Below are 287,365 nucleotides of genomic sequence, written 5' to 3' on the forward strand. Positions count from 1 at the left end.
GTGCTTTTGGCCATGCTATCTGGACTGCAGTGTTTGTGTTTCTGCTATTCTCTAGGTGCAGGGTTATAAAATTAGCATTTACATGCAGATTTATAACCCAGTAAAGGCGAGTTCCCTCTAATAAAAACAAGCTCATTTATGAGACCAGATTTCAGGCATGACTTGCAAGAGGGAAAACAACATCCTGTGTGATTCTAATGGCTCACACCTCAGTGGGCAGACACAGAAGACATTTTTCTGCAGCTCTGCTTCTGCTCTCAGCCTTCCCTCATCTGTGGAGTTTCTGGGGGTCATTTGTGAAGTCTTCTGATGCTGCTCTGAGCTGCAGACGTGGCACTGACCCTCTGCAGTTATCCCAGGTCTTTGTGCACAGGCCCTGGGGGAATGGGAGCAACTTCAAAGCCTGCCTCAGTTTCCCACCCCACGCTGATACACACCCTGGGCCCGAGGTGCCACACACAGAGGCTGGGCAGGGAGAAGAGCCCACAAGCTGCTGCACTGCCGTCAGTGCCCTCATGGCCATTTGACACAGGCAGGCAGCACTCCTGGCACACCTGCTGTGGAAATTTGTGCCCGGGTCCAGCCCCACACATCCTTCTGGCACCCATCCCAAAGCAGGAGACTCTGGGATCAAGGGGGTGGGAGGCATCTAAGGGTGGTTTTGGACTGGCCAAGTTGGGGGATCAAGGGGACACCTCAGAGCATACACCAGATAGATTTTAGCCTCTGACACAAAGCGTTGTGAATTACAGGGCAGGAAAGCACAAGCAATCTGAGACTTAAAGCCACAATTTCTCTCTCTGCATTTACTATACCAATAAAATATCTTCATAGCAGCTGGCTGTAATGTAAATCTTCTTTAAGAACTAATGGCTGTGCAGGGGACCATTAAGAAAACAGCTCCATCATTAAGGCTGTTGCTTGGGACACTCTTTGTGGTGTTATTCTGCAGGGAGGGCTGCTCTGCAAGGCTGCATGGAGCTGCTCTGGGCTCCACTGCTCAGCAGCAAACTGGATGGATTCCAGCAAGAATGGCTGGATTTCAGGGGGGAATCTTCTCTCTCCAAATCAACAATTCACTAGAAAACAGCATAATCAGCTTTGCCTTCCTGCAGGCACCTACCATGGCCTCTGGTCAGAAGGTGCTTTTTGGCCAGACAGGTGGTGGGCTGCCACTAAGAGTGAGCCCATCACAGCCAGGAACAGGTCAGGGCACACAGAGGGGTCTGAGCACTGCTCCAAGCCCAAAGCCCTTCCTGTGATCCAGCACAGGACAGTGCAGTGCCCTGCTGCATTTCTGTGCCGTGGTTGTGGTGCACAATTCACCAGCAAACCCCACCTTGTGCAGCCTTTCCTTCTGCCAGCTTCCATGCATTTTGGGGCCTTTTGAATGCAACACTTTCATGAGTACATGAAAAAAAAATTTAAAATCAGCTTTCACCTGAAAAACATTTAATTAGTTGCAGAATCATCTCTTTTTGAAGTAGTAATATAATTGTTCTCCCCTCTCTTTGTTCCTGGAGCATCTGCCTTTAATCTAACATCTTGCAGGCTTTCCATGCCTGGATCTGTGGTGCTGAGCTGCCAGGATGCTGCACCCAGAGAATGCTGTGCCACACCAACAGAAACTGTCCCTGTCCATATCTCATCACATTTTGGAGTCAGACTTGACTTGGTGCCATTTTTCTGGAATGCTGTGAAGGACACAGGGCAGGCTGAGGAGCAGGACAGAAGTGATCAGAGCAGAGAGCCAAGCAGTGATGCTGCCCTGCTTGATGGCCTCAATCCAGTTTTGCCTGTGTAGGAGGGTATTGGGAGAAACAAGGGTGAGATCAAAGCACTCTGCAGGGATGAGAGCCTGGGGCATCACACGGATCAAACAGCAACTGCCTCCCTCTTTCTTCCAGCACAGCATCCTTCCTCAGCCGCTCCTCCTGCAGAATTTTGGGATCACCCTGTTGTACACTGGGCGTGTTGGCACAAGCCTCACCCCAGAGTACATCAGCCCATGAGCAATGGGACCACCACAGCCTCTGCCCAGCAGCCTGGAAACCTTCACTTCCCTCATCTTCCTCATCTTCTTCCGCTGGGCCAGGCTGGAGCAGCCACAGCAGCTGTGACTCCCTGCCTGGCCAGCAGCCCACACTTGCTCACTTGTGCCCAAGCCCAGTGAAGCAGATAATTGCTGAATTCCTGCTGTGGTGGCTCCTGTTGGAGTGATCTGGGTCACTCTGCTCAGTCTGAGACCTACATTTTGTGTCACCACTGAGGTCTCCTCACTGCTCCTCAGCTTGGCTGGTGCTGTCCAGAGGTCCAGCAGGGCCTGGGGAGGGACAGACAGTAACTAGTCCCCTCTATCTTGATTTCTGCCTTCACCAGCTGCAGATGAGGCTCCCCCATTAAGCTCTGGATGCTGTGGAGCCTTTGCAATACCACAGGCTCCTCTAGCAGCAGTCTCTCATTCCCCAGGTGATGGAGCAGATGCTGAGCCCAGCACCCCAAGTCCAGCACCCCACGACTGCAGCAGCAGCCAAACCCCACAGAATGGGCTGGCTCCAGCACAGATTCAGATTTATGCTTTGCAACGTGCTTTCAAGCAGAGAAGTTGGCACAAGGAGCATGCTCTTGCAGGGCTCTGGCTGGCAGCTGCCTGGCAGCATTTAATCAGTTATGTTCATGAAATGTGACCCAACCTGCACCTGCTGACCTTGGCCCCAAGACTTGCAACAAGTCAAATGAACTCAGGCTCATGGATCCATCACTGTCTTTTTCTAAGAGCTGGTAATCCATCCCTCCATTGCATCTTGATGGTTTTCATGGAATCAGCACACAAATTCCCACTTGTATGTATCAGATATCCACAGAGAAAGTGTCAAATAAAGAGAAAAGATCATCCATGTATGAGACAAATGAAAAATAGCTGCATCTTCCCACAAAATATCTCCTCCTGGGCATGTATTTGGGTAATTACTGCAGAGTTTATCTCCCTGCTCCCACATCTGAGTTGTTCATTATGAACTAACAAACACTGGCTCCTTTCTCTGAACTCAGAGGGGCCTCACTCCATGGCCAAATTGACTCCATGATCACTTCAGAAGGAGAAACCATCATGATGAGCTCAACCCCAGTGAGAAGACACTGTAAGAGCAACCATTTCTGAAAAAAAAAGACTTTTTTTTTTCTAATTTGGCACAAACGTGACAAGGAAGATACCCTATAGGAGGAAAAGTAAAGAAAACATTGCCTTTGGGGACTTCTAAAATGAGTGCATGAAGGTAGCCACCAAAAAGGTTTCATTGAATTTTAATTAGATGAGGATTTTGATGGGTTTATATGATTCTGTTATTGAGATATTTGAGATAAATAAAATGAGCCAGCAAAGGGGGGCACATAAAGGACAGTCTCCAAATGAAAGTTAATTTAGAGATTACATAAAGATTAGCAGAGAGCACATGGCACAATCCAGGGCTCTGGGGGTCACTTGGAGAAGGATGATTTTCACACTGACCTCAGGGATTTTCCCTTCCTTTCCAAAGCTCAGACCTTCACAACAGAGCCCTCCTTGTGTGTCCACAGCTAACAGTGTGTCCTGGCTGGATGTCCCACCTTGGCCATCAGGTGCTCAGGTTTGTGCATGGCAGGACTGAAGCTGGTGGCAATTCCAGAGCACATTATATCCTGTTGACAATGCTGGAAGCACTAACTGCAGGGAGGGTGGATGTTCTAATTCTCTGTTTTTGCAGCCTACTGAAGTTTTCACCTTGATCATTAGAAACCACAGTGCACAACAGATGGCTGATTGACGCCATGTAATTTAGCTTTATCACAGCCTTTCTCCTGATTTTTTTGGGGTCTGTGTGTGAGTCTTTTAGCATTTCAAATATAAACTTCATTATAAATCATGTCGTAATTTTGTGACTGAAGAGCTACAACCATATCATCAGGAACTGACCTTGGAATTAAATGTTTTCCTCTGAAGTTCTGACTTGATAAAATGTTCCTGCATTTCCATGCTTGGTGAAACTCATCATGTGAGTAGGCAGCCGTGAGATTTTCTGGGTCTGCTTTCCAAGCTTGGCTAATCACACAATTTTAATAGCAATAAATCACTATTTCAACAAAGGGCTGTCTCTTCAGCAGAGACGTGCAACTTTTACTCACAAAGGTATGAACTTATCATGTTTATTAATAGACATGCTCCACTGCTTTGTCTTGCTTTGTGTTCTGCAAGCAATGACTCAGCCCCGTGCCATGGGCATGCAAATATTATTAATAAAACCTTATTCTGCCACATTTAGACAGATTATGGGCAAACGATAAGGAGGGATTTGCATATAAGCAGCCCCATCAGAAGTATATGAGAGAGGATCACAGTCTCTGGTAAATTAGATATGCCATTTCCTGTGGGGGAAAAAACTCTAAAATTTAGGTGGTCTATCAGAAAGTGTGTTAAATATGGTAAATATGTTAAATATGGTCAAACATGGTAAACACTCTGCTGTGATACTTGATCTTGTCCATGAGTGAGACATATCAAGACAGTTCCAGAGGAGGATTTGCAGAGCTGAGGGTGCTCTGCCCATGCTGGGGATGGGGTGGGTCACAGGTGGGCCATCTCTCTGTCCCTGGCAGGAGCTGTGCTCACCAGAGAGCAGGGATGTGCTCACCAGCTTTCTGCTGCAAACACATGCAACTGCAGCTATTAATTACAGGCAGCAGATTACTCATTGGAATTAAACTAAAATCATTCATGGGTATCCAATGAGCTCCTAAGGTCTTTATTGGGGTCCCAGCTCTGCCCTGCTCTTCCCAGGGTTCTGCTGGATAGGTGGCAGTGGGGATGATTCAGTGAAGTGTTTCACTTTGAGGCTTTCAGCTGTGCCACGTGGCACCAGGACATCCCTGATCACCCCCAAATCTTTACTTGGAGGCTTTCAGCTGTTCTTCATGGCATGAGGACATACCTGATCACTCCCAAGTCTTTACTTGGAGGCTTTCAGCTGTTCTTCATGGCATGAGGACGTTCCTGATCACCCCCAAATCTTTACTTGGAGGCTTTCAGCTGTTCTTCATGGCATGAGGACGTTCCTGATCACCCCCAAATCTTTACTTGGAGGCTTTCAGCTGTTCTTCATGGCATGAGGACGTTCCTGATCACTCCCAAGTCTTTACTTGGAGGCTTTCAGCTGTTCTTCATGGCATGAGGATGCCACTGATCACCCCCAAATCTTGCTGCCAGTGTGGGAACCCTGTGTGAAGACATCTGGCTTCACTGATATGTCACTGCTGCAAAAGGGAAACCAGCCAGCACTGCTGATGTTTGTCAGGGCCCCAAAATTTCCATATTGGAGTGGTCTCAGTCCCCATCTCTTATCACACCTGATAAGCACCACCAGCATAAGAAAACCTACAAAATACTAGTAAACAAGGCTTCCCAGGAGGGAGATAGACTCTCCTCCTTTTCCCTCCCACTCTCTCTCTCTGTGTGCAGGCAAATTTAGCAGTGAGCCAAGATTTACAGCTTTAATTATGAACTTTAGCCCAAGCAGTCATTCTGGAAATATCCTCACGGGGGAAATGGGGAATGGGACCTGGCGTGCACAGACGTGTACAGCTGTGCCTCTGCTTAATTGTCCTGGTTCTGGTCCTTCCCTACAATGATTTCATGTGAAGGGATTTTATCTCCCCACCAGCTCACCGGTGGTGACAAGGAAAATAAAATGGGGAAAAAAAAGGAGCTTCAATCTGTCTTTTTCTGTATTATCTAATAAACCAGCAAAAATTAGCCTCAACAGCAAAGATTAGCCTCTTTCAAGCTCACACACCTTAATTAAACATGCTGAGCTCTGGCTGGCAGCAAGCACAGAATGCTTTACACCGTTAAAAGCTGTTCATTTGTTTTAATGTCCAGACATCCTATTTTTTTTTTACACCCAAAGCCAATCAGGACTCCAAGAAAGAGCCTGACCAGGATGGTGAGCCACGGTGTAGAAACCTCCTTGCTTGTTTGAGAGAGGAGGCTGCGGGTGAGGAGGCAGGGAGATTTCTGTAACAATGTCACTTGTCACTTTGCTGAGAAGGACCACAGACCCACCATGACTGGGGCTCTTTGTGCTGAAATAGAATCTGGTTTGAATACAAATCTTCAATAAACAGCCCAGATAAGGGAGTTCAGTAATAATCTGGGTCTGACCTCATATTGGAAGTGTGGCTACATCACGATGTGCTCCTGTGCTGGTGAGCCTGTAACCCAGCCCTAATCAGGGTTGTACTGAGGCTGTGGCTCTGCTGAAGAGCCAAAACAGAACAAAGCCATGCAGAAGGTCTTTGAGTCTTTGCTTACTTGGCATTTTTAGTGAAAGCAGTTTTCTGTGTAAGACCAGTGTAATTCTTCCCTGTGAGGGTGGTGGGGCCCTGGCACAGGTTGCCCAGAGAAGTGGATCCCCACACCTGGAAGTGTTCAAGGACAGGCTAGACAGGGCTCTGATCAATCCTTGGAAGGTCCCTGCCCATGGCAGAGGGGTTGGAATTAGGTGGTCTTTAACACCCATTGCAACCCAAACCTTCTGTAACTCCATCATTCCAAAAAGGCTTTATGGTACCAAGAGCTTTGTACAGACTTACACAAGCTTTGTACAAACGTACACAGCAAGAATCTGTAATTTCCTTTAGAAAAAAGTTCAAGATATTTCAAAAAGCCCAAGTAGAGGGGACAAGAAGCAGCTTAGAGGCAGAAAATTCCGAGGAGCATTCCACCTGTCTGAGGCAGGGAGCATCAGGGGACAGTGTGCTGGCAGTCAGCCCAGCAGGTGAAACAGCTGAACCCGACCCTGGCCTGAGTCAGAGCATGGTTATGATCAAACTTTGAAAGTTTTTCACAATATTATTCATTAGACATAACAGGTGGGAGCTTGTAGCTCCATGGGGAGTGGAGATTGGCCAACACCATCTCTGGACAGAGTCCCTGAGCCCCATGCCATGACCCCCATCCCCCTGGGCACACCACGGTGATCCCTGGCACGGGCAGGGAGCAGCACTGGCTGCTGAAAGATGGGAGGTCTCATGGTGTCACATCTGACCTTCCCAGCTTTCCTCACAGATTGTTCCTGCCATCAGGGCCTAACAAAATGCATTACCTTGCTGGCATTTGCTGCTCAGCAGCAAGCACAAATCTGAGCTCCACAAACTTCGTTTGGAAGTCCAGCACACTGATTTAGAAAGTGGCTTCAGAGGCTAAAAAGCTTAATTTTTTCTTCCTCTGAAAAGATTAAATTTTAAATCTCTTTGTAAGAAGACATTTGCAGCTCAGCAGTCCTTTTAAACTACATTTCTTTCTTGATAAGAAAGAAATTGAAGTACATTAGAAGATGTTCAACCAAATCAGTATTCTTAAATATTGGTGTGCAGAATACAGAAAAAGTGCCTTTTCTTTTCTATGAGGACCAAGACAAGGCCTCCAAGCACTTTTGAAGACCTTGCCCTGCACCTATTTTGTGCTTCTGTATGCCAAATGCCCTCTTCATTATTATTTGAAGGCTCTCAGTTTTATGGTTTAATTTTCAATTCCATACCATATCTAATTCATAGATGGTGTTTGTGGCCTGTCTTGCCAAAGTTCAGCAGCCACCAGGAAAAGTCATTTTTTCAACTATATACTTTAGGTATTTTATCACTTTGTGATGTCCCTTTTGATCACAGTTTAATTACACTGAAATTTAGCTGTGAATAAGGTTCCTCAAATTTATTCAGTTTTCTGAAGGTCACACAATCCTGTCCTTCTCTCATCCTCTCCTAAACTCTGTTAGAAATAAGATCCTCCTCATGGTTTCAGTCTGTGCTGGTTAAATTTCATGAGCACCACTATCCCTGACATTGATGGAGAATTATCTTCAGTCCAGTTTTGCAGCCATGGTCCTTAATCCACTGATCCTTGACCACATGCAAACAGAGGTTGTAGAATTCCTCTAAAGGTTCTCAAAATATTAATCTTCACTTCCATTCTAAAGAAATATGTACCTACACTTTCACTCTCAGCCCCTCTTTCAAGACCTGCCTGAAAATGCATAAAATGTTGCACTTCCTTTACTAGAAAAATTATCTGGAAGAAATATTGCATCAGCTGGAGTTCACTAATGCACAGCCAAAAGCTGTCATTAAGTGATTGATCATGCATTAAAGATAAAGTTATAAGCTTTAAAACAGATCTGGTAAAGGAAAATTTAAGTTACTTTTAATTACCTATAGAAATAACTCACCTAAACACTGGCTTAATTCATTATGATCGGTACCATTATAATAAATATCAGATATATTCATAATTGCATGTCATTTATCTTCACTTAATGACCTGTAGGAAGGTTATTAAATAGGTCTCATCCTTTGGCTACTGTAAAAGGGAGAATTCACTGAGCTGGTTTGCAGTCTCCCTCCTCCTCCTGAAGCACAGTTCCTGCTGAGCCCTCCTGCAGCACAACAAAGGAGTTGGCGAGCCAGTGGCTCTGTGAGGGTTAGGTTTGACATAAAGCCACTTAATCTGCTGCTCCTTACTGCTGTTGCTTGTGCTGGGAGCAGCTGCACTGCCAAATCCTGGAAGGGAAAGGTGAATTTATCTCAGGGCCCTGGGTTGGGAATTGGGGTCCAAGAGGTGCTTGGCCAAATGCTGTGTGCAAGAGCTCATCTTCCATGGCTTCTGTTCCCTTAATTGTCAGTGTCCTTGGTTTCCCTAAGCCTCATCAAAGCACTGGGTGGCCAAGCAGGCTGAAGGACCTTTTGTAACTCTTAATTCACCTCCAGGTCTTTTGGTTCTCCTGGGATCTCTGTTCAAGGAGGGTGGTTGCTATCATCTCTGGTTTCCTTAATCCAACTCTTCCTGCCTCTAACCGCAGTTAATGCCTGCAGTGCAGAGAGAGCAGCAGCCTGTCCTGGCAATTAATGGCTTTTCCTTGGCTGGTGTTCCATCTATCAGTCTTTCCTCTCTGGACTAATTTTAGAAGCTGGATTCAGTGCCAGCTTCACAGATGATCTTTTCATTTTGTAAAGGTGTTTGGCTTTGTTCACTAATAACTTAATTAGAGGTACTCTCCAGATTCCCTCTCTGCTTATGCAGCCCTCACCCTTTCTGTTTTCCCTGTTCTCTTTCTGTCAGACCGGTACATCAGAGCTCAGAGGACCTGGGGTGATGAAACGTGGCAACACTGATGACTCCGTAGGAGGATCAAGGGCTGCAGCACCTGAGAAATGGTTTGTCAAAAACTTCTTTCAATTACAGCCACATTAAAATGTCCCCCCTTGATGAAAAATGGGGATGTTCAGGAAGCTGAGAGCTTAAGGGATGAGAGGGGACAGACATTTCATGGTCCACACAAACTGGGAGGACTGGTGGTGTGCCAGATGGTTGTGCTGTCCTTCAGAGAGACCTTGGCAGGCTGAAGAAATGGGCTGACAAATGCAAAGTTCTGTGCCTGGGGAGGAATAAGCCCTGAACCAGGACAAGCTGGTGCTGCTGGGCTGGAAAGCAGCTCTGCAGGGAAGGTCCTGGGTGTCCTGATGGACACTGCAGCTCTGCAGGGAAGGTCCTGGGTGTCCTGATGGACACTGCAGCTCTGCAGGGAAGATCCTGGGTGCCCTGATGGGCACTGCAGCTCTGTAGGGAAGGTCCTGGGTGTCCTGATGGGCACTGCAGCTCTGCAGGGAAGATCCTGGGTGCCCTGATGGACACTGCAGCTCTGCAGGGAAGATCCTGGGTGCCCTGATGGGCACTGCAGCTCTGTAGGGAAGGTCCTGGGTGTCCTGATGGGCACTGCAGCTCTGCAGGGAAGATCCTGGGTGCCCTGATGGACACTGCAGCTCTGCAGGGAAGACCCTGACGGACACTGAGCTGTCCCTGAGGCAGCAGAGGGACCAAAGACAAAGAAGGCCATGGGTCTCCTGGACTGTCAGCAGGTCAGAGGGGGTGCTCCTGCCTCACAGTTCACACTGGTGAGACACATCTGGAAGGCTGGGTCCAGACTGGGTTCCCCAGTGTAGGAGAGATGTGGATGTGCTGGAGTGAGTGTTGTAAAAGGTCATGGAGACAATGAAGGGGCTGGAGCATCTCATTGATGGGGAGAGGCTGAGGGAGCTGGGACTGCTCAGCCTGGGGAAGAGGAGCCTTGGAATCCTGTCAGTGCATGCAAATACCTGATGGAGGAAGTAAAAGAGACACAACCAGACTCTTCTTTGTGATGCCCAGTGGAGGAACAATGAAATACACTGAAATACAGGAAATTCTACTTAAACATAACAAACAGCTTTCTCACCCTGAGCGAGGCTGAGTGCTCAAATTGGTTGTCCAGAGGGGCTGTGGCTTCTCCTTCCTCGCAGGTGTTCAAAGCCCACTGGGACATTCCTGGGGAACCTGCTGTAGGTGACCCTGCATTGAGCAGGGACCAGGCAATCTCCAGAGCTGCTCCAGCCCCAACCTCTCACTGATCCTGTGATTTGTGCTATCTCTAAGGCAAATGACTTCCATTACTTTCAGCAGAGTAAATTTTGTCTGCAAATGTTTCTGACATTTTCTGGATTTCTACCAGAAACTGGTGTTCACTCTTTTCTTGCAGGAGCAATAACCATCTGTCCCAACCCCCGAATGAAAGCTTTTACCTCTTATCGGTAGGTATGGTGGGAAAGAAACAGCAAAGACGGAAAACAGCTTATTGTTTATTAATGTTTGACTGAGTTTATATCCTTTCTGAAAGTCTGCAGCCTTGTGTATGCTAACTATTCTCCTGGATATCCTTCCTATGGGTATAAATATCTCTTTTTTTAAACTCTTTAATACATTCTTGGCCTCCGTCAGAATTCCTGGGGGCAAGAAATCCCTAAAAATGTGTTATATTAATACAAAATATATTACTTACAAAAAAGTCAGAGTCCAGGTGTGATTGATTGTGCAAAGCCTTGCTTGGATTTTTCCAAAAAATGTGACCTGAGGCCTAGGGCTGGAGGAGGGCTGTGATTTGATGGTTACCTGACCCCTGGCAGAAGAGTGTGATCCAGTGAGACTGACAGCAGCCTCTCGTTCCAGCGTCGCTGTTTTTCTGGTTTTATTCAAATTGGAAAGGGGAAAGGGCTTGGGAAGCTGCCAGTGTTAAAGCTTTAGTCACTTACAAGGTAAAATGCACTTGAAAATACAGACAGCTCTCCTTTCAATTGCTTTACATTTGGAGCTAAACCTCTCCTCAGAGCAGGTACAGGGAGTGTGGATTGATTTGAGTCCTGGCCCTGGGAGTCTGGGAAGAGATTTGGTGTCTAACTCCAGGCCCAGCCCTGCTGCAGGAGGGGATGGCACAGGGATTGACTGCTTTGCATTGTTTAATTGCCCTCAGCACTGCAATCTGCAGCACTTTGCTAAATTATGGCTAATGTTCAGCTTTATTTCTTTGTGAGAAACAGCAGCCAGTAATGAAGTGGAACATTTAGTCAATGGTGATAAATAATTTCTTTCTTAACCAGAAAACCAGTGGGGAAAAAAGAGCCATAGCCGAGCAATCAGGCTCTTCTTTTGTCTCAGATAACATCACCAACAAGAAAACAGGAGCTTTAAGAAGTCAATGTCCACACAGGGGTTTATTGGTGCAGGTTTACCAGAGCAGGTTTTTCTAGACTTGGCTCTGCCATCTCATGTTTAAACCTCAAGCCTATTCTCTCTCAGGCATGCATTACAGAAGAGATTTCAGCTCTCTGCCCACATCACACTTTCTTCCCTCTTGCTTGAGCCTCCTGCTCTTGGCACGGGCAGAGTCTCCCACAGAAACAGATGTTCCCTCTTGCTTGTCAAGGACATGCTGCTCTTGGGCTGAGGCTTTCTGCTTGCTGGTGCTTCCAGCCCAGTGGGGAAGCCATGCTCCCCTCTGGAGCTCCCCTTCTCCCCCAGGAAACCCCTGCACCCCTGAGCAGCCCTGGGAGGAGAGGCTGCAGTGAACAGAGGTTTCCTGGAGCTTTTGCTGGCTGTCTGCTCTCAAGTGCAGCAGGGGTGTCCTGGGATGTGTTAATCCCCCTGTATCAGGGACTGACTTGGCTCCCTGTGAATGCTTTGGCTGTTTGCACTGACATGAGAATTTCCACAAACAGAGGGACCTGCTGGCACCCCTGGCAGGGCCAAGGAAAGGATATCAAGAAAACAATATAGACTGACTGCAGAAACTTACTCTTTGTGACTGGGGACCCTCAAGGTCCAGCCTTTGTTCAGAAAACTTTAAATTTCATTTACAAATTAAAAGAGGTGAGTGAGATACCCTGAAGCTCTTGCTGGGTGTACAGCAGCAATTTTCAGGTTCTGTTAAGAATAGGCCAAATGTCTAGGGATGCTGCTGGCTGTGCCTGGACCCTGGGTGTTTACTCATTAGCTCTTTGTGTGCTCTTCCCTGCAAGGCACTGCTATCAGTGTTTGGAGAGAGGGTGCACACCAGTTACTGCACTGCTTCCTCTGTTCTGTGCCTCATTAGTTGTAGCTCTTGGCATGTTGATAAAACATTATCTCTCAGATAAGCTGAACACACTGCGTGGTTGTCTGGGCTTGTGCAGTAGCACTCAACCTCTGCCTCTGTGGGAAATAGTGGAGAGGGGACATGATTAAATTGCCTCCTTGGAGCTATTGCCCCTGTACCAGCACCACAAGCACTGGTGTCTGAGAGGGGATTTGAAGATCAGCCCCTGAGAGGTGTCCAGGTGTCCTTTCCCTGCTGGGGAGCTAATGTGCAGTGTCCTGGACTGGACAGAAGCAGGCCTGGCTTTACAGAGAGCTGTTCTGGGCTGGGAAAGCACACACAGCTGGGCAGGGTTGTGCTGCAGTGGGCACCAAACAAAGGACCCCTCCATACCTGATATTCCTGTGACTTGGGGGAATTTGGTGCTCTTTGGACCACCTAACTGCTCTGCCTTTCTGCAGCACTTTGCCACTACATTTGGGCTCCTCCAGTATCCCAGGAGTGGGAGCATCCGGGGTTTGGGTGCAGTCCAGAGCACATCATGGGGGAAGCTGAGGCTCACCAAGTTTGAAACTACATTCTTGGTATATGTGTGCCAGTAAAGAAGCACAAATCATTGCCCATGAGCCTTCCATGTGCTTTCTCTGCTGTCCCTGCACTGGTTTCCCAGGGCAAACACAAAACATGTGGGACCTTTTCTGCAAGCCTCTCAGTGATGCATGGCTGTCAGCTTTAATACAGCAGAAGAAACTGCACAGCCATCTGCAGCACTGACAGAAGCCAGGCTTGATCCATGAGAGCGCTGCATGTTTTCAGCAAGGATCAGAAAACCAGCTTACCAAGGAGTAAAACAAAGAGCTCATCACTTAGTACCCTCATCCTTCCACTCCTTCCCAGGACACGTATCTGGAGCCTGTAAGGTTCTAGCTTTTATTTTATTCAACTGTCTGGAGGATGAAATGTCTGAGATCCCCACTGCAATGGGTTACATGTGGCTAATTCACAGGTAGTGCCACTGCAAAGGGCCCAGCCCACTCTGAGGCCTCCGAGCAATCCGTGTTTGGTGATGTCTGCAGATGGCTGAAGTGGCTCATCTCCTCCCCAGCAGAAGTGTTTTATGTTCTCCATAGGGGGGAAAAAAGGAGAATAACTGCATAAATTACCACTGGAAGCAATCTCTTCCCTGACATTCTTCCCTGTCTGCTCAGCTCCTAAAGGACTAGTATATACTGACTCTAATCAGGCTTGTCTGCTCGTGTCGGGAATTTCAACAAGAAGGAGAGGAGATTTCTGCCTCCCAACCAGCAGAAAGCCTCCTGCAGCAGAGAGTGCTCCCAGGAGGCTCAGGCCCTTTCCCTTCATTGATCAGAGGGAAAAGTCACTCCCAGGCATTACCCACTCACTTTGGCCTTTGCTTTCAGCTGTAACAAGACCCCAGATCCCTCCAGCTTATGTTTTAGCAAGGCTGATTTTCAGCTGGGAGATGCCTGGTGCTGCCTGGATGTTGTCCTGCTTCTCCCATGGCCCAGGCTGGGCTGTGAACTTCATGTAACACCAGCCAGTGTAACCACAGCAAAGTGGCAGAGTTCCCCTATCCTCAGTGCAGGGAAGGAGGATGATGAAAGTGCTCTTTACAGGTTTCCTGTCCTAATCCAGCGAGAAATCGCTCTCATTGTTCACCGAAGTTATGGAATTGCAGGGGTTTGTGCTTTCCTTTAAAGAGCTTGCAAGCCCTGCAGAGGCAGTGCCTGTGTTCTGTGTTTTAGCACCTGCAAAAACCACTCAGATCAGCAACTTGCCAGAGCTACAGAATACATAAACCTGGTATTTTCGCATCTGTTTAGTATGGGCTGCTAGTGGGAACCAGCTGAGTAGGTTCATGTCGTTTTTGCAGGAGAAAGCAGATGACACAAAATCCCTTCCCTTGTATTTTTAAAATGAGGCCAAGAGAAGCCACTTCTCTCTCCTGCATAAAACATTCAACAGCTCCCAACTCATTATTTGGCACATTTTTTGTATAAATCTCTAGAAGCAATGAGTGCACCTGGGAAAACCTGCAGCTTACCAGCCCTGAGACCCTCGTTTGGACCGACCTGTCCCCTCCCACAGCCCCAACTGCAGTGGGACCAAGCAACCCCTTCACACTGGGTGTGCATTTAGAACTGCTTTCCTTGCTTTCAGCTGGTACTTCCCAGCCCTCTCACGAGCCTTGAAGATCTGGGAGCTGTCTGGGGAGATGGGATGAAGCAGAAAAGAGGAAAACACCAATATTGAGTTGTTAAATGTTGTCTGAACAGCTGGATCACGGCTCCAAAATGAAACGCCACTTGCAGCCTCACTTGGAGTAAGAATATGATATTAAATTGTGAGAATTCTGTATTAAATTGTCTCCTTTTTCTACTTGGGCACCACCTGCTGGCATGTAATTAAATTAGCATCATCAGCCAGATATTAAACTCTGCAGTCCCTGAGAGTATGCCAGGTTTTTCCAGATTATTAAGCAAGGCAGAGAGGAGAATTTTTTAATCACCTTATGCACACCCTGTAGCAGCACTTAGTTACTGTAAATATAACTCCTTGTACATCCCTCCTCTTTAAGTTTGTGCTGGGGAGTTCTTCTGGTGAATATCTCTGTGCACAACTTGCTCTTGGCAGCAGGGAAAGCCAAGGATGTGCATGGCACAGGCACAGTGCTCATCTCAGCTCCCAGTGCTTCTCATCCCTCCTGCTGAGTGCTCCTGGACCTGCCAAAAACACAGACAGGACCAACATGGGACTGGAAGGACAATCCTAGAATGGTCTGGGCTGGAAAGGACCTTAAAGCCCATCTCATTGCACATCCTGCCATGGGCAGGAACATCTTCCACCACCCCTGGGTGCTCCAAGCCCTGTCCAACCTGGCCTTGGACACCTCCAGGAATGGCACAGCCACAGCTTCTCTGGGCAGCTGTGCCAGGGCCTGACATTCCCTGGGGCCAGGGCTGTGTAACTGGCTATAACCCCAAAATATGAAATCATGGGACTGAGAAATACCAGCACACCTTCCTCGGGCATCCCAGAGGGAGCCACAGGATGAGAATGGCCCAGGGAGCAGACCCCAGCAGGGGAGATTTGCCAGAGGAACACCAGGAGATAATGGTCATTCGTAGGAGCTCAAATAGTTTTCTGGGAGTTTTGACTCCATGTCTGACACAGATTCCTCTTTCTTTGCAGGGTTTCATGCAGGAGCAGGAATAATCCTCATGCTCAGCAGTGTAAGCCCAGTGAAGCCTGGCAGCATGGAGCTTATCTGCAGTCTTGAGCAATGGTTTGCATGAGCTGCTCCTCTGCCCTTGGCAAAACATTCCCTGCAGCCAGGGCTGGCTTTGCACAGGTGCAAGTGGCTTCCCACCAGCTTCTCCCAGCTGCAAAAGGGTGACTGTGCAGGCAGGGCACAGGAGAACACAGAGAGTGAAGACACATTCTCAACATGGGGATCAGCAAGTCTTCCTCTTCAGGAAGTTGTGCATGCTGCTGTCCTTGCAAGAAGGAGCAGACAACTTTTCTGGCTCTTCCCAGGAGTGCAAAAAAGGGAAAGGGCAGCCAACAGAGCCAGCTTCTTTTCCCTAGGCACCTGAAATCCTGTTTCATGCATTTATTGGTGGTGGGGGAAGAGCTGACACGTAGTACCCAGTGCTCATCCTAAGATACTTCCTACTCAGCTTTTGGCTGAGAGTTTCACAGCTGGTTCCCAACATGCTGCTCTGTTTCTCCACATTGAGGGGAAAAAGGATAACCAGGACTTGGATCCGGAAGGCTGAGGGGAAATGAGAAGTGACATCCAAATTCCTCATTGCTTGCAAGATGTGTGTACACCACAGGAGGAAACAAGCCAAGAAGAAATCAAATTAAAAACTGTGCTTGGGAGAAATTATGCTGAGAGTGAAAAAGCTCCAAACTATCATTTTTGCTGCAATCTGCTGTTGAAGGCTTGTGGTCTCACAGGACCCCTGGAGCTGAGGGAGAGCAGGGTCAGGTGGCTCTGCAAAGGGGTAGGGAAAGCCCTGTGAGACATATGGGAGCATTTATACATTATCTGCCTTTAGCTGGCTGCAGAAACGTGTGATTTTTATAAACTGGGGGGCTTTTGGGAACCTCAGCCTTGCTGCAGGGCAGACATTTGTCCATTTTCTTGGCTATGAGCTCAGGGAGACAAGAACAGCTCACTGAAGCCAACATGTGTGTGAAACTCCCCTGGACCTAAGGGACAGGTTCCCAGTGGGATAAGGCAATCTCAAAACCTTATCCCAGTGTAAAATCCAGCTCGCCTGAGCAGCCAGCTCCCATTTCCTCTATATGGGATGCACATACAGAGCACAAAAACAATAATGCTGAGAGGAGAGTGCGTGGCCAAGCACACCCCTGCTGTGTGTCAGCCCCATCTGGGAGGCCCCTGGATGAAATGCAGCCCTTACTCCAAGCAGGAGAAGCCCCTGGGAGAACAAGAGTGGGTGGAAAAGCAGCTTTTGGGACCTGAGTTGCTGGTGTTGGATGTTCCTGGGGCAGCCATGGAGAGAAAGGTCATCCTGGACCTGACCTGAACTTTCTAACCCTGATACCCTGGCCAGCTTACTAAGGACACAGGGCTCTCAGCAGGGCTTACAGCGCTTTATTCATTAGCTCATTTACTCATTAACTCATTGATAAAGAGCTTGAACAAAAGCCCTGCATCATGGTGCTCATAAGCCTCTGCAGAGGAGAGGGGGCCATGGCAGTGAAGTGTCCCAAATACAGAACTGTCCCTTGGGACTGCCCAGGGATGTGACCTGCTCCCCAGGAAAAGCTCCCCTCGTGCCAGGGCTGGGAGATGAAGTCTAGTGAGAAATGAGAGAAAGGAGAGTGACCAGGAGACATCAGAGTCACTTGTTTCCCTCTGCTGAAACGTCTGATGGCATAGGGATCATTACAAGGTCACAAAAAAAAAAGGAAATGGGAAGGTGATCATTCCCTGTTTAAAGTTGGCAAAAGGAGGCCCAGTGCTGGCACCTACCCCCACTTCACAGTCCTTGTGTGTTATCTCTTCCAGCAGCATCTCTCTCAGGAGGCTTTGAGAAGGCAGAGAACATGGCCCAAAGCCTTTAGATAAGAATTAAGGATGTCCAGTTTAAACTGATTTTCTATTATTAAAGAATAAAATTCACTTAGAAGGTAACTTTGCAAAAAATTATCATTTCCTGGAGGATTTGTTGTGAGAAATAAAAGTTTAAGGCAATCAAAGTAGAAATGCTTCCTCCTCTATCAGGCAAGGGAACAGAAATCCAGGCATTTAAAGCAACTTCTGGGAAGGACCCTGCAACATGTAGGATGTGTGGAGCTGCAGGTGGGATTCATGCAGAAGGGACACAGAAATGACCTGATGTTGTTGACAGGATTTTCTGACAGTCATGCAGCTCTGCTTTTACTTGGCAGCCCTGCGCTTTGTGACATTCAGAGCTCTTTCAGGTCCTCATTTGGATAGAAGAAAAGTTCTCAAAATGGCCAGAGAAGGGGATTTTTCAATTAAAACCCTGAGAGATCTCAGGTTTCTAATTGAATCCTGACTCCTTCAGCATGAAGAAATGTCTATCTCCATGTCCTCTGCAGTAACAACAGTCCTCCAGCTCTTAGTGAGACACAGCCAGCCTCCCAAAATGCTGCTGCTCCAGAAATTGTGTTTAGGATGAAAAGTGCACTCCCATCTGGAAGGACTTGGCCCTCCCCTGGTCACTGTTATTTCCTGTGAGCTGAAGGAGGTGGGTAAAGAAGTGCAGGTGGAAGCACCAATGTTTGGTAGGGCTGCAATTTCTCTGCCTCATTCTCCCAAGGGGGAGTGATGCAGCTCCTGGTGGCAGCAGGCAGTGACCCTTGGAGTGGAACAAACCCTCTGCCACCTTTGTCCATAATGACCAGCACAAGCAGGAGTTGGATATGCCTCCAAGGCAGCACACGAGACAAAAAACAACCAACCAACAGTGAAAAGGATTTTCATTTTCAATATGGTTTGTGAGCAATAAGACTTTCCCATACAGGCTCAGTCCAAAAACTTCTCGTACAAATTTCAGTGAGGGTTTTACCCAGTGAAAATACAGTGAAAAGCTCTCTTTTATATGTTTTTTAAAGTCTGTGCAATCAAAAATCTCTTTGAAGCTCCAGGAATTGTAGACATTTTCTAAAAACATCTGCTTCTCCTTTTCTGCTGTATTTTTCCTCAATGCAAAATGAAACCAATTCTTGTCATGGAGGGGGAGGCAGGATGGTCCTGTGCTGACAGCCAGGGCTGTGGGCTGGGACTGCCTCTCCTGGGAGGGCCTGGTGGCACCTGCACAAAGCAGCAGTGCTGGGTTTCCTACAGCCAGGCTCTGCTTCCCTGCTGTGATCTGTGGGATTTGATCCAGCAGGCTCAGGCAGACCAGCGTGGCTGCAGTTGCTTCTCCAGTTCCTTGCTGTTCCCAGCCATGGAGCTCAGCTCCCCTGCCTCTCTTCTTTCTGCATGGCTGATGCTGGAGGACACATTTGCCTGCTGCTTCCAAAAGCTCAGTCTCAGGGAGCTTTTCCTTTGGTTCAGCTCCATCTGTGATGGAAAGGAGAGCTTGATGGATGGCAGTGTGGCCTTGGAGAGCCCAAGGAGCTGCCCAGACCATCCCCTGCCCCTAGCAAGGGAAGAACATGCTGGCTAGCCCACAGCCATCACATAGATCACTTTGAGTTTACTGTGTTCAAGCAAGCTGGAGAGAACAGCTGTGGGTTTGTAATTTAAAAGCATTTTAATGGGAGGAAGCTCATTTTTCAGTGCAAAAGCAGAAGCTCAAGGAAATATTACAAACTGTGAGCATTACTTTCTGCTTCCTTCACAGCAGGTCTGAGCCATCTCATCTGGTACATTATGAAAAAATTATTTTAGATTTTCTAAAATAAAAAAACGCAAAAAACCCCAAACAAACCAGGAATGATGGTGCAGCCACCTTGCTGCTTCTCCCAGGAGGTAATTGCTTAATAGGAATATCTCACTGTGTCAAAGAGAAATAGAATAACCAGGCCCTTTAGGTCTTCTCCCCAGCTGTTACCTACAAGTACCCACAGCTGCTGCCAGTAATTTTTAGCACCCTGGCTCTTTATATGCCACAGTACAAGAATATCATCTCCACAAGCAGCCTCACTGTGTAAGAAAACACTCTGTACTAAGCTGGAGCTGATTCCACAACGAAGAGTTGCAGGTTCTGTGTTGCAGGAGAGCCAGAGCTGATCCAGCCTCAGTGGCAGCCAGGGCTGGCACCCACCTGGAGGTGATGGGCTCCTTTTGTGTGGGTACCTTTCTGCTGAAAGCCCAGCAAGCACGGCCAGCAGGGATCAAACCTGCAAGGGGAGAGAGCTCAGGGTTCCTCAGGTGTTGTTTTTCCACCTGAACCCCTGGGCTGAGCAGCAGGTGAGGTGGAAGGAATAAGTATCCAGACCAAAAGCACATCTTCCAGAGGAAGCACGTTTAAGCAGAGGATTAATTGGAACATTTGATACAATTCTGGAAAACTTGCTCAGAGGCAGTGCTAGGGCAGGGGAGGGGGTCTCCCACTGTGGCCCTGTGTTCCCACAATCACCCAGGGCAAAGCTGCTTTTTCACAGGATTAGTCAGCCTTTCCCCAGCACCCCTACCCCTGCACCACGTGTGATTCCTGAGCTGAGGATGATTGGAAGGGCAGGGACAGCCACAGGGTCACTCCTTTGCTTCACCAGCTCTTTTGTCTTTCTGAAGTCCAGACCCAGCTTTCAGCAATTCTGATTTTTGTAATGGCATCCCAATTTCTGCTCTTCTCAAGACAACTCCAAATAGCTCTTAATCAGATCTGTAACTGCTGCAGCTGCTGGCTGCAGACTCCCTGTTTCTCCAAGGGACTCACTCTCATCCTGCTGTGCCAGGCAGGGTGGGCACTAAAAGCAGAGCAGAGCTCCTGATCCATCCCCTGGTGAGATCCTGGGCTCTGTGCTGAGTTTTTCCTCACATTGGAGGTGGGAGCTGGAGACTTCTTACCCTGGGTGTCTGATGAGAGGCAGCACTGATGTGCAGCATCTGCAGCCTAAAAACTATTTGAGAAAATGAAATGGCAGGAGGTGGGAAGTTCAGTGTAAAATCCTGCGCTCAGCTTGAGGCTGAAATTCAGTGTGTTCTAAATTAGCTCACCTGATTTCTTCCCTCCCCATTACCCTGGCAGGTCCTTCAAAGCAGTGCAGCAGGCATGAGGAGGGAGGATTGGGCTTTCAAAATGGGTACAGCTGATGCAGAAAGCAAGAAGTTTGGGGGAAAGAGACTTAGAAGCAAACCAGGATGATTTTAGGATAAAGCTTCAACCTCCTCAAACCACACACACCCAGAAACACAAGGGAAATAATTTTTATCAGAAAAGTGGAATGATGTAAAGCAAACTGCAATGCAGCGTGAGCTGCATCTAGTGGCTGAGGAGAGCAGTGCTTGGCTTTGGAGGAGGCCAGCCTGGCAGGAAAAGCTCCAGGAGTGGAGCTAATGCTTCTGTCCTTGGTGCTCCCAGTGGGACCCAACAGCAATCCTCCTGCTGAGGGAAAGCAGCAGCTCACACTGAGTCACAGCTCAGCATTTTGAGTACACCCACTCTGGAGGTGCCACAGGTTCCTCCTGACCCAGGCTTTCACAGCCCTCAGAGCCTGGAGGGGCTCCCTGTGGGATCAGCTGCAATGGTGCTGCTGCAGCACTCCAAACAGGGCAGTGTGGGCAGGGGATGGGAGCAGAAAGGCAGCAAATGCAGAGCAGGCAGTTTCATGTGTTAGTGAGCACACCCAAGCTGCCAGCACAGGCTAAGCCAGTCCCTGCAGCTTCACATTCTGCTCAGGGCTGAGCAGTCCCTGATGCACGGTGTAGGATCCTCTGCATTTCCTCCTCTGGATTTTGACAGAGTACTGATAACTCAATTTGAAAGCCAAGGTGTTTCCTTGACACAGGGCTTCCTCTAAACGGAAGGCAGAGTACATCAAGCCGTGGCACGATTCATTACCCTCAGCTCAGAATGTATAACATGTCAGGGATAAAGCTGTGAAGTTTTGATTTATACAGGCTAATCAAGCAGAAAGCTATTAACCGAGGGGCAATGGATTATTAAATAAAATGACAGGAGAAACACTGTCAAAACACCTAGTTCTGGCTCTTGGAACATATTATTGCTCTTTTTATCTATCCAAAGTCTTAGCTATGAAAGTTAAAGCAATCTCTCCAGCTCAGATACAATTTTAAACACATTGAAGACTGGATCCAGCATCTATTTAAGCATTTAGAGCATGGCAAGTAATTTGAAACTCTGAATAATATCACTGGAGGGCTTTCTCAGAGCACTCAGTGAGTTCAAAGACCAAGACCTGGACACCACCTGCTGCAAAACCTTCAGCAAATTGCCCTTGACTGACAGCAGGTCAATTTTTGGGGGCACAGCTTGAAGGGATGTGGCACAGCACATGACAGAGTGCAAGAACAATATTTATGGTCTTAAACATAATACTCCTACTCGAGCAGGCTGCTAACCAAGCAGAGATTGGTTAATGTCCCACAGCATTTCTCAAATAAGACAAATTTGACCATAAAGCAAAAAAACCTCCCACCATTCTGCTCTTGCTATTCAGCCTGTTTTCTCACAGGGCCCTCCCCAACTTTCCTTTCCCTGCCCTTCCACCTGGGTCAGACTGTTCTTCTATCTCACTGCCTAACAACCAGCTGACTTTGGAGATGCTGTCTTCTCTCCTATCCCTGTCCCCTTAGAAAAAGGAAAAAGATAAAACCCTTCCTCTGTAAAACTGTCCCATCTGCCTTTTTAAGGGATTGTCACTCCCAGCCATGTCAGTGATTGATTCCCAGATGGTTCAGGCATCAGCTGAGGAAGGGAGGGATCACTGCTCCACCAAATGTAAAGATGAGCGCCCAAAGAGGGTTTACCAGGCTGGCTCAGCAAGTTCTGCTCCAGACCAAAAGGTTTCTCAGTTGAGAAGTGCTGCTGTATGCTGCTCTTGGAGCACAGCAATAGGATGGGCTGGGAAGAAATAGCTGAATTTTCACTTTATTTTTGCTCTCAAAGATCAAGGTACAGCAAAGCTCTGTCAAATCACTGCTAATCTTGCAGTGATTAGCCTTCAGCCTGAAGGAGCTGGTGCACTGATTTTTCTTCTTGCACAGTAAGTTGATCTTAAGCCTTTCCTGAGTATTTTCCTTAGTTGGGAGTGTTATAATGTTCTAATCTGCTGCTACCAACCAAGCCCACAATTTAAGTTCTGGCTTGTGTTTTGCTGTTCATATAAGACAACTTTGTTTCCTAATTTTCACAGATGCCTAAACACAAACACAAATACTGATCCTAGTGGCTTTGGAGTCATCCTGAACATTGGGTATCCCAGACTTTCTGCAAGATGTTCAAGACTCTGAAAAAACCCATCTAGCACATTTTCCTGTGCCCAAGGAAGTAGTTTCCCCTTGCTATAGTGAATATATTCTTGCCCCCTTTGTTTCATAGAGGGGTTCTGCTGTCACAGGGCCATTAGTGCTCCATCTCCCCTTTGTATCAATTTTCCTAATCAATCAGCCTGAGATCTGTTGGTTGTAAGCTCTGAAATAATCTCCTGGCATGCCTAACCTGAGTAGCTGTGTGGCTTCAGGGGACTTTGGGAACCACAGAAGGGAGTTTGTTTGTGTCTGTGTAATTAATAAGGGCACTAAGAGGTGGCAAGAGAGAGAAAGGACATGATGAAGTCTACTGATACCTCTCCCATGCTGATGGAAACAGTCTGTGAATGGCCTCTCATCTTCTGGTTGGTGGGTATCTGTGGCAAGGGAGAATGTTGATGGCAAATCTCTCAAATAAGTTTTTCTCTTAAATCAATAAAACTACTTTCCTTTGAAAGGGATTCCTTGGCTGCTGCCACAGAGCTCACATTGAGAGAGAAAAGATCCATCAGGTTTGGATGTCAACAATGTCATTTTAATGTTAGGGGAAGGACTTGCCTCCATGTCAGTCCTGATCACATTTCTGGCAAGACCAGAGTGAGGTGTGCCATTTCCCTCTTTGCTGGGGAAAGTCTCTTTGGTACTGGCTGATGTGAGAGTTTTGCTGCTCTGTGACACTGCTGCAATCTTGGGCTGGCAATTGGCACCCTCAGGCCTTGGGGACACACAGAGATCTGCCCCAATTTCCTGCCCAGATGTCTGTCCCTGGCTCCAGTACAGGGGATTTCTTCTGGGAACAGTGTCCATCCTGTCTCTCACTGCAGAGGGCTCTGCAATCCAGCAACCTTTGCTCTACCCCTTCATCTCCATAGCAGGAGCTGTTTAGCTTTCATCCTGGAGTAACAAAATGCACTTTGACCCAAATAACTGAGTAGTTTTAATTTTCAAATGGCGTTATCAGAGAAGGACCATTAGGTGTGCTGGGGATTACAGCTGGGATGTCTGAGCTGCAGGAGAAGTTCGAGATTTCTTCACAGTCCACTGAAGAGCATGTTTTAAGTGTGCTGAAAATGAAAGGCTAAAAGGGGTTCAAGAGCATTGATACCCTCAGCCTGAGGATGTCACGACAACCTAGTGAAATTGTGTCAATAATTTGAAGAAAAAAGGTGCCATTATGGCTGCAGAATCAAAAGCAATGTAATGGCTCTCCTTTGCAATCAGCAGGTTAAAGGCTTGCTCTGAGCTGCAGAGTTTCAGTGGAAGATGTGTATAATGAGCCTGGTGTGGTGCAGTCTGCCACAGCTCGTTCAGTGTCTGCAGTAAAGCAGAGCTGCCTCAGCAGCCCTCAGTGCAGTGTTGTTCTGGTTGAAAATACTGTTACAGCACTTTGAAAGTGTAAGTGGGGGAATGAGAAGATTGTAAAGCACATTTAGGCATAGGAGTTTTCATGGAGAGGTCAAAGGGGGAACTTCTTGAAAGTGTTTTGGAAAGTGTAATAAAAGTCAAAAGCTGGAAAAGGCTTTTCTTTAAAAACAAAAAGCATTCAGGGTTTCATGGCTTCCAGCGTGTTTTCCAGTCTCCCTGCAGCAAACCTGGCCAGAACAGGGTCCTCTTCCCCTTCAGGCAGTTTTGTAGGGTTTGCAATTCACTTGGTAGCTCTTTGGATTTGCTTTTCCAGGGTGGGCACAGCAGGCAAAAAGTGTGGCTTAATTAGGCTTATATTGCTAATGGAGACAGCAGAAAACTGCAGGGCTGGGGCTCCAGAGAAGCTTTTGATGCAGGAAACCTTTTTATTTCAGAGGAAAGCTACCTCTTCTGGCATCCTGGAGAGGTTCTAAATATGCTCAGTACCCCCCACCAGGAAATGTGAAATGTCCTCGAGTGTGGCTGGTCCAGCAGAGCTCTCATGAGCCTCTCCCAGGAAAGCTAAAGATGCTCCTAAGGCAGGAAGAGATGCCACATGGCATTGAGGCTCCACACATAATCTCTGCCAGTTTTGCTGAATATCCCAGGTGTGCTAAAAGAGAATTAATGTGGTTTTCAATTTTATTGGACTTTTGGGAGAAAAGTGTGGAAGCCAAACACGTCACTTGGTCTTCTTGTGAGAGCTATTACTAAATCAGCTCATGATTATTTTTTCCCCAGGATTGTGTGCCTAGCTGGCTTTTCTATTACAATTCAAGAGGAAAAGGAAGCTGGCATTGTGTGGCCTGCAGTCTCTCTCCTACTTGTACATGTGTCTCGGGAGATGAATTATTTATGATAATGTAATTATAGAAGTGAACAAACAAGCGCGTTTTTCCCCGCAGAGAAGCTGCAGTGAGGGATCGGGACACTAGATGGTGGTGTCACTCCAGAAACATTCCAGCGATGTGTGACAATGCCGGGACACCAAATCACGGCTCTTTCAGCGCGGTTTGCTCCCTGCAACACGAAATTTGAGGCGAATAAGATGTGATGTGGTAACGTTATTCAGACCCAGACTTTTTGAGTTAGATTTGAAAGCTGTAAACAATTTCTAACTGTTTTCCAGAAAAGGAGACCTTGAGTCTGATTATTTTGCAGTTAATCATTATTGATCTACTTGAAAACCAGTGAAATCTTTATTTCTGGTGATATGAGCACAAATTCTGATGGAAAAAAGAAACCCAGACCCTCGATATCTCAACCACTGACATCAGTGATGTTAAGGAAGATTCACAGCCATGTTCCTGCTTGCTTTCTTCAGTTATGTCTTAGTGTGAGGTTAATAAAAAGTGCACGTGAGATGTGGAAATCACCATTTTTAATTATTAGATATTGTAGATTGACTGCAAAACAAATCCAGTTCTGATTGGGAATAGAATGCAAAAATAAATCAGGTACATGTTACTCCTACTGTGACCATTTCAGTTTCAACAAATTGCAAACTGGAATTGATTTCTATACATAAACTATGAACAAAAAAGAATTACAAAACTTCTCAGCAGCCTGAAAAGTCAATATCAACCAAACTAGAATGGCATTTGGGAAAGGGATGCTCTGCTGATGAAAATAAATAGCAATAAAATAGCTTCTCACTTGTAATTTTTATCTAATATCGTATCAAGTCTGTAATCCTTTGCAGGTGTCATCCAATGCAGCATTGCTGACTGCAGAAATGTGCAGAATTAACAAAGAAGGTGCCTGGATGTGGAATAGCTCCAGCCCTTCTGAAAGGTTTTGGTTTGATGGATGATATTGCACTGATGAAAGTATAAAATCTATTAATTCACAAAGTGAGTCTTATTCTTGAGTTCCAGCAAAAGAAACTCTTTGTTTGAGGCCCCAGTTTCATACCATGAATTTATCTTTATCCCAACATGCATCTTCAGCTGTGAAACTGTGTGCTTGTGTCACTTCTAACAGGAATGGCTGTGGAGCTGCAAACATGTGGATTAGAATAAAATCTCGTTTAATACTTTGCTTTAAACAACCTTTAAACACCTGAAGGAGAGGAAGGGAGTAGTGGGTGTGAATTGCCTGGCTGCACATGAAAGGAACTCCGGTGGGAAGGGGACTATGGATAGGGATGACTGGCGTGCTGTGAAATAAATAGGCATGGCAAAATGCCAAAATATAACAAATATTCCCCAGAATATTTGTTATATACACCCAGAAGATATGGGATTAGTTTTTCTGGAGATCCGTTCTGTTCTGTTGTCCTGCTCCTCGAATGTTACGGTCCCACCATATGATAATAATTCATTCCATTTTTAAGGAAAGTGGAAGGAGAAAGGGTTTCTCACCAACACAGGCTAATCATCATTTGGCACAGAACAATCTTCCTTTCCTTTGTTTTGGTTTCTCCCCTGGTTTAGAGCAGGGGATGGAAAGGGTGGGTGGGAGAGCCCACAGGGATGGACACTGGTAGAGCATCCCATGTCTGATCCATCCACAAAACCACAACTTCCCGGTGCCACTCCAACCCTGTGGAGCAGTGTTGGGTCTCTGAATGCATCTGCTCAACTCTTCCAGTGTTTTAAATGAACCTGGGAGTCCTGATCCCTCTTGCCTTGACAGGACCTGTGTCTGTCTCAGGTTCAGCAGGAAGTGAGACCCAGCAGGATGCTCCTTGCCTTCTTGAAGAACTCTTCAAAGTGCTGGACTCTCTTTTTTCAAAGGAATTTTGAGCCTACTCTACTGACCTGAAAAATTCCTACTAGGCAAGTGCCACTGTAATTTTTAGGCTCAAAACAAGTTTGTTGTACTGGTTCTGCATGGATGTGGGCTCTTGCTAGGGACAGGAGGATGTTTCTTTCACTCACTGTATTTCAAGTTCAACACAGACTTTGTCAGCCTGGAGCTCAAAGTTTTATCTGCTCGTGCCCAGTTGTAAGCAAGAGCAGCTCTATCCCTTCTGTGAGAAATATTACTGTTTGACTGGTATCACAGTTTGAAAATAAGCTAAACTGAGAAGCAGGTGCTGCATATGACCAGACAAATAAAAAGTTCAGGAAGACTTTCTGTATCTTCAGATCAAGATGAACTTAGATAAACTCGGGTTATTAAAAACACAAGCAACATTTATCTTCTTTTTTGACTTGCAAATTAACCTAAACTCATATAACCAAATCTGATGGGAGTTTATTTTCAGCTGTAGAGTTCACCACAGATTTAAAAGACTAAACCCAGAATCATAACTGCATATTGTGGACTGCTTCTGCTGCAAAAGCTTCCAGAGCAAAAGCTTACTTTAGTGTGAAAGGGAGTCGTAAACTAAAAGAACATTAGAAATGCAGAATTGGATGTTTCTCATTCGAATGCAATCAGGATTTTGATTTGGATCCTTTCTCATGCCCTTTGAAATGCTGTTTACCTACATCAGAGTTTAATAAGGTTAATGTGTTAGATGTTCCCCCAGTGTAAATTCTATCAGTGGGAAGAATACTGCCTGAATAAAGTCCTCCAGCTCTATTCATTTGCTTTCAATGTGTCAAATTAATTTTGCCACATGGGTAATAAAAGCTGTGCTTCTGTGTATTTCTGTAAACATTGTACAATTTAGAAAGTGTTTATGATTTCTTTCAACAATGAAACTTAAACTGTGCACAGTCCAATACTGTGAGTAATTTCAGAAGTGACTGAGGCATGTAATTGAGTTTGTCAGTGTAATTGTATTTTGGAATAGATAGTGGTGTGGTTTTTTCAGTTGTTAGTGAGTCTCGTATTTAGTGTGCTGATTAATTCTATTAGAGGAGTTAATTAGACTGAGGAGGTGGGGGTGAGGATGGATACAAATCACTTTCAAGCACTGCATTTAACTCAGAGTTGATTATTGCATGCACAGAGAAATGCCTCCTCTCCCTGTTCTGGACTCACGTGTGTGATTAGAGCCCATCAGTGCAGCCCCACGCCTGTGACAAGGACAGACAATGAGTATGGATGCAATTCTCTCTCCTTTCAAGTGTGAACTTGCAAATTAAGGCACTGCAGGGTACAGGGATGACCAGACTTAAAAATAATAAGTTCCTGTGCATACACTGGAATAATAAAAATAATAATTACAGTATCTCTATTTCTAGCACAGCCTCTCCATATTGTTTCCTGTAAAGAATAAAAGGGAATAAGGAATAAACAAACATCATTTAAGGGCACTCTCTGGCTTTGCAGACTTCAGAAGAGCTTGACATGGGAGATTCAGAAAGGGGGGATGGAGAATAGAAACAGCTTTCTCCAAAGCCAAAATATGCAAAATAAATATGCACACAATAGATTTTTAAGCAGCAGTTGGTGTGTAATTTTTTAATTATCTGGAATATTTCCAATCAGACAAACACAAGACACTGTCAGAAGAGCATTAAAACAGGCCTTGAGGCATCAACTGAGCTGCAGAAAAAGTCAAGGCCCTTTATAAACCAAATGTACGCATTGGAAGATGATGTAATTTTCTGGAAAACAATTTGTCTGAATAAGCACGAAGGAAGGATACTGTCAAATGAAACAGTGGTCAGGACCACACAAAACCCAGCATTTGGCACATTTGCAAGGAATTGTGATGCGTGTCAGGGAGCTGCTCCCAGGCTGCCTGGTCAGGCCACTCCAGCACTGTCAGTAAAATCACCTCTTATCTCCCAACTCCTTCCACGCTGATAAAGCAGCTGTGGTCAGGGCATAGTTTAGTAAGATTCAGAGTGGTAACATCTGGCAAATTGACATGTCATGTGCTGCTCCTTGCCCATGTCCAGAGCCCCTGTTCCCAGAGCTTTTTGTTTCCCTTAGATAACAATGGCTGAGAGGTTATCAGCTGGGAATGGCAACGCCTCTCACAGTGGCACCGTAGGCAGGGACCGACAGAAACTTTCAGCAATGGGAAACTTCACATCGGAAGCCAGCTCTGATAATCCTGCTGAGAGGAGAAGAACTGGCAAGCTTCTCTCTACAAAACAGAAGGAAAAGGAAAAGGGCCCTGGAAAGTCACAGGAAGGTAAATAAAAACTTCTTGTCACCAGGCTCCTTCCGCTGGTCCTGGGAAGGACCTCTCGGCTGCCTCTCACCAAAGGGCTGCGCTACAAAATGTCAAAGAAAACAAGCAAGGGGGTCAGGGTTCTCCCTTGGAGATCGCAGCCTGCTGGAGACACTGGAAAGTGAGTCTTCTGGAAAGAGTTAGAGGAGCTGTAACAGCCACTCACCTGTACCAATAAAGCAGTTTAGTTTGGGTTTGAGGGTGCTGTATGGACAGCCTGACAGATGCAGCTGGGTGTGGACAAAGTCCTACTCCCTGATCTTCTGGAGCTGCTGTTTCACATTTCTGCAGGGGCTTTGTCTTACAGTTAACAGGAAAGGGAGAAGGAAGACTGAAGTTAGACAACTTTCCTCCCCACTGCTGACCTCCTCTGTCACCCCCATCCAGCCCACTCCTGTCCCCAGCTCTCTAGAGGGAAATATGGAGCAGGATTTCAGGTGGTCTTACAGGACAGCAGTGTGGGGTGATGGCAAAAAGGAATGTGCAGGAGTTCTGGGGCAGACAACGTGTGCCCCAACAGCTGTGAGAGTGAGTCTGTGCTCCCCCCAGCCCTCTGCTCCCTGTCCCACCCTGTCACCCATGTCCTTTGGTTTCTTTGTCCTCTGAAAAGCCTAAGCAGATTGAGAAACTCTTTTCTTTGAAATAGATGTTACTAAAAATGAATTATATCAAGTACAGAGTGCCAATCACACAGCTCATTTTTCTTAAAGCAAACTGTATTTTTTTAATGTTAAAAAGACAGCTGTAGTTTGCATGCCAAAGTCCAGCTGTTCAAATAAACCCCTTAGTTCCTTTCTTCAGTGACATCTCCCAATAGGGGGATTGTTTCAGCCATGCTGGCTGTTCTATAGGTCACTCCAAGCACTTTCCATCCACTCCCTGGGAGCTGGAGATGGGATTTAGCTGATAAAAACTCAGAGCTGAGCAAACAGCTCTCAATGAACTAATCTTTAAAAATACTGCTCTTAGTCTGTCCAGAAACAATTGCAGTCTGTTTCTGCCAGGAGGCTGATGGAGCTGAGCAGTGGAGGTGAGGGTCACCCTTGAGCTGGAGCCACAAACCTCTCCCAGGAGTCAGGGCCACCATCTCTGCAAAGCACTGCTGGGCCACATCATTGGCATGGGGGACTCATCCAACCCCATGGAACAGGGAGGAGTCCAGCTCTCCAAACCCATTAAAATCAAGAAAATCCTCTTCCACTTGAGTCTGTTCTTACAAAGGTCCATCCAAATAGCCCAAGGGGTCATGCTGAGCTTGCACCAGGATGGCCTTGGTCTTGTGCTGGTCCCTACTGGCTGGGAGGGGAGGGAAAGCAGGTGAAGCACTAACGTTGCATCCACACTTCTCCTAGGAGAGACAACCCTCCTCATATTTCACTAGCTCCAGACCTTTGGAAGAGACCAGGTCTCTTTTTAAAAAGAAGGACCCAAATCACCAGGATGACTGAACAAAGCAGTGGCTGAAGAAACCAGGTTTCCTGTTTCCAGCCAGTCTATGGGAATATCAGAGAGGCTTCTCTGAGACAATTTGGAAATGCACAATTATTTGAGGAGCTTAGGGCCATTCTGTTGTAAACTTTTTCTTAGCTCTGCTTCCTGAGTCAACTAAGTCATTGCATTGGGCCACAAAATGAGTTGAGAACAGATGTGAGTAATTCCTGTGTCAGGGGGTTGGATTATAACCACAACTACAGGCATAATTAAGATTTTCCTTCATTTCTCTTATGAGCTAAAATGGAAATATTAGATTAACTCAGCTGTGCTGTAAGACTAACTAAGCAGAGAGTCTGAAAGATGTTCATCTGTAAAGGTCACTGCATTGCCACTGAATCATTATTTTACTCACTTTACCCAGTAGTTAAAATCTGTGTTTTCTGTCTTTCCCAAGCCTTTCATCTTCAATTGTCCAGGCAGCCAATAAGGCAGAATAAATGAGGAGCATTCAAAAGTTGTACATTTTAAGGCTTTTTATCATTATGCAAAATCTATATCATCATTAATCACTTTCTTCTTAATGAATTTGGGGACTCTTGTTTCTGCTGCTGAGTACTCAAAGGAGTTATTAAATTTATGGCTGTCTGGTTCCCCCATCTGTTTCCATAAAAATTCACTGCAATTATTATTTCAGCAGAATTTCTAAACCTTGCCAGACTTAAGAACAGGGAATGCTACTGTAAGCATGAGGGGGAGCTAATGGCATATGAGTGGCAAAAAATCACCTAAAATCCAGATTAATCCAGCCTTGCCTGTAGTTTGCATGAGGGTTAAGGCAAGAAAAGGAAGACTGACAAAATTAGGAGAGCTGGAAAAGTTCTTGCCCATCCAGGTCCAGCTGTCCACTGCTGGCTAGGTATTAGGAAAATATTTAATTTTCATTTTTCTGAAGCAGGCAGACACAGAAGCATGTGCACAGAGGTTTGCAGCAAAGCTGCTGAGCACACAGAGAGGCCATGGGGCACTGGGGTGGCAGCTGGAGGATAGAACCAGTCCTGGGAGGAATTTCTGGGAACAGGACTCTGCTTCCTCGTGCCAGAGCCCTGGTGTCAGGGGGCCTCTGGATTTTACTACACCAAAGCTGTGGCCACGAGCATTGCTGCCCTGTCCCTGGCAGAAATAAGCTGCAGAATAAAATCCTGCACTGCTGCAGGAGTCTGGAGGGAGCCCGCACCTTAGAGTGTGCACTCCAGGTGTTTAAGGAGGCTGGTGACAAGGCTGTCCCCTGGAGAAGGACCAGGGTCACACCTTTCTGGTGCACAGAGCCACACTGCTCCCCTGCACAGGAAGAACCCTTTGCTCTGCAGGAATTCCACAGGTCTGTGGCTGTTTGTAATAAAATGGGACAAACAGCATTTTTATGGTCAAAGGGCTGTGTTTTGTACCTCATTTGCCATGATACACTGCTGTGGTTCATCACAGCCTCCTGGGTGCAGTATGTGGTCATATCACTGAAGTTCCCCCTTCAGAAGGCTTCCCTGGCCCCATTATGCACCTGCTTATTATCAAATTAGGAGGATCCCTGAGTCTTTATTTTCACTGTATTTATGCCAGGATAAATTTTTGCAGCTGATAAATTTTCATCTGCTTTTATGAACAGTGGGATGGGCTTTTCCTTCTCAGGAAGGAAAAGTTGTCGGGTGTTGCCCAGGCTAAAGCAAAAACGATGATCCAAGAAGGATTGACTGACTGGAAGGGGTTGATTCTGGTGTGCCTGAATTACCCAGAAGGAAGATAATGAAGAGAATGAGAAGAGCAATTGCTTCAATAAATAAACTGGAACATGTGTGAGACCAATACCACTGGGGGCTGATATATGCCAAGAAGTCTGTTTTTAACATCTGCTCTTCAGCAGCCTTAATATGTTATGACCAGATCAATAAATCTTCTGCTGCTGGTGTCAGATATCCAACAGCAGCCAGAGAGTGGGGAGGAAATCCACACAAAGAATACAACATCCTTACATGATGCACACATACAGGCATTTCTGGGCAGGTGCATCATTGTACTAGTGGAAGGATTAATGTGAAATCAATGCAAAATGGTGCTTTAGTAGCCCTGACAAAGAGGAGCCATGAGTGGCTTATACTCATTGCCTGCAATCTCTTTTTTTGCAGAACATAAGCTAGAGGGTTGCTGTGTTGCTGGCGGCTCATGTCCCACTCAGTGAATCCAGAGATGCAGTATGTTCCTTGCCCTACCACAATTAAAAGGCTTTTAATCTCTTACCAAGGTTTTTATTTTCAGCTGCAAAGGCTGAGGGAAGCAGGTGAGGTGGTGTAGGCATAATGGCCATTTTTGAAAGCATTCTTACCAACCTGCAGCAAAGAAAGGAAGAGAAAGAAGACCAGAGAACAAAAAAACAAAAACATGAAAGGAGGGGCTGAACAAAAAATATTTTGGCCAGCAAGCTGCTGTAGTGCTGGCAGAGTCTACACTTGCATCAGGATGAACACAAGTGTTTGTTCTCTCCTCTCCTTCAGGGTATCCCCCTGCAGTGCCTGGGACAAACCCCACTGGCTGCTCCTCAGCCTCCCCAGCTTGCCCTCGAGCCCCTGAGCTCCAGCCACAGCTGGACTCAGGCTGGGAGAAGCTGAAAGCAGGGTTCACCATGAACATCTGCAGTTCAGGTGCAGCCAGAGCTGAGCAAGGTTCTGCTGGGCCCATCTCCTTCCCTCACCGTGGAACGACGCTGGAGAGCACCCACAGCATTTTCCTGAGGGGAAAAAAGAATGTGAGAAATCAGATCTCCTTCTTCACTCAATTTACTTTTCAAGCCTGGGAGGACTCCACTGAAGGACTCTGCACAAAGATTGATGTGTGGCCTATGGCATTAAGCAGAACTTGTTCATTTAAGACAGGACAGTGGCTTGGAAGAATAGAAGGTTGTGACCTCTCCGATGCAGCAGCAGTTCTCCTGACAGAAGGTGATAAATAAAGGAGTCAGTGCCACGGAGTGTATCTGAAAGCTTTGCACTGAGCAATGTGAAGAATGCTTGCTGTGACCCCAAGAACCTTTACATCAAGAAACCTCCTGGGCACGTGGGGGTAGAAAGGTCTTGTTTTAAGTGCTGCCATGGCTGGGTTCTGGGGGATAGCAGCGAGTCCAAAAGCCTGCTTCATTTACTGCAGATGTCTGATTTTTCCTTCAATATGGCTCCAATGTGCTTTATTTAATGACAGACATGGACCTGGAAAGTGGGGAACTCTCAGCTTTTGAGTTTATTTAGCCACTCAACAGAAAACCATCTGGAAATGGTAGATTTCAGATTCTTTTTTTATTTCTGTGTAAATAGCAGGGCTCTTTCAGCGAGCCAGGTGCTCTGATGGGTGTTACTGTAATAATTGCTCACAGTGCAGCCATCCCTATATTACAGCTGGAACATGGAACTGCGTCTCCCGCTTCTTCCAGAAACCAGGATCAAAGCTTTTGTAGAATCACAGAATGGTTTGGGTTGGAACAGACCTTAAATATCTAGCTCTAACCCCTATGCCATGGGAATTTTCAGAAATTAATTCCTAGGACAGCAAACCAGCCTGCCTTAGACTTCAGGGGTCAGACATCCATACCAGGGACAGGTGTGGTAGGAATGCCAAAGGAGCCCACTTGTTTGATCACTCTGATATGAAACAAACAAATGTTTCTTAATAGGCAAAATACAGCCCAAACTAAAGCAAAGTGGTGATAACCCACCAGACTACTGTAAAAATTGTAAGTTAGAGGCAGAAAACCAAGGAGCTGCCTTAAAAATCTAAGGAGGTTGAGAAATGCAACACGCTTGGGTTCTTTTTATTTTTGCCTGTAGAGCTTTGAGCTTTTCACTCAAAATGAAAATGAAGACTAAATGAAATGAAGACTGCTCTAACAACACCCGTCTCCAGGGACTGAGGCAGCTCAGGAGAAAAATCAGTGTGTAGGAGAGCTGTAATGAATTTGCTGGAGCTGGCAATGGCACTTTGATGGCAGTCCCTGCTGGGGGCAGATGTTACAGCCCAGGTCTGCACAGTGCTTCCCACCTGCAAACACCCCAAGCAGCCTGATGGAGAGCAGCTGAGCTGGATCTGAGGCATCATCAGACTCCCAGCATCCAAAACTCCAAAACTCCACGTCCAGAACTCATCCCAAGAGACGTGCTTGCAGCCAAGGAAATCTTGGAATTGGAGCCTGCCTGAATTTTCTGGTTCTGCACGCGCTGCAGTGCTGTCCAACATTCACCCTTTCTTCCTCCTCTAGAATCACATTTCCAGTAATTCCAAGTGTGGTTTCCTGCTGGGTGAGGACTGTGTGAGGACTCTGTGCCAAAATCCTCTCTGCAGCTTTTGGAACCGCTGATTAATTGAACGCCTTTTGTAGAAAGGGGGAGACACAAACACGAAGTGTAAAAGCCTTTGGGATAGGGGTGAAAAATGGCATTTTCCATTGCAGGAGAGCAAGCAGAGCTTTGGGAAGAGGCAGGAGCGATGCCCCTGGCCAGGAGGGTTCATTGCTTTTGCTGTGCGCTGCTCTGGCCGTTCATTCCTGGTTGGAATTCCTGAATATTCCTGGTTGGAATTCCTGAGCATTCCTGGTTGGAATTCCTGAGCATTCCTGGCTGGAATTCCTCAACACTCCTGGTTGGAACACCCCATGGGCGGTGTGAGGAGCAGGGCACCAGGCTCTGGGCTGCTGTCGATTTTAGGAGCTCTCTAAACACAGAAACACTTCAGTTTCTAAAGGAAACATTGTTTATTCCACACAGAGTGCAAAGTGGAAGTTTCCACAATCCGAGCACCCCAGGGGGTAAAATGTTACATCTATTATATTATGAAATTAACATGAACCCGGCTATCTAATATATATTCTCCACCTGCCCGATGAATTTTTATTTGTGGAATATGACCTTATGCCATGCTGGAAACACAAAGTTTTATTGTAAAGTTATCTGACGTCATCAGTTACGTTCACAAAAGGGCAGAAAATTCATCCTGGAGACAGAAAATTCAGCTTTCAGACACCAACACCAACTGAGGAAAAAGTCAATTTCGGGATTTCAGGACTCTTTTCCCCTCAGGATTTAATTTTTTTTCCAGGGCACATGCAAAATGTGCTTTCCAGATCCCATGCACCTCTGGCGCACGCACCAGCACCTCACGGGCTCTAGGAAGACCCGAAAGCGGCTGTGTCGGTATTGCACTGCAAACCGCCACTAAGCACGAACTAATTAATTAATTCTGAGCGATAATTGCAGGGAGCCGTCTGTCGTACGCATGCGCCGGGCGCCGCGCAGGTGCAGAGAGAGAGCAACGCCCACGTGACCGCGGGCCGGGGCGGCAATATGGCTGCGCCCATGTGGGCGCACGGGGCCTGCCCGGCCCGGCCCCGCTGAGCCCGGCCCGGCCCGGCCCCGCTGAGCCCGGCCCGGCCCGGCCCGGCCCGGCCCGGCCCAGAGCCCGGCATGGAGCCCCGGGAGTCCTGGGCGGCCTTGGCGGTGAGTGAGCGGCCCGAAATGTGTTGTTTTATGCCCGGTCCCCAAACACAGTAGGGGTATTTTTAGGGAATATAAATTATATGTGTGTATATCTATATATATGTATATAATATATATATTATATATATATAACATATATATAATATATACATGCATTGCTATACAATATATATTTTTATGTCTATGTACATATATTTATATGTATATACACATATATATATTTTATATATATACACACACACACATATACATGTATATACACATATATATATGTGTGTGTATATTGTCTTTGTGCAAAAAGGGTTGCTGGCTGGCAAATCCACAAAAATCCAGCACTGCCACCACCAAAACTTTTCAGTATTTCTGCCCCTTACCAAATAAAAGCATTAATGTTCATTGGGTACAAGTTGCACAGGTTCTCTTATTAATCAGTATTGCATGTTCTGATGTTTAATAATTCTCTGGCTTGCTGTGGTAGTTAATCCACAGGCTCAGTCTTTCTCTGCCCTTGGGTCAGTGGGTTTCCTGGGATGTGCCCCTGCTGGAATTACCTTTTACCCCATGGGAGCTGATTCTGCTCAGTTGAGGAGCTGCTTTTATTAGTTTCTTCCTTTTTTTGGGGTTCTGCTAAATGTCCTTGCGGCCCGTAAATTCTGCATCCTTTGTCTCCACCATCAGTGGCACATCCTTCTCCCCAGCATTTGTTAACCTCCCTCTAGGTCTGACATTATTGAAACATGCAGCCCTGAGCTCCAGCAATTCCACTGACAATTCTGGTTTGGCTTTCTGACAGTGGACATCACACAGAGCCTGTTGGTTCCTCTGTTTCAGCAATTAACTCCTCTCTTGTTGATCAGGCTTGAAAGTTACAAAGCTCTAACATCAAGGAAATTCTTTTTTAGGAAGAAGTTTACATATTCTGTTTTGCATGTCCTGCCTGAGCGTTGCCAAGGTGCTGAGCTGAGGGGTGGCCACAGTTTGTGTTTTCTGCAGCCACTCCAGAGCCACAGGGAGCCCCTGACCCTGTCTGTGGGGCATTTCCCACCCTAAAAGCTGCTTTTCCATGGGCTCAGCAAAGGGGTGAAGCCTCCATTGGGAACAGCCAGTGGGTTCTGTGTGGAAAATCAGGGCTGTGGTGCCCTGGGGACAGCTGCAGCAGGGGAGGGCTCAGCTGCCTGCCCCAAAGGCTCTGAGGCAGATGGATGTGAGCAGGGAGGTCGTGGCTCCAGGTGTTGGAATTAGGTCCTGGTTGTGCTTGACCATTGTGATGGAGTTTATGGGGTCATTGATTATCCTGAGTTGGAAGGGACCCACAAGGATCATCCATCCCAGCTCCTGGCCCTGCCCAGAGCACCCCAACAATCCCACCCTGTGCCCAGGAGCATTGTCCAAACCCTCCTGGAGCTCTGGCAGCCTCGGGGCTGTGCCCATTCCCTGGAGCCTGGGCAGTGCCAGCTCCCTCTGGGGAGAACCTTTCCCTGATCCCAACTCCTCTGGCACAGCTCCAGCTGCCCCCTGGCTCCTGTCCCTGATCAGAGAGCAGAGCTTGGAGCTGCCCCTGCACTTCCCTTGGGATCTCTGATCCTGCTCCAGCTCCTGGTGAAGGTTCCTGTGATAGCCCTGCTGTTACTGACAGCTGGGGCAGGAGTTGTGCTCCAGGTCCCCTGTGAACCAAAAGTCATTTATTTCTCTTTCCTGCAGTTGCTGCAAACACACAGCTATTGTCACCCCCTGGCAGGTGCTCTCTTAGCTACCTCATGAATTTAAATGGCATTTAAGATACACAACTTTGAGAACTTAAAGAAGCAATTAGTAACTTTTGATTCATGTTTTAACAGATGGCCAGATTAAATCTGATTAAATCTGATCAATGCTATTTTGAGCAGATAAGGATTTTGATGAAAAAGAGTGAAGAAGAATCAATGCATTCAAAACAGCCAACTAGATTAAAAGAGTAATTAACTTATTGATTAAACCTTTAGTGGTAGATAGTGAACACCTCTCTGAATCCTCTGTTACCCTGGAAAAAATTACTGGAGCAACACACATGTGATTTGTTTTCAGGCAGAGGTAAAAATCTGTGCAGCTGTTTCTTGGTGCTGATCTATATGAGCTAGCCTTCAAACTGTGTTTTCTGAAAGTCTCATAATGGATTAATGTTAACTATTGATGGTGTTTTATTTCGAATCAGTTTTTCTGTTTATTTCAGTCTTTTCCTCATGCTTTTGTGAAATAATTATTTTCTACAGTCAGCCATGTCATGGGGTAATTAAAAATACCCAAAACCCAGTCATCTAGAAACACAGATGATCCAGGCTTTTGTTTTATGAATTCTTTAGATAAAAACTTTCCCCTTTTCTTTATGACTTTGAAAACTCCTTTATTTAATGTGATTTCCAGTACCTTAAGGGAGTCTGCAAGAAAGGTGGAGAGAGCACGTGGTGACAGGACAAGGGGGAATGTCTTCAAACTGACAGAGGGTAGGTTGAGATTAGATATTAGAGAAAAATTATTGACTCTGAGGGTGCTGAGGCCCTGGCACAGGTTACCCAGAGCAGCTGTGGCTGCCCCATCCCTGGAAGTGTCCAAGGCCAGGCTGGATGGGGCTTGGGACAACCTGGGATAGTGGAAGGTGTCCCTGCCCATGGCAGGGGGCTGGAACCAGATCTTTAAGGTCCCTTCCAATCTAAACCTTTCAATGATTTGACCATTATTTCTTTCTGTAGGCTTTTATTTAAAAAGAAATTAAAAAAGAAAGCTTACTTTAGGCTTTGTTCAACAAGGCAGTGAGGGAGTGTGAACACTTTAAATGAAAACATCTGCTGGAAAAAAAGTGAATGTGCTTTCTAGAGATGCCTAAGTGGGGGAGCAGAATTGCTGCAGTCTTTCCCTGATTTTATCACACCACTACTGGAGGTGTTGGTCATTCTGTGCTGTCTCTTCATAAGTGACATCCACTGTCTGGATTTTCTGTGCATAGGGAGTGTTGCATTGCTTTGATTGCACTGTTCAAAACACCGAGATTGTTTTGAAAATACCTTAAAAATGGGTTAAAAGTTGTAGTATCTGTTACTTTCTTTTGTTGAGCCCTTCTTGTGAAAGGCCTTGGGTTACCCATGCCTCAGTTACTCACATAAGCACCACTGATGTGACAATATTCATGCACTTTTCTCCATGGTTTTGTCTTGTAGGCTGGTGGAGTTGCTGGTGTGTGTGTTGACTTGATCCTTTTCCCCCTGGATACTGTAAAAACAAGACTTCAGAGTCCTCAAGGATTTAGGAAAGCTGGTGGTTTCCGTGGCATCTATGCTGGTGTTCCTTCCACTGCAATAGGATCCTTTCCAAATGGTAAATTTTCTTTGGATTGTGCTTTGTCTTCTTTAAGTAGTAAATTATGTCACATAGGACATTTGTGTCTGTGGCTTCCCCTCCTGTGGGTGCCTGCATTCTGTGAGTCCATGTCCAGCTGTGAAGAGCAGTTTCTAGAATTCCAGCACTGAGCAAACTTGAGCAAGACTGGAATGAAGGCTGCTGCAGGTTTGCTCTGGAAATCAACCCTGATTCCTTGGAAGCATTCCTGGATATAAGCCAGTCCTTACTTACAGGAGAACACGAAAGCATTTCTGGGTGCTGAGGTGGCCCTGAGTCTTGCTTGTCCTGGACACTTTGTCATGAGCCACTCTTTCTTGGCACTGGAAATGAATGGAATTTCCAAGTGCTTGAGCACTGCAGATGTTTGAGTTAATTGCCCTGGGGATGCTCTGCCCACCTCCCTGAAACAGCAACGCTTAAATTGTAGAGACATCAGGAAGACTTTTGAAACTAAGGCTTTACAAAAGCTGATACTTTTAGTCCCTGCAGAGAAAAGGCATCTGAAATTCCTGATGCCTTTGTCCATTTTGTCTTTGTAGGGAGGGATGAAAAAACAGCAGTCTGTGCTGTCAGATGTAAATGTCAGGAGAACTTTGCTGACAAATCCACTGACACCTTCAGATGTTTGATGTCCTTCATAAGGTGATATAAAAAAATTCAGTTCTTTATCTTGGCTGCTCTGTTATCTCCTTTTGAGGTGATAAGCATCTTTTGATTAGTGGAAGGCAATTCACATGGCCCTTCTCCACAATTAAAATCTGTTCCCCCCAAGACATGTCATTTTTTCAGTATTTACATCTCCAAAATCTGCACTGTAGTTTTATCTTTCCAACGTATGACTGAGAACTGAAATTATCTTTAGGAAAAGGAATAACCCTTAAGGTGTAAGTGCCTTTGTAGTTGACTGTTGCAGTGAATAAACAGCTCAAGTTGCTGTACTCAGTTTAGTTTTGTGCATTTCTTGTTCACTGCACAGAACTTTTACAAATCCTTCAGAAGTTTGGAAAAAATTTTATGGAGCTAAATTCAAAATATTTAACTGACAATAACTAGGAAGAAGTTATTAATAAACTGCTACTGAAACAGTTTTGCACATTGCAGGATAACAGAATTGTATCAATTTATGCTTTTTGGATTTGTTTTTCTTTTCAATTAATCAACTGATTTGTTTTTTCCTTCATCCCCCACTCAAAACAAGGACCATTCATTCAATTCAACCAAGAGACAATCCCTCTACTCTATCAATGATTTGGAAGATACCAGTTTTTCAAAATGTGCTGGACATCCATGGCTAATTAACACATCTTTCTGTAGCTCACTACTAAATGTGGCCATTTGATATTAATGGGAGGTTTGCCAGGGGTAACCAGAGGCATAAACTTCTGAAGCAGTTCACTCACAGATTCTGTTGATACTGTTGTACTGTTTTGGTGTAAAAATATCCTGGTTTTAACTACAGCCCTGTGATGGAGGAACAGTGCAATGATTGCATGTATTCTTGAATTTCAGCTGCTGCTTTTTTTATCACCTACGAGAATGTGAAATCCGTGCTGCCCCATGGATCCTCATCCTACTTGTCCCCTGCAACACACATGGTGGCTGCCTCCCTTGGGGAAGTGGTAAGAAGGAAATTCATCTTTTGTGTGTCCAGGGGAGGGGAGGAAACCACTCAGTTATGGAAACTTGGGTTTTGTGTCATATCTTGTGACAGTTCTCACGGCAGCCTCGTTTCTCACTGTTGGCACAGTGCCTGGGGCTGGGTGTTGAGCTCTGGACACCCCATGCTGTTCCTGCCAGCCCTGGCCCCCTCTGCTCTCTTGTTTTTGGCACAGTGTGTCTTGGCACTGCACTGATAAAATGGGGTGGAGATGGTCTCTGCGGGTTTGAGGTAAGGAAAGGGGCTGAATGGAACCAAAAAGGCATCTCTGGCTCTCTTGCAACTCAAACTTAGCCTATTATGGCATGGTGCAGAAAAATCTGTGTCTGTAGTTCCATACTCTGCTTTTATTAACTGACTTTTTTCTTTTCTTTCCCATGGGAGCTTAGCTTAGGTGTATGTTGGTTATCAGGAGTGTGGAGATGCCATTTATTTCAGCTGAACAGCAGGTTCACAGCCTCACTACTACAGCAGCACAGCCTGGCTATTTCCCATGGGAAGCAGCTCAGCTCTCCCTGCTCTCTGTGGGATCAGCTTTCACACCCAAGTAATTTTATTCTTCCATGGAAATGTTACTGATTAGATTGAGTGAGATTTAGCCAGGAAACTTAATTTAACATACCAAGTACCTGAAGATAGATGAGTGCAGCACCTATAACCACTCTGGTAGGGGTAGATAGAAGGTGATAGAGGTAGGGCAGGGTGGGATTTGTTTGTGTGGCTGCCTCAGGTGGATTCTTTCTGAGCTTGGTTAGAGCCTGTGCTGTCAAGTTGTAACTTCTAACTTAAGGCAATGCACAGAACTTATTTCCATGAAGATTCTCTAAAGGCTGGAGAAAATCAGAAATCAGCAGGAGGTTATTTACCACCAATGCACAGCCCTAAAACTCCTTGTTTGCCTGATGTGTCATGGAACAGCAGAGCCAGGAGGTGTTTTGAGCTTCTTGTGTGCATTAGACAATCAAGCAAAATGACAGTGGGGCTCATGAAGAGGTGCCAGTGCTTTGCAATAAAATCCACCAGAAGAAAGGGTCTCTTCTTTGTGGAATAGGTTATTTATGGTACACTCCCTGTGGCTGTGAGGATCCTGTGAGAAAATTACAACCCAGTAAGTGAATCAGCATTAGCCAAAGCCCAGCTGGCTACAGATGACTCCTTCCAAGACAAACTATTGCCATTTGTTCCCTGTGCTGGTCTGTGACCTTTACAGCTCAGGCACTTGCTGCTTTCATATTGGGGCTGGCAGAGGTGGTGCAGCTCAGGTAAATGAGCTGCTCAGGGCTGTCTCACCTGCTCTGGCTGCTCTAAGCCAGAGAAATGTATGATGGTAGCCACTGAAATGGCAGAGTGGCTTTATCATGTGGGAATTACAATGTTGTAACAGCCATTTTCCACCTCATTTTTCAGATTTTGATAGCTTCTTCTCCTCTTGGAGTGATGAGTGTGAGGAGAGAAATAAGCTCTAAAATAACTGAGATGATATTTAGAGATTTGCTACAACAAATCTGCAATAAAATAGGACAAAGCAAGACCTTCTCATGTATGTTTTATGTAAAGTCTTAGTTGAGCAATAGAAATATATAAACTAGTCCAAATTGCATCAGGCTGAAAGTTATAATTACAGTTTTATTGGTTAGTCATTAAGTTTCAATCAGGGCATAACCACTGGGACTATTATTTTGTCAGTAGTTTTTTTGATATGTACTTTCCTTCCATTTTATACTTCATGATTTAAATTGTTTTTCAATGTGAAGCATTAAGCCAAAGACTATCCTGTTAGGATTCTTAAGGCATGTCTTTGCATTTCCACACTGTTTTTTTACAAAACAGAGAAATTAGAATTTAGAGCAAGAAAGTGTTGATGGATTTCTAGGTTTGCTGTTCCTTCACTGGTGAGTATAAATGAGCCAGATACCTTCTTGTACATCAATAAAATGTGAGTATGTGCAAAACTTAAAGGTGTGTTTGTGCTGACTAATCTGTGTTTTGAATGTGACCTGTTAAAATAATAAAATAGGTAAAGAGGAAGAGATTCAAAGGTTGCTTCAAGATATGATAAAATGTATGTGAGAAATCGGTCAAATGGGAACTTTTCATTTTTATAACAGCCACTCTCCTGTATTGTTTACAGGCTGTGGAAATTTATAGGAGAAACAGTCCCCTGGAACTGGTTTGGTCCATTTTTCCAGTTCCAGGCTGGGAGAGACAAAGCCAAGCAATAAAAAGACAGGGGTTGTAGCAGTGTTTTGTTTTGGTTTTTTTTTCCTTTTAGGCAGGAGGAATATAGAAAGCTAATCTCATCTCCCAGAGTGAGATAAAGAAAAGTACATACAAAATCACACCCTGTTAAGCATAATTATTTTTTCCTACAACTGAATCTCGCTGTATAGGGACTCTGAATATCCCATAATATATTAAAAACTGCTTACAAAGGCACATCCAAAACTCTAGAGGGCAGATACATGGTGTATCATCTCATCAAGGAAGGAGAAGGTTGAAGGATACATGAGTTGCTAATGGGGGAAAAGCCCCTATTACACCACTTGTGTAACTGAAATCTGGAGATGGAAAACACACTTAGTGCATCCAGCACTTTGGAATTTTTCATCTTGACTCTGCTTTGCCCTGTGTGTTTAGTCTGCCTGTATCTTCACAGTGAGCTGCCAAATGTGCTTGGAAAACGTGATATCATAGGGAGTGGAAAGGAAAACCAGATGTTCTGAAATGTTACTTTTAATATTCTAAGGTGGTATAAGTAACTCTGAGAAGGAGCAGCATTTTTAAGCTCCTAGTGCCCATGTTCAGTAGTGACCAGGTGTGTCTTGCAGGCCCAGAGTTAACTGTACAGATTTTTTAATGTCAATTTAATATAAATGTGTGTATTAATTACAAGAAACTTTGCTGAAGAGAAGTTCCCTGTCTGAGTCTCTCCCACCAAGCTCCTGCAAATGTGGTTTTATGGGACAGGTTTAAGATTGTCCCTGTTTGACCAATGAGGTTTCCCTCATTGCCAAACTGGTTGGACTCAGCAGAGCTAATTTGGATTCAGCACAGCTAATTTTACATCCCTTTTCCATGGAGGTGAGAATAAAGATTTTTGGCTCATGTTCCAAAGAAGGGAGCTGACAACAGCCCTTTTTCCATCTAATATTTAGATATTGTTATGGTTACAGTAGGAGCTTTGCAAGATATTAGTGAAAGCTTTGGGTTGTTGCCTGTAAATTGTGAGTTCACTCTTATCTTTCTGACCTTTTGTTCTGGATTGGCTATTTTTGATGACATTGCCTTTCTTTTTATTCCCTACTTTGCAAGGCAGCAAACCACCTTGACTTTCAGAGAGGAAGTGAGGGGGAGGACTGAGGACCAGCATGGGAGGGAGATGTCCTGTTCCTTTGGCAGCTGGTGGGAATGACCATGCTCTGGATCTCCACCAGCTGAGCTCATCGAGCTGCTTTTGTCCTTGTGCAAGTTTCTAGAGTACTTCAGGATTAAAAATCTGGAGATTTGAAAAGCTCAAAAATTTGTCATTTCAGTGAGGAGAGGGGATCATGTGACTCCACAGGGCAAAGTGAGGACAGGTATTTCAAGGTGAAATTCCAAGCTCACTTGGAATTCCAGTGCATTACCACTTGAGGTACTTCTGTGATAAGAGCAAAGTGTGTGGTTCATCTATGATTAGCATCTGACCCTTCATATTAATAACTTTGGAATTTTTTTATCTGCTGTTGGGATGTATCAAATAAGAAAACTTCTTAATGCAGGAATTATCTTTCTGAGGAATTCATTTACCCTTCTCTTCTAGTACAAACTTGTTTATTAGAAGAAGCAAGTTCAAATGCAAGCAAGTTTACAGATTTACAAATCATGATTCTGTAGAATGACATTTTAAGTGTGCTTTTAATCAAATAAAAGAGGAAATTGTATGTTTTATTTTATGTTTGTGGGGGGTGTTTTTCTGCATAAAAAGAGGTATTCTAGACATGATGGACAACACTGTTGTCCATCTGTCCACAAATCAGCCACTTCATCCCTCTGCCCTGGCAGCATTGCTTGAAACATTTAACTAGTTTCAGTTTAAGAGAAGAGTGGGAATCTCCAAAAGGATATTGGTGTAAATTCCAGGAGAGTAACTGGCTAGGTCAGAGAAGAAAGTTGTTATTAATGCCTGTTCTGAGGAGAAGCAAAAGCATGAGTCAGACAAATCCGCAGAGTAATGGAATGAAAATCTCCAGCAGGATAATTGGCCAGGGCTTTGCAGATGGTAAGCTCTGGAAGATCAGCTTGCAGGAGCCCAATCTAACAGAGACAAGACAGCCACTCACATCAGACATGAAGTTAAGATTTCAGGTATTTCGAACTGTAAAACATGCAATTTTGGAAGATGTGACTTTCCAGTTCAACAGGAAAATTGGACATGCTAGGGAGAGCTGATTTTAGTTCAGCAAAGAAGCAATAAAGTACTTTTGTATAGACTTTGGGCTAATGGCTTTGAATATTTTAGCTATCCCTTTTCTAAAAGCTGAACTAATAAATGGACAAAACTGTTCTGCATTTTGTGCTTTGCATCCTATCTCCTCTCAATCAGTGTGGCATGTGCTGGCAGATCATAGTATGCATAAGTGGTGTGCAAATGACAGCAGTCAAAGTGTGATGGGACCTTTTCCACAATACTGACACTTTTTTTTCTATTTCATTGTGTCTGTCATTTTAGCTGTGACTGTGCCTTTTGTGCTGTGCAAATCTGGCTGCACACAGGCTTTGAGAAAGGGAATACTCCAACCCTGGCAAGATGAGCAGTGGTGGGGAGTGCAGCAATGTAGGTGGTCTTCTGAGTTAATCGTGGTGGGGTTTGAAATATTCATACATGAATCTATGCGAGGTCAGGTCTACAATACAGCTGCTGTAGGATTTTTGCCAAATCCTTATGCAGAAGCAGTGGTTAGGAGATGATTGGGAAGGTGAGACTGCTGCCTTTGAGAGGTAGTGGAGAAAGAACAGAGGACAGATGGAAACTCAGAGCAGCGGTTGGGAATTGGTTGTAAATAAAGATGAATGGGGGCATGAATCCACAAATGCTGCCAACAAATTCATCATACAATTAGAGGCTGAAACAGCAAATTGAGAACTGTCAAATACCTAGCCAGCCACCCATGCTGATCTTCTCTTGTATGCTCCATGCTAACTGCACGTAGTGCATCTTCTTCATCAGCTGCTCTCCCCACACTGCTTTGTGTAACCTGCTTAGTTCAGGGCTTAGAGAATATGCTGCTTTGGAGTACAGCTTGATGGTTGTCATGCCTTTTGATCACAGGGCTGATAATCAGTTCATTTAGAAGTATTTGTAGCTCAGAGTGTCTTCAGAGGAAAGCAAATTTGGATTAAAATTATAAGTGAGAAGTAAATAATTTTAAAGTACTTCCTGATGGATTTCCTGACTTGCTGTACCAGTCAGCTTTGGAAACGTTTGAGACACTTTGGAATAAACTTACCTTAACCAATGTTCTATACAGAGTTTGTCAGGAATAACTCTGAATAGCTCCATATGTGGACAAGCCCATAATTCTTTAAGTGAAAAGGCTGAAGGAAAGAGTAAGGTATCAATTAAAGGAAAAATACTTAATAAAATGCAATGTAGTTGATATTTCCATATTCTGGGCCAATGTAACCTCAAGAGAGTGAGCAAATTGCAAAATACTAGTCTTCTTTCAACAGGAGACTTAATGTGTTTTCAGAAAATACTGCCTGTGTTCTCTTGCCTGGAATCTCATTACTGTCTGTCCTCCTGTAACTCAGCCTGACCCCACTTGGCTGCTGGGAAGCAGTTTTGTGCTGGATGGGATGCACCACACCACTTCTGCTGAAAGAATGGTTTGGCTGCTGGATTTAATGAGTTTCTTAAGCCTTTTAAAATAAATTTAACAGACTTTCATGGTGAAAGTGTTGCTGGAATAGATTGGATCATGCAGATGGTTCTGTACATTGACTTAAGGGTCTATTTTTCTTAGGTTTTAAGGATTTCTGTCTTTAAATGTGGTAGTAATTTATTATTCAAGCATCCACCAGGTTAAGGAAGAGTTTTTTCAAGTTATTCAGCTGCCTGATTTTGCTGCTAGAGTTTAAACCAACTGCTTGTGATTGTACTGAGGAACTTCAAAATCTCTGGGATGCAGTTTGTGCTGGAGTACAAGAGGTGTGTAACATCAGGCTACTTTTGGTAAGTTTTAGGTCTAGTTTTAAAAAGGAAACAAAACTCTGCATTGCTTAAATGTTAAAAGACCAATTGATTTATGCAAAGCACAGATTTTTAAAAACATATGCACTGAGAAGTACTTCTGCAAAGAAATTTTTAGTGTCAGCCTTGTCAGCTTCACAAACTTTCCCTGTTCTCTGTCTGTCAGCTGATGTAACTGGAGTAAGAGTTTCTCCTTGCTGTGAACAGAACTTGGCACAAATTCCCACTGCTGGAGGACAGAAGTTTTCTGAGGTGTATCTGACATGGCTAAAGGAAAGGTAGGCAGGGAAGCCACAGCAGGATTTGCTGGGAATGGATCTGGGCAATTGAAGAGCCATGTGTGGGGAAGGAAATTTGAGAGGGGCAGAAGCCCAGTAGCCCTGAGAGGGCTCCTGAAATGATGGATGAGGAGCCAGCTGGGGATTTCAGGCAGCTGAGGTGAAAAGGCTCAGCCAAGATGGCCATTGTGAAGGAACAAGTGTGTGGTGGTGCAGATGATGCTCTGAAGCAGGAAGGAATAAAACAGAGCTGTCATAGATTTGAAAATGACAGGATGAAATAAATCTGCAAACCAGCTCTGCAGATTCCAGGTAAACTCATCTAAGGTGGGAACATGGAAGAAGTTGAAAGTGTTTGTGCAGAAACTCCAGTTTTCCAAGTGCTTGTGACATTTGGTCCCTGTGAATGGTCTCATCTCTGAAATAATATGTTTTTAAGCTCTGGGAGGTGCTGAGATCTGAAGGATCTTGCTGAGTGAGATTGTTCTTTGAAGAAATGTTTCCTACCAGCATCCAGGGGAGCTGCAGTTAAATTAATGTAGACCTTGTTGTGTCAGTCAGAGGAAAAGATGGGACAAAGAGCTTGGCATTGTCTAAACTTTCCCATCCAGAGCCCATTAGTCAAAACTTGTTCTCTCCACAGGGTTTAAATTAGGAGTGGAGTCACCTGTTGATGACCCCAGCAGCTTTACACAGGACTGAATTTCACTGTGAAGGAAGGGCACTCTGTGCTGGGTGTGGGGAAAATAAGATTTAGCATATTCTGAGGCTTTGTGCTGAAGGTGAACACTTTCCCTGGGGCTGGCATTTAAAGGCAGTGGACAGTACATGTAGGGGACAGTTTCTGTCACCCCTGGAGACAATTCCCTCATTAAAACAGGAGTTAACACTTCTATTCTGTATTCTCTGTGCTCCAGCAGCTCCACAGCCTGCTGACAAACACATGTGCAAGGACTTGTTCACAGCTGCAGTTGTGACCCACACTGAGTTACTGACCACAGAAACTTGTGGTTTTGTTCTGTCTTGGTCAAAAGGGCAGCAGTTCTTTAGATGAAGGTTTATTGGTGGTTGAAATGTTTTGGGTCTGTGATTGCAGCAGTTCAGGTATCCAAGGAATATAGGAACCATATCTATGAATATGAGGATATTTCATGTTGCTCCTCTTTTCTGTTTGTTTTCCTGGTGCTGGGAAGGGTGAGCCAGTTCATCTTCCATCTGCAGCTCACAGCTCATGCTCCCTGCTAGCTAATGTGTCCAACCCAAGAGCTGTGGCCACAGTTAGAAGCAGTTATTTGGAGGATGAAATACTTTGCTAATCTCACAATATTGCAGTCATTTCCCCCTTCTGTTGGAGAGGGGAATCCCAGGGAGAGCTGAAGAACCAAGCATAAATTTACAGGGTTTGGAGAGGCATGGAAAGCTGCAGTGCTGAATTCAAGTTTTGTTGAGAGCCTTTGACATGAACCCAGAGGGAAATTTCCCCTCTATTCTCCAGAGCCAAAGGAAATCAGTGCAATTTAAGATATTTCAATTTTAAACTCACCTATTATTTTAATAATTCAGTTATCTGAGAAAGGAAAAAGGACTTCTTTTATGTTTCAGATTAAATATAGTAACTTCCTACTTGAAAGGGAGCATCTGATATAGGAACAGAAATTCAGATTATGACATAGTAACCTATTTGGGAAGCAGCATTCTTTTTTTTTATATGTTAAAAAAACCCCAGAAACAGAACACACAGAAAACCAACAACAAAGCAAACTTGAGCTCCAAGGTAGATTTTGTCTGCAGCACTATAGTCAGGGCTAATGCAGGTTACACTTAAAAACCCCCAAAACTCCAATTTATTGCCGCTTCTCTTTGAACAGGGTCTTGGAGTTGTTCTATTTTTTTGCTTATTTTTACATTCTGTTCAGCAGGCAATCCTTCTGACCTTCAGAAATTGGTGAGAGATTAGGATTTTGTTAGCAGATTGACTGCAGCCTAAACATATGTCCTTTGATAAATCATAGCATCTTTGTTGTTGTCATTTTTGTGCAGCAGCTTTTCCTCACTAATGGGTTAGTGATTATCTTGCACAGGTATTGTGAGGTTTAGCCTAAAGTTTCTGCTCTCTGGATGCAAAATTTTATAGTGTCATAAATTATATTCTTATTTGATTAAGAATAAACTTATGCAAATGAAATTTAAGAGAAACTGTCCCCAGGCATATTCCTTTAGTTTTGTATAAAGTATTGAATTAATATGGTGAACGTCAATTAAAGCTTCCCAGACAGATAAAGTCCTTAAAACTAACTTCCTGTTGGAGAAATTTAAATATTAAAATCCTTTAGAAAGGGTTCTAAAGGATTTAAGCTGCAAGAAAAGAAAAGATTTCTGGAGCTTACTCCATGTTTCTGTACTAAATATTCAAGTAGGCTGAGCTGTGCAAGCCAGAGATTTGCTCAGAGTCACTGAGTGCAGGTTCCTAAATCACCAGCCACTCACAAATTCCATAGCAGGTCTTTGTCCTCAGACTACCCTTCTCCCGTTGTGGAGCAGAATGGCTGGCTAATTAATGAGTGGAAAAATATTTGGTCTTGATGCTCACCTAAGCCCAGTGCAGAGAATAGTCCAGCTCATTAGCCAGGAGCTCATCAGGTGCCAGAAATGAGCTCTTGCTTCAGTGGGCTTACAGCAGGGCTAATGTCTGTCCCTTATTAAAGATAACAAGTGCTCAGACTCAATGGCTCTGGGAGCTTTTGGGAGTGAGTGAGTCAGATCATCAGCTGTGCAGGGTGCTGCAGGAGGAGATAAATGCTTCCTCAAGCTGCTCTCCCTAGGGCTGCAGAGCTGACAGTGTTGTACCAGCTGTGTCCCTGCTTCTGAGGAAACCTGTGCTTAAACCCAGCCCAGCTTCAATGCCCACCTAAGCCCTTTACAGCCATGATGGCACCTGCTCTGTGCTCTTCCAGATGTTCCTGGGTACACATCGTGCACAGCTCTCATGGTTAGTGGTAAAACTGCAGTGGAGGTGCCTAAAAACAAATCTCTGCGTTATCTTTTATTCTCTACCAAACCCTACAAATCCAGCCAGGGGAAAAACACTTTTCCTGGAGCACAAAGGGTGGAAGGAAAAGGCTAGTAATCCAAATAAGATATGTTAATATTTGGGTCATAATATAGCACTGGAGACCAGGAATTGTGTTCTTTTCTGAAGATGTTGGCATTGTCCCTTTGCACTGAGCCTCTGTGTAACAGGACTATGCCCCCTCTGTTCTATTTACAAAGAAAAGTTCTGGATATCCCTGTGCTGAATTAGATGAATCTGCCTGATGCTGAACAGCTGATTTAGGTGGGATTGGCCCCTATGCAGAAGTTGCAGTTTTAAGATCAGGTGCTTCCAGTAAACGTAGGCGAGCCCACAGGAAAGGCTTTGGGCGGGTTCCTGGTGCAGTTTACAGCAGATCTTATTTTCTGTTTGCTACAGCCACATTCATACTGAAACAAACTGTTTAAATTAGTGTATATAAAGTTTCATGGCACTTTTGAGATTTTTTTTTGCACTGGTCATTCTTCACAACAGCCAGGACAGTCTGGTTCCAACATAAATCCACCAGGAGATGGCAGCGTTGGTTCGTGCAAGGAGTACCTGAAAGTTAGAACGCTTTTCCCTCAACTGACAGAGGAAAGGAATTACCTTAATTTAATAAGAACATACACGGTCTTAGCAATACATAGATAAATGTTAATGAAATACACCTGTTTTTAGCTTTTGTTCCTGACTGGCTAATGCAAATCGGTGAATTAAAATAAAATTAAAAATGCACGTAGTCTTTTTTCTAAATACTGGAGTACCCTCTGACCCAGTAAATGATTTGAGACAAAGATTTTGAAATTCAGTACCCTCTTGCTCAGAAATGGTCATAGCATTAAAAAGCTGGAAAGGTAATAAGTGCTAATATTGTAATTTCTGCACACCTGTTTTGTAAACTATTAATAGCTTTGCTTGTAGCTGTAAAATCAGGTTTTCCTGTAGCTTAAATTTGAAAATTCTTGAGTTTTTGTTTCAGTATTTTTGTTTTCCTGCCCTTGTGGTATGTATACATGTGCATTGACAGTGTTTTACCTGACCTGGTAAATAAGGAAGGAGCTTATAGGGTAGCACCTGAACTTTCCCAGCATCTTGATTCTGTCTTTTTGCTCCCATCAAAAGATGGGAATAGCCCCTGGCTCCAGAGCTTGCTTGGGAAAATGTGTATGGCCCCTGTCAGTGGGGTGCTGATGCCCTAATGTCAGCGGGGGTGGCTGAGGGTCCCCACTGCTGGACCCTCTCCATGGCTGGCTCTGCAGGTGTTCAGCACAGAGCTGATTTGTCACGAGGTCATCCCCAAATCCAGCAGGATGCACCAGGAATGGCCGGAGCTTGGGGGGCTCTGTTGTGCTCTTCTGTGTCAAGCAACAGGCTGTGTGAACAGCCAAGAGATTAAGAAGCAATTTCTCCCTGGGACCTTGGTGACTGGGGAGCTGACTGGGCCCCCTGTGTGAGGCCATACCTGAGTTCTGTCTCTGTTAATCCTGTGGTGGATGCAGGTAAAAGTGGGGGGCAGCTGCCCACTGCATCCCTCACCCTCCCTGTGCCATTTGCTCGTAGCTTTCACATCTGAAAACTGAAGTGTGGGCTCTCTTGGTGCAGTGTTACCATAGTGGTGCTGCCTGAACACCCTTGTCCAAGAAAGCAAAGCCTGGAGAGGTGCATTGTGTTCTCTTACCTTTGGCAGCATTACCTGGGAGGTGCTGCAGTGATTGGGATCAGAGCATGATAGAGTTGAGATTCTTCTGCACCCACCAGCCAGGCTGTTACTTTTTTAATAAGACACATGTGAACTTAGTCTTGCACCCTCCCCTTCAGAGCCCTGTTCTCCACATCAAAAGCCTGCAGGGGTTGTTGTTGACAGGAAGGTGCATGTGTAGGAACAAACAAGGTACCACGCTGTAAGTTCAGGAGCTCAGTGAAAATGTCACCGTGCAGTCTGATGCTGGCAGCTGCAGCTCGTGGCTTTTTGAACAGCAGCAGTGCCCTATGGAACCAATCTGACAGCACTGCCCAGGTGACATGAGCCTTTATTTCCTTTCAGAACAGCACAGTGTAATCATTGTTTTTGTTCTTGTGCAGCCACAGACTCCCTTGTAAGCACAGATTCAAATGGAAGAGACATCAAAGTTAATTTGAAATGAAATGCACCCCAAGTAGTCAGAGGGAAATGGAGACATTACTTTGTAGCCACCCTTCTCCTGCCAAAACTGCAGCACCCCAGATGTCAGGAAGCCACGCTGAGCTCTTTGTCTGGTCTTGATTGACTAGATTGTTTTCATCCCAGCCTTTTTAAAGCTTTCCTCATGCCTCCATATTTTTAAGGAATAAAAAGCTAATATAAGGACACGGAGTGTTATGAAGCATGAAGTTCTATAAATATTTATGCTGAACTATCAAAAAAACTTGACAGTTCTTATTTTCTTGACAGATTGGGGTCACTTGTTATTTTTGACCCTGAGAATTGAAGAGCACATGGAGTTAGATCTGTTTGTAATGACTTCTGGATATTGTTGTCCAGTAAACTTGTATGAATGTAACAGGATAACAGATTTTTTCTTGGTATCTTTGTGAAAATGAAACCTAAACCTTGTACTATGTTACTCAAAAATGACCACTCAAGTTACTGTGTCTGCAATCTCCAGTGAATTCCTGTACTTTCTTTGGCACACATGGATTTCCCAGTTAGCTGCTTGGTTTGCCACTTCAGTTGGACAGCTTTCACCTGGGCTGCTCTGCACTGAAGCACTCTGTGATCACCTTTGTGTCTCAGGTGTGTTCCTGAGCCAGCACAGGATGGGCTCAAGGCAGCCTAAAAATCTGGCAAAGGCCTGTGGGGTCTGCAGAGTTTTGCCACCAGTCCCATCACTGTTTTAAGTATCCCTGGAGCTAACTGAGGACAAACTCTGCTTAAAATTTTAAGTGCTGATGAGAGGCTTGTAACTCCCACACTGCAGGATCCTCAGTCTGTGAAATGATGTGCACACAAGCTTAATTTAACCCCTACCTCAAGGTGAACATTTAAAATCCAAGCCTGGCTTTTTCAGCAAAGCTGGAGCTTTGTGGCAGCAGCCACATTATTACATCCAGCTGCAGAAATTCATTCTGCAGGAAGGGATCAATCCAGTGCTTCACCTTGAATGAAGCATGGTGTGTATTTTAAGGTAAAGCTTGGAATATGTCATGTCTAAAGCTGACCAGAATGGCTCCTCTATCAGTCACTAGAGGGCACAAAGATATTACCAAAGAAAGAATTTGTTGCTCTTTCCTGAATCTCCACTTGAAATCTGTGAAAGTGGGGGGAACAGTCCTGTGGAATGGGAACAGTCAATTCCTGTGACTGCCAAAAGACAGGATGGATTCAAATTTTGGTTTTATCAGTGATTTTCTCAACTCAAATTTACTGTTGCTTTCGAAGTTAAAAATTCCAAGGGTGCTTCCATGCTCCTGTTAGTATAATTTTGTGATCAGAAAGTACATGGCTCTCAGCACAAATACATAAGCTGCTCATGAGCAGCTTTTAAATCCTATAATTACAAACCTGATTTCCTCATTTGTCAGGTTTCTGTTCCTGGAAGGAGTGTTTGCTACATAAGAGAAGCCAGCAGTTGCTGCCTGACCCCCATTTCTTTTGCAGGTTGCCTGTCTCATCCGGGTTCCATCCGAGGTTGTCAAGCAAAGGGCCCAGGTTTCCCCTTCCTCGAGCACTCTCCGGATTCTCTCCCACACCTTGTACCATGAGGTGAGTTCAGAGCAAAATTCCTCAACATTTTCATCCTTCCCACTCAATGCCATACATGTCCAGAAGCATTCCTACAACTTTATTCCAGTTCTGTGCTTTCCCAGCACTTTTCCATCTATTCTTCTGTTATTAAAAGTGATTGGCATGTTATGATTGAGGAAACCAAACCCACACCTCCCCCCCTGGGGCAAGTTTCAAGCAACTCTTTTTTTCTCCTCTTTTTATATGAGATACCTACATTTGAAGATGTTTGGGATAAAAAAAAAGGATTTAGCTTCCAGATTCCAAAGCTGTGCTTGTATTTATGCACACAGTCCTTGTCTGTGGCAGCAGGACATTGAGTCTCTGTGTGCAGTTTGCTGAATGGTTCCCAGTTTTTGAAGCAGGCTTTGGAGGAGATGTCCAAAAGGCAGCATTTCAGAGAGGCTCTGGAGGAGCCAGGAGGAGTTCTGGAAATGAGTGGTCATCCAGTATTAGTTACTTTTGCAAATATAAGGGCCTTTGTCTTCTTTTCAGGAGTTGTGCTGATCCCTCCTGTGAAAACCTGTTCATGTCTGTTTTAGCAGAGTTTCACAGGGGGGGATTTTCAAGCTGTGTTCCATAAGAGAAAGCAGCTCCTAAAAACAGTGTGGAGAAAAATAGTATAATACAGTTTCTAAGTGTAAAACCCAGGGAAAGGAAGACATAAATATGACCTTCAAATGATCCACTTGATTTTTATTTGCTTTCAAATGGAAACTGTTGTGATAACCCTGCACCCTTCTTTCTGTGTCTTGATTCTCCTTTAAAAGCTGATTCTGTCAAAACCATATGTTTTTCCCTTTCCATATAGCTGGCTAGAGAACCATAAGCCTTGCCAAACACTTGAATTAAGTGCCCTGTAATAATAAACAACATAATTTTATATGCACTTATAAAATAAGTTTTAATTGTTTTGAGTATTTTCAGCTGGTTAAAAATATAAAACATTTGTCTTGATAAAGGCTCTGAATCAAGGCTAAGGAGGTGAAAATAAAACCCTGTGGCACTGTAAATAATGGAATACAGTATACAGTGTTATAATCAATACAGTCAATTTGAAGCTGAGGTGTGACACTTTAGGGCTGTAATGCTTGCCTCATAATCACCAATAAATTGTGGCCTTTGACAAACTCATTCCCCCTGGATGATGCTTTCTTTTGTTGCTTTGCAGGGTATTCAAGGCCTTTATCGGGGTTATAAAAGCACCGTATTAAGAGAGGTAAAACACTTGTCTTTTCTTCTTTTATTTTTTTTTCAATTGCTTCCTTTGCCTCAGTTTTCTAACAAGAGATAATAGTACAATTGAGATCAGTTGCTCTAACCTTAAGCTCTAAATCCCAGCATATTTCATTCTAGATAAGTTACCAGCCTGAAATTAAAATAAAGCACTGATAATGAGCACTAAGAAAACCTTTGATTTGTGCAAAAATTCATTTGCCATCCTGTCTCCCAGTTCTGTTGCTGCTGAATTGAAAAAGGATGGAAAGGTATATGTTAACATGAGAAAACCATAAATTAAAGTACTGGAAACTTTCTCAAGTCTTGTGATTGCATCATGTGAACTATATATGCCAACAATGGTGAACTAGTGGCATCAGGCCAAGTTTAGCACAGACAGATTTAGGCTTTCTTTAAATATATTCGTCAGCAGATGCCAAGGGATTATTTGTCATCTGTATATAGAGAGGATTGTGCTCTCTCTAATTTTTTTTCTTTTTTTTTAACGTGTGAAAGAAATGCATTTAGTCACTCAGTCTGCAGATTTGATGTGGCATTACTTAACTCTAAATCAGAAGTATTTCACTGTTAGGAAAAAAAAAAAAATAGGGCTAAAAATATTTTGGCCCACTCAGAAGAAAATAGTTCCTAAACTAAAATCTTTTCATAAATGTACTGTGAATTCCAGGATTAGTGTCATGGAAGTGCTTGATATGCTGTGTGAACTGAGGGCAGTTTATAAAAGAAGTAGAAAAATATACTGATAAACTCCCTGTATAAAATTGTTTCAATATTAGATCCCAGGAGATCATCTTCTGACAAAACAGAAATTGCATGATGTACATGTACCTGAAGTAGAGAGATCAATTGGTTTCTAGGAAAACATAAAATCACAGAAAGGTTTGGGTTGGAAGGGACCAAAAAACCCATCTTGTTCTATCCCCCACCTTCCACCATCCCAGGTTGCTCCAAGCCCTGTCCAACCTGGCCTTGGACACTTCCAGGGATGGAGCAGCCACAGCTTCCCTGGGCACCCTGTGCCAGGGGCTCCTCACCCTCACAGGGAGGAATTCTGTCCTGGCACATGGCTGGACACAGCCACTGATGTCCAGGATGGGCTCTCCATGGCACATTTTGGATGTGCTGTGTGGGTTTGTCTTCTCCTCGTGTAAATCAAGTGGATAAAGGTCAGGTTTGGATACCTAAAGGTAGGTTTGGATCTTCCCTCTTCTGTTTTAAACACAGGCTCAGATCTGTTGTCTGTGTTGCCACTGATGATAAAGCCAGTTGCAGAGGCTTTTTAATCTTCATTCAATAGCTCTGCTTTTTAAAACCTCTCTTCATGCTGAAAACTGTTTTCAGGACAGTTATGTTGGCCAGCTTTTGTTACAAGTACAGAATAAAGCTGGGTATTACCTAAAACAAGAAACACCAAACTTAGTGTTCCTTAAAGTGCTGACAAATGCCAATGCACTGCAGTTTATTTTAGCAGTTCTGAGAGTTTAAAAAAGTAGTTATTTGTGCAAAGATGACACCTGCTTTTCTGAAATGTAACCCCCACCATAGCTTTGTCCTGTCCTTATTTTCTGGCTCACTAAATGTGTTATTCACTCAGATTTCATTTGCTGACGGGCAAAAAAGGCGAATGAATACGAATCATTTTGATTTCTCAGAGGGGTTCTGAATAAATGAATAAATTTAGATCCCATTGAGTACAGATTTTGCATACTAACAGGTAGATAAAGCACATGGTTGCTACTGTGTGCTATTCTCCTTAAAATTTGTTTTGACATATGTCAGGGTGGTAATTAATTTGCAGACCATATTCATGGCACAGTGTGTGACCCTGCTGAGATAACTTTGTTTACTCAAAATGGCAACACTTTGTTGGAAATTTAATGGGAGTCCTCTTCATTTTGTATATTCATAAAAGATCCTTCAGAACTGATTTCAGTTGAAGTATTGCTTTTTGGAAGAATCTGTCCAATAGAATGAGAAATAAATGATTACTAAATGAAATGTGCTTTCCCTTAAAAATGAAGCAAATCATAGGTGATGTTTAAAAAGAAAAAAAATCTTTGAATTTAACACTGTTAAGACTGTTGCATTTTTCTGACACTAAATTTTGCAAAGCAATGTCCACTTGAATAACAGCTTTTGCACCTTCAGCTGGAGCTGTTCTAAGTCTGACATTTAATCTTGGTATTTTTCCTTCTCTGAGTACACTTTTCCCTTTAGGGTCTTTATTTTCAGATAAAAATCTATATTAATTCATTATTAGACACATCTTGGTAGCTACAAAGCATATATCAGGTGGTACTTAATTCCAGCAGACTTTTTTACTTACAAGGTTTGTTTTCATGATTTGATTCTCTACCTACACAAACCCCTTTGTTTAGTTATAATGGAGTGGGAATTTTTGGATAGAGGGTCTTCAATACATGATTTTTCATTTAAAAAAAAATTGGAAGAGGCCGGGAATATTGATGCTTTTCAGCTGATTATATTCTTGTGTTGGCAAAGTTCTTGAGCTAGAGTTTAGGAAAGGATAATTTTAGCTGTTGCATTGGGATAAAATTTTGTGTATTATATCAAGAAGATTTCTAGACAGAGATCTGCTTGCCAATTGATTGAATTTCAGTGAAAAGAAGTCTGTTTGTAAATGGAGTGTGGTGTGGAAGCCTCATCTCTCATCTTTTTGCTTCAGTATAGAAGATCTTTTCAGGACAGCCTTACTCTGCTCCATGTAATTGGCTTTAGCTGCTGTGCTGGTGCAAGGTTTCATCCTTCAGTTTTGATTCTCACTCTGACTTATCCCCTTTATCTTCTCAGAATACTTTCTGAGCAGATGGATATTAGAAGAGAAAGATGATGGCTAAATACATAATGCTTTTGGAAATAACTTTGAGTGAACCTTCAGGCTTGAAAGTTTTGGCTGTGACTCTTTTCACCTTTTTGGTGCCTCTTCTCTCACATCTCCATTACATTTTGGTCTTTACATCTTCCTTTGATGGAGTTACACTGAACTAATCCTGAAATGGAAAGGGAGGTGAGGTGCAGTGCATCATTCTGTTGGCAGCAGAAGCCTAAAAGAGACATCTGTGCTCCAAGAGGAAGGCTTTTGTAATAATGCACAAAGTGGGAGTATGGTTATTAGGTTGCTCAATGAGACTTTGAATAAATGGCAGAAATCAGAGGCTGTGAAATGATGTGGAATTCCCATGATGTCATTTCCAAAGCAAATCCAAGTGAGAATTGCCCCTTCCTATGGCTGCAGTGTGCCAGTGTGCAGCACTGTGGAAACTGGATCGTGCTACTAAGATCAATCAATGAACAGGTAAATTTATTCACATTTTCCACAACAGAGAAGAGTTAACTGGTAAAATTTCCAGCCATCTCATAATAAGGCAGGAGCAGACTACAAATCCACTGCAAATCCTTTAGAATTCCTAAATGGGAATGGAGTTCTGCTGCTGAGATCTTATATAGGCAAATGGAGCCAGATTTTTAATTCCTGCATAATTCATTTTATTAACTATGACCAAGTAGAACATCTGTTAAAATTCCATAATGTTCAGTTCATGGGAAAAAGAAAGAAACCCCTGAGTTCCCACTGGAGCTCTTCCATTTCCCTTCCTGTTACGGGACTCCAGCAGATGTCTTAGAGGACGTTCTTGTAAATGAGGGGACAGCCCAAAAGAAAAGGAAGTGCTTTGTCCAATTTCCCTGTGTACAGTGAGTTACTTCAGTGGCATGTCTGTGTGCAGGTTGCAGCTTCTCAGTAAATCTGGTGTCCCTTCTGTCCTGAATTACCATGGTTTGGAAGAAGTGAGTGAGTCCAGAGTGGCTGTTCCATGTGCTTTTAATCCAGTTTGTCACTTGTCAAAATACTGCAGATGGCCTGGCCTCTAGCTTGGAAGTAGATTCAAAAGGAGCTAAATTAATATTAAACTTTCTTTAAGACAAAGGGGATGGAGAATGACTGGCTCTCTAACTCACAGATGTCTTGGAAAGAGACTGAGAGTCACTTTCAAATGTCAGTCTTGGCTGTGCAGGTCGCCCTGGCTGAGCTTGTCCTCTTGGGCTTTTCTGAGACAATTCAAGCTCTGCTTGTGCTGGCCTCCATTCAGGTGGAGGTGGCAGTGATGCTTTACTTGTCGATGTTGTTTCAGATCTCAGAGCTGTGAGTTTGAAAGGAAACCCCTGACAAACCTGACCCACTTGGGGGGCACACGCTCTTGGCTTTGGTTTGAGTGAGGTAGCCCAGTTGTCACCTTGGGCAGTCCCAGCTCTTTAAGGCAGAGCAGCTGTGGGTTGGTTTGGGGTTTGTGATTTTCCCTTCAGGAAATGCAAGGCAGAGCCCTGAGTGGATAAAGGCACTGCTGCTGTCTTGGGAAGGAGGGAATGGTAGAATAACTTTGGGAGCAGAGGGACAGCCAGTTCAAGGTGTGCCATGGCAGCAGTGTGACAAACAGCAGCAGATTCCAGAGAGCCAAGCAGGAATAACATCTCCTGAGGAGGAGGCACTGCTTGTTGTATGTGTTCCACAGAACTGCTGTCCTTTTACAAGGTGTGGCTCACAAGGGCAAGGGGGACCTGCAGTGCAGCCTTTGCAGATGAGGAAGGAGCTAGAAGTAAAAAAGAACCCCAAAAACAAACAAAAAAAAACACCCAAAACCCCACAAACAAACAAACAAACAAACCACAACAAAAAACTCTCTTCAGCAACTTACTGCCCGAAGAGGAAAACTAAAGCAACTAGCAGCAAAATGGGCCTTAAAGGCACACCTGCTTGAGTTTTCCTAATTTTAAAGGATGTATAAAGATGTATAAAGATGTAAAACCCAGCTAAGATATGTTGACCCTGTTGACTGTGGGTTGGAGGGGATTTCTGAGGGCTGAGCTCAATAGGGCACACTGCAAACAGGGAGTTTGTTTATCCATTAAGGTAGTTGTGCATGCTTTTCTTTTGTTAGGACATCTTTATATAAATATCCTGTTCTCTGAGCTGTTAGAGAGGGGGTTTTTTTAAGTTTATCTCTGTTGCTGTAGGACAGAAAGAATGTTATTAATACATTCTTTCACTTGCACAATTAAAACTTTGATCTTTTGTCGTTCTCTGTGTATTACAGAGCAGATGTCGATAGAAACAGGCAAACAGGACACTATCTTAATACAATATTTGGAAAAATAAACATCCTCCTTAGTGAAATATGTGCAGTATCTGTCTTTTGTTACCTTCTGGAAAACTGAGCTGGCTTTCTGTTATTTTGTGACTTTAGATAGGTTAGGTTTAACCAGGAATTTGCCAGGCAGGAGCTGTAACACTGGTTTTTGACTCTTACTGAGCAGCCAGCCTTTCTTTGGCTTGGGTGTTTCCATACAGAGCATCAGCAGTCTCATGAAAGGGATAGGGGCTGTAAAATGGATTAAAGAGCTTTGTGGAAAATTGTGCAGAGCTTATTTGACTTCAGGATTAATGGGAGGAAGTTGAAAAATAAGTCCCTGCTTCCCTCTCTAAGATCACTTTGTCTTGGAAAGTCCATCACTGGAGGTGTATCAGCTCCTGTACCACTTGTATCATCCTTGGTGTCAATATTCAAGGGATTTTCATTTTGAGGGGGCTGTGAGGGTTAAAGGGGATTCTTGAGGGGTGGGAGCAGACACAAGTCCATGCTCTGGGATAAGGCCTCAGGCACACCCTAGTTTGTGACCTGGAACAGCAATAAATGGGTAAAATGAATAACTCTGCTGCTGTAGGTTGTGCTCATACCATTCTCTGCGAATGCTGGAATAGTACTTGGAGATGAAAATGGAGATCTCACAAAGCAGTTGTAAATGACTTTTACAGACTACAAAATAACCCTGGTTTTCCTAATTTACCAGTTGTGGGAAATAGGTTTTGTGTCACGCCTGAATGGTGGACAGAATCCTAAAGCAAATTCCTTGACTTTTGGGAGGAAGGAATGAGGTTTTTTTGGCTTTTTTTTGGTCAAGCATGTTTACAACCAAGATGTTCTGGTTGAACACTCTCTTGCTCAGGCCAGGTGCAGTGTCCATACAGACTGGCCAGAAGCAGAATTCAGCCATCCTTGATGCCAGGGGTGTGCTGTTTACCAGTGGAGCACACGGTCACTGCACCTCCCTGACATCAGGGGGTACATTCAGAAGAAAAGAATTTCATATATGCAGAGTATTTCTGTATTTTAAGAGCTACAGCCTTGCAGCTGGGGGCTTTGAAGAGAAAACCACTTGGAAAGCCATGTGCACTCAAAGCAGGGGCTGTGATTTGATAATGCAGATTCTTTCCAGCTCAATGTGGGTGCAAGCAGAGTCTTGCAGGAAGCGTGTCCTGCTCCAGGCTTCCAACAAAGATACCATTTCCATACATTCTCAAAGCAGCTTGCTAAAGTGTTTCTGCAAATGCAGCATTCATGGTGTAGGAATGTGTTTTGTGGGTGGGTAGCAGCACTGTGGGCAATAATAAGTTGGGAAGAAAATAATAGTATGAAGAAAAATTTCTGGTTTTCTTTGTGCTGTAATATTTTTGCTTCTTTTGTTGGTTTTTTTTGTTGATTTGTTTTTGTCTTTTAAATAACCTAGGAACTCTTTGCTACACTGATTGCTTTGATTTCTACATGTTTCAGAATGGTTTGAATTTTTCGCTGAGTGGTGGCTTTTAGTTTTAATTCCTCAGCTGCATTCCAACATGGACAACTGTATTTTGTCCGTGTAAATACTTTCTGTAGGTCTCAGTTCCTGTTTTGCTAAGTTGTAGATCCATCCTGCTGATGGCTGGAGGTTTGTTGGGCTGTTTTTTGGTGAAGGCCACATTTTGTTGGTGGGAGAGGCAACTTCTGCTTGTGTGTGCTGAAGTGGGTAATTCTCTAACCCCAGAAAGATATATATGTGTAGGGCATATATTTATATAAAAATATATACAAATATACACGTGGATACTTCTAGATGTGAAATATGGTATAGCTTTTAATAATTTCTTGTCCAAGGGTCTTGGACTCTCTGAAGCAACTAGTCCTGTAAATGTGTGTGATTGGTCTGGAACAGCAACCAATTTAGCAATTTCCTGAAAGTACAGGACTGTTTTTCAAGGATGAAATTCTTGCCTGAAGTAGACCAAAACATGATTTTACAGTGGAAGACTTCCACTTGCAGGATCACGCTGTTGTCAATTTTAATAGCACTTACCTGTTTTTTTCGTACTTTGAGTACTATTTTCTGGTTTCTCTGCACCTGCTAAAAACAGAAGCACAGTTAAAGAATCAGAAATCTGATACTTGAACCTGTACCCAAAGATTATGGTGAAGGTGTGAAAAAGAAACCAGATCTATGGCACAGAGCTTATGTAATTTATTAATTATGCTAATGACTGGAAGAATGGCAAGAGAAGCACTTGTGAGAGAGTGCCACAAGAACAATTCTTCCAAGTGTTTAAGACACATCATTCTTCAATTATTTTGAAATACTACCTGCTTATTATCTAGCAGGAAATATGAACTGATCCCATTGTTTTGAGTGCTGGAGAAGTGCCCCTCAAAAGAGAAAACACTGAAAGCCATACCTCGCTTCAGGATATTTAATGGGCCAGAACTGGCTGGTTTTAGCGGATGGAATAAACGAAACAGCTTTCTTAGGAGGGGGACCTCGGCAGTGCGGTAGGAATTCACCCTTGCAGTGAGGATTTAGGGCAGGAAAAAGGGGGAATGGGGAATTCCCGTGGCTCTGCCGCGCTCGGGCAGCAGAGGGCGGCCCCGGGCGGAGTTTGGGGTGAAATCCGCGGATCCGGGGCTGCCGCGTCCATCCCGCCCGCAAACCAGCTCAGCATCTCAAATTGTCCATTTGGCGCTGGGAACCAGCCCTGTGCAACTCCTGGGGACTGGCTTCTGTGAGGTTTAGCTTGGGAATGATTTTATGCGCCGCTGTTTTTTAGCTCTGATGAGGTTTTCGTTTGATATAAATAGGTTATGTAAGGTCTGTAGCCCTCTCCATGTATTCCTGCCCCATGGAATAATGCCCATGTGCCATGAAAAAGAGAAAGGAGAATGTCTGATCTCAACACCTGGCAGTATGTGTGCTGAGGTTTCATGGGCTGTGTAATCTATTTCAAATTTTACTTCAACATCTGTTCGTATTCTGCATTTCTTTAGTTTATCTGTTTCTAAGAAAAATACAACAAAATTTATAATCTTTGGGATAATGTGGTGCGTGCCTTAATTTGAAAATCTCACGTCATTTCTTAGTGATAATATAGTTGGAAATGCAACTATATTGCATTGCATATTGTGGGAGGTGGAGCAGGCTGGTAACACGATTTTCATAATTTTTATAGAAACTTAGGTAGAGCAGGCCTGGTGTGTGTACTGCAGATGGAAATAGTGCTATTAAACCAGGCTCTTATCTCACTTTTATTTTTCTGTTAATTTTATGGAAGGCAATAAAGCATAAACTCTGCACATTTTCTTATTATGTTGGTTGAATATGTGAAAATTGTGTTCTTGCTTTTCAAAGCCAGCAGGTCTAGAGCTTGCCCTGAGTGTTTTGGCATGACTGCAGTGCTGGGGTCCCTCTGCCAGATCTGGCTATCCCAGGCTTGAATCTTTCCCAGTTAAAGGCTGCTAGTGATGCACAATATATGACAGGGGTAGATTTCTGTCCTGAGGAGACTGAGGCATTTCAGTGCTCTTTCAGACAGAGCAAAGCTTCAAAAAGAGGGAGAATCATAAGCCAGGATACTACTCCTGCTTTCCCATGGGAGAACAGCCAGTACATTGTATTCTGTGGTTGCATTTGGCATTGGACAGTCTCTTAATGTAAAAGAGAGGGGCAAATAAAGAAGGTTCCATGAGCATCAGAATAAATAATAAGCTTATACCTGAGTGGGAGGTTAGCTGCTTCCTTCTTGCTTTTGCTGATATCAAGTGCAATAAAACATTTTAGGAGGCTCATGAAATACAAAACCATAAGGCACTTAACTGAATCTTGTCCTGCTGACTTTAATGTACTGAATGCCAATTAAAGCAAAATTTAGCCCATTATTAATTTTGCCGCTGGCTACATACCTCAGAAGTTTTCAGTGGATGTTTCTTGCCCCAGCATTTTGCCTCCTGGCCTGTGCAGCTGTGCTGCTGATATCCTTTCTATTTCTGGAAATGACCCATGCAGTTGGGTCAGTTTGTTTTAGCCTCACTCCTTGTTGCTGAAGTAGAATAGCACATTTCCCCTAACTGCATGAAATCCAGGGTAGACAGTCTTGATAAATATGATTAATGGGCCTCTCTGCTTTGCTCTGCAGCTGAAGGCTTCCTGAGCTCCTGTGTCAGCTGGGCAACAGCTCCCCAAACCAACCTTTACATAGAAAGGTTCAATTGTCTCTCTGTGTCTCAGGTTCAATTATGTTGTTAAAAGTATTCCCTGATTTCCCTGATTTTTGTCTTTGCTATTGAAATGCAGTAATAAGAGACTGAAGATGTATTATTGGCAGGAAAAGCAGTTCATAAATATGGGTAAGTTTGGATTTCTTAACTCAGTCCTGTTACCTAGACGTTTGCTTGTTGTGGTTCCCAAGACAGAATTGCAATCTGGGGTTAGTGAGGTTTGAATTCCTTGTCCTGATCAGCAGGACAGGAACTATGACAGGAGACAGTGACAACTGGTGGCAGCTTTGAGTCAATTATAACCTGTCAATGCTTGGCATATATTTCTAAGTTACTGTCATGTTTATCTCCCATAATGTGACTTAAATACGGTACTCATAGAATTTGACAGAAGATGCTTTCTGAAGTATTGTCAGAAGGAAAACCAAATTAGTATCATATTATCCTGGTGAATAATGTTACCTAGAGACTCCAGCAGTTATGGAATTGCTCCTTCACAAATGAAATTAATATGGGGGGGAAAATCCCCATAAAATAAAATGTGTATTAAGGAACACTGAGCTTGCACCTCTCTGTAAATCAGCAAGCACTCAAATTTGTGAGGGTATTCTGCAAGTTATCCTTAAAATTCAGAGCCCCTGCATGTGGGAATTGCTGGCTGCAGCACAGGCTGGATCCATCCAGCTTTCCTGATGACTGCTCTGCCATTGTAATTGCAGCACAGCAGCACTCTGAATAATTGAGTACAAGTCTTAATAGCAAATAATCCTCTTGAAGTTGTTCTCCCTCCACTGCAATCAGAGGAGAGCTTTGTTAAGGCATTAACGAACAAATTAGCTACTAAATACTGGTAATAACCTATTTCCCAAAGATTGCTTTTTAATTATAGCCTAAGCTGTGTGATTCCTGAAATCGCTTCTTTGGCAAACCAGTGTTTGTGATAATTTCCAACCACAGTGAGTAATTGCCAAAAAAAGTAGTTTTTAAGTCTTCACTGATATCTGAACAGACTTTGCTTCTATATTCCTGCCTGCAGAAATACTTTATCAGGGTTTCTTTTCACTGCTGCTAGTATTTCAATTTAAATGTATTAGGCTGTGCTGTGAAATTACTGTTTTACTTCCATGTACAATATGTGGCTTCATTAGATTTTTAGATAGTGTAGATATTTTTTCACTTAACCATTTCAAGAAACTTTTCCTGTGAAGGAGGAGGAATTAACCACTTTATTTTTTTAGAGTATTGGTTAATGCAAACTATTTATTTTGCTAATCTGTGTTGCAGTAACTAATTAAAAAAGTAAATTATGTTTGGGCTTTGGCAAGAAGGGATGTTTTCGGTATATTGATTGTTTTTCCTCCCCAGATTTCAATGAAGGCTGCACATCTTCCAGTATATCATTCCACTTCCCTTCAGACCTGACTTTTTTTATAAGGGAGCAGAGCCATCAAAATTGGCACGCATTAAGCTTGATAATTAGTTCAATATAGTGACCAATTCTGTGAATTACGAGTTCAAAGCAACACATGGACATGGATGAAATCAGATTTTGGCATTTCTCACTGAGATTGTTTCAGGACACTGCTGGAGCTTCTTTGATCTGTAAATAACAACTGTGGTTCAGTGTCTTGCTTAAAATACATCAAACGCATTCATGACTTTTGCTTTTACATGTAGATCTGACTTCTAGTTCCAGTTTTGGATCAGACTAATAAAACTGTTCATGTTTTGAGATTTCCTAGAGAAAGCTACCAAAGAGAGCTCTTCTCATTCTTTATATTTTAAGAAAAGCAGCAAAGACTTCTCTGGTGTGATGTGCACCCCAGACTAGATCAACAGATGCTTTGTGAAGCCAGAAGTGACCATTTCCTGTGGTGCAGATCCTCTGCAGCCTGCTGGCAATGTGTGTCTTCCTCTCCTCTTTCAGCTAAAACAAGTGAACCAAGGCTTTATTTTCTCTGTGCCATGTGGTAATCTCATTTCCCTGCTGTATCTTGCACAGACCATGCAAGATACAGCAGGGAAATGAGACCGTGTTTTTGCTGGTTCTGACCTTTTCTAGGGTTTGAGCTGTGCTGTGGCAGCCAGCAGACAAGTGGAGATGACCAGGCAGGCTCTACTTGCTACTCCTTAAAGATACCACAGGTACTGCCTAGTCCAGTCAGAGTCCCTGCCTTGCAATAGTTGGGTATCTGCACTACCCTGGGCTTTTCAGCTGGTTGTAAAAGAGCTGTGTGATTTCTTGGTAGCAAAGGAATGTGGGGAACTGTGGCTTCTCAATGTTTTACCATCAGCTTTCCTGCTGAGGAACTCCATTCCTCTAATTTGACTCCCAGGGTTCGGCTTAGAAAAGTTCAGCATTCAGGGGTGGTGCAGTGGGGTTTTTCTGCTCCAGAGTTCTGTAATTGTTCAAGTTTTCCACACAAACAGAGTGGTGTGGGGTTTGGGGTCTACTGAGGTAGAAACTTCTCCTCCAATATAACCCTTAATACACAGCTCAGTGAAAATTCAGTGCAACCCTCCAGCCCCCTGAAAAATCATAAGCCTGAAACGTAGCTGAAAGACAAGCTTCTTGTCCAAGCACCCCTGTCCTTTTTCTGGTTATAATCCCTTGATATCTCACACGTGGAGCTTTTATTTCTCTGCGTGGCAGGAGACAAAGCCCAAGCAGGCAGGTTAGATTTTGCCTGATGGGATTAGCCTGTGTTCTGTGCAGTATCTTGTCCCTCCTTGGGAGCAGCTGTGGAATCCTCAGGGGAGGCAGGAGGTGGGAAAGGTGCCCTGCTGTGTTTCAGGCTCACAGCTGGCAGCTGTTACAAGACAAGCATTCAGCCTCCCTTCAGTGAGTCCTTGTTCTTACCAGCACCCCTGACAAAATGACTGCAGAAATAGGTACTACAAATCCTAAACTTCCACATTAACCCTTTTAAATGGATGCAGCTGGCTTAAAGTCTCCTTACACCAATGATTGATATTTTGAGGGGGAGGCAGCTTATATTTATTATATGAGAAAAAAAAATTATCCTTCCTAGTTATTTCCCATCTCCCTTTCCCTTCAACACTCTGCTCCAAAACACACTTACTTATTTCTGTATTCTGCCTTGCAAAACATGGATAAACTTTTAATCTCTGAGAGCCAAATCATGCTTCCATCAGTGTTCTCCTGCTGATTTCCCTCTCAGCAGAGCTGTGGGTGACAAGTTGGGTCAAAATGCAAGCCCTGCATGGCAGAGGCTTCTGCAGTGTGGCTGCATGATGGTCTCTTACCTTTGTTGCAAAATCTTTTGAGAATTGCAGCTCATTGTCCTGAAATAATGATCAGAAGAACTTCTAACAAAGCTGTGGGCAGAGAAGATGTTTCAGAAAGAAATTCTCACCATGAAAATTCTTGGCAGCTTTGGCACAGCTTCATCCCACAGCTGTCCTGCTCATGGCAGAGGTTTTCACTTCTGTGTCAGGGCAGGAAAAAAGCTGTACACATCCAAAACCCCCTGAGTTATGGAGGCATAGTGTGATATTCCCCAGAGTATTTACCTTTTTAGTGCTCTGAAAACTATGCACATTTTCTGAGTGCTTCCATTCCATCCTAAATTGCTAACTAGAAATTCCATTTTGGATTCACAGCTCTGTCACCAATGAGCTTTTGTTGTTTTTTCTCTTTGCTTATAAGTCTAGATGTGTTTTTAGTTTGTTCATTTTGAATTTTATATGGTTGAGAGATGCTTATTCTGAATATTTAATGGTTCTAACTGTTATTTTGAGGGCATGCAGTGTCTGAAGGAATGCAATTAGAAACCAAGCCCAGGAATTTCTGTGGCAGGTCAGGCACTTCTGGCCTCAGCTGTCATTGACTGGAAGAAGAATAAAGCTCACAGTGCCTCTGCAGATCACTGGAGCATCCCCTTCCCTGATGTTATGATACAGGTCATACACTCTGTTGAGAGACAATATGAATGTGCCTGGTGGATGAATGTTCTCTGGGTAAACTTGGATGTTACTGTTTCTTCTCACCTTTTATGATCCACATCTCTCAGACTGATGTGAATATGTGAAGTATGAGCTGCTTTGAAAAAACAGACGTGTGTATACATCTGACAGCCATGGAAAAAATGTCTGAAGCATGAACTGGATGCTGTGGTGAAGCTTCAAACACCAGCCAACAAAAGAGCCCTGATGTGTTTGTTTTCATTCCTGTACTTTTCAGAGCCTGTTTCATGACTGTTGATGCTTGATTCAGAATTTTAGGAGGGTGTTTGAAGAAGGCAGTGTAGTTGTGTGGCTTAAGAGGCTGGTGAACCACCATGGCCTCTGTGACTGAGGGCAAACTCACCTGGCCTTAGTAATCCAAATGTCTGTGAGAGAAAATAAATGAGGAAAAACAACAATTTGAGAAGAATTTTGAAGACAGTTAAATGTAAATTCTTCGGGTTGGCAAACCATAGGGAGAGAATTCTGCCTAAGTTCCCACTGGGCTGTGCCTTGTTCAGAGAGGTGAAAGGCAAGATGCAAAAGATCTTCAGTTCTTTGTTTTGCTCTAATATTTGAGTCAATGTGTGGCGCAGATCCACGGGTCAGGTGAACATAAATTGTGCAGTTGGAATTTATCCGGGCATTAAGTTAACCTCTGACTCACCCCAGCAGTGGTGCAGCATTACAAATGTAGCCTTCAAGGAAGGATGAACAAATTTCCTAAGCCATTGGGCACAAACAAAACCTTCAAAATCAGCCAAGAATATCTCCTTGTTCCACTGCTCCCTCACCCCTCATGCCCTGGGATGTATTTATTGTGGCTGATGCCAGGAAAATTCAATCTGTCCGTTTGTGCTCAGAGTGACTCAAGGTACCTCTCCTGGTTTTGCCCAGCTCGTGTTTAGTTCTGTGTCCTAGAAAAGATTTCCAGACCACCAAGTGTGATGAATCTCAGCTGAGCATATGAATATCAGTGGTTTGACAAATTAAGCTCTTTTGTTAATATACTTCAGCAGAAGGGAGCATAAGGAAGGGAATGCAAAAGCATGGTTTTCTTGACAGTCCCAGCTGTTTAGGAATTAACTAATTCAGGCCACAGGAATCTTGTGCATTACTAAGTGACCTGAAAAGAATGTGTCTTCTGATCTGATTTTATTTCACCTTCATGCTTTTCCAAACTCCATCAGACACACAGAGCTCCCACTACAGTGAGGAAGGAGCTTAGAACTTCCAGAAACAAATAAAGCTCAAGTATATGAGTTGGAAATGGATCTTGTGTGTTTAAGGGAACTACTCATTTCTTTTCCTAACAAAAGAATTTCCTTTCTCTGGATTTGCCCCCTCTTTTGAATTTAGAAGGGGAGCAGAGCTGAGTAGCAGTGGTAGGAAGAAGCCAATCAAGGGTGCAGTAGGAACTTAGTCCTAAGAAGCCAGCTGGAAGATCCTTCATGGATTATGGGGCAGACCATGGCACTTCTTGCTGAGGTTCATGTTTGACCTCTCAGTCCCCTTGGAAATGATGATGTTGATTGAAAGAAAATGGCCTAGAATGACTTAATGTATTTATTTTCCAAGGGCCCATGAATTGCCAACATAGGGAGTACTTTTACTGTAACAAAATACTGTGTATTTAAAGAGAATTCCTTCTTTTTGAGGAGAAATGTGACCTTGATTAAATTATTTCTATTTTTAATCAACTTTAAGGTCCCTGGAACCTCTGAAGTTCTCAGCAGCTGTTCCTCAGATGTCTCATGGCCTCTTGGCCTCACAGATTTCCCCATCTCCTTGGGAGAACTGAGGACTCTGAACATCCTAAAATGCCAGAGATAACATTTTGTGGCCAAGAACGACTCAGTGGTGCCCTGAGCTCAGGAAAGCTCCCTGTAAATGGTCTCCAGAGCTTCCCCACAGAGGTTTTGTGTTAGAGAACCCTGCTAAAGAGCACTTCAGACTCAATAGCTGTACACTGATCCCCCAACACTGGATCTTCTTTCTGCTGCCAATCTTGCCTTTGTGCATTATGTTTCATCTGAGAGCAGAATGCAGGCAGAATCTCTTTGGCTCTTGCTTTGCTCTTTAATCCAGCACCACAAACCAGGAATCCTCGAGGTTTAAGCAGCTTCACCATTTATTTACACAGGTCTGCAGCAGCTTTTTGTTTTCTTTGCTGTTTCATCTGTGGTTTTCCCCTCTGCTGTGATTTGGATGGTTCTGTATTCTGGAATTTTGTTTAGGAAATTTGTAGGAAGTTCTGGAATTTTGCTCAGCTGCCTGCATGCAGCCTCCCTGTGCATCCAGCTCATCACTTCTGCATGCGGTGCAGTGCAGGACCAGCATCCTGCTCCCAAAGCCACCCTCCCTTTTCCTTACTGCTGTAGCTCTGCAAACAGCACAGCCACAGCTTCCCGTGCATCTGTACCCAGAGCACCTCTGCCTCCCTGCTGTGCTGACTCAAGCTCTGCTTTTGTGGCCCCAAACCTCCCTCCTGCAGCCCTGAGCTGTTGGTGGAGCAGATGGTGCCAGATGCTGGGCACTTCCCCAGGTGCTGCTTGCCAGCCCAGCAACACCAACAGCTGTTGACTCCCTCTGCAGTCTTTCCTGCAAAATGAGGTTGCCAAACTGAGTTTCTTGGCTCAACCAAGATGCCTGCAGATGGGTTTGAGGCGTTTCTTTGATGTTCACGTAGTTTTAGGAGTCCTGTCTTTGCTGCTGTCCTATTTGCCTAAAATCAGATGATGAGTTCAAAAGCAAAGGAGGAGGGAAAAAGAGGGGAATTCATGCACAACTGCAATAGAAAAGCAGTCTAAAAATGGAGCTCTCTACACTCAGAGGCAAGATGTCAGTAAATATCCCATTGAATGGCTCATGTTCCATGACTGACACAGCAGTGAAATAATTAGAGTGAGATTATAAGCATATAGTAGAGATGGAAACCTTAGTACTGATTAAGTATTATTATCCCAGTGATTAACTAAAAGTTTACCATCCAGACGTTGTGTAGTTGCAGCTGAGGGAAAGCAAAACTCAACAAGGCCAGTGAAATTTGCATCAGGACCATGTAATAATAGTATTGCTAATTGGCAAAGGCATTGGGTTTTACTGTATGAACGAAATATTGCCATTTATTGTGTGTCAGGGATCCATTGAAAATACATGGGCTGCAGTCCAAATACCTGTGGAGATTAACAAGTTGAAGTTTAGTTCAGGGGACTCCTGGAACCACTGAGGTATGAAAAATGAGGAATACTTGTTGGTGCAAAATGTCCTCAGTCTTCATCAGTGCAGATGTCCTTTCAGGAGTTGTTACAGGTAGTCTGTGACCAAACCATGATGCACATCTGAGGCACCACTTGCCTTTTCCTGCTAAATATGAGACTTTAATTGAAGATTTAGTTATGGAATTTTGTCTGTATGAGCAGAATTCCATAGTTTATTATAGTGAAATGCCTGAAATAGCAAAAAAAAAAAAAAAAGCCTATAAAGGAGGATCAGGAAGTCTAAAACCAAGATATTAGAATTGCATGATGTTGTGTAAGCATTGGGTTGTTGCCTTTAACCAGTGAGAATCAGACTTGCAAATGCTGTGTGCTGGCAGAGGTGTAGTTTTTCCATTGTTGGTTTATTTACAATTAATTGTATCCATGCCAGATAACAGTCACAGGTACTTGAATGGGATTAGAAATCTTTTTTTTTTTTTTTAAGAGATAGCTTAAAGTACATTGCTGTTTTTAAGCTTTAGCACAGTCAGTGGGGTTTTATGTAAATCTGTCAATGTCATTTCCACCACTGGTGATCTTATTTCTGACTGCAAGCACTACTATTTAATTCTGTCAAAGGTGTTTCCGTAATTAAATTTATAGTGAAGCTTAATAACAGTTCAGAGAACATAAAGCTCCCAATGTGTTTTAATTCTATTTGAAAATGGATACTCAGGCTAGAGCTTGGATCAGAGACAGTAAAATTGTATAGTGCTTTGAGACCCTAAAGTTTTCTGTTCAATCACACCTTGACATTTCATGTCACTGGGTTGGAAAAGATTTTCTTACGAGTAGGTTTTGAAGAGTTTTAATACATTGAGAGAAAAAACCACAATGAAACAGAACTGTTGGCATTTCTGCGTATCAAGAGCTGTTCTGCTCTCTAAGCTTCTGTTAACTTCAGTGTGAACTGCTTGACTGAGATGTTTGCAGGGTCAGGCTGCTCCCAGGCATGGAGATGGAAGATATCCTGGTTTCCTTACTCAATGCAGCTTGTTGAATTATCAGGAAGTTACCAGTAAAAATGGAGCTCTCCTCCATGTCTCTCTCCTTCTCGTATTTTTCCATTAGAATAATCACAAGATAAAAGAAGTTTGTTACTTAGCAAAGACATTATTAAATAGTCCTTTGACTATTAAAAATTACAGCAATAGAAAATCCCGTTGACCAAAAGTATTTTTCAGGTTTTAGGAACTAAAGTATCGTGAATATGGACATAGTGCAAATGCCCAGATGCCACAGCTTGAGTAAACTTTTTGATCAAGGAAGATGCAGGTGTATTTTTGGATGAAGGAATGCAGCACTGAGCATTACTTCCTTTTTAGCCTGAGTTTTACCCCAATATATCCTTTAATGCCTGTGCTCAGACTAACAGAAAACCTTTGATTACCAGTGCCTATAAAGAGCAGATGGTATCTTCTGACTGTGTTTTAATATGAGTATGGATTGAGACTGTGCATATTTTAAATCAACTGTGTCTGTAAACTCCATTCAATGTTACCTGTGCTTTGAAGAACTTCAGATATTTAATATGGCTGCAGACATCCCATAAATTCTTATTCACCCCACCTGCTTCCATGTGCAAAGTTCCTGCTGTTACAAGTAGGGCTTTGATGAATATTTCGATTGCACTATAAAGTTCTTGCCTTCAAAGATATGGATTTTCCTCATGGAAAAAGCTTTGTTTCTGTTCAGAAACACAAGGAGAAAAGGACTGTCTTATGTCTGCAGCTCTCTGGCATTGCAAGTGGGCTGGGAATGAATAGTTATTCCTAGAGCTGTAAAGAGCAGCCAATAAAGGCTCCTATTACCCAACAGACTGGTCAAAACCCCCCAGATTTACTCTGTGCTTTAGATTTTTGGTCCTAAAGGCATCTCTTTCCATAGCTCTGACATGACTGTAGCATTGCTCTGTGTTTGTGACATGCTTGTTAATCTTGTGACCTTCCCTCCCTGCTCTCCTCCACCTTTCCAACCATCCATCAGAAGTCCCAGTTATAGGAACCTGTCTGGGCTTTCTTTTTTTTTCCCTCTCCAGGAATCAGCTCTTTAGAAGGAGATAGAGTTTTACATATGCAGCTGTGTGAAACTACAGCACCCTTTTCTGGAAGGGGATGTTTTACTGCCTCATTAATAATACCAGCTAGAAGTTCAGCTTTGCAGCATCCATCAACAGGAGCAAGATGGAAACATGAGTAACAACACTGGCTGAAGTTTCATTGGTGCTTTTGAGTGTTGTTCCTGTCTCTGTAAAGCTGCAGGGTTCTTGGGAGAGCTGTGTGCTCCATATCTGGCCAGGAGGTTTATAGAACTTTAGATTCATCAGTTATCATCTTGTCTTTCTTCACAAATGGTTTCTTTGTGAGGCTCTCCAGTAGAGAGCTGTTTGATCAGAGTTGACTTTGTGAGGTCTCCCCTAGACCTTCCTGGCAGACATAAAAATTTAATGGTTTAATTTTATCCTGGAGCATTTGGGTTCCATGGAAAATCTCTGGTATGTGTGTACATACACCCCTGTAAGAGGAAAGCTGAGATCCTGCAGCTATTAAAGACGTTTGTGCTACAATATCAGGATCTGACCTTTTACCATCCTGATATGGGGCTCGAAAGAAACCTGGATCATGTACTTGCTGTTTTAGGCTTCATAACCAAATTGGAAATTTGCAGACATAATATGAATGTTCCCTGTGCTGCTGGCAAATAAGATCCACAGGTGAGGTGTATTCTTAAAGAAAATGCTTGTCCAGAAGGTTTTTTCCTTCAGGGAATTAATGCCTCTGAGTGCAGCAGTAATTGTGAACAGAAAGGGGTTTTGTTCTCAGGTGGATTTCATGTGTGTTCTCATTGCACATCTGAGCTGGCATATTTTGTTTGGGTCCTTCAGCCGCTGCTGGAATAGGAATAATCCACAGAAACCTGATCAAAAGCGAAGCCTTACTGTTAACTGACTGTCCTCTCAGCAAAGGTCATCTTTGAGCTGGTGACCTTCTAGTCCAGTGGACAGGATGAAGGGACCATTTTTCCCAGATGTCAGATCCAGAGAGATTGAGTGCTTTGCTTGGGGATATGCTGTGAACTTCCTGTGCAGTTGGGGAGTTCTCCTCATTGCCAGAGCAGTTTCAGAAGTGAAGGACCATCCTGCTGCCTCACTTGAGGGTTTTTGTTGTGGACTAACAGTCGAGCACACATGTGGCATTTTGCAGGGCACTGAGGGTGAAGCTGTCACACTGGCTGACTCTGCTGATGATCTTCTCTGAAATTCAGCATACAGGTGTGGAGACTTCTCTCCTGCTCACTTTTGAGCCCCAGAATAACAAAGCCCTGTAGCTCAGGCTCCTGCTCCACACACAGAGTGCCTCAGACTGCACAGGCTCGCACAGACTCTGAGGACTGTACTTGTTTCCCACAATTTTCTGCGTGTTTGTCTCTAAACGAGCCATGAAATGATTCAGTGCCCGCATGTGGTTTTAATAACAAGCGCATGTGGGCAAATGAGAAAATACAGAATGCTTGACTGTGGAAGTTTCCAGCACACACAATGGGTTAAAATTGAAGTAGGTTTGTTCTACAGTGTTGTCAGAGTTTGTTAATTACTTTGGGTTAGATGATATTTTAGATGATATGTTTCTCTCTAACCTTGTAACAACTGTTGAGTGGTGGAAGACTATGCTTAATTAAGGGCAGCTTTGGAGCAATAATCTCCAGCTTGATCTTTACTGGGATCTGATTGTTTTGCTGGGAAGTTTGTGTCATGTTGTTGGTTTTTCGGCTTTTTTGTTTGGCTGCTGTTGTTGATGGTTGTTGGGGGTTTTGGCTTTTTGAGAGAGAGAAAGAAAGAAAGTGCAGCATGTAGCTTTGTGATTGTGTTTAGCTGAGAGTTATGTCAAGGGCTTATGCTCCCACATCTTTAAAACTACAACTGTTGTAGATCCATCATGGCTACAGGAGGTCTTTTCAGAGTCCAGAGCAACCCTCCCTTTGCCATGTATCCTCAGCTTTGCAAAATGCTTCTGAAAAGATTATGTGTCCCTCATTATTATTTTGCTAGATTGAAATAAGTTTTGAGATTTTTGAATTCTGTTTTTCTGTTCTCTTTTCCCACCTCAGACATGTTCATCTGTGATGTTCCTTCTTCCACACTTTACTGACGGGACATTTACATCCCATTGCCTTGAGACGAGAAGAAATTTGTTGCCATCAGATGAGAGAATCTCTCAGACTGTTCTGAATTTGTGTTTTCTTTTGCTCCCAGACTTGAAGGGTTAATGTTGGTTTAGACTTAAACAGCTTTTTCCAACAATCTGACTTAAGCTTGCTGATGAAAAGCACAGTGAGAATTGCCTTTGGCAGTCTTTGATGTCCTTGTGGAGGAAAGGGAGGCAAGAGCAATGGAAAAACCACAGGAAGGTAAAATGATAAATAAAGACAAGTACTTGAAAATTCTCTGCAAGCAGGATAAGAAAAATCTGTTCCTATGCCCATGATGAGGAGGTGAAGAAGTAATGACTTAAATTGCTCTGGGGAACTATCCAACAAAGCAGCACCTGAGCTGATCATGTGTGCAGCCCATCCATCAGCAGAGGCTGCTAATGCAGGTTGGACAGCCTGGCTGGGGACAGGCCCTGCCCTTGGTCAGTGGCCTTCAGATCTTGTTTTCTCTATCAATGAAATTCCTGTGGAAGGCAGGTGCAGTTGTGAGAGAAAAAGAAATGCCAGGAGCAGAGCAATTCCTCTGACAGCTGTACTTTAGGTGTTGTGTAGAATAAGAGACTTAGGTAAAACAGGTGGATAAAGCCTTTAGAGTTTGTTAAATTCCATGTTTCTCCACTTGTGTTGTTGGAAGTGTTGTTTTTCTCTGGGAGTTTTTCTCACTGTCTTCAGTGTAGAGGTCCCTGAACTTGGTGTACAGGTGTGTGGATAAGCTGTGCTGCCTTGGTTTCTTCCCAGTCATCTTGGAGCACCAAACCTGCTTGCAAAGAGGAGCTACGTGAGTGTAGGTCTGCTGGAAGCTCTGCCCAGTGTAGTGGTTGGAAATGACAGCACAAAAACTGTGGTAAAATTTGCTGTAAATCCTTCAACCTTTATGTAGCTGACTTAAGTAAAACTTACAAAAAGTATTCTTGGCCCAGAATTTTGGCATCTGAGCTGGGGAAGGCCCTGTGGTGTGTATTTTTGGGGGTACAGGAGGTTTCAGGAGCACGCTGAGCTGAGGAAGAGCAGTTCCCACAACTGCTCCTACTTTCTGTGGAAGTGGATCCAGCCCCAGGCAGTTTGTGGGAAAAGGGCTGTAGGATCCAGGCAAATGCTTGCATGTTCCAGAAGGGAAATGCACTTCTCTGAGGCACAAACATCCCAAGGTGCTGCAGATGATAACACCTGTATGCAGTTATTTTATCTCTGGGCTCATCGGGCCTTAGGAGCGGAGCCATATCTTAAAGGAGCTGTCACAGCAATCCTTGTTTGCCCCCAAGGTGTCTCCTGAAGTGCTCCTGCAGGTAATTAATCACCTAATAAAACACACTCTTTGACAGCAGGTGGAATTTGGAAATTAATTTGCACCCCTTAAATGAGATTTCTAAAACTATAATTATCACGAAAGAGAGAAACGAGCTGTGTCAGGTGTATAAATGATTTATTTATCAATAATAAACTGTCACCAAAGTGGCACGTAACTTGCAGTGTCTGTGCTGCATTTCTTTAAGGTGAATTAAGCAATGACATTTTCCTTCCTTCCCATATTTTGCAGGTCTTGGGGCAAATCTTCAGTTGTTTGTGCAGTGTTTGGTACAAAAGTGACCTGTAACAATATTATATCTGCCTTTCCAAAGTTCTCTTTCTTTAATATGTGATCACTTCTTGCTACCCCATCAATCCCTGCTGGATGCCTTATCCACTGAAGAGCCTCTGGCCTCACCAGAACTTGTGCAGCCCAGCTGGCCATTTGGATTTCTCATTATCTCTCCAAATGGTGGATTTTGTGAGTTGGATGTTGGTAGCAACAGGAAATAGAAAAGGGAGGAAGTTTTAACTCGTTGGCTGGACTGCATATGGAATAAGTTACCTGGAATAAGAGGAAATCCAAGATATCTGATTCTCTCTCTCCATGGTTTTTTTGTGATACAGGTTTAAAGATGTAGGTTGTGAGAGAGCAATTTCAAAAAAAAAAATCCAGATAAATGTGAGAACAGTAAGATTTTAAAAGCAAATAGTTTACAAAAACATTTACCTTCAAAGATATCCTTTCAAAAATGTGTTACCAAAGTCTGACTGTGCACCAGAGCATCTGGAGATTTATTTTAGCTGCCTGTGCAAAGGGGACATGAGCTTCACTGCAGCCTTCCCTGCAAAATTGCCACTAACAACCATTCTAGTTGCTCCAGCTGAAATGTATTTGTTGCTGACAGTGTAATTGGCTGGCTTCAAAGGGCATGCAGTGCATGTCATCTGTGGGACATGGAAGAAAATTGTCTCATTATTACATATTAATCTTACATTATTGGTGTATTTATTTCTGAGAAAGCCCAAGAGGATTTCTATTCATTTGTGTCAGACTGGCTTCTCTAATGCACAGCTCCAGGGAAGGGCCCTGCCTCATTATTTCCCCCATACTGCTTTGCTTGAAGTTGAGTTGACTTCAAAAAGGGGTGAAGGTGCTCAGCATTGCTGGCTTGGTCCAAAACTTCTCCACACAGTGAGATTTCTCGAGTTAAAACCCTTTGAGAAAAAATGGAGCAAGGGTGCAATCAGTTACTCTGCCCTTTTGATTTACATTTTAGCTGTGCCATTTCCTGCACCACAAGTGACTTCTGCTGCAAAGCATCACAAACAAAAACAAAACAGGGTGCTATTCAAAAAAAGCCCCTGTGGTTGGATTGGCAATGCTATATTGTAGCTGTGAGAAATGACAGATTGCAAATAACTCCCGTGAGCAAAAAATATTTGTGATGCTGACTCCTCACTTAGGGGTGTGAGTTGGAATAATGCTCTGCAAAATCCTTTCAGTATAAACTAACATATTTCTTCTTTTAAGTTTTACCACAAGGTATTTGTGCTGTATTGCAGAGGTTTTTGGAAGTGTACTGGAAATATTTTTCATGCAAACCAAGTGGCAAAAAATTAAACGTTCAGGAATGCAGCTGAAGGGGCAGTCCAAGCACCCTGAGCATGTCCTGGTTTGCTTGAAATATGGTTGCCCTTTCCAGGCACTCAATTCATCTTGAGGCCAATTTTAACAGTGCTCAGTGCAGAAATGGCTGTTATGACATGCCCTGAACCAGCTCTGGTTCAGCTTGTGTAAATTCTACATGTGGGGTGCTTTTGGAGCTGACAGGTGGAATTTTATTGTGATCCTATTTAACTATTCTACCACAGTAAAGGCTTTTGGAATTTATCTTACTGAGTTGCTCTGTGTTGCAAAGCAAAAGCACGAGTTTTTAAATTTTTTTGCTGTTTTTGTTTTAATCAGCACATCTTGTAAAGGTTCTTGGTCAGGGTAGGATCTCCCCAGTGTTCAGCTGGTCTGTGGGCACAAACCATCATGTCAGGGTCTTTTGTGTCTACAGGAAATTTCCAACATAACAGGCTGTTTTCACCACGTCCATCAGCGTTTCAGAATGAATGTGGGAACCTCCTTTCCACCTCAGATTAGTCCTGGGCCTGTGACAATAATGGAAATTCCATGCCCATGGCAGGGGGATTGGAATGAGATGATGTTTAAGATCACTTCCAACCCAAACTATTCTGTGGGTCTATGACTTCCAGACAAGCTCAGGTCATTCACTGGCATCAGGTCAGCTGAGTTTTTAAAATTGCATGTGAGAACACAGAATCTGCTCAGTTCTGCAGATTTCTTAATTCTTTTCATGATCCCAGGGCCCACTACCAGCACATGGTGATACTATTTAAAGAAAGGTGTTAATGGAATTATATCCTTTGATTGAAAGCCACAGTTGATTTTTGCTCTTGTATGAGTTCTGCAGATTTTGGTTGTTTTGTCTGAAGTGGTCTATTAGCACTTGCCCTGAGATAAAAATTGCTTTTTAAGTGAAGAAAGGATTTTGGCATGAGTCAGAAAATCCCAGGGAAGATAAATGAAAAGTGTAATTAAAATGCCTTGAGGTTGAAACATTACGGGAATTGTAATGTATAGTTTGCTAATCTCATTAGAAAAAATCCTGGTTTAAGTCACCTGGTTTTATTATATGCTGCTAGCACCAGCCTGCTTCTTCTCAGCCCAAAAAACTACAAAATTATACTGTAAAAGGCACTTGCTTTGACATCAGCAAAGCAAGTTTCTTAGGCAGTAGCATTGCTTTCCTTCCTTTTCTCTTTGGTTCTTAATTTGCTTGGTAATTTTTCTTTACTGCACTGCCTGGTGTCCAGTTCCCTGAGTCCAAGCTGCACTGCAACTTTTGGGACAACATGTCTTTGATCAGGATGAATATTTTTTATTTCAGATGCCACTTCACAGTTTTGTTGAACTAATTTAAGCAGATATATTCCAACCAAGCTCAGGATGGAAGGAGAATTTTCAGTGCAGTATTGGGATTGAGTAGGACCCAGAATAAGGCATCCAGTCCATTCATGAGGCTGCAGGAATTGAAACAGCTCTGGAGACCTAAGGGTAGGTTTCCCAACCCCACTGTCCAGTAAAAAGGTAAAATTCCAGGAGATTCCTCATGGCTAGGGAATGTCTGACTATTTCTCCAAGCAACATTTTTGTGTTCACTTTTCTGTCCTCTCAAGTAATGCCTGTTAGCATGAAAATTATTTAATTGCTGACTGCTTCCCAGCTGGAAAACAATTGGGAAGACTGTGGCTCAAATAATATATATGTAAATCCCATTGATTTTTGTCTGTGTATTACAGCCAAAATCCTGCACTTACCCACACAACCTGAGCCATTGCACTGTGAGTTTTGTGAATGTACCTGTGACAGCAGGGAACTGACAAATCTGCTCTGATGGGCATTTGACATGGCTGAAAAACCAGTGAGGAAAATAAATCATCTCAGCCAAACCTTCTGGGTGCAGAATTTAAATGAACTGAAGCTGTGAGAGCAGCATTTCCCATCCCGTGGCATTTCCCATCCCCTTCCCTCTGGAGGCCATGCTGCAGTGGGCGTGCAGCTCGGCTTTCTCCTTCTGGTGTCAATGTTTTCCACAGAAGGAGGTTCCTTAAAGGGACCATCAGTGCAGCAGATGCTGTGCTCAGACCTGCTGCGTGAGAGAGAGGCAGTGGTGGGATCTGATCCCATCGTGGGGCCCTGGCAAGGCTCTGCTTGGCTGTGATGCTGAAGCTTCTTGGTGGAGCTCCAGTCGTGTTGTTCCCTTGGCTTGTCCTCTCTTGGGTGTTTGAGATCACTTTGAGCTCCTCACTGTGTTTCTAAAGGAACACACAGAAAAGATTAGACTGTTAGCTGGCTTTTCTCATCAGTCACCATGTTGGTTGCAGCCCCAAATTAGCAGAACACTTTGTTCAGGCTTCAGCTCTACAAAACACCTTGGCCCAGCTCCAGCTCTGGAAGGGCTTTTGGATTAAAGGGAAGTTGGGAGTGTGAAGTAGAGCATGGAGTTTTGAGAACTTGTGTTTGGTATTTAACATCTTTAAAGGTTGATCTTGTTCCTGTTCAGCAATAGTGAAGGTTGTTGTCATGGTTTAACCCCAGCTGGCAACTCATCCCCACATGCCCACCAGTGGGATGGGGGAAGGACTGGAAGAGAGAAATTGAGAAAAATTGTGAGTAGATACAGACAGTTGAACGGTAAAGCAAAGCTACACAAGGGATTCATTCACTGTGAGGACAGGCAGGTGATCAGCCATCCCCAGGACAGCAGGGACATCACACCTAATGGGGACTTGGACAAAATGCCATCCTCTGAACATCCCCCCTTCCTGCTTCTTTCCCAGCATGACACCACATGGTCTGGGATGTCCCTTGGGGTGGTTGGGGTCAGCTGTCCCTGCTCTGTGTCCCCTAACTCCTTGTGCACCCCCAGCCCACTCTCTGGTGGGGTTAGGAGCAGGAAGGGCCTTGTCTCTGGGTGAGCCCTGCCCAGCAATAACTAAAACATCCCTGAGTTATCAACACCATTTCCAGCACAAATCCAAAACACAGCCCCATACTGGCTGCTGTGAAGAAAATTAGCTCTAGCACAGCTAAGCATGTGCTTAAGTGCTTTGCCAAATGTGGAGGGGATGATTTATATGGTAAAGTGGAAACTTGGTAGCATCTACTTTGGTGATCACCGCTCCAAGCAGGATTTCACAGAAGAAGCATGAACTGCTGTCTTGCTCTGCAGTTCAATTCCCTCAGGCCCTGCTGATAGCCCAAAGCTACTCCTGGGCTGTGTGAACAGGACTGCAGGAAGAGCAAATGAAGAAAATGATGGTTTGTGTGTGCTGGGATGTTCCAGTTGTTTCGTTGTCTTGCCCACCAAACACCCTTGATCTTATTCCCAGGCTTTTGTAGCCTGGCACACTTTCCTCCCATCCGAGCTGGGTAACCAAGTCTGAGAATTTGTTCTGGTTTAGCTTTATGGTTAAATATTGTGGCTCTGAGAGATTCTCAAGCAGACAGAAATGAGGTGCCTGCATATAGTCATGCAAAGGAGCTCAAAGGCTTATGATGAAAGCATCTTCTCCATAACTGGATTGAAACAAATCACTGAGAGTCGTGGCTCTTATTTCCACAGTTCTTACACAGGTGGTGCCATTCTACAAGGAGGGTTTAGGCTCCTTTGAGGCAGCCTGCAAGAGGTTCCTGAGAGCAGAGCCTCCCTGCTCTGTGCATGCAGAAAGCCTGGCTGAAGTTTTTTCCCAGGTTGCTGACAGCAGGAAGTTGGGGGATGCAGGCTTTCCCAGGGGCTGGATTGCCATGGACGAGGCTGTGTGTCCACACCTGGGAGGGCAGCAGGTCCCAGGTGGCCCAGCAGTGTCCAGCCCAACATCCTACAGCTGCTACCTTGGGGTGGGGGTGGAAGAAATGCTCCATTAGGAGCAGAGTAACTCTCCAGCTGCATCAGCAGGGAGGTCTGCTGGGTCCAGGGGGCTTCCTGTTTAAATAGTTACAGAGTCTGCAGAATTGGTTAAACTGTCAGAAAAGAATTATAGAGGGTAAAAAAAAAATAATAAAGGAACCATCCTTCCTGTATCTGTACATGCATTGTCTAACTGCTCCTTTGGGATCAGCCAAACACTTGCTGGGATTTTTCAGTTCACTGCAATGAGTTTTAGATTAGGTCTTTTGTAACGTAGAATCAGATTAAAGTTTGTGGAATGGTAGCTGCAGTGCAGGAAAGTTTTAATATGTAAAAGTTAAAGGAAATCTTTGTCGTAAGGTAGGAGGTCATTTCACTTCTGCAAGATCATGTCCTGTGGTTGGGCAAAAGCAATGCAACTGTTTATTAAAACAGCTGGAAATGGCACCCACAGAAGGAAACCTAGCAAAGCCCCATTTTGTGAGGTACAAAATTCTGAATCTGAAGTAAAATACCTTTACATTAACAGTATTTTCTGAATTTGACATTAGTCTGCATTCTTTCTCTCTGCCACATGATGGAGATAATGGTGTAAGATACACAAACAGTACTGCACAAGCCTTACACTCCAGGGAGAGAAGTTTCAGCTTGCTTTATAGTAGTTGCTCCATTAGTGTTGGTTTTGCACTACCATTGATGGTAGTTTTCTCAATAGTATCCATGAAGTGTTTTGTTTAAAAAAATGTTTGCTTATTTTTCTTTTTGGTACAGTTTGGGTTTTTCTTTTTTTCTTCTATAAGGGCAAAGAAGCAGGAATACCCTTACCAAATAACCAAGGGTGGTGATGCAGCAAATGCCAAAGTCTGTATTTGGTAAAACATTCAAAAAACCTTGGTTAGCTTACATTAACTCTATTGGCATTTAAAATTGTACTTAAAAGTTAATGGTTTGGGCTCAGATATAATTAAGGCTGTTGTGCATGTTCTGTAAAAGCAAGGAATTTGCAGCAGTTCCTGTTAAACAAGTTTAAAAAAGGAGATCCTGGAGCCTGCTCTAGCCCTGAGTGGGGTCTGTGCATCCTGGTAGAATCCAGATTAGTTGATTTTTTTGTTGTGCTGTAGAACCTTTGCATCCACCCTCTCCTCTTTTCTCCATCTTTAGCATCAGTCCTGATCCAGAAACTGTCAAAGCCACATTTGCAAAATTCCTAGCAATTTCAATGCCTTTGGGCCAAGCCAATATGCAAAGGCAGAGATGGATTTTCTCTTGGAAATTTTTTTAGTGATACTTAGAAAACTCCTAGCAAAAGATGTATTTAATTTTTATGGTGAGAGCTGCTGTGTGATATTTGTAATCATAATGTAGACATTTGTAACAAAACTGGTATAGGTTGAGATATATCCAAGATGGGAGAAACACATGTTTCTTCCCAGTCTGGTTTTTTTTTTGGTTTGTTTTTTTTTTTTTTCTTGTGGCTGTTACTCCGAGGACAAGAGTTCCTTTGCTGATGTCAGTGCAATTACAGCTGCACTGTTTTCCAGTTTCTTACACTGAATATTTGCTGGATGAAGCAATACTCTCACTCCTCTCCACAGATCCACCTGCCTTGTGAATCAAACATGCTTTGAGTCGAACCCTGGGTTCAGTTTTGGGCTCCTCACTGCAAGAAAGACATTGAGGGGCTGGAGCTGGGGAAGGGTTTGGAGCACAAGGAGTGGCTGAAGGAGCTGGGGGTGCTCAGCCTGGAGAAAAGGAAGCTCAGGTGGGACCTTCTCACTCTCTGAAAGGAGTAGCCAGGTTGGGATCAGTCTCTTCTCCCAGGTGACAAGTGCCAGGGGGAGAATAAAAGGCCTGAAGCTGCACCAGGGGAGGTTCAGATTGAACAGCAGGAAAGATTTATTCCCTGGAAGAGTTGTCAAGCACTGGAAGAGGCTGCCCAGGGAAGTGGTTGAGTTCCCATCCCTGGAGGGATCTAAAATGTGGCACTTGGGAAGTGGTTTAGTGATGTGCTTGGCAGTGCTGGATTAACAGTTGGACTCAGTGATCATAGAGGTATTTTCTAACCTAAATGATTCTATGATTTTGTGAGTCTATGCTGCTTGTTTAATTCCTTGGGCTTAGGTCCTTATATAACCTGCAAAATTCTCACTTGAGGAATTGTTCAGCTCTGATATTGCAAATCCATCACTCCAGTGCCCACTAGCGAATGGTTTTTTCTTTGATGAGAGTTTCCAAGTTTGTATTTAGAGGCTATTCCTTGATAGGTACCTTCCATAAGGCATTAAAAATTATATTTGCATTTAAAACGCCCCATGTATGAAAAATGTCCATTAAAATGCTCTCAGAGTCAGGGAATTGATATGCTGCTCAGACTGTGTGTGTGCACCCACGGGTTGTTGTAATAGCTCCTCCAAATGTTGGGAGTTATTCCTCAGAAGACTTCTTCCAGAAATGCTGCTCTCCATGCTCTTGGGTTCTGCTCCTGTTTCTTTCATGAGAACAAAGATTAGTCCTTCATGCTCCTAAACTCAATGCATGTGCATGACTTAAAGGCATTACCTACCAATAAATAGGAGATTAGCTGCGGCTTGTGCATTTCCTGATCAGTTCAGGTTTTTTCAGATGGCTCGTTGTTATCCCGTTTCCTTTAACGATGGGACACTTTAATGAGTTTGCCATCTGACATACATCTGCTTCCTGTTAAACAATACCTTCATTCTTCTGGAGCTGCTAAACTCATCTTTTATCCTACAAGATTTTTATCTGTGCCCTGAAAACAACATGTACAAATCGGTGTCAGCATATTCATTTACTTGCTGAGAGGTTTTCTTAATATGTTATTGAAAATTAATAGCAAAACAGGCATTTCTTTTAATGCTTATTTGTTGGAAAATGGGAGAACATGGATATTATTTGTGTAATTAGGGGCTGGTCAGTTCAGCTCACATTTGAAATCCAATAAAATCGACTTTTGTGGCTGACAGTATACAATCTCTAATAGTTATTCTGTTCTCCCAGCAGAGTAAGAAGGGGCTGGTTCAAGAAGGGGTGTGGGGTGGAATGTGAGGCTGTTAATGTTGTTTCTGTGAGGAAAGAGCCTTCAATAGCTCAATGATGGTCTGTCTCGCGTGTGCAAAGTTAGGGCTCTGTGATCATCAGGATCTCTTAAATCAATCCAGCCTGCATTGAGTTTGTGCATCTGCCTCAGTGCCTCTCTTTTTCCCATGTTTTGGAAACATGCAGTCGCGCTGGATCTCTGGCTATGTCTTTCCCCTTTGCTGGTCAATATTGCCCCTGCAGAAAAACAGTTTTTGCTTTTTCTTTTCTTTTTAATCACAGAACCTTTTTCTCATGGAAGAAAAACTGAATTTTCCTTTTACGTATCTTTGCTACATAATATGCCCTATAAGTTGCTTTTATAAGGAGTGTGTGATGCTATTTAAGAGGAAATGTGGATGTGAAGTTGTGCCATGCAGGTCCAAAGGACATCTGTGAGAATGGCTTGTAACCAAATTAAGCAACCCTGTGGGGCACATAATGTTTTGTCTAGGAAAGGAATTTAGTTCCAACCATTCACATATGCCAGGTGACAAGTGGAAATACTTTGGGGTTAGAGCTGGGGAAACATAGGAAGCAAGGTGCAAATATTTATTTGAGAGTTAGCAGATGCCTGAAAAATGACTATAATTCAGGAATTTTGCATTTCTTCCTGTTATAGCTTGCAGTTTTCTCCCAGCTCACACAGGGTTAATGTTATTTGCTTGAAAATGAGGGAATTGCTGATTACTTCAGGTGGCTGCTGGTGCATGATCTGAAACCTTTGTTTTAATTATATCTTGGCATTGTTGAGATTGATGTTTCTACCACCCTAAACGCCATTCCTTTGCCTCTGGCAGTGCTGCAGAGCTGGTCTTCAACACTGAAGGGCTGTGAAAAGTTGTTTGTTGCAAATGCAACTTGATAGTTTTCCCTGTGATGGCTGAGCTTCCCGTGGGGTTGCACCTCTCAGGCTTGGTGCAGTCTTACAGGAAGGTGCTGTGTGTGAACTTGGTCCTTCACTGTTTTCCTTAAGGAGTGAAGCCAAAACCTCTTCCCTGGTCATTGCTATGCCAGCGTTGTTAAACTTGCCTGAAAGGCTTTGTTTGTTTTTGCATCAGTGTTTATTAACAAAGCCCTCCATCATTTGTTTAACATATAAACTTGTCCATTCTTTCAGCACGCTCCCAACCTTCCATCTCACCGGGCTGCAGGAACACAGCTAATGGCTTTGACATTCATGTTAAGATTACAAATTACCTTCTTATAATTCAGTTCCTTGTGGAGTCTGCAGTTTTTCAAGGAGGGCCTGAGGGACAATATTAATTGAAGCTTTGCAAGAAAAAAAGTCTACTTTGTCAGCTCTAGGGTATCCCATCGATGATGGGTCTTAAACACCTTCACCCTCAGTCAGTAGAAAAGCTGTGAAACCTCCAAATCTGCTTATTGGTGGCTATTGCTGACCTCTGACGTGACCAGGGGCCAGGCTTGCCTCATTTCATGCTGTCTTTTCAAAGCCCATCCTGGGGAAAGTATATTTATAGCTGGAACATCAGCTTATCCTGATCCAGATGTATTGGGCAAGTGTGTGAAGAATTGTAGGAGGGCAAGGCACTGAACCAAATTTGCTGGGTTTATTAACAGAGCTGTTTAACTCCAGTGGGCTGACAGGGTTGTTTTAATCTGCTTTAACTTGAACCTATTAAAAAACCTCTCTATCCTTTACAAAGAAGCTAGAAAAAAAAAGGGATTGTAAAAGGGACTTAAGTAAAGGGAAGATTGTTTTGAAATTTGCTGTGTATGTATCCTTAGAAAACAGTATATTTTTGCTATTCAAAAGTGGATTATTAGACTTTTCTTTGCAATTACAGTGGAGAAGGCACAGTTTGGCACAGCAGCTCAGTATTCCTCATAAATACAGACTTGGACAGTGATGGCCCCTCTGTCCTTGTCACAGTGAGTGCAGGTGACAGGTTGGGTGCAAGTTTGAGAGCTGCCCCTGGAGGATGAGATGGGTTCTCCCTGAATGAGCAGATGTTCTTTGTGACATTCATACTCTAAAAATCCTCTTCAGAAGTGTTTGCTTTTCTCCCATTGCTGTTAATGTAGGGAACAGTGGGGGTATGGGTGAGAGCAGTTTCTGGGATGGAGATGCATTTTCAGGGACACTGAGAAAGCTCTTACAAGGTGAGCCTGTTCCTCCTCGGGCTGTTTATGCCAATCTCTCCTCCAGTATTTACTCTAACGTTTATAAAAATAGATAAGTCTTCTGGAGAGCAAAGCCTGCTGAACTGGGGACAGGGAAAACCTGAATAAACAAACATGTGCCACAGATTAGTAAGAACATCTGTAGGTTTTATATTGTTTTGAGAACACATACCACAGTTTTTCAATTCTTGTGCTTTTCTAGTTTCTCCCTTTCTTTCTGTCTCTCTCTTTTCTTCTTCTTTTTAAATATATTGCTAATAAAGGTTGGAGGTAGGAAGCACAGCTGGACTCTGCATGACATGCCACTGTTTAATTTCTAGCTCGGAGGATGAGAAGAAGAGTAGTTTTATTGTATCCTAGAAGAGAATAAAGCCACATGCAAATTCCAGCCATGGACATCTGTTTCCTCTTTGTGTGAAAGAATTCTCATATTTGGAAGGGAATCCCAGTTCTGAAGGGGCTGATGAGGTTTTGTTTTTTTTCTTTTGGTTCTTTCCCCCATTCTTTGCCACTCCTTCAGCTTGCTGCCCTTGCTCTGGCTGCTGTTTTCCTCAGGACAATGTCAGCTTGCAATTTACCATCAGATATTGAATGGGTGAATTTTGAGTGTGATATATACACAATACTTTAAAGTGTTGTTGTTGTAGTTACAAAGAGCATTGTTAAGTTCCTCCTTAAATTTCTTTCATTTAATTAAACAGTATTTGGTGGGAGAACTCTTGCTCTGTCATCAATCTTCAGTACTTACAGGTTGGTATTTTTCTTTAGAAGTGAGATGTGTCTGCTGCACTGGTGGGGAAGTGCAGCTATTTCTAAAAGTAACTTGTTAAACATAATCATTTAAAATACTTTGTATCAGGGGAATCAAGTAGATGTGTAGAAATAAGCATCTGCAAAGTTCATTACCTTAAGTTAGGCGTCAGGTGCTAAGGACTACAGGGACCAGAGTAAATGATAATTTCACTAACCTATAAAACATTTTAAAATAATTATTTGCAGCTGTCTGGGGGCTTTAAATTTGCCTTTTGTGTGTGTTTAAGGGCTGATTCTGATGAACAAACAGCGTAGTTATATAACATTAGGCCAGACATGAGAACTGGTACTCTCTGTCTATTTTATATTAATGTCGAATGAGAGGTTGGTGGAGCTTGCCAGGGTTTCATATTTGCTGGCAGCAAGTTACCCACATGTGTGGACCACATTTTTATTGTTGCCTTAGCCTATTTCAGGCAGAAATATCTCTGCCTAACAGGGTGTGATTCTGTTCATTGCTGAAGAGCTTTTCTTTTAAGAAGCAAAATACAAAAAGGAATGCAATGCTCTAAGTGTTCAAATTAAGAAGTGTCCCCAGACTGCAAGATTTTGTCACGTCTGCCGTGGTGGAAGAAAAAAGGGCAATAAGCCATCTCAAGGCTTTTTCATGGTCGGATGAGCTACCCTCACAGAGCTATTTCTTTTTGCATATATTAATGCTACTTTTGGGTGTGGGCTGTTTAGTCTGGTCTCTTAGGGAGACAGGGCTTATGCAAGCAGGGTGTTTGCACACACGGACACACAGCAGCCTGCACAGCCCTTCCACATCTCGACCACGGAAATGCGGCGGAAGGGCAGAGGCTGCGAAGATAAACAGGAGTTCTGATAACTTTCTTGAGGGGAAAATAAAGGTGATTAAAGGGTTCGAGGGAAGGCTTTCAATAGGAGATGAACTTTCAACAAGGGCTGTGGAATAGATCTGGTGGAGGTCCCTGTCATGGGAAGATTGCCGAAGGCGGCTTGGAAATGATTTGGCTTCAGAGAATCTGATGACAAAACCCAAATCCACATGAAGACAGACTCCCTTTCATTGCAATACCCGTGAAATTGCTTGTGTGGGTTTTGTTTTTAAGTCAGGATGTCAGACAGGATCCAATGGGTGACTGCAATAAGTGTAGGACATCTCCTTAGGATCTTCTTAGTGCAGCAAAGATGCCGCTCTCTGCTTGGTGGTGGTGCTTCCTATTTTGTTTGGAATCTTTAAACTCTAGTAAAGTGTGACTTATGGATGTTTAGAGCCTTATTCTGCAGCCCTTTTAGAGAGGAGGGAGCCCAGTGTCTGTGCAGATCACCCTGACACACATCTGAAATCTGCATCCCATGGGGCACATGGGGAAAAGGGAAACCCATAATCCCCCTCCAGCCCGGGCTCCCCCTGAGCAGGACACAGAAAGCAAACACCACTAACCCTGAAAATCAAACAGCACTTGTGAACAAGTTTCCCCTTTGATTGAAATGCTTCTAGCTAAGCGATATAAAGGGGATTATGTCACAAGCTTCCCTTTTTGTCTTATTAACAGCTGCTTAATTTTACCACTCATTCACAAGCATAAAAAAAGCAAAACTTGGAGGCTGTATTTGAAAGCTTGTTTTGTTTGGTGTACAGCTGGATACAGAGCGTTTCCTTTTCTCTTTTTTAACAAATTTGAAGCAAATGTATTGGTTATTGTTACTTATTTTTCCCTATTTTTTTGGTCTAGATCATAGAAGATTATGTTGCTTTTCATTTTACATTGCAAAGAAATCATTCCATATAATTTCAGTTCAACAATGCTGCAGTAGCATGTGGGTGTGTATATATCTTCTCATAAATATATTGCCACACATTATTGTCAAAGAGCTGGGCTTTCTCACCCAGTATTAAAAATGAAATTTAATTGCTACACTAGAGTTTCAAGACCCTGATAAATGAGAGCCATGTCTGACCTTTATTGTGGGGCTCTGAGATGCCACCAGGGATATTGCTCGTTGTCCAAGATGACAAACTTCCTCTGAGATTTCAGTTTGTCAGCTCAATGTACAGCACTGACATTGATTTCTTCTCACTGCCATTTCCTGCCTGAATAGATAACAAATTTTCTGTGGCAGATGTCTGTCAAGTTTAGTTTTGCCTGGCAGATTAACTTAATAGACTCATTTATTAATCATTACTTGCAGCACAGAGAAGCAGACAATACTCTTTGTCTCCTGTGATGTTGAATGGATGTTCCATTTCAGATTCCTTTGTGCAGCCTGAATTTGGGTTTAATAAGCCATTCATATCTCTGGTGAACGTTTTTAACCTGACATCACTCAGAGCAAAGATATCTGCATTAAATAAGCATGATCCATTTTGAGTATCTACTCCTTTTCATGGTAAAAGATGCGTAAGTGCTTTCTGAGACTAAATAATTTGATATATGAACTGCCAAATCAGCCTAAACAAGGGAGAAAATGAAGAAAGATAAAAGTAGAAGAAAACAGGTAGTTGGAGGAAGATTAGAGCCTGGGGTTGACTGGCTAACAAAGTGGAGGAGATAATGCAGCTTTAGGAAGAGGCAGAGCAGACGTGCAGATGCAGCTGTAGGGCAATCCTAGGACAGGCCAGTGCTTTCCTGGAGACCCTTTTCTCTGAAATATCTTGGGACACATACTCAGCCTGGAGATAGCAAAGGCAGAGTTGGTACCAGAGGTAGGTATTAGACAGGACTTCTATGAGTGGTGAAGGACAAGGAAGAATTTAGTGGAGGGCTTTGCAAAGGAAGAAATACAATAGAAGGCATGACCTTGGAAAGTGATTTCTCTTGTTGCACAGTGTTTCAGTGTGTTCACAGTGAAAACTGACTGATGAGCTGAGGTTTTTATCAGGGCAGGATCTGTGCAGGACATGGAGATGCCTGTGCACTCCTGGGACAGGAGGCAGCAGGAATGAGCCTGGACAGAGATGCAGGCTGCTGCTGGACAGGAGGACCCCGTGTCACAGGCAGTGAGAACCACCAAGCTTCTCCCTTTTAGTTGGGCTGTGGTAGCTCCTCACAAATTATTTTAATTCTCAAGGGACCTGGTTCATGGGAGATCATGGGACATGTTTTTGCAGCTGATGCCCAAGTGCAGAGCCCTGGTTGCAGCACAAGAGCTCAGCATCTGTGAGTCTGCACTGCTGAGGATGTTTTTTGCCAAGCTGTGCTCCTGGCCTTGGGAACGTGTTTCTTGAACCATCCTTATGGCTTTCTTGGCTGGCTGACAAACCAAGAATGTCCCTGCACTAGATCACACTGCTTATTGCACTTCTAGGCCACCCTGGTAACAATACATTAACCTCTCAGCAGGGAATGTGATAAACAAAGTAAAACTGCTTTAGTGAAACCAGTCATTTAATGGCAGCATACATAAAGTGTCCGTAAAGATTTGTAAGTGTAATAAGCTGCAGTTCACTGGGAGAACAATAACTGTTCCTAATTTAGCCAGTTGAGGAACATGCTAACCCAATTTACTTTTGTAACATTATGTTGTTTTTCTTTTTTCTTTTTTTTTTTTTCTTTTCCCACCTCTCCAGATTCCTTTCTCTCTGGTACAGTTTCCCCTCTGGGAGTCCTTAAAGGTAAGTTCTCTTTTAGTGATGGAAATATAAGTTATGCATTTTGCAAAGGCTTTCCATGGTAACTTATCTAACTCCATTATTGTGATTGTGGGTGTGTTCAAGAATCACTAATTATGTGCCAACTTACCTGTGCATGTGAAGATCATATGCCTGAATATCTGAAAAATAACGGGGAATATCTAGCCACTGATCCATGGCATGCAGGCTAGATTTTACTCCCAGCATGCCAGAAATTTTATCTTCAGCTCTAACATTTTTAACTGCTTAAAAAGAGGGGGAACCACCTTGTGTTGTGTGAATTTTAATTTTTTTTAACTTTTTTTTAGCATTTTGCTCTTCATGGTAAAAGGAAATTGCAAATGAGAAGACTGTTTCAGCCTGGGTTTTGTAAACATCACTGAAAAGATATTTTAATTGGCTGCATGTACTTTATTTTAAGGTTATATAAAGAAGGTGTCAATGATGATGTTTTAATAGTGCAGTTGTTACCATGGTCAGAGATAGGATCTAGATTTTTGAGTGGAGGATTGGATTTGAAAACGTAATTTCTCCATCCCTCTGTATTTCCTTGAACTCACTGCAAAAGATGAAAGGAAGGGTTTTTCGAGTACTTGGAGGTCTTGGGGTGGAAGCACAGAGAATTGTTGCAGATCATTAAAAGCATTGTAGCAAAATATATTTATAAAAGAGCTGGAGAGAGAAACTTTCTTCTTGGTAGGAGTGCTGGACTCCTGAGCAGGCTCAGCACAGTGACCCAAAGTGGGACCGTGTGTGTTGGACTGGGACAGCAGCTTGTCCTCTTGCTGTGTGTCTGTAGCTGGGGCTGTTTGGGGGGACAAGCCCACAGTGTGAATATTTGCATGTAGAGGCTTCAGGGAGTTCAGTTTAAAGGTGAATCCACAGGCAGGAGGAGCATGAAAATCATCAAGAGCTCTGGCAGAAGTGAGCTGTGCTCGTGGAGGGCTCTGTGGGTGCTCCATGAGCTCAGCCTGCTGTGGGGTCTGGGTATCATCCCACTGCTCAGGGGAGCTGGGGCTGCCTTATTAGGAATCTGCTTTGGTGGCAGTGTCCAGGAATGGCTTTCTGTAAACTCCCTGGCCCAGCCTGCTGGTGGTTAGTGCAGCAGCCGTGGGTGGGAGCAAGAGGTGGCAATGCTTAAAGGGGAAAAGTGTGGTGTTCATGCCAAAACCACATAAACCAGCAGCATCTTGCAGAATGTAAAGTTGTTTTAACTAATGTCCACGTAGCTGTGACAGTAAAATGTATTGTTTACATTGCAGGCTTTAAAGAAGACAGTTTGAATTTAGCTAACTGCAGGAGTGAGTCACTCAGGATGAGGCATCATGTTTAATCTAAGGAGGTCAGTGCAGATCTGAAGAGAAACAAAACTTGTGTCAGTTTGTTCCACAAACCTGTTGCATTATATTCTTCTGATGTGAAGTCAGGAGTGGAAAACTGCAAAAATTAGTCTGGCACACTCCGTCACTTTGGCTCAGCACAGGGAGAGAGCTCAGGGTTTGTCATATCAAAGCCAGGCAGTGAAAGCAGAATACATTTTGTTTATCTAAGGGAAGCTCTTAAAAATTGTCCTGACAGTATAACAAAGGACAAAAATCATTATGGTCCCATCAAGAGGATGGATGTGGCCAGTAACATCACTGGAGTATGGTTGGAGGTGTAGGGCTCTTCACCTTCTCAGGGGTGCATGAAGGGAGCATGAACAGACAGTAGTTACAAAGAAATAGAAATGCAAAGGACAAGAGAAAAATGGCACAAAGCCTGAACAGAAAAGAGTTATTGAGATGATGCCTGAGGGAATGTTCTGCACTGGATTAATAGGATTACTTGAGAAAGTAGCTGTGGGAGCAGTTGTGTATGATGTGTGTGGGCCATGTCACTGAGGAGAGTAGAACAAGAGCTGTGGCTGTGTCATTTTTAAAACCATTACTGTGAAGTGACATAAGCTGATGGAAGAGACTCAGTCCTGACTGCCTGAACAAGCTAATCACCATAAAAATGAGGAAAACCTTTCTACTGTGAAAGAACAGTTAGAGAGGTACACAGAAGAAGAAGAGAGGTTCCTTTTCCTTCAGATATGTGCTGAGTGCAGCCAGCAGCAGCGTGTTAAGCTTAAAAAAGCCTAATAAAGGCTTGTCATAGGTAGCAAATGATGTGTTTCTATATCCCATTTCTCTATCTGCTTTACTCCAAGCTGCTCTGGTTATTCCTTATGCTTTAGTCACAGAGTTTACATGCACAGTTTTCTCCTGTATGAATGTGCACCAGCTGTCCCCTGTGAGAGCAAACTTGCATGCCATGCACTGAACTATGCTAAAAGAAGAGAGAGCATTGTACAGATTACTGAACTATAGGGTTACACTGGCTGTGGGTGCTGGCAAAGGGAGGATTGCAGTAATTAGCAAGAAACAGATACTGCTTCAAGTGCAGGCATTACTGACAGTGACTCAGGTGAACACACAATTTAGGAACAGGCAATAGACTCCTTCCTGAGTTCACAATGACTCAAGAAACAACAATAAAGAAATTACGGTGCTTTCCATTTTAAAAAGTATTTTCTTTTTTTTCTTTTTTAAAAACATTTTTATTTAGGTAGCATCCACTGCTATAAGGTGTGCTTAATGTCCTTCCCCTTCCCAATTCTCTATTTTTCTATATTTTATTTGAGGCACAGATGATTGCTATCAACCAAAAGAGAGAAGAAAACTGCTATGGTGTATCAGATTTCAGGACCTTGTACTCTCCAACTAAGTTGAGTTAGTGTAGCTCTTTTCTGTCTCTTTAGTCCAAGCCTTACAGGTAAAACAGTCTTGAATTCTTCTCAGAGTTCAGGGAAAGAAAGGATGTTACAAATTTTATTCACTTTCTGCTACACCAATCCCCAGAAGAGCACCATGGTCGGATATTACTGTGACAGTTTGAGCAGGTTTAGGTTCTTTTAGGTGGGGTTAATGCTTCTGATCCCATCTCAAAGCCAGGAGGCCCTGAAGAAAGGCAACAGAGCATAAATGTGGTGTGCTTCCCAAATACCAGCCAAGCACAGAGCCTTCCATATTAGTTCAGGTTTTGGAATTAATGTTGTAAGATACAGTCCCCTCGTTTGCTGCCCTGGAATTTCCAGGGTGCCTCAGTAAGTTGCTTTGGAAATACTATATGTGTGTTCCTTACTGTGGGAATTTCACATTGCGGGCTGTGTATTTGGCATGAAATTGTTGTGGGTTACAGGAGGCAGTGCAGCTCCTGTGTTCACCCTGCTGCCAGGGCTGTGCAGTCTCTGCTCAGATGGCTCTGGCCACGTGGAGCCCATCCCTTCTGTCTTATCTTTTATTCTCTTCTGTTCAGAGATTTTATTCAGTGCTTATAATCATCATATCCGAGTTCCTACCAGCAGCACATAAGTGATTTATCATTTGTTTTGTGTTTTAATCCTTCTCTTTTAGAACTAATTGGGAAAAAATAAAACTTTCAGTTCTTCTGGGGGGCTATTACAGACATACAGGGCATCAGGTGTTTTGGTTTGGGTTTTTTTTTAATAAAATAGCATTTTAAAATCCTACAGAAAATCAAGAGCCTCTGGTTAGGTTTGAGTCCACAAACATCATGTCAAAAATGCCTGTTTCTTAAGGCTCAGTGGCAATGGTCAGATCCCTCGGAGAGCAGTGCTGTAAGATAAACCCTTCTCAGGTGAAACAAGACTCAGTCCTCTTGGGTTTTATATTTCTGCTTGTTGGCTGTGCTTCAGAGCCTCTGAGAGTTACTCAAATGCAGCTGCACAGGGAGAATGGTCTCTTTATAGACCAAATGTATTGTGTGTCTGCAGAAAAGGCTTTGGTAGCCAGAGAGGACGGAAGGAGCAGGCAGGACAGAAGGACAGGTCTCAAATGAGTTGACTTGAAAAACAAGGGGGTTTTTGTTTGTTTAGTTGGTGGATTTTTTAAAGGAAAACAAACCTACTGTCCTGGAAAGCTTTTGTCTTTCTCATTAGACAGGTCTGACTCTTAAGATGAGACACTTGGACATTGCTAAGACTGTGGAACATCAGGGTCAGCCAGTCCTGCCCCTACAAACCCAACCTCTCTGGGAGGGCAGGCACACACTGTGCTGCTCTGCTGGCCCAGGAGCTTCAAAGAAAGATAAAAATCTTCAATTGACCATGCTCAAGGTGATGTCTGACTCTTCTGGCACTCAGTAGGGCCAGGCTTTCCCTCTCTCAGTGCTGAGCAAAATTTAGAGCTCTTAGACTTTCTCTAGTTCTAGTGAGCCCACAAGGTTTTTTTTGTCACTGGTTTTAGCAATAAAATAATTTTCTTAGATCTGTAGGTCTCAAAAATTAAAAAGTGTTATATAAAAAGAGAATGGGGAGAGTCCAACTGTTCCCTCTGTGAGGCTGAGCAGGATTGGGTCAGAACAGGAGCTCCATGGGCTGGTTCTGAGCTGGTTTCTGCCCACACAATGGAGAGCAAGTTTGGGATTAGCTCCTTTGTTTTCTGTTCAGGTGCAGCTGTCACTGTAGGCACAGAGCACTTGTGTGGAGGGGAGTGTGCTGGTGAACTGAACCATGGATCTGGAGGGAAAAGGCACATGTGCTCCTTTGCTTGGTTCTCTTGGTTCCCTCTCCAGAGAGCTCAGCTGCTGGGGGCAGGGATAGGCAGAGGGTGTGAACTGATTTTAGGGTCAGCTCAGCCTTGCTCTTGGCCATCAATGATGATAGATTTTGAGATACATCTTGAAGCTTGTTGTGCAAAGACTGCTTGATGGCTTTCTGGGGAGAGTGAACACTCTAACCTTGGTTGAAGCTCATTGCACCTGATTTTCAAAGTTAATAAGAATGAAAAGTTTACAGAATACTTCTGCCCAGGCAGCTGGGGTTCTCAGCAGTAATATGTGTTTATAACTCCACCATTGAATCCATAAACTACATGCTATTTCCCTCCTAAAATTTACAGTCAGATCTGTTGCTGCTTAACAGGGCAAGCAGAAAATCAAGGCATGTAGCCAAACTGGGCCTTAAATGGCTCTCTCCCTGCTCTACAGGTAGGTGACCATTTTCCTTTTTTCCTGGAGAAGCAGTCTAGTATTTCTTTCCTCTGTGCTCAGCTGCATATAAGTCAAGAGTAAATGAAAGCCAGGCCCAGCTTTAGAGCCATTTCCTCCAGGCAGTGCAGTAAGTGTTCTACCATGCCTCGCTCCCTCTTGGAGCAAGGCTCGGGCTGATTTTGGGATTAAGTCCTGGTGGTTAAATAACACTGTCTGCCATTTGCTTAGGTGCTGAATCAGGAGAACAGCTTTGCACGGGGTGTTGGGGGCGGGCTGTAACGCGCCCATGCCATGAGCAGAGCGGCTGCATTTTTCTCACAAAGGAACAATGCACCCAACAGCTGTTGAGCAAACAGCCCTGGCTTTATGGCTGCCACAATAAGTGTCATTCACGCCGTCCTGGGGCACAGCCCGAGGAATGCTGCACACCATCTGCACCAAAGGCACGGAAACAAATGCAAGCCTTGCTCGCAGCACTGCAGGCACGTTTGGGAAAAGTCAGATGGCCTTGGATCGTCAATACAGCATTTCAACAGGGCAGAGGAAAACAGGCTCACACAGTCTCTAGATACAGAGCCAGATTGTGATGCCCTCTTGGTCATGCCCAGGCCACAAGAGGTTCTCTAGATGTTGCTGAGCTTGCCAGTGACATCTGGGGATGTTTGAATATCAAAGATTTGATTTGGACACTGGTTATTTGCTGAAGAATCTTAGCAGATTTATGTCATTCTTCCATGTAATTTATTCACACACATCTACGAAACACAGATCTATTAGGTAAGAGCAGTGCAGGTGCTCAAGAAAAGCCCTGCTGGCTTTAAAGTGATTTTTCAAAAGTGCCTTTTCCCTCCCTATATGTCCCTTTGTGCCATGGAAACTGAGTGTAGCTGTTCTGCCTTGCCATGGGAACACTGCTTCGAAGAACATTTCCTTTAACCAGGCTTTTAGCACATCCATTTTGATTTACATCCAAATGGGTCACAGACATCAATGCAGTATTATATGGGCAAAAAAAGGGAATGAAATGCTTTTAACATGAAAAATATGCTCTTGCCTATAGGCCAACTTTTGTTCTCTTTCAATTTATCTAGGATTTGGGTGGGTTTAATTCTAGGACTGAATTCAGTACTGGCATAAGTGAGCACAACTCCATTAGTGCAAATGGAGTCTCAGCATTTATGTCAACAGTGAACTTAGATCATTGAATTTTTCCCATGTTTGGGCTTGCATGTTTCCTGCAAGATAATATACACATGTACTTGCCCATATGTTGCACATATGCACATAAAAATCCACTGAGGAGGACATTTGGCTCTTTGCTCCATGTTGACTTTATGTATAGAAACAGCAATCAACTTGTGAAGTTTTTGCTTCTCCTGTAGCTAATGTGCCATGCATCTGTAAGGGTCAGCCATGCAGAATGCCACATTGTGAGTAAAATCCCTAGCAGGAAAGGCAAACATGAAAATTGCTTTTCTTTCCTCAGTCTGCAGGACCTCACATGCACAAAGATCCATGTGATTCATTTGTAGTGATTTTTTCTCCCCTGTTACCATGAAGTTGAACACTGTTGTGAACAGAGGGGTACACAGAGATACTATAGATACTTATCACTGGAATGAATTGTAATATTTATTCAGCTGCAGGCCTCAAGTGTAGTGTATGCCATGAGTTCTGCTTGAAGAACAGCAAGGCCAAGGCAGAGATGTCATATTCTCTGCAATGCTTCCTGCAGCATTGGTGGTGTTGGGCTGATCATCAGGTTTGAGAGGTGTGGTATTGCATTTTCCTGGGTTAGCTTGGATGTCCTGAATATAGACCATGATCTGGCTGTGTTGGGAAAAAGCTGACAGCTGATTTTTGCCACAAAGTGTTCCTGTAAATGTGTGGCAAAGGTGACAGGCGTGCACAGGTAAGACTTGTGTGCGCTGGTCAAAGGTTATTGGCCATCTGGAGGCCAGGTGCCCTCAGCAACAAGGAGTCCATATTTGTGGGCACTGAATGCTTTCCCCCAGTATTTAAAAGCAAAGGTAATATATTTCCTTATTTGCTTCTTTTTTAGATTGAAGGGCCTTTGGTATATCTTGAGAGTGACTTTTCCAGTGCTCACTGTGCCCAGCAAAATGGGATGTCCTTGTTTTCTCAGTATCAAAAGAGCTAAATAACATTTGTGGTGAGAATTTGGGGACACTGGCCTATGGAGCAGGATGAAATGGGATCTCTAGGACGAAAAGTAGGGCTCTGCCCACGTATAAAACTTGACCCTTCTCTGTGAACATTATCCCTGTGAATAATTGGAAATATGCAGCCAGGCTTCCCGCTGTGTGCCATCCCCTGAGGCCACACCCGCTGTATTGCTTTACATGGTGCAGCAATGCACAGCCAGATTTACATATATATCACAGAAAAGTGTTTACAAAAAAAATTACCATGTGATTGAGCTGGGAAGCTGCAGAGGGCCCCAACTGTATGAGTTTCCATGCACTTCAGCCAGAAGATTTATTTCCAATTTGTTATTCATAAGGGAAGAGAGAGAGAGATTGGGATGGGGTCCTTTGAAGTGGAAAACAAAGTCTTCTATTCAGCCTTCAGCTTAATAGAATACACATGACACAGGCTTGGCATGGCGGCCGCTTTCATGTAATGTGCTCCTTGTCATTCTGCTTCCCTAGGCTGGGAGTGCTAGTGGGAATGGGTACTGCCCTGGAAAAATCAGGTTGTCCCCTGCAGCCTCCTGCTGCAGGAGCACAGTGTGAGCAGGTAGAAGCCTTTTTGGTGATGGCAGTGGGGGACCCAGGCTGAGCCAACGTGCTGCTCGTAATTCCCGGGTTGTGTTTCATCCTGCAGGAGCACGTGGGGAGGGAGCAGTGTTGGGGCTTCTGCAGGCATTACGTGGGCACTTCTGCCCTGTTTTGGAGCCTCTGAGCTGTGCCCCTTGGGCTCTGAGCTCTGCCTGACCTGAGCTCTCCCCATTATCCCCCCGAGTGGAAGGCTCTTCTGCTTCTGTGCAGCATCTAGGATGGCAGAGTGTGCCCTAAGCACTGCACCACTGCAATAACCAGAAATTTTGTTCAAAGTCAGTGTTTTAGGGAGATATGTACATGGATCCTCTGTTTTTTCCAGGAACAAGGCCCTGGTTTTATAGTAATCTACAAATCCCTAACAGCTTTTGTGCTTTGCCCTGTCTTAATGGTATTAAAACCTGCTCAAAGGGCGAGTGTTTTTGAAGAACTCACAGGCCTGACTTACCAGCCCTGCCAATTAGTTGGTCCATGGGCTATGAGAGAAAACATCTGTGACCTCCAGCACGTCATCCTGGCCCTCAGCATCGTGTGGTTAGAAAGAATTTGGGCAGGAGTCCTGCCAGTCCTCCTGGCCCTGTGACACTTGTTCCTCTTGGCTTCCTCCAGGATCATGTCCTCGTGCCCTGCTTCCCTCTTGCTCTTCTGCATGTTCAGGTTTGGAGCTCTGGGTGAATCACCGAAATTGGAGATGGAAAGAAACACATGAAGTCATCTCACCCTGCCCTTGCCAGTGCAGGATTATTCCCCACAGCACAGTCTTGAGTGCCTTCTCCAATCTATTTTTAAATGACTCAAAGGAGAGGGCTTTCCTCTCCTCCCTGGGGAGGCTGGCTCTGTGGTTCAGTAGACCTCACTGTTGGGGAATTTGCTTCCTGTTCTCCAGCCTCAATTCTCCTTTTCCCTAATTTAATTGAACTGTTCCTGGCTCCACCCTTTTAAAGCATTTTCCACATTGCATGACTGTTGCAAATACCTGTTGTCAATTTGCAGGCGAGATGGATGGGAATTCATCACCGTTTGCCTTGCTTGGCAGAGGCTCTTTGTGCAGAGCTGCCCTGGGCAGCCAGGCTTTATCAGAAACTGGATTTTAGAGCTACATGCCAAGAAATCAGAATGGCCTTTTCCTTCTTCTTTGGACAATGACATTAACATAAAATCCCATCATGACTGAGAATAGGCTGGGCTTCTGGCAAAGACATGAATGTCTGTCTTAATGGGCTGGTTTTCCTCTTAGTCCTCCAGCAGCTCTTCCACAGTGTATTTTTACATGGCAGCAGTAACTGTTCTGAGTTCTTGGCCTTAGCTGTAGATGTACAGATGTTTGGAGAATGTTTAATAAAAAAATTACAATATTTCTGTTTTTATCAAAAGAAAGCTGTGGCTCCAGAAGCTCAGTTTTTAAACCCTGGTTTTCAGTTCAAGGTTTCTTAAGCACCTGAAGTGTCTTGCAGATGGTGCTGAAGGTGGGATTTATGCTTTGAGAGTACCCAGATACTCTGGAAGGTAGTTTATCTATGGGAGTGTGTCCTTCTTCCATCAGGATGGAAGAACTGTATGTCCAAAGACTGTAAGTTATTCCAGAAAAGCATATTATGGTTTTGAAGAATTATGATTCTCTATTTATTTATTTATGAAATGAAAATCAGTTTCTGCTGTGGGTGATGGCAGAATAGCATCCCATACCAAAAACACCAGGAAAAGAATGGCTAGCATTAGAGAGGCTGGAACCCCTTTAGTGCTCTCGTACAGCAGAGCTGCAGCTATTTAGCTGTGGCAGGGAACCAAACAACATTGTGGCTGGCCATTGTTGCTTGAACAGTTTGATTTTTAAAACATTCAACTGAAGTATAACCGCCAGCCAAGCTGGAAGAAGCGAGTCACGAGGACAGCATGTTAAATGAAGAGTCAGCAAACGAGAGCAGAGCTCTCCTGCTCCAGTGGAAAGTGCCTCTACTGCAGACCAGGAGCCCAAGAGCAATAATCTCAGCCTAGCACTGCTATCCAGTTGCTTCTAAGAAAATTTTATAGTACAGAAGTAATATGACTTTAAAAAGAAGGAGAATGCCACAGCTATAAAATAAAATTGCTGATTTCTCAGTGGTGGGCATCAGAAGGGCCGTGGATCCCATCCCTTTTTGCTCAGTACTGATCCTCACATCATAATCCAGAAATCTGCTCCAGAGCTTCCAATGGGAAGTGTGTCAGGAGATGAGAAAGGGGTGATGGAGCAGGGTGCAGGAGGGGAGAACACAGTGACTGTAGCTCCAGGGAAAACCCCTCCCAGCAGACACTCATGGACCTCATCCTATTGTGATGTGACTTGAGAGGTGGTTTTGGAAGGCACTGTTCTTGTTGGGGCTTTAGATGTGTGTGTTTAAATGCTGCTGTGAGGAAATGGATGGGAGCAGGGTGTGTGGGAGCCATGGAGAGGAGGGTGTGTGGTCCCTAACCACGCCAAGTGAAAAACAGAGACACACCTGCTTTGGGACATAATGGGACTGATAAGAGTCATTTCTTAATGATGGGGTTTTTTGGTGTGAGGGGAAGGGTTGGTTGAAGAAATGTAGGGGAGCAAACAGGATTTGTGTCTCGTGGAAGTGGGAGATGTTCACTTTAAAAGGCAGCCTTTTGTGCATCTGGGCTGAGCTGATATTGGTTCTTGCATGCCGCCCTCACGCTCAGTGTTTTGCTTTGTGCTGTTTTATCTGCCAAAAAGAAAATAAATTCACAAAATATTTGCAAAGTTGCATGGCCACAGGCTTAAATACATACATATGAATTCCCTGAAAGCAATTTGCTTCAAGCCCTCCTCAGTTCCAGACGTCTTTCTCACTCCATCTGCTTGTTCAAGTACACAAGTTCCTTGGGAAAAATCACTTATTACATCACTCAAAAATGCCACAAAAATAGCTTTTCACTTAAGTTCCCATCCTCAGAGTTAACTCACATGGGGATCAGATAGACTCAAACATTTAATAACTTTTTATTTTCCTTTCTCTTTAAACACAGGATCTCTGGTCATGGAAGCAGGGTCACGTGGTGGATTCTTGGCAGTCAGCAGTCTGTGGAGCTTTTGCAGGTGCAAAGGATTATATGTTATACTGGGAAAGACTAAAGAAGAAAGGGAAAAATGTGCAAATCTATTAAGTATAGCAGAACAACATTCCTTTGTAATTCAAGTTTGTTTAGAAGAAAACGGATCCAGTTGTTGTTTGGAAATGGGAAAGTCAGCAAAGGAAAGAGAAGAAGAGACAAAAAAAAAAGACTCAACCAGGGTGTCTGTTTGAAAGACAACCAATTTGTTTTTGACAAATTTCTGTTATTTAAAAACTGTGGGCCTGTCAGTCAGGCTTTGTGATTATTTCAAAGTTGATTTGTAAAATCCTCATCCAGGAGAAACTTAGTTTGGGTGGGGGTTTGTGCAGCTGTTCGCTCCGAGCACTTCCCCAGGGGCTGAAGTGATTGCAGAGGCCGTGATTCACCATTCCTGTGACAGCTCTGACAGCCACCTAGATTAACTGGAGGCAGGAGAGCAGAGGGCCAGCACTGCTCAGCCTGGAGGCAAAAGCCTTCTGCAGCAAAAAAAACCCCAGAGGATGAAACATCTGGGCAATCTCCAGACAGTACAACAAGAATAAAGGGTGGCAGAATACAATACTGCACTATTCATTACCAAACAAGCCAGAAGTTAATTGAATTCTTCAGTAGGCTTCTTGCTTGATTTTAGCCTACTGTACTTGTTTCCAAAAAAACAAAAAGAGGAAGAAAAAAATCAATTAATGACTCATCAGTATAGCTGACAGTTTGAGGGAGGAGAGATTCAACTGTCTTAATAGAAAAAACAGATTAATAGTAAAGGGATGGATAGCCAGAGCTTTTTCCCCAAGGAACTAAAATACATTTTGAGATTCCAAACTAGTAACAGAATATGTGGAAAAAATAAATCCTGTTTAAAGAGAAATTATAGCATTTCTTGAATTAGAGATTATCAAAAGCAAAGCTTGTTCTTTGATAACTTAAAAACTTGGAGCCATTACATTGTATGTATTTTTTTAAAAATAAGCTCTGTTGGGGGAAATGAAGTATTAATAGCAGCAGAATTCCAGCAGAGACTGAGGCTTCGTTTGGAGGACACTGAAACTGCACAGCTGAGGGGAGGCAGCGTGGCTGTGGCTGCACAGAGTTAAGTAGATTGGGTGTGTGAGCAATGAGGGAAGGGTTGAGGTAGAGCTGATTCCATTTTGGGGCCGAGGGAATATTTTAGGTGACCTCTTGTAGTCTTGTCCAGCTGTATTTTTTCTGTTTATGCTGATGGGAAGGGAGTTTTATTCTGCTTAAGATCCTGCTGTTGGATTTTACATTGACTTCATCAATCAGTGCAAACAAAGTAAGAGGGAGTGAAGCAGATTGTTCATTTTCCTTTTGAAACAAATCAAACTAACACTAGAAGTGCTTTAAAATGCAATCTGTATGTCTGCAGGTGTGATGGGGCTCATTAATTTAACACTGTTGATTTCTTTACAGTTAGATTGATACAAAAACTGTGTTCAGGCATGTTCAGAGAGCTGGAAAGGTTATCTGATTTTCCCAAAGCCTTGCAGAGTAATTTCCTGAGGTCAGATTTGGTGCCTTAGTTGGGAATTTAGCCCAGTGCCTCCAGTTCCTTCTCTGTGCATCCTGATTCTGACCAGTTGTGCTTGGACTTGCTACTGTTTAATAGATGTTCAGCAGTGTCTGCTCCTTGTCTAGCAGAAATCTTGCAGAAGGAGCCTCCAGAGGCACAGCTGTGCATGGACATGTCCACTGTGCTCACTGTCCTTTGCACATGCTGGGGACACCAACACTTCGTGTTGGAGGAGGCACCAGGTCCTGGAGGCTCCAGAACAAAGACATCCAGGTCCTTGTGGTGGTAGATGAGACCACCTAGACTCTATTCCCCAAGCAAAAATCTTTGCAGAGTAAGAGTCTTATTTTGTAGCTCATGTTGTAATAAATATTCTCTGGGTTACTCTTCCTCCAGCCTGGTTTTCCTTCTCTGTTCTTTGTCTCCCTTTTATTTCCTTTTCACCAGCAGCATTGTAATCTTCCTTTCTCATGTGTCCTTTGAGGACCTGCTTCAAAGCTCAGGAGGTTGAGCTCTTTTTGGATCCGAACCTTCCCCTCTGTCTCCATTGTCTCCCTGTGAGATATGTTAACAAGCTGGCTCTGATATTGATCTGTTCTGGTACTGCATCCATTCTGTTTCACTGAAAATATTTAGCCTTCTTGCTGAGGGGAGGTAGTGGAAAAATAATTTCCTGAGTTCTGAACAATGTATTCCAGAGTTAAAAATTATTAACTACCTACATGTAGCTTCAGATGAGGGAAGAAAAGGCCAACCAAACTCTTTATCCCTTTCTTTCCATCCCAAAACAAAAAAATGAAAACCTCACCAGTACCCCATGAATGAAATGAGATGGATGTGTGCATAGAAGTAATTTTAAATCATTGTGTTATTATCCTTAAAAGGAGAATGTTATCCAAAAAACAAACTTTGCACACAGATGTGCCCTCAAATGCCACCATGGTGGTGGGATGGTGAAATCACACAGACAGGCTTTCTCCTGTGTTCTTTGCTTGAATTTAATACTTTCTAAAAATATATTAGAGGTCCTGAGGGGCAGGGTAATAAGCTGAAAGAAACTGAAAGAAAAGTCCTGTTTAGCTTCCCTTTATGGCACACACACGTGTGTGTGTGTGTGTATGATTGGTTATAACTATTCGGTGAAGACAGAACCAAGAGCAACAATCTGTTGAATTCCATCCCCAGTGCCTGTGGAAGGGCAGGAGTTTCAGCCCTCATATGTAAAATGGATGTATGTATGGGCTTTTTGTGGAAATGTAACAGGCATGCATAAATATTAGGGATTTGGAATCCTCTCTGACTCATCTGATAATAATTTAATCCCTCAAGGCCTTGTCCAGCTTTATCATCATCTTTGGTGTCTTAACAGAGATGTTTGGAGTATTTGGGGAGTGGGAGAAGGTGATACCTGAGCAGCTGGTGGGGAAGAACCCAAGGGTAGATCTAAATGAGACTTTAAGCCTGAGGTTGTGTTTGAACCAAACCTCAGGGCTTAGACTGCCTGGCTGGACCACCCCAGCCCTGCAGAGCACCAGGGCAGGCTGTCCCAGGAGAGCCTCTGGGTTTCCTGTGTTCTCCATGCAATGGGACAGTGGCAGGGAAATCCTGCCATTGGGTATTGGCTGTTGGAAAAGGAAAGCACTGCCCTGGAGCATCGAGGTGATCCCCAGCTTGTCAAAGAACCTGAATGTCCATTTAATGTGACTGCAAATTGCCCCCGTTAAGATGCCTTCTTTCTCACTGCCATAAGAAAAAGTGTGGCTTAACATTAATAATTAATGCTCTGTGGTGACAAAGTCACCAAGAATGGAGGTGCAATCCAGTGAGTCATAATGCACCAAGGAGAGCTTTTTGCACATGAACAGGGAGGATTTCCCATCACTTTTGTTTTGATCTAATCGGCTCTGACAAGATTACACACTGTGTCTAAAAGCCTCTTTAACTCTATAGCTCTGAATAAATTTTTGAGTAGTTCTCAAGATTTCCCTGCAGAGTCTGCCTGGAACATGCTCCTAGCCCTGAATTGGTTAAATCTCTGGAGGGAGCAGTGCTTTGTCTTGGTATTTCTGCTGAAATCCAAAGAGGTTCTTGGATCACTTTGCTCTACTATAGGCAGGTGTCCTTCCCACACTGATAAAGGACCAGAATAAACTTCCTCTTAAAAAAATTGAACATGATACCAATAAAATAAAAGTTCAAATAAGAACTTACTGATTGAAGAGTTCTGAAAAAGACCATTTGTGAACTTGGAAATCAGTCAGTGTAAAAGGATGCTATGAGGTTTAGTGCTGGACTTGAGCCATTTTTTCAACCCATGTCTTGGTTTTGAGACAAATTTCAGGAGAAAACGCCCTGGAATGAATATTTCCTCTAAAGAGGAAGACTTCAATAATCCCTTTTTGCCAATGAGAGAAATGAATACCAGTGTGGAAGTGAAAAAAACCCCTGTTTATTAGCAAAAAACAAGGTCCTGGGTAACCTCCAGGTGTCAGTACAGAAAATAATAATGAAGAAAGTACAGTTTGACCTGAATAATTTTTCTTTTCCTAAGATGGGCTAATTCCAACAAGGAACAAATTCCTGTCTCTTGAAATGAGCTTGACCTACAGAACAGGACTGGTATTGCAGAAGAGAGAGCAGAGGTCTGGCCACATGACAGGAACTCAGACTCAGGGAGAACCCCTGTAATGGCCAGAAGGATTCCCTGAACCCTGCAGAAGAGGTGAGGAGAAGTTAAAATGGTACAGAAAAGCAAGATGCCAAAACTGAAGGAGAACTTGTCTTCCTCCCTTCACAGGATCTTATTTGAGGATTGTGTCTAAGTACCTGAGAAAGATTTTGCTATAGCAGCAAATTCTACAGGCTGTGAGAACCTAGGGTTATGTATTGTTCCCAGGTGAAGTATTTCACTCAGTTCTGATGCTTTTATTTGGGTATGACAGCTAAAATGGTAGAAAATGCCAGCAGCAACCTAGGGGAATATTTTAAGTCTTCAAGTCTTTTTATTCTTATTGCCAAATAAAGATAAGTCATGCTCTGCAGATGTCTGTCACCAGCACTTCCATCAAGGACTGGTCACTGGGAAAGTGTGAGTAGCAGGGGGATTTTCTGTTTAACACCCTGACTTGGTAAAGTGTGAATATACAGTGACCATTGTAACTTCTTGGGAGATGGGTGATGAATTTTCCACTGCTGCATGAAGGTTTATTTTCCCAAGAGAGGAATTTGTCACTCTGCTAGAAGTATTAATGAACCAAGAGCCTTCTCTCATGTGAAAATCCATCTTTAAGCCTACTTGCTGAGCCCAAGTCATCCCCAGCTCTGTCTAGGGCAAGGGAGAGAGGAGCCTTCTCCAGGAGTGAGTTGGTGAGTGAGCCTGGACACAGACTCACTGCAAAAGTGCCTTTTTCTCCATCAGCTCTGCAGAGAAACCAGGATGATTTAGGAGTGGGAGGCTCCAAGTTCTCAGCCTTTCTTGTCCATGTGATACTCTGATGCTTTTCCTGGTTGCTGATTAGTGGAGCAGACTCCAGCGTCATGTGGCAGCTCTTGGTGAGTTCAATGGCAGCAGGAACTAAATAATTATTAAATAAGTGATTTAAATATCTGTTGGGCCCTATTGTGGATTAGTGCAGTGCACAGCCCTCCTATTTTCAATGAATAGACTGGCTTTAACAGTTTGTGTCTGTTGTATCAATCTGGTGATTGGAAGCAGTCAGGTTTTAAGTTCCTTTATTCTCTTCCTAGATACCTGTGTACTAAGTTTAAGAGGTCACTCTAAAATTATCTTGGACATTTAGAGTTAAGAACATTCATTTTGTCAGACTCTCTGCCTTCAATAAAAAGCAGTCCCCAACAAATGCTAGCTTTAATCTCGTGTTTTTGTCAAGCATATACAAACTTGCTTTTAATTTAGCCGCTATCCTGCTGCTTGTTGTGCTTATGAAGCATTTTATTGTTGCTGTTGCCATTCTGAACTGATTGGTAAATCTGTACCAAATACTTCCCAGTGATGGAAAAAGAAACATTGAAATGTTAATAACGAAAGAGTAGGGAAGATCCAGATGTCAGCTGGGGAAAAAATGAAAACCAATCAGCCTTGATTAAACTTTTTAGATAAGAATTTGGGAACATCGTGTCAGGATAAATTGTGTTTGTTTTAACCACTCTTATCAGCCAAGACTGAAGCTGCTGCCAATAAGAAACTCTCAGGAATAAATGAATAAAAAAAGGTACAGAGATCTGATAAGGGACATAAGTTAGTCTGATTAAAGTGTTGCCATCAGAGCTGGGTGATGCTTTGAGATTTTTTTGCTTGATACAGGCCTGACAGCCATGTGGTTCACTGTTTAATTTTAGCTTGGTCTGTGGGCAAAGGAAGGGCTTCTACATCCAGACTTGTAAAGCCACTATTTTCCATGGAGATTATTTTTACCATTCTAAAAATACATTGCTGACATGAGTACCAAAGTTTCTATCCGGACCATTCTCAAAACCTTTTGGTCACTTACGCAAAAACTGGCTGACAATTAAAAGATTTTCTGACCTTAAAGAAGGTCCAAGAATGGACTGGAATTTAGTTTAACTTGCTCATAGTTTCTGCTTTGACTCCTTGAATACAGCCCATTTTTCTGCTCTTTAGTGAGGTATCACTGCTAGAAAGCTTCCGGCAGAGTGAACCACATGGGCCAGCCCTAAGGGAGTGGAAGCTGCTCCTAAAACCAGGCTTTTTGGGCTGCTCACTAACTCAACTTTCCTGCTATTCTTGTTTGAGATCCAGGGGACTGCACATGTGCCTTACTGCATCTCCTGAACTGTCATGGGACATTCCTTAATTAACTGTAAGAAGTCAAGTAGGGTGCCAGCTGGCCCAGCCTCCTCTGCCATAAAACAGGGTTTAATATGTTCAAGTTAAGGTGGCTGGGAAAGAGAGATGCAGGTAAAAACACAAGCCTGCAGGGATTTTTTTTTTTTCATTACTTCACAGATTTTAGAAGAAATGCTTTTTTCCCTTCTGCCATCCCAAGAAAATAGAGATCAATTTTTCTACATTCCATAAAACTTGGAACAGAAAATAGATTATTTTTAGCTTATTCCCTGGGCACTGTGTAGGCTTCAGTCTTTGGAGTCACTTTGTTCCCGGCTGTAGCAGATACAGGATTTATGCAAGCTCCAGAGAAAAGAAAAAATTAGGGGGAAGAAGAAAGACTTCAGAACAAGTCTCTTGCTCTCTTTTCTCCCCCCTTTCTTCCCCTTTCATTCTTGCATTTTAGAAGTTTCCTTCACTTGGCTCTCCCTCAGCATGAATTACTCTCTTGAAATATTTCGAACAGATGAGGGAAAGATTAGAATTGATTTTAGGATGGGGAAATAAAGGAAAGGAATAAAATCCTGGGAGGAAAAGCAGCAGAGCTGGTCCCCAGATAGCACAAGAGGCCAGGCTGTAGTCACAGGGTTAAAATACAGAGCCAGACACACAGGTTTGGGATGAGACATGCAGATGGATAAGCTGAAGATTTCTGGCTTTCAGGAGGAAAGCCACAGCTGAGCTGGCTGTGGCAAGTGACAGTGATGAGCTCCAAGGGTGAAGTTTGGGAGAGAGCAGAGAATAAAAATGCCCCTGAGGGTAAGATGGCCCTTGTGACAGCAGACTTCTGACAATTTCCTAAGACCCTTGGGCAGCTTCACATTGTTGTTATCCAAAGTGGAGCTGATTTATTCTGTTGGAGATGAGCTCCATCCCAAACAATGACTTGTCTTTTCTCCTTGGAACAGTCCCAGATCCAGTCTGTGTGTATCTAGTGAGGAGACCAAGCATATGTGTTTCAGATACAGAGCATGATTCTGTCTTTCCAGCATTTAAATGGTCAGACTTTAATTCTCTAGGCAGAACACAGTGTGACTGCTTTATTTTCCCATCTCTGCAAATGAGTAAGCAGTTTTTTGCCTTCCAAACTTGCTGTGGATGTTGGAAGTGAAATCTGCTATCCTTACAACCTTCCTATGTTCATGTATGTACAGAGTACAGAACAAAAAGACAGTAATGTCCCTGGGGATGTTTAGATTTACAGTTTAGCAGCAGAGAGCTGTTTTCTGAAGTCAATACACAGTAACAAAAGGTGTGTGTACAGACCTTGGACAGACGTACCTGGGCTCTGACGTGAGGGAACGTGCTGTAGGCATTAATAACACAGCAGTGTTGACCACAGCCCTGGGAATTATAGGCAGTGTGGCATTCATATTCACACAACAATGTCTCACTTGTGCTTGCTGTTTTAATTTTCTCAGGTGGATTTGCAGCTGCAGTCACCACACCGCTCGACGTAGCAAAGACAAGAATTATGTTGGCAAAGGTAAGAGGGAAGGAGGCCACCAGACAGGCCAGGGAATGGCCTGGGCATTCCAGGGTTTCTGTAGGGCCCTTGCAGAATGAAATCCAGCACCTATTAATAATCATTTCTGCTCTTGTCCTAGAAGGCAGGAGTAGATGTGAACAGGCACTGCATGCAGAACTAATGAAATTGTGTCCCTTTCCTGTGAATTCTTCTCTGGTCCCTTCCCAAGGGAGCTGTCTGAAACAGACTTGGGCTTGTGCTCAGCTTCTAGACTCTCATGCAGTGTCTTTAGAAGAAAAGCCTTGCAGAGTCAGAGTTAACTCCATGTTAAACTGCCCATCAGGGATTTATTCTGCTATTTTGGTAATTCAGAGTGTGTATGTCTTTTCTGAGGAGGGCTTGGTACTGGATTTTCTGTTGTAAAATGTTAAACTATAGAGATTATGATGGCAAACATCAGCCAACCAGGGCAGAAGGAAGATTGCTTATCAGATCAGTAAGTTCAATAAGTTTATAAATTGCTAGTGAGTCTGGTGTTCCCATCATCATCTCACTGACCCAGGGCAGAGCTGACAGCCACTGAGCCCTCAGCAGGTGAATGTTCCTAAAGCCTTTCCCAGCCCTGAAAAGAGCAGCTGTGTTGGTGAAGGATGGGCATTCTGGAGTTTCTGTGGGTGTTTTTTACCCTGTTGCTCACATCTCTCAGTTTGGGGTGTTTCTTGTTGCTCACACACACCTCCCCTGCTGAGTCTCATCTGCTGTGTTGTCTGTCATTGCTGGGTTGTGTCTGCTGCAGCTTCTTTGTCTTTGGATAGTGCTGGTGATAAACCTGTAAAAACTGGGTTTCATCTCTGCCTCTCTCCTGAGCAACCAGGTAAAGAAATGAGGGTGCTTTGAGACCATTCAGTTTCTATTAGTCATTTCACATTAAGAATTCACTCCTGGAATTTAAGTGTCTCTAGTCCTGCAGTTTGTCCTCTGTTTTGCACTCAAGACAATTTTCACATGCAATACACTACTCAGGGGTTTGGGTTTTTTTTCTTTTAAATCTGAAGGAGCAGCAAAGTCACTTGGTGCTTTGAAAGTGTTTTTATTAAGGTCTAACTGCAGTGGCAGCTGCTGGATGTACAGCTGAGTGTAGTGCAGAAGGGACTGGCTGCCCAGTTCTGAACTGACCAGCTCTGGGACCTTGATTTTGTTTCACTTTCCACCCTTTTTTCCATTCCTGGTGGTGAGGAACTGTTTCCTGTGCCTGGGGTAAGGAGGTTATGAGGATGTCTGTAATTCCTGTCATGTAGCACTAACCAGGCACAGGAGCTCAGTAAAGAACTAAACCTCTGCCAACACTTCCAATCTCTCTCTCTGTGGTGCAGGCTGGTTCCAGCAATGCCAGTGGGAATGTTCTGGCTGCCCTTGGTGGCATCTGGAGGACACAAGGCCTGTCAGGGTAAGGACGTGCTGACCTCAGGGGTTGTGTTGTCTGTGTGGTTAGGGGGTGTGAGAGGATGGGATGGGATCTGTTTCTGTTTAAATACTGGCATACAGAAAAGCCTTTTGATTGCTGCACACCTGGGCAGGGAGCAACAGTCAGGGAGCCAAGAGCAAATCCCTCAGGGAGGTTGAGTGTCCTCACCTTAGCCCTGGCTGGGGGCAGTGTCCAGGGAAGAGCACAGAAAAGAGGCTTTGTTGGGAGTACATCCAACCTCTGAGCCCAGCTCCAGGTGTCAGAGGTAAGACTGGCTTTGTGTCAATAACACATGATGGACTCTTCCCTGTGAGCATTTGTGATTTGTATCTATTTAAATCCAGGCTCATCCCATGGCAGTTTCAGCAGTTTCATTTGAGGGGTGTGAATCCCCTCTCCTGAGGTGCCAGGGAAGGTCAGCATAGGACCCACCAGCCCCTTATGGACAGTTTTTCCTCCTCCTGGCAATTCCTTGCAGGTTTGAAAGGTCTCCTCTGTTTAATTCCCCATTCTTGTTGTGGAGCACAATGTGAGCAGGCGATGCCAGCGTGCTGCCAGCAGTGGGGACAAGCTGAAGCACAGGGAGGAGCTGTGAGCTTTGATCTCCTCTTAGGTCTGGTCTTGAGCACGTGCCCCCAGATTTTTGCAGTGTGGAACCCATTGCAAAAGTGCAAGTTTCCTGAGCCAGGCTTGAGCACAAAGAGTAGGTGTGAGCAGCCACAGAGCAGCTCTGCAGGGCTGTCCTGCTGTAGCCAGAGTGTAGAAATGTTCTGGGCTTTCCTCTGACCAGCTGTGGAAGGCTGGGTGATGTCCATCCAGTCTCTTAAGTGCCTCACTTTGTCCTGAGACAGAGAATGATCCCCTGGCCTTGGAGCAGTGTGGGAACACAGAGCCTTCTGCTGGTGTTTCTAGAACATTTGGAGGTGTCAAAATTGATTTTTACTGACACTGCTTCACTTACACCCCCTTGTCCTCTTTGAGTGCATGTCTTATACCAGTAGTTGGCTTCTGAAAGTGAATATATGTCTTAACTTCTCCAGTCCATGAAGTTCAGCCTGTGCTGCCTTCAGTAGGGCTTGTGTCTCATCTGTCTTTAGCCTGGAAGAGAAACTGAGGGATTTTTGGAAGCTTGGGGCTTTACTTTGTAGTTTCCCCTAGATTTTTAGTCCTCTCACTCTTTCAGGGCACTGTCCTAACCTTTGTTGCACAACGCAGCTTTGCAGGGGACAGCTTTCTCTGAACATCTGATCTCTGCTTGCCCAGCTAATGAAAGTTCAGCCCTCTTTCTACACATGTGGGAAATAATTCAAAACAAATTGCAGGAAGTTCCTGAACACTGATTCCAGGAAGGCATCCAGCTGTGCCCCCCGGCAGCACTCAGGGATGGGCTGTCTCAGGTTTGCCTCTCGGAGGGGACGAGGTGATGTGGCAGGGGATGAGTTTTGGGCCCTGCATGGCTTGGTGGACTCTTAAGGCAGGTTTTGAAAGGGACTGGGAGAAGTGAGGCCATGTCTGGTGCTAGTTGAGCTCTGAAGGGTGTGAGGAGGCATGGACTTGACTGAGGAAACCTCCCCCACACCCTGGCCAAAAGTAAAGTTCACCCCCCAGCAGAGAGCAAAAATGTATGTTTGTGTTCTTTTCAGGGTGTTTCAGCAGTGCCCTTTTCTAAACAGCCCAGAATTAAACTCTGCCCAAAGATAGCACCAGTGGACCAGGACCAAAGGGAACACAATTCAGTTGAAATCAAAACAATAAGAGATCTGGAGAAAAAGCAACATGTAAAGGAGGCCAAGCTGCGTCAGCTGCGAGGAAAAGGAAGAAAGTCTTGGGAAAAATAAACGCAGAGGCTGCCATGCCTGCTGCCAATTATAAATCTATTAATCAAAACCAATAAAAATGTCGGGCTTTTTTGGCCAGTTACAACATGACATGATTTATGGCTCCTCTAATAAATCTCGTACTTGAAGAGGAGGAATTCTGAGGGCAGAAAGACGCATTGCTTATTGCCACCTTATTAAAACCAGAGCACAGGGCTCAGCTTCCTGGTCTGCACCTAGTAAATCCCTCTGCTTCACGCCAAGAAATTCCACATCCCTTTCTGTTAAGGGAGAGCCAGGACTGGCAGGGGTTAGGATGGGGATGGGGTGAGTGGATCTGTGAACCTTTGCTTTTGCCAGAGGAGAAGAGGAATCAGTCACAGGAAAGGGGGGGTTTGCATCTTGTCTAACAGCTTTTCACAAGGAGATAGTGGTGTTTGGAAGCCATGGAGGAAGCTTCAGAACTTATTGGTGATGAACACGAGGGTTGTTGGAGGGGTGGTGCTGGTGAGGAGGCCTGTGTGGAGCTGGGGATGGAGCTGGTGGTGTTGCACCAGGTGTCCTGTTCCTCCCATGAACCTCCTGGTCAGAGTGGGACTGGTGCATGTGAGGTACCAATTTAATTTTGCAATAACAATCCCTCTACATTGTTTAGTTTTATTTATTGAAGTGTGGGTTATGAATCTCAATTTCAGTGGAAAAATACCAGAGGGGCACATGGCTCAGCAGCAAGAGCACATGCACAGAGAAAAGCTCTGTTGCTGGGCAGCCCCTCGAAGGGAGAAGAGCAGAGAATTCTCTTTGGGGAGTAGAGAAAAGGGAATTTTACCTGGCAGCCAAGCAGGGTGGAGGAAGCCTCCACCACTGGGCTGCAAGTTACACACAATGCTTTTTTCAGCACTGCCCCCCCTGTGCTGTGTCCAGGCCCTGCATTGCTTTGCCCTGTTTCCCAGGGAAGTGGTAGGATCAGCATCCCTGGAAATGTTGAAAATGTGTAACTGTGGTGCTTGGGGACATGGGTTAGAGGTGTGCTTGGTAATGCTGGGTTATTTTGGGCTTGTCCTTTTTCAACCTACGTGATTCAATGACCCAAAGGGTAACTGCAGGGGTCCTGTTTGTCTCCTGTTAGGAACTGAGGAGTGGCAGAGTGCCAGGTGAAATCTGCAGACACAGACCAAACTCAGCTAGACAGCAGAGCTCTGCCCACCAGAGCGGCTGCTGATGGGGCCAGCAGAAATAAACCCAATTTGTCTCATCTGCTGATGGAGGCAGGCGTGCTCCAGCAGAGTTTGGATCAGACCTGCCACAGAGCTCTGCTCTTTGGATTTGGGACCTCCCTGCAGCTGTTCAGCTCTGCCCTCACGCAGAGAGGGAGCCCATGGGGGGAGCGTGGATGGGAGAGGCCACGGGTGGCAGGTGGGAACAGGAATCTGGGAGAAGCAGGGCCAGGATTCTTGGAAGTGATGGCTAGTAATGGGGGTTGCCAGGGTTGCAGCTTCTGGGTAACTCAGTTATGGGCCCCTGTTTGTGTAATAGCTGTGTCTCGAGTGGGCTGTTCTGGAAATGAATGCCTGCCCCTGCTCCTGTAATGAGGCTCCCTAATGCAGCAGGAGAGGGATGCTGTGTGCTGCTCCCTAGGATCTGCCCTATCAGTGCTCTGTCCATACATGCCTTGTACAAATTACTCTGTTTTAAAGCTGTCATTATGGTAATAGGCCCAATTGCTGTCTAGTAAAGCCATAAAATGTTTCCATCTGCCTGTGTGCTCCCGGCTCCTTAGCAGAGCTCATTACTGCCAGAGGTTTCCCTGTGCAGCAGGGAGCTCCTGAGCAGCCAGGTCTCACCAGGAATTCCAGCCTGTCCCACTGTGGACACCCTCTCAGCAGGGACCATGCAGTGCTTGGCAAAGCCAGGGACAGGATCCCTGTGGAGCTCAGCCAGGCTGAGTGCCATGGGTCTGGAAGGGGAGTGGGATGCCAAACGGATTTGATTTTAATCCTTGCTTGCCACAAAGGAAGCCTGTAATCCTCTGGGAGGATACCCTGGCCTGTCCTGAAGCTGTTTAGATTGTGAGTTTAGACGAGTCAAGCAATTGGCTTTGCATGAGTTTCCTGATAATTTCTGTGAAGATCAGGCACCTAAAAAGGGTGGCAGCTGAAGGTGGAACGGAATGGAACGGAATATTTCTGCTCCCTCACGGCTGTTCCTGGGAAGGAGCCCCTGCAGTGAGCAGGGCTGGTTCTGCAAGGGGCTGTGGGGCAGTGGGGGCCAGGACGTCCCCACCTGTCTGCAGCTCTTTGTGGCCAGCTCTCCATTCCAATGGCCCATAATGGCCTCTGCCTTTTCCTTCTGCACCCGAGCAGTGTGGAGAGGGGTTAAAAACCACAAACCTTGGGAGTGCTGTGTTAGGGAAGTCCAGACAGATTCCTGCAGCGAGCGGTGGGGTGGGATTGAAGAAACCAGCAAGAGAGAGTTTTTGTTGGCCTTGTTTCCCGAAGCCCCTGCATCCGCTCCCCGCTCATCCTCTCACAGCGCCTCTCCTTTGCCTCCAGCTTGTTTGCAGGTGTTGTCCCACGGATGGCAGCCATCAGCCTGGGAGGCTTCATCTTCCTGGGGACATACGAGAAGACTCGGCAGCTGCTGCTCTGAGCCAGCCCGGCCGGTCCTGCAGGGGGAGAAGCCGGAGGAGGAGCAGGCTGGGAGCAGAGCCTTCCTCCCGCACCCCTCACAGCAGCTGTCCCGCAGGCTGAGAGCCACTCTGCCTGCTAGGGAAAAGTAAATCCTCCAATAATCCAGTTTCCCAAACATGAAATTTTCCTGCATGGAAAGCGGGTGAGGTAATTTTGAAGAGTTGTGCCAAAAAAGTAATGTTTGGGGGGTAAACAGCTAATTACGGTGGCTGCAAAAGGCATTATTAGAACTCCTGCAGGGAAAGTGTTTTGGAAAGCTCTGGCTTGGGGGCTGAGTGGGGAGGCTGAAATAAAGCAAGTTTTCATCATTCAGTGGCACCTGCCTCGTAACAGGGGAGGGGAAGGGGCTGATAGAGTTACAGCCTGCTGCCCTCCAACAGCACCGAAAGGATCCTGGCTTGGGAGAACTCTTTGTCAAAGACAATCATCCATTTGTTCCTGATTCGAGCTGTATTTGTGGAAGTTTATATTCCTGTTTATACCTACAGGTGCTCAGCAAGCATTCCTGTGTGGGAGCCAGTGCAGCTTTATTAATCACACTCATATTTCTCCAGTAAAAGCACAGGCTTGGATTATTTTACAGCTGTGCTTGTGCAAAGACATGGAGCTCTGCCTTCTTTTGGTCTTCATGCCTGAGCAGCAGGAGAATGGCAGTGCTGAAGCTTGGGAGGGCAAGGCAGGGAGAACATCAGAGTTCTGCTCAGTGGATCATGTTGAGAGCCACTCAACATAATCAGAGTTCTGTAGGGGTGGATCCTGAGGGCTCTTGGGGGGCTGCTGGCAGGCAAAATCCTGCTGCTGTTCTCACGCAGGAAACACAAGCTGCAGCAGCCAAAACGGTGTGGGGATGAGTGAGATGAAAAGAATTATTTGGAATTACTCAAAATTATCACCAGTTGGTGCTGGGGGTTTACAGGACCAGCTTGGCTGCGTGGTGGCTGGGCAGGTTCAGCTGGGGAGGGTGTTTGTGTGGGCAGGCAGAGCCAAGGGGTTTGGTTGGTGATGGTTTCCTGCACGGCCCACGGTTTCCTGGGCCATGGGAAGCTCCTCACACAGGGCAGAGGAGTGGGTGCCACAGGCCCTGGGTGCTGTAATTTACCTGTGGGGCTGTTCCCCTCATGAGGACAGTGTTTGGAGTCCTGGGAGAGGGAGAACCCATGCCAGACCAGGGCAGTGGCCTGAGCAGGGGACACCAGTGACACCAGAGCCCCTGCCCAGAGTGCCTACAGCACGGGCTGGATGTTTTATTACACTGCTCTCCATGACAGAGTTGTAAGACTTTTCAGAGGCCAAAACTTAGAAAATAATTGGCAGACAAGTAAAACATACAGAACAAAGGACATAATTCTTAAAAATAATCTTCAATTAAAATGGGGAATTCGGCCAAGTCCCATATTGGCTGGTTGGTAACACTGCTCACTACCATGGCTTGGTGTAGCTGTGCTTCCTGCCACTTTGAGGCTGTCTCTTTTTATGACATTCTATATATATATCTATTTATCACATTCAATTTTAGGGACTGGGAAGGGAGGGAGATTTATTACTCTGTCTCAAAAATCTATCACATTTTCTCTTGAAGCTCTTTAAACATGGTGAGAGAGGGTTAGCACTGCAGCTGATGCATTTAATTACTTGAGCTGTAAATAATCATCTTTATGTCATTGGGTCCAAATGGTGCATTTTTTGTTGTTTTTATTTAATATTGCAGAATCAGTTTTTGTCATCACCTTTTTTTTTATTATTAAAATTAAAAACCCTAACTAAAACCCGACAAAACCCAGCCAAGCAGCCAAATTGTTGTAGCCAACCTAATGGTGGGAGGGGACAGACCTGAAGTGATTCCCTTTCCCTGTGCCAGTGGAGCAGCTCTGCAGCAAAGGCCAAAGGTACCTGGGAATGGCAGCAGGCAACTGAGAGCCCCAGCAGGTGGCCAGGGCTGCTCTGCACTCACCAGTTTGCCTAATATGGATGAAAAGGACATTTTTAGTTTTGGGACTGTGGGGAGAAAAAATAGACCAAAAAATGCATGGATTCTCCTATGACTGTTTGTCTTAAGTTTTAGCAATGTTTTCTTTCAAGTTTACCAAAACATAATGTAGCCCATTACTGGGATGAAGTGGGATAACAACTTAAATTTTACACCAGGCACCAGCCTCTTAAAACCTCTCTCAATTTAAAAAAAATGAACTCCTAGATGTGTTAAGGAACTTTGAGTATTCTCAGTCAACCTGCTTTATACCCAAAGTGATAATTTCAAGGGGGAATTAATTCTATTTTTTCAGAAAAATACGGAAACTGAATTGAGATTTTTAGTTAAAGCAGGAATTCAGGCTTATCTCCAAAGCTACCTCTGGAATTTCCACCCAGGGTGGGGCTGGGGTTTGGGAACACCAGAGGTTTTCACAACTGCAGCTGGGTCTGGTGCTGTCCTGGCCCTGTTTTTACTTGCACACACACACACACCCCCCTCATCTGTTCTGTTCTCACTGCCAAGATAGGGGGACTTGCCAGATACTAAAGCAAGCTGATATATTGGAAACGTATTTCTTACAAGTTCTGTATTGTATTTTTCCATCCAGCCCCAAATTCCACCCCATCCACAGGCCAGGCTGTCAGAGCCTCACGCTGTTCCCCAGGATCTCATGGCCCAATTTCAAGAGCAGGTACTTTGGCAGTTAATTTGTGACAGAAAGACAGAAAAGAGATATAGCAATGGATTAGAATTTTATTTAATTTTCAACTGAAACTCCCAAAAGCTCACTCTCAACAGATCAGCCGTAATATTATAAATGAACCTTTATTAAAGACACTTCAATGCCGTTTGTTAGACACTTCAATATCTTACATGTTTTTCAATGTACAACATTGTACCAAATTCTCTAATAAATAAATAAATTTGTACACAAAAGTAATACTTCCTCTTTCACATTGCCTCTTAGAAGCAGCAAATTCACATATTTAGTGGAAGTCATAACATTAGGCAGTTAACTTTATTCAGAACCATTATTTTCAATGTTAACATGACAAATACGCTTTTGTATCTGCACTGGTGATGACATTTCTGCCAGCAAAACGAGCCCATTGAATCATTCCCATCTTCCCCATGTCCCTGGTTCCATGAGTTAGTTCTGGACCACTTTTCCCTTCAGCAAAGGGAAAACTGTGCTCGGTTTATAATTTTCTAACATCCATTTCCTTTGCTTTGAATAAACTTGGCACTCAACATAATTCGCCACCTGTCTCAAAGTGCAAACGTGTCAATAGTCAGGGACTGGGACAGACAGGTACTGGCTGAATTATGCCTGCCTTCACCCAGGGGCAGCTGCTGCTCTCCCTGGCCCTCAGAGCAGGTCCTTCCCTTACAGGAGCTAAGGCTGGGTAGGACCAGCTCGTGACAAAACCAAGGGGCAGCTTGCAGCCACTCCCTGAAACCCCACAAGTGCAGCAGCGCTGGGGCAGGTCCCTCAGGGATGGATCTAAAGTGAACATGAAGTGTTTCTGCCCTTATCTCTGCTCCTTGTTCTGAACCACAGTCCTGGCAAAGGTGGATTCCCAGACTCGGCCTCAGTGGAACTGGTATTTGGAGTTGCTCCTAAGGAAAAAAGTAACAACACCCCCCTCCCACCCATGATAAACCTGCCCCAAAGTAGTCATCACCAGAGTTAGCAACCTCATGTTAGCAGAACTCAAATCACAAAGAACTGGGAGTCCTCCATCCACAGGTACCAGCAAACACCAACAGAAAGCAACCTTTCTATAAATAAAAAGCATCATTGTGAAGTCAGAAGTGACAAAGATCTGTCTGACTGAGGTGGGTATTTCTTTATCCCCCCTCCATTAATGGATGAACTTAAAAAGACCACATAAAAACATTTGGGACATTTCCATTTAAAAGTCTATTCAACCATGAATCCACAGTTTTCCTTATAAAACAAATGTATTTCTGACTAGCCCAGAATTGCTACACCAGGCAGCATAACTCACTTGAAGGTGATGTTTTCATATAGAGAGTCTGGCTGTTCAACTACAAAGTGTAATATTGTGTTGCAGGGAAAAAAAAAAAAAAAAAGTATTGGATGAATTAGTGATACAGCTGTCCCCTTAGGAGTACAGTTTAGTTTTGTTGTCAAAACAGCTCTATGGTTTCAAACCCCCCCAGAACAGATGTGGTTTTTGGGTGTGAAAATGCATTATACACTGGCACAGGTTATTTTTATTAAGGAAGGCAAGGCTGAATTGCTGCACACACCTCAGACAGGTAGAGCTGGGTCCCTTTGGGAGGGGAAGGGCCTGTGGTGAGGGCTGTGGTGCTCAGAGCTGTGCACACATGGCAGGTAAAACCTCTGTGATGATGTGTTTGAGAGGTGCACTGTTATGAGACCACCCCTGGTTTACTGCACAAGTTATTTATTTTGGTAACAACTTCTTCCCAGTCAAAACAGCCTTTTCCTCTGGTTGTTTTGGGGCTCTGCACTGTTGAAGAGTTATTTAGTGCCTCCTGTGTGGTCCACTCTAAAGTCTCACACAGTCACAGTTTAAATACTAATTTTTATGAAGTTTTGAAAAATAATGGAATTCAAGTTCTTCCACCAACAGGAACATATCAGGTTGCTACATAATTGCTCACTGCTTTTTTTCTTTATAAATTTCATTTGACACAGTTGAAGATCTCTGTTACTAAATGTGTTAAGTACAATCAATTTCCAAGGGGAACAAAATTTGTGCTAAGTAATCCAATTGAATCACAGAAAGACTTGGGTTGGAAGGGACAGAATCACAGGATTAACTAGGTTGGAAGAGACCTTTGAGATGATCAAGTCCAACCTTTGACCTAACACCACCTTATCATCTAAACCCCCTGCTGCGGTCAGGAAGAACTTTCATTAGTCCAGGTTGCTCAGAGGTCATCCAGCCTGAACACCTCCAGGGATGGGACATCCACAGCTTCTCTGGCAACCTGTACCAGTGCCTCACCACCCTCACAGGGAGGAATTTCAATTTCTTCTGTATCTAACCTAAACTTCCCCTTTTTCAGTTTGAACTCATTACTCCTTACATTGAGGGCACCAGAACTGTGTGCAGAAGCCCAGGTGGGGCCTCACCTGAGTGGAGCAGAGGAGCAGAATCTGCTGCCCACAATGCTCTGTATGCAGGCCAGGAGATGGTTGGATTTCTGGGCTGTGAGCACACATGGCCAGGGCACATCCAGCCTCTGATCCACCCACACCCCCAAATCCCTCTCCACAGGGCTGTTCCTGGTCACTTTTCCACCCAACCAGTACCTGGGATTGCCCCAACCCCAGTGTACATGGTGTAAAGGAACTTCCACTGAAAAGAGGACAATCCCTTTGGAACAGTCTGGCTTTTAAAAGCTCTGTTTATGCATTTAAGGCACCAGAATTATTTCTCTCACAAAGTTTAACAGCAACCTGATACTGAAAACAATATTGCCAAAATTGTAAAATTTCACTCAGTTTTCCATGCACTAAAGATTAAAATAGCCTCTGTAAAAGATATATATATTTTATATATATATATTTATATATGAAAACTCTTATGTACAATTGTATCAAATACTTTTCTCTTTACACAATAATCCCTTGCATTTATGTGCTTCATATGCAAGTTGACTTTTGAACACTTCATACTTCTCAGGGAAGTTTTAAACTATGTACAATCAGATGACGCTCGAACAGGAGTTTGTTCCCCATACAAGCTTGTTTCTCATACCTCAGTTGGTTGCCTTTGCCAGGCCATCAGTTCAAGATTCGAGGTAGAAGTAAGTAGCCTATATACTCTGTGCAAAAAAAAAAAAAAATTTAAAAAAAGTAATAGTGTGTTTGTTAATTTGCACGTGGCAGTCAGTCTGTGCTCTCAGTCCAGAGACCTGTTGGGCAGCTTGGGCTCGTGAGTGGAGTCGTGGGGCTGGGCTGTGGTGCTGCTGCTGCTGGGCAGGAGAGCCTGCTCCACCTCTGCTTCCCTCTGCAGATCCAGTAGTGCTGGGGATATTTCAGGAAGCACGTTCAGTTGCTTTAATGACCCTCCTGCAGGCGAAGCTCTCACCAAATTAAGGTTGTTAAGCTCTGAAGGCTTTGCTGCTGCTTGTGAAGAGCCTGCAAAACCCCAAAGGAGCAGCATGGTTAGGTGATGCTCAGCCTGCCAAGCACTCCCATCCTCCACAGCCCTGCAGGTCTTTCCCAACCTCAATAATTCTATTCTATGCCCAAACCAACCCCACCGCTGCCATCCACGCCTGTGAGCTGGTTGAAAAGGCTGAGGGGAGCACCTGGGGTGGTGCTACAACCCTGCTGGTGGCCCTGGGGATCAGAGGCGACCCCGAGGAAGGACGTACCGTGCGCGTCCGCGAGCAGCGCGCCGGCCGCGCCCTCCGGCCTTATCCTGTCGTGGTTGCTGGGGTACAGGGTCCCGTCTGTTTCCACCCTCTTGCCACTGGCAATCCCGTTGCAGGGCTGAGCGTGAAGAAGGCTGGTGCCTGCACTCCTCTTCCTCTGGTGCTCCCTGCTGCTCAGTGCACTGGGGTGGGTGCTCTCCACAGTCCTTAGGCTCTGGCAGTCCTTGGCGTAGGAGCGGAGGGTGACGCTGTCCGTGCTGCCGCTGCACTCCGTGCACACCACGGGCAGCCCGTAGCCTGAGGGGCAGGAAGGGAAAACCAACAAGGTAAGAGGAGCAGATGGACGTGGCCAGCACTGGAGCACACAAATCATGGGAGGGAAGGGCAGTTCCGTGCAGCTCACTGGGGGAATCTCTTGCTAAATAACGTGGACACTTTGTGGTCTCACACAGGGCTATCACACACCCACCATCACTCCAGGTAGGTCCAACTAACAGCTTTAGTTAGTATGGGATTCATTTTCACTCCAAAGTACTTGTAACTTTCTTTTTTTTTTTATTTCCTTTTCCAGGCTTTCTAATCAGGGTAGAAGTGCAAAGTGGAACTTTACTATAGCGGCTTTAAAATACCAAGCTACCTTTCTTATTTTTGTGCTGCTGCTTTACAGGGAGCAGCATCAGCTTGCACTGTTATCTCAAGATATGTCATTACTGGTAGTGGGAACAACAGATGAGCAGAATTCAATGCAGCAAGGAGTTTCTAAATGTTTAAAGGTAATTTCCTTAGCGCACTCAACAACTTTCCATTATTAAAATTTACATTAGTTTCTCCTAGAGAGAAAATTTGTTTCATTGGCTTATTTTCCGTGGCTTTTACAATGCAGTGTGAGAACAGAAAGCACATCCTAAAAATAGAAAACTATGAGTGGAACACCACAGAAATTGGCAAAGAGCAGAGGCAGGTGTAGTGCCCAAAACAACCTTTAAATTTTGAAAATAAATGAAAAAGCTGAGCTTTGAAGTCAACAGCCCTTTTAAAAGAGCGTGAAAAAAATTAACACTTTCAGTTTTGAAAGTGCTCTCATAATTTAAGAATATTTCAAATCAAAATTCCCATCAGCCAGCTGCACAGAATGGCAACTGGGAGCTTTACTCTGCCTCTTTCTGACAGTTCCTCAAATTCCAAATATCCAAGCTTGAGAGAGGATCAAAGCAAGCAGGAGAAAGTAAATTTTCTGTGCTTGCACCTGAGAATCATTCTGAGCTTTTTTTTTTTCTCTGAAGGTTAACAATTCCTTGTGTTAATGCTGTCTGACTTGGAGGGTTTTGTGATCTGTACAAACATGAAATGCCTTCTCAGATTAATTGGTTTTGTACCTGTCTTATCTGGAACAAGCATTCCATCAGCCATGTCCTCAGTTTTCCAAGTGTCTTTATTATAGCTGATACACAGCTTGGGCTGTCTACAACCTACAGCAGGAGCTTCAACATCTGGACACCTTCCAGCATCAGCCTGACACATCCCTGTAACAAACAAACCATCTGGGTAAAGATCACAGCCATCTGCTCACAGTTAAATGACTTGTTGGTCTTATTTACACTGGAAATGGGAGAAAAAATAGCAATGGAGATAAAAGACAATTTTCAGTAAACATTTAACAGAATAAATGCTGCACAATCTCAGGAGGATCTTAGTTCACAACTCCTTCCTAATGTGCTGTGTTTAAATAGTGTAAAACCCCAACATTTAATTTCAAAGCCTGAAGGCAGGGACAGGCAATGTTAATGCATTTTCTAGTATGACTATGGGTAACGCTGCTGCCAAAAAAAGAATCCAAAATTAGCAAAAAACCAGTCCTTGGGGCCTGACTGAGCAGTTTGTGAGGCAGTCAGCTTGTAGGAACACTTACTCCTGGGAGAGGAGAGCTTTGTGAAGTCAAACACAGATCCCTGCTCTGCATAAATGCAGGAGTTGCATTATAAAGATCTCTCAGATAACTCAGAACAAACACAAACACAGGAGTACTCTGGGCTGAGACTTCTACCTCCCGTATCAAGCTGGGATCCAGCATTACAGAATAACGAAACCACTGCTCACCATTGCTGTCAATGTGCCCGTTGGGCTGCTGGGTGTCCACTCCAATGGCCACTTCCTGGCGCTCCGAGAGAGTCCCTTGGGAGGACAAGTAGCTTGGCACATCAGGAGGCACAATAGTCTCATCTAGAGCAATGGGAGAAGGGAAAAGTCAGCTCCCAGCAGGACTTTTCTAAGGAAAGTCACAGTTTCAAGGGGGATTTGGGACCAGATCTAGAAGCGGTTATTTTCTGTAGGTGCACTGGAAACTGAACTGCCTGATTTTTCCTTTCCCCTCAGAAGCCCCATTCCTGATTTTTCAAAGCTTAAAGCTGTGGGAGAGAGTGCTGATAATGGCTCTTTGAGTGCATGTGGCATGGTCAGTACATAATAGATGGAGTAGAACTATTTATTCAGAAGAAGTAAGTCCTTCTCTTTTCCCTAAAGTTCAGTCCCTCCTTTGACTCAAGTGTTCTGCCTCCTGAAGTTAGGAGTAAAAGTATTCTGCAGAACAGGGTGTTTGATTCTCTTAAGCAGGAAATAAGTCTTAAGCCTCTTGGCTTTCTCCATTTTTATCAGGCAATTTCAGTTTCCCTTGCCACACAAAACCAAGTGAAACTCAATTATATCAGGCACGAAGCCCTGGATTTTGAGGACTAAAAAAGGGAATTATAAAAGAATCCCACTAATACATCACACAGCTAATAGGCTATCCAAGACTTCCTACCTAGCCCATGTTTTTAAAAATCCTTTTGTACTCTATCTAAAGCTAGCATAATGTAGGAAGGCTGGAAATTCCAAGCGGGCTGGGAAAGTCTTAGGCTGGTTCTTCCATACTTCTGTTTTGTTAAGAGGCTGCATAAGGAGGGCAGGAGACTTTATTCTCACTGCAACACTTATTTCAGCACCAAATTACCCCCTCTGAGTATCAGGACAAAGCACTAAATGCTAATTCTTCCTCTAAAAAGCAACAGATACCCCCCCGTCATCAGGGCTAGCTCTCATACACAACATGAAAAAAGGGATTCCTGCTTCTAGGTCTAATTTCTCAAGTTTTGACTTCAAAGTTTTTGCAAATACAGACTTCCAAAAACCAAGACAGGTTCCCAGCATCATGGACATCACCCAGACTGTCTCAAGGGTTATCATTTATGGTCATGGAAAACCAAAGTAGCAGAGCAATGGCTGGAACTACAGCCAAGTGGAAAAGACCTTCCTGAAGAGCAAGCCAAGGGGAGAAATGCAGCTCTGAACATGCTTCAGCAGCAAGTGAAAGCTGGCTCCAGGAGAACGAGGGAGATAAGCCAGCTGCAGTTCCAGGGGACGGTGAGGTTCGGTGGGACGTCTGGCAGCACGAAAGCTTAGAGGGGGCCTCAGGACACTGCAGCTACCTGTGTTGGTGACGCTGTACTCTTCACTCTTCTTCCTGGTCTGGTAGATGATGCAGACCCAGACGAGGGAGGTGAGCACGATGCTGCAGACCACGGCGATGGTGATGATGCCCACGGTGGTGCGGTCCTTGCGGCAGCCCAGCGACTGCAGGACGCTGACGTGGCTGTGCGCGCGCTCCGTGCCCAGCGTGTTGGACATCTCACACGTGTACTTCCCCGCGTCCTCCAGCACCACGTTCCTGACGATCAGCAGCTGGTTGCCCGAGGTGAAGTGGTGCCTCTCTGTCACCACCAGGGGCTGGTCGCCTTTCAGCCAGGTGATGCGGGGCGGGGGGCTCCCCGTGGCTTTGCACTGGAGAGCCACGGTCTCACCGACGGACACCACGTGATCTTCCAGCGGATGGACCAAAGACGGTGTCTCTGCAGGAGAACGAACACAGAAATTGATTTTTAAGGGACAGTGTAACAACAGATTTAACAGCACTGGATGTTCCTCGTGTTCCTGCAGACACGAAGTAGGCACATGCTCAGGAATATGGCAGCTGCACTCCACAACAGATCTAGCAACCACAGCCAACTGGTGTTAAGTTTTCCCAACAAGAAACTTCTGAGGATGTGGGCCAACAGCTGAAACGTGAATTATTTCACAGACCAAGAGAGATCACGTGCAATTTCCTTTTGAAGTCATTGTCCCAGACAGCAAATAGAGTGTTTGGAGGGGCTTCCTCAGCACAAAAGGAGATGCAACTTACAGCTCCTTCTCTTACTTAACAGGTATTTTTCATTAGTGAACTACAGTGTAAAATAATGAAACAAGACTAAGCAGATCATTTGACTCTGTCTCTCTTTTATCTGCAGCTGGTAAAGAGCTTAACAGCCATCCCTCCCAGTTCCTACTTGCACTCGGCCTCCTGGGGCACTGGTGATGCCTTTTTGGGACTACCTAAAAACAGAGGCCAGACAAAATTAAGGGAATAAAAGCAGTTATATTTATTGAAGGGCCTTCAGGTTCATTTAGGGCAGATGAAGCGCTCCCAGGGACCACACCCAAAATGGATGATGGGTCATGGGTATTCACACTTCTATCAGTTTGGTCCATTTGCGTATTGGGGGTTAATCTTCCAATTACAGCTTCAGGTAATGAAGTCATTTACCCCAAGTTTGCTGCCCCCCACAAGTGACTTTTGTTTCCATCTCTCAGGGCCTGAGGTGTCCTTGATTCCCAGGCCTAAAGAGGAATTGCTCTGTCTTACCAAAGTGGGAGAACAGCAGCTAACAGTCTATATGGAGTTCAGAGCTGTACACTAAAGAACCGCAGGATTACAAACACATGAAAACCACAAAACCTAGAAGGCATCTCACCCAGCACGGTGAGCGTGGCGTTGGCAAGCACGGAGCCCGCAGAGTTCTGGGCTGTGCAGCTGTAGACGCCCATGTCCTCGACCTTGACGTCGGTGATGAAGAAGACGTCGTCGTCGGGCATGACGTGCATGCGGCGCTCGCGGGCCGCGGGGAAGTCGGTGCCGCCGTCCTTCTGCCAGGCGATCTGCGGCGGCGGGTGGCCCTCGGCCGCGCACTCCAGCCGCGCCGTCGTCCCCGTCCGGCTCGTGATGTCGTGGGGGGTTTTGATGAATGATGGCAGCACTGAGGAAGGAAAAACAAAGGGCATGGGGAAACACTGTCTTCTGGGCAGTTCTTTGTTCTTCCCACAGAGGGATGAAGGTGACAGCTATGTGCTTCTGGCTAGATAGTTCTGAACAGCTGGGGAGTGTCCCCGTGTTTCTACAGAACACACCTGTCTGCAGAGCCCATGACACCCCCAACTCAGATCATTAGAGCTGGGATCAGAGCTAATTTTCTTCTGTGAAAACCTGGGGAAAAAAATCTGTTCTCTCTCCTACAGAGAACTTCCAACAGCTACACCCCTCTTTGCACCGGTTTGTATTTTTGTTTTCATTGGGCAAAGAATCTACCTGAGCACCCGAAGAGCAGCAGCTCAAGCTGCTAAGAACATGCATGCTGAAGTGCTTGGCTGGATGGCAGCCAACACAAAATGGTGTGTGCTCCTCACAGGGCATTTCCCAGCATCCACTGAGATACAAACAGCTGCTGTGCAGAGTTAAGAGCTCACCATCAGGAATGGACCCTCAGGAGCAAGGAATTGTGTGGCATTCACATTCTCTGGAAAAATCCCTTCATCCAGGATTTTTCTCCTGGGAAGCTGAGAAGCCTCAGAAAAAAGGGAAACAATTATTCTCTCATTTGCTTTTCCTGTGTTTTGCTCATCTGGAACGTGTCCGGAGATTGTTTACCAACAGGTGGTTGTTTCATTGGATTGTGGTGTGAATTGTTTTGACTCAATAGCCAATCAGTGCCAAGCTGTGTTGAGACTCTGGAGAGAGCCACGAGTTTTCATTATTATCTTTTTAGCCTTCTGTAAGTATCCTTTCTATATTCTTCAGTATAGTTTAGTATAGAATTCTTTAATATATTACAGTACCATAAAATACTAAATTAGCCTTCCGAGAACACGGATTCAGATTCATCATCCCTTCCTTCATCGGGGCACCCCGCACACACAACAGAATTGTACCACGTCCGAGCTCAGGCTGGGGAGAGGAAGAGGAAGCAGCTCCCACTCACCATTGACGGTGAGGCGGGCCTTGTTGGAGTAGGTGGAGCCGAAGTGGTTGGTGATGACGCACTGGTAGCGGCCCTCGTGCGCGAAGGTGACGTGCCGCAGGTGCAGGATGGTGGTGCACTCCATCACCTCCCCGTCCTTGGCCCGCACGTGCGCGAAGTTCTCGATCTCGGCGTTGTGCAGCATCTCGTTGTCCTTCTTCCAGGCAAACACCATGGGGGAGCTGCTGCTGCTGGCCGCCAGGCAGGTGAAGCGGATGTCCTTGCCAAGGACGGCCACCGTCGTCTCGGGCTGGATGATGATCTGTGGCTTGGGGAAATCGTCTGGGGGGAAACAGCAGCAACAGTCAGTGCTGGACTCTGAGGGGAGACTGGGGCAAGCCAAGAGGTGGAATGAGAAATAAGCAGTGCTCTGTAGAGCAGGTGTGCCACACACAGCTCCACTGAGTCGTTGGTTTATGTGGTATTGTGGTTCCTCTGGTCCCCTCATGGGGCTGAGATGGTCACTGAGTGACCTCAGACACCAACCAGCTCCTTCACCAACTGAATCTGAGAAAGATACTATGGTCTAAAGAATATATTCAGACAATATTCAGGTTGTCCTTCTTTGTACAATCCAAGCATGAAGAGCACAAGTGAACTTAAAACCTCACTTCCAGACCTGTATTGGCATGAAGTAGGAAGGGAGAGGGCACTTAAAGGGCTGCAAGTATCACCTCCAGGGAAAATTACCCACAAGAGGTTTTAGTGATGTGGGGATTGGTCTCTTCTCCCAGGCAACAGGACAAGAGGCAATGGCCTCAAGTTGTGCCAGGAGAGGTTTAGATTAGCTAATAGAAAACAATTCTTCCCCAAAAGGGCTGTCAGGCACCTGAACAGGCTGCCCAGGGAGCAGGGAGGTGGTGGAGTCACCAACCCTGGAGGTATTTACAAGATGTATCAATGTGGTTTAGTGGTGTGTTTGGCTGTAGGAAGTTAATGGTAAGTTAAAGTGAAAAGATCTTAGAGGTCTTTTCCAGCCTAAAGGACTCCACGATGCAGCCCAGGCTGTCAAAGCAGAAGCAGCTGTATTTGCCTGTCACCCGACCAGGGTGGAAAGCTTTGCACACTCTCCCTCTGCCCTGAAGACTGTTGGTTTTAGCAAGGTTCCAAGCAGATTCATTTATTAGGTTTCTACAAATGGTGTAATTTAATATTTGACTAAGGTTTAATTAAACAGCCAGGCCTCTGGAACCAGGACTACTAGTGCCTGAAGGACTTGGCAGGCACTGGGAAGCAAAGCTGCTTTTGCTTTGTGATGTTGCTGTGGGGATGGAGCTTTCAGGATCTCTTCTTCCAGATGAGCACAGCAAGGCTCCCTCCCAGCCTGCTCAGACAGAGGCCACCTAGGCAGAGGCTGTCACTGGGGGATCAGGAGGGACACTGGAACAAAGCTTCTGCTCCGTGTGCAGTGCAAGTCATGCATTCAGCTCAGTTAAATAGTGTTTGCAAAAGCTCATTTTTCCTTCAAACAGCCATGTGCAGCTCCACCCAGGATCCTCACTGGTTGGCTCCACTGCACAGGGCTTGGCTCCCAGACCAGACCTTTCTTTTCCCCAAAACCTGGATGCCTGAGCAGCACTGATTTGGCCTCTTCTGATGATTTAAATTTCTTTTTCATTGTGAGAAAGGCAGTAGATGTTTATGTGTGCTGGTATTAAGTAAAGCTGCTTTGAAACCATAGCTCAGGTACAGAGTCAACTGCAGTATTTGGGTGGGCCTTACTGGCCCCAAAGAAGCAGCTTTGATGGAGGGATTCTCCTCTGGGTTTTATTTTTAACTCTTTGCTGTCTCCAAGAGGGAGAAAGGATGGGTGAGGAACACAAATCCACAGAAAAACTCAGAACACTGCAGAAGGAAAAAAATTACAGCTGCAGTCTTGATACTATCAAACTGAGAGCACTGGGGAAGTGTCTGTGCAGCCCCATCTGGAAGTGGAACAGGCCTTAGTCCCTTTTGATTTAATACTCAGGGAGCCCTGTAAGGAATACTCTGGATGCAAGCAATGCACTGTGTGGTTTTAGTGGGAAATAAATTGTAGCCAATGACAAATTTTTTAAATGCAGGCTTGGGCTTCCTTTGATCCCACTGAATAACAAAACAAAACAGAAACCCTCTCATAATAACATGCTGGTACTCAAAGAAAATGTTTCCCAAGTGACTCCTACCCTTCACACAACCTCAAAACACGCAGGCAAGACTTACCACACACAAAACTCTCTGGCTGGATGGCAAAAATGCTCTTGCTTTTCAGTGACTCAGGATGGGCACAGGTGGCCACCACAAAGGACTGCAGCTCCTTCTCCACCAACCACTGGGGCAGCCACTTCAGCTGGCAGTCACAGAGGAAGCTGTCACTGTTAATGTGGCTGCAGGGAAACAAAACCAACACCAGCCTGCTGTGAGTCCTGCACGGAGGGAAGGCTGGGAAACTCTCAGCCCTTTCATGTTTAACACATTCCTCCTGCCCCCCCCAGCATGGGTGGAAGGAAGAAAAAGGACTGCAGGGATGTCCTGAGGCACTAAAGATGTTACAGGCGTGACACATTTAGACAGCATTTCATCTCCACCAGAGAAACCCCCTCCTGCACTGCAGTGACACTCTGCAGCTCCTGGTAATTATTAGCCAGCTCCCAGAGTGATCCCCAGGAACAGACAAGACACATCAATGAGCTCCTGCTCTGCCCCTGTGGTTTGAGCCTTTGGTGGGGACCAAATTCAGCATTTAGCTGCTGACCAGAGAGAGAGAGAGGACACCCAGCTCCCACTGAAAGGCCTCGAGCTCCCTCCATGGCAGAGCAGTAAGCAGAGAGACCCTGCTTGCCATAAGGTGACCCTGGAGTTGTGTTTACTGATTAGAAGCAGCAGTAGAGGAGAAATGACCCAAGATATTTGTGTAAACCCCACAGAAACAGTAACTAGTCTGGAAAACAAAACACATAAACATTTCTCAGCACCCTGAGTTCAAACCCCACCATTGTAGGATTCTGCAATTCTCTGATCCAACACTAGCTTAGCACCTTCTGTTAGGAAAAGAGGTGTGGACAAGGAGCAAAGAAAAGGGGAGCTTTGGGATTAATGTGGGCTCTTTTCAATATTCTGGGCCAAATTATGGCTCAGCAGAGCTCTAAGGCCAATGAAGAACTGTACATTTACACAAACAGGGCATTCATACTTTGGTCTGGTTTGCAAAACTCAGTCTGATCCTTGGAATTGAATGTAAGGATGCCTCAGAGACTGGGAAAGTGCCCCAGAGAGAGCTCCTGTTCTGCAATCCTACAAGCTATGTAAGAGCAGGGTACCAAGAGCACAGCAGAATCCCAACTCCAGCACTGCACTGTAAGATGTGAATCTCTTGCTAATTTTCTACCCAATACCTCAGGAAATCCTGAAGTTCAAAATGAGCAGAGAAGGGAAAAAGAAAGAAATTGACTGGAGAGGGAGGGAATATAGGGATTTGACTTTTCAAAGCTGTCCACTTTCCTGTTCTAGAAAGATGTGTAGCCTCTAACACATATGATGGCATAAAACCCTCCTGGCTACTTGGGACAGGTCAGGAGATCCTTCAGCACAATGCATTCTGCCTGTAAATGTCCTCTAGCTGAACTTCTCCATTTTACAAACATTCCTACACACAATATCTAGGATCTCACTATCTCTTCCTAATAGGATCAGTCTTTCATCTCAATTTAGTTTCAAGTGCCAGTGCAGAAGATAAAGTTTTTAATCACACAACAGACACACAGTGTTTATCTTCTTCACTGCCTGTCACTGGTATCAAGTGTCACTACCAGCAGTGACCATCTGATTCCCATTTCCAATGTCAGGAGCAAGAACCTGCACCTGCCCAAATACCAAATAAATGATTTTGTGTTCCACAGACACTGCACTACTCTGGGGCATAGCAACACTGACAGTGGATTAAATATTCATGGGGAAGAAGAGAAAAGGAAACCAGGCAAGACTGGAAACAGTGTCTGATAACAGCACAGAGCCCCAGCCTGGAGCACAAGCAGCAGCTCTGATAACACATCTGTATTTTTACACCAGAAGGCTGAATGACAAGTTCAAATGGTGCTTATCACTGCAGTATCAGTCCTGTGTGTGATCCCTAAACACAGGAGCAGCAAGGGAGCAGATGGGCCACGGGGAATGAAATCCATGGTGCAGGAGAGCTGCCTAACAGGAGCAGGGCTGCACTTCCTGAATGGAGATGAATGACTGCACAGGCACAAACCTGCTGGAAGAACCTGTTCCCATGATCTCATTTCACTCACTATTACATGCAACGACAGCTCCTCGTGTGTAAAAACCCCACAGAGGAGGATGCAGGGGTGGGGGACATGAACGAGTGGCAATGTGGGTAATGTGCTGCTGCTCAGGTGCAGGGCCAGGAGGAGCCCTCCTGCCCCAGGGGGGTGTGAGCAGGACAATCACTCACAGCTGCCGCAGGCTCCTCATCCTGGCAAAGGCGTCGGCTTGGATGGAGCGGATGGCGTTGGCCCCGAGGTTCCTGCAGGCACAACCACAGGCAGTGTCAGCCAAAGAGATGCCAGAGCCTCTCCACATTGATTTAAGCAATAGTTCAAGTAAAAGGTGATTTGGTAGCTCCTTGTTAAGGACATTTGGTAGCTCCTTGTTTGAGGAACATTTCTATGTGCACTTACAGCACATAGAAATGTTCCTCAAAACGCCTTTGTATTAACAAAGTGTTGCTGAACAATAGCCAGCTAACAAAAATTACATTTAACTGAATCACTAAGTCATTCCCTACCCCATCTTCTCACTGCATTTTCTCAGTCTGAGCTACCTCCATCATCCATAGCTCAGAAATTCCTCAGCCCCCTCGATAACCAAAGATAGTCAGGAATGTGGTACCCCAGGCTAGACCTTCAGCAAACATAAAAGAAAGCAAATACTTGCACTAAGCAGCATCTGAGGAATTATTTGAAAGTCACTTGTAGAGGATACTGTTTTTAAAAAATTCCAGTATCTCCAAAGGAAGGGGTTAAAGGCTTCCCTTACAACTATTGCTAATTTAAAAAATTGTTCTCTGAAAAAGCACAGTGCCAGATCTAGGGCTGGAGTTTACTAAGTGACCTGTAGGGCAGATGAGCACTGCCTAAAAAGAGGACAATCTCAGTAGAGAATTATGGGCACCTTTATTTGGGAATGTACTCCCAGTCAGGCAGCCCAAACCTTTCAGCGTGCTCTAGATGGCCATAACATTTCATACAATCAACAGCCAATAAAACATGTAGAGCACAGTCACATATACTTTAACTTGTCTTAATCCAAGAAAGGAGGTTATTCATGAATCACTGCTGGAGTCATCAGCCTTGGGACACAGAAAAAAAATACAGAGGCAGCCAAAATTCATTTATTGCAAATGGCTCTAAGGGGGTTGTGCTGAATGGGGATGTTCAGTGGGGATGCATCAAACCCAGTCATCTGTAACACGTGTCACTGCCAGAGCCTGGGTTTAGGAGGGAGCTGTGGCAAAGGAGAGAGTGCTATGCCTGCACCAGCCTCTTTTCATGGCTAACAGCCTGCAGAGCAGTAATGTGCAAGTCAAGGTGATACTCTCAAAAATTAAGAGCATGCAAATTTCCCATATGTTCTATAACTTTGTTCCTGGCACAAAAAAAGGCCAAAGTTGAGACGGATTTATAATGAGAAGGAAGCAGGTGGCCCCCACAAATGGACTGGCTTCTCAGTTTACAAAGACACTATTAAATTGCTAGCAGATTTCTCAAGCAGCTACTTTTGGCAGACCCCCCTTCCCAAACTCTGAGGCATGGTGGGTTACTCACAGGTGCTCCAGAGCCTCCAACCCTGAGAACGCTTTCTTGGCCACCGACTTGATCTTGTTTCCAAACAGAGTTCTGCAGTTTCCAAACATCCAGTGCCAGATAAACAGAAAGAAAATGGGGAGAGGGGAGCAAAAAAAAAAAAAGGAACACAATTAGTGTGGCTTTATCTGATACACACACTCAGTGTAAGTCCCAGGAAATCTGAACTGCACAGAGATTAAGAGGGCTGAAGCACACTCGCTTTCCTGCTCCTGAAATGAAATCCTTTTATCTGTATTTGAATTTAATAGTGATGACAGCGCAAAAGGGAATGTGCCATATCATGTAAAAAGGCAGGCTTGCTCCTGTGCTTGGGAACCAGCTTGCTGAGTAACAGAAGGTCCCCTCTGTTCTTCACAGGCTGGCTGTGGACAGGATTAAGTGCAGTGACAGTTTAACAAGACATTGGTTTCTCCCCACAAACTTTTAATTTCTGACTTCTTCCCAGACATGAAGGAGAGTGGTGATTTCTTTCCTGATGCTTGGCCTGAGCAGCTATCAGCACACAGGGCTGAGGGCTGCCCCAGGCTGCACATTCACCCAGCAGCTGACTGGAGGCACTGCTCATTCCTTCCTGTAAATGCAACAGCAAAGCAACACCATGCAACAGATCACAGGGATAATTTCAAGGAGCAAAAGGCAGACCAGGTAATGTGCAGAGCTGAGGAGTGGGTTTGCTTGCATCTGTGACCAGAGAACATTCCTCTGAATCAGCAGTGGCACGAGGGGGCTATCAGCAGAAAACAGCCAGCTGGAGAGATCCCAGACCAGCTGTCATCTCCAGAGCAACAGTTCTCCATAAATATTGACCAGTGCTGATGGCCAGGGGCACGGTTTGTGCCAAATGGATAGTTCCCTCACCTGTTTTAATAAAACATCAACCAGTGTCATTAATTAGGAACTGCTTTCTTCCCCAAGCTCCCTCTAAGGTTTATCCTCCAGGTGCATCTGTTATCACCACGTGGTGTTCAGGGCACCTCAGGTGAAAAAAGGGCACATCTGGTGCTGCATTTGATTTTGAGTTTTCATTCAAGAGCTGTCCTTCAGTATAGGGTGTGAAAGCCCTATCTGCACCCCAAAAAGACTCAAAACTATGATGGCCCCACTGCTTGCTTACTGGCCAGGGAAAGGAGTACAGGATGGAGCATGTGCAGCCATTCCATGAGCAAATACATTTCCAAGAACTTGTCAAGGCTTTCCACAAAGCACTTTTCAAATGGCAGGATAATTTGGTTATATACTGGCTGCAGGAAAGCCCAGTCTCAAATACCCTCAGCACCAAAGGATGTGTGCAATCATGTGTGCCAGCATTTGGTAAAAGGGATGTTGCATTAATGAAGGCTTTGAAAAATCCATTAGAATGATTAATACAGTAAATAATTTATTATATGTAAACTCTGGTCAAATTGATGCATCCATACACAATGATTTCTGCAGCCATATTCCTAATAAATGTGTTATAAGGACAAGGTAAGGATAAAATAAGGACTAAAGGAAATGACCTCAAGCTGTGCCAGGAGATGTTTAGATTAGATTTTAGGAAAATTTTTTTCAGAGAAAAGGTTGTAAGCATTGAACAGACTGCCCAGGGAAGTGACAGAGTCACCATCCTTAGAATTGTTCAAAAACATGTGGATGTGGCACTTCAGGACATGGTTTAATGATGAACATGGTGATGGTGCTAGGTTAATGGCTGGACTTGATGATCCTAAATACCTTTCCCAACCTTTATGATTCTAATGGAAATTAGATGGGCAACTGCTGCTGAAAAAATTATGCTGAGCTTGGGTTTGATAGCAGCAGATTTTTACTACTGTTCAGTAGATTTTGGTCTTTTAAAACTGGAGATACTGCTGATATCTGTTCAGTTATCTGTGCAGAGATAAGGAGTGCACCTGGGGAAGGGAATACACAGCCACAGCACTTGTGCAGGTGCACACAGCTCGATGCCTGGACATGAGAAATACCTAACACACTTAACAAGTCAGGCCTCAGCAAACTCATTACTCCTTGCAACTAATTTCAATTAAGTGCCTCTAGAAATCTGAGAGTTTGAAGCCAGAGACCCTCATCAAAGGGCTGTGAAGGCTGGAATGTGAAGGCAGCAGAAAACAGGCACAATTAGCCATCCCACTGCTGGCCTGAACCTCCTCCCGGGGCAGAGCCAAGCACAAGCTCTCCTGGAGACTGCACCAGGGTAATTACATGCCAAGCACACAATTCATTGCAGTGTTTTCTCCTCCAGCCAGTTTTGCACCTGCAGGAAGATCTCGCTGAGTGAGCCATCAAAAAGCTGGTTACATTTAGCAGCTTGAATAATTAGGAACCTCCTTGTTCCACAGTGATTCCACCGGTGCTGTTTATGCTTCAGTGCTTCTCAACTCCCTCTTTCTTCAAGCAACATTTTAATTTAGGCCTGTGCTCTCCATCCTGGAGAGCTTCATATATAATTCAGAGAAGGCTAAAGTGACTGGCCTCTCCATCTCTGTTTAACACCTTCATGTCAGCGAACAACCCTCTCCGTGCTAAATCCTTTCAGAGGCTAATCTGTGCCAGATCAAAGGGGAATGGCTTTTAAGGCAATCTCCACAGAGCTGAGGTGATTATTAATTCATTGGAAGGTCTCCTCTGAAGTGCCCATTTATTTTTTTATGCTAATGCATTTAAAGAGGCTGACGGTTTAAACACAGGCCCTAAATCACACAGTGAAATGTTTGCTGAAAGGGCTGATCTTTTATTTACAAAAAAATCCTGATACTTACTTCAGCCTTAGAAATCACCAGTTTGGGATTTATGTGCTGATAAGCTAAAACAGTTCTGAGGAGATCCCTTTAGAAGTGACCACTCACAAGTATTCTCAAAATGCCTCAAAAGAAACAAAAATAAAATAATTTCATGTTCTGAGTGTTTTTTAGCCTTACATTCTGGCTGACAGTGAAAAATATCAGCAAGTTGTCTGTCTCACAGCAGCTCACTCTGTTAAGTAATCAAACTACTCCTCTCTGCCCCAAACCAACCTGATCCACACGCTCTTCCAGGCTAAGAAATGTGCTGCAATCCCTGCACAAACCTTCCCTGCACCCATCCCTCAGCCAGCCTCAGAGCTGGCCCGAGTCCATGTGCAATGACAGGCATCAGTCAGCAAAGGAAAGAAAGACATAAACCAAACTCCCTCAGGCTTGCACAAGCCCTTAGTGCATCCTTGGCTACTGGCAGCCCAAGCCAGGCACCTTTTGGAGGTGTTCCCTGTGCTGGGTGACAAACACCACATCAGGCCACAGCATTTCACAGGGGAGAGCAATAGCTGCTCTGCCCAGAGCTCCCAGCACATGGGCTGCCCCTGCTCCCCTCCTTCCTCCTCCTGCTCCTTGCTGTTCCTCCTGGCCTCTGCCTGACCCCCACAGCTCATCAGGGCTCACTGCTCCTGCTTCCCAAGTCAATCCTTCTGCTGAACTCTTTCCTTCCATGCTGTCTCCTCTGGATTTTTCCCCACTCTCCTGTTATCTGTGCCCAGCATTTTTAACATATCCTGATCATTTGGGACCACTGGTTTTGCTGCCATGCCTGTGGCCCTGTTGGCACCACCAGGACAGCTCTGTCTGCTCCTTTTCACCACCTTCTGTACCCTGTCAAAGCAGCACTACACACCTATAATCCTCACAGCCTGCAAATCCCACTGGACAGAGTCTCAGTTCCTCTCATCCTTCCAGCTGCTCACATGGTCTCACTGGTTTCTTCAGACAAACCAAACACTTCACTCAGGCAGCCAAGGACTCTTCTACCCACCACATCTGCTCCTCTGCTTTTTTTTCTGGCAGTCATGGGAAGATTCCCTGACTCTGCATGCACAGCAATTCTTACTGACTTTCCTCTCACCCCCACACTGCTTCTGCTTCCCTGCCTGGCTCCCCCTGTCCTTAAATCCTCCTCTGCCTTCTGCCCCACTTTACTGGCAGCTGCAACTTGGTCCCCTCTGTGTGGACCCAGTGACTCCCCTCAGCAACAACCAAATGCCATCTCTGTCTGTGATTTCAGTTTGTCTCCTCTAAGCACTGCATCCCCACAATCCCTGCCATGGCTCATCCTGCTCCCTGAGGAGTCTCTGATGAGAGTGTGACAATATCCCTCCTCCTGCCAGGATTCATTGCAGCCATCTGCTCTCCATCGAGGTGCTTTTACTGCACCTCTGGCTGTGCCATCCCAGCAGCACAGACAGCTGCACGGGGGGCACTGAGAACTTCAACAAAGGCAAGAGGTAATGATTAGAGACTCTTGATTTGTCACAAGCCATCAGAGGCTCCTCTGACAGGGCTGATTTATAGCACCCGTTTCAAATGGAATGGGGATTGCACAGAGCAATGTGAAACCCTGGCGAAGGCCAAGCCAGCCATAAACATTTGCAAGGCGCATGCTTGCCTTGGGATTCTTTTTATCTCTTCAAGAGCCTGTGCCCCATGGTGCCTTTTATTGTCACTGCACATGGAACTGAGCCCAAAAGATCACTCTCAGAAAGAGTATCCCACAGAAACAAGTCCTGTTTCAATCCTCTGCTGGAACAGGAAGTGGGGTGATTTTTCTCTTCTGTTTATTGTTATTTGCTGCATCAATCAGTGCCTCACTGGAGATTGCAAGGGGTCGTTTTTGGTCACTTGTTTGCTTTTAGAAGTGAGGAATGGTTGAATTTTATACATGAAAACAGCTAAAGTTTCTGTCTGTGTCTGAACTGCAGTATGTGGCAGCGTCTGTTCACCATTTAGAAAGGAAATAATTGCCCCATACCTGCTTAAAAACATCAGTGCTTGAAAACCACATTTGCACTCCTGCAGTGAGCCTGCAAAACTACTACAGCTCAGAACTTCTGTTGATTTTTGTCTTGTTCCAAGGTGAGAGAGGCTGCATAAAAAGGGACAGACCCAAGCCCACACAGGCACACAACAAATCTGGCTTGCAGAATTCAAGCCCAGGGATACTCACAGCTTGCTCAGGTTTTCCAGGCCTGTAAAGGCTCCATTGGTATCTTCTATTGTGCCTGAGATGTCGTTGTGGTCCAGTTCCCTGGGGAGAGGACAAGAGAGAGCTCAGAATCAGCACCTTAGTCCCAAGTCACTGTTACAAACATTTGGGGGAGGCTGGAGAGTGCCACATGAGAGCTGCCCATTTTCTCCTGACAGCTACCAGAAAATGCAGAGTCCTGCAGCAAAGCAGCACCAATCACTTCTCCTGCCCTCACATATGGTGCATTCCAGAGTTCTGGCCTGTTCCTAGCTGAAACCCTCTGAGAGAGCAACTTTTTACCAAGTAGGTTTCTGTCCTTTTCTAGTTCTGCACATCCAAACAGGAGGAAAATGAAAATAAAGCGCCAAAATTAAACTGAAAGAAACAGCTGTCCTTAAATGCTACTACCATGAAATAAGATCACTTTGGGTATTCCAGTGTATATGTGTATTTGTCTATAGCTCAATCTTAGGAAGATGATTTGGTGTATTTTCTACAAAGCTGCATTTTTTCTGCCAATGAACTTGAAAACTCAACAAAGGAAAGTGCCAGCATCACTACACCAGCCTAACTCAGTATAACCATTTGAAAAAAAAAACAAGAGAATTCCTTTTTCAGAGTTAGCTTCTTTTGGCTTTCAAATTGACCATCAATTACAAGAGTCAAAGAGGTCTGAAGAAAAACAAGCACACAGAACAAACACAGAGATCCACAAAAGCTGTTTAAACAGACTGTTTAAAAATCCTTCCCTCCCAGCTTTTAAATCCAGCTAGCAATGAATACCCAGCAACACAGACAGAAATTCATCATTTCCAATGTTAAGTAAAAAGAAAGAAAAACTAAATAGGCTTTGTTGGTTTTGTTACATCACTCTGATTTAAAACCTGGCAAAACACAGCACCAAAGCAAACTTCAGCATCCAGATAACCCCTGAGCCCTCAGGTACTCCTTTCACACCTTTTGAAGATGATTATCAGAACATTTCCAGATAAAAAAATATTAAGACCAAATAAAGAAAAACCAAGTCTCCCTGCATTTTGCAACACTCCAGACAGGCAACACAGTGTGGCTTCTGGGCAGCACAAATACACAGTAACTCACAGGAAGGGAAAACAAATGTAAAAGAAAGCCCCAGTTTCAATATGGGAATGTTTTCCCTCAGCTGGCTCAGTCTTTGCTCCTTTCTCTGCTTTAGGGTGAACTAAAGATGTGAAGGGAGATGGCCAAAACTCCTGTTTCTCAGCTGGCTTAAGCCTGAGACCTGACTCTCATGTCCCTGGAGAGCCCTGGGTTAGCCAGCATCACTGTGGGTGTCGGGGTGACCTGGGGGCTGCTCTGTGCTAAAGGCATGGATAAAACCTCAACATCCCCGTGGGGAGTGGGCACACATAATGCTGTGGGGGCCAAGGGATGAGTCCAGCAGAATGCTTTGATGTGCTGGCATTTCCAGCACCATCCTAGTGGGACAGGAGCAAATCCATCCTCCTGGAGTTCAGTTTCTACATTTTCCCTAGGCTTGCCAAGCCAATGTCCCTTGTTCTGTTTGTTTTTTAAGGGAAAATCCCTTCTCAGACATTTCTCCTCTTCAGTTTCACCACGGGCTACTGGTCTTTGGAGCAGCAAACCCTTTCCCATGGCAGAGACAGACAAGTGGGAACAGCCTGTAGGAGCTCTGACACACACTTTTATTAATTGACTGCCACACATTGTGTTTTCTTGAAAAAGGGAAAGAAAACGGTATTGGCTTGTTCATCCAGTGGCAACTCAAAGGTTTAGTGTTAGAAAGGAGGAATAAAAAACCTTTTTAACAAATGAGTGAAAATAGAGAGAGGGAGAAAAAAAGAGTGGGCCATTTTGGCCCAACTCTCTTTGTATCCCAACTCCTCTCCCAGCCCCTGTTGCCAATTTCCTATTCTTTCTGGCTGGCTGAGCTTGAATGCTCGCAGCCTTGTTAATCATTGTGCTCAGAGGTCTCCGGGCCTGACCTCTATTTGAATAGCTCCACATTTCAGCAGTTTCACACCCACCAAAGGCTCCCCAACAATAGCCCATAATTAAAGCATGCTCAGCTCTTTTTCACCAGGTGCAGGACCCAATAGGCCTTTCTCTTTATTAAATTAGAGCTCGCTCACACACTCCCCTCTCCACCTCCCCCCCTCTGCCCTGGACATAAAAGAGGCTCCACATTCACTGCAGAGCAAAGAGAAGGACCAGCTTCCCTTCCCTTCCATTTTTCTTTGGAAACCTTTAGTTCCGGTCTTGACAGCTGCCTCAGAGAGGTCCCTTTCTCAATGCCCACTGGCTGAAAGGCTTTGGCTTAAGTTTAAAAAAAGCAAACAAAACCCAAACTCACTTTCCAGTCACTTCCTTCACTATGAACTTCAGTGAAGAAAAGAGTAAGATGCAAAAAGTACTGTAAAGAGGGGAGATTTTTCTGTTCCCATTTCCTTTTAATGACTCAGGCCACAATGGGCTTCTGAAGAGGAATAAAAGTATCAAAGTGTGTTTTTTGCTTTTGAAGGAAGAATTAAACCAGTTTGCTGAACCCAAGCAGCCTGGGAACGTGTCTGGTGCTGTCACAAGGACTGTGAGAACTCTGTGGTGTGCCAGATGAAGGTGCTGAGCCTGCAGCTCCCAGGAGGAGAGCAGCCAGCAGCCCTGCAGGTTCCAGTAGGGACACAGAGGCAACACAGCTGCAGGAATGGAACTGGATCCCTATGTTCTGAGGTTCATAAGACAAGCCCAGACGTACTTCAGTCTCAGCTCTCAGTGTGTAATGGTACAGTGCTATAACTGTGTCACAGTCATATTTTCTGAAAGATCTCTTTGCCCAGGATTCTTCTCCTGGAAAGCTGAGAAGCCTCAGAGAAAAAGGAAAACAATAATTATCTGATTGGCTTCTCCTGTGTTTTGCTGCTTTAGAATGTGTTTACACATTATTTACCAACAGGTGGTTGTTTCATTGGTTTCTGCTGTGAATTGTTTTGACTCAATGGCCAATTACAGCCAAGCTGTGTCGGACTCTGAGGAGTCACAAGTTTTCATTAGTATCTTTTTAACCTTCTGTCTGTATCCTTTCTCTATTCTTTAGTATAGTTTAGTAGAGTATTCTTTAATAGAATATAGATCATAAAATAATAAATTAGCCTTCTAAGAACATAGAGTCAAATTCATCATTCCTTCCTTCCCTTGTCAGGGGTCCCACAAATACAACACAACTGCATCCCACAGGAGGTCACACTGATCTGTCTAATGGGCTCTACTGCTCCTCAAACCTTACAGGCTGGTATTTGGACTAGGCAAGATCACTTCCAGTATCACATTTCCAGGTATTATATTGTGTCAGTGGCTTTAAAATAAAAGTCTGTGTAAATGGACACAGCCAGGACTGGATGGATAATTTCTGCAATTCAGTACTAGGGCACACAAAATTTTGCTCTTGGCAACTTTTTGTTTTTTCAGGGTTTCCCGTGAAAATCAGAGCACAGAATGTTTCCTGGGCCCAAATGCATTAAAGACTTCTGCTTATTTGCATGGTACCTGCAAAAGCTTCTTATTTCTGTGACTGGACTGAAGGCTGGGTGAAGTTTCATGTGTTGTTACACTTCTGGTACAGTCAGATGCCAAGCCCAACCTCTAAATTCTTTGTGGTCCAATTGTTTTTTTTTTCTTAACACCATCTTATGATAATAATTTTATCTTTAATCATAATTTTATCTTTAATCATAATTTTATATTTAATATTCAGTTAAATAAAAATGAACATAGAAGTGTTCAATAGCACATTTAAGAGGATATTCAAATTTCCAGTGTTGTCAGTGGAAGGAATCATTCCTTCCTCCTTCTGAGTGCAGAATGACCCAAAAGAAACTAAGCTTTTCTAAGAATTTCAATTAAAGTCCACATGATAGCAAGAGAAATGCTGCTATTAGCTGCAGGAATGAGACCTCAAGGATTTTTGGTCAGCTGAGGTGGCCTCAGGAACCTGAAACTGCCAGACATGGGCACCCAAAGCACCTTCAAAGCAGAACCACAAACAGTGGGGGGAACATGGGTGTGGTCTGACAAAAGCTGAGAGCAACTTACAGGACACGGAGGTTTTTGAGTCCCCTGAAAGCCCCTTCTGCAATGTGGTTGATGGAATTGTGGCTCAGCCTTAGCACGTGCAGTCCCCCAAGGTCTGCCAGGCTTCCCTCGTCCAGCCTGGTCAGGTTGTTGTAGGAGAGTATCCTGAGGGAAAAAATGCAACAAACAGCTCTGGTCAATCCATCTGGCATTCTCCAAACTCCTCTGTGCCAAGCAGTGCCTGCCTCCCACAGCCAACCTGACACGAGGTGATGTGCTGGTGGATGAGGAAATAAGATTGATTGGAGTATTGCCCCAAGACACCCATGGGTGACACTAGGGAGCAGCAGGCAGCTGGCTCCCAGCTATGGGACAATTTTCTGTACAGGCTACAGAGAAAGGCTGCCCCAGGAGTGGCTGAGAGCACCAGCCCAGCACACACACACACTGTCAGCTCCAGCAGGGAGAGCTCCTCCTGCTCCCAAGCAGCTGGGCGAGGGTCTGGCAGCACCAGCCCTGTGTCCCCACAGGCACAGGCAAGGCTCAGGTGGCTGTGCTCAATCCCCACTCCCTCTGAGCTCACAGGGAACAGCAGGCCCTGCTCCCCACGCCCTGCGAGGTGCAGAGTGATGTCACACTGATGGATTCTGGAGCTCACACAGGCTCTTGGCAGGGTGCACACTGCTGTGCTCAGGAGGTGCCTTATCATTCTGCACTTGTGCACAGCCAGCCCCAGGCTCTGGGTGTGGGTGCCTCAGCTCCACCCCAGTCCAGAGCCAAAAGCATTTCACCACAAGGCAATTGAATGCTTCCTTTCACCCACAGAAAGGAGGTGCCTGTTGTAAACCAGCCACCTTTCCTTCCTCCCACTCCCCTTTGTCAAGGAGCACAGTTTGCCTTAAATCCTCTCCACTTACAAGGGACTGTTGGAGGGTTGTTTTTTTTCCTAGTTTTCCATCTGTCTCTTCCCCTTGCCTGCATTATCTCTGGTCTGGGAGATTTTTTATTAAGCACTGCTCCTGTTGCAGTTGGAAGCTGGCAGGAAGGCAGCTGCTTTTCTCTCCCAGCAAGGTGCAGATGAGGTTTTGGAGATGTGACACTGAGGGCAAGCCTTGGGAAGCTACTGCAGCCACCTCACACACTGTGCAGCCACCTCCTAGCCAGAATAAAGCCCTGCTGTGGAAGGACAGCCTGGATTCTCAAATGAGAGAACTCTCAGAGTAGCAGTAGGCACCAGATTTTCAAAACCTCCTTCTTAGTGACCTGGGAGTGCAACTCACTTCAAAAGATCTGAGGGTTTGGGCTGCTCAGCTTTTGAAAAAGTGAAACAGCTTTGAACAAGCACTGAAATTCTTCACTGTACAGACAAGAAAAAAAATTCACTGAGTTCCAAACCTCCAAATTCCTCTTCTAGTACTGCCTGTTAATGAGTCTGCTTAAAAATGTGTCTAGGGCTTGCATGAAATTCATTGCAAAGCCAAAACCTAAGTCCAAACAGACACATACTCCAAAGCACTGAGAGTGTCATTTACTTGGCAAAGGGGCTGTCTATCTTTTAGCTGTGTGAGTGGGCAGAGGGCAAGCTCTGGAAAAAATTCAGCAAAGATTAATGAGTTTGAAGGTATGGGACAACATACTTTCATTCCTAAAGAAGCTATAGTGTTAGTTATGAAGAACTGGCATCTGGTCAAAATTATGTCCTCACCTGCTATTAAAGAATTTGGCTTTTAAAAAAAAAAAGTTCAAAAGTAATCCTAAACCTGGCTGAGAAAATAAATAGTTCCTTTTGATTCCACACATAAGAGTTCCTGCCACAACTGGTGAAGGCATGTTCCCTCTGCTTGTTTGTCACTCCAAGATGGACAGACAGCAGCAGGACGTGGGGACTCTCAGTGGTGTCACACATGGAAGGTTTCAGGGGCTACTGCACCTGGCAGGGGCCTCTTCAGCATGCCAGGGCTCTGCTTCCTGCCACAGCACAGGCCAATTTGCAAAATCAGGTTTCCCCCCTCAGCTCAGCAGTGTGGGTTATCTGGCTGAGAGAAGCCAGAAGATCTCTGCTGCTTCCCTGACCTGGGGATAAATCACTGGCATGAATAAATGGCAGTGTTTGTCTACACAGCCCTTCCAGCCTGGCCAGAGGTAGGAGATTTTGAGCACCATGCCAAAATTGGTGCAGAAAGGGGTTAACCAGAACCCTGTTGTGCAACTGGAGCTGCTGCTGCCAGCCTGTTCTGGACCAGGCACATCTAACACACCTCATTCCCCTTGACCAAGCTACAGGTAAAAAGGGAAAGGAAAGCCCCAGCAGCCAAGTCACCATTTACCTCTGATGAAATCCTCTGCTCCTACTGTGGTTTTTTCCATGATGCTGATGCTCTAGCACCTGACTGGTGAATACAATCAGCCCTTTCTCATGCTCAGAACAAGGCAAGAGCTTTCTTTCCTTGTCAGCTTTTACATCAGCCCAGAGCCTTGGGTTCACGTTTTGTCCCAGAAACTGAATGAGAGATAACTCCTCCTCCTTTAGATGATCAACTCCCTCCTTAGAAGATTTTGAAACTCATTCTCTGTATAACCAGTGTTTTCTGGTAACTGAAACCCAGTAGATTTAGCAACAGTGGAGGTGAGAAAAGATCTTTCCATCAGGAATGAAACATACACAACTAAAAAAGTGCACGAGTCAGTCTAGATGTACCCACGGCTTCCTTTCCTCACCCTTGCATTTCAGCATACACCTCTCCTACAGCTACTCTCTGGCTGTGGGAGTTTCAGTTTGGAGACCTGATGGCTCCCTGCAGCAGCCTTACCCCAAAGGCAACACCTGGAAGAGCTTGTAGCCCTTTCCAGGGCTGTGCTAACACCCACACAATCGCCTTTCCCATCTCAGGCACTGGCCTCAAACTGCAGCACAGTCCTGCCTGTCAGATCAGGCACACCCCAGTGGCTCACACCACCAGGCATTCTCTAAACCTACCCTATCCTGCACCCCAGTTTCTGCAATCACTGCTTCTAACACAGGACAGCTCACTGTTAGAGCTGCTTGTTGGATGAGACCCTAATCCATACTTCAGAAAAAGGACTCAGCAGGACAAGCAACCTCCAATCTAAACCTTGAGGGTTTGCAAGACAGTCATGTAGAGAAGACAAGCTTAGCTCTCTCCCTAGAAGAGTTCTGCCATTAGCCCTGTGAGGTGCAGGTGGGCTTGACCCATCCCATCCAACCCAGGCTGAGATAAAACTCAGCACAGGCACCAGATGTTTGGTCCTGAGAGCAGAAAGCTCCCAGAGCTGTGCTGTGCAGTGATCTGCATTTGGCTGTTCCAAGGATTCAGCTGTGAGTGCCTTGGCAAGGCAGGTTCCCTTTTTATGATGCTTTAGATTTCAACAGACCAAAGGCAGAGCACAATTCCAGTTCTGATCTGCTGCCTTGAAGATCTCTCCATTAACATCGCCTTAATGTAGCAAAATATCATGTGAGGATCTCCACATGAAGGAACTGCATCTGTCCCCAGAACTGTGCAAGGCATGGGCAGTTCTGCAGCAATTTAAAAAATTAGGTAATTAAACAATCATGTGTGTTTTTAATTAAAACAAAAAATAAAGTACTTCCTTGTGCCCCCAAAAAATAATCAACATCTGAACAAATAATTTGGGTTCAACAGAAGACCACAGGGTTAGCATGTTAATTCTAAATGTAAAGAAATTACGTGTGTCATGTCTACCCATCTCTGAATCCACAGCCCAAAGGTTCCAGGACTCACAGCTGAGTGGGCAGACACCAACCTCCAGTGAGGGAGCAGAGTGAGGCCTCTGGCAGCAGGAAATTGCTCTACCATGCTGCTTTTTGGTGGGCAGGGGACTCCCTAACACTGTTTAACACTTCCTGCAGCAAGCAGAATGAATTCCAGTTCCACTGACCATGTGTACAGCTCACCAAAGCAAAAAGCAAAGCTTTGCACAGTCCCACAGAGGGGATGGCAGCACCTTCTGTAAGTACTGCAAGCATCCCTGTGTCTCTTCAACAAGGCATTAAGCAGTGCCACAGCACCAAGACACCCTTGTGGGGCTGCCTTCAGCAGCAAGGCTCTCCTTCATTTGTCAGGCTGCATTCCCAGCACCTCAGGAGAGCAAAGCCCCTTCATTTACTTTTCAACATTTGAACCCCACAGGAAGGATAAAGTGTAAACAGGAGAAACAAGGAGAACTGCCTTGAAAGGGCCAAGTCTCTGCTGGTTGAAAACGTGGTTGTTCTTTGTAAATACAGAGGATAAAGCAAAGCTTCCTTCAGGCTGTACAGTTATTATATGGCAAGTTACAAGTCTTGTAACTCACTAGCTAAAAACATTGGCAAGCCACAGCTCCCAAACTCTGCAGGTCTTTTGGCACTGTGCACTTTTAGTGGGTTCTAGCCTTTGTTTCTGGTACAAATATGTTTTAACAGAGCACCACAGGTGCTCTGAAGGTCATATCATCATAAATAACCAGGGCATCACTTGGGAGCCTGCAGTTCCTGCATTTCTACAGGTTGATACAGTGGGAGCTGTAAGCCCCGTGAAAACTCCTTACTCCCCTCTCACCTGCCAGCATTATACAACACCACAGAAACCAACTTACAGCTCATGCAGCTTCTGGCAGAAGCTCCAGCCATCGGGGTTGATGCGGGATATGGAGTTGTTGCTGAGGTGAAGCTGGTGCAGAGAGGAAAGGCCATAGAGAGAGCCACTGTTCACTTCTGTCAGGCTGTTGTACTCCAGGTGGCTGTGGAGAAAAATCAGAGGGAATTGACAGATAAGCAGCACTGGTCAACTGCTGAAAGAATTTCCAAAAAGAGCTGGGTTTTTAGCTATTCCTGCATACCTCTCTACATACCCATGTGGACACATGCACGTGTGAGAATTTCTTGTCAAAGACAGAAATTCAAGGACAACACAAAGGAAATGCCCAGAAGGAGATGTGACTGCAGAGAGAAGCTCCACTGCAAGTAAAGTGGGCTTAAAGCAGCCCATTGAAGTTTGCATTTGCAGAGTCTCAGTTGTGTGACAGCAGCACCCAGAAATGTGCTGCCTTCATCACCTGGGACCTCACAAACACACCTGGAAGCCAAGGATGTTGGAAGCTTCAGGTATTTCTCTGCAATGACTCTGGTATGGAAAGAAAACATCACCAAGAATGGCCAGCTTGGTTTCTAGGCATCTCATGAGGTGGAATGATACTGTCTGCAACACAGAGTATCCATCTATCAGCCAAAACAAATCTGCAGAAGCCAGATATTTAAAGACTAATTGAGATAAGTGCTGAGTAATCAAACTGTCAAACTTTCAAAGGAGTAGTGCCACAGCTTAAAAAACAGTGTTGTTTTTACTGAACACCTGCTGAAGGAGTGAGCTTTTGTAAACTGTGGGCCAGCTAAAGAGAAGCTGCTGCAGCAGCTCTGGGCATGCAGGACAAAGAAAGAAGAACAAGAAGCGGCACAGGTGCCCACGGGTACAGAGAAGGATGTGACAGCAGGTGAAAAGGAAAAAGAGCCCATTTCTCCAACTTACAGAACTTGCATTTTGGCCAGACCCCAGAAAGCCCCATCAGTCAGTTTGCTGATGTTGTTGCGCTGCAGTTTCAGGACTTCCAGGCTGTCCAGCCCCTGGAACGTCAGGCCCTCAATCAGGCGGATGCGATTCCGGTTCAGCTCCCTGAAACCACCAAGGCCAGACAAGTTTATTAAACCCCAGCCCTTTCTCACCAAGTCATCTGTGCAGCACACAATGGGGACAGCCATGCCAACAGCTCCTGTGTCAGTGGTTCCCAGGAGACAGCAGAAGAGCACCGGAAACTTTCAATCCCAGAGCTACCCAGGGAAGGCAGCTGGGTGTGATCTCTTAAACAAACTCACCCCAGGACAGGCTTTCACTACAGAGAAATTACAGAGTGCAGCAATTCCTCTTCATCCCCCCTCTCTCTGCATTTCTTTTCAACCATTGATCCTTCTCATCAATTTCCACTCTTCATCCTCCCTCAAGCACAGACACCATTTGAACCGAAGCATTGGCATTATTTCCTTTACAATCCATTGTTTTTATAGGACTTTTAATTGCCCAGTAAAAATGTGCTCTGAAACATGCAGGTGCCCCAAAAGTGTGGGCCCAAGAGGAAACTTTATGGCCAACTCTGAAAGAAAAGCTTTCAGTCCCCCTAAAAAATGTCCCTTTCTTTTTTTCTACTATCAGAAACTAATAAAGAGTGAAAGAAGTGTTTCCAATAACAATATAGTCTTGGTATTTGTGTATACAATAGTTTCCAGCCTGGTTCATTAAATTTCTTTTGAGTTTCTCTGGGTGAGGAAGGACCCCTAAATTTTGGCAGTATCTTTTTTTGTGAATAGCAATGTGAACATCATCACAGCACACTTTACCAACCTATATCAGTCTTATGGACTACTTGACCCAGACATACCAGGTGAAAATCCAGTTCTGTTATGTCACTGGAGAACTTCAACACAATGCACTAAAATCTGAAGCTAAAGCTTTTAAAAGTGATACTTTTCCAGACATACAAGATTAAGCTGAGGAGAGTTCCCTATTCAGTGTTTGTGTTGAGGAAAATGGTGGAGGTTACAACATCCAAACTTGTTTTGGAGAAGATGAAGAAGCCATAGAGACTTTAAGCTTACTTTTCAACTGCCTAAAAAAACAATGTTGAACTTGTACTCAAGTTGAGAATAATTAAAGTCAAGTAAGCAATAAAGATTTTGTAGGCCTAAAGTCCCTTGTGGTACTGCACTTCCTGGGCTATTAGTGAAATAGGCTTTGCCAGAAAAAGAACTGTACACAAATTCTACAACACACCAATCTGGCTAACTTGCAATTCATTCATGTTTATCAGCAGAGTTAAACAACCAGCTCTGAGGCAGTCACTAAGAGCACCAATTACTCCATCTCTCAGTGCAAACCATGTTCCCAAACAGACTGAGTTGTTTTCATTACAGTTCTGCACATGATGCAGTCAAACACAGTGAATTAGAAGCCCTCACTCAATGGACAGCAACTTCCAACTGAGAGGCAACAGACTTTTCCTATTGTGTCCCCCTATCCCATCCCTAACTGGCTGTAAATCCTGCATGTATGCAGACATAAATGTGCACACACTCCTTGTGCACACCCTGGCTTGAGGATTTCTCTCTCTGTCAAGAGGTTTGAGTTCCAACAGCATTTGTGAACTTTATGTTAACAGACAGAGGTGGACCTTTTGTCTATCAAATTTGATGGAAAGATTGCAATGAGCCTTAGGCTGGGCCCATTTCTCCAACAGCAGCAGAAGGGAAAAGCTCAACCATTAGTGGCACTTTTTTGACACACAAAGCATGTTTATAGCTGCAGATGTCTGTGGGTCCCCATGTAAGCAGAACAACAACTGTGTGTGTGTTAACTCATCTGAGCTGCAATTGTCTCTGCCCAAATATCACCTCACAGTTTAACAACCTTCCTTCATTGATTTTTTTATTGCCACATAAAGATACCTGTGTGGCCCTGAAACACTAACATGGCAGCTGAGCTCTGTGTCAGTCAATAGAAACATCTTGCAAACCTCTCTTGCACCACAGACACCAGCAGCTTGCAAGGGAATGGATTTGTCTCACTTTGTCAAGTGCAAAAGATGCTGGTGTCTGCTGCAGCATTCCTCCCTCCCCACAGGATCCAAATAATGACCTGAAAAGCCAAGAGTCAGAAGACAAAACCCTCTCCCAGTGTATCTTGTAGGAGCTGGCAGAGGACTCCTGCACAGTGGATTCTACATTTCACACACAGTGGGTGAGGACAGGTGACATTTGCTGTGCATACCCCCAGGATCGTTTTATCTCCATCCAGTGAGGCTGAGCTCAGTTAAAGTGGGCATGTGTACTCACAGCTGTATCAGCCTGGGCAGCCTGAAGGCCTTGACAGGAAGCTGAGTGATCCTGTTTTTGCTCAGGCGGAGTGTCAGCAGGGACCGGGACAGGCTGTCAAAGGCACCAGGCTCCAGGGTGCTGATTCTGTTGCTCCCCAGGTAGCTGAAATAAATCACAGCAGAAAAATGAATGCTTCTGTCAGAAATTACCTTTTATCAGCATTTAGTTGGTCTCCAGACAAGCTGGTGGAACTAGAGAGATGGCTTCAAACCAGCTGAATTTCTGGCTGCACAAAGGGCCTTTCCCAGAGCCTGTGATGAATGTGGAGAATTGCTGGGCACTTCCAAAGAGCTCCCTGACATCCTCCTACTTGAACAAGGCAATCAGGAGTGGAAGCCAGAAACTGGAAACTGTTCCAGTGCAGGATGATGCTATTCATTTTCCCCTCAGTATCTGTCCCAGAGGTCTTTTTTATTTGGATCCTAGTCTGAGACACAGGGGGCTGTTTCTGCAGGACATCAGTCACAACACCACTCTCTTATACCCACTTGCATCCAGGAACACAAACTTGGGTGTGAATTTTAATGCAGGCAGACTACTTGCCTGCACCTCTTCAAAGGTACCTAAAATACAGATTATTTTGTGTTTCTCTGAAGAGGCAAACATCCTGTGGGAGTGTATTACTCTGCTTGATCTCTTTTTCTTCAAATAATCAGACATTTCTGTTCTCAATATTTAGAAAGTCACTTTAATGATTAAATAGTTGTTCTCTCTCCACTCCTCTAGAAGCACATGGGTTTACAGTTATAAAGACACCTACACATGAAGGATGTCGGACACCTGATAGATAGATTCCTTTTCTTTAAAACACAATTAATAATAATCTGCATTCTTTACAGCTACATCAGAGACCATTCAAAAAATAACCTGACAATAGTGACAACGTACTGCCTTCTGACTCTCCTTTGCACTTAAAAATCCTGACAAATAATCCCATACTTCTTACGTTCATGACTTCTTTCTCTAAAGGTTTGAGGCCCCTTTCTCTGCTGTGGTAACTCAACAAGAGCAGTTCCCAACAAGAAGAACTCACAGCTCCTTTATGTGCAGTCCCTGTGGAAAGCAGCCGTTTCGGATTTCCGTGATGTCATTGAAACTCAGGTCCAACGTTTCCAGGGCAACGTAGGGCTGCAGCTGACTGCCCTCAACGCTGCGGATCCTGTTGTGATGCCTGAAACAGTCAGGAGGAGAAAAAGGGACTGCTGAGTTCTCTTAGAAAAGCAGAAGGAACATCCAAGGCTGCAGCAGGCCCCCAGGCTGCCCTGAGTTTGCACACTCGGAGTTACGGTGAGTTTTTAACAGCTGTCTGAGGAGAAACCCCTTCCAGAGAGATTCCCTAGTCCCCTCTCTGTTCCTCTGGCTAGAGCCAGCTCACAGGTATCTGCAGGCTTCCTGACACTTTTTACCTTCTACAGAGCTATTGACTCCACTCATCAGTTTTTTTTTTCCATTAATCTGGGCTCTCCTACAAGCCTGCACTTCCAAACTGGATTTGTTACATACAGGGCTGTTTCTGAATCCCAAAGGCAAGGAGTGCAGATCAGTGGCTCAGCCAACATGCCAAGGCTTTATCCAGAGAATGTGACTTTCAGAGAAGGAAACAAATAAGTAAACACAAACCCAAAAGTTACATAATATTCTTAACTCCTAAGGATTCTTCTGAAAATTCCCAGCTTCACACTGTATTACAATTATTTATAACACAGAGAAATAAGAAGTCTTGCAAACGTTCTTGCTGGCGTTTCCTTATCTTTTGCTACTTTAGTCCCACTGTAGGATTAGGACAACTCTGCAGTGCCAGTGCCTGCCCAAGCACCAGCTGCAGGATCAGACCCTGCACTGATCACCTGTGTTTGCTGCCTGACCAGGACAACCTGAGGTTTTTCTTTAGAGAAAGTCATAATGACTGCCCTCAGTTTGCTTCCACAGCCACCAAACAGTTAAATACCTTTAGACTTCATCTGTACTCAACAAGGTCTTAGTAAAAATCACCCCCTCACTGAGCCCTTTCCTCTGACTCCTTTCTGGCCTGAGTCAGTAGAGAGCAGTAATCAATTAAAGAAATACATTGTGCATTAGTCACAAGAGGCAGAGCACATGCCTGATGTGAATTTAGACCAGTCACTGATATTACTGGCAAGGCTCTGAGTGAGGCACTCCAAACAGAGACGCTCACCAGACACTTGGGAACTTGCTGAATAATAAGAGATAGTGAAGAGAGTTCAGACAATCCTGTGCCTCAATCCATCCAGACACCTACTGGGTGAGCAGAGGAGGGGAGAGCAGACAGTGACAGCACTCCTGAACCAAGTCCCAGCTCCCCTGACAAAGCACCAGCCCTTGAAACAAAAAACTGAGCGATGTCTGACACAGCTTTTCAGGCACTTACAGCTGTTTAGGAGCCCATTTTCTCCAGCCTCACCCCACTTCAGGCTCTCCCAGGGGTTCAGACAAGCCCCTTTGGAAGAAAACCTCCTCCCTTTGACAGAAAATGCCATGGCAAGGGACCTGCTCCCCACACTGTGATCCCCTCCTTTACCCTCCCTGTTATTAAAACCAGATTGTTTCACCACAACCTTTGCTGGTGTCCACAACAGGAAGAGTGAAAAATCTGCAACCCCAGAACAATTTGCTTTTGGGAGACTCACCCTTTAAACAGCCAGCACATGGCCCTTGCTTAATGCTGAGGAAACAGGCACAGAAACACTACTTTGACTGAAGAGTTTAAATGATAATTAATTCAGTGCAGGCTCAGAAAACACTAAAAACAAATTTTACAGCACTATAGCAGTGTGCTGCTAATACAGTGCAACAAGGTGTCAAGAAAAATCAAAGGGAAGTCATAATTTAAGTCTCCAAACTGGTTATTCTATGGTTACCTGCACACAGGTCTCCACAACCACAACTGCTTCAAAGATAATGATGTGGCTGCTATCCAAAAGACCAATATTCATTTACAGCTGTGAATAAAGTCTGAATTTTCACATCCATGCACCTAGTAGGACAGTGGTGCACTGAATTTATAGTATAGTGAGACTAAAATGCAGGAAAAATTTCTATACCCAGAATTTTGTGACCTCCATTAACTAAACACATGGGCAAGGGGAATTTCTTTCACCCTAGGACTAGGTTTTGGTGGTTTGGTTTTTTTGGTTTTTTTTTTTTTTTGGTTGGTTTTTTTTTTTTTTTTGCAATTAACTTGATTAGCAGAATCGCAAGGTTCATAAATTTTTAATCTTTTCTCCCTCTTCAAAAGAAGAGCACCCACTAAATGAGCATCCTGTGATTCAGGAAAGTTCCTCAACACAGACATAACTGAGAGCAAACTACGAGCACATTTTCTGGAGCTCTCCTGAAGCAGGGGCTGTGAGTTCAGCTCTGATCTCATCTAAGCTGTGATGGCTGAGATGAATCTGGCTGTAAATTAACAGGAAATGAAGGCTTGTACAAACGAACATGGAGAATCTATAAATCACCTGACAATCCCTACACAGGGCAGCTAAGTCTGCAAGGGACTGAGAGCACAGAGTGAATTTGGACATGAAATGCTCCTCAGAAGCCAACAGTATTTTTTAATTTTTTTTGCAGTATTAATATTTTTGTGCTTTGGTTGCTCAACATATATCCACTCTGCCCGCCTGCCAGATCTCCCAACCCATCCCAGAAGACAGACTTGAAGAAGGGAAGAAAAGGACAGGAAAGAACTGTTTTGTTTGAGCCGTGTTCACAGTTTCCAGGTGACTTCTGTCTGTTCGCCTCTCGCTTTTCATGTGCTGCAGCTGGCAGATGAGATGGATACATTATTTTACACAGGCAGAAAAACTGGCTCCTTTCTCTCCCTCTCCCCCTTTCCTTCAAACATGGGCTGACTCCAAATGTTACTCTCAGCTCCAAACAGCATCCCGGGCCAGTCCCAGCTGGGGAATGTCAGACAGTTTGCTGCAAAGCACTGCACCCTCTCAGAGCACTGCACTTCAAACAAAGCCTGGGACTTTTCCTATACACAGCATGTGATATGGAGGCAACATAGCCCAAACCTTTTACTAGCTTGATTACAATTTATTTTTCATTCTTTTGGTAAGGGCCCAAATGTGATTTAACCCTTACTGTTACTACTTGGATCCTCTCAGCTCTCCTGCCTTTGTCCCCCTGTTCATTGCAAGGGAGCTTTGCAGAAGAAAAAAACAAAACAGTGATGTTATGAATTTGCCTCTCCCCTTTATCACTGACTGGAAAAGGGCTGGATTTCTCCCAACCACTTCACACTGGGTTGGCTTCAAATGTGACAGACCAGATTTTAAAACCAATTGCCGAAACCAGGTGTTAAAGCACAAATAATTGGTGCTTGCCCAACCAACACCTCCAGGTATCCTTTCCTCTCCCCCTCCTTAGGTATCACAGCCTGGAAACAGCTTTCCCTGCCTCACTTCAGCCCGTGTTACCTCTAGAGTATACAATGACAGGGCTTCAATGTGAGATTGTGCAATTAGAGCCTGGAGTGGGAGCCAAGTCTCTTGGTTTCTATTCCCAGCTCTGGCACAGGCTCATCTGCCTTGGGCAAGTTCCTTAACCCCTCTCTACCTCTGGCTTTCCAATGTGCATGGAAAAGGACTATCCAGCTAGGGTGATGCAGCCTTTGCTGAGGACTAAAAACCTGGAGCGAGAGCAGCTCAAGCAAAAAAGAAATCATAGGAACTAAGGGGCCCATCCAAGTCCATTTAGGTTTGTTTATGAATATGGGAGGATCTGGCTAAAACAACTGAACTTCCAAGTTCATACCCAACGTCATTCCCAGAGACACCTCATCTGCAGCGAGCACAGACCTGGAACTGGAACACCTCTGAGCCAAGCTAAGGTAACTGGCAGTCAGCAGTGCTCACTTCCACACTCTCTGTACCCATGGCACTTGTTCAGGAACTTCTTCACCCTCGGGTCAGCACCAGCTCTGGCCGCAGAGGCAGAGAGCTGGGTGGATCCCCCTCCATCCCCTCAGTTTAACCCAGTTCAAGGTAGCACAGCCCTCAGCTTGCACCACCCTTGGACAGACCCTTGAGCTTAGAGGAGATTTGGATCAAGCCCAGCCAGCTCCTTGCTGGACCAAGGCCGGGAGGAGCCCTGAGGAAACAAACGCGCGCTCTCCGCTCCTCTGCGCTGAGAAAAACAAGCAGAACGTTCCAGCGAAGCCAAAGCGTGTTTGGGTTTGCTGGGAGTAGGGAGGGAGCTGAAGGGGGTGGCAGGAAAATAACAGGTGGCTCAAAGTCAAAGGCTTGCAGCATTTCCAGGAATCTCAGCTTGTATTTTAGAGGTAAAGTTACACTTTAATCCTGGTGCGTTTCCTCGTTCGAAGCGTCTTTGTGAATATTTATTTGATAAACAGGCTGTGAAACATTTTCCACCAGACCTAATAGGAGAAGAATTCACCTTCCTCTTTCAAGAAGGAAGAAGAACACCACTCAGTACCTTAGCTTCAAACTCCTTGTGTGAGAAATGGATGCAAAGGGCAGCACTAAAATGTTCCTTTGTTGTTTGAGCCACATTCACTCTCCCCAGCAGCTGCCCACTCAAAAGCTGACAGCAGAAAATCAAAGAAAGACCCTCAGACAGGAATGCATGAGGAGCTTTGCTTGGGCTGATTTAAATACAATCAGCACAAAACCTCCTGGTTTAGACAAAGCTTGAATTAAGGCTGCTGTAGCTGCTGCAAGTCTGCAGTGTAAATGTTCAGTGTGAAGTGAGGCTAAAGACAGGCAGAAGTCACATGCCTGGCCTTCATGTAGTGTCAGCTTACAGATCTGGCCCGGCTCACCAGAGAAAAAGGAAAGCTGTAATACAGCAAACCTATTAAACCAGCACCTGTTATAGGCATCAAAAATAAAATCGAGCTTCTAAAGAGAGGCTCTGCACCTCGGGCAGGGCTCTATTAATATGCCAGCACATTTTCAAAATTAGCGTACGAGGGAGATCACAGGACTACAAAGATTTAAAAAGTTCAGGGTTTGGTTAGTATTTCCATCCTGACAAAGTACTGAAGAAACAAAACGCTGGAGCCAGAGTTATGGGGTTTGGTACTGAAGGACAGGCAAGGTTTGGTGTCACAGACTGGCTGTGCAAAGAGAGGGAGATCAAAGGCAGCGTAACCAGAGATGGATCACATACACTGTGACTAACACATGCCTGGAACTACCTGCCCTCCTCCTCCTCAGCTCAGAGGAGATGGAGGTCCAGTATTGATCCTTCTAGAAACACTGATGAAGATCAAAGACATGGGTTCCTAAGCTTTCACCTTAAATGATTTGCTATTTGACTTTAGCCTGTCACTCACTACACAAACACAAAAAATAATAAATTCATGGTGTCAGAGTGGAGTGCAATGCCTGAGTAATTTTCCTAACAAGGCAAGAAGGGTAACCAATAATCTGGAAGACGAATTTGTGTTTACAACAGCAGCAACATAAACATTCCTGCTTTTCCTGGTCACTTTCTTACATTCAATAACCAAAGATCTCCTAAGTGATTTTTATTAACATATGGAAAGAAGGAAGGGGAAGAATGTCATTGGGACCTGCACATCAGCTTTGACTCAAAGTTCAAAAAATTTATCAGTGTACAATTTCTTACATGGTTTTAACATTTTCCTCATAAATTTTACTTCCAAAGACTTCTTTCAGAAAACTTTTTCTTCTCTACTGTAACTCATGAAATGTCTGCCTTGGAGTACAGTGAAGCCATCTCTGCAATTGAACATGAAGTAAACATGCAGGTGACATGCTGGAAGTCTGTGTCACACCATTCTCTAGTTCTTCACATGAGACCTTCCCAGAAAAACTGAACTGCCTGATGTGCATGAGCCCTCACACTTCCCAAGGGCTCTGGAAAGCCCCACTAGCTGTCTGACACTTTGTGCTGTCATATCAGCCTTTCCAGAATAATCCATGAGGCACAAGATTTTGTACTGTCACAAGAATTGTATTTTTATCCTACACAAAAACTGGATTTGCTTATGGGAACTGCCCCACTGTCCTTTCAGAGCAAGGCTGCCTGGGTTGCTGTTTGGACAGGAAGCAAGGATGCATGGAAGCAGCCCCCACTTTTCTCAGATGCTCTGAATCACTCCTTCCCTGAGGAATCCTGGCAGATTCCCAGGCTGTCACAGATACAGCTCTGTTTGTTCAGGTGCTGGCTGCACACACAAGAGCAGAGCAGTGGCAGGCCAGGCAGCCACTGCATTTTAGGGTCAGCCACACAAAACAAACCAATCCAACAAACCAAAAAACACCACCCCCCAAAAGCACAAAATAACAACAAAAAAAAAAAACCCAAACCACTGGGAAAAAAAGCGACTTGCATAATTTTTACAGATATCCAAACTTCCCCTTAAAGGTTTATATGCTCTACCTAAGACTGTAAGTCAGGATCTCTCTCCCTAGCACTCCTTCAGAAAAAGGTCTAAGATGAAGCAAACAAAATCCATGACCATTTTACATTGCTTTTCACTTAAAATAACGTAAAGGAATAATGCATGAAATAAGCTGACAGAGCTATTCCAACTATATCCAACCACAGCAGAAAATCTGATTTATTCATCTGCTGTACATCAGCTTCAAACCAGATATATTCCAGGGGGCTTTTTATTTATCAGGTCATGTTCTCACCCTGTTTTGTGGTTTAGGATGAAGTAGAATGAAGCAAACTATCCCCAGCTACACACAGCTGGGACAAGACAGGGGGGTTCAAAAACAACCTGGGTTTTGGGGGGTTTTGTGAAGATGGAAGGGATGAAGAAAAATGCAACCTTTCACAGAGAAGTGACTGTGTGTCTGTTCCAGGTTATGGATGTTTGGGGGCAGAAATCAGTCTGGGAGATGAGATTTGCTAATTCACCCCCTTTGGGCCTGGGAGCAGCTGCCACCTGCAGAGGGCTGTGCTATGAACTCTATTCCCACAAGCAAACTCTTACTCACACAAATAGTTCCCCTGCAGCCAACAGGACTGTTCATGTGAGCCCAGTGTGACCCAGGGGCTATGTTTTCACTGTCTATTATTAAAGACTACTCTGTGGCCACTCACGGGACCAAGCTCATCTGCCTCTCCCATTGATGGGCTGCAAGCACTGACCCTGCTGCACTCCCAGTGGCCTCAGAGCATCCTCAGAGCATCCTCGTGCCCGGGGTACCCAACCATGGGCAGATGTTATCCTGCTGCCAGGCACACTCCCACAGCTCCTTCATAAGGCAGCCACATGGATGAAAGGAGGGGATCAAGCATTCTCTTTAGAATCTTTCCTAGCAGCTGGACATAAGCAAAGGCCTGGATCTGATGAAAAATCTTTAGTGGGTTTTGTTGGGTTAAGTATGAACTGCACCAAGGAAAGCTCTTCTCCTATTGTAACCAAAACCACCACATACCCAGTGAGATACATATTCTCTTTGAACATTTCTGAACTAGCACTGTTTATATCAACTTTCTGACTTCTTACATGACCTTACACTGTGTGACAGATCCACTGAGGTAAGTCATGTCATTTTTCAAAGCTCTCTCCCTCCCTCACTTTGAGCTGCATTTCCTTTCACTGGACTTTGACTTGCCACCATATGATTTTGGATATTTTTTGCATCATACAACTTCCTAAGCCTTCAGCATTCCATTAAGAGAACAAAATGTGTGGGACAGGTGGGATTAGAATTTAGTCATCTTTAAAACAGAGGCTGTCTTATCTCTTCAGCAGATTACACAACCTGCTGTGACATCAAAGCCAATAAAGATTCCTGAAGACAAGATAGTCTCTGTTATGGGCACAGTCCCCCCATCAGCAACTGGGTGTTTCTAAGAGGACCAGCTCCCTTCTGGTTACACTGGATGTTTCATCAAGATTGTGCTTTGCAGCAGCTTTTAAAATGATGTATTCACAGGGGGCACAGATCCATTAAACAGGCTGTGCAAAGCATCTCTCATTGTCTGGCACAGCTTCTCCATAATGAGCCTCCCTGAACTTTTATGAACTTGACCCCAAACCATCTCAGAGATGATCTGCAGAGCCCTGAGCACACCCCTCAGTGGAGGATGCACCTGCAAGGGTTGGGGCCAGGTATCTTCAGCAGGGGCTGCCCAACCTGTGATGCAGTTTGGCCATGGCACAAGGGAGGGACAGATCCCTAAGCCACTGAACACCCTCACTGCTGGTATTGATAGGGGCAGCCTGCAAGCACTCAGAGCTGTATGAGCCTTTCACTGTATGAGCAGTCCACACCACTGCTCCTGTCACTTCTCACATTCCCTGACCTCCATCTGGAGCAAGCACTGAGAAAGGCTGCAAAGGAGAGGAGAGGCTCTTCTGAGTGCTGAACTCTGCTAAGGAGGAGAATTGTCCCATGGGAATAGAAGGAAGGGAGTCATATAAGGTAAATGGCAGTTTTCACACAAGAATGCAGGAAACCACAGGGCTCTGCACCAGCTGTCTGAACGGGGTCGTGGCACTCAGCAGAGCCTCTTTGAAGGAAGGGCTGCATCAGTATTTCAAAGAGGTCATTCAGTTGCTGGCAGATGACAGTCAGGTCAGTGTTTCCATGCTCTACATCTCATATCTTTGGTCTGCTACTCTTTTGCTCTGCCATTGGCTTTTCCTCTTGTGCTTCTCCCTCAAGGGCTTTCTTCTGCCACTGATACATGCCAGCCAAACTCAATTTTCTCTCACAAATTAAATGCATAAGCAACTCTTTGAAGCCAAGAAAGAGGCTAGCTTCACTCCACCGGTTTGCTGCTCTGATGAGTTCCTCCTCTCCACAGCCCCACACCTGCCTAAGCCCCCCACCTTATCACTGCCTCAAAGATGAGTCAGGTTTGTGATAAGGAAGAACACAAACCCAAAAATCAGACCCAGCCCAGATGTCAACTGAACCAGCACAGAGCAGGGGCTGGAGCACAGACAGCAGCTTCCTTTCATTTCATTGCATGCAAGTTTTGTGCTTCTAATCAACAAGGATGGCATTTCCATTTGAAAGCCAAGAAGATGCAAAAGCACAGGGCATGGAGGCACTTTCATCCTTAAATCCTGATACTGATTTTAGTTTCTCTTTGTGTAATACATGATCAAAGTAACTAAGATTCACCGCAGCCTAGAGAGCGCATGTGTTTTGTGGGTGGTTTTGTTTTGCTTTTGTCTCTCCACGGGAGTGAGGAGGGGAAAATAACACAAGGGGAGAAGCCATTCAAGTGCAAACCAAATGCAATGGCTCTGCCCATGATGCTGCAATTTTCATCCAAATTTTAACTGCAAGCAGACTTCTTGATAGCATGGAGTGTCTGTGTCTCTAAGCCACAACATGACACAGGGGCTTTCTCCACCTTTGACAGGAGCACAATGAAAACAGGAGGATTTAGCTACATGGATGATAAGGGAGGTTAAGAAAGGACAACACTTGAATACATCTTCCACACCATCAAACTCTCAGTCTCATGGAACTTGCAGCAGAAGCTGCTAAAAGACCTGCCTCTTGAGAGAGGCAGCATTTGAAGAAACACATTTCTGACCGGCCAGTCAAACTCCTGTTAACACTTGAGAGATGTAGATAGGCTGGCGTTCTGTCTGCTCCAACATGACACACACTTGTGCTCTGTTGAAAGGGCTTATCTGTCTTGTCAGCAAGGTCACAGGAACAGGGATTGCCTCTGGGCAGACTTCACTGAGCTCTGCTCGGCTCACACTGCTCTGCCTGCAAGAAGGAATAGCTCCTATGCGGAAAAGCAGTGGTCAAGTTAGCAAAGAAAAGAGCTGCTCTTCACAAGAACAGGCACCCTGTTGCTAATGAAGCTCATCAAGTAGGAAGGGTGGCTTTGGGAAACCCCAGAACAAGGTGTTAAAACATCCAGGGAAGAGGAAAATTGGGTTTTAGAGTAGAACTGCCTCTGTGCTAAGCCAGGCTGGTGTAAAACAGGCTGTTCAAGCTTCCCTGGTAAAGCTCTTGTAAAGTCAAGTGTAAGCATTCACCACCACTTAGCCAGTAAGTTCTTCAAGCTTCTATAGTGAGGCCATTTACATCTTCAGTTCCTCCTATTTTGAAAAAGATGACTGCTCTCTCAAAGAAACAACCTTGATTGCAAAAACATCTTGGTAAAATCACCAAAGAATTTGCCTTTTCCAGGGCACCTGAGGGATTACAGAAAGTCCAATTTGCCCACGCTAATCACCACACAGCTGCTTGCACAGAGTGTGTGATCTGCAGTAGATGGACTGGACAGGAAACGATATTTAAGTCTAAAATCCATGAGCCATTTATAGATTCTCATTAGATTTATAGATTTTCATCAACTCTTAATTCTACCTCTCCCCAACTCATTTTATCTGCCCAGATCTGACCACTAACACAGTTGTCTTTTCACTCGGACAGCCCTGCACTCCAGTTTCATTTTCCAGCTACCTTTGCTATTTTCCCTGATGTGCAATTGAACATTAAATGGTTTGACAGGCAGAACATGTACTCACCCAACCACTTATTCCCAATCAATATTCACGTGGAATTCCTGTTAACAAGCAGGAGTTATGCACACAAACGTGAGGGAGCGTGGCCTCTCAAGTGATCACTTCATCTGAAGGTGTGACAGATCACTTTCTCATCTATCTTAGCCAGCAATCACATTTTCCACACTGCACACCCCCAGCAGGGCTGCTTTTGCAAGATAATCACTATTGACATGATCTCTATTGTTCACTTCTGCAATTAATTGGGGAATTTGACATGGGTTAAAAATAAGAGAAAATCCAGCACATAGCTGGCTTTTACTCAGAAATGAGCTTTCAGCAGACTTTTTTGCTGATCTCTTCCAACCTTAGCCTAGGAGGATCACATTCAAGTGAACATTTTCTTCACCCTACACTATTCCTAATGCTGCCAGTGTTTTATGCCACCCTCAAACTTAAAGCCCACAATTCTACCCCCACCCCTGTTCTTACTCCTCTCTGGGATCTATTTCATGCTCTGAGCAAGCACCACTGTCTACAACCAGGGTAACTGGCAACTAACTGCTCAATCTCAGTAGGGATGTAGGAACACATACTGAGAGCTTCTTTATATTGTGCAATTTCGTTAAAAAGCTGAATTGGCTAAGCTTTTAGAGAGGAACACAGAGTGAGAATTTTACCCCCAAAATAATTCAACTTACTTTTACTGTAGCTTCAACTTGACTTTTACTCACCTCTGAGCAAACTTAATTGCCACTGCCAGCAGTTTTTAGGCAGGAAACTCCAATATGCTAAAAAAACTTTCAACTCAGCAAGTTATTTATATTTGAAACCTGCTTGGTCTGTGAAGATTAACAAAGGAATTGCTTTTGTAGACATGTGCTTTATTTGCCATATGCCATTAAATGAGACAGTCAATCCACCACAGATATTAATAGGAGCAATTTTGGGCTATTCTAAGGCTCAAATATGAAGCTATTTTTCATACTGACCTTAACAAGAGATCACAGTTGCAGATGACCCTAACAACTGATCTAGGCTTGATCTGCAGAGGGACAGAACTTGGAAGCCACTTTGTGCATTGTACATAAAATATTCACCTGCCCTTGGAGATGCTTTACATCCAGGAGTTCCAGCTGCCCTGAGGCAGCTGGAGGAAGCAGATCCACCCCCAAAGGAGAATTTCTTTGGGATATAATGAATATGCACAAAAAGATCCTCTTCCAGTATTCCATCTCCTAACCTTGAGCTCTGTCCCACAACACCCCTGGTGTCCTCTCCTCCCTCCAGACACAGATTAACCCAGCATGGCCCACAAAGCAGCACACAGATGCCAGAGCAGGTCTGGCCTAGCTCAGAGCAATTCTCTGCTCACAGAAGAAGCTGCCACAGCTGCACAAAATGCATGTTATTAAATACATAATAGAGCAGCCTCCAGGGGTAACTGGTATTTCATGAGCTGCCACCAACTTTCACTATCTTTATCCTCTGGCCAATTCTTACACTCCACTGTATGTGCCCAGATTACTTTCTGATGCTCTTTTGTTGAGTCTGATAACCGTGTGCTTTACTGCTGTTGCTTTTCTAGAAGAAATGATTACTCATTTCCCTGGAATAGCCTCAGATCCTTTGCCATTTCCATGCACTCATACTATATCTAAGCTCAAAAAGGACATGCAAATGATTAGAACAGTTCCAACAGCCCAAAAGGAAAGTCAAAACAGCATCTCTTCTGGTGCTTGGGAGTACATGATTAATGAGAGTTTCCTCCACTGGGAAAGGCTCCTGCAGTCTTTGGCCTCAAAAACTTGCAGACTTCACACACCAGAGCCTCAATATGAACTCTGAGCATAACAAACTTCAGAGGTGAGTTTCAGAATATCTTATGCCTGTACATTGCTGCACACTGAACAGCCTGTCAGCATTCTTTTAATTTTCCCTTTCCATATTAACGTATTTCACATCCAAACCCAGAAGCTCTGTAGTTTAACTCTCAGAAAGCAACTCTCTCCATCTCCAAGGGGAATTGTCTAAGCAAACACAGGAGAACTGGCCCCTGCAGACCTTCTACCTCATATGTGATGCAAGCAGGGGCTAGGGGTGAATCTGCTCCCACTTATGTATCTACACCACTCTGCCTTAGTTCCCAGAGAAAGTTTTCTCTGGGCCAATAATGAGGAAGAGTGGAAAGCAGCGTGGTTTTCTGAGCTGCCCAAGGCACGTCCTGCACACAAGCAGAGGCTGCTGACTTCAACCAGACCCCTCGCACGGCTGCCTCTGAGTCATCTGGATTTTGTGCTTATGAGCACAAAACCTCTTGCTGTGACCCACATGGAATTAACAGAGTAGTCTCCTTATTTCTAATTGTTAGATCATCCCTTTTTAACTCCAGCAAAGATGACTTGCAGATTAAACCCCTTGGGGGTCAAGGCAGTTGTTCTGTTTGTACAGCAATTAGCACAGCAGGATCCCAGGCCACAAATGGCCTCCAAGGCTACGTCTGTACTGTCTGTTAGCTCAAACCTCAATCCTCCTGCAAGCCAAACTTCCCAGCTCTCAACACGCCTACACACAGAGAGGTTTTTACTCTGGCCTAGCCAGGAACAAAAAGTGAGCTCACACCTCATGTAGAGACCAGCTCAGGCTTGAGCTGTGCTCTACGAGCAGCACAGATGGAGCAGCTCTGAGCCCTTCCCTCTAACAGGGACACCCTGCCATGGACAGAGCTGCAGCTGCAGTCCTGGTGCTCAGCAGAGTCTGCACCATCTTAACTTGAACAGCAAAGACAAACTGAAGTCACAGATCTCAATCCCACCACCCTAGCTCCCAGGAAATCTTGCAGAAAGGAAGGTGTATTTGTGAGATCCTGCTTGCATTGTTTCAGCTCACAAAGCAAGACGCCTTTGTCGTGGGTGAAAGCAAAACAGCAGCTCCAAGAATCTAATGGACCACATGGGTTTTCAGAAAGAGCCTCTGCAAACTCCATCTGACAATGCAAGTGAAGCAGTGCAAACAGCACTAAAATAACAGCAGCTTTCCCAAGCCTTCACTGTGGAGGAATGAGGCAACAGCTCAATAGTGTGATCCTGATTCTGCCACATTATGGACTTCCAAGACCAGTCAACTTTAATCTAGTACAAAGGTCTAATGAGAGTCAAAGAAAAATCAAAGTTACAAGGGTCACAATTTTAAAAATGTGGCTAACTTAACCAGAAGTACAAAGAAATCCCCAGCACTTAAGAGGAAAAGCTCTACAAGAAACCATGCAAGTCAAATGGAAGGGACTGACTGAAGTCTTTGACCTGTCTTACCTGACATCCAGCTGGAATAGCACTGAGCACCCTCCTTTCCATGAGGATCATGCTGCCCCAACCAGCATCTGAGCTCATCAGCCCTTTTCCAAGCAGTCCTAGCATGCTCCCTGCCACTCCCAGTTTCCAATTCTCCACAAATTTAGTTTTCAAATTTTACATGATATATTTTGCCTGGGGCACAGCAGATCACTTACCCTTCTCCGATTAGCTCTCTGTTTAATTACAGTTTAATGTGAATTGATCTTTACATTAATGAGTCTGTAAAGAAGATTGATTTTCTTCAAGAGACTTTTCTGCTCAGTTTGGCAGCAGAGTAGTCCTATTGATTTTGCTTTCTCCAGTAAATACACTGCAGTGTCACTGCATCTTCTTGTGAATCAGCTAATCCTATTTCACACTCTTTTGCTCCAAAAATCCCTATTCTGAGTTCCTTGTTATCTGTGCTTATTCAGACCAAGATGATGGGGCCAAAGCACCTCAAACAGCTCTGCCTGTTGCTAACACACAGCTGACTGCTGTGGGTCACTGTCCCCTTTGTTCCTAAATGGCTGGAGGCTTAAAATACTTACAGTGAAAGAAATGAAAGTTATTTTTAAGTGTTTAATCTGTTAACTTCCTTAATTCCCAGCCAGCTGAGGATGTGGCAGAGTGTGGTCTGTTTGCCAGGCTTGCCCTAGAGGTCTGGTTAGCACTCTCCACTGAGCCCTACAGCTGCCCAGCAGCCTGTGGCAGAGGATGCTGACTGAATCAGGCCTGGAGCCAGGGCAGAGGACAAGGATTCACCTCTATCATCTGTCCAAACGCCCCAAAACCCCTCCAGGGTGCAGTTACTCATGTGCAGGTAGATGCAGCAGCAGTGAAGAGAGACCCCAGAGTAAGGGCTGAGCTTATGCCTGCTCAGGGATTTGTAGGAAAACCTAACAGACCAGAGCAGGGTTGATTGCAGCTCCTTTAACCTGGCAAGCCTAAGAGTTCTTCCATGCAAATTAGTGAGGAAGCTGGATATAAACAGACTAAGTTCTGCAAATAAATGGTTTCTTCCATCATCCCCTTCCCCACCAGATCAGGTAACAGGGTCTCCTCAAGAGCCTTCAGAGTTAACACACTGTAGCTGCACTGGGATGGGAAATCCTCAGCCAAGGGCATGTCAGTGAATACATCCTGCCATCAACTCCCAAATGTCCAAGTCTAGGAACTGTAACTAAATTACAAATGCTGTGGGAATTTCAGGCAAGGTTCTCCTCTCAGCTATTCCGATGTAATTTCGGAATGAATCCAGATTTGGGCTCTCTCCCTCCCAGCTGAATTTCCTGGCTTTTGTTTGCACTAACAGATGTTTGCATTTAATGTCTGTCTTTATTTGGTAACCCGTACATAGATTATTTTTCCCTTCTGTTCTATTAAAAGCCTTATCAAGTCCCTTATGTTTGCTCTTGCTGAAATGAACGACTTTGGCAATATTTTCAACATGCAAGGCAAACAAACTGATTCTTCGAGGAATAACTGCACCAAACTCCATGGCAGTATATCAGGACAAAGCATTTTTGATACATATGTTATGTCTGCATCCATCTGCAGCCAGGGACATCCAAAGGCTTGCAGAAAGCTTTGAGAATTCTCTCCTCAACAGATTCTCACATGCTTACATTTATACTTAACTGGCCTTTGGTCTTCACACATGTGGGGTCAGGCAAGTTTTGGGTGATGGAGACAGGTAAGGAAAACCCAAAAGCAGGGAATGCAAAGCAAAGCTCATTAAAAAAAAAAAATTAAAAAGCAAAACCCAAAAAAAAACCCCACATGACCATCAAACTTTATGGGAAATCTGAGTTTGGCAGTATTGTTTCTCCAGCCCCTAAAGGAGAAAAAGTGTTTTCTCCTGTTTAAGAAGAGTTGGAGATGAAATAACTCATTCAGAAGGGATGTTTTGAGTGACAAATATACAAGTCTTGCTTTTATAATACATTAACAGTCCTTTGGAAATACTTAACCACATGCAATATACAAAACCTACTTCAGAGGTTTGTGAGGTAAACACACTTCACACATTTCTAAACACTGAAAAAAAAAAGGAAATGTATTTATTTTTCTTTAGCATTAAGAATACACTGTAACACTATACACTTAAACATAAACCAGTTTCTCAGTACACAAGTCTTCATTATGAGTCTTCACCCTGGGTTTGGTTTGGCAGGCTCCCCAATTATTACTTCACAGACTGGAAGGCCAGAAGAAACCAGTATGACCATATAATCTGATTCCTTACCTCACACAAGGCTAAACAACTTTAGCCACCAATTTGCCTATCAAACCCTAGGGTTGAACTAAAGGCCCATCTTTTAGGAAGCCAACCAATTGATTACAGACTCCCAAAGATGGAGAAAACTTCACTTCCTCAGCAAATCATTCCAATGTGAGTCAGCAACATCGATTGGAGCAGGTACTTTAAAACATCTTTCAGGCTATTTTTATGTCTGATAAAAATTAAAAGGGAACGCAAGGGGGAAAAGAAGTGGCATTCTCTAATAGAAGCTAAACAAAGAGTCCCTTCTTGCAGAAGTATGACAGCAGTATTACAAATCCTGCTATCAGAGTTATTTATGTGCAGCAGCTGAGGAGAGCAATTCAGATTCCTGGAAAGTGATACTAAGCAGGTTTGTTCAGAATACCATCCTTTTATCGTTTGGCTTTGTAGCTTCTCCTTCCTTCTGCACCACTCTGAAATTTCAGAGGAGCTGTAAATCTACTGCCTTCCACAGGTCATTATTCCCCTTTTCCAAACTGCTCATTTCATTTCAGGAATAAAAAACCCAAAGCTCCAGCAATTTGGTTCTTTGCCAATGGCTAAATTAATAGCAAAAATAACAACAGGGGCTTGTGGAACTCAGAGCATTTATAGACTTCATGAGAAAGAGAAGCCGATCTGGGGGGCCTAAAACTATATCCCTGGATGGCAAATTCTATGCAAGCTTTCCATCCATAAATCAGATTTCTGGAGGTCTTTTTCAAACCCTGGTGCACAGCATAAATGTGGCAGCACAGTAAGTCAGCAGATCCTCAGAGTTAAGGCAGAGCCTTCTGAGCGAGAGAGGCCAATCAGCTGGTGGTGTGGTCACAGGCATTTTCCACCACAAGAAGCACCAAATCCCTGGAGAGCACAGAAAACTGCCTGCAGGTGTACTGCAGGGCCATGCAGGCTGGAAGCCACCACCTGAACTGCTCCAGCACTTTGCTGGAGTCCCTATTAGCCATAAAGAATTCCCAGGAACCTGGGAGGTATCATGCATACCTCAGCAAAATTCCTTCTCAGTGCACACTACAAGCAGACACATGCAAAAAAAATCATTTTAGAAATCTACACTCCTTAGATACTAAATAGTTTGATATATTAATATTTTATTCCCTTGAGCAGCACCACTGACCCAAGACCCTTGGTGGCCAATACACAAGAGTTCTCAGGTGTCTGATGCTTCTGTGGTCATCTAAACTACCAAAGTTAGGAACTCCAAACCTTCTGCAGATCATGTTTTACAATCACTTTCTCTCAAAAGAAAGTGTTAAAAAGAAGTTGAAAAAAAATAATAAAAACAGGTCTGGAATGAGTTCCCTAAAAGATTAAGATATGAATAGTCTTTGGCATTAAGAGGAAAGAAGAAATGATCAGAACAGTGCCAAGGAAAAAAAGAACAATAAAGAAAATGTAAAACTTAATAGCACAAGTATGACCTAATGGTTGAAACACAAAGGCAGATGAGAACAAAAGTTTTATTCAACCTGTGGAATTTACTGATACAAGTTACCACTGACCATAAGCATAACACAACTTCACACAAACCACACTACTCCAGATGCTGTTTTCTTCATTAAAGTCATCAGGAATGAGTGTGACACCTGTGAAACCCCCAGAGGCAGCTAAACCCTCCCCAGAGAGAGCCCAGAGGCAGGGGAGGGGGCAGTGACTTACAGGTGCAGGGAGCGGACGCTGGCAGCAGCAGATCCCAGCGAGGGAATGGCACTCAGCTCGTTGTGGTCCAGCCTCCTGCAAGAAACAGAAATTGAGGGTTGAAGGCAAGCAGCCTGTGCCCAGGAACACAGGAGGAGCAGGGGAGGGCTGGCACTGAGGCAGAAAGCTCCATCTAAAGGGGTTTTTCTGCTCCTCTGGTGGCCACACCTTATTCTTTAATACACCACCATATTTCCTTTACAAGCTTTTCCCCCCACTGCCACCCAGTTTAGGCACTGCATAAAGTGCCAGGCAGGAAAGCACAGTGCCACAGCCCTCTCCTAGCCTGTGTTACAAATTTGCCTGAGTGACAAATAAACATGCCTTGCTTTTACAATACATTAACAGTCCTTTGGAAATGCTTAACCACATGCAATACACAAAACCTACTTCAGAGGTTCCTACTTCACAGCTCCCCACTAATTTCCAGAGTCAAACCTGAGGCAGGAGGATGTTGCACCTCAAGGCCATGTGTGCCATGGCTCAGGACAGGAATTTAACCCTTTCCCCAAGGAGCAGGCCCCGCTCACACCAGGTCAGGGCCTGGGGGCACAACCCAATGGCATCCTCTCCACAGCAGGCCCAGCTCTGGAAATCCCAGAGGGATTTCCCCTCAAAGGCAGCAGAAATGTCACCAGGCATGGAAAAGTCACCAGGCACAGCAATGTCACCAGGCACAGCAATGTCACCAGGCACAGCAATGTCACCAGGCACAGGGCCCTGCTCCAGGCAGCTGGGAGCACGCAGAGCCCCTGGTTCATGGCACCACAAGCCAGCAGCTCCTGCAGCCACCAGCACAGCATCGTCCCCTGCCAGGGCCCAGTGCTTCAAGTGTTTTTCTGACTGAAAACAGATCCTTGCCATGTGACTGGCTCTTCCTTGCTTTAAAGAGCCCTTGTTTGTACGGTGAATTAGTCAATTAATTACTGTAACAGTCGCTTGTCTGGCTGCTTGAAAATTACCCAATTTCTCAATCTTCTTGCCCACTCTCCCTGCTCTTGCTGCAGTGATCACAGCCAAGCCCTGGCCAGGCTCCCCAGGACCCCCAAAGCCCCCCTGCTCCCCCCACTGCTCCCCCGGGCACAGCCTCTGGGTCACTGTGGGCCTCCAGTGCTCCCCTTCCGCAGGGGATCCTGGCAACACCACAATTTGGGTGCAAAGCACAGCATCCCAGAGGGTTGCTAAGCCACAGGCATGAGTAGGGGCAATCTTAAATTATGTTGGCTTTGGGGTTTTTTTTTTCCCCTCTTCTTTCCTTTTAACACTATTTTTGGCAGGTGGGAGAGGGCAGTGGCACATTTATCCCAGAACTTCCCTTCTGGCTCCTCTGAGAGGAGGCAAGATATTTGATTTCACGAGGAGTTCCAAGCACTGCTGGGATAAAAGCTTTCCTCTGCCTCTGACATTATACCCATGCCTTAAAATGTAAGGGAAAAAAGCCAGATGCATTGCAATTCAGCAAGGAGCTCCACTCTGCAACTAAAAGCTCACTGTTGCTCATATTACAACATGGTCTAGAGCTTCCAAAGGTACAAAGCAAGCTGGAAAGAGCATTAAAATGCTTATTTGAGCATGTTTTCATTAACATTTAACTAAGCATCTTGTGGAGAAGAAGGAGCCTGGGTCAGCTCTAGTTAAGCAGCTCTGACACCAGCCAGCATCTAACAACTGGTCAAACCCTCCTCTGACATAAGTGTGATATTCATATATCAGCCTCCTGTCATGTCAGGAATCAGTCAGAAGTGGTTCTCCCACCTCATTTTCTCTCTTGGCTCACAGGCACCATTTGCTGACACAGAGGAGACAGCCAAGCCCTGTATTTGCCTGGGATTTCCCACTCATCTTCCCTGTTTCCCTATGTAAAGGATTGAAAAAGAAAAAATAAAAAAAGGGGGGGAAAACTCAAAACAGAGCAGCTGGGCTCAACAACTTAAAAAACTTTCAGTCTCCTTCCCCAGCCCTCACCTTTGACGACACAAACGCTCTGGATGCTGAGGCAGAGGAGGAGGGGGGGCCACCCATATAAAATATTTACAGTCCAGTTGCCAGGCTGGTGTCAAGCTGAAATGGAGCCTGCTCAAAAATAGCACAGCTCTCCAGAGCTTTCAGTGAAAGGCACTTTAGAAAAGAAAAGGTGAGTTGTTTGGAGAGGAATTTTAGCGTGGTTACTACTTTCTTTGCTACCAATGGGCCTGGAAAGCCTGAGAGCCATGAAACCATCAGTTTGGTGGATTCCATGATCCACGTGACCTGAGGAAACCCCAGAGAGGAGCACAGGGCCCACCCCACAGCAGCACCCTCCATCCATCCATCCATCCATCCATCCATCCATCCATCCATCCATCCATCCATCCATCCAAGGAATGAGAATGGATGGACACCAGGGGATTGTCACCAGATGAAGGCACCAAAGGGGATGAGAGAAGGATCAAGTGTCCTGACGGAAAGTAATGTCCCAGTCCAGCCCCGACCCTGAGCCTCAAGCACTTATTTCAGAGCAAGTGGGATCACAGCGTTTTGCATCACTTTGAGCCACTAAATTTCCACCTACACAGGCTTAAAACTTTTCTAAAAGCCTCTCATAAATGCCACCAAAACAAAGCACACAAACTGCCTAAACTCAGGAAGAAGTGTAGGGTAATTTCTGTTCTGACTTTATCACAATCTCAATAAAGCAAAGCAGAGCATCGAAGATAAGGGATGAAGTTTAAATCTTTTGGTCTGCAGATATTTTCTTTAAATCAAGGGAAAACAAAATGTTTTTAAAATATACCACACTAATTATTCACATGGAGAGACACACACAGAGTTTTAAGCCTTGTGTAATGCCCAGGAACCACAGACAGTACGTTTGAAGCATCATGGGAGGTTCAGGTCTTATCAATGCATCTATTATTTGGGGCAATCTCTTTCCCTGAGGGTGCCTTGGTTTGCCCAGCACAGCATGCACAGAGAAACACTGACTTGCTCTTGAGACATGCCACAGCATGATGCTTATTTCATGAATGTTTGTCAAGTGCTTAAAAAAAAACCCTCAGAAAGAAGATGCTCTGGCAATATAGATGTGGTTCTCCTTGTGAAATGAAGTTTATTTCAGTGGTCTGTGGTTTAGCTGTTATTCAAAAGCAACCAAGATTAGTAGATAGGGCTTTTAACAGAGCTCCTCCCTCAGACTTCCCAGAGCCTGCCTTCCAGGCTCTGCTCCAGACCTCTGCCTCCCCTCCGGTCTCCCATTTCTGACTGCTCCCTTTCCCTCCTTCCCACTCTTCTGCTCTCTCCCTGTTCCCTAACCCTGTCTTTCTGACACAGCAAGCAGCTCTTATCTACCCACTACACTGTGGCTGCACCACTTATCTCCCCAGAAACCCTGACACCTTTTCACAGCATGTAACTGTTCAGTGCAGGGCTTGTCCTGCTCTTACACATACACAGTACTTTGTTCAAGGGAATTCCCTACCTGGGGAATCAGAAGCCACACACATTTCCCACCCCGTGCTCCCTGAAGTCACACACCTTCAGGCACTCCCATGAATAAAAGCCATTGCTAAGCCACAGTCATGTTAGGATAATTCTAAAGTCTCACAGAATCAGGCTGCAATTCTCTTCTTTAAGCACAGAGCAATTTAAGGTTTTCCAGAGTGAAAAGAGAAGTTGAGGAAACAGATCCTGCAGGCAACGTTCTGCTGACCCACCTCATTTCTCTCTAAAGATCGTGCAGAGCTGGTTTCAGAGCACTGCAGTCAATTCTGACAGACATTCCTCATTTACTCATGATTCCCAGCAAGTCCCTACTGTTCATGTAAACAGAGGAGCCAGGGGCAATCAGGCCATGAGAGGGATGCTACATTAATCTCCACAGTCCAATCCAGCAGGCATCAGTCAGGGAGAATTCCACTTTTTGCCTATTTAAGAATCACAGGATCTGGCCCCTCCTTGAGTCCCAGAACCAACACTTAATGAAAACAGACACAGGACAAGAGAAAACGCTTGATAGAGCACAGTATTGTTTCTGAAAGGAAATGTTTTTTCAGTTTCCCATGAGGCACCAGTAGCTCTTCAAACAGAGCCCAAACCTCAAGTATGCCAGCGATTCACCAGGCAAACACGAGCTCATTACCTCAGCCCACCGCCTGCAATCTAGTCACTTTTGGTTTTTAAACCCCAAAATCACAACTCCAGGAATCCCTGTGAAGGGCTGACAGTGCAGCCCCTCTCTGAGTGAAACTGCTGAGCCCTCACAGAGACCAGGAGCTCGGAAAACCTGCAGTTCAGGGAAATAGGTTTGTTTTACCAGCAAGGAGGGGCTGGCACAGCCACTGAGACCTTCTCCAACTCCTCTGTTCCCCACCTGAGCAGAAAACAGCTCTGCTGGTTTAGCCTCTTCTAGCAAGACTGCCAACAGAGTTTGTTCTGGTTCCAAAAGGAGCACAAATGTCTGAGAGAGGAGGAGGCACAGTTAAGTGCTTTGTTATCCACTACACTACACCTTTGTTTCCTGGGAGATTTGGGCTAGGTTGGCATCAGGTATCACAATCCAGGCTGCTGTGCCTTGCTTCGGGGTTATGCTTTCAGCAAGGAGCTTTGTGTGTGTGTTCAGGTGTGCTGAACTGCTGCCTCCAAGCATTGCACAACACCGAGGGAGGCAAACTCCAATGATTTCCAATAACAGCTCTGCTGTTTTAATTGGGATGTTGTGTTCTGCTCATTGATTAGTTTAAAAAAAACAGCCCAGATACAATACAGAGGGGAAAAAAACTCCACACCAAATCAGACCTGCTCATTCAACTTAGCTAAAGGAGGTACTGTCTTAGGAAACGAGATATAATTTCCTCAGAGCCCACAAGCAGCCCTGGCAAAATACAATTAAAACATTTGAAGGAATACTTACACTTCCTGCAGGTTCGACAGCTCTGCAAAGACTGAAGGATCAATCTCTGTCAACTTGTTGTAGCTCAGGTTTCTGTTAAAATAAAAGACAGTGGGATCAGCAAAATACACTCATCCTGCTCAGCAAAACAGTCATCTTAATTATTCTGGATTGCACTGGGAAGGTTTGGGTTTTGTTCTTTTTTAAAAAATAACTCAAAACAGCACTTTTCTGCTGAATACACGAGTGAGTTTAGTTCCATGACAAAAATCTTATCTAGCTCTCCCCAAGCTTCTTCCTCTTTTGCATTAGATTAATGTGGTTTTAATTTGTCTTCATATTACACAATTACATTTATTATTCTACTATTGATTATTTCCAACCACAAAACTAATCACAGATGAATAGGATGTTTCCTGACAAATTAAAGTCTGAACTGAAACAATCAACAAACCTTCCACTAAATATTTCATAGCTATATTCACACAGGATATTTTTTATTTACCACTGTGTGTTACACACAAAATACACATATTATGTGTATTTTACACATATGTTTACACTTACTATGTGTAAACATGTATTTTTTTGAATATATTTTCTAATTTTCTAATATTTTTCTACATTTTCTAACAAGATTATACAATTAGTCTATCACTACATGTTTGTTTTTTTTTAAATCAGTGAATACAGCTTTCAAGCCACACAGCAGTACACACTTTGCTCCTCAACAACCCCAGCCAACACTTTCCAACTATCCAACAGCCCAAACCTAAACCTAAATCATATTCCAGCACCGATGGATGACAAATGGGTTGTGCTGTGTTATCTGAAAGTAGCCTGGTGGGACAGCAGATCAGCCCCACAGGACATCCCTGATTGGGAACACATCCAGAACTCAACATGCTGCAGGAAGGAACACACTAAAAGGATTGCTAGGGGTGGCAAACAGGCAAAATAATGCAGATTAAGTGCCAACTCCAAGAGCTTTGCCATGCTCTGCTGTAGCATCACACAGTGCAACAGCAGAGCCTTCCCTCCAAGACATGCACCCTCAGCACACCACACAGGACAGGTCAAACCTGCAGCTAGGGACTAACCGGATCAATTAAGCCCAAGTGACTAATGATGCAGAAAGTAACAAGTGCTTTAATTACCATTCTGTATGCAGTGCTGGCATGTTTCTGTGAGTGTGTAATCTAAAGAGGGAGGAGGCAAATTGATGGGTGGTAGCAGAAAAGCAACCACAGTAAATTGTAAGGAAATTGTGAGGGGGACTTCTTTAATTTTACTTTGCTCCACACCCTGCTCTGGGATATTACCCTGGGTAAAATTCAACCCTGCTGCCTCCTCTGCAGGGAGGTTACACCCTCTTACTGCACCTCTGAACACAACCCAAAAGATTCATGGCCTGATTTTAGATAAGCCCTCAAACATGGAGCTGCTTATTCAAACCACCAAGCCAGTCTGACTAGAAAACTGGCCAATCTTCCCTGGTTTGGGCTTTTCTTTGCTTTGTGCCCACAGAAAGCAAGCAGGTCTGGAACCCAAACAGGATCTAAGTCACTGAGGCACCTACTGAACTTTTACCAATGCCCCGTGACCCAAGAGCTGAGGCACACACAGAGAAAAGGCAGCTGCCAGAAGAGCACTGATGGAAAGTATCTCCTGAAGTGCTCACACAAACACACTGCACTCTGTGGCAATGCAGAGAGAAATCCAGGCTCACAGCACCCTTACAAAATACCAAGACTTGAAAGACTACAAAGCTTACCAACTTTGCAGGAAGTGATAAACACCTCTTTCAAGCTAAAAAGCAGATATTGATCACCTGGCCTCTTGTAATGCATTTATGGGAAGTCCTCAAAGCGTTCCCCTGCACAGGGAATCATTTGATGGCTCTCACATCATGCCATTCCCCATCAGTTCAGCTCTGAAGGCAGCTCCTTGCATCTTGCCCAAAATGTTCAATTTTTTTTGCCAATACCTGCTGTGGAAGAATGCTCCACAAATCAACAACAGAGGCTGGCTCTTAACAGAGCCTAGAACTGAAGCTGTACAGGAGTGTAAAACCTAACCAAGCATCTCAGTTTAAAATATGCTGTCCTGTAAGCCCCTACTGTCTTTTAAAACACTCAAGAGACCTTTAAATCAATACCAGCCTACAGCAGATATCCATTTCACTATGAACTCAAAGGCATTTATCTAAATAAAAGTCAAACTGCAGTTTAAACTCAGAGTGTGTTTGAAAGCCAAGTCCATATTCATAGCACAATTACGAATTAAAGTGCAATTTGCCCACAGATTACATTACTACTTTTTTTTTTTTTTTAACCACACAGTAAGATCAGGTTGGAGCTTGTCCCTGCCTGATCTACAGGCAAAAAGAGAAAACACAACAGCTAACGTCCTACAGGCTCAGCACAATAAAGCTGCCACAGAAATACAAGTGACAAAGTAAAGGGGGAAATACAGCCAGACATGATGGTGCATGAATCCATCTGTTTTCATGTATTTCTATGCCTTTTACTACAGCCAGATTTCACATTTTTCAGGCAATGTATTTCTCCTCAACACATTCCTCTGCAATAGGCTAAGAGGCTGTTTTATGAAGCAAGAAACAAGAACACATGCACCAGAACTGATCCTCCCTGCACTTGCCAGAGGGACCAGATCCCTGGCTTAGCCTGTGCTCAGGCACTGAGGGATGCTGACATGAACCTCCAAAGTTTACAAGTGAAAAAACAACATCTCCATAAATTAAAGGATTTCATGGCCACAATTTAACGTCACCCAAAGTGACTTTCTGATTATTGCTGCTGCCATTCAGGACATTTGAACATCTAAGTCACTGCACAAGTAGCTGGCTCTTCAGAGAGCACAGACAGATTTTGCTGCAGCAGCAACAGAAAGACTTCCCAAGAGTTGCTGTAGAAATGCAGGTGAACTCCATCCTCTTGAACACCCAAGCCTTCAGTTCTCCCCACACTACTCACCCCAACCACCAAGCATCCTCATAAATGTACACTACACTGCTCAAAAATCAGTGGGGAAATGAAAGCTAGAAATACAGTCAGTACAAAATAAACAGGAGACTTGAAATTACATAGATACGCCGAAATAAAGTTTACTGAGTTTCTGGCACTAGCTGTATTTTAACTTATATTAAAATACCCAAGAATTTCTAGCCTGAAGCATTAGCAATCAAAGGATGTGTTTCCCAGAGCTCTGATCCCCTCACTAGGCAGTATGTGGCATGCCAGTCACAGCATTTAAGTGAGAGAAAGAATTAACATGTTTCAATAGATAGATCATTGGGACTGGGAGTCAGGAAACCTCTGTCTATTCCTGGCTCTCTTAATCTCCTGCTGTGTGACCGGGTCATGTCACATCACCTCTCCAGAGCTTTTGTTTCCACAGCCACCCTTTGTCTGTCTTGTCTATTTAGACTGTAAATAAAATTGAGGTAGGTATTGTCTTGGTTTGCCTGATGCTGATGAAATGAGGCCTCAATCGTGGTTGGGCTCCAGTAATGCAAATAAAGAAGGGAGCTCAAAACTTGAGGTCATGGGGCTCTCCCACCCCTAAGTGTGGGTCCCAAATGTCCATCACTGAAGCACTGCAGGGCTTTAATGTCCCCACCAGGCTGGCCTCTCTGAGCTGAACAGAGCAGCAGTGGAGGCTGACTGGAGATGCCAAGCCCAGGGGCACAGATGCCCCATCACTGAAAGCTGGCACATTTGCTGTTCCTCTGTAGCACAGAATGCATTCCTTCTGGAGGAGCCCTTGGGATGATGCCACAGCTGTCCAATGAATCATCAAATAAATGTTTCTGCCAGTTTTCCAAAATGTCTTCCTCAAAGAAAGAAAGACATCAACTCCCAACACCAAAACCCTATCCTTCCCCAAATCAGCAGCCACCCAGCCCTCTGAGGTATCTCTCACCCTGAGCACCTCTTCAAAGCCAGTTTATAAAGCATCACCTGCAGTGTTTTATGCCAGTTCCAAGACCCCATGGCTTTGGTCCATATCCTGCCCATTTCCTGGCACCTACATTTGAGGTTAGCCGAGCCCAAAAGTGGGGCTGCCCACGAACTGCTCAGTGCCCTGCTTCTCTGCATGGGTATGTTAAATTACTCATGGAAGGATATTCTGATCCCTCCAAGGCAGCTGTGGAGAGAAAACAGATAAATTCAAGAGCCTGAGCTGTGAGTTCAGGGAAGCATCCACCAAAGGTTAGAAGTTCTACAGCTAGCAGAGGAGAACCACCAACCTGAGCAGCCCCTAACATTCAGATGTTTTTTTCATATCAGCTTCTATTGAAAAGGAAAAGCTGGTAAATGCTTTTAAATTTTATTCTGATTTACTGGCATGAAAAGTTCTCTACATGTAATTTATCCATTACAGACTTCAATTCTTCCTTGTATTGGCTAATCCAACAATGCAGGGTTTTCCCCTCCTGTCACTAAGATGCCCATGATCAGGAACTGAGAGCCTGTTAAATCAATATGGGAAGGGCCCTGTTCTGTCTTCTCAGCCACTGCAGTCTCTAAATAAGAAAGCAGTGTTTGCCTTCAGTTGGCATTGTGAAAGTGGCACTGTGGATCACTGAACTCTGCAGAGACTGAAGTGAAAGTCTTGTTAAATAACTGGGTATGGTCAAAAGAAACAGTGCTGTCACAGAAAGAGTCCTGCTTGCCTATGAGGAGGGGTCAGTCAGTTCTTTCACCTGTGAGAGGCCAACCCTGCCCCCTTGGGCAAGGTGCAGGGTAGACCAGGAGTTTATATCAAAGTTTTGGCTCTGCTTTGGGACCCTGACCAGTGCAGAGAAAAGCCACCTACCTCTCTGCTGAAAACCACACAAAGGAACAGAGACATACATGGCTCCTGGTCCCTGTCCACCACGATGATGGCTAAATTCTGTTCTGCAAGGTGAAAGTTTCCAACCCTTACATCAAAACCATTAATCTGTCAGTGCAGAAGATTACGTCAAAAGTGTTTCTGCACCTTTTGATGACAGGCATTGGAGAAAAGGAGGATGGCTTGAAATTCTGTCACTGCCAACTGTGGCTTTCATTAAACACTTTGTCAACCGTTGTCATAACACAACTTTTCATTGCTCCTGCACAAAAGGGAGTGAGGGCCCAGAACAATTGAGCCCTGCAGTAGAAATTCCTCTGGCTCATCTGTCGAAAGATAGCTGCCTAGTCTGCAGCTCACTGAATAGGCACCATCCTCTTCCCACATGTTTGTAGATGGCTTTACAGCCCTGGAATGGAGGCCCCATGCACACTTGAGTGGGTATGAAAAGCATGGCTGCAGCTGAATTAGCTTGGGGATGGGGGCCAGGGGAGCAAGAGAGGGAGCACACTGCCCATGCTAAGAGTGTACAGCTGTGCAGGAAGACAGCATGCTCAGATGTCTCTTTTAAACAAGCTTGTGAGGTGCCAGAGAGATGGCAGTGTCCTTGTAAGCAGGGACAGGTGAGCATTAATGCTGAAGCACAAAGCCATCAGAGATTCTGTGGATTCAGGTGGCTGTAGGGACAGTCAGGACAGAAAGAAGTAGCTTTAGTCCATTTTTGATTGCTGTGCACAGAACAGGTCCAAAGTCCACTCCCATGAGGCAAGAGCAGCCAAAGAGCTCCTGCAGCCTCTTCTCATGAGAGCTGTGCTCCAGTCCCTTCCTCTGCACATGCTCCAGCATCCAACTGTGTGTCCTGAGTGGGGGCCCAGAACTAATCCAGGATTCAATGCATGGCCAGTGCTGAAGATGATCACTGGCCCACTCCTGCTGGCCACACTATTGCTGGTACAAGCCAGGGTGCCACTGGCCTTCTTGGCCACCTGGGCACTCGCTAGCTCATGTTCAGACAGCTGTCCACCAGCACCTCCTGTCCTCTTTCAGCAGGCAGCTTTTCAGCCACTGAGCCCCAAGCCAAGCCCTTTGTGATTTCTGCTATAAGTACCCCAGGTACAGGGTGCTGCCTGCAAGTGCAAAGCATGCAGCTTACAGAGACTCTGAAATGCAGCCCAGAAATGGCCCACAGCAAGCATGGCACCTAGAAGGAGGTAAGAGCACCAAGACACAGGGCACCAGTGAGGTGGATGCCCCGGATTGCTGCTCTAAGTGCTTTGAGAGAAGGGGACTCTGCAGGACACTGAGAGGCTACACAGCACCCACATGGGTGAAGCTGTGCCCCACCACTGAGAGGTTCTGTTAGTGGCTCAGATGATGTGCTCACTCAGGCTTTACTTATGTCCTTGTTCAAATTAGCAGCAGCAACAGCATTATATTGGCTTGGGTTAACAGCCTGCTCATATAAGGGGCTTTATGTGCAGGAGGGAGTCAACTTAAGGGCAGCCCTCAAGCCATAATATGAGCTAATTTGACAGTGAAGACAAACTTTGAGAGGTCATCCAGACACCAAGAAAACTGCACCATGAATCACTCTCAGTCATGACCAATGATACTGTAAAGGAAATTCCTGTAGCATGATCCCCAAAGAATTGATAGCACACGGATCCCAGCAGATGCATGCAGGCATTAATGCAAAGAACACTAATTAAAACCACATCACTGAGAAGTATTGTGCCAGACTACAATTTAATTTAGTGTGTGGTTGGTATGGTTCGAGAAACTTGGGAATGATCTTAACTTCAAGTGACTTTCAGGGACACATTTTCAGCCTTCCAGGGCTGTAAATGTAAATATCTCTGCCGCTGTGGACTGCCAGATTCCAAGAGGCAGCACAGGATGAGCAGGCACACTCTCAGGGCTGAGCAAAGGCAGGAATCCTTTGCAGGAGCACTGCAAGGCTGCTGGGGCTTCCACATCTCCTACACCAAGAATTCTTACAGGCTTATTTGTCTCTTTCAACAGGGCAGTGTCAGGTTATTTTAGGCCCTGTTAGGCTTACACAAATGTGTTTTGACAAAACCTAGGATCCCATTTCCTCCTATTTTAATAACCTTAGCAAAACTCAAGTAGAGTTCTTCTCTGCTTTTTTCTTTTACTTTTCTTGAAAGATCATTTCCTCCAAAACCCCTTATTTTATTTCTTAAGACAGAAGGCTTAGATGCAACTTAATCTACATAACCACACATGTATGCAAATACTCCATAACTCTTGTAGAAATCACCTGGGTAACTCAGGTTCTCATGAACCTCATGCTATGACTCTGCACCATCAGAAGAGACACAAGGATACTCAGTTCACCAGAGCTTGATCCTGGCCCACTCAACAAGTTTTTCCCAGTGTTTCAATTGCTCAAAAAATATTGTCCCAATTGTTCCAAAAAGCGTGAAGTGAGATTCCAAGCAGTGAAGTAATTTGGAAGCCATGCAGTGGTGTCAGTGGCAGGGCAGGGCTGTGAGCCCTGCCCCTGCAGTGAGATCCCCCCAGGCCCCTCTGTTTCCTGGGCACATTCAGCCCTTCCCAGGGCAGAAGAAGCAGGAATGACAAGGTATTGAACATTGCTTTTTGTGCTTCTGAGCAGAGCACTAGCCACAGGCACACAGGCTGCAGCCTGAGGCTGCACACCCTCCTGTGGGGCCACAGGTTCCTGTGCCCCCAGCCCAGTCAAAGGCAGCATTGTGTGCAGGGAACAGGGCATGCTGCAGGGCTCAGGGCAGGCAGCATTTAATTGCAGCAATCTTGCTCTGTATTTGCCTCTTCTATTAAGCTGCAGTGCCTGAAGGAGAACAGTCCTCTCCAAAACACACTGAGGCATCAGCTCCAAGGATTGCATCAAAGCAAAAACACTTTTCAAAGGGGGCATGAGCATCTAAATAAGAATAACTGCATTTAATTTCAAGTAAAGCAATCCTGCTTTGCCACCTGTGACAGGTAAGCAGCTGGAAGGAAAAGCAGGATGTGGAGAGTTTTTTAACCCACAAATAAAACTCCACCCATCATCTGCCCTGACACCCAGAGGGTTTGTTCTGGGTTTATTGCTTTAATTAAAGTGCTAACTACTGCCATGAGAAAGACGTAGCCCTAAAACCAAAAGCTGCAAGTTGGTTGCTTGACTTTGTATGACCAAACTCACTTTTTTCTAATTTGATACTTGGTGATTTTGCACCCACAAAGCAAAGCAGCCTCTCTTTTAAACCACTGGAGCAAGGGCTGGATAGCCCAGCTCAAACAAAATACTCACCAACAAATTGCTCCTGCTTCCATCACAGCAGTTTTTCTTTGGTAAATCAATAAAGGCCATGACTTTTTTACTAACATTTTCACTTAAGGTTCCCCACTGTGTATTCAACATATTAAACCAATTTATTGAGGATTAATAACTATGTAATTTACTACATATCTACCTTAGAACTGCTCAGCCTCCATTAACAGTAACAAGCTACATTGATAAATCAGCATTAAGTGCTATTTACAGTTTCAAAAATGGCTCCTTTTGCAAAGCAAATATTTTCTTCTGAAAGTTGTGCAATTCTTCACAAGTACTCACAGCAGATAAACCACGTTATACCTTTGGCTTTTTCAGATGTTTGGGAAGACCCACAGCAGCAATGTTGGACTGCTAGCAATCAAACCCTCCCACCACATGACTTTGCAAAATCCAGCTGTGGGTTAGAAGTTGAGTGCAGAGAGAACACAGAGAGATAATTCAGAAATTCCTCAAACACTGTTCAAGATTTCCATGATTTTAGAAAACTTCCAAGGTCAACCATTCAGTAATATTTAATAATCCATACTTCAAGTTCTCGATGAACACAGAATTGCAATATGCTCTGCTCTCTTTGGGATTCAAATGGTTTGAATCCAAAAGCTCCTGGTGAGTTCAGAGACCTTAACCAGCCAAAATTATATTTTTCCACTGCTCCAAACGCACTTTTTATCAGAAATATTAACTTAGCAAATGCACAACACTCTGGATGCCACGACCCAGCAGCACCACGTCTGCATTACTGGGGATCCCCAAGCCCTGAGAGGAGGAAATTTCAGCACAGAGCTGGCATTGCCCCTTTGCAGAGCCCACCCTGAGTGAGAGCTGGCCATGGCTGGCCCAGTGACAGCACTGGGCATGGCCCTGCCCAGTCAATCATTAATGCTGGGGACAGGGCACACAACCTCTCCCCCTCTCTGTTTGCTCAGCCACTCTCTCCTGGCTCTTATTAATAGTTAATCAGGAAGGACTGATCTCCCCCCCGCTCCCCCCAAAACATGAAGTGGCACCAAGGAATATTTGTGCACTGGTTAAAACTAATCAGGCAAAGAGTTGGGAGAAAAGTTTCTATAAAACCACTGTGCAGATTTTTCCTGTGGCCCAGGCATGGGGGCTCACTCCAGGCTTGCTCCAGCTTCTCCTGCACTTGATGCTGCTTTCCACCCACACGGAGGGGCTGCATCACCTCCTGCTCTCTCAGTGATGGTACCTAAGTGCTTTTAGAGGCTTTTCCCAGAAAGAACCACTGCTGTCCTGTTCTCTGCCTGCCTGGCCACAATGCACACTGGTGGCTGCTCCTCCCCAGCCACCCAGTGCTCGTGCTGGGCTGTCACCAGGAAAACTCTCAGCAGATGGACTGATGTGAAGCTCTGCCTCCTCAGATGGGCTGCAAAGTTTAACAGACCCAGGGAGCAGAGCCAGCAGAGCCCACCCAGCTGGGCCAGCCAGGACACAGGCAGCGGCCAGCCCTGCCAGCTCTGCCCCTCTCCTCCCCCTGCAGCAGCGACTCTGATCTCACAGAACACCCAGGCAAGCTCTGCAGCTCTGCACAGTGCAAATAAAGCCCTCTCTGATCAGTCCAAGTGGAATTACAACCCTGTGCCCGCCATAAACTCACTCAGTTTGAAATCTACCAGAGCAAGGACATTCCTGGCACCTTCCAATGCCACGGGCTGAAACGGAGGGGTTGGCCAAATCCAAACATTCTGTGTGTGGAAAGGAATGATGTATATAACCTCAAACCATCTCAAGGACTAGTTACCCATGGCTGGCAGCACTGCATGGTGCAGGGCCAGCTCTAATCCCCCAGAGGTGTGAGGAACACATGGCAGACAGCTCTTCATTTCCAGTTTAAAAATAGCTCTTCTCTGTAATAAAGAACAGCATTTTAAGGGCAAAACCTGACGATTTTAAACTAAAAAACCCCTAAGCTGGCCATCCTGGCTGGAGGTGTACGGTTTACACAAGCATCCATCCCCTTTCCTTTCAAGTAATCAATGTCCAATCATAATGCACTTCCACTCCAAGCACTTTCGTACTGCCAACAAAGCACCAAGCAATTTAATGGATTTCTAACCCCAAAATGGGAGCTGTACTACATCCAACTGATCCAATTTGTTCAGCCTTAGAGGAAGCCCTGGGAACAAAATGCTAGAAATAAAACCACATGCACTGATAACATTACAGAAATAGATACACCAAGAAGCAAATGTTCTGTCCCTTCTATCTGACCTCCAACTTGGTTTAATTGACCTTCAAGATGGAAAAACTGCATTTAAAACAAGCCATTTCCACTTAGATCAAGAGTAATACAAGTGTGAGTGAGTGGGTAATTGTGTGTGAGAGTGTGCTCTATACAAAGCACTTTCCCACCTCGATGTTAACATCAGGGTCAGCTGTCTGAACAATCATTCAGACTTTTTTGGCATAACTCCTGTATTGCTTTTTGCCATTGGGACAGCAGCAATGTCAAAGCAGATGGAGCTGAAGCTCAATTCTCTGCCCAAGGAATGCCATAAAGTCACTGAGGGAACAATTGAACCTATTGCTGCTTCACATGCCAGCCTTAACGTTCCTTACTACACCAGAATCTCACATGTGTGCATTCATCCTTAAACGACTTACACGTGTACATGACCTTCATGTAAACACAAACACATGCATGAGGCAATATAATTACAGTGATGTACACAGCTAGAAAGGCTTTATCAGGGGAGTTTGGGACAGCTGTACAACTTACAACTGAGTTGTGAAGAGTGCTAGTAAAATATCTTTATTGCACTCTGCCCCGCCATATAATGTCACATCTTTTACAGAAGCACTATTTTAAAAAATCTTTGAGAGCTTTACAGCTTTTATTGGTGCTGTTTTTCAGCTCCTTCCACTTACAAAGCCAGATTTCTGTATTAGTGCAACTCAGACTGCAGAAAGGAGAAAAAGTTACAGGTAATTAAATTTTAGCAAGTCCTTCAAATGAGTTTGCTCTTCCCCAAGTCTGGTATCTCAGAACTTTGCAGCATTAAAAATCAGTCCTTATTTCCACTGGCTGCAGTTTTTTGCTGTTTGGCTCTCTTAAACTCTCAGGAGTCCTGGACAAATGGGGCTCCAGGCAGAGCCCAGGGGAAGCAGCTGCTCAGGAGCCCACATTTGCTGCTGCTCCCCACCTCTGTTGGGGGCCACTGCAGCTGAGTTTGAACCCTGCATTAGCATCAGCCAGGCACCAAAGCTCTCTTTCAGATCAGAAAGGTATTTTTTCATCTACTTCAAAGGGCTCTGATGTACTTTGCTGGATGGATGCCTTGATTTATTATTCAATGAACTCCCTTGGATTTGCAGAGTTTCTCAGCTAAAGGCATCACAGCTAATTCAAAGGGAATGTAGATGTTTAAAGTTCAGTCAAAGAACAAACTTTCCCTTCTATAGACTTTTATCCTTTCCACATTGCAGAGGGGAGGGGAACATTTCCCAATTCTTTTGCTATGGGAAACAATAAAGAACCCACTCTCCCTACAAAACTGCTGGATTCAGAAGATACTTGAATAAACTAATTTCCTTCTTCTTTTAACTATTATTACTGGAATCATACTGCTCCTCTTGGCATTTCAGATAAGATTTTCTGTTACAACTGTCTTAGTTTCTGCTCACCAGAGGATGTGCATTTGTCACAGGAGCTCCAGTCCCAGCTCCAAGTACAGGGAATCCCTTCATCCGAGAGGATGCTGCAGTCAAGCAACAAATTCTTTACGAAGATGTTAAAAGGCAGACAGGTCCTTGCCTCTTGCTTTGAGCCCACCTCACTCAGGCATAACCCAAAGGAGATGCCATCTTAAACTTACCCAATGGCCTCTCAAAATATTTTTCAAAAGTCCCATAATGAAACTCCATGTGGGTGGCCACCTGGCTGCCCTGAAAATAGAAAAGCTAACACTGCAGTTTGGCCAGGAACAGAAATACCCTTCCCCTCTTAAGAGTGGTCCTTGTGAGCCCAGGCACTGTGCCAGGGGCTCACCATTCACTGCACAACCTGCAGCTCTCCCAGGGCCAAGGGCTCCTTGGCTTCACACCAACCCCTGCTCCAAAATGGGATTATTTGGGGAACATGAATGCAGAGGGTGCTCCCAAGGTTTGTTATTGCAGAGTGAGGGACACAGGTGAACTCATTGCTTGGACAATTCAAATCATGTCCCTTTGAGAGGAGACAGACTGATCTCTATGAAAATAATAAATGTCACCATTTCAAGGAAATCAGAGAAAGAAGAGTTAGGGCTTGTGGAAAGCACTGCTGCTCTAAGCACAGACAACAATGGGGAAAAGTGCAGCAATTCACATGAAAGGATGAAGAAATCCTGAGATGAACCATGATGGAGAAGCCAAAGCACCCCACAAGAGGGGACATGGAGAGATGGAAGTGGGCAAGCCCAAGGAGACCAGAGGGTGACAACACCTCACATGGCTGAAAAACCAGAGGAAAGAACCCCTGTGCAATTCATCCCCACATCTGTGCAGCCACAAAGAACAGGAAGCTGCAGCAAACTGCCAGGCTGTGACCTGCCTGAAGGAGAAAAACTTCCTCAGTGCTTCCCAAAACTGGGCAGTGCCAGGAGCAGGACCCTGGGTCAGACATCAGTGTGGGAGCACATGCTGTGCACACTCCCTATCCCAGCCTGGCCAGACTTCAGCAATGCCACATTAAAAAAAACACATTTTCCTCAATTTGTCACAGCAAGTGAGGTATGAAATAAAAAAAAACCAAAAAACTTTCCAGATCTTCCAAACCCTCCACGTCTTTGCAAACCAATCAAAATTGTGTAAAAATAAATTGCAGTGCATTTTATAGGGGAAAATAACTCTACTGCAACTGGAAACACATAACCTTGCTTTTCTCTAACAAAACCTGCAGGAAATGGCTCTGCAAAAGTTAACTAAGTGATACTGGACTTTCTCCAGAGTGTTGTATAGGAAGTAACTGCAAAAATGACTGCCCAGTTTAACCTTTTGTCCAGCCTGCACTACAGAGCCACAGCACAGAGGTATCTGGCTGATGTTAACAATCCTCTGGAGTATTCTCTAGAAGTGCAGCAGAGAGAGCAGGTTATCTCACACATGCTCACCCTTGCCACGGCACAAAGCCCAGGCAGCCAAGTGCTGATGGAAAACAGCACTCTACAATTCTCCCTTTCTCGGCCAGCAATTGGTTTTTATTTTGTTTTTTAAAGATGCAAAAAGCAGAGCAGATGCCTGCATGCCCTGAATTCAGACCTGTGCCAGGCTGGCAGTGCTGACACACCAAAGGTATTCCATCCCTCTGCACATCTGCAGACATCCATACACCTTTGGTAAGGATCTCATATTGTGATATCAGAGTATTTGTGGGTGAAACATTTCTTCAGCACCCATCACTAACACTCACTGAGCTCCTCTCCCTTTACTCACCACCCCAGGAAGGGCTGCAGAAAGTGCCAGGGAAGGATCTTTAGCTCCCAAGGCACCTCAGGAACAGCACATCTGCCAAGAAACCTGGTGTCAATATTTGCCTGGAGCTGTGCAATCACACAATTCCACAGCCTGAGCCAAGCTGCCCTCCCCATCCTTTCTCCCCCACCATCCACATGGCTCCAGAGTGGGGAAGGTGCTGCTGCAAACACAGGAAACAGGTCTGGTTTTCTGCCTTCATTTCTTTTAGTTGAAAAGGAGGAACTACAGCTTTATACATGGATATATACATACATACATACACATCTCTGAATCCCCAATATTTCATTTAGTCTTCACTTTCCATTAAAAACACTGGATTGGGGAGGGAAAAAAAAATCTAAGAAGAAACCAAGGCTCCTCCATATCCCCACAAAGCTTGGGTCCTGTGTAATTGCTTTAACCAGGACACAGCTTCAAGAGCTGCAGAATACTGCTTGATCACATTAGCCAGCAGGAAACCATTTCATGCTCTTTTTTTTTTTTTTTTTTTTTTAGCAAATTTGACACCACCACCAAAGCTGCTCCAAGACACATAAAAAACACACCAAAAAACCACACCCATAGGGGAGAGAGCCAAAAAATCAGTCTAGAGCAAGGGAGGCTCACAATAAAATGCCCCCCATGGAATGACACTGAATTCAATACACTGAAACAGCCACTGGGAGGGAAGCCAATACACAGGAATATTGCAATCAGCCTTGGGAATTAGCTCTAGTAGGTTGTTTCTTTTCCTGCTGCCCCACACTTATGTCAAGTCACATGAATACAATTACAGAAACTGCACCTTTTCCATGAACACCTTCACTGCGATAAAGGTTCTCATTTTGCTCCACATAAAAACACCCTCCACAGGTTTATAAGCTTTAATTGCTATGAGAACCCATAAAAAGTGCCCAAATAAGTCTATTTAATGGTTACACATTAACCATCATACACCTCCAGGCTTGTGTTATCCACCTATTTGCTAAATCAATAAATTGCTCGTAGGCAAACTTTTGAAAAACATTGCTGCTGCTGGAAATGTTCCGTTTCTGTTTACTAATAACTTCATAAAATTAATTGAAAACTCCTAGCCATATCTGAAGTTTTCTGCAGGAAAAAAAAAAAAGAAGCAAGCTGGTTTTCAGCAAAGAATCAACCTCAAATATCTCTGTTGTGCTTGAATTTGGATGCTGGCCCATAAGGCAGTGTAAGCACAAATCCAGGCTGGGAAGGACTTGGGTCAAGAGAAATACGTGAGTGTGTGTGCCTGCAGAAACAGCTCCTCTCAACCTGAGAAGAACAAGAACTGCAATAAGCCTGGCCAGCCAGCAGCAGGGAAGCTGTTCACATGAGCAGGACAAACAGGAAGGATTAACAAGGGGTTCTAGGACAGCAAACACCCAAAAAACTTATTGGCAATTAAATCAAGGGCATTGCACTCGGTGGATTCACCCCTCCACCCTCACCTGCCACTGGGTGCAACAGAAGAAATGGACACAGCCTTAGCACAACAGCCCCAGTTCACTGCCCTGTACCTAAGGGAACACCTGGTGCAGCCCAACTGCTCTCCTTATGGCAGTAAATGTCCCCTTGGGCACGGACAGATGTCCCGGTGTGCCATCTCCCACCTCACAGACACGTGCAGCTGGCAGCAGGGGCACAATGCCAGCCCCAGCATCTCCTGCCTCCTCTGGGATTGGGAGAGGAGCAAACCTGGGCCAAGCAGCCTGACTGTGATTAAGTGTTGATCAAATCCAACTATTTCATAAAGTTTCTGGTATACCCAGCCAGCTTCAACAGTCTGCACTCTGCTGTGAAATCTCGAGGATATTTATGAAAAGCTGGCAAATGGCTCTTTAGACATCTTAATAAGCAAATCTCAGTTTGAAATCCAGAGATGCACTCTGAAATCCCAGTGTGGCTTTCTTGCCCAAGCACTCCCTGAGCCCCCTCATCATGGGCACCAGAGCCCTTCTCTGTGACTTGGATCCCCATGGAGAAGGGACAAGTCCATGGATGGGATCCTGAGCAGCCTGGTCTAGAGGGTGCACAGGCCACAGGGTTGGGAACTAAATGGGTTTCCAGGCCCCTTCCAACCCAAGCCTTTCTGTGATTCCAACAATTCCATGACCCTGGAGATGGCTAACACACCACTTTTCCCTAAGCAGGTCCCCCTGCCCACAGCAGCCCCCAGCCTATGTGCAGAGCCACTTCCAGGGGGGCAGACAGACAGCAGGCACTTCGCACCTCCCCACCATAAACCTGCCCAGAGCAATTATCCAGCCCCGTTCCAGCTGGGAACACATTGCTGCCTCTTTTATGGCACCAGGGCTGCGAGGGCAGCAGGCAGCTGGCCCCAGCTATGCACAGAGAGAAGCCAAAGGCCTCCAACAGCAGAGGAAATGCAAACACAGGGGGCTCACACTACCTGCCCCCCTGCCTGGACCCATCTTAAAAATTAATCCCAATTGTAAAAGCTGCAGTGCAGCCTGTATTTCAGGCTGAATAATAAGGAGAGGCCCTTATAAATAAGGAATCACTTACTATTCAGAGGGAGGGGAAATTATAAAGGTTATTTCAATTAAAAACAAGCCACACAAACAAATAAACCTCAGTGTCTTTCTCCCCCAGCCCCACGCTGGCTGCCTGCTCTGCACATGTTATCTGCAAACCACAGGGAAAACCGTGCCCTGCTCTGTCCCTGCTGTTTCACAACCTGCTCGCTCTGAACCTTACACCACGCCAGGAATTAAACAAACATTTCCTCCTTCTTCGGGATTTCCCCCTGCCCCATCTAGAGCTGGGCTCCAAAGTCCAGCCGAGCAGCAGGCACGGGATTGAGGTGGAATGGTCAGCTCTGAGAGGTCAGCTCCCTCCCCACCAGCCCCAGCAGCATCCAAGGGACAGAGATGTCCTTGCACTGGGAAAAGCAGGAGGAAAGCTGGGCAGGTGTCCATTGGAGCCTCCCAGTCCAGAAAACAGGAGAGGGTCTCTGTGAAACCCCGAGCATCCATCCCACTGCACCACTAAGGGAGAATGGATGCACCAAAGTCACCAAATCTCCCCATTTCTGCATGGTCAGTGAAGGGAAGTTGTTTGTAGCCATGCTCAGAAAGGAAAAGGTCTGTGGATGTCTGTCCTCTTCCCCAGTAAGTTTAAAAGTGGAATAAGACCAGAGGGCTGGGAAGGGTAAGGGAGCTCCTGCCAGGCTGCAGAACCAGGGGACAGCACAAAGCCTTCACCCTCAGATGGCCTGGGCCCACCACTGCAGAAAAGAGGAGCCCCCCACACTCCCAAAATACACCACAGCCAAGGTGGGAGAGGAGGGCACTAATAAAATATTATCCAGAGATAACGAACACACTGCAGAAGTCAATTAAAATCTTAGCCCTGGAGACACAAACCCTCAGGAAATCAGACTTCTTGTGCCCGTTTTCATGTATATTACTGGGATTACAAGTAACTGCAGCAGAAAAATTCCATGAGAAGTCTTCTCTTAATTTGTCCATGTTACCGAACGGGTTTATGTTACAAATTTGGAGTTTATCTTCTTTGGAAAACTCTGGTCATAGCAGGGAACCAGCAAAATGAGAGCATGATTTAAACCGAGGGGCTAAACACTGGGGAACAAAGTCAGGTTGGTTGAATTTTTCTGTGGTTGCTGCTATTTAATGGCAATGCCTCATTAAAATGTGGGATAAAGGAAGCTTTTGTTAATGACCTCCTCTTTCCCTCCCTCACGTACCTTCCCCTCAGGGTTTTGAGATCACATACAAAACACATCCCCAAGCTCCTCAGGGGATTTCTTTTTTTTTTTTCCCAGCAAAGCTAAGGCTGACAAGACTTGACATTCTTGAAATGTTTAAACTGGGGAAGAGAGAGAAACAACATTTTTTCAAACCCACTTTATGCATCAGAGACAAGCAAAAATTGGCCCAGGGCCAAAAGAAACCCCAAAAAAATTTCAAAAACTATTTGCGAGATCATCTCAAATACTCCCAATGCTCCTGACAGGAAAGTCCCCGGCTGCACAGGGGACCCAAGCCCCCACACTGAATACTGCACATTCCTGGAGGGAGCAATTCCCCACCCAGAGCTGCCAGTCTGTCCCCAAGCACTCCTTGGGGACAGTGCCACCACTGGCATTGTCCATGGCAGCGCTCAGGCTCTGTGGGGAAGCCTCTATGGGAGGCTTCCAAGGAGATGGGGAGCCCTAAAAAACCCCAAAACCCACATCCCTGGGACTTGGTAATGAGCTTGGGATTTGGAAACCAGGCTAATGAAGAGGCAAGAGCCAAGATATCCAATTTCTGCCAAATACCAGGAAAAGCACACTGCTATCAGTAGCCATTATATTAATTAATTCATACACCAGCCTATTTTGTAGCTTTTTCCAAGCTGGGATTTCACTTTCCTGATGCTGTGGGACAGAACCGGGCAAGGGAAAGGGTGCAGATGGAGCACTACAGCTTGCAATAAAACCACTGAGGGTGATGCAAACCAGATGTGGATGGTAACCCCATGTGTTGCAGAGGTGTTACAGCCCCATACGTCAGACACAGCACGTCAAACACTCCAGAGCAAGCACCCACAGCGCCAAAACACACTCAGGAGAATTCCAAGGGGTACACAATGGGTTAACAGGAACCCACCGAGCTCCGCTGGCCAATTATCCTTCCTCTGGCCAATTATCCTTCCCAGGTTTACTAGCACAGAAATTTGGGCATCAAAGGGGACCACAGTGTTCCACTTGTGCAGTAAACTCCTTTCACCAACATCACTTCACACTTTCTAGAGTGCAAAGTTCGTGCTGATATTGTTGGCTTTCTTGCTCCCTGCTTTTTGGCACCGTCCCTCCTTCTTGGCTGTTCATTAATATGCAATCAGTACATTAAAGGCTTCGTTCCACAGGCCCAGCCAGGCTGCAATAGCCTTTCCCAGCAAGTGCTGTCTTGTGCAGGACAGACATGAAAATGCATTTAGGTGCTCCCAAACAGTCAAATTATAACCCCAAGCCCTATATTCCCACCAATTGTTGTTTTACAGAACAGGGAATTATCACCATCAGTGCCAAGACTGTCCAGAGAGAGCCTGGAAATGACACTGAATTTACACTCATCATGCTGTAGTCCTCTCTGCACTGGTTACACTACTGATGTTTTGCACCATTTACAGACTGACTGATCGCAGCTTCATGGCAAAGGCTGCCTGAACTCACTGGCAGTGAGAAAGTTTCCACTATTTGCATTTGAATGATGAATCGCCGGGATGCTGTGAACAGTCTTCCAAAAAATACCACCTGTTTTTTCAGCTATCCTCTAATCTTCCAGATTTGAGCAGGAAACAGGACAGCCATACCTCATTTACCATCACCGTGGCTGCATGGAAAACCATGTCACCACGGATGAAAATAACTGCTGCTCTCTTGGGAGCATTTTCTGAAGGGCTCTGCTCCCCACACGCCTCACTCCTACCAGCCCCATCACCGAGCAACACTCATTTCAACCAGGAAACCAACTCAGCTCAAGTTCCCCCGGAGTTCTCTACAAAAACAACTCATCAGCTGCTGGCTAACAAGCTCCTCAATTAAACACCTTGTATTTCCTTCACAGCCTCCTCTTCTCCTGCCCCTGGGCTTGACTGTTTCAGCCTCTGGTCCAGCCCATCCCCTCCTGCCCACCCACCATCCCCTCTTGCCCTGCTGTCCAAACAGGCACAGAAAACTTACCCCAGCCTCCCATAATATATTATTAAATCCTGTCTTATTTTTCTTCCCTAGGAGACTAAACATAGGCTCTTAGCTCAATATAAAACTAAGTACACGCTCAAAACAGATCAAACACAGTTTAATTGCAAGGAGTACCAGAAAAAGCACTCTGGCCATTTTAAGCCACACTAATAAGTTTTTTGTCCCAGTTTTTCAAGAGTTGCTTATTATGGAGATGAGCCCAACTGGAAAATGAAAATCAAGAAGCCCTGAACTCTGCAGGAAGGATTATCTGAGTTTGGGGCCATATCTGCACTGAATGCAGCACAGCCAAATAACATTTTTCCATTGCTTTTTATCACTATTGCTTTGTGTTCTCCCCCATGAGCACAAGGTCCCATCAAAATTTCTCCAGACAGCCCCCAGTCCCATAAATTATTAGAAATCTGGACTTACATCAGTGGGATTACAGGAGAACAGACAAATGTGCACATGCTGGATGGAAAGGGGACAACACAGCACTTTCAAACTGGAGAGTATTTTTCATTTATAAATAGTTTACATTTTTTGGATCCAGGGGCGGACAACCCTCTCAGTCTGTACTGAAACCAAAGAAATATCATGTGTGAGCACTAACCACAGTGTAGCAAAGATAATAAACAACAGACAGGCAGCCATATGCAATGAGACTGGTGGTTTTGGTAGGGGAGGCAAATTAAAAGGAGAAGAAACACCAAATCCAGCAACCCAATCACAGTGAGAGTACCTATTAAATTCCAGAGGGACCCTACTGTCCAAATCTGGCTGCAGGAAAAACCTCCAGCAGGGACCCAGCTCCCTGCACCCCACTGCACTAATGCTTTTAGGTCTCAGACCATCATCCTGGCACAAGGCAAAGTCAAACCCAGGTACCTGCAGCAAGGAGGGACAAAATGATGCCCAGGTGGGCACACTATAACATAGCATGGAGTGGCACACGAGTCCTGGGGCAATACTCTGGGTTAATGTGCACCAGCACAGTTCAAATTCTGATCCAAGACAGACCTGGTCCGCTCCTCTAAACTCATACAGGAAATTTATACAACAAACAGAGACCTGATCACACTGTGCACCTTGCAAGCGGGTGCCATGTTTGCAAATGTAATCTTCTGGGGCATGAAAACAACAGCTTGTGCTCAGCACCAGGCAGGCAAGGGCTGCTATGGGCAAAGGTTTGCTGGGCTCTTTTGGAATTCCAGCCTCCTGGGCTTCACCATGAGAACTGAGTGAGCTGGGCTGCAAACCTCCCACACCAGCCTCTGCTGTCTCAGCAAACAAGGCTGAAATGAGTGCAGACATCTGTATTATCCATGCTTTTACAAATGTTTTCGATATTACGTTGAACAATATCCTTATATCCCACAGAAGAGACGAGTCTTAAAAGGAAGTGGGACAACTCTGCTTGCCAAGCTGAGAAACCTGGACTTGGAGCATCTCTATTGAAATCAGCCTGCCAAGACCAATTTGATGTGTTTTATTACTGCAAGGAATTCCACAAATATGCTGGCAACTTTTGAGCGTCAGTGCGGGTTCCTAGGTAGGAAAAAACCTCCTTGAAAATATGTATTTTCCAGATTTTGCAAACATTTACCAGATGTAAATTCATTGGGGCAATTCATCTGCCATGACAAGTGTGTAGACATCAAATCTAGCAGAAGAGGCTGAGCACCCACCTCTGTCGTGAGTGAAAGTCAACAGCCAGATATGCCCGGCTGAACAAAGGTTTGTTTTCAATTATATTTCAAATTCTTCTAACAATAACTGTGTGGCATCTGGCACCAACACATCTGAGCCTTTGAAGTGGTTCTTGACTTCAGCCGGAAAAAGGGGGAGGGCAAAAAAGGGAATCAATCAGCAATTTCAGTCTGAGTCAAACCCGCCTCTGAAGAGATGATGTTAATACCAAAATCCCCCAGCACCATGAATGTGCTCACAAAAACAAGAAAACTAGAACAAAACCTATAGTTGGGCCAAAATAGCCATGGGTCTGCTGTGGGGTTTCACCTTTAGGAACAAGGTTATGTGATACACAAATCAGTGGTGCCTCAGGATCTTCCTGCCTCCCAATCCCCTTCCTGGTCACTCATGGTCATGCCTCTATAAAGAGCTCATGGCAAGGGACATCCAGTGCATAAACCCAGTGTTTGGAGCATCCAAAACAGACCATGACAGCAGCACAGGTGCTGCAGAGCACAAACTGTGGGATGCTGGTGGTAACACACCCAAATCACCTCCAGGAGAACATTTAGAGATGAGCATTCAGAGAAGAACATTCCCAGGAGCCTTAAGCAGGTTTGCAGTGCCTGCAGGTACAGGAGCTGCCACACACACCCTTACTTCCCTTTCTTTCAAGTCCACTCTGAAGCATCCAAACTGCTTTTCAGATTTAAATGGCACTAAGATCACTGGGGAAGTCGGTGCAAGAACAGGGAAAAGCTCAGTTTTAAAATCTGTATATTTTTAATCTGGTTTATTCAAATAAGCACAGCTGTGGTTTAAGAACAACAAGGTGGCAGAGTGCACCAGCTCTCAAGACTGGGAATGGTGGTTTTGGTCAGAATGATGCTAATTTAAAGAGGGATAAAAATGCCTTATTCATTTTTCCTAAGCCATGCCCAAGTACTACGAATTTGTTCTTAGGACAGGCAGTTTCTGGAAACATTTTCTGGCTCAAAACATTTGCAAAATTTCAAGAATTTGCTGCACAAATCTTGAGGCTGCTTTGCTCAGGAATGCTGATATGTGGGCAAAGGGAAACCAAAACTTTCCTTGAATGCTGCAGAAAACTTTAAACCCTGCCCAAGATGAAAAAATGCAAGAGTCAAAACTCTGAAGGAAGTGTGGGTTTTCTGTTCCATTTCAGATATCACCCTGAACCCATTCTTCCAGGAGGGGAACATGGCTGTGCCAGGACAGCAAGGCTGGTGGCCTCCATGTGCTCCCCTCAAAGCAGGGCTGGAGTTAGGAATGAACAAATAAAACAGGCTTCCAGATCAAGTTCTCTTGGCCTTTACAGAGATGACCAGGCTATGAAAAAGCTCTGGGCAGAGTCTCTTCTCCCAGACAGAATCCAGCCACATCCCAATGCCCCCCATCCACACAGGACAAGCCACACTTGGACTTCTGCTTGCAGGGCTCCTGGACAGTACTTGTCCTCTGGAAATAACTATTGCACTCCACAAAACTGAGAAAACTAATTCTCTAGCTTATCCACAAAGCCTAATGTTCATAGGGTTATATTAGGTGAGATGGAAAGTCACTGTTTTAATTACAGGGCTATTTTCAAGCCGAGGAGTCTCACCAAAGCAAGGCCAGGTCCTGCCTGCATCAGCTTGGCATTTATTCCTGCCCTGCTTCCCAACAAGTCCCTATAGATCCCATAAGGTGAGGGATGATCCCAACTGAGGGAGACCAGTGCTGTGGCACTGAGCTAAACACAGAGCAAGGGTGGAACAACCACAGTGGCAGGCTGGTCAAAGAGCCACAAATTGCCCCAAAACACCATCAAATATCACACAGATCTGGTTCACCTGGGCTTGAGAGCCCTCAGTGAAGTGCCCAGTGGGGATGGTGAAGGCCTGGCAGAGTGAGTGGTGCTGGAGGGCCAGGCTTGTCCCTCCTGCCTTGTCCCCACAGACCAGACCTCAATGGGCATCCTGCAACCCCTTCCCAACAGAATGCCAAGAGAAGGATCAGCTCTGCTCTTCCACATTTGGCACAGTCAGGTGGCTGCAAAGCCACTCAAGTAGAGGAACTTTGCATTTCAAACCTAAGAAGTAGGAAAACCATCAAAAGGCTTTTCAGTTATGACAGACCATAATCCCCCCAAAATATTTCAATGTACATTTTCAATTCACTCCCACTCCCAGTCACACGGGGGCTGTTGCTGTTGTTGTCTATCACACAGCTGACTTCCCAGAGGGTTGGCAATGTCCCTGCCACCAGCTCCCATCAGCCCAGGGAGCCTGCAGGGATGGAAGGGTAGGTAGGTCGTGGCCCAAAGGGAGACCTGGGGAATGGTGCTCCCTGCCTGGAAAGAGACTGTTTATAACCAGCAGTCAGAATTACTCAGGAAACCATAGAGGAAGCAATTGGAACTTGTTGGACAGGGAAACTTCCCTATTTTGTTTCCAAACACACAGACACATAAGTCTGTGCTGAATTCCTCTTCTTTTAACCAAGCATCTCACAAACAAAGCAACATTAATTAACACAGCCCTAAGTGTTCAGCTGCCACCTCATCCTCCCCCAAAAGAGTGGATTTGTGTTTGTTGACTTGAAAAAGAATGATCTGTGACAAACCTTAATGGTGCACAGCCCATTCCCCAGCAAGCCTCATGCTGGCATTACGACTTATAGTGCTTCAAGCCCTGCCTTTCAGCTATTCTCAGCTGGAGAGAGAGGCAAACAAAGTAAACAGCAGGACACAGAGCCCGGGCAGCCTGAGCACACCATGCTTATCACACACAGAGGGATGCAGCACAGTCCCAGTGTCCCTGCCAGCTGAAAGGACAGCTCAGGCTCTTGTGAAGCAGACCACAAAGTGGTAACACTTGAGACAAGTGCTAGGAACTACGAGAGAAAAACTGTAATAAACAATCCGGGCTGTGATTTGGCATCTCCCAAGGATGCTGCCCAGCATGGCTCTGCCTTCTCCCCACAGGGGCTGTAAATCCCACACCCCTGCAGTGGCAGCAGCCTGAGGATGCAGACACCCAGGGCCATTCCTTCTCACCCACAGCTGACAGCCCCGTGCCCAGCAGGCTGTGAAGGCACTTTCTCCCTGGAAATTCTGCTTTGTCACCAAATTTTATCACCAAAACAAATCTCTAGCTGTGGCCGTGGCAGTCACAAGAGCTTGCAGCTTTGGCTGAGATGCTCCTCCACTGCACTGGTGACATCACTTTAGACACAGAGGAAACCCATGCTGGTCCCCAAAAAGCACCCAAATCCTGGCCTTTCTCCATGGCATCGATCCCCAGTTCACAGGAACAATGCCAGGGGTAAGCCAGCACCAAATCCTCTGCTCCTGGCTATGGATATCAGATAACACAGCACCATTCCAGCCAGACTCTGAACACCTCCTTCACCAAACTGGTAAGAGAGGCAAGCACAGCTCTGTCTCCCAGCTGGGGCTCTATCACCCACTTCTCCTGCAGGGATGGTTAAACATCACTGCTCTCTCCCACAGAGATTCTTTAATTTCTCATACAGGATAATCTCCCTTCCCTCAGTGGGGGTACAGCCACTCTCCTCAGCCTGCTGCCCATGGGAGAGGCAGGCATTCCACATTTGACTTCATCCCTTAAAAGTTGGCCAACAGCATCAAAAGCTCTGGGGGAAGAGTACAGCCACATGGACCACTGCACAACCTCCTTTTCAGGAAACCTGGGTAAAGCAGAACCTGCCTCAGAGAGATTATTGCACCAGGGAGGAGCAAATCCTCCAAGTGTTGTTTGGAGTAGACAGTGTAAGCCTAACACAGCCTGTTAGAGCTCTGTCCAAGGAGATTGAGTCCAAGACCAGTACATGTCCCTGCTGGTAGGGTCAGCAAGGATGAAACCAGAGCTCCTGGAAGAGCTTCAGCTCACCAAGGAGCCAGAAGCCAAGGAACTTCACTGGGGAGCTGGACTCAGCCTCAGAAGAGAGATCAACAGCAGGAAAAACTGGAAACTGCAGGAGCTGAAGGAGTCCCACTGCATCCCTGTGGGATGGAGGGACAGGCTGCCAGCTCCTTGTCCAGCAGGTAAAACAGGTGACAACTCTGGATAAAAGTGTTCAGAAATCAGGGTGAAGCCTCAGCTCTGCAGACCTCCCCCAAACCAGAGAACTTCTTGCCCATTCACACAGCAAAGGTGGAGTCTGCCTAGGCACCCATTCTAATATTATGTTCTAACCTACTGTAACAGAAAAAGTTTATTTAGCCACCCTGATGAACAGAGACATTAAAACTCCTCAATTTAATCAACCTCAACAGCTTTTGGGTGGTCACCACCACAGTAACAAAGGTTGGAAAGTGGGAGAGGAGATACACAAGAGGTTTACAACCATGTGAAACAAAGATGGAACAACTATCACAAATCCTTCCAATTCAGAAAAGTCTAAAAAAAACACATTATCCTTTATTTACTGATTTATATGCAAAATGCATGCACTACTCCAAAAGAATCCAAAGGTGCTTGCTTGAAAGCCAGGAATTCTGACTTAGATTACTACGGAGGAAAAAGAATGAACAGGGGTGTTTATAGACCAACAGACAGGAACAGCACAAAAATACACTTAGCAAAGAAAAAGCACAAACTATTATGACACCTTTCAAAATAAAACATCACATGGTTTGTTTAAATCTCCTAAAACAGGAGAAGCCTCCCCATATTGCCAAAACAAATGAAATACAAGCGTGGATGTGACTCTGCTGCAGTTCAGGAGGGGACAAAGGTTTACAGTGAGTTACGGACAAACAGAGCCTGGGATGCTCTCCTGGCTCCCAGCAAGGCCAGAGCACAGGCAGCCAGCTGCCCTGTGTCACAGCACCTGGCATTTCTGCCCAGGCCTCTGTCCCACCAGGCAGGTGGGTGAGCAGTGAAATACCTGGGCATGAGAGAAGTAGAACATCCAGGATCAGCATACACCTCCTCACCCCTTGCAAGGGACAGATGGGTCATTGCCAACACAGGCCATGGACACATCCCTGCCATACCCCTCCATTCTCCCATTCCCCTGAGGCTGCAAAGTCTCCTGAGAGAGGAAAAAAAAATCCCATGGCTCCATGCACCTTCCAGCTCCATCTCAAAGCAAGCACCTTGTGCTGGAAACAGCCAAATTCAGGCTGCCTGCCCATGGACTGCTGCAGAAGAGCTCATCCTGTCCAGACTGATAGAGGACATTTTTTAAATCTGTGCTAAAGGACTGTTTCTGGTACTTTTCCACAGCTCTGAGACCTGTGTGGATGGCAGAGCCACAGCAAAAAGGCAGCAAAGGGTGCCTGGGGCTGCTCCCCAGGCAGCAGCAGAGCTCCAGGCTCCCCCTGCACACAGCACAGGAGGAGAGGCACCAGTGTTTGGACAACTGGAACACATTTAGGGGGCAATTTTTCACAGGGCCTCCAGCCAGGCCGTTTCCTACAATCGCTGTTTTATTACTCAGGACACAATCCATAGAGCAGCAGCTCCCCTCCCCAAATCTCCCACCACCCCACCCCTACACAGACACAGACCCACATCACCACAGCCCAGTGGAGCACCTACACACACAGGACACCTCCAGCACAGCATCCATAAACACAGCTACAAACCAACATCCCCAAACCCGTCACCTCCAACTGAATATCCTCCACCAGTGCAGCCCCAGTCCCCATCTGCAGTGGGAGCAGCCCAGCACTGCCACACAGGCTGCACGTCCTGCCCTTGCTGGACAGCCAGCACTCCTTAGGAGTATTTTTTAGATGGTGGATAATATAGAAAACTTGTGTTTATACTGGCATGCAGCAGGCTGAAACACACTCTAAGTGAAGTTATAAAGCAGCCTGAACACCAGCTAGGCAAAGTGTATTTGGAATTTGCAGGTCAGTGTTTTGGAGAGAGGCTTGTGAGTAACTAGTGTTGATGGTAAATTCTCCAGAGCAGAGGAGCACTCACAGCATGAAAGACAACAGGGTTCTATCCTGGAAAAGTGCCCATCCCAAAATCACAGGCTTTGGGCAACCAGAGAAACATCTCAGTGGTGAGGATGAATCCCTGTCCCTGTGTGTGGGCAAGTGGGAAAACAGCACTGACCAGACTTGGCATTCTGAATTTCTCATTTCCTCCTTGCACCTGGTTTGTCTGCCTTCCTATAGGGAGAAAAAAAAATCTAAAAATTGGAGGAGGTGGTCTAGGAAAAGCATTTCAGTTCAAGATTTCACAGCCAAATTGCCACAGAACTCAGGAGGGTGTGTTCTCTAATCCGAAAGGATTCCTCTGAAAACAGGCATCCCTCAAAGAGGAAACTTTTGCAATATGCAACCAAGTAAAGTTGAGTGGGATTTATAAGAATTGCATTTAAGACTGAACCTCTGCTAATTTCAGAAAATAATGAGACCGCCCAAACAGGTCCAAGAAAAGACCACAAAGGAAAATTCACACAAGTTACTGCCCCATTATGAGCAGCAACATCAACACTATCCAAATTCTGCTGCCTACCCTGGAAAGAAGGGAAAAAAAAAAAAAAGGACAAATTATCTTGCACATAAAACTTTTTACCTCCAGAACACAGCTTTAGGCAGATAATGCACTTTCAAATTCAACTTCTGTACGACATTTTAAGAATCTGTAGCTCTATATCAAATTGTTCAATTGTTAAGTCTCCTACACTTTTCCTCCTGAAATCCACACAGAGCCACTGTGGGAAGCTACAAAACTGCCATGGCAGGTGCAAATACCCAACCCTTCTGTCTGCACATCCAGCATGGTTAATAAAAGCTACACAGATGGCTGCAGTTTGAAGCCTGTCCTTCAGTTCTTGCTCAAACTGAAAATGGAACCACGTGGAAGTGAACCCTGCTCCTGGAATTGGATGTGACACGTCATCAGGGCTTGAGAGGTGTCCCCAAAATAGCAGGGCCTGCTTCTAGACATCTCCAAAATTATATGGTTGTGGCCTGAGAGACAGCGTGCTGAAAGCATAATGAGGGAGTGTAACATATGACATGTGTTGTGGTCCTGCTCTGAAGCCAGGGGAGGCTGGGGCTGTAGGACTTGGGCTGCAGCACAGGACTTGGTTAACTATTAATGGATGACTCAGCTCTAGCAATAATAGGTATTTCATGTGGTGCATTAGCACAACGGCACCCTGGTCCTTGACTTAGGCTTCCATCCATGCTAGGAAACAAAAAAAAAAAAAAAAAAATCGTAGTACATCATGTAATAGCTGGATGTACCAGGAAACAGCTATTTTTTCAGGGTGTGCAGGAAGAAACCCTTTGTTTCTTCCTGCACACCCAAGAAAAGAGAGCCTCGTACTCTTCTTCTTTCTTCACAGGCCACTAAAAACCAGCAAGGGAGAGCTGTGAGGGGGTGCCCAGGTTTTTTATGAAGCCACAATCCAGACCAAGGTGCTTTATTTATTTACTATTATTCACCAAAGCTAAATTCTATGTTAAATCACTCCCCTCACCCTGCATGAGGTGCTAATTCCTGCTCAGCCCAGGTCCTGCAGAGCTGATCAACCTGAAGCCTGCATTTTCCACAGATGGCTCTCCCAACAACATTAGTCTAAATTATCTGTGCTGCATTCATCCACATGACCCCATGCAGCTCCACACTGCAAGACACGGGAGTCACACTGGGTGATTAGGTTAGCAGCCCAAAATGATTGTGTTAAAAGCTGATGAGCTGAGCTAACTCAATCCAAGGTGTCTGGCAGGGCAGCCAACGAGATCAATTAAAAGCCCTGCAGCCCTAATTGAGAGTTTCTGGGTGCGGCTAACACACCACTCAGGGCCAATACACAAATCCGGGCCAATACACAAATCCCGAGCAGAGCTGGCCACTGAGGAATGAGAGCCATCATCCCAATTTGCAGCCACTCAAACTTCCAGACAAAACCTGAGCCCCTCTTGGATGGATGAAAGCCAAAGGCAGGCAGTGCTCGGGCATGCCCAGGGTGGCACTCAGCAGCTCCCAGCCGCCCTGCAGGCCGGTGGGAGATGTGCTATATTCATGAGCACAGTCAGAAGGGCATTTCAGGGACGGTTCCTGGGGGATTTGCCTCAACATGAAACCACCCTGAGCCCTTCCAGCAGGCTCTCCTGATGCTGCAGTCTGGGACCATCCTTCCAGTGCTCTCTGACTTCCCTGCACCAGGTGAGGCTCACACACCAAATAAATCCCAGTTCCAAGAGCTTCTACCTCTGCCTAAATCCCCATCAGAGCCAGGACCCCAGCAGCAGCTTAAGTAGGGAAGTGAAATCTCACCCATGCTCGAGGAAGCGTTTAAGTACCTGAAGTGCTTTGTTGAAGTGTCTGGGGTCCCAAACGTATTAGTTTACCACTTTTAGGTTCTTGATGCCAACAAGTAAAGGGATAAGACAATCAACTTCACATTTGCTCCTTAAATTCCAAGCAGGAAATCCTGCAAAGCTCAGCCACCCCCAAACTTTATATCCAAAAGACTGCAGAGCACTTTGCACAAGCAAAGAAAAAAAAATTAAGCTGTACCTAACACATAATAGTTGATTTTTCTACAGAACACTTGATGGTGTGTTCCTTGGTTTTTTTGGTGTTGTTTTGTTGGGTTTTTTTTCCTACTGCCTACTGAGACGCTGCTTCCCCTGTCCTGGGAATTTTCCCTCTGCAGCTCCTCCTCCCCCAGCTCCCAGACCATCCATTCTCCCCTTTTCAAACTGCACCCATTGTAAATGGCACTGAATATTAACACAGCCCATTGAGCACTTGCTTCTTTTGTATGGGACCCCTGCGTTTCAAATTGCAGTCGCTGCAGAGAGGAAAAGTCTCAAAGTGATTAAATGCCGTGAAGTTTCTCAAAAGGAGAGAGGAATATGCAGAGGAGGTCCCGGAGCTTTTCACTAGAAGCCAGGGGCTTCTGCGAGAGCCAGAAGGGCTTCTAAAGTGGGGGTAATTTTTCCGTTGTTATCAGTCTCGTATTTACTTTTAATCCTAGTCCGATGAGGCAATTTCTGCCCCGGCTGTGGCTCAGTGTGGGATGGAGATGAGAAGCTCAGAGAGCAGATGCAGAGGGCTTGCTGTTAACTGCTGCCCTGCTGTAGGAACTGATAAATAAATACTGCGGCATGCTGAGGGTGGTCAGCGAATCCACCGACACATGTTCGCACAGGAAGGGTGGATTTACTCGCAAGCACATGTATTTATTTGTGCTTCAGCAGCCGGCCCGGAGAGGCACAGTTGGCGAGGAGGGCTCTGGTGCTCCCCAGCAGGGCAGGCACTGCCATCCCGCAGGGTGCAGAGCCCTCCCTGGGGACTGCCCGGAGCAGGGCCACTGCCAAGGACAGCGCTCCGGGAAACACCAGAAAACACTCCAGGAAACATTGCAAGCTCCCAGCACCTGAGCAGGAGAACCTCCTTGGAGCACCACCCAGCACGGAGCCGCTGGGCAGAGTTTGGGTTTCCAGCGTTGCCCCAGGAGGAGGGAGAGGGACCGGCCACCTGCAGCACATCCCTCTGCCAGGCCATCCCTGCAGCCCCCGGGCACCGCCGAGAGCTCCACAGCTGCGCGGGGCCGGCAGCCGGGGGGACCATTACTTAATCTCTGTTCCATTATTTCATGCAGGAGAGGTGCTGCCAGCAGCACTCCCCGCTCCCAGCAGGAGGGACCCCACACCTCCTCCTCTCCCTCCAGAGCCCCAGAGCAAGTAATGCCCTTTTCCCAAAAAATCCCATAAACCAGCATCAGCAGAGCCCCTTACCAAGCAAGCAAAGAAGCTACCCTGACATGTGACAGCAAAGCTACAGGACCTGACACGTGAAAACCCCAGTTCAGCAAGAAATTTACAGGTAATTTTGAAACAAGCATGAAATTTCATTGAATAAAATCTTCGTGTGTATGCACTTGAGCCCAGAAAGAGACTGCTCGTTCAAATACGCTTCCAGACGCTGAAACCACTGACAGGGACCCACAGGACTCTAAAAAGCATTCGGACACTTTGCCCTGATCTCTCCAGAGAGCAGCAGCACCGTGCAAAGAGCCAGCAGGCAGCTGCTGCCTCGGGGCAACTTATCCATAGAGCCAAAGCCTGGAGCCTTCCTGGGAATCAGAGAGCAGCTCTTAGCCCAGCTCTCCTGGGTACTTGGGGATGCTGCCTTTTCCCAGACATGCCAGGCACATGCACACTGACCCAGAGGCAGAAGGGTCCATGCACAGATGTAAATATCTCCTACTCATTTGGGTCAAAAATGCACAATACTTCTGTTTAAAATAACTTTTATTTGCTGCAGACCATGATAGCAATTAATTAACTATCCAACCATAGCCTCACTGTCCCTAAATCTTCTCACTAAAAGCTGTACCTAAAGTACTGTTGCTTCATCCCTAAATACAAAAGGAAAAAACCCTCAGTCATATATGATGCCTAAAGAAAATCTCTTATATATTCCTCAAAAATCAAGATGCATGGAGCGACAGAAGCAGAGGATGCAGGGACATCACCAACACTGCTGGAGCCCTGGCTTTTTTGGGGCACGAAGCATTCTGTACTTTAACTTAGCCCTAAACTTCATGCCCCATGTAACACTCTACCGTAAAAACAAACTTCAGACTTAAACCCCACAAGACACGAAGCACCTCCAAAGGGTGGCACTGCAAAGGAGCTCTGTGCACCCTTCCCAGGATGAGGAATCCTTCCCAGGACCAGGAACCCTCCCCAGCTGCAGCTGGGTGCTGGTGCAAGGACGGGATGTGTCACGGCAGTGTTGCAACGTGCCCTGTGCAGCAAGTCAAGAACACTTATATAACTGGTACACAGTGCTGAGCTGCCTGTTGCCTTTGAGGAAAAAAAAAAAAATAAAAACCCCAAAAAAACCCTGAAAAACATCCATGCCACTACACAAAATGTGAGCGACTGCAGCCCCTCTGCGTATCAGCTATTCCTTCTGAAAACTCGGGAGAAAAATTACAACTCCGAGCTCTGCTGCCAGCAGAGAAATAACAATAGTTTCGAAAAGCCCCAGTGCTTTTCCTCGGTACTGATAGTTCTGTTGACAAAATACGCGGCGTGATTAAGTCTGTTCCAGAAGCCTCCCCGGCTGCCGAGCCGCATTTCCAAGCCGACAAACAAAAGCTTTATCTCCAACACGCTGAAAACCGACTCCAAGCACTGCCTCAGCACTGTGGCACTCGTTAGGAATAAAGATAAACTGCTACGGAGCGATTGTTCAATAGAGCCTTAATGAAGTTAAAGCACTGCCACCAGAGTCACTGGAAACTGGATTTTATCTCGCCTCCCATTAGCGATCGAACATGCCCGAGCTTAGCACCGCGGGGAGCGAACAGAGCCAGCCTGCCCAGCCGGGAGAGGCGAGGGATGCGCAGCTCCAGCCTCTCCCCTCTCCCCAGTTTATGGATGGAGAACCCGCGCCCCCCGGGCTGCGCTCCCGCAGCAGCCACGGACCCCTGCAGACACTCAATTTGCCTTCTTTTTCTCTAAAAGGGCACATTAAAAAAAAATCCAAAAAGAAACAGAGATACTTGCACAGAGGTAACTTTTCGCTTAGCGCATGGTGCTTTCATAGAGAGCGTTAAACCAGTAAAGAAGTGAGTTGTCAACTCTCCGCACAAAAAAAAATTGAACATTTACGATCCCACTAAGCCTGAAAAACATGCTTCATCCTTGTGCTTCTAAACTGAAATAGGTAATTTTAAGTAATTTTTAATAATTAGAACAGTATTACTCTAAAAACAAAAGTACTTGCAATAGTTTCACTGTCTTCTTTTTAGACTAGCTATGGAGAGGAAAAAAGCCTTAATGTTGCATTTTCAAATACAACAGCCACCATTTAACCAACTCTTGGTTACTTTGTAATATACAAAGTTACAAACCGTATTCTACGTGTCTAAAAGATAAACAACCCACGGGTCCCTAGCACAAGATTTATACGTGCTTACTTCACCAATAAAATCTGAACTGAACACAAAACACACCAAAACCTGCTCCGTTTGAAAAAGACACTCCTGGGTATTAGCACTCCGGAAAAAAACACATTACAATAAATTTGTTCTGTCTGGGTTATTAACGCGCTCCCCTGCCCAAACACAGACACACTGTCCTATTTTAAGAGGTGCACGGGAATGCTGGAATTATTAAAAGCTTGCTCTGAAAGGTGAGGGAGAGATCCTTCAGAGCAACAGGTGAATGGGATGAGTCAGGGCTTTAATGCAGAGGCCACACGTTCCTCTCAATACGAAACACGATAATTTAATGTAAAACAAGGCATTTCTGCAGCTAAAAGTGAATACCACCAGGAGAACCCGACAAACCTCTAATAATTCTTTTCAATAAGGAGCTGGATGGTCTCCAGCAACACTTCAGTGACCGTCCTCTCTCCCGGCCGGGCTGAGGAGTATCTATTACAACCAGGGGTTTCAGAGATTCCATAATTTATGAATCTGTTCAAACAGCAGAAAGGCCCCGCAGCAGAAGCGCTGTTTCCCTTTCTGGATACTGATTTCCCGAAGTTAACTAACAGTTCAGGGCACTTATTTTCACAAGTTTGTGAGCACACAGATACTCTCGGTCCTCCTGGACTGTTAAACCACTCGAAGTGTCAATGCTGAGCACACATTTCCCCCCGAATCTCCTGAGCATTGAGTGTCTGATGTTTTATTTCGGCTTCCACGGCCACACAACGGGAGCGGACCCGGGAAATGGCAGAGACACCGTCCTGCGCTTGGACACCAACCTGAGCACTTTAAAACACCCTGCCAGGGAGAAAAAACATCCCACGGGGCTGCAGGAACCACCAGGTGCGGGGTTCTGAGCTCAGGGGCCACCCAGGACATCGATACACCGCAGCCTAATGCCCTCGCTGCACGGCGAGCGCCGCGGGAGCGCAGCCAGCCTCGACTGGAAAACACCTGGATTTCACCGAAACTCCCCAGAAGCCCTCGACTGCCTCTCTCTCCCCGAATTTCACAGCCTAAAAAGCCGGCAGCGTTAAAAGCCAGCAGAGCGGGCGCGGTCGGGGTCCGGATTGGGGCGCGCCCCGCTCCGCAGCCCCGGCGCGGACGGACGGACGGACGGACAGATGGACGGACGGACGATGCCCTAATAAGGCTTCGGAAGCCCAAGCTGGCCGTTATCCCCAGCAGATCCCATGGATAAGGCACCAAACCCGCTCTCGGGACACCCGGGGCCAGCCCGTCACCGGGGAGCAGCATCGCTCCCGCCGCCTCCATCCCATCGCTGGTGCCAGCGGGGACACCGCGGGGACACGGCACCGCGCAGCCCTGCCCCGCTTCAGCAAACAACCCGCAGCTCCGCGGGGATTTTTTGCTCAAAGTTCTGCTCTTGACAACACGCCAAACCGCGCCGCTTCGGCTGCCCGAGCCCCCCCCCCCCCGCCCCGGGTCCCCCCGGTACTCACACGTGCCGCGGCCAGCGGGGCAGGTCCCGGGGCAGGGCGGGCAGCGCCAGCCCGCCGCAGCTCAGCGTGTCCCCGCCGCAGGCGCAGCCCGCGGGGCAGCCGCGGGCGGCCGAGCAGCGCAGCAGCCCCAGCAGCAGCGGCAGCAGCAGCGCCGCCCGTGACGGCAGCGCCATTTTGTATCCGGCACCGGGGAACGGCCGCGGCGGGAGGAGGCGGCGGCGGCAGCGCTCACGCCGCGGGCGCTCAGCGCCGCCCCGCCGCCCGCAGCATCGCCTCGGCCGCCGGCCCCGCGCGGCGCTACGGCACCGGCATCCACCGGGCAACGCCGGGCGGGTCGAGCGCGCGTCCCCGCCGCGGGGTTCGCCTCCTGCTGCTGCCGCTCCGCGCCGCTCGGCTCGGGCTCGGCGGGCGCCGGCCGCTCCCGGTGCGCTCCCGCGGGGTCGCAGCCGCCGCCGCTGCCGCCCGGCCCGAGCGCCGCTCGCCGCGGACCCACGTTGGCGACACCGCAACATGTAGCCGCGCCGCCCCCCGCGCGCCCGCCCATTGGCTGCCGGGCGGCCCCCGCCGCGCCGCCATTGGCCGGGAGGGCCCCCCTCCGCGGCGCCGCGCCGTCCCATTGGTGGATGCGGCCCGTCAATCACGGGCGCAGGGGCCCGCCCCCCTTTCCCACTCCAGGTGTGAACGCGGGCGCCGCCGCCCCCCCGCGCTGCCCCTCTTAAAGGGGCCGCGCCCGTCCCCGCGCTCCCAAACCGCGAGAGCTGCGGGAACACCAGGGCCCGGGGGCGACCCTGCACCCCGGGCTGCCCTTCTGGACATCCCTGCACCCCGGGCTGTCCTTCTGGACATCCCTGCACCCCGGGCTGTCCTTGTCCGGACGCCACGGAGCGGCCGCGGGGCTGCGCTCCGCAGAGTCCCGCGCGGAGCGGGGCGGTCACTGTCCCGTGCCCCGAGCGCTCCCGGGCACGGCCGCACGGCCCGGCCGTGCCCTCAGCGGGGAAGCCCAGCACGGGGCCGGGGAGGGGCAGCCGGCCCGGAGCAGCCCCAGCCGGGCTCACGGGAGCTGCGCCCGGAGCATCCCTGCTCCCCGCGGGCTGCGCCGAGCCCGCCGACAGCACCCGGGCGGATGGCGGCGAGTTCGGATGTGGCCCAGCACATCCCAGCAGCCAGGGAAGGAAGCTCTTGGAGCGCTCAGCGCACCCGCGGAGGGCGGGAGTGTGATTTAACCCCTTCCGGCAGGAGTTACCTGGGTGGGGGTGTCCGAGGGTCCCAGGAGGAGATGAGAATCTTGACTCCATGTTTCAGAAGGCTGATTATTATACTATATTATATTATATTATATTACATTATATTATATTATATTATATTAATTTATTATATTGTAGTATACTATATTTATTATATTATACTATACTATATTTATTATATTATACTATATTATACTATATTTATTATATTATATTATACTATATTATACTATATTTATTATATTATATTATACTATATTATACTATATTTATTATATTATATTATACTATATTATGTTATATTTATTATATTATATTATACTATATTATGTTATATTATATTATATTATATTATATTACATATCATATATTATATTACATCATATAACATCATATTACATCATATCGTATTATGGTATCATATATATTATATATATTGTATTATATAATATATACTATATATTATATAATATATTGCATAATATATAATATTTAATATCTAGTATTTTATATTACATTATCTTTATAATATAATATAAAATATTTTATATATTATATTATCTATAATATATATCTATTATATATTATATACTATATAGTATATAGTATATTCTATATATTTTATATATGTTTATATTTATATATTTTAATATATTCATACTATATAAATATATAATTTTATTATATAGTATATTATATACCATATACTATACTATATTATGTACTATATAATATATTATATAGTATATCATGTAGTATATATTATATATATTATATTGCTGTACTAAAACCATATTAAAAAGAATAGAGAGAAAGGATTCATGAGAAAGCTAGAAAGGGAAGGGATGGAATGATGATAAAATCCTGTGATTGCTCACAGCCTCGATACCGGTGGCTGTCATTGGTCCTCAAGTAAAAACAATTTCACATGCTGAATAAATAATTCTCGAAATCACATTTCAAAGCAACAAAACATAGAGAAGCTGAGGGTTCCCAGCTTCTCAGAAGAAAAAATCCTAGCAAAAGGATTTTTCATAAAATATGTCTGTGACACAAAAGGGGATATTTTAGAGAGAGAAACATCACAGGGGAATCCTGCTTCTACTACCTTTAATTAACTTTGCAACCTTCTACTGCAGATTCCTCCTGCATGCAGGGACAGAGATGTATTTCCTGCCCATAACAGAATGGGGCATTGCACTGCAGGATGCTCCAGTCATGCTGCTCACAGTATACACCTCTTCCCAAAAAAACAGGCTGCACAAGGACAGTGGCATTCCAGGCAGTCAGAGCGGGATCTAAGCTGTACAAACTCATGGAAGGCATCAAAGCTGGACTGGTGTCACCTAGAGGTTCAGCTGAGCAAAATAAACAGGTATGGTGGTGAATTTGCAGCTGAGCCCAACCAAATAAACGCCATTTGGCCCACAGGTTGTGAAAGTCCCATATCAAAGCCTCCTCTCCGTGCAGGACGTGGAGTTTTGGCAGCTCCTTGAGTAGGATGAGGAGGATGAAGGCACATCTGTTCTCCATACCCATCAGTAAGAACCAGCAGTAAGAGAAGGCAGCACACTGCAGCATTATCAGCAACTGACAGAAGAGGAAGGCAGGTGACAAGCCAGCCTTTAGAGAGATGAGCAATTTGGCTTTTGAGTGCCTGGGCTTCAACATTCCTGCCTGTAGTCCCAAAATTGAGCAGAAAACTTGCAAGGTCTTTCTGGACCATCAGCATCTGTGATCACAGTGATGAAATGCTGCCTTGATGGTGTGAGGGAAGGTGTGAGAGGAGACACATTTTTGGGAATCTGTCACTCTGGGTGGGGTCATTCTCACCCCCTGCCTATTCTCCTTTTCTTTTAGATTTCCTACAAATTGGTCAATGGAGCCATGAATTGTATTTGATACAATGCACAGGGATTTTTTAGCTTAGCCAGCTGCCTGACACAGACAGCAGTCACGTCTTCTGCTGGACCCAAAAGCACTTTTCTGGAGAGGATTTCTCCTGCTCACTAGGACTGTTTTCATAGAAATAAAGATAACCTTTTGCTTCTTTTAAAGTGTTTTCAGATTTGACAATCAGGCTTTTCAATTAACTTCATTCATATCAATATTTTTCAATATTAGGGCAAAGGTGTGAGTGTGGGGTTTCCCATGGGGAGAGAGATCCAAAAGCTTTAGATAACCTTAATAAAACTGAAAGCTAGATACAACTCTGCTGCAACCTGTGTCCAATCACCTCAGATGTGCACAAGATATCCTTGCACAGAGAGAAAGGGAGCTGGAAGGAAATGAGGCTCTTCTCAGTTGTGCTCTCCCTCATGCCCAAGTCAATGCCTGTGCTGGAGTCTGTGTGCAGCATGGAGGATGTTTCTTCCTCAAACCTCATTAAATCTAATTAAATAGCTTATAAAAGTATTTATGAAAACAAATTTTAAAAGGGCAGAGGCATGCCAACACGGAAGATACTTCTCATTCTGCCGGTGTCTTTTTGTGGATTTGGAGTTGGTTCAGAAGTGCACACTTGGAAGGTAATTGCTGACAGCATGCAGAATCCATCAAGCTATAATTAACACTCTACTATTATTCTAATTGCCTCACTCAAGCTTCTGTGTTTTTTAATTGTAGAGCAATTTGCCAATAGAGAATTTAATTGCAATACATATTTTATACATTTTGGGACAAAGTACCATTATTTCCACTTCAGCAAAAATGTTCCTCAGTTTTTAATAGCTTGCTTTATTCCTTTCTGGGATTTTTCAGGGTTTTTTTTTCCCCTATACAGGAATTTGATTGCAACCTCTTGTGAAATTAGCAATGATATAATATGCAGGAGTGCCTGGAGGCTTCAGTTTGGATCATGACTCTATTAAGCTAGGAACTGTACATACATGTATCAGACACAGCCCTGAGGAGCTTGAAATCTAAACAGAGAAGACAAACTGAGGTGAGAACAGAAGTATTATCCTGCTTTACAGCTGGGGAAGCAGCCCCAGATGATTCACCTTGGGTGACCCCACACTCCTGGGGCACAGCCAGGAACTCGCACGAGCCCCGGGCACCCTTCATCTTCAACAAGAGCTGAGTTTCTGTCTCCTGGTTCCTGCAAAAGCATCTCTCTCTGGTTTGATTTGCAAGCTAGACCTCACAATTAACTTCTAACCACCCGGGATCCACAGCTGCCTTTCACACATGTCTTGGCTTTCAGAGCAAGAGCCAGCACTGAGGAGGAGCCCTGGTGATCTGCAGAGCACCCCAGAGGTGTCACACTGCAAGGACAGCAATGGCAATGCTGGCAGGCTTTGGGAAGGATGCGTTTGACTTCTCCTTGGGCAGGCTGAAGGTTGGAGGCAGCAAAATAGAAAAGGATGGGCCTTTGCTCTTTTTGACCACCTTTACATCTGACATTTTTCATTCACTTCGATTTGCAGGGCTACAGATCCATCTGTAACAACATTTGTCTTCTTCTAATAACTTTCATGATGGCTTTACAACCAACACCAGTGGTGTTGAGGTTTGCAAAATGACTGCTGCCATGGCTACAGTCCCTTCTATTGTCAACATGGGTACACTGAGGTGCCAATCAATAGTATCATGATGCCAAATGCTTAAAAAAAGTTTTCAGCAGGTGTGACAGAGCCACAGTCATTATTCAGCACAGTAACAATCACATTAATACATCTCTAGCAGTGGCCTTTGGTATTATCTGCTCGTGATTTGGCTCCTGCCATCCCACTTGCGAGAGATGGCTTCTCTGGTGTAACCAGATCAACCACAGCATCAGCATTCCAGAGGTTTATTAGTTGTTCTGGTTACACAAGACCTGCAAGGACAATTTTATGGCTTGTTGCCACCCAGAGGTGGTGTCTTGTCTCTCTTGGATGCCAACCCTGCTCCTCAGAGCTTGTTTTGTTGGTGCAACCTGCAAGATGCATGACGTGATCCACGAGTGCCTGGGAGCAACGACTGCTGATAACATCACTTCTCTCTGCTGAAACGGAATTCAGCCTAGCAGGAGGCAGAATATGACAGTGAGAATTAAAGGAAGAGATGATCAAGTCAAGCTTCAGTTTAGGGTCACTAACAGTGCTGACATGAAAATTTACCTTGGCCTCAAACTCTGAAATTTACCTTGCAATGACACAGAAACTTTTTCTTCTCTTGAAATTAGAGGCTGGTGCTTGAACTCTGGTCCTCCAGGAACATAAGGTCTTTGATCAAGACCAGATCATGCTTCCTTAATGTGAAAGTTCACCCGAGTAGCTGCTGTCATTTCATTTTTCACAGGCAATGAGTTAAATTGCTTTCTCAGCCCAGGACTGACACAAGCAGTTAATAAAAAATGGTGCAAATAAGTAGATCCAATTAACTATATCCAAGTTCTGTCACAACTTTGCCACCTCAGATTCTTTTTTTATCCCATACTGAAGGGCTTCTCATAAAACTGTTGTATAAATGTGTGTGTATTTATCTCATCTTTCTAAAAGCAGCATATCAAAATAGCACAACAGCAGTTTCTTGTCAAGAAAGAAGGGAGAGAGAAAGAGACAGCACTAGAATATTGCCTGCCACTTGGATGGGCAAAATACATGATAGGAGTGAGGGTTTGAATGTAAACCTGTAGTACTCAAACCTGGAGATTGCACTCAATTGTTTTAAAGATTTGGCAGTGGACTGACTCCAAGTGCAGGAAAAAAGGTGGTAGACCTGAACTCTGAACACTGTCTGCCTGAATCACACATTTCAGCACAACATTACACTAATCATGCTTGAAATCCAAAACCCAGAGGTTTCCCCAAGCCCAGGGAAAGGTTTGGCCCCATGTGTGAGCGGGCAGGTTTTGGGCTTTGCTCTTCAGATCTGGACTTGGACTCAGATCTGTGCCAAGCCTCCAACAGCAAGAGCAGAGCTGTTCCCAGCAGTGACAAGTGCTAGCAGTGTTTATGCTGTGAGGAGCTCTATGAGCTGGCATAATAACCATAATTACATGGTGCAACTTCTGCTCCTTGCTCTCACCTGTAGGCTGAGAGGGAAGCATGACGTTCCTGCAGCCCCAGAGGAATGGGTTAGATGAAAAGATGCAAGTGGAGCAAGGAAGACTGGAATCCTGCTGCAGATAAAATTGGAGTCACCTGCCTCTGCTCAGAGAATAATAGAAAACAAAATTAGAAATATTGGAGGAGTTTAATCCCTTTCAGATAGGGATGCTTTAATCAAGACTATTTTTTCACTTTGGATAAGTGTCTAGAAAGGGCTAGGGACTCCATGTGCCGCTGAAAAAACGTAGATGCTTTATTTTACTGTAAGCTCTTGCCTCTAAGTGGGAAAATGAGCCACAAGCCTGCTTAATGAAAGTAGTGGGCTCCAGAGTATTTCCAGAGTAAAGTTTGTATTTTCATACTGATGGTTGTTGTCTTGACTTCCAGTGACTTACATGGCAAAAAAAAAAGGTAACTCACCCTGCCCCAAAACAACCCTGACCTCTCCTGTGGGCTCAGATAAGGAAAAACCCACATGGAGTAAATGCAGGATGCCTGTTGAAAAAAACTGCCAAGCTGAGTAGTTCTGTTAATAACTAAAAAACATTTAAATATATAATTAATAAACATATTTATTTAATAGCTCAGTGTCCAGTCCTCATTCTGCAGATGAAGGGCACCAGCAGCAGGGGTGGTCTCTGCCTGGCAGGGTTTTCAAGGCAAGCTTAGCTGAGGGTTGCACAAGTTGGGGCTGTTCTCAGAGGTCCAGATCCCATACAACAATCAAAGGAAGATGATTGCAGAATGTCCACAGCAGCCAGGCTCTGGAAGCAGCTGGCAAGCAAGCACTGCCTTTACAGGTCAGAGCTAGTTTTTCCCAACTTGTGTCCTTGATCTTTATCCATACTGGAAGTGGGGCAAGATACCTTGTGACAACTTTTATTGGGACTCAATTACTGCCTCTGTGATTACTATGGGCTGTTACTACCAGACAGTCTCTTGTTGCTTCATCTGGCTGGAAGATATTAAGATTTGTCCACTGCTTCATCATACTTTGATCCCTTGTTTAGGAAAGAAATCTGTTTCCTTGCTTGAGTGCCTCATTCTTGGCTAGGGATTGAACTGCAGGCTGATATTTCTGTTTGGCCCTTGAAGCCAACTATTAACCACACTTCTCATCCTGCTGGTACCACCCAGGAGTGCATCAATACTGCAATAGAAATGGCACAGCATCATTATGTGAAGAACAAAATATGTGGCAGGGCCCTGCTGTGGCTTAGAGGCTCTGAGAAGAATCTTTCAAAATATCTTAGACATCTGCCATGTGTAAAATCTCATGATTGTTCTTCAAATTCTTCTGTGGATACATCAGCCTCTCCTCCACTCCTCTCTTGGTCTGCCTGTGCCAACACATGTGTTCTTACCAGCAGCGTGTGACACAAGGCTTGTTTTCCTCCACAGTTACTATGTTTGTTCAGTACCTGAGGTATTATCCTCTGCTTTGGGACACCCTAAATCACTCCCATAGTGCAGCAGTTGGGATGCCATGAAGGATTATGACTTCATAAGGAAGAGCAGATGAAGGCTTAGTAGACACAGATCCCAGTTTATGCCAATACCATAACTAATTAGAAACAGGGGAAGCAAGTAGATGGAAAATGCCTCAAACTTCTCTCAGACTCTGCCATGGCACATGAATGGGTCTCTGGCAATGCCACAACATCACTGCAGTAGCTGGACAGCTTTGTCCACAGCTCCAGTGATGGATGTTTGGAATTTGTGCATAAGCTCAGTGTGTGACACCCGTTTCTCAGCACACGCCTTCGTCTCCCACAAGATGTGAGTGACCACGGGAAGTTCCAGGGATGCAGAACAACTGTTTCCATTGTATCCCAGGAGGATTGCATTCCTTAGGCCTTAAGGATGCTGCTTCCATCAGCTCTGCAGCGAGGCACATTGTGATGAAAAGCTCCCACAGGAATAAGAGATTGAGTCCCCTACCAGCCTGTGATCTGAGGAAGAGCCGTGTGAAGAGGCACAAGTTGCATTATGCTGTCTGCCACCCAAATTTAAAGAATACTCTCAAAAGTTAAACACTCCAGCATGATGTGATTTGTCTCTTGGGTTGGGAGAAAGTACACAGAACTTTTAGCCTCCCACCTCTGCTGCTCCAGAGAGGAGCTAAATTCAGCTAGGATTTCTTTTGTTCTTTTGCTTTTATGTTTTTCTCCAAGAGGTCTACATTACTCCTTTCCATCCCACTTGGCCAAAGCCTCTCTATTCTGGTTATCCTGGACAATATTTTCTTTTGTATGATCCAAAATCAGACCCCTTGAAGGTAAGGGCAGACCAACCAACCCCCTCTGCTCCTCACAGAGCCACAACAGCATCATCTGCTCCTGGGGCACTGAGAGGGAGCTCTCCCTGAGCACAGCTTAGGGGACAAGAAATGGGACAACAGAACCCCCAAGCAAGAAGGTGGAAAAAGAAAACAAAAAATGCCAGTCTTACCTTCCACTTACCCCCTTGTGATGAAGTTTTTGCAGTCACTGACTCCAGCTAGCAACAAAGCAGTAAATAGACATGTGCCTGTGTACAGGCTTGCTGAGAGAGGGAAGGGGAGCTGAACTCCTTCCCTTCTGCTACAGCATCACCACCTGATGCTGCACTGGCCCCTAGCTACACAAACCATCCTTCTGAACCAGGGCTATGTTCAGCAGAGGTGATCTTTCCTCTCTCCAACATTTATGGGGATCAGGGTGTCTTTGCTTGGGTCCCTGGATGGACTACACCTGTGGGGAGAAAAACCAGCTGTGGGTTATTAACCTCAGGCACCACCTGCACTGCCCCAAGCCTTTATCCTTCCTGGGAGCCCTGAGGGTGAAGTGGCAAGTGCCTTTTATTGTCTATTAAGATCTTGCAGGCTATTTTGCCAGAAGTACCAGAGCTATGCTTCTGGTGGCTTTTTGTTTTTAGCCCTAGGACTTGTCCTTTTTTTGGGAGAATGGAATGCATCTGGGGTGTGCTGGATATTTCTGAGTGCATGGTGGAGCCTCATGATAATTGGAATATCTGTCATGGTCCCAAGCTGCAATGCGAGGGGTGAGTAAAAGTGATTTGCTTCTCTTGTTAAATGCTATTTTATCAAGTGCTATCTTGTTTTGGGCTGCTTACCTCCAGTTTGACTAACTATTGCTGAATGGCATTGGCAATGCCTCTGTGTGAGGTGTTTCCCTGGGACTCCAGGTGCTGGGACCATTTTCAGATGGCTTCCATCAGGACTGATGGTTTTCTTTGGCTGAGAGCTTTGAGGCTTGGGTAGTAGTTGTCCCAAATGTCTCACTCTGGCAGAGTGAAGGCAGACAGAGGTGTGAGTGTGTTTGTGTGTGTGAGTGTACCACAGTGCCAAGCATTACCCGGCTCATCCCCAAGATACCCAGATTGTGTAGGCTGGGACAGCTTCCTTACACATGGCAGCCTCCAGGTGACTGGATCCTCCCACAGATCGTCCATAATTTGATAAAAGTTGGCTCTGTGCTAACACAAGGCAGCAGGGTGGGAACAGCCATCAATCACAGCGAGGGTCGGCGGCGCTGAGCGCGCACCTGCGAGGCTGCAGCCCTGGGAAGTGGGGTCTGAGCAATCTGCAGGGCTCTCACTGAGGGCCTGGGAGGTTTTCCCATTACATCACACTGGGGCCAGCACAAAGGCTATCTGGGCTGCTCAAGGAAGTGTGTTGTGGAAAACGATTGTACTTTGATGACTGATCGAGGCATTTATTTAGGCAAAGCTGAAGCAGTTGCATTGGCTCATTTATCTGTGCTGTTAATGGGAGACAACTCAGTGCATGCTTTTGTTGTGCCTGCTCTTGCTTGCAGAAGTTCTTGAGATTTTTTTTTTATTATTAACAAAACTATCTATCCCTTCACATGGCAATCATGCCAGTGTCACAACCTTAATTATCACTCAAATTTTCCATACGGGATTTTTTCCAAAATCTGGCTCAGAAGAATTTGGCCAGGTTTAAGGAAGTCACTGAACACGATACTGAAAACCTAGAAAAGCATCTGTTTGTTACAAGAAAATAAAAGACAGGATGCAGCGTGTGCAGGCATGGGGTGAAAATAAAACAGTTACTTGATTTCTAGTTGCATGCTTTGCTTTTACAGCAGGGATGTGTCAGTGGCCCCCTGTGTCCTTTTGTACCATATTGGTTCCCTGAGAGAGAAGGAAATCTGTGACATGAATCACACTGATTGCTGGGGCTGGAGCACCTTGCAAAATACTTACTTTTTTTTTAAACATTCATTCTCTGTTAACATTTCTCACATGTTAGTGGGTGTTATTAAAGGTTTGATAAATGGTTTGAATGAAAGATTTGCAGAAATGGCCAAGTGACCCCTTTGAAATTTTGTTTATTCTCTATCTAGATATTAATTAAGTAAAATAAACTGACCTTCTAAAAAAAAAATCCCCAAAAACACTAGTGGAGCTTTTAACAATGTAATATACAAAAATAAAAGGTGAAACTTGGTGGGAGAAGCTGACAAATGGAGGTTTTGCTTTTCTCAGGTTTATATCATATGTTGAAACATGGTGTTACTGCAGGATTTTTCTGTCATAGGAGTTTTATCCTGTTTTAAATCTCTTCTAAGGGTTAATGTTTCTCACCCTCAAAGTTGTGGGAGAGGAAAGGGTTTTCAGCTCCTTATTTTAGAGAAATTCTCAAAATCCTCCTCATTTTGGAGAAAGACCACTATAAATAACAAGGCATTACTGGTTGAAATTGCAAGAACCCACAATGAGGAGAAATCTTCTCCACCCTTCATTAAGGTGAAGTCAAAGGAAATAAATCTTTCCTCCCAACCTGGTCCTTTGAAACTCTTAGCAAGACTTGTCCATATCTGTTTCTTGCATAAAAGGGAGTTCTGGTCCAACACTACACTCTTGGGTCCACCAGCCCTGCCAGGGCAGCTCCAATGGGAACGGGCTCAGTTCCTTCTCTTTCTGCAACAGCCCAAGCAAGCAGTGGGCACTTGAAGGCTCTCAGAGTTTCCAAAAACCAGGAGGGCAGCCCAGGGTACAGCTCCAGCCAGGAGCCTCTCCTAAAACCCTGCACACCCTAATGAGGAGGATCATAAAAGGGGGTCGGGACAGCTGGAAGTCACGTCTTTGGGATAATGGAGTGTGCAGATTTGCACTGTGGTGTATTTGATCCAGACTGAGTGTCAGCTCATAAGGGCGCTGACAGAGCCCATGCTGAGAGCCCCCTCCACAGTGTCCCTCATGTTTCCCATCCTCTGCCTTCTCTGCTGGATCATTTCTCTGCTTTCTGGGCTCCAGGAATGGCACATCACCATCTCTCCCTAGTCCTTGCAATTAATTTCCCACAAACATTATAGGGTGTGTCTATTTTATTTATGTACTTATTTATTCAGAAGGGGTTTTTACCTGGCTTTACCATGACCTCAAAAGCCTGCTGCAGTGTGAGGCTGGAGGAAGGCAGAGCTGTGTGCGTGCCTGGTATCGCCTGCATGCCCCAGACCCTGCAGCTACTCATTCCTCCTCATGCAGGCAGCTGAGAGCGTGACAATAGCACTTGGATATCATCCCATTTCCTCCCCCTTAAACCTGAGTCTTGTCTTCCAGGTGTTACAGACGTTTTTGAAGTCAAAATACTTGCCAGCTCCAATTAAACTTGTGGTTTGCAGACAAATTGGGAGCTGGCCGGAGAGGAAGCTGGCGGGAGAACAGCTTTGTACTTGTACGGGGTTCCAGGACAGCTGAGTTTCCAAAAATTTTGTGGAAATAGTCATAGGGCAGAGATGAGACCATAGTGATCTGCCTCTGGTGAGAAAGGTATAAATGCACAGCTGCATAGTCTGCAGTGAAGGACTCAAAAGTAGGGCCCTGCTGTGGTTGGGTAGGGGGGGAGCTCCTGTTAGAGTTTAAAAATTGGAGAATTCAGATTTCATTTGTCCAGCTCGTGGTCCCAAAACCCAGGCTCAGTGCCACCTCTCTGACTGTCCTGCTGGGGCACCAGGGGTTGGAAGGAGATTCTGCAAGGGCATGGTCTTCTGATGGTTTTTTATAAGGAGAGTGGTAAAACACTGGCACAGGTTGCACAGAGAGGTGGTGGATACACCTTCCTTGGAAAATCCAAGGTCAGGCTGGACAGAGCTCTGAGCAACCAGATCTGGTTGGAGACATCCTTGCTTGTTGCAGGGGCATTGGACTAGTTGGACTTTAAATGTCCCTTCTAACCCAAATTCTTTCGTGATTTTTTTTTTTTTTGAGGGGTTGGGAGGGTGTGGTAACCTCTACATTTTCCTTCCTTCTCTTTCTATTTTGGCTGCTACAACTTCCAGTCCTTCCTTCTCTCTTATTCAGTCCCATGTTCCCCACTTTTTCCCTGCAGGACCTGCTCAGAAAAGGGCTGATTTACTCTGCACCCCTTTGCAAATGATTTCTGGACATTTGAGGTCTCCTTTTATGCAATGTTAATCAAGTTAAGAGGCAGCTTGGGTCCATTTGTAATGCATTTCTTTAAAATGGAGTGGGAAAGAATCTTCCCAAACTGGGAATATTTCAGACAGCCTTTGAACAGTGTTTTTCAGATTGCATGGTGACCATGTTCAAACACTTGGGTTTTGTTTGGGGACAAGGGAGAAGTTATTCTGATCCTTTTCCTACTTGCAATGTAGGGAACAGACACATTTTAAACAGCAACATAAAAAAGACCTTCAATTTTGGCACTCACTTGAAATGAGACACTTCACCTGGATTTAAGAAATGGATCAAAATGGCCTCAAAATTAAACATTTCCTGCAAAAATGTTCATTGTGAATTTTTTTTTTTCCGTGGGAAAATATTATATAGTGAGGAAACTGCTCATTAGTTCTAGCATTTGATACTATTGGAGAAGTCTTTTATAGTTGTTAAAAAAAATTGCTTTCTTTTTTTTTTTTTTTTCATTCACTCTGCCAGCCAAAGTGCAATCTGAGACTAAAGTCAGACACAAAACCAGGAGGAAGCAGTCTGTTAGACTAGGGCTGAGTTTTGCTTCTCACTGTCCTGCCTTTAGTGATCTTTCCAACCTGGCTGGCAGCACTGCAGAAGCACCCCCAGAAAACGTGTCCCTGGAGTTGCAGTGTTCCTCCCCAGGATCCTGGTGCAGCTCTGGGGGATTTCCAGCCCTCCTGCTGCAGTTTCTTGCTGTTCTCTGCCTGCAGGCACCACAACCAGCTCCCCAAGTGTGTGTGTGCCTTGCCTTGTGCCATTCCCCGTGGGATTGTGCTTGCTGCACCCTGTCTGCCAGGCACAACTCTCATTTACTGCCCCTGCTGGACCTGAAGAGCTCCAAGCTGTGCCTCTGAAAGCCTCAGAGGGAGCTGGGCTGTGGCAGAAGAGAAGTGCTCGATTGCCGTGGTGAACATGAGGACAAAGAGGATTGGGGAATGGTGTCAAATGACCCTTTAAAAGATATTTTCTACTGCAAATGCAGGATTTTGTATGTTCTTTGTAGGAAGAGTGTTTGGTCCAGGCACCACTGGGGCATTTCAGAGGTCAGAACGGGGAGGTGTGGGACTCTGATGGCTGGAAACGAGCCCACACCCACAGCTCTTCCCACCAGCGAGACTTTTCCTTAGCCATTCCCAGTGTTGGTGGCCATGTGGTGTCCCAGGGGGTCAGGCAGCATCTGAGTTTCCAAAATCAGTTGCTCTGAGTGTCCCCCAGTGCCTCACCCTGTGAGCAGGAGGCGTGCCCTGCTGTGTGCCCACCAGCCCAGAAGGACGTGCCGGTCTCCCTGGGTGAGATTTGTTCCTCCTGGAAGCATCTCTCCTCCTGCAGCCTTCTTCCTGACCAGGTTTCTGTTTTTCCTCTCGTCTCTTTCTCCATCCTCCACCTCCCCCTGCCTCCATCTGGTTTCTATCTGGACTAAACAGATGTTTTTCCACTTCTTAAATGTCCTGTACGCTCACCTCGCTGATGTCTAACAGGGGCTGTTCATTCTTCTTTCCCCAGGTGTAAAACTTGAAAAACTGGAGGGGCTGGGGGAGAAGCAGCTTCTCTTAATACCTTGGTGTGCATTTAGGGCTGGTGGAGGGATGAGAGAAACCTTTCCAGTTACTCACCTTGCAGCCTAGAACCCTCTTTACTCCTCCCAGGTCCCCTTTCCACTGCTAGTGTATACAGAGGATCAGACCTGTGATTTATGCCAGGGCAGTGTGTATAATATTCTCACTTTCATGTTATAAATGTTTAGCAAACCCACAAGGTATCAAAAGAACTTGTGGAGGAGATTTGCTACGAAGGGCTTGTGGATAAACCTTTTGGACTTGGCTGGAAAGCAGACATACACAGTTTATTGCTTCCCCCTGCTGCAGAGTGACAATAGGTTAAATGGAGGCTTTTCCTTAAAATAAAAGTTCCTTGCTTGGCAATTCAATCAAGTGGTATCTGTCATGCTGAGGTCTCATGAAGGATTTATTCCCATTTTAAGTAATGTTTTGGAGGTGCAGGCTCCACATGGAATACATTAGGCAGCAGGAAGGTTTGCTGGCACGCTCGTGGGGCTGGGAAGGTGCATGTGCTGTGGGCACAGGGGCTCATCTGTGGGCATCTGCTTTCCCCTCACCCTCTTTCTCTCTTTTTCCCCTTACATGGCTCTGAAGGTGTTTGAGGGAGGGTTTCCCACCCTTCCCAGGGAGGGAGCTGAAGCATCAGAGCCCATTGCTGGGGGTAGGCAGGAGAGGGACCCCAGGTCCCTGTCCACTGAAAGAGGAACCCAGCAGCTCTCCCAGTGACTGTGGGGCAGGAATCCCAAAGCTGATCCCAGCTCAGCTCCCTGAGCCAGTGCTGGCCCAGCAGTCCCTAGCCCCTGCAGGCCTTGCTGGGGTTGCAGGGATGGTCTCTGAGCTGCTTTGAGCCCCAAAGGTGGTGGCAGCCACTGCTGGTGCCCTTTCTGCTCAGCTCCCACAGGCACTGAGGTGAACAACCACATTTTTTTTTCTTTTTCTGGAAAAAACAGCTGCTTTCTATGATGGGAACTGAATGACCAAGTAAAATAATGTAATTTGGAAGCTGCTCTCTTCTTGGCTTTTGTATTTATTTATATATATATATGTATATTTTTTTTTGTTGGCTGGACTCTTTCTGCAGTGAAAACAGCAACCAGAGATAGGGTGAGCCATCAAGTGCCTGCCAGGTGTCACAGCTCTCTGCCACCTCGGGAGGTGGGTGCTGGCCCCTGGCCACCCTGGCCTCTGGGTCAGGCTCTCCTGCTTTGCTGTAGGTTATGGAAACTGTCCTCCCTGGAGACCATATCTGTGAGCCCTGGCATTTTCCATGCTGCCTGCCAAGGGGGCTGTGCAGTGGGGATTAGTGACTGAATGTGAGCGCAGCCTGCCCTCCTGGAGAATTTGGCTTTTGTCAGGCTGCTGGGACAAGAGCACCCTCATCATCCTCTGCAGGTGCCTAGCTGCAGGGCACTCTTTGCTGGGACACAAATGAGCTGGGAGAGGTCCCCGTGGTGTGCTTGGGTGCTGGTGAGGAGCAGCAGGGAGTGGGAATTGCTTCTGCTGTGAATTTGCCCTCATAGGTGTCCTCTATAAGATCCATGGTCAGGTCAGAGGGATGCACCCATTCCATGCAGGTGTGAGCACTGTTGGAGGGGCACAGAGACAAAAAACAATGGAGTACATGGAGTATGAAACCAACCAACTAAAAAGCAGCACCCTGAACAACTTGAGGACCCATTTTAATCCAGATTTACCTGTTATGCAGCTATAAGTTTGCAGCATCATGCACCTTGGCACTGCCTTACCATGCTATGTCTAGTCACAAAGTCTGCAGGTTCCTGTGGGACTGTGACTTTGGGCACATTCCCTGCCATTGCTGCCAGTCCCAGAAAGAGCAAGCACAGCCCCATGTGCCCCAGGGGAAGCTCACAGTGTTGGGGGCAAAGGGAAGAGAGGGTTTCAGTAGCTTTTATGAAAATGCATTGTAACAACAGAGACACTCAGCACTGCAGCCACTGAGCTCCCTTTGGAGAACTCTTCCCTGGGTGAGGCTGTGTGACACCAGCACCACTGATGGCAGCAGACAGGTTTAGCTCTTCACAACATGTATTTCCCTGAAGTTCTTTCTGACCTTGGTTTTCAGCCGGAGTTGTGGTATTTCATGTTCCCCACCCAGTGAAAGCTGAGACCCGGTGCGGAGCGGAGGGGGTGCTGCGGGCGCGTCACTAATGGGATGTGGAAGTGCCATATGGCCCTGAAACATCACTGTCAGTGAGGCAGCCTTGAGCAGCCCCCCTCAGAGGGGCAGGGGGGAGAGGCAATTAATCATCCTCACCTCATAATAAGCATGTGAGCTCCAATACCAACCGGTGCTCTCGTTGGAGGGGCGAAACTTCAAAGCCTGTGGTGCCCTGCAGATGCACAGGGCAGTGCTGAGCTGGGGCTGTGTCCCACTGGGGTGCAGTGTGTGCATCTGAGAGTACTGAAAATCAGTGACAAATGTGATGGGGGTGGCTAGAAGTGCTGCCTTTGGACAGGGATGTTGTGTGTTACAGGGCTTCACCAGAGGTGTGCAGCTCACAGCACCCCCTGCTTGTCCCAACACTGGTGTCTGGGGGAAATTGTGCTCATGAGGTGTTCAACTGGAGAACTTCCACTTCTCTTAAAATGTGAGGGGTCTGTAAAGCAAGGAAGATTCAGCTCCTATGAGCAGTTGGTTGTGCTGGCCCCCAAGTTCTGAGTCCTCATCAGATCAGTTGTGAACATGGTGCTTAATAAACACAGCCCTGAACCCCCAGCTGAGTTTTCCCCACTGGAAAATCAGCAGCTCCTTTTCCTTTTATCTTTAAAGGAAAAAGCTGAAAGTGGTATTGGGGGGAAAAAAAAAAACCTGTTTATTCAGGGTTTTCTTACTTTAACAGACTTCCCTTTGTCCCAAACACCTCTATTTCACACGCTAGCCTCCTGCAGTACCATCCTCTGGCCATAGGCAGGTTTGCTCAGCCCTTTCCACTGTTTTAATTGTACACTTGGTGTCAGGCTGGAAAAGTCTCGAGCTAATCGTGTTTCAGCTCTTCCCTACTTCCATTGTTTGTGGATAAAATAATACTTCCAAACCTCACAGCACTTCATAAATATCCCTGCCTGTGTATTTATTGGGAAGCTGGGCTGGATCTGTCCCTGCCCAGGCGCTGCCAGTGGCTCTTTGCTGTGGAGCAGGAGTCAGGGCAAGCTTGGGGCAAGTCTGAGACTTCCAGAAGAGTTTATACATCCAAGTCCATTATCTCTGGAGCAGAGGGATTTGTCCCTCACTGGGCTGGCAAGGAGGCAGGCAGTGAGGTGCACAGGGGTGCTGGTGCTCTGAGTGGATGAGCAATTCCTGTCTGGATACACCTCAGTGAGTAAGGATGGCTCTAAGTATGAAGGTGCTGGTGGAATAAACCCTTCATGGGCTTCGGGGAGTTTTTCCCTGCTTTCTACTGAGACTGGGTCTCCAAGAAGGACCTTGGGTTTGAGTTTGTCCTCCTGTGTGTGCCAGCCCTGGATCTCCCGATGGGCTCAGCCTGGAGGCACAGACCAGCACTGGCACAGCTACTGCAGGAGCCACAGTGCTTCATGTGGGGTACCCAGAATAAAGGAGCTCAAACCAAGCTGTCCTTGGCTCGTGTTTAGCTCTGGTTAAGCAAACAGGCTTTGCAAATTCTGTGGTCTGAGCAAGCTTCCACTTGTATTTCCACATGCGGCATCGTCCCGAGCCGTAACAAAAAGCAGAGCCCACAGAGGTTTGTGTGTGGGAAGACCTCTGCCCAGGCAGGGGCCAGCCACCCGTGTCCTCCTCCTGGCAGTGCTGTCTGGGCACAGAGTGCCTGTGCAGCCCGGAGTGGAGAGACCTGGGGGTGAACGTGTGTGGCATGTTGCTTAACCGTAAAAACCAATTCCCAGCCTGGGGGACGGCTTTTGCTGGGATTTTTTTCAGATGTCTGAGCCTGGAAATTTGTGTGTCTGCACACATGTTCTTCTTCCTCTAGTCCACTGTCAGCCCAAAAAGACAATTTCCTTTCCTCACAAACTCTGCCCCTCTCCTGTGCCCAGGAGGGCATCGCTCTTCCAAGCAGCACTGCAAAATGGGTGGCTTTGGTTTCCTACGTCCACCCTGCTGTACCTGTGAGGAAGAACATCCGTGTGATGAGCACAATTGTGTCATCAGTCACGGGGAAGGCCCACAAGCAGCCAAGCTGGAAGCAGCTGATGCTCTGACTGGGTTTTGGAGACCTCCCACTCACTGTGAGGAGGGACACCCGGGATTCGGCTGAGCACACAGGGCTCCAGTTGGGATCCAGCAGCAGCAGTTATATATCAAGTTATTCCTGGCAATTCACCATATCCTAAAAATATAGTTTCATTAAAGCTCCTTGCTGAAGCAGCTCTTGTGTCCCAGTAAAGGGAGGTAGGCTACTGAACCAGCTGTGGGTTTTTTGCGAGCTTGCTTACTGGAGTTTTGAACTCTCTTGCTCAGTTTGCCAACTGCTGTTCTTTCTGATGCTACCCAGTTGTTTTGCATGGCCTTGAAGTGGTTTCCCAGCTATTTGAACTCCCTAAATGACAATGCTTCATTATTGTCTAATGGAGAAGTGGATTCTTCTGTTTATATGTAAAGGTTCCCCTCCTTCCCCCCTACCTCCCTCAACATATGCAAAGGCACTGCAGAAACTGGAACCAGATAAAAAGAAGAAAACAGGCTTTTAAAGCAAGTTCTGAAGTGTAAAGATGTGAAGGCCACTTAGAAATCATTGCCTTGTGCTTTCTCCCACACTGTGATTCATTTGGTCCAATCCATCATTGATTCAACATGCTCATGGGCCAGAGCCTTCAAAGGCAACTGTGCATCTGCTTTAGCCATTCATCAAGGAGGAGCACAAAGGAGAAGGGCAAAGGAAAATGTATTGCCAGCTCCCTTTGGTGCTGTTTAATGGGTGTGAAAGAAGGACAGTGGAGAAGCTGGGTTAATGAAAGCCAGGATGACCGAGGAAGTGCCCCCAGCACATATATTTCTTCAGCCTAGGTATGGACCCTGCTAAATTTGATTCTGCAGAGGAACTTCAAACACTAAGCAAGAGAGCCAAAATGAGGTCGACATACAGAAGAATAATCCAGTGCAGGTGGATGTTCTTCCCCAGATGTGGCCACCAGTCTCATGCAGTCATGAAGTGGAGAGCGGCTGGGGACCATGCAGAAACAGCAAAGTATTTTCAGATGATGCTCTGCTGCTCCAGAGTGCTGCCATAGCCTGATCCCTCAAGATCTGAGGCTCCTCATTCTGCTGCAGTTCTGCCTGCAAGTGGCTTATCTTGCATGCTTGCTGCAAGGTGGGTCCCTGCAGCACAGCCCTGGTCACTGGACCATGCCCAGGTGTGTGCACATAGTGCTGGTGCTGGGTCTGAGGACACCTGAGCTCCCTGATCCCTGCTGACACAGACATCTGCTCTGTGCTCTGTTCTCTGGGGGACAGGTACCACTGAGCAGCAGCAGCACCTCCTCTGACCAACCCAACGTGGTGGAAACCCAAATTATGATGGGCCCCAGGGGAAAGTACCTTGTCTAACATGACCTGGACAATATTTCCTTGAGGTTGCTGGCCTTGTTGCTCATGTCATCTGTGACCCTGCTGATTTGTGTAGTGATTAAATTAGGGTTGGTTTACCTCATGTGTTTCTATTTATTTTCTTGCCATCTCACATTGCTTCTCATGGCCCTCCTTCACTGCCCCGTTGTCCCCCCACATTCTCTGTCCCTCCTCCTTGTGCATCCTTCCCCATGTGGAGTAGAGGAGAAAGAAAGAGATGGCTGGTTTTTAGGAACAGGTTTGATGTTTGTTTATTCACCTTAAAAACCAGAACATTTTGGAGGTAAAATACTCTTCTTGTAACTCTCAGTTCTGTAGGAAAAAACAAAAGGAAAAATAAGATATAACCTGTGAGAGTATCGTACAATCTGCCTGTACAACCCCGTGACTCTGCTTACACACGTGTTCAAATGATGCCAGTGGACAACAGAGAAGAGACCTGGTCTCCACCTTTCCTGCTGCCCAAGCAGAGCCATGACTGTGCAGGTGGGAGTTGCATGAGAGGCCCTTGGTGTTTCTGATGCTGAATCCAGAGTGCCACCAGCTGCTCAAGGAGGGTGAATTCACAGATGACCTGAGCTGTTCTTGTGTAACATCTTTCTGAAAGTGTGTTAGGTACTTGAGATGTGTCTGAGCTCTCCTTGGCAGGGACAGGAGTTAATATTAACAGGGTATCAGATTTTTTTTTTTTTCTGGGCATCCTTGAAGCTCATCCCAAATTCCTGGGCCAGCCCAGGGATTATTTGTCCTTTTTTACTGTGAGTTTGGCTTGGTGGAGGAAGGTTGTTACGATTTGCACAGAGGAAAAAGGACATTCTGTACAAAACCCCTGGGAAGGCTCTTGGGCAACTTATTGGCTGCTATGGAGCAGTAAGTGATGGGACATGTCTGATGTTACTTATCTCACTTTTGGGGGAGGTTAAAGCCTCCTGTGTTCTCACCTGATATTATTTATCACTGATATTAAGTTCTTTTCAATCAAAGATACTTTGCCTGAAGTTTTGTGAAGATTCTTCCAAGTAGTTGAGCAACAATTTGTTCTCGGAATAAACCAATTTGCAGCTGGGGCCTGAAACGCTTTGAAGAAGATGAGTTTATACTTGCAGGCATTCTGCTTTGTGCTTATCTTGATTAGGCCTTGCAGATCTTAGTCCAGATTTACAGCTGAGTGCAGTCTTCAGCTTCAGCACAGGCAGGGAAAGCACTGTGCTTCCCAACATGTGCATAGGTGAGCTCTTGTCCAAAATCCTTCTCCTGTGAGTTCAATAGAGCTTCTGGACTTCAGTGATGCATAGTGCAGTCTGTGCTCCTTTCTCTCCTCTCCATACCACAGGATATAGATGGAAGCTGCTATGAATTATTAATCTTTGTGCTTCTGTTCCATAAATTGAGAGAGTTTGAGGTTGGAATCTCTGTCGGAAAAGTTTGGAAACTCTGGACAAAAAACCTATAGGATTTCTGTGAAGCTTATTTTTTCTCTTTCTTTTTAGTGCATCTATCAGAGAAACCCTGCTATATCTGTATTTTTATGACCCATTTTCTAGTACAACTGCACAGACTTCCTTTTTTGAGTCTGTATGCAGCAGGTTGGGATTTGCTTTTCCTGGCTCTCTCCCCTTCAGCCTCCCTTATTAATGCCCTTGCTGTAGCTTTTTTTCTCTTGAATTCCCTTGAGTTCAGTCCATTTTTGAGCTTTAAAACTAAGAACCAGGACATCTCTGCTAATTTGCTTGCAGCTCAAATCAAACACAGCCACTCTTCTCCACAAGTTCATCATTGTTACAGAAATATTGTAAATCATCCTTGTGAGTATTCAGTTTGCTAATGAAGAAAGCAAGACAATGCCTGCTGCTAAATGAGTGTACTCATGTTAAAAGGCTCTTGATGGGAATCCGGGGCAGTGAAGTCACACAGCCCTAGTCTGGGTGCGGTCAAAATTGTGAGCAGACATCGGGTTTAGATAAAACAGAGCTCTAGCACCAGTGAGCTTTTATTGAAAGTTAGTAGCAGGGATGTTGACCTTATGTTTGGCAAAAGTCGACTACCCAAAACATGTATGCAAGGCAGATGGGGAATGCGATTTAATTAAAAAAGAAAATATTATGATATTCTGAGAACAAAGTGGTAAAATCTTCTGGCTGCGCAGGAATTTATTTTGAGAAATGGAAGGCTCTGAAAAAGCAGGGAGAGGATGGGATCTGGAACATCCCTCTGCAGTGGGGAGGAAGAAGGACCATCCCAGGGTATCTGGCTGGCAGCAGGGTTATTATCAGTGACTCCTTGAGCAGGCACGGCTGGAGAGCTTCCAGGCACATTTTTCCATAGGAGGGTGCCAGCTTGCTGGAGCCCAGGCATTTCACAGGAGAGGGTTTGATTGCAGTGTGATAGCAGCAGTGGCTCCCTGCCCTGCTGGCACCCCCAGCCCCACCTGTGCTGCCCACCTGTGCCTGGCCCCGGGCTCTCCCCGAGCCCCTGGGTGCTGTGCCAGGAGCTTTGCACCAGCTGAACCTCAGGGCACCAGGTGATGTAATGGGGAGGGAGCTCAGTAAACACCAAAGGCCTTCACCCACCCGTGTTCCCATGCATCTGGATTTCCCTCTATCCCTCAGGGACTTTTAATGAAGATCCAGAGCCTGGGACTGCTGGCTCCCAGATCCTCTGCTCCTGGTGGGAGTGAAGCCCTTTGAAGTGCTGCTGCAGCAAGGCAGGTTTTTGGGACCAGGGCAGCCCCACGGGAGGACAGCTGTGCAGTCCTCTCCTGGTGGGAACGATGTGACCCCGGATTCCTGCGGGGTGGGATAGGGCAAGAGAAACCTCCACTTGCTCCCCTGAGGTCTGGCAGCCACGCTCTGCTCGCTGTCTGTCCCCTCCTGCTGGCCTTCACCCCGTCCAGGGACAAGGCTGCAGCTGCTCCCCAGCCCCACAGGAGCAGGATTTGGGTCTGTGTGGGGCAGCTGCAGCCCACGGCAGGCACAGAAACAAACTGGGGCTTTCCTGAGGCAGGGAATGCAGCCTCAGCTCTGCTGTGCATCCTCACTGCCATGACTGATGCCTCTCTGGGGACTGGAGAAGATTGCTGAGTGGGCAGGAGCTCAGGAAATCAGGCAATTTAAGGGGCTTTTGTGTGGATTGAAGAGCCCCCAGACAGACACCTGCTTCTGAAAATTTATGCCAAGGGCACCAGCTGGGTGCAGGAAAGGATCTGTGAGGTTGAGTTGGGCTGAGGCTGCTGTGTCAGACTGGGGTCCCTGAGCCAGAGGGAGCTGGCAGGGGCACAGTTCTGGCTGCAGGGACAAGGGTGACCTCCCTGCCTGGCAGAGAGGGTCTCTGGTGGGTGATGGAGACATGCCGCAGCTCAAGGAGCTCATCCCTTGCCATGGGGCTGCCCAGGTACAGCCATTAGCCCTGCTCAGAGCATCGACCTCCTGGTGGCTTGGTGGCTTCTGTCACAGGCTCAGTCCTTCAAGGAAGGATCCCCCAATCTCTGGAGACCTCCAGAATGACCTCAGAGACCTGCAGACAGGGCAGTACAGCCCACAGCCCTGCTCCTCCAATCAACCACCCAGTCCTGTGCCTGTGCAATCCCTGCAGGCTGCCTGTGCTGGCTCTGGGGGCCTGTGGGGACCAGGGCAAGCAGATCTGGCTGCAGCTTCCAGGCCTTCCTTTGTAAATAAGCACCTAGCTGCTATGGTAATGCTTATTTAATTTAGACTAAGCATTTCTGCAGCTGTTCTGGGGGAGTCATGCTGCTTTATGCTCAGTGTTAATTCGTGGCTGCTCACAGCTGCAGAGTGTATTGGCCAGGCACACCCTAGGGACAGGTTCTGCTGCCTGGTAGGGCACAGCCATGAGGGCTGTCCCTGCTCTGGGCTTCCTGGGAAGTGCCAAGTGCTCCCCAAGACCACTGCACGCAGCTTACACCAGACAGAGACCAGTGCTGAACTGTGCTAGCAAAGCAGGCTGTAAATTCTAGGTGACCTAAGGCATTTTAAAAGAAAAAGGATGCTGGTGCATTTCCCAGGTGTAGCTGTCGTTTTTCCTGCCCTCTGCCCAGTCACACTGTGCCAGAATGCATGCTGGGTTTGCCTGCCTCAGTTGCACAGGATTGAATCTCCCCTTGCTCCTCATCCAGGTTTTGAATGACCAGGGTGGGTCAAGGTGCAGAGGTGAAGGGGACAGACCTGAGCATGTGGCACAGGCACCTGAGGGACCCCAGGGGTTACAAGCAGTTGGTGGAGGCAGGAGGGTGTCAGGGAGCTGCTGGGGAAGGTCCTTGCTTTGGAGCCACCATCAGAGCAGAGCTGCTTCAGCGCTGGCCATAGGAGCCCTGTGCACCCTGAGCCAACTCTTCCTCAGAGCTGTGGGGACACAGCAACCATCCCCAAAGAGCCCACAGAACCCCTGCTCCACTCTGCAGCACACCAGAGCCACAGTGCAGCTGAACCCTCTCCCAGCCATGGGATCCATGGACTCCAAGGCTGAAAGGCTGCCAAGCCATCCTGCTGCAGCAGGTGGGCCCTGCTGGCGAGGAGGAGCTGCAGCCAGTGCTCACAGCCCCCAGTGCTGGGAGCAGCTGGGAAGATGCTGCTGTTGGCCAAGTGTGATAAAAGTCTCCCTCCAGCCTCCCCTGGGCTGGGGTGGGTTGGAAAGCCTGGCTTAGTTTGCACTTGGGATGAAGGCACTCTGCAAAAAGCAGATTTTAGGACATGACGGGCTGAAGTCAAGTCTCTGTGGAGGATTTTGGGGCAGGCTTTGGGGAGCTGCAGGGTGCTGTGCAGCTGGAAAGGGCTCAGGATTGCTGTGGTCCCAGCGTGGTCTCAGAGGGCACAGACCTTTGTGCAGGTGAGCTGACCCTGGGCACGAGTGAGCTGTGGACCCCAGCTGGTGGTGGGTCCAACCACGCCGTGGCTCCCACCACCTGAGGTGACCCTGGGCCCAAGCCTGCCATGAACCATGGTGGTTCCAGGTTCCAAGCTGGCCAGGGCCCCAACCATTCTGCAGACCTCACACCAGCTCAGGCGGTGAGCAAAGCTTTGCAGAGGTGCTGGGTCTGTGCTCGGGCACACCATCAGCTCCATCCACGGCTCGTTTGGACCCGCTGCCATCTCAGGGGTGCAGAGCTTGCAGAACCAACTTTGCCCCCCCTGGGACGATGCTGGGCCCATGGCATGCTGAAATGAGCCCACTCTGGCAGGAGCCCGTGCGTGAGTTGTCTCGCAATCTGTTTATGGCTGGGTTTGTGTCAGAATTTAAACACTGCAGCGAGGAGTAAACGCAGCGAGCCCCACGCGGGCTTTGTTATGACATTTTGTTGCAGGCAGGAGGCAAGCTCCAGCTCCAATAACAAACACCCAGTGTTATGACACTTTTACCTTTCCAACTATTTATGCAAGCGCAAATATTTTATTTTAAGGTTTGAGACACACCGTTAACACAAAGCAGTCTCATTCCTGTCAGTGCAGCCTGGTTCTCACTTGGGGAGCTGTTGTTTAATGAAAAGGTTAATTGTGTTTTATGGGGCTCTATTGCCTGCCTACCAGTCTCTGGCTTGGAAGGAGGCGAGGTGCGGCTGCTGGTGCTCGTGCCAAGTTATGGGCTGTGAATACAGGCAGTTTCTGGGAAGAAAACAAAATGCATGACAAGAAGTGGCTCAGAAACCACTTGGTTTTGTGGTGCAAATCTGTTTAGGTGCTACGGAATTAATTTCATGTGAAATTATTTCCAACGAGGCTACCCCATGACAACACCCAGCGCGGTGGAGGATGAGAATGGAGTTTCAAAGAACAAGGGCTGTTTTCTGCTCAGCTGCAAACACACTCAGCCTTGCCCTTCCATAGCTGTACCATGTTAAATCCTGCAAGTATTTTCCTCTCCTGAGGTTGAATTAATTAACTTGAAATTTCTTAACAGCCTGTAATGAGTGCAGAGAGCAGAAGGAACCGAAAGTTTAATCTTGACTTGTCAGCAAATTCCTCCTCCAGCAGCTGAAGGAGCAGCAGCCATGCACTTGCATAATGCCCTGGTGTGGCCACCGGACTGTTTTGATTAAATGGATTCTGGGGGTTTAGGAAAACTACAAATTTTATAGCTCTGGTGTTCTCTGCAAAAGTGATGTAAAACATCGTAAAGCTGCCAAACCACCACTGCGGTGCAGGGATCCATGCTGGCCTCCTCTGCAGCAGGGACTGTCAGCCTCAGAGAGCACTGCTAAGAAAACAATCCAGAGGGAATTGGCAGAATGGTCTGGGGAGGGGAGGTTTGTGCACTGCAAACTTTTGTTCCCTCTTTCTGAGCAATTAATGTCTTTCGATCCGTGCCGCTTAGAAGCCACATGTGGATTTGGCCTGGTGTTTGACCTGAACACTGCAGAACTCAGTGTTTCTCTGCATCAGCACCACCCACAGCAGCAGTAATACCTGAACTTCTCCCATTGGAAGAGGTTTAAAACCTGTCTGTGTCACAATACTGCCCTTTCTGCCTTCAGAGTGCATTGAAGATGGATCCAGGGAAATGGACTGTCTAAACAGTGGCTCCAGAGTAACTGAAAGAAGGTGTTATTAGCCCAAAAACTCATGTAGGGAGTCATCCCCTGCCCCATATCCACCCCATATGCCACCTGGCAACTGCCCCAAGCAGTTATACCCACTCCAGCTGCTCCTGAAGGGTGAACTCTCACCTGGGTGTCTCCATCAAGTGTGCTGGATCCCCAGGTCAGTCTGTGTCCCCTCAAACCTAACCCAGCTGTCAGAGCTTGCTTTGTTTTTCACTCATGAGTGGGGTGATGACCTGGTGCCTTGCAGAAGAAACAGCCTGGAATATGTAGTCTGTCTGTAGGCTTTGTCAGCTCCTTCTGTTGCAAAGCCTCACAGGTTTGGGCTGGATGGAAGCCCTGGGAATGCTGCACCCTCCACTGAGGGTCTGCCTCTGAGATTTTGGGGAATGGTCCCTCTTTTGGAAAATTTTGATGTATTTTCCTATGGGTTGGAGAGCTTAAATACATGTCAGGGCTTCTTAGAGAAAAAACTGAATTCCTGAAATCAAATCAATTGCATTAAAATTCTAGTTACAATGGTAGCCACTCTTTCTTGAGAACAGTGCCAGAGGTGAACAGTGCTGAGTAAGACTGATGATTCTAATGGCCAAGACCTGAGTATTTCAACATCCCAGGCCCTGAAGAAGAGTCAAACTCAGAGCAGAAGGGCAGAAAATGGAGCCCTGTTCACTGCCAAGAGGCAGCAGGGAGGATGGACACAGAAACGATGCTCTAGTCAGCACTGTCACCAAACTGTTCACTTGACTCTTTCCTTCTTTTGCTCTTCTTTTATTTTATTCCTTCTTCTTGTCATCAGAGCAAATCCTGCTGCCAACACCGTTGGGACAAAGTGCTCAGTGCTGGTGGGTCACTGGCATGGAGCAGGGGGCTGTTCCTGCAGCCCAGCCGTGGTCCCAGGTGAGCTCTTGGACCCAGCAGCATCCCAGGTCCCATCCACACTTGGGGCCAGCCCTGAGACAATGCTGGTCCAAGCCACACTCAGATCCAGCATCACCTCAGACGGCAACGGGACTCGTGTGAGGCAGAACTGTGCTCTGGATGAAACTGGTGGAAAGAATTTAGAATCAAAATACTGTTAAATGCCTCTAATGTAGAAATGTAAGTTCTTTAAACCTGAAGATTTAATTGATATTTTTTCTTCAAATAACGGACTAATGTCAAGTAATTTAAGCCATTTTACAGCAAAGGCAATTGAATAATTGCTAATGGCTTTCAGCTGAACGTGTTTAAAGTCAGGTCACAAATCTGAGCTGATTGAAAGACCAAGGGGCATTCCTTTCTCTTGAAAAAGAATTAGATAACAATGACAATTAGAAGGTGGGATTCAAAGGAAAGTTAGAATTTGAGTATGAGCCTTGGCAGACCAAGAGGGAAAGAACTGACCTGATGAAGAAAAATTGTTGCCAACTATCCTGTGGAGTGATTGAGGAGAGAAAAAGAAAAGAAATCAGAGACTTTACAATTAAAATTTTGAATTATCTTAATGTGCATTAAGGGGTGAAAGTTTTTTTCAGCTTGGTGCAAGATATCCTGGGCTGTGGCTGCACCTTTCATCCATTCCCAGGCTGGCAAACGATCTGGATGATGAGCACTTTGGCTGGAAATCCCATGGGCACACTGTGGCATGCAGAGCAGTGCAGACTGGCATGGCAGCACTGCCACACGCTCTGTGTCTAGGGGTGGTCACAGCGTGCAGATTTAAAATAACCCCCAAGCTCAGGAGAATTATTCAGAGAAATACTCCTAAATATTTGCACGGGTGTTCTCAGAGCAAATAAACCTCACACTTTTACAAAGAACAATTTATTGATACTGCAGACAAGCTGGAACTGCAGCCTCAAGTTGCTGTTGGGGCAAGTCGTTGTTGTGTTTGTTTTCCTGCTGCTGGCTCAGGAATTTGTTGGCTTTGGGAGCTGGCAGGTGCCTGTCCTCACGTTGCTGCACGTGTGTCACCTGGCACTGAACACTGCCACGTCTGCTGCCTGCCCTTGCCCTGCTGTGGGGGCTCATCCTGCTGCTGGGGAGGGCATTCCAACTCTGCAGCAGGCAGAGCCAGGCACAGCAGCTCTAAAACTGCTCCACAGAATAATTGCAAAGTGCAACGTGCCCAGCCTGGGGTCTGAGGGGTAATTCAGGATATTCACACCCATATCGGCTGCAGCTGTCTCCTGAAGCTAGTGGGGACTTTCAGTGACATCTTACAGCAGTGGCTTCCATGTTCCAGTGAACAAATCTCTGCCTTTTGCTGTTCTCTGGACTGGTCTTGCTCTGGTAGTTCTGGGAGGAGGAAGACAAGAATTCCTCATCAGTTTTCTTCAAATAATAGAAAGTGAATTCCTTTGTCTCCTCCTTTTTTGATTCCTTTTAAGGTAACTGGTTCTGGCTCTTCAGAGGGGAACTTACTTTTTACCTCAGTGTTTGTTCACTTCTGTCAATCCTTCTTTGCCCTGTGCCCTCCAGGGATGGAGTGTCCTGTGGCAGAGTGGCACATCGCTGCTTGTCTCTGCCTTGTTCTCCTGGATGGAGTGTCACTGCAGGGTGTTCCCCATTCACCTGAGCTCTCTGCAGGTCACTCTGTGCCCCGAGCAGGGCTGTGAGCACCTTCCAGCCCTGCCTCTCTCAGCACTGAGCTTCCATTACTGTTGCTCTGTGTGCCTAAGGAGATAGTCCTGCCTCTGGACCGTGGCTGTTTAGGAGGTTTTAAACATCCTCATCTGCCTCCTGCTGCAATCTTGCTCTTTTCTTCTGCCAGCCACCACATGAGGAGGTGTGATCTATTAGCACAAACCTGCACTGAACACTGTCAGCATCACCCAGGATGTGCTGTGGGCAGTTTTTCTGTGGCTTGCAGGCCTGGGACTCCTTTCTGGCAGTACAGCAGTGCTCATGGAGTGCTCTTGCAGCTCTTCATTGCCGTTCCCATGGGCTTTCCTTCTGCTTTGTTGGCTCCTGGCAGAAGATCCTTCCTCACTGGACCCCATCTGTTCAGCATCCCAGCTGAGGCAACCTTTGTTCAGGTCTGCTTCCCTGCAGATTCCCTTCTGGATGCTCCTGTTCTCCATCAGACTTTGGCAGCCTTCATCCTGATGTCATTGGGGTGGCTCCTCATCTGAAGTCATGGCTACTCTTCATTTTCTTTCCCCTGTCCTTTTACTTGCTCCCCAAGGCTCTCAAGGCATGAGATAAGGAGAAGCCAAAGAGCAAACAAAGCTACCAGTGGACTTTTATTATCCTTTTTTCCTTAGAAAAGGCACTGGGTGTTGCTCTTTGCTGTTTTCTTTGCTGTCACCCAGCTTTCCAGGGCAGTCTAACTTGGGAACAGTTCAGCAGTGTAAATAGCAAACAGGTTCATGTGCCTAAGCACTTCCAGATGCCCGAGCAGGTAATGCTTTGAAATGTGTTTTAAATGAGTGCTGAGTTTTGGCCTGCAGGATAAATGCTGGCTGGCATGACACAAATAATACCAATCTTGAAAATTATCTCAAATTATCCCCACTGGTTGTAATGGGGGTAACAGCTCAGGGACTGCCCCTCAGAGGGTGATTTCCTGCCAGGGTCCTGTAGAGCCCTGCAGTGACTGTCACTGACTTGTACCTTGAATTACCATGTCTCTGCTAATTGTCCCTGTTTCCTCAGGATGTCTAAATACAAAACTGATTTTTAATTTATTCTCTGTTCATATATCTCTGCTCAGCCATGCCCAGTCTCTGTCCTGAACTAGTCCTGAGGAGCTGAGAGCTGCATGTTGAGCACTGCTCCTGCAGAGCTTTTTCCTTTGGTTGACTTTCCTCATGCTGGGATTTTGCAGCTGGTCCCTGCAGAACAGAGGTTCTCTTTTCCCTCCTCTCCCTCTCATTACAAACCTGTGTTTTTGAGGAGGATGATGCTTGTCTTGCTTCAAGAACAGCTTTGCAAAGCAGTATTAAATCAAGATGCTTGCATATCTCCCCTACAACTCCTGTTTGTAGGCTCCAAACAGCTGAGATGGCTCCAGTACACCGAGGGACATAATTAGGACAGGTTGTGTTTTGTGTCCTTCCAGGAAGAAAATTCTTTGTAACTTCTCACACTTGAATACAGCCTGTAAACCAGAGCAGATCAAACACCACATCAAACTGATAGCAATGTGAAAATATTCTTTTTGCCTATGAGATGGTGGAGAGTGGGTGGAGGTGAAAACCTGGATTCCACTCCTGGATCCTTGAGGAGGACTTCTTGTCCTTTAGAAATCTTGGCATCAAACCCTGACTCCAATCCAATGAACTCACAAGAGACAATTTCTATAGAAATTCTTATTATCTACATGCTGAAAAAATTCCTCTCTGTGTTTATTTTCCTTTTTTTAAAAAAATTTTTCTTTTTCTGCTGAGAATGAGTATTTCATCTTCCACAGGAGAGAAATTTATGAGCAAAAACTCTGAGGTCTGTGTGTGGGATAAACCAGTGAGCTGGACCATACACTCTAGTATTGCAGAGCAAAACCAAATTGTACATCTAGTAACTGTTTACAAATGCTTGCTTCTTGGAAACTGTCTTCTGTATAGAACAAGGAATTAACCTACCAGTTTAAAATTATTGTGAGAGAGATTGCTTTGCTTTGTGCTGAGTGATAACAAACATCCAACAGAATTTTAGAGTCTTTCCTTCCTCTGGCTGTTAACATTTAAAGTTTAATACTAAAATAAAAACTTTAATTATTCTCTCTTAACTGCATTCTGTCTGCTCCCACTTTCTCCTGCAATAGCTGTAGGAGACCTTCCCTAATCTTTCCAATTAACTCGGTATTTCCTGCAAGGCTGACACTGAAGAGGGTAAGAAAGGAGTGTAAAGCGAGGAAAGACATCTGTCAACTATTGGAAATACTTTCCGTGTTAGAAATTGAAGGGAGCCCACACTGCAGCCAGATGATCTGAGGAGAACAATTGCAGCGTTGGCTTGACAAGAATGTGGGTGATTTGTTATAGCTGTCCTCACAGTAGGCACCTGGTTGTCACGTTCATATGAGAATACCTTGGAGATATGCTAAACACATATCCTGTTCCAATCAGGAGTGCTGAAGGGCCAGAGCAGGCAAGGTTTGACTTGCATTTTCTGAAAGACATAAATTATCATTTGTTCCTAAATCTCCATCTTTTCAAATTCCTTCTCATTCCTCTCCGCTGTCCCACAACTATTTCAGAGCAAGCAATGAGAGTTTGTGTGTTGGGTAGGCAAATGAAAATGTGTGTTTTACCAACTGTGGAGGCTCCTGACTGACCCTTTTTGGGAGTAAGACTGTGTGCAGAAGGGTTTTGGTTGTCTGGTTTTGCCTATGAGCTTTATGTAATAGGTCAGCAGAGACCAGTTTTGGTAGTGCTGCAGTAAAAATATGAAACACTTTCTGGAGAGGAGAAACCCTGTTTTTCAGCTGATCTGACACATAAACTCTTGGACTGTTGTTTGCTTGATTTACTTTTTGATTTACTCTGAAGTCTGAAAATGGCTCCAGTGTAGCTTGAAAACGAGCTGGAACAACAGCTGATGTTTGTGAGCCAGGACATGTAATCAGGGAAAGGCACTGCAGATTTCCAGGGCTCTCCTGCTTGTCTGCTCCTTGCCCAGCCCAAAGTAAATTAATTCTGGATGCAGAGAGTAGAACCAGCTTCATCCTTGTAAAAGAAAAAAACAAATTCACTGCGATAGTTTCTGCATCACTTGGTGTCCTCCTCCCTTCCCTGGTCTGATCAAAGCCCAGCTTGTCAGCAGTTCCTCCCCATCCCCATCTCAAATAGAAGCCTACAAAACAGTTGAGTCATGGCCCCACTAGTTTGTCATTTCACTCTTTTGTTCTCCTGCGTTTAATCTCCCTCATTGTGCCAGGCTCCAGGAAAACAGAGAAAACTTCTGTGAGCAGCTGGATTAGTTTTAAGGGCAGAGAGTATCGCAAGATCAACAACTGGAAGTTTACATTTCATGAATCACGGGATTTACCAGTCACATTGGCAATGAGCCCAATAACTCTTATTCCAAAATGGCCTGCCAGTGGAGACACCAAGGGATGGAGGCTGTTAGTAGCTGCTTTGTTATCTCTGTGATTAGTCATGACACTTGAATTGGAGGATGTTAATTTCTAACCCAAATTCACACCAGTTCTTCCTGAATTTTGGCAGTGGATGTTACTGTGGGGTAAGAAAATTAGAATTGTGGAGGTCACTGCTGCATGTTTAGGTCCACCAGATCAGCGTGTGCTCTGGATCTCATGCAAAAAGAACAGCCTTGCCTGAGGGCACAAACTGATCCAGGATAATCCCTGAAAGCACCACATCTCTGTAGTTGTGTCCTCCCCTGCTGGCTCGAGCACAGAGTGACCTTTTTAAAGTTGAAACCTTCTATAAAAACTGTTCAACATGTTCTCCTTCAAAGGGTCAAACCTCTGTCATCTTCTGGGCATTTTCCCTGGAGCTGTCTCTCTCTCTCTCTCTCTGGCATTCAAGAGCAATGGACCCAGCAAGGACAGGAACTGGTGCAAGGCTTATGTCAGTGCACTGCAGGTGACACTGAGCAGGGAACCTGCTCCAGCTCGTGCCTGGACAGGGCTCCTTGTCCAGCTTGAGTGGCAGACCTGCCCCACCACATCATTTATATTATAAATATTTAATCTCTTCCTTTGAGTGTTGCTTTCCTTCAGCCTGTTGGCCACAGTTGGTTATGCTGACCTGGACTGTTTGGTGGGACATCCTGGCCATCCCCACTTCCAGCCCCATCCTCAGGATTTAAACTCCTCCCTGCCTTGCACGCCTCCCCGAGTCCACCCTCATGACATATGTGCTATTTGCAGAAAATGTTTGTCAAGACCAGGTGGTTGAAAGTAAAAATGCCAACAGATCTGCCTTTTGTAACCGTGCAAGCAGCTTGTTAAAATTAGTCCCAGGCTAAGCTGCAGTACATCTGTGCTGTCAGCCTTCCAGAGAGCCATCGATCCCGATCCCGCCCGGCGGGAGCTGTGCTCCAACGCCCATCTGTGGGGCTGCACCAGCAGAATGACTGCTGCAGTCCTTCCCAAAGCCTTTCCCCCCTCCTCCAGCCCGCAAACCTTTGCCCAAATTTAGCCACGAGCCTCCTCTGAAATGCATAAACACTTGTGTGTCCTGAGTTTCAGATACCGGCAGGCAGAGCATCCCAAAACAAAACCTGGGAAATCTCGACGCTGGCATTTGCTTTAGAAGAATTTGTACTTGGCTGCTCTAAGAACTTTTTTGTTTTTCACTTAATTGAGCAAGGATTGTGATTTCCAGGGTTCTTTGGGGAGTGAGGTACCTAGCTGCCACTGGAGGATTTATTAAATGTGTGCCCACCTCCTATTTTCTGCTTGTAAAACTGAAAATCAAAATTCCTCCCTGCTGCCGTACAGCTGTCTATGGGAAAGCACCAAATCAGCTGGTAATTAATACCTGTCCCTGGTGTTGAGCAGGAACCATCTGTCCCCACTTTTCATGCAGCACCCAGCACCAAGAACCTTTGGAAAGTTCACCTCAGTGAGCTCAGCATGTGGGGTCGAGATGGCAGGGCTGTGCCTCAAACCTCCTCTTCCCCACAGGGGCTGCCTTTGATGCAAGTCCAAAAATACAGCTTGGATTGGCTTCTTCAGACCATCGTGCTTAACTGCTCTGTCAACATGCCCCTCTCCACAGACACATGAGCAGTTTGCATGTCTGTCCTGGAGCCAAGGGTCTTGATTTCTTCCCATCCTAACTCTGAAGATTTTTCCTGACATGCTGTAAACGATGCTGTGTTCACTCTGCCCAGCATCCCTGCTCCCACCTGCAGGTACTGGCCCCAGCCTGCTCAGCTTGGGAATTGCTGCTCCTCCTCCTGAAGCACAGAAACGTGAGGGGCTTGTTCTCCCACCACTAAAACAGAATTCCCATGAGTTTGACCAAGATTTCTCCCACCAGCAACAGACCTAGACCTAACAGTCCACGCTAGCTGGGGAAGGGGAGCACATTGCTCTGGCGTTGCCTGTCTCTGAGCACGTTTGGTGCTGACTTCCAGGCATTTTGCACACAATTCCCTGCCTGTGTGAGAGCCCAACGCTGTGCTGGAGGCCGTGAACACAGAACCTTTGTGCTGGGCTATTGTGCTTTTCCCGCGCACGGGCTCTCCGCTCGCACACGCCGTCTGGCCAGCCCTCCGAGCTGCCTCTCTCACATTCCACGCTTTCCTATGGAATTTGGATTCAAATGTGAAAACTCTCTGCCACACAATAAAAGTGGCATTTCCATGCCCTTTAGCACATCAGTCTTTTCTTGTGAATAGAGCCCTGAGTTCTTTGGCTTTCGCCGTATGGAACAATTGATCCCTTCAGTTCACTTGCCAACAGTAATCGGTTTCTTCTAGCTGTAAATTTTAGCCATTCTTTTTTTTCCTCCCCTTTTTGGGGGGCACAGGGGTGAATAAAGTAATAAAAAAAGACAGCCATAAAGTAGGCAGCTGTTACTAGCCAGACCTTAGTCTGGGAAAGAAGCAAATCAAATATCAACCTGCATCTTACCTGTTGCTGTTTGCTCACAGCTCCCAGGACAGGTTGCTCTACAATGGGTTCCACTGCCACGGTTCCTGCTTCCTCTGTAATGGCTGGTCACGTGCAGTTTTATTGTACTTAAACTACAGGAATTACCAATTTGAAGCACCCCATGGATTTTGGGTTGTTGATGAAACTTAGGTAATAGAATGTAAGTGGGCCAAGAAGTAGTAAACCAATTTTTTTAGGATGGAAAATTTGTATTAATCACTTTTCTACCTGCTGTCATTATTTGTTTGCCTGTTCTCTGCCTTGCATTGACAGGCTATGCTTGGACATTTTAGCCTTTTCTGTTCACTGCAGTATCTGCTCCAGGGCTCCTTGTTCTGGTTGATCCCAGTGAGCTGCAGGGTTCCTGCTGGGTGGCACTGGAAGGGCTCTCCAGAGTACCACGGCATCCTAACACCAATCCCTGCAAAACCTCCCTCTCCTCTCCCGTCCTAGGGACCACATGTGTGTTTTGCTTTCCTTCTGTCTGCAGCTGAGGCAAAAAGGGATGGGAAATGCCAAAGAAAACAGTTCCCCTCTCCCCTCCAAAATGAGTGCTACAGAGTTTACTTTATAGGCTAAAGCTAGAGTGTGTCTCGAGAAGGGGTTTATTGAAATAAATTTGTCCTGGAGGCAGATTTCCTATCCATATGGCCCAGTACAGCAAGAGCTGTTTCACACTTCTCTGGTGGTTTACAGTAAACTGGGAACACCTGCCTCTGCTAGGCTGGGGAAGAGCTGAGCATCTTAGAAATTGTTGTTAAAATTGTTCTGTGAGAGGATTTGATCTTACTGAGTTTCCTTCCTCTGCCTGCCCAGTGCTCCATGCTGCTGGTATCAGAGAAGGAGGGCGAGGGCCCCTCTTGTGAGCAGCTTATCAGAGGAAACACATCAGATTTAGAGTCCAATCCCTTGGAATTGCAAAAGAAAACATTCTGCTGCTCTGGAAGGGAGCAACCTCCTACTTGAGACCAGCCTGTGCCTCTGCAGCTGCTGCTGCCACTCCAGTGACAACCAGGAGACATTAACTAGAAATGTGATGGAGCCCAGGCAGGCTGGGCAGCCTGCAGACAACCAGAAAACTCCTGCAGAAAGAGCTGCTCCTTCCCCTGCAGCTGAGGACCTGCAGACATTTGCTTTCTCCCCAGCAGGACTCTGATTCCTACGAAGTTCTTCCAAAGCTGATGTCATCTGGGCAGAGACCTGCCAGATTTTCTGGCCTCTTTGACATGCTCCCAGTATCCACATCCCCCAGGGACTCTGTGAGAGGATGTGTGCCAAGGCCAAAGGCCGTGGGGCTGCTGGCCCTCGAGCAGGCACTTGCCCCACAGGCTGCCCCAGGAGAGCCAGCCCAAATATCCAGTTTCCCACCCCAGCCTGGCTAAATCACTCCCACTGAAACCACTTTATTTCCCTAATAACCCTCTGTAACTACATTTTGATTTTGGAGAGGGTTTAGGTTCCTTTCCACCACCCCCACTGAGGACTGGAAAGAAATAGATGTATTTTAAAACCCCTAGCTCTGGCAGAACCAGCTCTTTCCAGGGCTGTCCCCGTTTGTATGCCAGGTGCCAACATCCAACAGCAGTCAAACCACAATGTCACCTTGTTTCCATCAGTTCAGCATGAGATATTTTTTAAAAAAATCTGGGATAAACCAGGACCACCAAGGAGGTCTGTAGTCATATGTCATTAGACACTTTCTCTTGAGGAGTATCCATTTCAGTGCCTCGTGTAATCATGGACCCTTTCTTCCACCTTGGACACTGTGCTGGTGTTTGTAGTAAAGCTGATGACCCCGAGGTCCCCCCGTGTGTCACCAGCCACACAAAAGAGGTGGATGGAGACAGCTGGACCAACCAGCATGGGGACAAGTCTGAAAAGCATTGCCTGAGGCTGGACACATCTTGGACGCATTGCATGCCAAAAATCTTCAGCATTTGTGTGGACATTTCATGCACGCAGCAGAATTTGAGATGCTGTTTCAGAATCCTGTTCCAGATCTTGACAGGCTGGAGCCACCTGGTCTGAGTGATGGTTTTCCACCTTCAGGTGCACAAAGTTTGGAGCATGGTCTTGGATCAAGATGAGCTTTTTTTGTCCATGCCAGGCATCTGCCTGTGTGTGAGGCTTCTGACTTTGTGCAGGGTCTGCTTTGAGAAGAGACCTGCTCAGATGGATCACCAAAATGCTGCTGACACCCGGAGAAGATTAACAAACTCAAGGAAAGGCCAGTAATAATATATACAGTCCCTGCTCACATTCTTGTCATGAGCAGTTAAAAGAAATAAATATACACAACAGTGAGTCCACCACAACTGAACACAGTTGTATTATCTGCTCCACTTTCTGATTTATTTGTTAAAGTAGAGCAGTGCACTTAATGCTCTGCACAGCTCAGAGCTGCTCTTTCACAGGCAACAGAAATGCTTACGCATTCCAGTAGTTAAATGATGCAATATCCAGGTGGATATTTAATGGCCCATGACAAATCTGGAATGACACAGCAGACACCATAAATATCTTCACTTGAACAGATAGAACAAAACCTTTTTTATGAAGGCTGTTCCAAATATTTTCCACGTGCTGGCCAAATTTTTAGAATGCCCTTTAAGGACAGTCTGGGGAATCATCCCTGTCCTTCTTGCAGCCTGGTCCATTCTGAGCTTTTCAGGATGTGGAGCCTGTGGTACTGCAAGAAATGGAGCCTTCCCTATACAAAAGACAGTTCTTGGCATTTCTTTACACTCACAGAAAAACCTGCAAAATTTCATTCATGTGAATGTGCCCACTTTCTCAGGGAAACTCCTCAGGTTTATATGTCTTTATGGGATTTTTTCAGACTCCTGGAGGTTTCCCAAGCATGTGCTTCTGCCTGTGGGTAAGCTCTGCCTTGGCTGGGGCAAGGTGTTGCAGGATGTCAAGGCTGGCAGTCACTTGTGGCACTGCTGTGTCACCAGTGTCCCAGGACGTCCTGCAGGTGCAAGAAAGAATGGACAGTGCCCAAACTGATGTGCCTGAGCTTCTCTGAGTCCTGTTTCCATCAGGTTATATGCAGGATGCTGCTGAGGAGCTGGCAAATCCTTGAAGAGAAGGACAGTTTTAAAATTAGGTTTTGGAGATCTTGTGAACTAAAGCTGAAGTTGCTGAGCCTTTAATTTTTCTACTAAAGCTTTTTAAAAACCCTCTCGCTTCATTCTGTCATCCTTCAGATTTAAGTGTATTTCAGAATTTTGAAAACAGGAAAGTTTTTAAAAAATAAGCTGGAGTAACTCAAAAGTGATGCAGACTATTTTATTTTGATTGAAGAAAAACCATGTTATGTGTTGAAGATTTTATCTGAAGTTTTTCAAAGGGTAGGGAGGAGAGTGCTTTCCTGAAACATTAGTTTTGGTTTTAGATTAATAGGTATGTTTAACTTACTTTGTTTAATCACTCAGTGGCTTAAAAAATTTTTGGTTTTCTTGCCTCTCGTGCTGAAACAGTGTCATGGCATCCTCTGTTTGATGCTTAAGTTATGAAGATGCTATTTCCAAGTGTGTGAAGCCCCCAGTCCTGGAACAAACAGAAAACAATTGGGTTGTTGTCAAGTACATCTGAAATTGGATCTTAAAAAGGCAAAAAAAGTGTGTGAAGGGCAGAGCAGGGTGAGGGCTCATAGTGACCAAATCCTGCTGGCCACAATTGCCAGGGCAGAGCTGTGATGGTCCCAGGGACCTGCTAAAGGGATGGAGGGTGGTGAATCCCTGGAATAAACCTTGAACAAAGGGAGGTTTTAGGAATGTTTTGGCATTGCTTAACACAGGATTTGACCCCTTGTGGAGTGCATGGCAGAGCCCACATTACTGATCCCAAATAGGCTATAAAGAGCCAGAAGAACATATCTACTGCTGCTGTCCTTGTTTATGGGCCTTTTTTGTGTACTTCTTTCCAAAACATTTAGAAAGCAGTAGGATTTCATGACTAAGACGTGTGTGCACAGTCACAGAGCAGAGGCAGCTGCTGTGTTCAGTGGAAACACCACTGTGTTAGGTATATTGTAGGTATATTTGTCCCTTTGGACACACAGGTATTAATTAGTCTGTTAAGTTCAGCAGCCCATGCTGTATCAGGTACCTTGGAGCCATTTTTCAAGCCAGACAAGTCTGAAATGCAGCACACTCAGCTTAGTGGACTATGCACAACTCCATGCCTGCACAAACCTCCTCTCTCTAGAAACTCTCTATTTATTCTTTGAAATTCTTCCTTTATTCACAAACAGTGAGGAACTTGTCAATTTGTCACGGTCTCCATGTGCCCTTCTCCTCCCTGCAGTTAAATCCTTGTTATAGGCTAACACAACTGATCTTTATCTGTTCTTAACCACTTACCCTTTCTGCTATTTTGCAGTCACTTTTACTGATACTGATGTTTATTTCTGTTTAATCTCTAGTGTCAAAGCCCTAGAAATCTCTCTTGGGCTTGAGTTATGGGATACTTGTCTCTACCACAAGTTAATGAATGATGTAATCACAGCTGCATCTTGAAGTAGCTGGAAAATGCCTCAGCAGTGCTCTCCAGACAGGACCACGCTGCATTTGCCCTGCAGAAAACCACGTGCTCAGGCCAAGCATCCATGGGAGACCCTCTCCATGGTGGGGTGCTGGGTTTGTCCCAGGAGTGGCCCTGTCTGATGGCAGATTCCCATCTGGAGAGATGGAGAAAATGTCCTGGCCATGGCTCAGCATCCCCAGCAGCGACGTTTTCCTTCTCACGGCTTTAAGCTTGCAAACTCCTCTCTCCTCCAGCAGTCTCCAATGTTTCACTCTATTGTATGGAAATGTTTGTGTTGCTCTGTGAAACATTGATGATTCTCTTTTTTTCTTTCTTTTTTTTCTTTTTTTTTTTTTTAACGTAGACAAAACAACCCTGTTTTCCATGAGCTCACTCTACGAAACACGAGACTTATTTCAAGTGTTTTCCCCCCAAGACTTAGACTGTAGCAGATGCTTGCTTGGAAAATTTAAGCCTCGATAGTGGAATTTTGGCAACAGCAACTGAAAAACCAGTGTCTTGTCGCTGAAAGCATCTGACAACCATAACCATTGAGAAGTGCAACATAAAATAAACATAGGGAAATCATTTAGTGTGGAGGGGAGGCTATGCAGATGAATGAATGGGGAAGGATGTCTTCAGGCACGTGGTTTTCTCCTTGATTTTGGGCCGTGTACAGTCTCCCACTGGCCAGTGGGGCTGGGCACAACTGGGACAGCCCAGCTGCAACCAAGCCATGCTCTTGCTGCTCAGGGAAGTGTTAGCAGAGCTGCCAGTGATGCACAGCCCTGACCTTGGCTTGGCCACATCCCTGTGCTCCACCTCTGCCGGGGCAGCAGCCTCCTCCTCTCCCTTCAAACAGCATTTCCCACAGAGCCAGGCTGCAGGTGTGGGCTTGTCCAAGAGCAGGGGCTGCAGCAAGGCCAGGCTGGGCACTGGCAGAGGCTGCCCCCAGCCAGGAGAACCCTTCTAGGGTATGGCTTGACCCTGACCTGCCCTACTGAAACACATCTAGAGAGATACTCAGACTTCCCAGAACCCTCTGGACCAGCACCAAGACATCAAGGGAGAGTGACTGGACCTAATTTAAGTTTGGGGTTTTTTTTCTATTACCCCAAGTTCACTGATGGCTTCCTTTGCCTGTCTTTCTTTACTTTTTCTCCCCTTTCCTCACTGGTAAGAGTGTGGCCCCTTCCCAGAGCATGTCTGCCTGGCTGGGAAGACTTGAATTTCCATTTCTGATGTCCATCATGTGTTTGTCAGGTCCAGTACACAATTCTCACTTTGTATACCCAAAGTGTAAAATTGCACTTACTATACCAGACGCAAAGAGAAAATTGCCAAAGCAGTTGATGGATAATTGTGTTCCTTATATTTTTGCATTTTTCCTCCTGTAGAAAAGATTTGTTTGGTGAAAGGAGCTCTGCATTTTTATCCAGTTTTTCTCCCAGTGTGATGGAGCTGCGCTCTCATTACTCATTCAGTTTTTTATCTTTTATGGCAATGAATTTAGGGGGTTTTGGCCATGAACTCATTTGTTCTGCCTTTGCCCTGATTAACTCACATTTTCTTTTCCTTCTCTTCCTGAAAGAACATCTTTTCCTACAAAAAAAAATTCATGCGTTTATCTTTAAGACATTTGTTTGTAAACCTCCAGCAGGCCTTTGTACTTAATCCAAAGGAAAAATCCCCAGGATCTCCAGGAGACGTTTGCAATCTGACCACAAAATGGGATCCTGTCTGTGGTGGGTGTTAGGACCCTTCTGTGGGTCAGACCAGAGCTTAGCCCTGCCTCGTGTTTGGGACTATGGAGCAGATGCTGAGAGAAAAACCCTAAGGACAAAGCAAAAGGGTCCTGACACCACCCTCAGCATTGTTTTGATCCACAGCAATCGATGGCTTGGGCACTTCACACAGCAGAGGTTGCCTGCTGGTATTTAATGTCCGTGTCTCTAATCCCAGTTAAACACTGTGTTTAGTAACATTTGTCTGTGTGGTGGCTCACAAAGCCTTCTGTAAGTGGCTTTTTTATTTTCGTTAGCAAAATACTTTTGGGTTCCATAAAACGTTTCCCTTAAAAAAACAAACAGAACAAATCTTGGTAATCTATCAAATTTAGGGCTGTAAAAATCACAGCCATTCCCAAGCCAACCCCATTGTCTTGGGCTCAGCTCAGACTCTCCGACAGTTTTCCTGCAGGAGTTTTCCTGCAGGGATCTCTGGGGGAACCATGCATGCCCCAAAAATGTGACTTCTCCATGCAGGAGTGATTCTACATGTGCAAAACCTCCACGGGGTGGAGTCACTTCCACAGCTCTTCGCTGGAATTTTTCCAAGAAAGCTGATTTTTCCAGGTGCTCTTTGTATTGCCCTGAGTTGAAGGTGCTGTTTTGTTTTTTTTTGCAATGTTGTGGGTGTTCATTGGGTGACCGTGCTGCTCATGACCCTGCCCAGGATCTGATCTCCTCAAGGGCTTGTCTGTGGCACTGCACAGATCCTCGCTGCATCCCGATGATCCCGACTTCTTGTGCTGGAGAGAGGGGACAGTGTTGGGCCCTCTGCCCCTCCTGGTGTCATTCTTAGGGGAAAACAGGGACATTCTTAGAGGAAAACAAAACCCTTCTCTGGGTTTGCCCCAGGTTGCTCTTTATAGCATTATTTTCCAGACTGGGATTAATTTCTCCTTGATGCATCAGGTAGTATTTCTATCCGAAGCAAAATCATAGGATTGTTTAGGTTGGAAAAGACCTCTAAGATCCAGTTCAACCATTAGTCTGACACTTCCTTCTGGTTTTGACTCTTCCACCTGCATCTTTTTTCACCCTTCAAGCAGTTTCGTTTCCAGGGTGAATTTTTGGAGTGTCTTCACTGCTGTTTTCATTTCTCTGCTGATAACACCAGATTATAAGCCTGACCTTTACCACAGCCAAAATCTCTGTACACCACTTCTACCTTCCTCTGTGGTTCTGCATGCTTGGCTCAGCTTTTCTCATGGCTGTTGGTCTCCAAATGAGTGAATCCTTGGAATTGTCCCACAGCTGGAAACCCAGCCCCAGCCTCAAAGGCTGCCCATGAACATCTGGGAGTCAGGCAAGGAGCAGGATGCAGTCCTACCCATCTGTCTGAGCCCCATGGGATTTGAATGTCCTCTGAATCTGCCTGTCCATCCCCAGCTCGAATGCAGTGTGGAGCCAAAAAACTGCTCTGAGCACTTGGGCAAGAGCCTCTTTTAGGAATTTGCCTGGGTGCCTTGGCAGTGGTGGTTGTTTTCCAACCCTAAGTAAGCCATCAGGGCAACAGATGATGTTTACTTCATGTGACATAATACTCAAGTCAAATATTATTTAGTAGCGCTTGCTTTCATGTCCTGACAACTCCGAAAGTGCCTCTGTATGACAAAAAGCTGTCAAGCAACGTTCTGCAGCTTTGTCTTGTTTTGTGTGTGGCGAGAATATTTGTCTTTTCTTTGGCCAAGTCAGACCGATCCCAGCAGAGCTACATCAGGTCAGACTGAAGCCATTTGCCTTCAGCTTTACTGGTGCAAGTTTATCACGTCCCTCAAAAGAGACTGGAAAAGGCTCTGGTGGGTTTTGAACTGGATTTAAAGTCTCCTAGCATGCTTGGTGAAGTGGGAGGGGTGGCAGGAAGAAATCTCAAATTATGACCCAAAAAATGTGTCAGTGCTTCCCAGCTGTGTTCAGAGGTTCCTGCTCCTACTGACATCCTCCACTGGGCACTGCCCTGGTGCCAGGTCAGGATTGCATAAATATCTGGTGCAGATGAGCACTGAGAGACACCATCACTTTCTTGCAGCAGTGGCTGGTTTATTAACCTCTGGTAAACCAAATTTTCACGATGAAGCAACACATTTTAAGGACATGACCTGGCAGCTTGCAATATCACATGTTGACTGAATTTACAGAGCCTTTCCCTCTAAAGGTTTGTGGATCCAACAAACCAAACACCCTGGCAATGTGGTGGCTGTGATGTCATGGATGTACTATTTCATTTTTATGGTGTGCTTAAACATATTTTATTGTCATGTTCACTGCAGCAAGCAAACATTATCTGTCTTAATGAAGATGTCTCTCTGGAGATGATATTCCAGGTGGCTGAGGCTGCCAGAGGGAACTGTGTCTGTTCTTCACCACAGCCTTTCTCAGTCAGCAAGGTTCCCATGAACAAGGAGTAAATATACAATGATTTTTGTTAAAATTTTTGTTGATAAGGGAAAATATTACTCCTAGCATGCCCTCTAGCAGCACCCAGAGGACCTAGCTGAGCTCAGGCTTTCTGCTCTGTGCCAAATGTTCTCCAAATCTCTGTGAGAAAGGCAGCCCCCCCACTTGCTGTTTGGTGTTTAGCAGAGGAGTCAGTGGATCTGAAATTAATTGGAGAGGTTGGTGTTTGCCCTGTGTTTTGAGGCTGCAGGGGTAAAGCACATCAAGGATAACTGGAGGGTACTGGGATTGAGGGTTGTGTTTAGGATGTGCTGAGTGTTGGAAAGTACTTGTATTGGTCCTAATTTAGCAGTGAAGGGTTGATAACTCCTGTGTGAAGAGCAAAGCTTTTCCCCTTCCCCACAATTGGCTGTGATGCTTCTGGGAGAAGTCCAAAATGCTGTTGAATGCCACAAACATGTCATGAATATTCATTGGGATTTTTACATTAATTTGCCTGTGATCACACCCTTTGTATCCATTTTTCACTGATACCCAATCCATCAGGTTTTACTGGCAGCTGCAAGCAAGCATAGAAACCAGGATGTCACTGCCATAAGTATTTGTAGAAACCGGGTTTTACTTTCCCATGCAGGGAAAAAGAGAAAAAAATAATCAGGAAATATTCAAGATATTGCTGAATAACAACTGCCAGGAAAGTTGGACTCTCAGAGCTGAAGTTGACTTTGTGATGGTTTCTGGAGTGCCAAGTACAAAAAGGGCAATAGCCACCACGTAATAGCTCAGTTTTTGCCAAGCAGCATCCCTGTGCTTGTTAGGGTGGGATGGCTCTGTGTTTTAATTGCCCACATAAAGCTTTCCCCTGGACACCTTAAGCACAATTCTCTGTGCAACTTGTCAGAATCCAAAACATCCAGAAGCGTCTCATATGTGCAAGCTGTAAATCAGTTTTAAAGCTGCAAAAAAAAATCTGCGTGCTCTGGAGCCTCATCAAGCCCTCTCTGTTTTGCTCAGTGCTAACTGTGTGTGGCAGTTCAGGAAAATAAACTCCAGGCCATTAAAGTAGCCTTTCCTAAGAATATTGGACTGACAGAACCTACTTTATTACAATAAAGTTCCTCTTACAGCCGATGCCGATCTGAAGTCACTAATGCTGGTGTGTTTGGAAGAAAGATGTTTGGTCTGCTTTATGGGTTTTATTGTTTTAAGATGATTGATGTTGCAAAAGGCTTTATCGTGCTGTCAGCAATAAATGGAGAAAAGACACAGCACATCCACAATCATGGAGCTGGTGGCTCAGTCTGGGTCTCCTGACTTGCAGCTGGGTTCCTCCTCTGCTTGGCCACCCCAGTCTTCTCCAAAGTGCTGGACTTTTGTCAAATCTCCAGCACTAAAAGTCCACAGGAAGGAGAGGGAGAGCTGTTAGAGCTGCTGTCTATCAGCAGCTCTGGTGGGCTCTGCTTTGAGAGCTTCCAACCTTGGGGGATTTTCAAAAGGAGTATTTTCAAACCCAGACAGTGTCCCAGGCTGCACTCAGGGCTTCTGCAGAGACCTTGTAGCTGATTTGACTTCACATTCCGACTGGAGACAGGCAGCACTGTTTAATCCAGAAAAGACAGAAGTTCTTTAAAACGGAGTTTATAGAGCTCCCTACTGCTTTAATGCCAGGAGGGGCATTTTAAGGAGACAGAAAGTTGGGTGTCTTTTCCTGTTCTTGCCTCCCATCCTCACAGCAGGGTGCAGATGTGTCCCTGTGTGTGCCCTTTCCTTGGAGCCTGGAGTGCCCATTCCCTGGTGTGCCCATTCCCTGGAGCCTGGAGTGCCCATTCCCCGCTGTGCCATTCCCTGCTGTGCCATTCCCTGAGCTTGCTCTGCAGGGCCAGCCGTGGCACACAGACCCCAGTGACCAGCCAACAATGAGGGGCACCTCTTGGTTTATTTCTCCCTGCCTGCTTTTACAGGGCAGCATTTTTCTGCCACTTTGGCAGCAAGACAAGCTTTGTCTGAACAGGCAGGAGGCAGCCTTTGTTGGCAGCTCTCTGTCTCCTTTCTCGTTTCCCCTGGTGCTTTGGCTCCTTCTCCCCTCTCTGTTTATTCCCTCAGGAGCCCAGACACCAGCAGAGCTGTTGAGACTCCAGCAAGGGTGCAGCAGTCACAAACATGCCATTCCATTTCTCTCAGCAAGAGAGAAACAGAGCAGATGCTGCGTGCAGGGAGCTGCCCTGGGGATGGGGGCACTGGGGCACACACGGGGTCAGACCTATGCTGGCACCATCTGACCCACAGCTCAGGGCATTTCAATGCCACCAACAGTGGAGAGCACTGCCAGCCTCTCACAATGCCAGCCAGGACAGGCCAGGCTGGTGGGATGAAGCTCAGGAACAAACTGCAGTCCTCTTCTCTGCTGGAAAACTTGCAGGGCTACTGTGGGAGCAAACCTGCCCTGCAAGGGAGCATCTGTAAAGTGCCTTTAACTCCCTTGCTGGCTCTTTCTGCCTTCCTGTCAGGCATTCAGATTTTAGATGCTGAAAGGAGAACATGGGGTTTGGATACTCACAGATTTGATTAATTCAAGCAGGGTTTTGGACCCTCTCCCAGATAACTGGAAACTGGAGGTGCAGTGGTGTATTGCTGCCTCTTCCCTGTCACAGCAGGAGATGAGGATGTTTGCTTCTTCACTGCTCACCTGTAGAACTTGAGACAGTTTTTTGGCTGATACAAGATGCCCCAGGAGCAAGAACTCTTTGTTGGCTTATGCCAGTCCAGGAGCTGCCTGTCCCACCTTCTTTTGGAGCTTTTGATATATTTATTCTTCTCCTTAACTGGAAGCAGAATGCTGGTGGGCTGAGCTCTGCCTTTGGAAACCTTCCTGTCCTACAAGCATGGGACAAACAACGACAGCTAAAATCCTTCAGTTTTCCAAAAGGAGCTTTTTTGGCTTTGAAAGAGATTTTTTTTTTTTTTTTTTTGTGATGGCAGGAGACAGGATTCAGAGGTCTTCTCCAGTTCTTCATCCTCAAATCGAAAGATTTGGATTTAAGTTACTTAAATTAAGTTACTTAAGTAACACAAGCATTAGTTTTACCTAGGGAGCCTGATGTTCCATGTTAAAAAGAAGCACAAAATCAGTGCTGACAAGAGGCTTCTCATTTGGCATCACCTGATGTGCCTGTTAGATATATCCCCTCCAAGGGCTCCTGTCAGTGGTACTGACACCATGAGGCCCGCAGCCCTCACAGAGCTCTTGGTGGGGCTCTTGGTGGCACCCCAGAAGGACAGATCAGAACCTAAAGCCTCCTTCTGTGGCATTCACATTCTCAGAAAAAATCCCTTCACCCAGGATTTTTCTCCTGGGAAGCTGAGAAACCTCAGAGAAAAGGAAAACAATTCTTATCTCATTTGCTTCTCCTGTGTTGTGCTCATGTGTGGAATGTGTTTGGAGATTGTTTACCCACAGGTGATTGTTTCATTGGACTCTGGTGTGAGTTGTTTTCACTCATTGCCCAATTAGTGCCAAGCTGTGTCAGACTCTGGAAAGAGTCACGAGTTTTCATTATTATATTTTTAGCATTAAGTATCTTTTCTGTATTCCTTCGTATAGTTTAGTGTAGTAGTCCTTAATATAATATAGTATTATAAAGTCATAAATTAGCCTTCTGAGAGCATGGAGTCAGATGCACCATTCCTCCCTGCCACAGGGGTCCCCGCAAATACAATATCCCTCCCAGGCATGCAGGAGCCCACATCCAGCCCAGGTGGCTCTGCCATCCATCCATGCCTCACAGGGATGACTTTGAACTTTGCCTTCATCTGGTGGAGCTGCCTGGCTCAGGGACCTCTGTGCTCACCCATGGGGAGCATTTGTCATGGGGCTGAGCCAATGTCCCACGTGTGGCAGGACGGGTGACAGCAGGGAGGGCCAGCTCCCCTTCCCTGTGCCCAGGAGCGAGGCACAGAGCTGCTCTCAGCACGGCCCAGCTCCTCCAGGCACGGCCAGCAGGGAGTTTGTCCTGTCCACAAACCACCTCTGAGCGTTTCCCAGGCTGGGGCTGGGCTGGAGGCTCGCTGCTTTGAAGGGCAGGACCACACAGGCAGTCTGGCCATCCCAGGCACTCTGCTAATTATCAGTGTCTGCCCGGCTGTCTGGCTACTGCTTGGCACACGGAGCAAGGTGGGCTCAAACGTACAGCCCAGGCATCTGCAGGACGTGGCAAGGGCAAGCCACTCGTGCTGTAAATTCCCCTATAAATAGCTGAGGAATTACCTTTCTCTTTCTCTCAGGAAGATGTGCCTGGCTAAACAGAGAGCAGCACCGAGGGGTTGCTTTGTTTGTTGACACAGTTGGTCTCCATGCAGTCCGCAGGCCCTGCCAGGTTGGAAACCCCAGCAATATTTTGGTGACATGGAGTTACTAAGCTACTGTCAAACCTCCCTGGGAGAGCGAGCAGAACACCTCCCTGAGCACAGCACGCTTGCTTGACTTGCCTCTTGTCCTTCTGAACCTGTTTTCCTCTTATGGAAACCTAGTGCAGTGGCTTTGTCTGATTCTCCAGAATTCTAGTTGGACTCGGGGTGCTCTTCCCTTCCTCCTGAAGACACCAAGCTGATAATGTTCCTCCCTGCAATGCCCATGGTGGAAGGTTGGACTGAGAGCTGGAGGAGCCTTTTCTTTAGGACACTCATCCCAGCCCAATCTAGCTCCCAACCTGGCCGTGGTCATTCCTGCTTTGCTCAAGGCAGGAGAGCTGGGCTTGGCTGAGGGATGTTTTGTTTGTTCTCCTCCCCATGCTTTGACTTGGAGCCTTGGCAATGCCTGCAAAAAATGCCTTGGGGTTAGAAAAGTCTGAAAATGTGTTTGTTTCAAATATTTGGCTGGGCTTTTTTCTAGGCAAGGTTCCCAGCACAGGTGTGAACTTTTTTGGGTGCCGGTTGTAATGCAAACAGTGAAGGAAGTGCTCCCAGATGCTCCCTGGATTACATAACGTTCCAGCTCACTTTGGGGTTTGTTTTTTTTTGTGTTTTTTTTTTTTTAATTGGGGCCTTTGGCAATGTTTGTTTTATTCCTTATTTATACATTTATTACTTAAAAACCACTCTTCCTGGGAAGCCCTGCCCCAGTCCTAAGCCACATTTGGGTGCAAATGGGGAGGCAGGAGAAGCTGTGGTCCCTTGGTGGCTTTGTGTCCCTGTGGGGACATTGCATGGGGTGTCCCTTCCCTGGGGCTCTCTCTCCCCAGAGCTCTTTGGCTGGGTCTGGCCCTTGCAGAACTACCCATTCAAAAGGGAAACATTTCTTTTTCAGCTCTGCAAAAAGGGTGACAATTCACTGCATTCCCATGCTGGCATTTTGCCTGAATCAGTAGTGGGTGTGTGGAGTGGATTTCTCCTTTAAAAACAGGGCAAAAGTGTACCTGGTTTGCTTTGCCTTTTTTTCTTCCTCCCCCCAGTTTGATATAACAATTGAAGAGCTTGTTGAAATACAACTTTAAAAGTCAGACAAGCTTTTTCTTGACATGGAAGGGGTCCATGATGTTCCTGTCAAAACATGGCTCAAGTGAAGGGACGTGGCACTCCACGTTGACTTCCTGTTTCTTTAGAAAATAGTAATATTAAAAAAAAAAAATACGAGTTTTGGCAGCAGAGGAAATGGACAGAAACAAGCAAAAAATGAGAAGGTTTGTAATACTTAAATGATCAAGTCTGCTGGGGTTGCTGCAGGAGAGGAAACCAGAGAGGGTTGAGGGTTTCAGGGGAGCTTGTGATGCATTTGGAAAGTGCCTTTGTGGGACACAGACTGGTGATATAGGGGTATTTAAGGTGCTCAGAGGAGCAGGAGCTCTTGCTTATTTTGTCTCATTAATTAATGTGAACATTTCCATATTTAAATAAATAGTCTGGTGAGAGCAGCAGGATGTCCCAGGTTTTTCCCAGCCATAATTAGTGCTGCCATCTCCATTTCCTCTATTGCTTCCTCAGTTCACAGTCATAGAAGTACCTGAGCAGACACCATGGCCCAAGGAAATTGGGAACCTCCTTTCCCCTCCAGCTCCACTTATCCAGGCACCACTTCAGCCAAGCCAAGGTCTCATGAGCAGCTTCACTGCCTGGAGGAACATTTTACTGGTTCACTAGAAGTGATCCCCAGCCCTAGGGTAGGAATTAAGTCTGAGCATTCTCCTGGTGGGGGGCTTGGTTACATGAGGTTGTCATTTTTGCCACAGAAATCAGTGAGGTCAAAGAAAACCAGCAAAGCCAATCAATCTACCTAAAAAAAAAAATAAATGTGAGAGGATAAAATTCAAAAGCTCCATATTTTATCAAAATGTCAATATGTATTTCCCTCTGTCTTTGCTTGATGAGGTCTCAGACAAGAGCCTGTGGGCAGAACTGTGCCTTTAAAAGAGTTGTATAAAAAAGGTAATTTTCCTGGCAAAACTTTCGTCTTCATTTTGCCCCAATTAATTGAGTTCAGCCTGAAAGACTGGAAGAAACCCCAAACCCTGAAAACATCCTGATGTCCTCTGAGCCCCACGTCTCTAGCTGTTGGCTTTGTCTGCCTCTCTTGCTTTTCAAAAGAGACCTGTTTTTTTATGGCACTGCCCAAGGATACCATAGATATTTTGATTTAATGGAAAGAATTCCACAAATTTTAATAAAATAAGTGAGAGTGGGCATCTGGCTATGCTGCAACCCTGGTGCATCATGGGCTCTGGTGTCAAAGGAAAAGTGAGTTAAATTAGCAGCAGGACCAGCCCTTGCCCTGCAGACCAAAACTGCTCCAGGACTCAGGGTACGGAGGGTGGGGAGAAGGAGCTGCTAATCTGCTGGAAAGGAGATTTTCCAGGAAAATCTCTAATGCAATCAACTCACCAGCACAATGCAAGGCAGGGACTTGGAGGTGGAAATAATTCACTCCACTGGAAGAGCTGGGAGGAGAAATGCAAAATATCCCTGCTGTGGCAGCTCCTTCAGCCTCACTCTGCTCTGCTGAGAAGAGGCTGCATGGCCCAGGGTCAGTTCAAGATGCTCTAGGCTCCTTTCAGTCCTCAGAGGTGGGCCATGCTTCACTCTCTGCAGCAGTACGGGGATCTGGCTGTGCTTTCAGTGTCTGGCTTTGATCCACCCCAAGGCTGCTGGGAATACCAAACCATGCTACAGATTTCAGGAACTGGGGCAGCACCAGAAAAAGTGGCTCAAGTGGGGAAAGCCAGGCCCCAGTTTTCATCCCCTTAGCTAACAGCCTTCTGCTGCTCTTTGGGAATAAACCATCAGACTCTTTTCCTTCTCAAAGGGTTTTGAGCTCTCACTAAAGGCTCCTTTGAAAAAGAACCAATTATAGCTCTAAGCATCATTTCCTTGCTCAAGCGTGACCCAGGAGTTGTAAGTACTCACATTCTCTATCTGTGCTTCATTTCGACTTCAATAATAATTCCTGCTTTTAATTTGATGCTGATTGATCGTGAAACTGTGTGGAAGCCACATGGCACAGTGTGCACAGTTTTACGCCATTCCCATTTTCCAGCAATCATGTCAAATGATTTATGGTGCTCCAGACATGCTTAAGGGACAAAGAGTGGCATTTGTTTTGATTATCTTATTAATGCTTTACTCCATCAAGAGAAGTCACAGAGAATGGGGAACAGACCAAATGTGTACAAACATGACTGCCCAAATTCACAGGGGCCAGCAAGCAGGAAGGAAGGAGGGGCACTTGATAGGGCTTTACACATCTGCCTTCCAAAAAAATAGGAATTATATTTGCCAACAAGACCTGAGAAGCTCTTATTGAAGGCAAAATATATTTGTTTTGGCTTTCCAATTTCTGAATACAGAGGGCACAGCTGGTGGGAGCAGTGGTTTGGGCAGGTTGGTGCCCCATGGCCTGGGGACACGTGGGATGGGGTGGGCGAGCAGGAGCCCCCAGCTGCTGCCCCATCAGCCTTCAGCCAGCTGAAACTCAGAGCCTTCTCCACCCTGAGGCTGTGGCATTGTGCCAGATTGAGGTGCCAGGTGCCACCTGGGCCCTGCCTGTGCCACATGCCCCACGTGCAGGGCTGCCCTGGGAGCTGCAGCCTGGTCCAGGCTGTGATTCCTGCTCGGCACAGAGCAGTGCTGCCAGCTGCCCGTGGCCTGAGCTCCAGCTGCAATTCCTGCTTTGGCAAGGCTGCACCCAAACCAGCCTGGAACCCCACCATGGGCATGGTGTTCTTGGTCAGCTGTGCTCAAAATCAGGAATTCTGAGTTTCCTCGAAATCTGACAAAGGAGGGAGTCACCTCCTGCTGAACAGATGGAGATGGCTGCTCCCATAGCTATGGGCTGGGGCTGCAGCCCTGAAACAAAAATTGTCCTTTTTTCTCTCTGCACGCCTGTGAATGCAGAAGCCACAGGTGCTTAATATGCATGGCCCTGTTTAATCCTGTTCAAAGCATAAAATAAAATGGCAAAGAGGCAGTAAATCATGACAAATACCAATATTCATGGTAATCTCATTCCTGGCACTGTCTGGAGCCTTTTATCATAGCCAGGCATCTCAGAAGAGCAATACATATTTAAAAGATTAATTTCTTAAAGGTAAAATGTACATTCAAGACAAAAATAAGTATGAGGGGAGTATCTGAGCTGGAAGCCTCATTCAGATTGGGGTCAAGGTAGATAAATACACTTTCAGTATGAGGTTTGCAAGGATGTTTAGGGATATAGTGCTCACTTCCTGTTTACTTCTAAAGCTGTTGATCACTCACATCCTGCAAACAGCATTTTCTTTTTTTGATAAATGCTGCTTGATTTAGCTATTTCAACAAACATAATTTTCTTTATTAAGGAGATCCGGTTGGTAAAAATGAGAATATATTCCTTTCTAATAACTGCAACGCCAGTTATTTAGTCAGATTAGAAGCCACTAAACTTTAAATAACCCCCCCTATCAGTTCCACACTTTTTTCCAATAAAACCCCATACCTCCTTGCCAAGGATAATGATTAATCCAATAGTGAATTGGCAGTTGCAGGCATAAAGTGGGACAAGACAATTACATGAGACTCTCTCTGGTAAAAGTGCTCCAATCTACTACAGATATTAGAAGTATCTCCTGCCACACTGGGAAATTAATGGTTACTGACTGTTTTGCCCTGAGGAATGATTTTCTCAATGACACAAAATTTTTTACCCAATATCAAATATGAAAAGGTGCACACACACACACACATATATATATATTACACATTTCTCATTATTACGTGCACTGTTTTCTTCTAACACTTCAGAGTTAAAATAAAGAAAATGAAAACAAAACTCCAGCTTTGCCAGAAAAACCTTTTCAGTTGCACTTTGCCCCAGGGCAACTTTCAGCTGTACAGCACTGGGAAAGACTTTACCTGCAGGAGAAATTTATTACAGCCTTTCTAAGAGGCTTTTAAAATCAAGAAAACTCCAGGAACAGTAAGGTATTCTGAGTGGGATGAGCAGGATGCCCAGCCAGGGTGATGACACCTGTGAGCACTGCACTGAGTGTATGGATGTCAACTGAGGGGGGTTTATCTGCAACCAGCAACTGCACTTGTATTAAAGCACTCCTTCATGCTGCTGTCAACAGCCTGTTCTCCCTGGCCTGCTGTCACCAGGTCCAGCTTTTGCTGGAGGCAGCATTTGCCTGCCCCTCTGTGCTTCATGCACAGGTGATTATTCACAATTCCAGGAGTCATTTCTCTCCCTCGCAGCAGCCTGGGCAGGACACCCTCCCTGCCCCCTGCTATTTTCCTTTAAGACAAAGCAAAAGCCCAAGCAGGGAATTCAGAGAATGTTTTTTTCTTCCAACTAAGGAAATCTCAGGGGCTTCTTCTGAACTGCTGGTGAGTGCCCTGAGCCTGGCTGCAATGTGCAGCATTTCACACTGGCTCAGCCCCTTCGCTGGAAAATGTGCCCCAACCTCTCAGGCAGCAGCTGGGGAGCAGCTGGGATGGGCCATGCTGGGCTGAGACTCAGAGCCAGAGCAAAGGAGGTTTTCTATAAAAGTGGGGGATATTTTTTTGGATGCATATAGAAGGTGAACTTCCTGGTTGTATGTTCCTTTTCCTTCAGGGAAACAGCTCAAGGGCAGATTTGTTGCTCCTACACCCCTGAACAAAGAGGGCTTGTGCAGAAATCTAGCCCACAGGCAGTGTTGCAATGAGCCAAGGCATCACCTTGCCAGGTGTGATGGAAGAAACCCTTGTCATCCTGCTGGGCTGATGCCTCCTGGTCCCCTGTCACTCAAAGTGCTCACTGGAAACAAACATTTTTGGCCTGCCTTTCCCACTGACATTTCCCTGCATTTCCCACTGCTAAAGCTGGATGTTAGTTTAGTTTTCACATGGAGTGTTTAGGAATGGTGTGTGATGTCTCCTGACTGTCACCACATCTCCAGGCTCTCCCTGTGTGGCCCTGATGCTCCTCCTGCAGCTTCATTCCTGGGGCAGCCTGAGCCACCCTGGGAGAGACACACAGAGTCTCAGCCAAAATGGTCCAGAGCTGGTTCAGAACCTCTGACCTGTCAAATTTATTTATGGAAAAATAAATTTCTCCTCTTCCTGCAAGAAAATTCAGTGTTTCTACATGCAATTCAGATTGATTTTATGAGTACCTAAGCTGAAATCTCCCAGCAGAAACACAATGAATTCTTCATGTAAATCTGCAGCAATTTATTTGACTTAAGCCACAGGAAAACCAGCAGAACTTAGCTTCTATATAGATTTTTTTCAGAGACGTACAGAAATAGATTTTAATTATTTTTAAAGGAGAAATGGTTAATATCAGAATTGATTGAAGTATTTGCTTTCTGTTAGGAGCAAGGAGTCTTTTGAGGTCTCTTTGGCAAGCTTCAAAAACACCTAAAAGTTGCATGATCGAATTGTTTTCAATTATTCATTTGTTCTCAATATCTGAAGGTCATACAACAGGCTGTGATAGGGAATGCAGCTGTCATTAAAAATTTACTTTCTTTTTGTACTCCAATTAAACTTACAGATAATAGCAGATAAAAACAACCATGTGATTGCTTTCCTGATGAGGGCACTGATTTATTGACACTGGACTTGGCTTCAGTGTACTCACACCAGGGATGAGTTTGTCTGCAAAGGTTTGCTTCCATTTTAGGAAGAAAAAAATTGACAGCTGTAAAACCAGCAGGATGTGATGCTGTCCTTGGTGAGGATTCTCTAGGCAGCATGGCACACACCATGGCATGCCCCATGCCCTCTGAAGATGTGGCCAGCCAGTGCTGGTGTGCTAAATTAGGGATCCAGTCCCTTCTGCTCCTTCTGCTGTCAGTGAAAGAGGAAGCAGGTCTGGGTCTCTGATGGGAGTGGAGGAGCTGCCTTCAGAGTCCAAACACTGAACCTGGGAATTCTCCCACATTGCAAGGCAGATCTTTCCCAAGAAATCACCCCCCATTCAGTTTTCTAGACCTGGAGGTTGCTGTTTTAATAGTTCACTGGGCAGTCAGTAGGACAAAGTTATAGAAACGGTGCTTTTGGAAACCCAGCCATGGAATTTTGGCATTTGGACAAAGCCTCCTTTTACAGAAAGAAGAGGAGATGCTGCAGTGGATTGATGCATCCAGCCCATATCCAATATGGGATACAGGCCAGTAGTACCCAGGAAAACTGCAGAAATAACAACAATGCAGCCTTTTGCTGTATGTGACCTAAACAAGGAATGAGACCCAGCCTTGTGGCCCAACTTCTGCCTGAGCCAGGGCTGAATTTACAGAGGATGTGCTCAGCTACAGCCACCTGAGATATCCTTTGACAGAAAATTGGACTGCTACATGAAGGCAAACTCTCTAGGAATGACTCCTCCCTTATCACTGATGGTCAAATCTGATTTATACTCAATATATGTGCATAGGTCTGTGGAAAAATAGAAAGAAACCCAAATGCAGAAAAACCTAAAACGATAAAGATTGCATTTGGAAGCAAATGTAAAAGAAGTCACAGTTTATGAGGAAAGATCAAGAGGAAGGAGCTTTGTGTAGAAATAAAACAAGGAATTAATTCTTATGCTGATGTCTCAAGAGTCAGGATTTCCCAGAAAAACACAGCAATTTTAAATGGAAATGGATCAGACCAAAGATAGCTTCACTCTCATGCCCAAGGCTCTCTTCTTCTAAGTGGTTCTCCCTCTCTTCTTGTGGTATTTTTTGTTTTGTTTCTCTCAAAACGATAACTCAGCTTATCAGTAATATTAGGGGAGTGATCTAAAGCATTGTATCAAAGGGATCCTTTTACTGTGAGATTCCTTGTCAGCTTTGACTTCTGTGCAGCAGTTACCCCCACCCACAGCCTCTGCTCTGGGAGGGAACTCAGCACCTGTGGGAGGTAAAGAATCAGAAACAATAGGTAATTTGGTAAGTGCTCACTATAAAGTGGGTGTCTAGTTTGGTTAAGAATGCCAGAACTGATGCAAAATCTGCTTAGGATTGGTAACAGGACAGGCACATTATGGCAGGAATTACACAGATAACAAGTTCCCATTAATTCAGGAGGTTGGATCATTCTCACTGGCCTAAACTTTCATCCCCTTTTTAAACTGCTACTCCAATGTGCCCTGTAGGAGCTTTGAATTTCATGAGGCATCAAAGATGTTCTCACCATGGTGCTCCCAGAAAGACTGATGGTACAGGCTTGCTGTCATCACACTGTCATCCTCCCAAAGTGGCTGGATTGCAGTAAATTACAGCTCTGCTCTGACCGAGGAAAGGCTTCTCTGTGCTCTTCTGAGGACAAGCTCCTGCTGTAAGCCTGTAAAATGACTAAGATGGATGAGGAGGGCTTAGACTTGAACTCATCTTTAGGTCCTCCTCATGCCTGTAAGCCTGACTGATACAACTACGTGCAATGAGTGAGAACATTGGGTCTAAATTATGAAAACAGCTGCAGCAGAAGGTGGCTCTTAAATCTTCCTTGGATATCTGTGTACGTGTGCATGTAGCAGTCAGCTCCATCTTCCTGCTCAGCATCCTTCCAGACAAGGCTTAGGGAACTATTTGCCTCAGAGCTGAGTGGAATTTGATGAGTAATTTCAGCCAAACTCTGGTATAAGGTGAATTTTGTAAGGATTTTAAGTGCCTGCAAATAAGTTTTTAACCAAGAAGCAGCTTGTTGTTTGCTGTTTTTCATCAGTGTGTGATGCACTGAGTGGAGCAATGGGCCATTTTGACTTTTTGATATTTTTTCATACATGGCAGTGCCCAAGATAAATATACTCACCCCAAATTGTCATTAAAGAATACCAGAGTAAGTAGTGTTGTAGTCATGAGGAAAGCCTTCAAGTAGGAATAAGGGTTAAAGAAACACAAGCACTGAATAAAGAAGAGATCCAGACCACAGCTGAGGTGATGTCTGAGGGACCATGGGTCTGGGATCTCTCCTTACCAGGATGATTGAATGTCCTCATGGAGTTGAGCAATGCCTGGGGAAGCCGGTTGGGATTGCCTTTACATTTTCATGCGATTATTTCTGCACCCAGCCTGTTTTCTGCATTTCACTGCCTTGCAAACTCACAAAGTCCCTGTGCCCCACTGAACTCAGGGTCCTTTGTCAGAGAGCTGCAGCTGACACAAAACCAGTGCAGCATCCTGAATTTCAGGGCAGGATTTGCCTGGATTGAGAGAAGTGCTCAACTTGGTTATTATACAGACATAAGCAACAGAGGGTTAAGGATCCTCCCTGTGCAGTTAGAATTTTGCTATGGGCTTTCTGAAATTAAAATAACTTCTGGAATGCATTATTTCTCTTTTTTCTGCTGATAAGAATTGTAATACAGGGAATATTTTGTTATCCACAGAATGTTTAATTTCCCGTATAGACAGGATGTTACATTTTTGCATTTTCTTGGATATTCCCAGAAGCAGCCTGAGATTTAGATGTTTGCTAGTGTAGGAAAAAAAAAAAAAAGATGAGCAGTTTTGGTTTTCCTCCACTGAATTTTCATGAGGTGAAAAGTTAAAAACAGCTTTTAGGGAAAGGACAGTTGTAAAGAGGGCAGCCTAGGAGCGTAAGTGCTAGTAGCTAATTGAAAGGCACAATTACTTTTAAAATTCCCTTTATCTTACTGCAATGTTAGCATTAGTATAATGTTTTCCCTTTCTGGGAGGCAATGTCACAGCAGGCTGATATTGGTGTGATTAGATAAATGTTACTCTTACATGTGCACCGCCTCAGTGGCTTGTGTGTGTACATTTTTAATGACTCAGGTCTCCTTCCTATTAGAAAAGATCCCTTTACACCGTAGCTAATGTAAAAGGACACAGCAAAAGTATCCCATGCTGGGAAGTGCAGTTAAAAGTACTCAGAAAGCTGGAATTTATTCAGAATGAGCATATCTAAATGGGGAGTGTACCTGGTGCAAGGGAAAACCCTTTTGACAGAAAAATGGGAAAACCTTTTTCTGTAGTAAAATGGAAAAACATTCTGCTGGAAAAAAATCAGACTTGGTTTCAATTAGTGAACTGTAAAATTTCCCAGAATTTCTGGGTGGTGTCAGATTTCAATTTTTGGCCTCAGTATTTCAAGTAGGTATAAATTTGTTGATGGAAGAAGTTTCCCTGAGCTCAGCAGCAGCACATCTTCCACAGATCCTTTCATGCAGGGGAATCCAAACCCAAAGGAATCAAATCCAAGCCATTGTACACAGGTACAGGGTACTGAGAGGTGAACATTGTTAAAACAAGCACCCAAATGTCCTCTTCCAGTCCTTCCCCACATATTCCCTGCCTGTGCATTCAGAATAACTCCGTTCTCATGTGAAAGAGAACAGGAATCTGGGAAGCTGATACCGACTTTCCAAGTATTTTTTCTTTTCTTTTTTTTTTTTTTTCTTTTTTTTTTTTTTTTCTGCTATTGCAGTTGTCCAGTTACTGTTTCAACAGGAAGGTGTTTAATCAAGGCAAAAGGCACAAAACCAAGCTGGTGATTTCCAGAAGGAGAAAATGTCGGGCTGATTAGAGTGTTTCTTTCTCAGGATGGAGTAGACAATACAAAGCATGTGATAACATGCTCAAGATATGCCTCAGATCCCCAGCAGCAGCAGCAGCACCCCTGTGAATGAACGGCACATTTTCTATCAGGGCTTTCACAGTCCCAGGCTGATAAGGATTGTCTGGTGCTGCAGAGAGTGTTTGTGCCAGATCCTTGGATACACCTTTGGAAAACCTCAATCTTCTCCCAGGCAGCAAGAACACGAGGAGTCCATAAACAGGGAGAAGATCTCTCTGAATTTTTAGCTTGTGAACTTGCTCTATCTACTTTTATTTTTAGTATTGGATTATTTTAATATTGGAATATACTGTATTCACCAGCTCAGACGATGGCAGGAGGACAAGAAGAAAGAGGATATTTCCCTTAAGTTTTGACCCAGAGAAGTGAAATGTTTGGTCTCCAAGGGGGTACAATGTCTTTTTTGTGCTTTAAAATTTGATTGACACTGGCAAAAGGGACATATTATGCACATAGCACATGTAGCCCTTCATATCCTGTTCGATGTGTGACTTGAAGTTGTTAATCTCATGCATTTCCTATGCTCAGCACTGTGTGCCAAGATGATCAGAAATAGCCAGGGACTTGGGATGCCTCAGCTATTGGGTATCCAGCTGAAGAAACTTCTAAAGGTCTTGCTTTTCAGAAAGCTTTGAATATCCATCCTCTGAAACTGGGCTTGTAAAATGTCTGGACCCAGTCCTTGGAGGTCTTTGTGGAACAGACACTTTCACAGTTGCAGGTTGGGGTTGGTGGAGCACCCCTGGCATCCTCAGATGCTCTTCCAGAGTCATGCTCCATGAGTGCAGAGGGGTTGAACTCCAAATCTTACCTGGTGTACTCTGATGCTTTAGTTTTCCTTGGAATTGTACTAGACTGGAGTGGGAAAAGGGCAAAATTTCCCCTTGAGATAAAAGCTGTGATCATTAAATATAAAACTACGGGAAAAACTACCTTCCTGAGATATCCCAGCCTTATCTTCAGTGGATTGGCAAAGCTGTGATTTACCTTCATGCTATGAGGTTTAGAGACAGAGGAGTGATGCCACTGCTGTGTATTAAATCTGCAGACATCAAGCTTAATAGGAATGTCAAGTTAATCTTTTTCTAATTGGTGTTCTCCAACATCTATCCTATCCATCCTATCCTATCCTATCCTATCCTATCCTATCCTATCCTATCCTATCCTATCCTATCCTATCCTATCCTATCCTATCCTATCCTATCCTATCCCTGTCCTCCTCTCTGCAGCCTCCCAGCAGCTTCTAGTGCCAGTTGGACATGTTTTATAGATGAACTCAAAGGTTAAAAACACCAGAGAATAAACAATGTGAGGAACAGAACCGGCGTGAACCAGCTTGTCTCAGAGGTACAAAGCTGAATAATACCTGGGTAAACACAGCAGAAATGGCTATTGACAAACCAGCCCCTCAAGAACAGTGGCTGCTGAAATGCTGGGGCCTGCCAGAGTCCAGCAGTGCCCAACATGATGAACCACATGTGTTTGAGAGGGAGGGTGTGGGGAGAGATATCAATTACATCCCGGATGCTGCAGTGTCCCACAGTCACACCTCTGTTATCTGTAGTGCTGTGTGTACAGCACAGTTACACACACTTAATCTGGGGAATAAATACGTCAAGGGACAGCCAGTTTTCATCTCTCTGCTTCTAATGCTTCCTTCATTCTTTTAAAAAGAGAATAATGCACAATAATAACAATAAAATCTGCTCTTCAGGATGTTTGCAGTCAATTTGGCAGGTTCAAAAGATAATCCTTCACACCTTTTGGCTTTAAATAAATCACCTTTTGTGTAGAGAAAAAAGGCAGCCTAGCCTCTTTTTCTGCTTTGAGGAACCAACCTACTGCAAAACCTCCCAGCTATGTAAATGCCATGGCCATCCTGCAAACACATTTCTCAGCTGGACTGGGGGATAACACATTTCTTTCCATCTCAAGGTCTGAGAAAATAAGGTTTGTTCATTCTGCATGATCTCAAGTAACCAAACCCTTAACTCCTTGCAAACCTTTTGTGAAGGCAGAGCAGGGATGCTTGTTCATGCCAACAGGCACTGCTGGGCTTGCTTACAGAGTTCTGCAGTTTGCCTTCATGAGCTCATGTAACATGGAGGCCTTGCATTTTTCCTTTCCATATTCTGTTTCCAGACTTTCCACTGTCCTCCTCCCCCTGAAAGCTGCCTTGCAGGTAGAGTTACTCACGGAAGTTAGGGGTGCTCATTACCTCAGGCTGGGGATGCACAGTTGGCAGCAATTGCTGCTGTGAATATTGAATGTGCAACACAAGTTGGGTCCTGAGCCCTGTGGAAAGCCTGGACTCCTCCCTGCAACAGAGGTACTTCGGGGGAAAAATCTGAAATTTAAAAAAAATCTGGTATTTAAAAGAAGTGTGGACACTTCTTAAAGGACATCTTTAGTGGTGAGCTTGGCTGTGCCAGTTTGGACTTGATGATCTCCAGGGTCTTTCCCAACCCTACTGATAAACATAATGAGAGAGGCAGAAGAATAACATGCATTTCTCAGGGAGTAATATCTGTTTGTTTGTTTGTTTAATTATTTTTTTTAAACCTCTATCCCTGTCTTCCATGGGAAAAAGCAAGATGCTTCTGTACTCAAAGCAGCAAATTTTTGGTCCTGGGAAGACATGTTTCATGACAATGACAGTCACAATTCTGAATAAGGGTAGGAGAAGTAGGAAATGGGAGAAGGCTCTGTCTCGGTCCAGCTGGGGTTTCTGAAAGATGATTTCGTGACCTCCCCTGTGCCAAAATCAGCCAAAAGAACAAGTCATGTTTATGCTTTATGCAGACCATATGCCACTGACTTTTTTTATTTGAAAATGCCAAAATCCTTCACTGGCTAGATGGAAGTGTGTGGATAATGCATTTTACCAACACCAATGCTTCATGTCTAGAGCAAAGCATAGATGCCTTTGAAAGCAACTCCTCTAAAGATTTATTTTAACTTGCTCTTACTCCCTGCTTGTTTTTTGGCTCAGGTCTCCTCTAAATCGCAATTGATTTTGCTTTTAAACATAGTATCAGATATTTCAAAAAAACCCCTTTTTCCTCCACCAAAATGAAAAAAAACTCTCTCCCTCTAAAAAATGAGATATTTATTCTCCTGCTCTTGTGCGAATTCATGTCTGCTTCCTTCCAATTCCTCACTTCTGGCCAGCTGCAATTCACTTTCTCTGCTGAGATGGGGTGGAAGGGAGGCTCTTCAGTGGGAGATTTTGAAACAGTTGTTTGCAAGTCCACAGTTAAAAGCTGCTCTTCCTCCTGCTGCTGAGTGTGTCCCGTGGAGCCGTGTCCCCTTTCGTGGCTGCAAATCTCATCTTCTCGCCCACCTGGGGGGTAAACCATTTGACCTGTGACCTTCAGCTGATCCGAAACCTCCATCAATCCTTCTGCAAAGTTTCACTGGAACCAGGGCTTCCAAATGACCCTTTGCATAGTTCCTAAAAGGAAAAGGAAAAAAAGACAATAACCAGCTCAAAAAACCACCCCCAGTCCCGCGCTGTTTTCTGTTGTTTTAGCAGAAACCAAACATAAGTCATAAAAACACAGGCAAGAAAAATAGAGCACGCTGGCTGCCAGAAAAACAAATCGTAACAGAACATAGAGGGGCCTCTCACAGGGAGGAGGCAGGGAAGAAACACCTGTGATTTCCATTGAAAATCCCCTGATATCTGCATTCCCCCCATTCTGCTCCAATGAAAGTTCTCGTTGCTCTATCTCTGACCCCGGGGCAAGGTCCTGGTGCAGAGAGGTCCCTCCTTGCTGGGCTGCTCAGGCCAGTGAATCACAGCTGAGGAGCACAGAGAGTGCCTGCCAAGTGTCCTCATGTCATTGCTATGGTTATCTCAAAGTGCTCTGCAGATGTTTGCCTGCTTAAAAAACAAAAGGAGAGAAAAAAGGAGCGGAGAGAGAGGGAGATAAAAACAAAGCTTTAAATTTTCCCTCCCAACAGTTACACCACAACTGCTAAAAAGCTTGGATGGAGGCAGAGCTGAAGTTGCTGATTTGGTTTTGGATCCTGATGGTCCCTCGAGGCTCTGGTGGAAGATACCCACAGGGACATGCTGAGCACAGCCAGTGACAAGTGAGCAGGAATCATGCCCAGGACATGTGCACAGCTCAAGGCAGGCTTGATTCTGCTTTGGCCCTTCCCAGAGCAGGGGGACATTCCCAGGAGCTGTGTTCAGCCCTGTGACATCCCCTCCATAACAGCTTATAGATCTCTTTGCATAGAAGTTTCCTAAAACTCCTTTATTACAACTGAAATAGGCACTTCAGCTCATGTTGGGCACAAATCCTCCTGGAAACTGGCAAAAATCAAGCTTTGTTTGTTAGAAAGTGTAGCTGTATCAGAACAGCTCCTCACTGGATAAAGAGCCAACACAGCTGCACTGCCTCCAGGATTCCTCCTAGGATTGCTCTGCAGGGTAGACCTGGCCTTGGGGAAATCACAGCCTTGAGCTTTAGGACACAAACATCCAGTTTTCAGCACTAAGCCACGTAACCCCACCTGTGGATGGTGTTTGCAAATGCCATCCCTTATTTTCCTGTTACTGTCCCACTATGTTCCTGACTATCTTCCCCAAATCCTCCTTAACCAACATGCACAGGGACAGTGGGACTTGGAGAAGAGATCCAAGACATTACAGAGACCTGAACGTGGTGATTAAACTTTTTTTGTGGTTGTTTAATAACTTTTTCAGACTTGGTGTTTACCAAGGTGTCAGGAAGATAACTGAAGTGCTGTGGGTGTAATTTGGATGAACAGGAGGACATCAAACAAGATCTTAAGGAGCGCCTCTGCCTTAGAACTGCTGCAGCACTTGCACTGCTATGTCCAAATGCCACGCAGGGATGTTTCAGGGGTGTCCAGCTCTCCTGGAATCAGCAGAAGAATTTTCCCATCAACTTACATGAGCCCTGGGTCATGTTAGAAATGAGTGTGCATGTTCTCAGCAGCAGCACCAGCCTCCTGGGCTTGGGTGTGTTACCACAGGACACAAACCACTGCATGGTGGAAGGGCTGTCCCTAAACCATGCTGAAAGAGAAACAGCCTGGGGAGAAAGCTCCCTCTGTTATTCCATGGGTGGTAGGTTCAAGCACACAGTGTTTTCAAGAATATTTTCTGAGGCTGGGGTGGTTAAATGTTGTTTCAAAATAGTGCAATTTCCTTTGCAAAATGGGGTGAAGAATCCTTATCAGGGAAGCAGAGCCCAACTCAGAGCTGAATAGAAAATAGTCTTGCTATAAAAAGCATCATTAGCTCTCTGAAACATAAACCCAGGCACATAAAGAGCTCAATTCAGCAATACACGTGACCTGGGGTCTCCAAATTGTTTGCCTTGCTGTAGGACAGGAAGAGACCCACGGCTTGAAACTATTTGATAATCCCTTTCTTTGGAGCTGCCTGACTTACCTTCAGCAGGGCAAAAGAGGGAGCTCAAGTTAAAGGAGACAACGAGCTGTTGAAGGAATCACAGAATCCTCCAGGCTGGAAAAGACCTCTGAGAGCATCGAGCCTGGCCATGCCCCCAGCACTGCCACGATCACCACTAAGCCATGTCCCCCAGGGCCACATCTCTTAAATCCCTCCAGGAATGGTGACTCCACCATTCCCTGGGCAGCCTCTTCCAGTGCTTTCCAAAACAACCCTTTCTGTGAAGATTTTCCTAAATCCTCACCCAAACCCCCCCTGATGCAATTTGAGGTCATTTCTTCTTGTCATATTGCAGATAAAACTTTCTCCCCAGGACAAGGAACATCCCAAGAGTTCTGACACATAAAACTCCCCTAATCTCATCAGATCTACCTGAGCATCTCCTCAGCAGAGGAGGGTTTCCATTGAAACAAGTTTAACACCAAAAGCTGTGTGAAAAAATTGCCTATTTTATAAGAAGTGCTTGATTTGGGGTAGTCTTTGAAGTTTATGAACTCATTGAAGATGCTCACTGGTGTTGTTACTTCCTCCTTTCCTTCTCTTATCCTTCTCTCCCTATGTGAAAAACACCAACAACAAACACAAACAACCCAGATGACAGGAAGAAGTGGGCTTCAGGCAAGAGGAGAAATCAGGAAACATTTTGGAAAGCACTTCAGTAAACATTGGCTAAAACTCTGCGGAAGTGGATTTCTTCACGTCCTGGAGTGGAGAATACACTCTGATGCAGTCTGTTACATGATTTCCCATGTCTTGCACACACCATATCCTTCTCCCATTTCAGAGAGCTGTGGAGATTTTTGGAGCACACACTTGGAGCTGTGGCTTTGCAAACAGGGACCAGGCATGTGCCGGGCTGCTCTTTAGCCCCTGATGTTTGCATGTCCCTTGTGCAGCCTCTGCCCATTCTCCCTCCTGGGCATTGCTCGGGCTCAGCTGTGACAAGGGGATGTGCTGGGGGACCTCTCCTGGGTGGCATTGGAGCCAGGACACCTGTCCCATTTCCAAATCCCCTTCCAATTTCATTTTGAGGTTTTTCTCAGTGCTACAGTGTTTGGCATCTTCGTATCCAAGACAGACTAAAAATAAACCTACAGACTTAAAAAGGGGGAAAAAAAAAAACTTGAATCAACACCAAAAGCTGCATGATCTGGTAATAATTCTGGGAAGATGATGCTTAAAGGAGAGCTGTCTCTGTGGTCAGTGCAATGCTTGTGCTTGCAGGGCCAGCCAGCACAGCCCGTCTCTGGAGCTTGCAGAGGTTTGGTGCAGCCAGAGCTCCCCAGGCTGTGGCTCTGTACTCAGGCTAATGTTACCCATAGCTGGCCACTTCAGGTTGGTTCTCCATCTGAGGAGATCACTGTCCAAAGAGGGATAAAGGGTTCCTTTCTTCTGGGTAACATCTGAAATCACAGCCTGAGCTCTGGTAACAGGATACTGCAGGCTTCAGTTCTGCCGATAAGGGGGATTGCTTCTTTTCCTTGTTGTTGTTAATCCTGGGAGTGGAGATCAGTTGCAGTGCAGGTGTCTGATTTTCATTAAAATTGCAAATTGGACTGAATGCTTGATCAGATAACAAAGACATCATTGAAACCATGTGTCTTCCTTCAGCAGCAGAACAGGACAAGACAAAGAATTTCCCAGTGTGTGTCCACTTGTGCATATTTACGGCAGAGAGAGAGTCTTAATACTTTGGTCATGGGTGAATAAACAGCTTCTAAGAAATGCCATCTCTATCAAACTTGCTGCAGCTTTGGAACAGCTTTAGAGTTGAATAGAAGAACTACAGTACTAGCCCTTTGGGGAAAATACAGGCTGCTCTCAAAGGAAATCAATTAACTGTAGCATCCCTTTGGTCCCAATTCATCAGATCCTCCCTTTCTATCAAAGAACTTAAGTGTTTTCTTAGCTTAAGCATGAGCTTAAGTGCTTTGATGAACAAAGATGGACTTTCACACATGCTGCTGTCTTCTCCAGAATCAAGACCGTGTGTTTTTTACTATGGGAAAGAGAACAAGTTCAATAGAGAGGTTCAACCAGTCGTTCTGCTTGGGAATCACATGCAACAAACTCATCTGGAGTAGGAAGAAGTGAGGGCTGATGGCATCTACACAATGTTTGGAAAGAAAGTTCCTCATGCAATGTCCTCCTGGCAGTTAAACAAAGTGATTTTGAAGTAAACAAACACACAAACACTGTGTTTCCTACAACAACATCTTCTGACAGATGCCACTGCCTTTATGTCTTCATTATGTCCTTTCAGATCATTGTCCTCTCTTCCTCCTCTTTGTGGCAAATACCCTTGGACTTCCCTTTGCAATGACAGAGCAGCTAAAGAAAGGTTCATCCAATCCAAGTTATTAGCTAGCAGGTGTCTAAGATAATCCTTTAAACACTCCAGAAACCAGGATCAATGAGAAAAGTGCTGAGCTGTGCCTACAGATCGTCAAGCATTTGTTTAAAATCTGTGAGATGGGGTTTCAGCTGTGACCCATTTGGCCAGCGTTTGCAGAGCTTCTGAAGGGGTTGTATTGAAAATGGAACATGTTAAATGGGTACTTGGCATTAGAGGAACACTGAATTATCTTCTCTTGGCCATCAGTAGGGTTAGATACAGCCACAAGAGTTTAGGAGTGAAATTCTGTTCCTAGTGCAGGAGAGCAGTGAAATCCTGGGCTAAAAACTTCTTATTTGGAGGTTCTTTACCAAGTCTGCTCCATGGAAATGTTGTAGGAGGAATTCCTCAAGGAGTTTAGACAGGTTAGGGTTAGGGAAAATAATTCTTGACTTTTACACTGAGACAGTAATGAGGAGTTCCTCATGCTCTGCATGCACAGGGAGCAACTCAGCTTTGAAAACATAACCTGCTGTCCTGGTGTCCTGAGTAAAGCCTGCTCAGCCAGGGCTGTCTCCAGCAAGCCCCATCTCATTTTTGGGGCAGTTTGCTTTGCTCTGGATAAAGGACACAATGCAGACATCGCTGTGGCCATGGGGACAGGCATGCAGGGACACCTGGCTGTGTTGTGCCCAGGCAGCTGTGCCCCAGGACACTCTGGGTGCCGGTAAAATGGGCAAATTCAGATAAACTGCAACCCTGAGAAAGAGCAGAACTCCCTACCCTCAAATGCTATGAAAAGCATATGAAGGCTGTGAAACAAATTGTTTTCTGAAGAGTGGGCATTATTTAAATTTTACAGAAACATGCAAGGAATTCCTTTGGGACTAGGACACACAATGCAGACATATAAATGGATTTCTCTGACAGCTTCCCATGCAACGAACACTCAGTATTTACTGTTCACTTTCATCCCTGGGTAAATGGGACATAATTTGAAAATATTTTCATTCCTCTCAGAGCATCACTTGGGATATCTGTAGAATCACTCAGCGTCACGATTCCAAGAAATCTGCCAGGATTGTGTTCTGAAGTTTGCTTTGGATATAAAAGGACTCAAAAGGCCATAGATTATCCCAGGACATACCAAAGCATGCATTAAAAATTTCCGTGTTCTTGAACTTGGGGTAGGAGTCAGCCACATTCAGTCAGTTCTGTTCAAGTTTAAACTCAAGGGACATTCTCTGTGCTTGCCAGTGTGTCAGTGCCTTGAAGGGAGGTGGAAACTGCTCACTGGACTCTGCCCTGTCCTGTCAGAGGAGCAGCAAGTGCTGGAACAGGCAGGGAAAGCATTTGGGCTACAAAGCGTGAGAAACCGCTGGCCCGAAATAGGGCTGTGTTGAGTTACAGCATTAATTAGTGCAGAGGAGCAGCAATCCAGGCATTTATAACCTTCTCTCATGGCAGTGGAAATCTGGCAGGAAATTGCTCTGTGCGTGGCTGTCAGATGTGCCATGAGCCCAGCCCGGGGCTGTGCTGCAGCAGGTGGTTTTTAAGGACAGCAGCCATCCAGAAGCTTTGGGAAGCAGCTGCTGTTGTCACTATGGGGAAAATGCAGTTTGCTCCAGCTCTGCTTTGCTGTTGCCTAAAGGGATGAACATTGCAGGGAGCTAACATCCCCATCCTCACCTTTTGCTTTTACTTAAAGGATTTTCAGTCCAGAAATCCTTTAAGTTAAAGAAAAACTCCTCCATGTGCAGAACATCACCAAAGGATGGCGGTTCCCTTGCTGGTTCCCTTGCTGCCACCTTCTTACTCCCTCTTGTATCAGCAACAACCTGTGGTGAGCAGTGAGGTGAAGGGGATGCAGGGTGGGATGCTCCTGTTGTACCAAGCTGGTGTCAGAGGATGCAGCACAGAAATGGATGTCACAGCTGATCACTCATGGCAGTGCACAAGAAAACTCTGCCCAAATCTGTTTGAGACATAAGCTCTGCCCATCCTCTGTTTCAGACCTGTTATTAGACAATCATTTCTAATCACAGCAGAATGGTGTCAAGAAGCAGCTGGAATCATCACTGGGCAGGAGGTTACAAGCAGCAGCCACAAGATCAGCAGGAGCCCCTTGGCCAAAACTATCTCATAAAGAGAAGTGGGCCAGAACGGCAACATTGGTGACCCTGAGATTATGTGAGGTTTTATCAGTTTAAGTAATCTTATCTGGCAACTCTGTTCTAAACATGAGCTGGGGTTTCATGGCCATCCTCAACGCTTTTGCCTGTGCTACGGTGGCAAGTTGCATTTTGGGGGGTCAGTAATGGAAAGCAGATGTTTAAATTTAGTGTACAACAAGAAGCAAAAAAGGAAATACTGCAAGCAGAGTCTGACATGAGCAGGATAGTATCTCTGAGTTGACAAAATGAAACCCATGTTCATGAAACACAGGATTAAATAAGCTGCTATTTTCTAATTGTTGTGCAAAGCTGCTTTTGTGACAATAAAATTTCAGTCCTTGTAATATATTCTCATCAGAAATTTATTTTAGCAGAGCCCGCTCCTAGTTCATGCAGGGATAAACTTTTGTCCAAGTGGTGTTGCAGGAAAGAGCTGCACTGCCAAAAAGACAATGCAAGATTCATTATTTGCCCAGCACGCTGCTGCCAGGCTATGAAAAATGCTTCTAAGTATTCTTTTAATTAAGAAGAGATACTTCCACTGAGTAATGAGGAGACCTACTTTCAAATCAGAGAGATTCCAGTGTTTCAAAATTAGTTTCCATTACAAGTTGGATTTCTGAAATGTGTCTATTCAAAAAGTTTTTTTAGTAATGTCAAAATATTATGCCAGTCAAAATACGTGTCTTCTACAATATTTAAGCCTTCAGTGAACATTTTTAAATTATTACCATGAAAAATAATCCAGTTGAATAATGTTTCTTTTCCTTTAAACATCAAAACAGCCTCCTGAAGTACATTACTTTGGACATGCTTCATTTTTGCATAGAAAACTAATTATTTTCTTTTTTACACCAACAGTAGCAGTATCTGTGAGTTTCAGTTTTATTTCTATCCATCAAAGGCATGCAACATAAAACATGAAAAGAAATTATTTCACAATATTGCTTTTATGGCATGCATTTAAGCATGCAGAACTACAGTGAGATGGTTAAAAAAAATTGGAATTGCATTATTTAAAATGATAAAGATCGTCTTGTCCCTTTTCAGCGTGTCTCCCTGTTATTCTTGGATGAGGAATAAACAGTTTCAGAGTAAATGTTGCATTGAAATCCATTGAGGAAAAAAATTAAACTTTTATATTATTTGCTGGGAAAAATGATGATTCTGCAAGCTGACATTAAGGGACAGATTTTCAACATTATTCACCCATTGAAAATAGCTCCTATTGTTCCCAAGTTCAAAAGCCTCTCTGGTTATTGCAACTTTGTCCTAAATGTGTAGCTGAACAGTTGGGCTGGGACTCCTAAAATTCAGTTGCACACACATGACTTCCCGTGCAGTCTCTGCCCAGAGCATGCAGGGATGCTGCTCCCACCTCCAGCGATGCCACAGACACTGAGTTTGTACTTGCATTTCACAGGAGTGTGGGTTTGGCTGCAGCAGGAGCCCAGAGTGGTTGTAGGAACCTCTTTTCCTCACTCAAAGCAGGACCTTGGCATCTTACCACGTTTCTGATGAGTGCATGAAAAGAAATGTGGCTGTTTTGTTAGATCAGCCGGTGGTAGATGTAATTGTTGCTTTGGGCTTAGCAGGAGATGAAAGGTCTCCTTTAGGCTGAGGGATGTTCTGTGGTTTGAGCACTTGCTCTTCCTACTGGGTCTTTTTTTGGGGAGGCCCTTTCTCTCAGGCCTCATCTCATCTGCTCCGTGTCCACATTGATCAGGCAACGGGGTCTCACCCCAGAGATGCTGCTCTGGGATGGCAGCTCTTATTGAGACAGGACGAGCTGTGTTCAGCCAAGAGGCTGTGTCCCCAAACAGGAGCAGAACCCACTCCCAGCGTGGGGCTGGAAGAGCCCCCGGCCTGCCCGGAAGGATTCGTGCGAGGCAGCGAGCGCTGCGCTTGTGGCCGGCGATCCTCAGGCCCCGCTAGAATTTCACACATGATTTCTCAGTGAATCTGCAGCAAGATAAACAAGATTTGGTATGAATTTAAACATTACACTGGTTATATTATTTGGGAACAAAGCGGTTGCATAACCCTGTAGCAAACAGCGCAGCTGTTCATGCCGGACAGCGCGCCAAGAGCTGCGCCCTGCTCCCTGCCAGAGGTGTGCGCCTCAGCTGGGCTTCCTTGTCCTGTCCTGCTTGGTGACACTCGCTCCCAATCCCGGGGGTCCAAGGCAAACCCACCTCCAGCCCCTGCTGTCTGGTTTCAGGAGACACCAAACGAGTGGATCCCCTGTGCTGCAGAGCCCTGTCTGCGCTGCCCCTGCCTTGCTGCCTCGCCGTCAATGTGCGCAGCATGACAATTGGATTTGCTGTGAGATTAGGGCAGTGTAATCTCATTAAGGATGACAAGCTCCACTGGGCTGCTCTGCAGAGCAGTGTATCCCCCTCACACACACACACAGAGGCAGGGCTTTCATGAACAGCTACAGCAGAGGTAATGGTCCTGCCAGCCCTGCAGCACCACGGGGAGAGGCTCTGGATGGAGCTGGGCATCAGCACAATCCCACAGCTGTGAGGTCTACCCCTGTGTGCTGGCTGGATTGAGGAGGGCTAGACCTGGTCCAGCTCCCAATGAGCTGTCCTCATAAGTGACAGAGGCCTCTGAAGGCCACTGGGATGGGTTAACCCCCACCCTGAGTGATGCTTATGGTCCAAGCAGACCCCAGACTGCATTCACCAGAGCTGCTCTGCAGTGTGGCAGTCTGCATGGCAAGGACGGCTGACAGGGGACTGTGCCAGTCCTAGACAGACACCGTCATCTCTCCTGCTCACTTATCTCAAAGGGGGCTTCCTCACATTAATGCCTGAGTCTGCATGCAAAACACTTTTCAAAATATCCCATATTATATTATCATATAACATAACATATTTATGATGTCATATATTCCTGTTATTTTCTTTGCCTGTTATTTTTACATGCTAAAATTAAAATAGAAAAGGCAAATAGCTAATTTGCATATGCAAAACAGAAGTTAACATGCTAATGATTGCCTGCAAATAGTGCAGGCACTGATTCTTAAAGGAAAATGTTTGAGAAGGAAAACCAGGAGCCAAACCACATGGCAAGTATTAAGGCAAACAACTGTCTCAGTGACAACAGAAATAAAAAACTAATCCTGTAAATTTTCTGGGAGTTCAGTTTTATTCACATTCCCTCCCTGGGCATTAGATGGAAATCCTTCTTTGGTGAAAAACTGTGAGCTGGGCTGTGCATGGCTGTGTGCTGCCATGCCCATCCTATCTCCATGAACCCCACTAATCTTACCTTGGGTACAAGCCTTGCTCAGTCATTCTGGGACACGTCGTGGATGCCCCCACATAGAAAAGAGAAAAAGTAAATAGGACAGTATCTGTGTGCTGATGCTCTTCCTTATTTCTTCTCAGAAAAGTTGCTCAAATACTTCCCTGAACTGCAAAATATTTTGGAAGCTAAAGATAGCCCAGGCAGAAAAGCAGACATCTAACTGACACTGAGCAAATAAATAAAAGTTATAAAGAATTCTTAGTGAAAATAAAACCCGTGAGGAATGGAGCTTGTAACTAAAACCATGGCAGGAGGCTGGGATGATGGCAGTCTCTGCTGATAACCATTGGCTCCATCCACAGGATCCAAGCTGGGACTGGAGAGCGTCCACATTTTGTGTTAATGCTACCAAAAACCTTGCAGGTGAAGGGAACTGCAGTACTGTCAGATTGTGCACCTTGTGAGCAGTGCTGGTGGCTTCCAGAGAGCAGAGTGAGTGCTCTGGGTCCGTGGGAATACCTGGACATTATCGGACATGAAGGCTTTGGCTGGGTATGTAAATGCAGTATCATATAAAGAGACCAGAAGAGGACTGAGAAGGACACTAAAGGCTGAGGAATGGTTTTGCAGAGTGGGCATCCTCTTGTCTGGGGTTTCAGTTGTGAGGTAGTTTGGTCATGTGGGCTGAAGCCTTATTCTTTCATGGCATCTGTGCTTGGTTCCCCACCATTAGGCTGATTTCCTTGGCTCAAGGGTGTCAAAAGCACTGGCTGTTGTTTGCAGGGATATATTTGTGGTAGTGCCAGGATAAAAGCCTGTTTCCACCCATGGTGCAACCGAGGCACTTTCCCCTCCTCGATGCTGGGGCACTGAGCTGAGCCCAGCTGCTCCTCTGGGACAGGCTCTGCCCAGCACACACAGCCTGTGTCCCAGGGAGGAAGGGCTCCTTTCCACAAAGAACTGATGAAATGATGTAAAAGACTGGCAAAAACAGAGGAGAAAAATTCTCAACTACTTAACACTTCCGATAGCTGCTGTTGTTTTTATTCCCTGGGGCTGAACCAGGGCTATTTTGCAGAGTGGGAGTAAATCCCATATTGCAATACCACAATGAATATTAGCTATTAGTAATGCCTCGATAGAAACACAAGATACAACCACAGTGATCAAGAAGGGTATGCCAGAGATGATTTCACTGTTCCAGAAGCTAATGAGCTTGTTAGAGGAAGACACTATTATTAGCTCCTGCAGATCCTTGCAGCCTGCCTGTTCAATAAACTGCTGCTCGTGGGGTTTGGTTTGCAGCATGGTTTATTGCAGAGCATGGGCCCACGTGGTTTCCATCCTGTGACAGCATCCTGCAAAGTCCACATTGGTGTCCCTGGGGATGCCAGTTGTGATATAAGCCATGCTTCAGACTCCCCAGACCCCTTCATGCACCTGCTTCATCTCCTTGGGCTTTCACCTGGAGGGGATGGGGGGTGTGTTCAGCTACTGCCATGGGAAGATGTTGAGAAAAACCTACTGGTTGAATTCCTGGGGCAACCCTGGTCTGCTGTTTAACAGGGCTGTGGCTGCAGCTTTAATCCAGCCTTGTAGACCCCACAGATTCCTCACCTTACACTGGTAGGAGCAGTGAGTGCCAGGCCATACCAGTCATGCTGGTGATTTGGAGGTTGGGGAAGTCCATATGGGCCAGGACAGAATTACAGAATAATTAAAGTTGGAGAAGAACTCTCAGATTATTGAGTGCAACCATTAACCTAACAGTGCCAAGCCCATCACTAAACCCTGTCCCTAAACATGATATCCCCTGCTATTTGAACACTTCCAGGGATGGTGATTCCACCACTTTCCTGGACAGCCTGTTCCAATGCCTGACTACCCTTTCAGTCAATAAATATTTCCTAATATCCAATCTAAACTTCTCCTGATGCAACTTCAGGCTGTTTCTTCTTGTCCTATCACTTGTTACCTGGAAGAAAAGGCTGACCCTCACCTGCCTACAAGCTCCTTTCAGGGAGTTGCAGGGCAGTGCCACGTCAGGGACAAGCGCAGCTGACGGGCGCCGCTGTCACTGCTCCTTCTGCAATCTCTGACAATGTTTGATCTCAGGGGGATGTATATAATGGCTCAACTCGACTTGAAAGCCCTTGGATGTGGTCCTTCTCCTTGTCTGGTTGGTTTTCCTTAATGCAGCCAATGCTGCTGGGCCGGGCAGGCAGGAAAATGAGATCAAAGTTCAGCCGAAGCCTTCAAAGCTAAGCAGCAGAGTAACCTCTGATTGGGCTCTTAACTAAAGCTGCACAGCCACCCTTTGAAAGTGCCTGGACCCAGCATAAACCTTGCATTATGCATGGGAAACACCCAGAGCAAATGCTTTTATCACCCAGAGCAATCAGGGCTGGTTATTAGCTGAACATAGCATTAAGAGGACAAAAATTTGGCCTGTTCATGCTGAGGAGAGAGGTTATGAGTTGCAATGAGTTCTCCACTCCAAGAAACAAGACTGGGATGGGAACATGGACAGCCACCTCCATGGGCAGCAGAGGTGACATGGGATCTCCAAAGAGGGCTGAACTCACAGCCCATCAGGTGTGGCTCAGTTATCCCCAGCACTGTCAGGGCAAGCACATCCTGAAGCTGCTGCTGCCTCACTTCTGCAAGCAGCTTTGAGAGCAAATCTGTAGTGCCCACACCAGCCTGGAAGTTTTGCTTTGTGTATGCATTTCATGGCCAAAACAGCAAAGTCTGAGACCCCTGTGTGTAACAGAGGACACTTCCAGCCTTCCCAGGTCAAATGTGTGAAACTGTTTGGCAGCAAAGGGAGCTGCAGCAGCTCTCAAGGTTATGGGAACCAGGAGAGGAGGCTGAAATGTTGGGGGAAATCATGGACCTCTGGAGGCTCTTCTTGGCCCTGCTACAGACTTTCTGCATGACATTAGCTCTACTTTTTTCTTTTTTTTTTTTGTGAAGAAATTATTTTAATTTGCTGACGATGAGGTCCTTCATCTTTTCTGGTCTGGGTTCTCTCTTGGTAGAAGGAAAATGCTTCCTTTTCTCCAAGGGGCTCTCAGGATGCACGTCTGTTCTCACCACTGAGGTGCTTGCAGACTGAGGTGATGAGAAACCTATAAAAACATATCCAGCTCTGTCAGAACTGGAAATGAAATGGGAAACAAATGTTCACCCCATATTAGAATAAGCGCAGAGGGATTTCTTGCTCTGTTGGAAAAAAAAAGAAAAAAAAAGAAAAAAAAAAAAGAAGAGTAATTCTGCACATTTTGGTCTCCATTTGGTGTGGAACTGCACAGCTGTGAGTACTCCAGGGTGAAATGACAACCCATCCCCGAGGTCGCTCTTAGGAATACTGCGCCTTCAGAAAGACGACAGTTTTAAACAATTTGTTCCTAATTGAAAGAGGTCACATGAGACTGACTTTACAAAGTTTACATAACAAAGAGTAATTCTGTTAAGTAAAATGATTAATTCCTGTCATTGCACATCAAACGGCGCAGTTACAAAACAGTATTGTCTATGCTGCCTTGCATTGAAAGCCATTTTCCCTCCAGTTTCCCTTCCCAGAGCGCAACCTTTTGACAAAGCCTTAACTCTTTGGTGTTATTCAGAGCAGGAATTTGTGAATGGGAAGCGAGTAGGCTGCCATGGATGTGTGAGATATGTTATGGTGGTGTGGTGGCAAGCAAAAGACAACAGCTCTTTAGAGTGGGCCCAGCTCAGCCAGGGCCCCAGAGCAGTGAGAAATGCTGGCCAGGACAATGCCTTGGTTGTCACCCTTCCTCTGCACAATGAGGCATTGAGGGAGACCCACAGCCCAAAATGGCACATTTGGGCTTGGAAATTTTTCCATGGTGTGTTGCACAGACGTGTCAAGGACCCAGAGCAGCAAAGAACTGAGTAATTTGGTGTTGGGATAGACTGGGAGGACTTGGATATCCTCACACCCACCA

General features: G+C 45.4%; 2 protein-coding genes and 4 long non-coding RNA genes across 14 annotated transcripts; 4 read left to right on the top strand and 2 right to left on the bottom strand.

Moving 5' to 3' along the window:
- Positions 1-22,356: 22,356 nt before the first annotated feature.
- Positions 22,357-25,916, top strand: LOC135307387 (uncharacterized). The gene is made up of 3 exons (XR_010368101.1): positions 22,357-22,491; positions 22,571-22,667; positions 25,242-25,916. It is a non-coding gene; the product is annotated as an uncharacterized LOC135307387 (long non-coding RNA).
- A 10,268-nt stretch (positions 25,917-36,184) lies between these two features.
- Positions 36,185-118,303, top strand: SLC25A26 (solute carrier family 25 member 26). Of its 2 annotated transcripts, none has more exons than XM_064432974.1 (11): positions 36,185-36,276; positions 36,312-36,378; positions 39,570-39,726; positions 41,260-41,369; positions 54,628-54,732; positions 55,925-55,972; positions 93,161-93,205; positions 104,074-104,143; positions 111,977-112,041; positions 113,397-113,470; positions 117,858-118,303. In XM_064432974.1, exons 2-11 carry the CDS (start codon positions 36,346-36,348, stop codon positions 117,952-117,954), a joined length of 804 nt encoding a protein of 267 aa, XP_064289044.1. In that variant the 5' UTR covers positions 36,185-36,276; positions 36,312-36,345; the 3' UTR covers positions 117,955-118,303. The 2 variants fall into 2 exon arrangements, with proteins under 2 accessions (XP_064289044.1, XP_064289045.1); XM_064432975.1 differs by having other exon boundaries at positions 36,322-36,378.
- A 2,399-nt stretch (positions 118,304-120,702) lies between these two features.
- Positions 120,703-211,978, bottom strand: LRIG1 (leucine rich repeats and immunoglobulin like domains 1). The gene is made up of 19 exons (XM_064432973.1): positions 211,464-211,978; positions 177,005-177,076; positions 172,078-172,152; positions 154,378-154,515; positions 153,303-153,446; positions 150,949-151,092; positions 150,020-150,163; positions 145,424-145,567; positions 141,317-141,397; positions 136,304-136,375; positions 134,932-135,003; positions 132,696-132,859; positions 130,455-130,775; positions 129,174-129,455; positions 127,812-128,231; positions 126,445-126,567; positions 125,724-125,870; positions 124,348-124,644; positions 120,703-124,108 (listed from the first exon to the last, which is right to left on the bottom strand). The coding sequence occupies exons 1-19, from the start codon at positions 211,973-211,975 to the stop codon at positions 123,870-123,872; spliced, it is 3,591 nt and encodes a 1,196-aa protein (XP_064289043.1). The 5' UTR covers positions 211,976-211,978; the 3' UTR covers positions 120,703-123,869.
- A 78-nt stretch (positions 211,979-212,056) lies between these two features.
- LOC135308158 (uncharacterized) lies at positions 212,057-214,773 on the top strand. Of its 3 annotated transcripts, XR_010368709.1 has the most exons (3): positions 212,057-212,138; positions 214,139-214,313; positions 214,568-214,773. It is a non-coding gene; the product is annotated as an uncharacterized LOC135308158 (long non-coding RNA). The 3 variants fall into 3 exon arrangements; XR_010368706.1 differs by having other exon boundaries at positions 214,139-214,773; XR_010368708.1 differs by lacking the exon at positions 212,057-212,138 and adding an exon at positions 212,152-212,710 and having other exon boundaries at positions 214,139-214,773.
- A 686-nt stretch (positions 214,774-215,459) lies between these two features.
- Positions 215,460-220,872, bottom strand: LOC135308157 (uncharacterized). Of its 6 annotated transcripts, XR_010368705.1 has the most exons (4): positions 220,195-220,511; positions 217,721-219,695; positions 216,836-216,941; positions 215,460-216,712 (listed from the first exon to the last, which is right to left on the bottom strand). It is a non-coding gene; the product is annotated as an uncharacterized LOC135308157 (long non-coding RNA). The 6 variants fall into 6 exon arrangements; XR_010368702.1 differs by having other exon boundaries at positions 216,836-219,695; positions 220,195-220,515; XR_010368704.1 differs by lacking the exon at positions 216,836-216,941 and having other exon boundaries at positions 220,195-220,510.
- Positions 220,486-240,320, top strand: LOC135308159 (uncharacterized). Its single transcript, XR_010368710.1, has 2 exons — positions 220,486-220,785; positions 233,937-240,320. It is a non-coding gene; the product is annotated as an uncharacterized LOC135308159 (long non-coding RNA).
- Positions 240,321-287,365: the final 47,045 nt, after the last annotated feature.

The sequence above is a fragment of the Passer domesticus genome, chromosome 9, assembly GCF_036417665.1.
Source record: "Passer domesticus isolate bPasDom1 chromosome 9, bPasDom1.hap1, whole genome shotgun sequence".
Classification (NCBI taxonomy): Eukaryota; Metazoa; Chordata; class Aves; order Passeriformes; family Passeridae; genus Passer; species Passer domesticus.

Bases quoted from the DNA above. Each gene is read 5' to 3' on its own strand.
- LRIG1 (XM_064432973.1), bottom strand. From the start codon at position 211,975: ATGTTGCGGTGTCGCCAACGTGGGTCCGCGGCGAGCGGCGCTCGGGCC. The intron at 145,568-150,019 runs GTAAGTTGGTTT...TTTTTCCCTCAG, and splicing joins TGCCAGAAGCTGCATGAGCT to GATACTCTCCTACAACAACC. The intron at 132,860-134,931 runs GTGAGTGATTGT...GTTTCCCTGCAG, and splicing joins ATGAGGAGCCTGCGGCAGCT to CCACATTAACAGTGACAGCT.
- SLC25A26 (XM_064432974.1), top strand. From the start codon at position 36,346: ATGGAGCCCCGGGAGTCCTGGGCGGCCTTGGCG. The intron at 54,733-55,924 runs GTGAGTTCAGAG...GTTGCTTTGCAG, and splicing joins CCCACACCTTGTACCATGAG to GGTATTCAAGGCCTTTATCG. The intron at 112,042-113,396 runs GTAAGAGGGAAG...TCTGTGGTGCAG, and splicing joins CAAGAATTATGTTGGCAAAG to GCTGGTTCCAGCAATGCCAG.